General features: G+C 41.8%; 4 protein-coding genes and 2 pseudogenes across 9 annotated transcripts in view; 3 read left to right on the forward strand and 3 right to left on the reverse strand.

Moving 5' to 3' along the window:
* The window catches only part of Mtm1 (myotubularin 1), a 108,124-nt gene extending 105,032 nt beyond the window's left edge, over window positions 1-3,092 (forward strand). For all 4 annotated transcript variants that reach the window (XM_052170658.1, XM_052170657.1, XM_052170659.1 and 1 more), the window contains one exon: window positions 1,865-3,092. In XM_052170658.1, the coding sequence (XP_052026618.1) occupies window positions 1,865-2,032 (168 nt within the window). In that variant the 3' untranslated portion in view covers window positions 2,033-3,092. The remainder of the gene's footprint in view (window positions 1-1,864) is intronic.
* A 41,441-nt stretch (window positions 3,093-44,533) lies between these two features.
* Window positions 44,534-113,420, forward strand: Mtmr1 (myotubularin related protein 1). Of its 2 annotated transcripts, XM_052170137.1 has the most exons (16): window positions 44,534-44,855; window positions 49,482-49,587; window positions 57,061-57,084; window positions 63,436-63,511; window positions 70,412-70,506; window positions 70,839-70,946; window positions 73,862-73,963; window positions 74,501-74,584; window positions 75,208-75,357; window positions 76,136-76,324; window positions 83,072-83,257; window positions 90,861-91,067; window positions 99,350-99,442; window positions 105,590-105,703; window positions 107,086-107,262; window positions 110,968-113,420. In XM_052170137.1, exons 1-16 carry the CDS (start codon window positions 44,698-44,700, stop codon window positions 111,130-111,132), a joined length of 2,034 nt encoding a protein of 677 aa, XP_052026097.1. In that variant the 5' UTR covers window positions 44,534-44,697; the 3' UTR covers window positions 111,133-113,420. The 2 variants fall into 2 exon arrangements, with proteins under 2 accessions (XP_052026097.1, XP_052026098.1); XM_052170138.1 differs by lacking the exon at window positions 57,061-57,084.
* Window positions 113,421-113,918: 498 nt separating this feature from the next.
* Window positions 113,919-202,683, reverse strand: Cd99l2 (CD99 molecule like 2). Its single transcript, XM_052170139.1, has 9 exons — window positions 202,415-202,683; window positions 148,139-148,201; window positions 138,521-138,589; window positions 137,955-138,041; window positions 135,755-135,820; window positions 123,445-123,483; window positions 122,629-122,748; window positions 117,804-117,869; window positions 113,919-116,643 (listed from the first exon to the last, which is right to left on the reverse strand). Exons 1-9 carry the CDS (start codon window positions 202,479-202,481, stop codon window positions 116,579-116,581), a joined length of 642 nt encoding a protein of 213 aa, XP_052026099.1. The 5' UTR covers window positions 202,482-202,683; the 3' UTR covers window positions 113,919-116,578.
* Window positions 202,684-207,724: 5,041 nt separating this feature from the next.
* LOC127674732 (60S ribosomal protein L36-like) lies at window positions 207,725-208,032 on the reverse strand (annotated as a pseudogene).
* Window positions 208,033-261,973: 53,941 nt separating this feature from the next.
* Window positions 261,974-266,698, forward strand: Hmgb3 (high mobility group box 3). Of its 2 annotated transcripts, none has more exons than XM_052171460.1 (5): window positions 261,974-262,055; window positions 264,094-264,248; window positions 264,475-264,614; window positions 265,149-265,323; window positions 265,716-266,698. In XM_052171460.1, the coding sequence occupies exons 2-5, from the start codon at window positions 264,099-264,101 to the stop codon at window positions 265,851-265,853; spliced, it is 603 nt and encodes a 200-aa protein (XP_052027420.1). In that variant the 5' UTR covers window positions 261,974-262,055; window positions 264,094-264,098; the 3' UTR covers window positions 265,854-266,698. The 2 variants fall into 2 exon arrangements, with proteins under 2 accessions (XP_052027420.1, XP_052027421.1); XM_052171461.1 differs by lacking the exon at window positions 261,974-262,055 and adding an exon at window positions 262,062-262,233.
* Window positions 266,699-286,047: 19,349 nt separating this feature from the next.
* Window positions 286,048-287,278, reverse strand: LOC127674733 (eukaryotic initiation factor 4A-II-like; annotated as a pseudogene).
* Window positions 287,279-288,358: the final 1,080 nt, after the last annotated feature.

The raw sequence follows: 288,358 nt of genomic DNA on the forward strand, positions 1-288,358 counted from the left end.
GTTTGTTTGGGTTCACATGTGTGAACACAGTGAGCAGCATTGCAGGACAGGCCTGGTGGCAGGATGTGGGCCACAGTCAGTAAGGAGGATGAGCTCTGAGGCCCAGCTCTCTTTCTCCTTTTCATTCAGTCTGGTTCACACACATACACATACACACACACACACACACACACACACACACACACACAGAGAGAGAGAGAGAGAGAGAGAGAGAGAGAGAGAGAGAGAGAGAGAGAGACTGCTGCCACTCTCACTCAGAGTATGTGTATAAACCCTCTCAAATTTCCCAGAGACATACTGTTGTGTCCTAGGTGATTCCAAATGCAGTCAAGTTGACATGAAGATCATCTATTGCAGTTGGCTCATATTTGCAGTTGTAACTTAGACTGACCCTAAATCCTCTGATAAGCATTCTCCTAGGACAGAGGAGGAGATTTGCAACATGGGTATAGAGGAGGGAAAAGAGCCATACACAAAGCAGATAGAGAGACCAGTGTGGAATTTTCATGGGCCAAGAGGTTAGCTGGAGCCATCAGAAACAGAGCAAGGAAGGATTCTCTCCTAGTGCCTCCAAAGTGTGTGGCCCTGGTGATCCTCGACCAATCAGCTTTTACTTTGCAGAAATAAGGTGAGTTACTTTCAGTTTTAAGCCACCAAAGTTTCTATTCACTTGAGATAGTGGCCACAAGAAATTAAGGCACAGTGTCACTTCTCAAGGCTCAGACTTGCTGATCTTGAATCCTAGTCATATCAAATGCCTGGTGCTGGCAGGGGCCGTTCTGCTCAGCCTTTGCCAGCAGTTCCTGCTGTCACAGCTTTGTTGGCACTTGGGACTTGGCTTGACAGTTTAACATGGACAGTTCTGGGAGCTACTATATGTGCTAAATGAAAGCACTTTTAAAGACATTAGCTTTTATTTCTTCCTGTTTCATAAGTCACTCAAGCTTTCTGTAAAGCCGTCTGTGATGGCTTTGGAACATGAGTCTCCTGCAGAACTCTTGTCTTGTCCATCTTGAGCTGGGTGACGATTGCCTAAGTGTATACTTACATAGAGATTCATTGAGCTGGACATTTTAGGATGTGTGCACTCTGATTTGTGTCTCAGAGTAAAGGTTTACAGAAATGAAGATGCTGGCAAGGATCCCATTGTGCCTTTATCAATGTGACACAGACTCAGGGCACCCTCAGAACACTCCTGGAAGGGCCATGCTGGGGTTTGGGCAATTTGTACAGAGAGCTTTGCCACTGGAAAATAGAGTGTACACACTTGTTCACATATGCATTGCCATCTTTAAGTATTTCAGAGGAGCTCTGATTGTTGCTGAGTGCTTTCAGTATGGGCATGTCTGTGTTAACTGCCTTATTCTATAAGTGGGACTCAGCAATGACAGAATTTACAAAGCACAACAGTGAGCCAGATACGAGACATTGAATACAAAATTATATCAGTTACATAGATTTTTAAAAAGGCATAAATACACACTGTATTTTATTCTGGATACTCACCTCTAGGAAAAGCATCACAAGTCTACAGCGAAGGAAAGCCTCATGCCAGCTTGTAAAGAATTGTCCTTCAGAATAAAGGAGGGCAGTGGGCTGGGGCTAGGGCAACACAGAAATCTGAAGCTGTGTCTAGGCTGATGAATACTTAAAGATAGCAATGCATGTGTGAAGAAGTATGCACACTCTATTTCCCAGTGGCAAGTAATGGCCTCTGGTTTTTAGGACTGTGGCTGTTTTCCCCTTTGTGTCCACAGTGCAGTGTGTAAGGAAAGTATGTGTGTTTATCAGTTCTTAGGGACTTAAATCTAAAGGCAGTAGGCAGATGGCATAAAATATGACTTGTGTTTGTGATTCTTTATAGCAGCCCAACCCAGTGGAACAGCGCTACATGGAGCTATTGGCCTTGCGTGATGACTATATAAAGAGGCTTGAGGAATTGCAGCTGGCCAACTCCGCCAAGCTTTCGGATGCCCCCACTTCGCCTCCTGGTTCTTCACAGATGATGCCTCATGTGCAAACTCACTTCTGAGGACATCTCTGGCACTACACTTCAACTAGACAAGTGAAATAGCTGACTTTCCTTCTGGGCATGTGTACAAAGTAGGTTTAAAGTATCTGCCTCCATTTAGAAGTTGAACTAGCATCTTAGACTTTTGAGTATGTGCCTTCTGTAATACATATTATAAGAAATCTACAGTGTCTGTGGCAGTCATCAGGAAGGAGTCAAGAGGGGGTTCTACAAAATCCTCACACTTTTTTTACAAAGCACTTTTGCAAAGATAAAAGTTAAATTTAATTTACCTCTATAAAAATTCTAAATATACAGTATGTATTTTGTGGGCTTAATTGAAATGTTATTTTAAATCGGGGTGGGGGGTGGAGGGGAGATTTGTTTGTAAAATGGATTTTCCTCCAGCTGCTTACAACAGTTGCTTCGGATTATCTAAAATTAATCCAAATGTGAAAGATGGGTATTACTGCCAAAGCCAAACTGCACTCTACTTCTTCGTCAGATTCCAAGAGCAAAGCATTTAAATAATTGCCAATTTTTATGCCACCATAAGTGGTAAGGTAAAAAGAAAGATGAGCATTTCATCATTTTGAAGTTTTGAAAATAAAAGGTTCTCCCATCACTTTTCAAGAGAAGCATATTTTTATATTAAAGAAGCGATGAGGAATGATTTTTTTCCCTCAAATCTTTTTGAGCCTCTTTTTCTCAGCTTCGCTTTCTGAATTACCCCATGCGCTTGTCTAACACTGAGTCACACTCAGGGTGAAGCGAACCCATAACAGCACTGTGTGAGGAGCTGGCTGTCTTCTGCCGCTTAGAGGAATATGTTTGCAAACAGGCCTCCAGTCGGCTTATCTGCTGAAGTGTAGGGGCTCCGTCTCCGACGGATGAGCTAGGGCAGAGCACCTTTCTTTACAATAATGCCCCGTGTACATCTTTAGTGTATTCTTGAAAGTATTCTGTTTATGTGTCTCTGTTTAATTGGTGTTGGGCTCCCTCCCCCACGTGCGTGCATGAAAACTGGTTCTGCACATTCTTACTTGAAGTACTGGGCAATTTGCTTTTTCAGGTTTTTTTTTTTTTTCATTTTGCTTTATAGTATGAAATGAAATGTTAAATGCACAGTTCTATTTGATATCTAAACTAATTCATTTAGTAAATATATTTGTAAAAGCTAAAATTAAATCAATGTTTTACAGTGATTTGTAAAGGATTATTTATAGCAAATGTTTTTGTTTTCAGTGAATTAAGAGAGATTAAATTTATCTTTGTAAATTATTTTATGTCATAGCTTAATGGCCTACCAAATGAGACATCTCAAATATAGTAGTATAATGTATGGATTTTGTAAGTATAAAAAATTATTAGATATTCTTTTGCTTTTGTAAACAACACTGTAAATATTCCATAAATTAAAATGTATCACTCCATAAGAAGAAAAAAACTAATACTAATAGTTCACAGGAATTTGTGAAATTTCATGAAAATATTTTCATGGCAATAAATATTAAAAGACCTGCTGTAATAAATATATTAACTAAAACCTATTTCCAGGGCTATAACTGTGTGTTTAAGTTGTGCACGGTATCCATCTTATTTGCTTACTTGCTTTTTCTGGATCTACTTCACTTTTTTATCACAGTAACAATATCTGTTTTCTTTTGTTGTTCTTGTAATTGTTGTCTGACCTGAAGGCTGATAGAGCCCAGGTTGGCCTCCAGTGCTCTGTGTCACCAAAGCTGGCCTGGAATGCCTGATCCTTCCTCATCTATCTCTCAGTCATGCACTGCCACAGTCAGCTTATTTCTACTCGGACTAATAAATGCCCAAATGAATGTATTCTCCTTGATGGACAGATCTAGAAACCTTTAGGAAAGTTCACCCCAAACATACACACACCAGGAAAAAGAGAAAAAACGCCTCACCTTGACAAGTTGGTGCAAAACAAATTAAGAAGGAGTCTCAAGTTTCTAGGCTGTCCTCCATGTAGTTGAGGATGACCTATAGATTCATGGTCCTACTGTCTCTACTTCCTAAACATTAGAATATGCTACCATGTTTAGTTCTTATGCAATGCTGGGGATTCAGTGTAGAGACTACTGACTAAGCCACATCCCCTACCAGCAAAGGACTTGCTAATCATGTATGTATGATGCATAATCATTCGTGGTGATTAAAGAATAACTGGATATGAAGGCAAACATCTAGAGGTTGAAATCAGTTTACACTTATACCGTAATAAAGAAAATTAGTAAGCCTATAGAGTAGATAAATACAGAAGTGTAATATATACCATAAGTTGTTAATTATTCAAAATCTGTTCTTAGAGTAGACTTAGAAGTCTTGTCAAAAGCAGGATAATTATGGAATTTTCTTGAATGTAATAACCATCTCATGAATCTGTCAAAAACCTACTGTGTGCCATAAATGTATAGTATAGCATAGAAGAAATTTCTTAAAGACTCTGTTAAAAAACAAAAAAACAAAAGGAACTCAAGCAAGCCTTTCATCGGGAGTACACATTGAAGCTAAAGACAGGCACTCTGCTGTACCTTTTATCACAAGCCTTGTTTTGTTCCAGGAATTGACCCTAGGGCCTGAGAAGTACTTTACCACTGAGCCACAGCCCTAACTTTTTAATATTTTACTTGAAATAAGATCTTACTATGTTGCCCAAGTAAATTTGAGATTTATAATCTATAAGCCTCTGCCTCATAAATGGCTAGATTACAGTCCCCCAGCATACCCCCAGGCCTTGCCATTTTACAAGTATTTAAAAAGTACCAGTCAGAAGCATTGTTGAGTAGAAGCTCTGGTATAATACTTGGAAAACAGTTGGTATTGCCTGGTAAGTCAAATGGTGCCATTTGAAGTATTTCTACTTTTGAGGAATGAGAAAAATTCATGTGATGTTCAGAGAAGCATTGTTTGGTATAGCCAAGAACAAGCTAGAAATAAGGATCTACCTACAGTAGGCCACATAGGCTGTGGCACTCTCTTAACAGAATACTGCACACTAGGATAAAATTGCCATGTGGTAGTGGCTAAATATCACATAGATGCCTTCCATAAGTGTGGTAACTGAAACCAGCCACAGAGACTATAATATCGTTTTAATCATGTAAGTTGAAAAGGAATGTTCAAAAATACATGGGTGGTAAAACCAAAGCAACACATCACAAAACAAAGAGACAGAGAAGAAGCATCTGGTACATGAAATAGGATGCAGTGATTGTAGAATTCAAAGAAAATTGGCATGCCTGGATTTCAGTATGCCCAAGCCTGGCACAAAGAAGTAGGTGGGGTCATGTGTGAAAGGTGGATTTGAGGGCACTGGGCTGAATATGAAAAGGCAGTTTGAGATTACTGTGCATGGGGACTGAAGGTGTATGAAGGCAGGTTACAGATTTTAGAAGAACCAGTAGACTTGTGGCTGGAAAGGTGAGATGGGGAAATCAGTGCAGCTTGAGGTCCCAGCTTTTCTAGGTTTCCAGAGTTGGAATGCTCTGTGTAGACTGGAATTTCAGTTTCCTTTTCTGACATAGGGCATGACAATAGTGAATCAACTTGTGGTAGTTCTAAGATGAGTATGAGACATTCTGTATTTGATAAAGTGTCTGGTACAATACTTAAATTTAAGCCTGGGACTCACAATAAAAGAAAAACACATGAGGAGAAAATACAAAGAGATGGAGAGCATTGCCATTGAATTGGAGAAAAGTGATGTGTAGCCGCCAGCAGCTACATGTAAACCGGGTTACCTGTTGAGAGAATTTTGGGGTCATAGGGAAGAGCGGCGAAAAGAAAGTACGGCTAAGTCAATGTTCACTGATCAAAGCCGTAAACTTTAATGGCGCCGGACCTTTTAACAGTTTGGGCAAACCCTCCCCCCAGACTCCAGGCTGAGTTCCGGTGGAAGTTGTCTAGCTTCTCTTGGAGGTCTTCGTCTTGACTGCTCCGGCAGCTGGGTGGGTCACCTGTTTAATTCAGGAATCCCTATACCTGGAAGAACAATGAACTTAACCTTTACTACGAGCGCTCCACCCTAGGTGGAGCAGGATCCTGGCTAACTGGGAGAAGTTAACCTTGACCAAAGTCAAACTCTGACCAAGTGCAAGACTGCCCCAATATGGCTCTGTACATGTCCTCCCTTTTTTTATTAATTTGAACACGAGGAGGTAGAAAACAAGTGGATAAATATCCTTCATAAGAAGGCGGGCCTTAACCAGGAGGGGAAGCATTGACCGTAATTCCTCTTAAATATTGTATAACGTCTTTTTCAGAGGAGGGGTAATAGGCTCCCTTATTATTTTAAGGACAGCCTCTCGACGTTAACCCCTATGCAATTAGGTGTACTTCCTGGGGACTCAGAAGCAGAAATTCACCTCCCCATGCAGTGCTTTGCCTCGCACGTCTCGCTGGTACCCATGTTTGTTCATAAACAAACACACATAGATCTGAGTTCTATGTGGCTCCCTCTTTGGAGATCCACTTGTGTAAGTTTTGAAGCCAGGGGGGTCTGCAAGTGTCTTTAACAGACATGTAATCTCTCCATCCAGGTGAGCCTGGGTGGAGACAGCCAGTCTGCTTAACAGACAAGGTCAAGAGTTAAAGGTGGAATAGGATTAACTTGTCCCAGAAGTATCCAATTCAGTTGTAAATTAACAACTTTAAGGATCCAAAGCTTGGCCTCTGAGGTGGGAGAGGTAGCCTTGTGAATCAAGAAATAAGCTGTTACTTCTCAGGAAAAGAGGAGACTATATGTTAAATTATAACACAGCTGGCTGAAGATTGTTAGCCATCTTCAAAATTGGAATCTTCAATATTGGAATTATTTCTAGACCAGTCTATGGTTGAGTCAGCTGAGCACAATAAGAGTCATTTTAACTCTTCTAATTAATTTTTCCTAAGCTAGCATAACAGTCTCCATGTTCTGTCCCACAAAGTCTAAAAGCTTGAAGCTAGGCAATTTATCTAACCTGGGACATTTAACAATTGAGGTAAGTCAAGAACATATACCCAATATAGCTCTTATGTTACCATGGTCTGGGCATTCAGCAAGCACAATCAGCATATCTTCTGCAGCATTCTGTGGAAAAAAACAGAGGACATGCCTTCTCCCCCAATATTAAATCAGGATCATGGCATATGTTAGTAAGTGAATTCCTTCATTTCACCTAGACATCAATATGTCTAATTACAAGATGTCATATACATTTAGCAAGGAGTTTCTTGGGATCCAAATTTTAAAATTTTAAAATTTTCTTAAAAACATGTAAGCATAATTTAAATTATATGCACAGGGACACAATTTCCCCTCTCTTCTTTCTTCCAAGAAGATATTGTTTTATTAATTTAAGTTGGAACACAAAGTATAACCCATAACATAGGCAATAACTATGTAATTATATAAAATATAGTTGCTTTTTCTGTTAGAGCAGTTGCAACTAGACAGCCTAAAAATGAATCATTAGTCACATGTACATATTTTTTTAATCTTTTAAATTAGAAATATGAATATCATTTATCTGTAATAACTAAGTCCTCTAGGATTAACACCATTACGTGGTAGAGGTAGAAATTGAGGACATCAAGAACAAATCTTTATAATTTGATGTGCACAAAATATAAAATTATTTCAAATACCTAAAGGACAGTCATTTAGAGAACATATCCTTTGTTCTTAGAAATTTGAATCACATTTATATAAACTGTAGAAATTAAGAATTAGCAGTATTAAAAATGGACCAATTTTAAGCAATTATAAACCATGAGCTATGTATATCTACTATTATTAAAAGCTTGACCTTTAACATCTTAAAAATAGCTGCTATAGCACCCAATTCAGGTATCTGTGTTGAAGCAGGGAGAAACTTAAAGGAATAAACATGTGATCTGATAGTACAAATTATCTTTTGGATAACAGTTATTAATTTTGCCTAAAAATGCTTGCCATGTAATAGATCAACCATTAATAATAAATTTGATTGTTGCTTGAAGCAAGGAACAAACGTTTCCTACCTTGAAAACAGAGGTTTAAGACCTTCTGTGGCAAGCTTAAAATGAGGTAAATAAGATAAAGCCAATTAATATATCCTAACAACCTTTGAAAGCCATTTACCTAAAAATTCTAAAAGTCTATAGGAGCAAGGGCCTGTAACAAACATTCTATGAACATTATACACTGAAAATTTTAAGATCTTAACTTCTGTATTGAAAGAGAGACAAACATTTTTTCTCACAGGACGTAAGGCTGTTAGCCATTCCTTGAGGCAAAAACTTTCTAATGACATTGTTTTGTTGTTTCTTTAAAATTAGAAGCAAATGCTTTTATAATTATCAGAATGTAAAGCAAAAAACCAACCCTTTAAATTTACAATAATTTTATAGGGAGTAGACAGGCCAAATGTTAATGCTTTTATAGCCTCCTTGACCTTTCATAGATTTGAACTGCATTTTAACCCACACCTGGATAAGTCAAAAACTTTTTTTTTTTTTTTTTTAAACCAAACACTCCCTAGGTGGGGCCTGTAAGGCAGAAACAATTTCTCAAAACTTCCTCACTAGCTTCCCCTGAGGCAGCTCTAAGCTTTGCATTAACTCAAATGTAAATTTTTTTATCTGCCCTAGGATCCACCTTGAGTCCTTGGCAAGGACTTTGTATGAGATTCCTCAAATGTAAATATCTTCTAATCTGAGCCTTTTATCTAAGACCAGACCCAAACCTACAAGGACAATTTAAGGATTAAACAAAAGAAACCTGTAATTTCATGGTCAAAGGAACCTACTTGATATCAAATACATTTCTACAGAGATCTCCTTTTTAATCTTGGAGGGTTAAATTTTGCTCCTACCATTGTAGCCTATAAACTTGTGGAAAAGTGGCAATGGGCCTCTAAAACCCATAGCTGTATCACTCTCAAAATTATCTTAATTACAAAATGTTAACAATTACGAGCCTGCAAACTGAAAACTGTAGCCAATGACACACTGATTTTTATTGTAACTCAATGTTTTCTTGCAATATTAGAGCACAATTGTAATTTTGGAAGCAAATCTCAATTTTAAACAATCTATTTTCTTTAAAATTAATGGCAAACACATATTTACAGCACAAGGTTTGTATGCCAGTTCTTATGTTCAAGTGTATAACAGTGTAACTTATTAAAGAGACAATATTTTAAATCTTAATCTTCATTAAGTCTAATCTCCAGGCCAAGATTCACATGAAACACCATGCCAATTTAGGAGCGTCCCAAAGGCCTGTATTTCCTGGATTGCGTCATGCCACGTGGTGTTCAAAATGGCGACTACCCTAAACTACCAGCCTTAATCGTCATGCCACGTGTTTGTTTCAAAATGGCGACTACCCTAAACTACCAGCTTTCACCTAACATTTGTTAATAACATTATACCTTTTAAATCATGTGCAGTGACTTAAGCCAATACTCTATAGTCAAGACATGCAAAATATACCTTTAAATCCAATTATAAACAAGAACAAGGCATGAGTGGCGTTAGGCCACGTGTAGTTAGTTAAGATAGCTCTAACACTGAATCACCAGTTTTAAACTAACCTTTTCTTAATAACACTATACCTTTTACATAATAACCAATTAATTTATAACTCTTTAGTCAAGAAATGTAAAGCCTTATATCATTAAAACCAATTAGAAGCAAGTATAAAGCGACTACATGAATTTCACAAGCCAAACCAAGGTCTTCCCAAATCTTGAGGTTTCTGGGCTTTAAGAGCGGCTTTTTCCCCAGCCACGCTTGCCTCTTGAGTGAGCTGCGCTGTCGCGGCGTGGCTTTGAATCAATCCCCACACAAACTGTGGCTAGCTCAAGAGGTTACCAGCAGATGTAATCTTTACCAATTTTTTCTTTTTAACATGAAACAGTCATTCACACAAAGACACAGAGAGGACATAAACATACACATAGACAGACAGTCGGTGCACCGGGACAAACACGGAAAGATACACAGAAAGTTAAGCGTGCTTGTTAAGCAATTGCATCCATTTTCCTCTTTAAACAGCTCTTAGAAGCTGTGGACATATGCCTATTTTTAAAAACCCCTTTCTTTTCGCCGAAATCAGCTCTTACGAGCTTTGGGCAAATGCCTACCAAATTCCTTCCCCATATTTCCCTATCTTATCAACCCAAGCAGTCCTGCGCTGGGTCCACGCAGTATGCTTGAAAAACTGTATCCATTCCTGCACTCACAACCATAGACACGAATTCACTAGCGCTAGTTTTGCCCTCTATGTTGCTTACCGTGCGGACACCATTAATTTTCACCTTTTTCTGCGAAGCTTCGCTGGATAGGGCTACCTCAAGAAATTCTCTCGTGCCAGGTCTTCCCACGTTCAGGCGCCACTATGTAGCCGCCAGCAGCTACATGTAAACCGGGTTACCTGTTGAGAGAATTTTGGGGTCATAGGGAAGAGCGGCGAAAAGAAAGTACGGCTAAGTCAATGTTCACTGATCAAAGCCGTAAACTTTAATGGCGCCGGACCTTTTAACAGTTTGGGCAAACCCTCCCCCCAGACTCCAGGCTGAGTTCCGGTGGAAGTTGTCTAGCTTCTCTTGGAGGTCTTCGTCTTGACTGCTCCGGCAGCTGGGTGGGTCACCTGTTTAATTCAGGAATCCCTATACCTGGAAGAACAATGAACTTAACCTTTACTACGAGCGCTCCACCCTAGGTGGAGCAGGATCCTGGCTAACTGGGAGAAGTTAACCTTGACCAAAGTCAAACTCTGACCAAGTGCAAGACTGCCCCAATATGGCTCTGTACAGTGATGAGCCTCAAAATTTGAAGAGGTAGATTGAGGAAGAAGAGAGATGGGGAAGAGGCGTGGGAAGGTATCACTGCATGGTGGCAGTTAAGGGAAGAGGTCATTTCAAGGCACAACTCTTCTGATGACGTACACATGGAAAATTGATGCTCACAGGCATACTGGAAGGCAGTTTCATTGGGGCAGAATCCAAATATGAGTCAGTTAAAAGATCAGGCTGTGGCTGTGCATGACTTTAATCCCAGCACCCTGGAGTCAGGGGCAGGTGGAGCTCTGTGTGTTCAAAGCCAACTTGCTCTACAGATGGTTTCCAGGACAGCCAGGGCTATGCAAAGAACCCCTGTCTCAGGGATGGAAGAGAAGCCAGGGGGGACTAAAGCAACTAAGGAGAACAAAATTGAGGGACATTCAAATGGGAAAAGTATTGCTTTCCCATCAGGAACCACTATAGCAACATTAAGACTGGAAGAAACTGAGGTAACTGGCCCATGCTCTAGACTCTAGCAAGTAGGGTACTGAGGACAAACAATTTAAAAAGAAGCACAACTTCCTAAGTGTCATTCAACAAACGTCACCTTCCATAAAACTTTCCTCCCCCTTGTAACTGGCCAGACTGTCACACATATCTCTTGCTTTCTATTTAAACCCCACCCTCATGTCAGGACCCGAAAGATAGACTTTGTAGGTATGGGCTACTGGATGGCTTTGTCCCTCCCACTTGCCAGTCTGACCACTTTAAACATCTCCTTTTTCTGATTTTCACTATGGATTTGGCTCTTTTGTTGGTAATGGATAGCTGAAAGTGCTTGTTGGGACCCAGGATGAGGCCCTCGATCTGGTAACGTCCACTTTCTCATCTTAGATCTTCCGCTCTAAGCTCCACTCCCTCATCCTCTATGCCATTCTCAGTCGAAACTGTGCTGAATGTCTCTCTTCCTCGGCTTTGAAGCTGTAATGGACAGTAGGGTTTCTGACATGTGATTAGCATATAGTGTATATTTATTTGAATCCATGCCTGAGTGAGAAGATGATCAAGAAGTGTTAGACAATTGTTTATAAAGAAAGGAGAAAGAATGGATAATTTATGAGAGATTATACCAGAAAACAGTGGGCATTAGGGAGGAAAAGAAGCCCGTGGAGAACAAAGTCACCTCTAGGAAAAAGTGGTAGTGCCTAAGACAGGGCTCCAGAGTGAGGCAGGCCTGCTGAGAAGAAGCAGAATAGCACAGCAGGCCATCCCCACATAGGCCAATGCACAGGGAGAGGAATGGAATTTGTTTAATTGTTTTTTTCCTTTATTGAAAATAGATTTTTCCACATTATTATCCTGATCGCAGTTTACCCTCCCTTAACTCCCCCAGCATTTTCTTCCCTCCCCTCCTATCCAGATCCACACCCCTTCTCTCATTAAAAAACAAACATGTTTCTAAGGAATAATAATAAAACAAAATATAGTAAGATAAAGCAAAACAAATACATAGAAATAAGACAAAACAAGCAAACAGAAGAAAAAAGTCCAAGAAAAGGCACAAAGATCAGATATAGACACAGAGATCCACTCGATCATACACTCGAGAATCCCATAAAAACAAAAAAGCAGAAGTCATTACATATATACAAAGAACCTGTAGGGTAAAGTGAGAAAAAAAATCAACAACAATAATAACAACAACAAGAAATAAAGATTTAAAACCAAAAGACAAAGCTCTGACATAACAGTATGAGACAAGGAACACCAAAGATACTGCTGGGTTCATTGTCATTGTCATCTCTTGCTGGGCATGTTGTGTACCCCTTAAGGGTAGTTTGTTTGCCCAGTGAGATGGTGGTGGAGAAAACTAATTTTTCATTTATCAGTTGGACATAGTGTCTGGGTGAGGGATGGTGACATGTGTCTACTTCTCCTTGCAGCTCTAGGACCCTGTCTGCTGCAGGCCAGTGCAGGCCCTGTGCCTGCTGCCACAGTCTGTATGGTACATGTGTGTCAAGCCTGCTGTGTTTAGAAGGCCTTGATCTGTTGATATCCTCTATCCCCTCTGTCTCTTGTTTTTTTCTTTTTATTCTTCTCGCATATATTATCCCAGTTGCAATTTCCCTTCTCTCCCCTTCCTGAAGTCTCCTCCCTCAGATCTACCCTTCCTTCTCTCAGAGAACAGCAGGCCTTCCATGGACATCTACCAAACACAGAATAATGACCAGACACATACCATCACATCAAGGCTGGGCAAGACCCAGTAGGAGGAAAGCAAAAGAGACATCCCAACTGTTTGGGATTTCCATAAGGGAGGAGAGGCCCTTGGTCCTGAGAAGGCTAGATGACCCAGTATAGGGGAATGCCAGGGCAGGGAAGTGGGAGTGAGTGGATTGGTAAGCAGGGAGATGGCAGAGGGGTTAGGGAATTTTCGGGTGGGGGGGGGACCAGGAAAGGGGACAACATTTGAAGTGTAAATAAAGAATATATCTAATAATAAAAAAAGAACACCAACCTACTCAGCCATAGCATATATGTAGAGGGCCTAGTCACAGACACCTGCAGGCTCCCTGATCTCTGAGAGACCATGTCAGTTCATCAGTCGATTCTGTGGGTTCTATTCTTGAGGTGGTCTTGACCTCTCTGGTTTTCCTAATCCTTCCTCCCCTCTTCTTCAGGACTTCCTGAGCTCCACCTGATGTTTTGCTATTGGACTCTGCATCAAGATGAAGTGTCCCTGGTCTCTTTGATGATGATTCTGCTAGACACTAGCCCCAACACATTCTGCAGGCAGGACAGACTGTAGGTCAAAGGTTTTGTGGCTGAGTTGGTGTCTCAGTCCCTCCATTTGAGCCCTTGCCTGGTTACAGAAGATGGTAGGTTCAGGCTCTATGTCCCCCATTACTAGGAGTCTTTACAAGGGTTACTCTCATAGATTCCATGGAGTTTCCACTGTACTGGGTTTCTGCCTCACTCCTGAAATGCACCCAATACCAGTTGTTTTTCCCAGTATTTTCTCTCTCCCTCCCCCGTCCTCCCTGATCACATCTGTTCCCACCACCAATTGGCCCATAGTCCACCCATGAAATCTATTTTGCCTTCCTGGAGACATCTTTTTGTTCTCTCATTTGGGTCTGTGGATTATAGCATGGTTATCCTGTACTTTATGACTACTATCCACTTCTAGGTGAGTATATTCTTTGCATGCATGTTCTTTGGGTCTGGGTTACCTGGCCTGGGGTGATTTTTTTTTCTAGTTCCACCCATTTTCCTGAAATTTTTCATTATTTCATTATTTTTAACAGCTGAATAATACTCCATTGTGTAACTTGCCATATTTTCTGTATCCATTCCTCTGGGTATTATGAATAAAGCTGCTGTGAACATAGTGAGGCATGTGTCCTTATGATAGGATGGACCACAGTTTTCTGAGGAACCATTGTACTGACATCCAAAGTGGTTGTTCATGTTTGCACTCCCTCCAGCATGGAAGAGTGTTTCCCTTGCTCCGCATCCTTACCAGCACGAGCTGTCACTTGTGTTTTTGATCTTAGCCATCCTGACAGGTATAAGATGAAATCTAAGTTGTTTTCATTTGGATTTCCTTGATAGCTAAGGATTAAAAGAACAATACTCAAGCTTTGCATGGAAAATAAAACTCCAAGATAGCTAAAACAATCCAGAACAATAAAAGAACTTCTGGAGGTATCACCAGAAGTTCAAGAGTGATAAAAAAAATCTGCATGGTATTGGCATAAAATTAGAAAAGTTGATCAATGGAATCGGATCAGAGACCAAGAAATAAATCCACACACCTATGGGCACTTAATTTTTGATCAAAACCAAGAAGCCAAAACCACACAATTAGAAAAAAACAGCATCTTCAACAAATGGTGCTGGTCTAACAAGATGTCTGCATGTAGAAGAATGCAAATAGATCCATATCTATCACCCTGCACAAAACACAAGGCCAAGTGGATCAAAGACCTCAACATAAAACCAGATACATAAAGGAGAAAGTAGGGAATAGCCGTAAATGCATTGGCACAGGAGACAACGTACTAAACAGTATAATAGCTCAACCACTAAGATTGACAATTAATAAATGGGACCTCATGAAACTGAAAAGGTTTTGCAGTCAATAGGACAAGATAGCAACCTACAGAATAGGAAGAGATCTTCACCAATTTTATATCTAACAGGGCTGGCTAATTTCTAAAATATCTCAAGAACTCAAGAAACTAGACAACAACAAACCACATAACCCAATTTTAAAAATGGGGTACAGATCTAAATAGAGTAATCTCAAATGGTCAAGACGCACTTAAAGAAATATTCAACACCCTCTGGCTCTTAAACTCTCTGCCTCTTCTTCCTCAGGGTTCTCTGATCCCTGAGGGGAGGGGTTTTATGGGAGCATGCTGATTAGGGCTGAGTGTTCCAAGATCTCTCACTATCTGTCTATTGTCGGGATGTGGGTCTCTATATTTGTTCCTATTTGCTACAGGAGTAAGTTTCTCTGATGATGGCTGAGCAAGACACTGATCTATTAGTATAACAGAATGTATATATGAGTATATCTATATCTATAACAGTATAGCAGTCACTTTATTGCTATTTCCTTTCAGTAGAGCATTAGTATTGCCCTAGGTCTCTGGGCTATCTAGTCTCGGGCTCTTGGTTACCCAAGCAGTGTTGGGTAATGGGTTCTCGCTTGTGGAGTGACCTTAAGTCAGATCAGATATTGGTTGGTAACTCCCACAAGCTTTGTGTTACCATTGCCCTATTATATCCTTGAATGCAGGAAACCATTGTAAATGGAAGGGTTTATAGGTGAGTTGGTGTTCATATTTCTCCTTTGGTAGTATACAGACAGAATACCTTTTGGCATGTAGGGGTGAAGGCCCTAGGTAGGCACCAGCTTGACTTCTCTGTGTTTAGGTATTCAGTGGGTTATGTAGGTGTTATCTTCAGCCATGGGGCTTTGATGTCAGTTTGTGGAGAGCAACCTATTGTACGCATATATTTTTTGCAACCTACTTTGAATAAGGGTTCAACTCTCCTTTAGCCCACCACCCAACAGAGGTAGTAGAAGAGAAACGTTATTAGGATGTCAAGGAAGTGGACCTGTTCAGTAATAGTTCGTTGAGGGCAAACTTGATCTTCTTTGGCAGCAGTTCAGTCCTATAGCAAACACCAAATAAGACTCAGTAGCTACAGACCAGTCCTGAGGCAGGCAGACCTCAGGCACAAAACAACAGCTTCAGTTCAGTCCAGGCAAACATTAGGCACGAACCAGCAGTTGTTATTCAATCCTGAAGAAACAGCCAGGCTCACCAACTGGCCTGAGGCAAAGCCTCAAAAGCAACAATCTGCTGTAGGAACCTTCAAGCAGTACTTTGGTAAGTCTTTCTCAATGACAGCATTATCACAAATTGAGTTCAACAATGCTATGTAAGGCAAACTACTAATACATGTATGTCAGTAGCAAAGAATAGCTAGACAGAGCAAACCAAACCAAGGCCCAGTGCTCATCTCCCACTGTCTGTGGGGTCATATTCATACTCCTTCATCAAGCATTTGATGTAACTAACTTTCCAAAGAACTAGAAGTTTCCACTTCAACCTATAGTTTTGGCAATAGCCTTGGTTGTTTGGGGTTTCTCATGGGGCCTCTTTATTAAAAAACTCAATAATATATAACCCATTCCTGGTACTGAAATCTTTATTTCGTGACAAGAGATGTCCAGCTGAGGCTCTGTCTCCCCTGCTATTTAGTGATTTCATTTAGATTGCCTTCATATATGTATATATCTTAGGAAACTTCTACTATATTAGGTTTGCATAAGATGGCCCTTAGTTTTGCCTCTTCCCATATTCCTCCCTCTTTTCTCTCTGTCCTTCTCCTCCAGACTTGATCCTCCTGTTCCATTCCACCTATAACTAATTGCTCTATTTCCCTTTCTTGGGAAGATCCATCTGTCCCTCAAGTAGTCCCTTAATTGCACTAGAGAGCTACTAATCTGAAAAAAGAGCAGATTCAAATCTTTCCAAAGTATCCTTGACTCTTTAGTGTCCAGCCAGCAGATTATATAGGGAGAAGCAAGAGGGTCAAAAGTCCTCAGGCAGGATTCCCCACCATGTAATAAGGATACATGCTCTACTATGTTCATAGCAGCCCTATTTATAATTGCCAGATGCTGGAAAGAACCCAGGTATCCCTCAACAGAAGAGTGGATGCAAAAAATGTGGTATATATACACAATGGAGTACTATTCAGCCATTAGAAACAATGAATTCATGAAATTCTTAGGCAAATGGATGGAGCTAGAGAACATCATACTAAGTGAGGTAACCCAGACTCAAAAGGTGAATCATGGTATGCACTCATTAATAAGTGGATATTAACCTAGAAAACTGGAATACCCAAAACATAATCCACACATCAAATGAGATACAAGAAGAAAGGAGGAGCGGTCCCTGGTTCTGGAAAGACTCAGTAAAACAGTATTCGGCAAAACCAGAACGGGGAACTGGGAAGGGGTGGGAGGGAGGACAGGGGAAGAGAAGTGGGCTTACGGGACTTTCAGGGAGTTGGGGGGGGGCTAGAAAAGGGGAAATCATTTGAAATGTAAATAAATTATATCGAATAAAAAAAATTAAAAAAAAAAAAAGTCCTCAGGCACTGTGGAGCTCAGGTAGTCAGCTACAGATCTGTGATGTTCTGTTGTTGCCATCCCTTGCATGCCTCTTATTCAGTGTGTTTGGTCTCAAACTCTTGTTTAGATGATGCGTTGATTTAATTTCTGCTGTTGTCAGCCTTCTACTCCTGTCCACCTTCTACTCCTCCAGGGGTATCAGAGCTGGAGGAGAGGGTTAATTCAGAACTAACAGTGTGTATACACTGACTCCTTTTCACAATATGGAGTATGAGTATCTTTATAACACAGAATATCAAAATGTTCCATCTGTCCCTTCTGTCCACTATCAGAACCATGGATATTGACCATTTAGAAAAGAGGTTCAGATGAAGAAACATTTGTGGAGAGCTTCTGTGTAGGCAGAAAATGGCTCCCCAAAGATATCTATATAAATCTTAGTTTGGGTTTTACTGCTGTAAAAAGACATTATGAACATGGCAATTATTTCATAAAGGAAAACATTTCATTGGAGCTAGCTTACAGTTTCAGAGGTTTAGTTCAGTATCATAATGGTGGGAAGCATGGCAGCATGCAGGCAGGCATGGTACTGGAGTTTTGTGTCTTGCAGCAAGAAGGAAGAGACTGAAACACCAGCTAGACTTGAGCTTAAGACCTTAAAGCCCCCTCCACACTTCCTGCAAAAAGGCCACACCCACTCCAACAAGGCCACATATCCTAATAGTGCCACTCCGTCCATACAAGCCAAGCATCCAAACACAAGTCTGTGTGGGCCATGCCTATTCAAACCACCACAATGTCCTAGTTTCCAGAACCTGTAACAAAGTGAGGAAATTGGATTTCAGACAGAATTAAAGTTGGTTTTATTTGAATTTAAACTGCCCCTACTCCCACCCCCAACCCACCTTTTTTGTGAAAGTGCTGATCCTCAATGCAGCATTGTTTAGAGGAGAGGAATTGTAAGGTGGTAAGATCATTAGGGTTATGTCCTCACCGGTGGACTTACTCTATTCTCAGATTCATGGATGAATGGGCTACCAGGAGATTGTGGAAACTTTAGAAGATGGGGGACATTGCAGGAAATAGGTCACTGTCTCTCTGCTTTCCATAAAGTAAGGTTATAGGCATGTGCCATCATGTGTGCCTTACAAAGAACCCTTAAGAGTGGAAAAGAAACTAACCTGATTTATGTATTTATTCACTTTTAATCCCTAAATCAACATCCCCCTCCCAGTATCCCTCACACAGAGTCAGGGATAGCCTCCACTTCAGATGTTGAGGACTTGCATGAAAACCAAAAGGCACATCTGCTGCACATCTGCAGGAGCTCTAAGTCTATCCTGTGCTTGCTCTTTGGTTTGTACTTTAGTCTCAGAGAGCCTCCCAGGGTCCAGGTTAACGGCTTCTCTTGGTATTCCTGTGTAGTTCCTCTCCTCTTTGGGATCTTCAATCCTGCCCCCAACTCTTCCACCAGATTCCTCAAGCTCCATCTAATGTTTGGCTGTGGGTATCTGCATCTGTTTCCCTTGGCTACTGGGTGGACCCTCTCAGAGGACAGTTATGCTAGGCTTCTGCCTGCAAGCCTAACAGAGTACCATTAATAGTGTCCAGGGTTGGCTCTTTCACATGGGATGGGTCTCAGGTTGGGCCAGAAATTGGTTGGTCATTCCCTTAGTGTCTGCTCTATTTTTGTCCCTGCACATCTTTTAAGCAGGACACATTTTGGGTCAAAGGTTTTGTTTTCCCTCAGCTGGAAATCCCACCTGGCTACAGGAAGTGGCCACTTCAGGATCTACATCCATTTATTTTATTTCCCTTTCTGAGAAGGATTCAACCATCCTCCCTTGGACCCTCCTTGTTACCTGGTTTCTTTGGTTCTGTGAATTGCGACCTAACTGACCTGATTTTTTAAAGTGGAAAAAAAAACAGGTAAAAGATTTGAATGGACTGTTTACTATCACATGCAGACACAGACACACACACACAGAGACAGACACACAGACACAGACAGACAGACACACACACACACACACACACAGAGTTATCTATGTCTACTATATATAACTTGTATATGTAGTTCATTTCCTAACATTGCAAGTAGAATGCAATACACTACTCCATGTGCCATCAGGGAAATGATAACACAATGCTATACAACAGAGCACCGACTAGAGTGAGCAATAGCAATCCCAGTGAGAAGATGAAGCAATACCAACTCATTGTCATTGTGGCTGAGAAAACAAGATGGTGTAAGCACTTGGAGAGACAGTTCAGTGATGTCTTTTGCAGCTGGTCATAGCCTTGGCATATGGGTCAGCAATCATACACTTGGAAGCTAACCAGATGAATTTCAAAATCTGTGCCCAGGGACAACCCTTCACATAAATGTTTGAAGCAGTGTCACATGTTTATCAGAGAGTTGACACAATTCACTTTAAAACATATAAGTGAGGAAATATAAAAGAAACTGGTAGATCCAGATCTGTTTTGCACTGTTAGACCATCCACTAAAACATGATTAAGTTACTAGGGACCATGCCCCCCATTAATACCACCAACTGTCAACTCTTCAACTAGGGGTGAAAGTTGACTCCCTCTCTCTACCCCCCTGCCCACCCCCACCCCAACAGTCACCAACTGTAAATAACTGCAACTAGGGGTGAAAGTTGACTCCCTCCCCCCTTTTAACAGCCACTAACTGTCAATAACTCTGCAACTAGAGGTGAGGACTCCTTGCCTCTCCTCCATCCATGCTGTAAGTTTGACTGGCTTGATTGTGTGCCAGTCTTGTGCCATTAATCACAGTACAGTGTACTTTCTACTTGGTTTTTTTTTCTGAAACATGAAACTCTTTAAAGATGAATTAATGAGTTCTCTAAAAGGAATGTTATGCATTTAGTCTAGACTGATATTTAGAAATGACTATTTTAGATAATCTTGCTCAAGTTTTGAGTCAAAATGCATCCTTATGTCAAGGTCACTGAATGGCCTCTGGTTAGGAATCTGTATTTTAGTTTGCCCTTTTCTGTTGTTATACAGACCATGACCAAAAGCACCTTGTGGAGGAAAGATTTTGTTTGACTTTCCATTCTATGTAAAAGTCCATAACTTGGGGAAGCTAGGGAAGGAAGCATAAAGACTAGAAGCCATAAAGGAATGCTTCTCACTGCTTTGTTCTTCGTGGCTTGCCCAGCCTGTTTTCGTATACCATCCAGGACCATCTGCCTAGGGGAAGCACCAGTCCCAGGGACCTGGGTCTACCCTCCTAACAGCCATTAATCAAAAACAAAACGAAACAAAACAAAACAAACTACATACTTGCCTACAGGCCAATCTGATAGAGGAGAATCCTCCTCTTTCCAAATGACCCTGGCTTGTGTCAGGTTGATCTGGGTGTAGGGCTAACTATCACAATCAGCTCCTTCTGCAAACCTTTTATTTGTGGAGTTTGGACAGAAGGACTGTTTATTTGCCACTATACTTGTAGAGGTAGTTAGTGCCTAAGAAAAGGTAGTCGGTTATCAAGTGGGTTGGAAAAACAAAACATGAATATGTTCTTGTGACTTCTAAAAGCTCTATGTGTACAAGTGATGCTACACCACATAATTGCATCTCTTCTCCAAATACTCCCTTCTTTAAGTGCTCTCAATGCTAAAGTAATTGCTTTGTGGTTACTCTGCCTGACCAGAGTCACAATGTAAATCCTTGTCAGTAGAGGGCACCGAAGGTACACTGGAGAAGATTTGTGCAGGGTTTTTCTGAGACAGGGTCTCTTTATGTATGCAAACTGGGGTGGCCAGGAACTGGTAATCCTCCAACCTTCCTTCCTCTGCCTTCCAAGTGCTGGCATCACAAGCTTGAATTACTATACTTGGCTTGAAATGAGTTTTATGAGAATCTGACGTCTTCTGCAAAGCCAGCTTTCACCAGTGCTAGGCTCCTGTGTGTAAAATTGCTGCACTTATAAACAGTGTTGCAGGCCTCCCTCTCCCCATTCCCCTTTCTTTCTACTACTGGCCTTCTTTTAAGACAGGGTCTTTCTTTTTAGCCAAGGTTGGCCTCAAACTCAGGATCCTCTGCCTCAGCCTTCAGAACACTGTGATTGCAGTCATTTTTCACTATGCCTGGCCACTATGTTCTTTAATTTCTCTGTTCTGATTCCTTAATACCTGAGGCAAAACTCAGAAGTAAACAGAAGATCCTCAGTGAGTGAGTAGAATTGCAAACTACATTAGTTACATACAATAAAATATTAATAATACAAAGGAGATGATCTACCAAACTCATAGGAAAACATGGAGGAACCAAAGTAAGTGCTAGGTTTTCTGTAAATCTAAAAGTACACTATTAATGAGCTTGATCAAAGTGGATCTAGGCTGGAGAGATGGCTCAGTGGTTAAGAGTACTCATTGCTCTTGCAGAGGACCTAATTCCAATTCCCGGAATCCACATGGCAGCTTACAAGTGCCATCCAGTGATCAGATGACCTTGGATGACTGTGTGCACTAGGCATGGACATGGTGCACATATATACATGCAGGCCACACACACATACAGAATAATAAAATAAATCTAAAAAAGTTAAACTAATCTAAACCCAAAATTCTTAACTGAACAATCACACTCTTGCCTATTAATTCTAGAAAACCAGTAACTGATATCCACAAAAAAGTTCTGTATGAGCCAAACATCCGTCAGTAGTTAGAGAAGACACAAAACCCATGTACACTATCCCCAGTGACATTGCTCAGCAATAAAGAGAAACCAGTTCTTCTTTTATAATTTTATATGCACAGTAAGTCAGATACCTCTCTCTCTCTCTCTCTCTCTCTCTCTCTCTCTCTCTCTCTCTCTCTCTGTGTGTGTGTGTGTGTGTGTGTGTGTGAATAACATTATACCACCTGGTGGTCCCTATAAAAGGAATGATATTTTTAAACGACAGAAGTATGAAAATGTAAAACAGATCAAGGGCGTGGAGGAGGTTGAGCAGGGTTTAAGGAATGTGTTTCTTAAAAGGTAGTGTGAAGGATCCCTGTGGTGATGAAAATTTCTCCACTTTGTGTCAAGGAAAATATCATGACTAATAATACATTATATATGTTTGCAATTCTTTTCAGTTTATCATTGGTGAGAGCCATAGAAAATTTTATAAATGATCTTATGTTGGTTATTAATGTGAATGTGCAAGTGTGTTCCCCTCACTGCCTGCACCAAGGATAAAATGGATTACTCCCACTTCCACGTCCTTGGAAGCCAGTTTCTCCTTTGCAATTTGTCTTACCAAGAAAGTGGCCAAATCAGTGTTCAATATAGAACATCCAAATATTATTTTTTGTGTTATTGGTGATGATGATAATAAAATGATGGTTCGTCTAAGAGGCGAATGATCCTAGTGTTGAATGCAACAAATACAAAAGTCTTAGAAGAAATTGCCCTGTGTATAGCTTTGGAGAAGACTACTGCTGCACATACAACATCCCGCCCCAGTGAGCTTTGTGGCCTATCATGATCACACAGAAATAGCATCCTCTCTTTTCTGTGTGGAACAAAATGTTCCAGGAAACATGTCTTCAGCACCATGTCATTTTATTATTGTTGTTGTTGTTTTTCTTGTTCTTCTTGTTGTTGTTATTAACATCCTGATCGATATCCTACTTCCTAGTCACCCCTTCCACAATCCTTCCCTCATTCACCCTACCCTTCTCTTCTGAGAGGGTGCCCCCCCCCCCCCCGAGTATGCCTCTCTGAAGCACATGTTGAAGTCTCTGAGAGACTAGGCACACTCTCTCCCACTGAGGCCAGACAAAGCAGCCCAGCTAGAGCATGTCCCACTTACAGGGAACAGCTTTTGGGATAGCCTCTGCTCAGGTTGTTTGAGACCTACATGAAGACCAATCTGCTCATTTGCTACATATGTGCGGGGATGGGAGGAATCTAGATCCAGCCTGTGCTCGCTCTTTGGTTGGTAGTTCAGACTCTGATAGCCCAAAGGGTCTAGGTTAGTTGATTCTGATGATCTTCCTGTGGAGTTCCTATCCCCTTCAGGGCCCATAATCCTTCCCCCAACTCTTCCTTAAGAGTCTCCAGGCTCTATCCACTGTTTTGCTGTGGGTATCTGTACCTGAGTCAGCTGCTGGTGGAGCCTCTCAGAGGACAGGTTAGGCTCCTGTCTGCAAGCACAGCAGAGTATCATTAATAGTGTCAACGATTGGTGCTTGCCCATGGGATTAGTTTCAAGGTGGGCCAGTTATTGATTGGCCTTTCCTTCAGTCTCTGCTCCATCCCCTATCCCTGCATTTCTTTTAGACAGGACAAATTTTGGGTCAAAAGTTTTGTGGATAGGTTGGTGTCCTTATCTGTCCACTGGTGTGTTCCTACCTGGCTATAGGAGGTGGCTTCTTCAGGTTCCATATCCCCAATGCTGTGTGTCCCAGCTAAGGTCACCCCCATTGATTTTCAAGCACCTTCCCTATCCCAGGTCTCTGGCATGTCAAGATGTTCTCCCCCTCCCCACCCCTACCAGTTGCAGTTGGAGCAATCATTCTGACCACTCTGCCCCATACATTCATGTCTCCCTCCTTTACCACACACGCTCACTCCCCCATCAGAGAACACAGACACAAACATTAACTTATGGGCTTGATTTTATTTTTATCATATTTGAATATTGTGATATTTGTTTCATAGTTGAGTACTGCCCAATATAGGTGAGATCTTAGAAATGTTCTGGGAACTCTGACCTAGCCCAACTAGATTTTCATCTACCCTCAGAGGAGGAGGTGGAGTCCTCCTCTGTCACTTGGCTGTCTACATATTAGGTTTTTTTGCAGCCATGTTGGCGGGATTTTGCTGGACTTCCCTTCTTGGTTTTCGATGCAGTGGTCTTAGTTCTAGAAGGAGGCTTCGTCTCCAAAGTACCTTGACTCGGGGCACTTTTTGATTTTTCCACCTTTGTCTTTTTTACGGGCTGACTGGAAAACTAGAAAGGCCACAGAGAAAAAACAAAAAGGGTTAGATTTTGAAGAATAAGATAGAGGAGAGACAGAAGCAGGAACTTAATAGGAAATGAAGTGGTCAAGTGCGCGCGCCCACACACACCCCTCTCTCTCTCTCTCTCTCTCTCTCTCTCTCTCTCTCTCTCTCTCTCTGTGTGTGTGTGTGTGTGTGTGTGTGTGTGTGTGTGTACTGGGAAGGTGAGGCTAGAGAGAGTATTTGAGGGCAGATTCAAGGGCAACAACAGAAATATCTTGTGTAACTCAGCTCACCTTGGATTTCTGCTTTGGTTCACTGCAGACCTTTCTCTTTGGAGGTTTGCTCTTTATCCCTTCATCTGTATCTGCATTGTCTTGCTTGTCTTCTACATTAGGTGCAGGCAGCTTAGTAGCTGCACTCCCCATGGTAGTGACTCACAGAAATAAACCTTGGCCTTCCTGAACTGGCATATGTATACCCCTCCCCAGATAATGAGTGACCACACCCTTACATTGTTAGGTCAGCAAGCTCAGGAGGGAGAGGTCTTAAAGGCACAGAATATCATCCTGAATACCCTCTGTGTGTAAGGAAGATGTGCAGTCTTCTTGGAGGACTAGAACACCTGTTTAGCACTCTTAGAGTCTTCCAAACTAACTCACCATGCTTCTCATAGTGGCCCATTGCAAGTGGTACATTCTATTCCCTCGAAGTTTGAGAGAAAGGAGGGGGGGAGAGAAAGAGGGAGAAACAGACAGACAGAGGCACATCATCCATGGTGAAATAGCCATAGTTAAATAAATCTCTGTGGAGATGTGAATTGTTCTACTTCCCCCTTAACATTTTTCTCTCACATACCTTAATAACATCACGTCACTTCTTACTTACCAGTAGGTAACTTTCTCATACCAGTCCTTTGCCCCTCACTCACTGAGGTTCCCTTGGCCTCCTTTCCAGTCTGAATTCATGGTCTTTAAGCTGTCAGACTTCATTGAATTGAGTTGATGGTCTGACGGTCTGGAAAATGTAGTCCAGATTGCAATTTGAAGGGCTTGCTTACCTCAGTAAGCTCATCACCTAGGCTTGAGTAGTATTATCTGAACGGTAAAGAGAAAAGTTAGACATTTGTGTGGCAGAAGTTGCACTATCTGTTTGCATGAAGGAAATTACAACAGATAGACTGTTGGGTTCACACTGTTGGGATGGGGTGTTTGACTAACAGTGTACTTGGTGTTAAATGAAACAAGCAAAGTAAAGGGGAAAAGTCAAACTTTCCATAGTCTGTGCAGATATGTGACTCTAACAAAGAATGTATCTCAAGCTAATAATTGAACTCAACAAGAGTCACAAAAGATTAATACATATAACTAGTTCTACTTTTATACACCAGCAATAAAACAATCTAAAATTGAAAGAAAAAAAGGCCAAAATTTAAAGATGAGATTAAAAGCATGAAATGCCAAGGAATTGTCTTAGTTTTGTTTCTTGTTCCTGTGATTAAACACCTTAATAAAAGCAACCTAAAGGGGAAAGTGTTTCTTTGGATCATAGTTCCAGGTTACAGTCCATCATTTCAGGGAAATCAAGTTGGCAGAAACTTGAAGCAACTATTCCCATTGCACCTACAGTCAAGATCAGAGTGCAATCAATCCACGCAGCCACACTCCTGCTCTACCAGATGTCTCTACTCTTACTCCACCAGATTCTCCTGCTCAGAAAATGACACCATTCATAGCAGACATCTCTGCTGACCTTAATTAAAGTTATCATGACAATCATTGTCACTTCAACAAGCCAACTTGGTCTACAAAACTCCATTTAAATACCTTTTCTCATGATTCTTAGTCTCGAGTCTACAGTGAACAAACACAGAGATAAACCTAACAAAACACTTAGAAGCTTGGAACACCAGAGATTACAAAGCATTGTGAAATGAACTTACGAAGACCTAGATTAAAGGAGACGTGTGCCTCATTCAGTCGTCAGGAAAGTCACACATTCTCCTCATACATGAACCAAATTTAGTCCTAATCAAAATCTCAGCAATATAAAACACACACAAACAGGAAATTGCAGAAGACAATGTTCACATCCATACATAAGTACAAAAGAATTTAACTTTTAAAGGAGGATGAAGTTGAAGAGGTTACAAAACATTATAAAGTCACCATAAGCAGGAGAGTGTAAAAATAACATAAAAGGAATGTATCAGAATACAGTAGAGCCTAGAAATATACCTACATGTAATAGCATACATATGAAGAACTGACTATGAAAAAGATACAAAGGAATATTGCAAGAGAAAGGTTAGACTTTGTATCAGCTGAGTCTATAGCTTCTGGGTATCCATTTGCAAACTATAAGTTTCAATGCATACTTTTGATATATAAAAAAATGCACTAGAGAAATGTTTCAGGTTAAGGGCACATGCTACTCTTGCAGTTCACACAGTGGCTCACAGCTATCTATTACTCTAGTTCCAGATGATTCAACACCGTGTTTGGGTTTCATAGATACATACACTCAGGTGCACCCTTACTCACATGCATGCATACACTTACCATCATCACCATCATCATCATCATCATCATTTGTTAAATAACATGTATATTTAAGGGCTACATTATGACATGGGGGTACATGTAGACAATAAGATAATTTTCGTGAGGAAGCAGATGAACTGGTCCGTTTCACCTGAATCTTTGTTGGGAGGATAGACAGTAACAGCTCTCACATTTCTGTCTCAAACATTCTGACATAAGTCCATGTTCATAGCTTCAGTCCTGCTGTTCATTAGCTCCCCAAATTTGGTCACTTCATGCATACACATGATGTTTTAAAAACTTAAATAAAACTAAGTCTTTGAAACACCACAACTGAAAGTATAAAGCAAATTAAAAAATACATAGTAGAAATCTTTGTTTTATTTGGGTTATGTGGGAAGATTTTGAGGATCAGGGAAGAGACAGATCTGTGGAAGGCAGTAACATATAATAAGCATTACTTAAACAACTTGTATCAGATCAGAAACTCCTCCCAGAAAGACATGTTCCAGAGACAGGGGAAAAAGACCATCACCAAAAGAAGAATAGACTGAGGGATCTTCCAGAAAAGAAAATGTCATGGATAATTTTTATTGCCACCTTGATTGGATTAAGAACCATCAAACACAGTAATAAAGTAAATCTTTGGGTATGTTCATGAAGTTGTTATAAAATGTCCTCCAGGCAGAGCATGACCATTGCCCTCTTGAAATATCAGCAGATATGATTAACCACAGGACCTGCACAAGATGGGGCTAATTTGCTTTCAATCATGGAAGGCTAAGATAGGTCCACAAGCCACACCCCCAAGAGATATATAGGCAATTAGCAGGTGCTGGGAGGAGGGACTCACCAGGCTTCTCTGGACATTGTTGCAATTCTCAGTCTGTTAGTCATGATCCCCAAAAGACATTGGAAAACACAGATATCTACATTATGACTTGTAGCAGCAGCAAAATTATATGAAGTAGCAACAAAAATAATTTTATAGTTGGGGGAGTCACCATATGACGAACTGTATTAAAGGGTCACAGTTGTTGGAGGGAGGGGCTCATGAGCTCCCCTGTTCCTGAAAATATGTAGACAGTTAACAGTCTCTAGGAGAGAGTGAGAGACATATTTTTATTGGGATAGCCACTCATAGTTGCCCATACCCCCCATAAGTAATACCAACTAAATTTACTGATCCAATAAGTTGGGCATTATTGGAACCTTTTCTCTGTCATTGGTGCTCTATCTGAGGTAAACAGATATGACATTTGTTCATATCTCTAGGAAAAGTTAACACAACACTTGGTACCTGAGTTTCTCCCTCCCAATAAATCTCTTGTGTGACATTTGTTGTGCAGTGTGACTTTGTTGTATATCTTGGCTCCTGACTTCCAGGATACCCTTCCAAGCAGAGCTATAGTGCTTTCACTGGGAAACTTTCCCCTGCCTGAGCAGAGCTGTTACACTTGCAGGAGGAAAACTTTTCAGGAAGGTAGAGGACAACTTATGCCTTTCTCTTCAGAACTGCAAGACTTACAGTACGAACTGGCAGTAATCCTTGATGAATGGGGTATTGTCCCTAAAATGGCTAATAAACTAGAGAATATATCACATTCATAGAAACAAGTGTAAAATAGGATTGGAAGCAGGCGATGCCATCAGTTCCATAGCCTTTCATGTATATAGCTAATAAGACACGAAACTGAGGCTAATGTCTGTCCAGAAAGAGATTACCTGAGCAAAGGAGGGATTGCCAGGGAAAGGCATGTGGATAGTGTCCTTCGCACTTGCCTCTGAATTGGCAGAAAAAGTCAGGGAGAAAGACATAATATGAGATGGAGTCTCTTGCTTGCTGTTTCATGCTACTGGGGTCTGGAAAGCATAAATGAAAAAAGGGTACAAATTTGATCTGTGTCAAAAGTCCCTCTTGACATCCTAAAAGTAGGAACCATTGGAGGATTCTGACAATAATGACAAAGAGAGCAAGATAGAATAGAAGCTAGCCCTCAGGTACAGCCTTTAGTAAAGAGGAAAGGAACAACAACAACAAATGAGACATCCTATTACACCTTGGCTCATGAAACTGTGGGACATAGATGCAGATGGGTCCAGTCTGAGTGCTGTACAAACAGATAAACTACAAACTACCCTTCTATCCACATGACAAAGGCTGCATGACCTTAAGCTATAGGAAGAAAACCAGTCCTTGATGCACTGGCTCATAGTAGTCATTAGGGATACGTGCTCATCACCAACCAGAGTCTCCATAAATATGAGGGACTGAAGAACAATAGAAGGTCAGGCATTATTACTGAGAGAACTGGAAATGATAAAAGCAGTGTGTGATTCCTGGTTCACTGCACTGATGAGACTGTGTTCACAGGAGAGCTAAGATTGAGGTAGATTCAGTAAGGACCTATAAGGCTTTAGTGGATTTGCTAAGAATAACACAGGGGCATGTGATCCTTACGAGGCAGGAGAGGCTATGGCAGATATGGAAAAGACTATTTTCCACATCTTATAAGTCAAGTTTGTAAAGTTCTAAGGCAATCAAGAGAATAAGAAAAACATGTAAAAAGGTCTGTGTGGTCACTTGAAAGCAAATGTGTCAAAAATCTGTGGTAAGTCAGAGCTCCAAGGGAAAGCACCTACAGAAAAGCCAATCAGTTTACCTCTTAGATGAGGTTAGTGGACAAGAAACTAAAGCTCAGATCTAGAGACTGTCAGATCCTGGGAGGCCTGTGAGGACACAGGATGTCAGAGCATGGCCATGTCCCCCTTCTCCCTATTTAAAAGTCTTAATCTCTGCACTGTCAGGATCTTGTTCAGAAAAAAATATTTCCAGTACAATGAGTTCAAGTCTATTCCTCACTTTCTCTTCTATTTTATTTAGTGTATCTGGTTTTATGTTGAGAACTTTGATCCACTTGGACTCGAGTTTTATGCAGGGCAATAAATATGGATCTATTTTCATTCTTCTACACGCAGACATCCAGATAGACCAATGCCATTTATTGAAGATGTTTTCCTTTCTGCATTGTGTGGTTTCGGCTTCTTTGTCAGAAAAACAAGTTTCTATAGGTGTATGGGCATATTTCAGGGTCTTCAATTTGATTCCACTGATCAATATATCTGTTTTCATTCCAATACCATAGTTCTGTAAAAACAACTTGAGATCTGAGGTGATGCTACCTTCAGAAGTTATTTTATTATTTAGGATTACTTTTTACTTCTTATTAACCAAACCAACCAACCAACCAACCAACTGTATACAGAAAACCCAAACACTTTTGAATAAATCCTGATTTTGTTAAGAGTCATTTTCCCAAATACTGAAATAGAATTATTTTGGTTAAATGTAGTTATTTATAAACCCAGTTGTTTTGAATGCAACTGTGAGCAGATCAAACTGTTAGAGGGTTTTTAAAAAATTTCTTTTAAACGTTATTTTTGTTTTACTTTTTTTTTTGGTTTAATGTGAGTGCTCTGCTGCACATACATGTTCAGGCCAGAAGAGGGCATCAGATCTCCGTACAGATGGTCATGAGCCACCATGTGCTTCCTGGGCATTGAACTTAGGACCTCTGGAAGAGCAGCCACTTAACCACTGAGCCAACTCATCAGACCCAACGTTAAAAATTTGTATAAATTTTGCTTATCATACATGTATTGTATTTTAAGTTCCATCTTTTATAAACCCAGTGGGACTTAGTTCTTTCCTGCTATTGTATGCTTAAGCCCTTTCTAGTTTTGTTCTCATCTTTCCCTTTTCACCTTTATGACATATTTTGGCATATTAAAATCCTCCCTCTTCTTTTTAATTCCTTATATCCAAACACATTCCCATACTTGCATTCTTCTTCATATCTGTCTACCATTGTTTCTTTTTTACTTTGTTTCCTTTCTTAATATCATGAGATGTAGCAACAGAAACAAGTTCACTTTTGTCACATGGGTGTTTTTAAAGACTCTTAGAGGCTAGAGAGATAGTTTAGTGGTTAAGAGCATTGTTTGCTCTGACAGAAGGCCTGGGCTTGGTTCTCAGTGCCCACCTACTTCTGACCTCCAGGCATGCTTGTGGTACACACACACACACACACACACACATATACATACACACACACACACACACACACACACACACAGGAAAAACTCATAAGGTGTTAATTTAAAATGTGAAAATAAATAACTAAAAAATAAAAGTGCTCTCCTATATCCTTCTCCCCTGCCAGTCTCTTACAGGTCCTAGAGTTAGAGAATGTATATTAGAGCAAGAACTAGCTGGGACATCAATGACTTTGAATACTGAATACTCTTGTAAACAAGGAAAGCAGTGGGGATTAACTAAACCCAGTAATCACAGTTTTAGATACAGAAGGAACAGAAATCTACAAAAGATAGGAATCACTCATTGCTCCCCTCAAAGTGGTCACCCTCTATAGAGGAAATGCTTGAATTTTGAAAGGACAGCCACTGACATTTTTAAATTTCAAATCTTGTCCTGAGATGAGCTGTCAGGCGTGACTAAGAGGACATGAGTAAGGTAAGGTTCTCTCGCTCACAGCAGAGCAGTTGAGAGAGGTGTGTCAGCTGGCTGATAGTGGCACATGCCTTCAATCCCAGTACTAGGGAGCAAATCTCTCAAGTTTAAGGCCAGCCTGGGCTACACAGTGAGTTCCAGGACAGTGAAGGCTACACAGAGAAACCCTGTCTCGAAAAAATAATTAATAAAATAAAAAGATTTTTGGCTAAGACCTTTCCAGATATTTCACTTTATGATAATTTGGGGTGTGGAGGAGAGGCCAAGATGAGACAGAAGGAACTCCACAGGCTTTACCTCAACAATTATGTACTTACAGCTCACATCTGGAGAAGACCGACCAAGATATAGACATTAAAGACCTTCCCTGAGCTTCTTGAGTCTATTTGATTTGATAGTTTGTTTGTTTGTTTACCATCAAATGGACCTAAGCATTTAGAGGGCTTTGGAAATGATACCATTTGAACCTGCAGTAGTCTTCCCAACAGATGTATCCTCATTTGACGTGGCTCCTCTGCTCACAGCTACAACAGGCAAAAGCCATTTTCCTTTTGTCCTCAGGACTTAGACCCAGGTTAACTTACAATGAGTGTAATTTCCCTCTTGATTTCTTTGTCCATATCTTTAATGTTCCCCTGATCTCCCTTATAGAAGATCTTAGTAGACGTTTTAAAGAGGTTATCTAAAATCCATTCAATTCCCGTGAATAACATCATATTCATCTAGGCTAAATCAAAGAACCAAGTAAAAGCCTGAAACCATCAATCTGTGTACTTTTAGATCATTTGAAATATTCCAAGATTAACTTTAGTCAGTCTCAGATCTTGTAAGGAAAGGGGGATGTTCGGCAGGGTGGGTTCCCAGTCTGAGAAGGAGGACATGGCAAGCACGTGGAGGGAATACGGGGTAAGAAAGCTTTTTCTATTAGAAGGCTTGCTGTGCTAATGGAAGGCTGCTACTGATATTAGAGGCTCTTGGGAGAAGGGCAGTAAGGCCTGTTGAGCCCATACAGCCGTCTGGCCTATCTCCCAGAACTGAGAAGATGTGCATATAACTTTTGTCTTTTTCTTATAGACAAATCTATTTATTCTCTTAATGTTTTAATTAGTACTTTCCTCTAGAATTTATTTTTCTCCATATTCCAGTTTATTTTCAGACCAGGCTTGAATGCAGAAAAATAGCTAGTGGTTCTGTTTGATGGTCCGCATGCCAAATGGACTTCACTGATCCATCCTATAGGTCCTTTGTTACCCAGATGACAGAAAGAATTATGTTGGGATGACTCTTATTATCTTTTTGGCCTTTTACCCGAACATCTTTTGGAATTCTCACGTCTCTCTTATCATGGATGACTAAGAATTGAAGTGAAATTTAGGATATCATTTGCTCTCATTAGCATTGCTATAATATTTGTCCTTTCCTCCCATGTTAGTGAGCATGAGGAGACATAGACCTATGGGATTAGTCACCCTCTTTGCCATGATCTCTTATTTTGCTAAAGGAACACAGTCGTAAATGACTCCTAATGACATGTTGCTTAGCTCTCATCAGAGAAGCTTCTTCCTGCAGTAGATGAGAATTAACACAGAGAGCCACAGCTGGACAACATGTATAAAGTGCAGTACGAGGACAGTCTTAAGTGAGATGTTATACTGCTCTCTGTCCTCAAGGTTTGGGGATTGGTTTGGGAGAGGCTGCAGAGAGATTTTAAGAGCTATAGGTGGTTAAAAAAATTAAGGAAGCAGCATTTTCTAGACATAACAGGGCTGATCCAGTGGATCCACAATGAACTCACAGAGACTGTGACAGCATGCGCAAGACCTGAGCAAGTTCAAACTAGACAGAATCCCAAGAGCAGGTAAAGAGGGAACAAAGTCCTGCCTAATGGAGAGGCTATTTGTGATTGATAGCTTCTGGGAGAAGGAAATCATGTTTCTTCAACAGAGTGACTCTGTGTATATCAACCACACTAAAGGTCAGGCCTCGTGGTCAGGAGTAGCTGGCCAACACAAAAGACTCCATTTTTTGTATATATGTTCCTGCTTTTAGTTGGGTTTGGGTTTTCTAAAGGTAGAGAAATAATAAGAAGTTAGGTGAGTGGGGTTATCTGGGAGGAGTTGGCGAAGAGAAAGATTATAATCAAAATATATTGTATAGAAATTTTAAACTATAAAATAAAATATTTTTGGGCCAAATTTAAAGCAAGCTTTATTAAATATTAAACACTAAGAGATAGACTTAGGTCAGGACTGTTCCCTGGAATTTCCTACCAGAGAATGTTGGATGTGTTGCAGGGGTTATGAGGACAAACTTTAAAGTCACAGTTCTCACAAGGCTTTGGTGTTTTGTTTGTTTGTTTTCCGATGTATTTTTTATTTTATTCGATATATCTTTTATTTATATTTCAAATGATTTCCCCTTTTCTGGCCCCCCACTCCCTGAAAGTCACATAAGCCCCCTTCCCTCCCCCTGTTCTCCCACCCACCCCTTCCCACTTCCCTCTTCTGGTTTTGTCTTATACTGCTGCACTGAGTCTTTCCAGAACCAAGGGCCACTCCTCCATTCTTCTTGTACCTCATTTAATTTGTGGATTATGTTTTGGGTATTCCAGTTTTCCAGGCTAATATCCACTTATTAGTGAGTGCATACCATGATTGATCTTTTGAGACTGGGTTACCTCACTTAGTATGATGTTCTCCAGCTCCATACATTTGCCTAAGAATTTCATGAATTCATTGTTTCTAATGGCTGAATAGTACTCCATTGGGGTACAGAGTTAAACAAAGAATTCTCACCTGAAAAACTTCAGATGGCGGAGAAACATCTTTAAAAATGCTCAACTTCACTAGTCATCAGGGAAATGCAAATCAAAACAACCCTGAGATTTCACCTTACACCAGTCAGAATGGCTAAGTTTAAAAACTCAGGAGACAGCAGGTGTTGGCAAGGATGTGGACAAAGAGGAAAACTCCTTGACTACTGGTGGGGTTGCAAATTGGTAAAATAAAATATTTAAAAATACGTTTTATACAAGCAGGGCTCTTTTATGGCAGGATAGGCCCCAAGAGAAGGTTGTTAAAAAGACTATGTCTCTGAGGTTAAAAAAAAAAAAAAAGTAGGGGCCCCAAAAGAGGATTACCACTGACGCATGTGATATCTATTCCTGGTTGACAACTTGACTATATCTGGATTGTACTTCATTCCACATATACTCAAGTTGACAACTGGGAATAGCTATCACAATCCACCCCTTGTCAACTTGACAGAAATCATATCTCATGTACAAATGAAAAGAATAAGCAGGTCAAAAATATGCTTAACATGATATAACTATTAGAGAGCCCTGACTAATACAATGGGCTTTTGCATTACAAAAATACTTTTGCACTAAGGAAGTAATTTTGCCCTTAACATTTCTTGGCTGAGATATCAGCATTGGCCTGGTTGGACTAGCTGGTTCAACCACAGATGTCCAGAATGTGTCCGTGCATCTCCCCATCCTGTGAACAGACTGGTTTCTAATATACATCTTGAAACACCAATGAAGTATCTGATTACACATAACTTCTAGGATTCTGTGCTTATTATGTTTCCATGCAAAAGAACAGGAAAAAAAATCAAACAACAGCAAAAGGCTCTGAACGGGCTCCTCTGACTGAACCATTTCTGGAATTTCTGGTCTCTGTCCAGAGCTAAACTGCCGATAGAACCAAGGACATTGTTGTCTTCTGGCCAAGAAAGAATCATCTGTTTCTGAGGTCCCCGCCTAACGGCTTGTTTCTGTCTCCTGTCATCATTACTAATATGTTTTCTTTAGTATTCCTTTAGCCTCTGACTCCTGAGGTCAACTAGATCTTGATTGGAATGGTGGATGGTAGACCTTCAGGAAACCTATCCGCTTTTTGAAAAAAAAAGTTTCATTTACTCGATTATATAATACTAATTTGAGTGTTATACTTTGAAAAGAATCTGAAACGTGCAAGTGCTTCTAAAGGTACAAGGACTGGATGTTAGTTCACATAGAAGCTATAACAAAATCCCAGTGCGGCCAGGCAGTAATGGTGCATGCCTTTAATCCCAGCACTTGGGAGGCAGAGGCAGGCAGATTTCTGAGTTCGAGGCCAATCTGGTCTACAGAGTTTCAGGACAGCCAGGGCTTCACAGAGAAACCCTGTCTCAGAAAAAAAAAAAAAAAACCCAGAAAGAAAGAAAATCCCAGTGTCAGGAATGGGCTACGTCCCTGTGACTTGTTGGCCAGGAAAGTCCCCAAAACACCTGAATCAATACAGTCTGTTGCTACTGCTATTGGCTACCACCAGAACTAGATTATAAGACCCTGTTGCTGAAGGTCATTACTTTGCTACATGACATTGAAAAACCAGGCTAGTGTTGAGCTGAAAACTTCCTTCCTGCCAATAGGCTTTCTTTCTTTCTTTCTTTCTTTCTTTCTTTCTTTCTTTCTTTCTTTCTTTCTTTCTTTCTTTCTCTCTTTCTTTCTTTTTGTGGCAGGTTGGTGGGGGGGATTTATTCAGCTGATATTTCTACATCAATCATTGAAGAAAGTCAGGTTAGGAACTCAAACAGGGCAGGAACATGGAGGCAGGAGCCAACTAACCAGACCTCCCGAGAGTTTCCAGGGACTAAATCACCAACCAGAGAGTACACATGGAGGGACCCATGGCTCCAGCTGCATATGCAGCAGAGGATGGCCTTGTTGGACATCAATGGGAGGGGAAACCCTTGGTCCTGTGAAGGCTCAATGTCCCGGTGTAAGGAAATGCCAGGACAGGGAAGCAGGGGCGGGGGATGGGGCCAACAGTCTTTTGTGGTGCTAGAAAGAGCTATGACAACTGCTGGTATACTAAAGACAGCGGCAGACACATTGTTTTAGCCTCTTGTGTGATACTCTACTAACATGACAGGCAAGGTGCACCTGCTGGTCTAATAGTACCATAACTATTATTGGCAGACAGACTGCTTTCTGTTGGAATTTGAGACCTGTTCAGGCAGTATGGAAATTACATCTGGTACTATAAGCCTAGTCAAAAGCCCATGGCAGGGGAGAACATGGGTGATACTGGTAAAACTACTGTTTTACTGAATTGACACCATGTACCTGTTAAATTGTATTTCAATTATTTGTCTTCATACTCAAGATTATTTCTGCTATCGTTTGTCATAAAAGCTTCCTGTTACAATAAACAGAGACTCATAATTTGTCAAAGTATTGAGAATAATTGACTTTTTCTTGTGGGATTTTTGTTTTGTTTTGTTTTTTGAGACAGGGTTTCTATGTGTAGCACTGACTGTCCTATAAACTTGCTCTGTAGACCAGGCTAGTCTAAAACTCACAGAGATTTTGAGTGCTCAGCCCTCAGATCACTCCAAAGGCCCAGTGAATACTGTATAATGGGGGACTGAAACAACAGAACTGGAGGACGTGGGATGCTATGGGATGATCTCCTCTAAGCATGACATGGCTAGGATGCCTGTCAAGAAACTTCATAGGATTGAGCCCATTAACTGAAGTTAAGGTGTGAGTTCACAAGGCTCCACCCACCATCAAAATATATAGGCAGTTAATGGTTGCTTGAAGGGAGGGGCTTACTATACCTTCCTCACTCTGAGGTTACATAAGTAGTTAACAGTTGCTAAGGAAGGACGTGAGGCATTTTCCTCAGTGTTGCTGTTGTCCATAACTTGCCCATGCTTGCTTTGAATCAGAGAACTAACTGTAACCAGTTTCCTCACCATCTTAATACTATATCTACCTCCACAGTATAGTTGTCTAAATAAAACATGAACTCAGAGAACATCAACAGACAGGCTGACATGGAAGAGAAAATCTCATGGACCGCTAAACAAAATACTACAGGCAGCTAAGGACTTCTGGAGAAGGAAAAGATTAGTCTTCTCCAGAGAAAGACCCTCAATTAGTTCTCTGATTCAAAGCCATGAAATCATATACATACAAGGAACACTAAGGGGACTCAACAGGTTGTATTTAGATATTTATGTGTATGTGTATAGCAATAACAAAAAAAGAGGTCGTGAATTTTTAAAGAAGTTAGGAGTGGGACCAGGAAGTGTAGGAGGGAGAAATGGAAATGATGTAATTATATTTAATTTAAAAATAAATCTTAAAAAATAGATTCTATGTGGGAAAATAGATTCATCTAGATTACATGAAAGCACCTGGATGTGTGAGGATTGTGATTTGGCAGCATTGGGCTGTGAGCTAATGCCCTAAGATTGTCAAGGGGAGAAGTTGAGGACACATTCTCTTCCTTGGGGTGATATAGGCAGTTAACAGTTACTAGCAGGGAGGGGCTCAAGAAGCCATGTTCCTCCTATATATGAGCAGTTGTCAGTTTACAATACAGAATCTATTTTAGGTCAATGAACACAGGCCACAATAATGTGTTACATATAGTATAGGGTAAAATCTTTTAATCTAAGAGAGGGGGAGAGAGAGACAGAGACAGAAAGAGACAGAGACAGAAAGAGACAGCAACAGAGAGACAGAGAAACAGTGACAAACAGACAGAAAGAATAACTGAATGTTGTGCCTTTGTAAACAAAAGTCCCTTAAAGACACTGCACTTTTAAATGACCCTTCTGCAAGGCTGATGAGGATGTCAGTGATTGTGGTATATTTGGAATGTTGCAAGCCCAGAGGCAAATTATCTCTGGCCACCTTTTGCCCTCTAATTAGCCATTTATTGCCCTCCTCTGTACTGGACCTAACATCTTTGTGAACATTAGGAAAGGATTGGGTTGCACCTACAGAGAACTGGTTTTCCTTTGGAATGTATAAACAGAGCACTAGTTTTCTAGCCAAGCCCCCCAACCCCCCAAAAAGTGAAGGTAGCATCTGAGGGCTTTGACACACCTACCTGATTACCTGATGTTTCTACCTATGTACTTTAATGTTCTTTCTTTGCTCTGCTACTAGAAAATTTTGATGAAACCACTTCCACATTGGAACATGGTATTTGGGGTAACCTAAATCTCTGTTTCTGGGTCATGGTTACCCATATTTAGCTCCGGAATAAACTGCCTTATATTCTTTGTGGCTAGAGTTGTTGATAAAATATTGTGCAAACCTCACTTATTAAAGGCTTAGTTCCACAATAAACAGTGTTCAGAGATAAGACCCATAGGAACTGATTGTAGAATGAATAAAATAACTGCATTAGTGGATTACTGTTCTCGAAGATTCATAGTTAAATAGCCCATTGAGGGATCAGGGGATTTTGTCTGTGCTCATCTCCCCTTGCTCTCCTCCCCTTCTTTCTCTGCTCTTCACCACCTCCACTTGCCCCTGTTGTTTCCTGAGGCAATACAGGACACTGGGATCTGGAAAATATATGAAGGAGCAAAACTTTTTCCTCAGGAAATAACAGAGGCAAACAACTATGGACTCAGTCACCTGAAACCATGAACCAAAATAAACCGATTTTTCTTTAAGTTGATTTTCTTAGATATTTTTGCCACAAAAACATTAACCTAAGATGAATTATTTTGCTAAGTTAATATAAAATGTAAAGCGATCGCTGAAGGGTGTGTGTGTGTGTGTGTGTGTGTGTGTGCGTGTGCTTTGTAGGTCCAAATTGGCTGTAAGATACTTGACACTTTTATTCTTTTTTCCCCTACAGCCTGCTTTATTTCCCTCTTTTGAGTAAAATTCTTGCCTCTGAACTGGTCTCAGCCTAAACCAGTCGAGAGACTGTAGTAGCAGCCAGGGGATTCAGCTGCTCTGACTATCCCTGTCAGAGCTCTGGAATTTAGCTAAGGCAGAATGAGGTAAGGCAGCACTGTGGCTGAGTAGGTCGAGGGAACAGAAGTTAGTCCCAATATTTCTTTCCCATTCAAGTTGCAGGACAGTAGTTTTAGTAGGAGGGCAAGTAAGTGCATTAGTCTGTTCACCCTTATCAGATGAATTCAATTTCTCTGAAATTAAATTAAAACTATTCTGAGATACCATCGCAGCCCAGTAAGAATGGCTATCTTCAAGAAAATAAATGACATCAAATGCTGGCAAAGATATCTGTGTGTATTGGGGGGCACTCTTACACACTCCGTAAACTAGTGCATCAACTATGGAAATCAGTGCACAAGTTCTTCAAAAAACTGAAACTAGAAGTGTCATATGACCCAACTATACTGCCCCTGGGAATACACTTAAAAGACTCAAAGTCACTTTGCAATAGAGACACCTGCCAGTCCATGTTTATCATAGTTCTACTCTCAAAGGCAACTTCTAAAATTAGTTTCATTGTCCACTAGCACATGAATGGATGAAGAAAATGTGCCATATATGCACAAAGAGTTTTATTCAGTCATAAAGAAGAATGAAATCATGTCATTCTCAGGAAAGTCAGCAGAACTGGATATCATCACATTATAAATGAAATAAGCTAAGCTCACAAAGACAAAGATTGTCAAAAGTGGAATTTAGGGTAATATAGGGTCATAAAAGTGAAAGTACAACTCTTGGAATTGTGAATGGGGGAAGGGGAAAGAAGGAGGGAGAAATAGCAAAACAATGGAGGGAATAAATATGATCAAAATATCACACACATGTGGGAATGTTATGAAACTTGTTGTGCATAACTAATATATGCTAACAGGGAGGTGTGGAGGGCCATGTAAGAGGAACAACAAATGGCTTCCAAGAGGAACTCATGGAATGCAGCCCATGGATTACCATAGCTACAAGGGTGAGCCTCGGTGTGGCACAGACTGGAGGACTATGTGACCTGAGGACTTCATGCTGTCATGGAGTTCTGCTCTGTTTGCTGCCCTCACATCCCTCTTAGTTTAAGAGTTATATGAAACTCTACGGGGGATTTCAGTCCCTCCTGGCACTCACAATAATAACACTTGACCTGTCTCAGGCATTGCTACTAGAGCAGATTAATGATTCAATCACCACCCTAGGAAAAAAACTTAGAGACATAGATTGTCAGCAGTGAACAACAACCACCCTCAGAAAGCATTTGGAAAAATAAAATTGTTAGTGAAGCTAGGCTGAGATGTTTTTGCTACTGGCTCTGATGTAGAAAATCTTAGGGAACAATATGAAGTTCAGAAAGGCAGACTTATTAGTTAAGCTATGGGTCCTTTAAGGTCAGGGAACAAGAACAACTGCAGCACTGGCTGACGTGACTCTCACTGAGGCTGGACTGGTATGTTTAAGTTTTCTTATACCTATTTTTCCCCTCAGCTTCCTGATACGATTTATTAAGAATTGCTAATGAGAAGATATGCATTCTGAGGATTTAAGGTAGATATGACTGATTTTATATAAGAGTTTAAATTTGTGATTTTTTTAAGATTCTCATGAGATTACTTTTAAAGATAAATAATAAAATAATTACTCCTTTCTTTGTAAACAAAAACTGCTGCCTGCCAGTAAGAGAAACTGGCTGAGAAAACTACCTTGCTTGCTTACACTTTGTTAATCTATAACAAGTTGCTTAGTTACAAATGTATGTGGGTTTGGGGGGATAATTTGTTTTCTTTACCTATACTATGTAATGCTATTTTTTGTAAATGAATTGGGGGAGAAACTGCTTTTTCCACAATCATTTACTAGAAGAAAACTAAAATGTAATCAAATTGTAATTTTATACTTCTTGAAAGATTTTGCTGGGATGTATAAGTTATGGCAGAAAAACTAAAGTGTGGGGGTTGTAACATTGTTTCTTATATATATATATATGAAATTCTTACATATATATAATGTATATATAAACATATAAATACTATATATACATACACACTATATATATATATATATAAAATTCTTACATATTATGTGAGTGGGGGTTGGAACACTGTTCCTTCCATCCATCAACTATGTAACTATGTGTGTGTGTCTGTGTGTGTGTGTATGTATAGGTATAGGTGTATGTATAAGGGTTATATTATATGGGAACTGGATCATTGTTCCTTCCACCCATTAACTTTATGTATGTGTATGTATGTGTGTGTGTATATATATATATATATATATATATATATATATATATATATATATAATGGCTTGTCTGGGTGTGTATTGGAGCTTGCTCCACCCACCAATTGTGTATATTTGTGTATGTATGTGTATGTGTGAAATTACTGGAACCTGCTTGCTGGAGCTTTGCTCTAACCATTCCATGTGTGAATATGTATATGTCTGTCTATATTCCTGTATGTATGTATGCACACATGTATATATTTGTGCGTATGAAGTTATTGGACTCTGTTTCATCTACTCAGAATATGTGTGTGTGTGTGTGTGTGTGTGTGTTTGTGTATGTGAATTTTCTCTCTTTCCTTTTCTTTTCCCTTGGCCACAGGGAGTGCCAGCCCCAGGAAATTAAGCTTTGTTCCCTCAGAGAAAAATCTGCTGAATGACATCTCTAATCACTGGCTGCCATTGGCAGCAGCCCCTGTAGATATCTGGATACACCCCAATCAGTGGTTCTAAGCACTGACCCCTAATGGCTCTCTGTCTCAGCTTACCAACCAACTGGATGCCAAAGCTGTGCACTGGCAGGGAGGATGAGGGGAAATCTGGATGGAGTCTGAGAGGAGGAAGGAGTGTGATGTGAATATGGCTGAGATACATTGTATGCATGGTTGGAATTTCCAAAGAACAGAAATACATCCTACATATGTTAATAAAACTGCATGTTTTCTTCCCTTGGACTGCCTTTATAAAATACTATAGATGGTGTGTGTGTGTGCATGATGGGTTTGTATATGCTTGACTCAGGAAGTGGCACTATTAGAAGGTGTGGCCTTGTTGGAGTAGGTGTGTCACTGTGGGCTTTAAGATCCTCATCCTAGCTGCCTGGAGTCAGTCTTCCACTAGCAGCCTTCAGATGAAGATGTAGAACTCTCAGCTCCTCCTGCATCATGCCTGCCTGGATGCTGCCATGCTCCCACCTTGGTGATAATGGACTGAACCGCTAAACCTGTAAGCTAGCCCCAGTTAAATGTTGTCCTTATAAGACTTGCCTCGGTCATGGTGTCTGTTCACAGTAAAAACCTAAGACAGTAGTAACCCTAAGACAGGGGTGGAGGGAGGTCATAAACAACAGGCATTGATTTTCTTACAGTTCTGAATAGATCAAGCTGTCTCTTCCTAACCTATAGATAGCTGCCTTCTTTTGTGTCCTCTGTGTACTTACGTGGCTTTTTAAAGGGCCCCATGTATGCTAAGCTTTAGCTCTCCCACCAAGTATACTCACTGTCCCTTGTTTTGATTTCCTATTGCTGTGAAGAAACACTCTAACTGAAAGCAACTTGAAGAAGAAAGAATTTATTTGGCTCACTTCCAGGTCATGCTTCATAATTTTTGGAAATAGAGCTCAGAACCTAAAAGCTGGCTACTTGCTATTTCACACAGAATTACCTCCCAATAGGGAACTCAAATTAATGAAGTCTAGCAGAACCCATGAAGGTATGCCACACGGTAGCTTGCTCATATGATCTTACTTAGCTAACATTTTTATATAGCTCAGGCTCACCTGCCCAGGGAATGGTGCTTCCCATAGTGATTTAGGCCCTCCTACATCAACTTATGATCAACACAATCCCCTACAACAGACACACCCACAGGTCAACCTGATCTGGGAAAATCCCTCAAATGAGATACCCTCCTCAGGCCACTCCATGCTATGTCAAGTTGACAGTTAAAGCTAACTAAGACAGTCCTCTGTGTATTTCTGGTTTTCTTGGTATATGTGTATGGGAGTGTCAATTGTGTGCTGTTCTTCACTATGACACTAATCTATTCTGATCAGGGCCTTTTGCAAACTTCAGGACCAAAACAGCACCCAAAGTCCCCATCATCACATACTAGGAAGTTAGGATTCCAACCTGGACATTTGAAGAAAATGTGACCATTGGCACCTAATAATGAATTAAACATTTGGCTGGGTTGTAGTGGTGTGTGCTTTTAGTTCCAGCACTTGGCAGATGGAGGAAGACTGTAGCATGTTTGAAGTCAACCTGGTCTACACAGTGAGTTCTAGGCCAATGAGGTTTACATAGTGAGATCCTGTCAAAAAAATAAAACAAAAGTTGGTCCCTAGACACTTGCAGATGATTTTCCACTGTGTTTGAAGATGTCACTTTACTCCAGATTACAACCTCATGGATGCAGGATGGTTACTGTAGCTGAGATGGACATGGGGTACTCTACGTCCAGGTCTGCCTTTAATCAGAGAGCCACAAAATAGTGCCCTTATATGTTCTTAGTCAGATCTGGGTCAGAGGGCTCCTGTCCATGTCTAATGCAACCACAGGCAAAAGGCTCTTCTTGACCCTGTAGCCATGTACAACACAATCAAGCAGAGCCAAGAGAAAATAAATTCTGGGTATTGTAACAAAAGCAAAATGAACAGGGTAATAAGTCTATCCTAGGAAGTGAATGTCCCAGATTTATCAGATATTGGCTTAATTTCCATAATGATGACTAGCATAACACAAGTTAAATGTTAAACTTAACATAAACCAAGGGAGGAATTTCTGAGGGCGTGTGAGGAGCATGTGGTTGCCCTACAGATGGCTGGGAGGTGGATTTGTGGAGTTGGAGTGGGGGAGAGTAGGATGAAGAGAAGAAGGGAGTGGGAATTGAAAAAAAAAAAGCAAACCATGGAATTGTTTGTATTTTAAAGAAGTGTATTAGCGTTTATGGACCTCGGGTTATCCCTATCCAGAAACTTCCCTGGAACCTGAAATTAAGAGGGGGAAAATGTTTGTTTTTCAAATAGTGAACTTCCTCAGCCTTGTTTTTAACCCCCTAGGTCCACAGTGTACCGGGTTGTAGAGCAAAGTTGCCAAGCATAACCAAACCTCAGAGACTGTACTGTCCCAATTGCTCAGGCTGGGCCGGTTCAGGGGTGGGCTGTGGGTTGGCCACCCGGAGGTTCCTGGGCTAGGCAGGTGGGCGGGGAGCCGCAGCAGGACCAAGTAGCTCGGGCGCCACGCACCGCCCTCCCCGCACCGCCCCCGCCCCCCCCCCCCCCCCCCCCCGCCCCTCGCGCGTGGCCTTGTGGGTAACGCGGGGCCGCCAGGTGACAGCTAATGGCGGCGGCCGCTTGACGCGAGTGGTCAAGCGACGAAGCAGGGCGGCAGGGGGCGCTTTGGGGAGCCTGGCCGCCGCTGCACTCCGAACTGTGGCTCACGGGAGGCGCCGGGCTTGACGGGTCATGGACAGGCCAGTGGCAGCGGCGGCGGCCGCATCGGCGGCGAGCTCCGAGGGCTCTGGGGGCCCGGGGCCAGGGCCGGGCGCTGGCTGGAGACCCTCTCGGGTTGCGGGGGGCGCCTCGGCCAGCTCCCGGCACCCAAGCATGGAGACCCTTGACAGGTAAGTAGGGCCCTGTGTGCCACAGGCTCTTGGTGCCCAGTTCCAGGCCTGGTGTCCCTTCCCAGCTTCCTGCTCCCGGCTCCCGGCTCCCGGCTCTGGGCTGAGGAGGGGGTGGGCGGCTGGTCCACAGCCACCTCTAGCCTTCCTTGTCCCTACTTAGGGCCGCTGCTCTAGGACCTGCCTGGGGTTGGCCACTTAACTTACTTCCGCCTAGGGAGCCCAACAGTTCTTGGCTCCAGAGCTGTCAAACCCAGGCCAATACCTACTGCTCCTTGAGGACCCCTTTTGTGTGTGTGACTGGAGAGAGCTAAGGATTCTCTCCGGGGGGAAATGTCAGTTGGCTTCTTTTCAGCATCACTTTCTTGTCCAAATCATGTGATTTTAAAATCCAGTTCTGCTGGTGCTGCTTGGGGTGGAGACTGGAAGGTGAGACCCCCCCAGCCCCCCATAGGCAGCAGATTTGTCACAGATGGTGGTAAAGATACAGATTTGAAAAACTGAGATGGACTACTTACTTCATAATGCTCACGAGGCAAGAATATACAACTGTGTACTTTCAGTTCTTTACACTTTGAAGGGCACAGTTTTATTTTTTTCTTCTTCTTGGGTACATGAGTCCCCTGCTTTGGAGGTAGATTTAAATATGTCAGTTCAAGGCATACCTGCCATGTCCAACTGGGAAAGGCCACCACCCAGTGGGGTAATGACAAGAGATGTCTGGAACATCCAGTTTCACCACTTACACACTTGGGCAAAAGACTGTTGTTATGTGGCTCAGTGGGTTTGAGCTGTTTATCCCTACCTGTCTTAGTCATTTCAGTGTGCTGAACTTTTGGGAGTTTCCAAAGACAGACAGGTGAATAACAAGCAGGACTCTGTCACCTTTCTAGCTCAGTGTAATTACAGTGTGTTTTAATATGTTAATCACCTAGCAACAGGCTTCACTGGAAACCAACTATAGTTAAGGCATCCCTTGTAAACATGAGGACTTCACTCACCTAAAAGTGTTCAGTAACACATGAGTCCTTGTTTATTCACAAAATGCCACACTATGTATGACTTTATGGCTCTAAGGCTGATGATTGAAATTGCATGTGTTAAGTGCTAGGCTATTGGATGATATTCATATGGCAGCATAGGCCTGAATCATTGAAGTAGCTGAAAGATGTTATTCCAATATGCTTCATTCAATGTTTATTAGGAACTGCAACTGGCCAGGTGCTACTCCCAAGGATTTGGATTTGGGACTTTTAGGGCAGGTGCAAATTTGTATATTTCAAAAGCTCTTTATATATTATAGCCTCAGTTGTTGGCTGATAATTCAAGGACATAAAGGTGTTAGTGATGTGGGCAGTAAGGAAGGAAGACAGACATTTGAATTGAGGAAAGAATGAATTTAGCTACAACATGGAATGTGGAGAGCACTTTGGTCAAGAGATGAGAACTTTCTGCCTTGTGGGGAACTGATAAGAAATATGGCCTGGTGCCTATGAGAACGAGCAGACTACCTTCCTATGAACTTGAACTTTCATCTCGTCTCAGGATGTGAATGGTTCTCTTAACTTTCATCTGAATCATCTCACACCAGTCAAGTGAAAATTCAGGTTCTTGGGAACCATGCTAAATCTAGTCTGTTATAAACATAAACCAGGAAGTCTTAGACATCCATTTGGGGCTTCAGTTTATGGGGCAGAAGGAGGACACAGAAGGTGGATTCAGTTCAGAAAAAAGGAACTAGAATGACAATAAGACCAGGTGGATTTTCAACGTACTTAGCACTTAACAGAGAAGCAGGTGCCTCTTATGCTGTGAGGGGTGTGTGCATTGTGCCCACAAGAGGTCAACTTGGAAAAATCAAGCTTCTGAAGCAGATTTAAAAGAAAAGCCAGTTGAACATAGAAATCAGCTAAAAAAGTTCAGTTCAGTTCAGACATCTCAACAAGTACCTATGCATACATTTCTTTGAGGACTGACTCCCCCTAAAGGGAAGTTGCTCTCTGTGAGCTTGTCTTAAATGTGTTCCATGAACCTTGAGGCCCTCCTGGTCTTCAGAGTATTTCACTTCTCTCAGAGAAGCAGCTGTGGTCCTTTGAGAGGATGTGGCTTCCTAAAGGTCACAGATTGGTGACAGAAACAGGACTTGAGCCCAGACCTTCTGTTGACTAGCCCATTATACCACTCTGTGTAACTGTTCTGAACCAGGCCATTTCCTGTTGCAAATGAAAAATACATCAACAACAATAACCCAACCCTTACTCAAAATAGCACAATTAACTTTAAGGCACAAAGGAGATATTTTGGTTCAAAAACTGCTCCAGTGAGGAAGATATAGGAGTGGGCACAATTGGAGCCAAGGGCTACCTTTGAAATAGTGTTGCTAGAGCTCTAATCTTTTGTGTTTGTGTTTCTTTAATATCTCATTTGTTTTATCTTGTGTATTCTTTAAAGTGTTAGAAACAGGCTTTTAGAAATCCTGTGGTAGATACATATAGCAAAGATCCAAAAGGCCTCCTGGGCCTCCCTGGGCAACTCATCTACAAGTGAGGGCAGGAAGCAGTAGATTGCAAGTTTGCAAAGCCAAGTGTCCTTATGGGGGAAGGCATGGCAGGATCTAGTCAGCAGTTGATTTCCTCTGCTTGAGTTTATGTATTTGTAGTCAGGAATGGCTGCTTGTGGTAAATGGGCAAAAAAGGAAGCTTGATGTGGTGCTTTCTACCAATAAACACTGCACTCAAAATCAGGTGAAATCAGGAGGATTGGTGCATATACAAGGACAATATAGTGGTAAATATAGTGAGTTCCAGGCCAGCCTGTACTACAGAATAAGACTGTCTGAGAAAAGGTAAGGAGCAGTCAAAAGGGGGACATTAGCATTCAATCTCAGCACAGGAAGATCTCTGTGAGTTTGAAGCCAGCCTGGCCTACAGAGCAAGCTCTGGAACAGCCAGGACTATATAAATACATAGAGAGACCCTGTTTCAACACACATGGAAATGCCTTTCTCCTTTCTTCCTGCCCCTTAGACATTGTGATAGAATTCTAACTTCTACTAAGATCATGGGATCTTGCTGTATCATAGGACTTTAAACCTAGTCAGCAAGTATTTTACATATATTTTTAACCACAAAGACTGGACTACCTTAATCAAAGACTACAAATTAGATAGATGTTCTGTACTTAAAACACAGGAGTGTGAATGTAATTTGTGATGGTTTTGTTTTGTTTCCAGATGAAAGCTAACTTTGTGGTAAAAGGTCCTAAGTGTTTTGTCCTCTTGCTTGATCTTTTTTCCTGTTTTGACAGATCTGGATAGGAGCCTGGCTTCTGGAGGGCAAGTTTTAAATCTCTGGCCACCTAGTTTTCTGTGTAGTCTGTTAGGGCAGGTGAGCAGAGGCCAAGCACTTCAGTCATAAGATCTATGATCGTGGACAAAATTGGAAGCTCAGTTTTCTTTTTTATAAAATGGGTCACTGGGGGGCTAAGTAAGCCTGCCTTTTAGACTAGCAGAGGGTTCCATCTCCTTTGCACTGTTGTGTTTTCATATTGAGGCAGTGTCCCAGCATCTGTAGTATGGCTGTGCTGCTCCCTGGAGTGGTGGCCACATTCCTGGATATAGTGTGGCCTTAGCACCTCCATTTCCTTATCTAGTCAAGTTGGTTGGTGTCTGTTCTGCCATTTTGTCACAAATGGTTATGAAGGTTTGACATAATGACTGGATAAAGCTTTTGTCAGTTGTTAAAGCATTTATAGAAATGTAATGCAGCATCATTACTTCATACAAAATACCTTTTCTCCTCTGTTCTATATTAACTCATCATCAGCTTTACTCTAGTAAAAGAACACTGTTTTCTAGATTTTAAACTGCAAACTTGAATTTGGTTGAATGTTGTTTGAAAATCATGTTTTAAGGTAAATATTTCACTTTGGAATTAATTTCCTATATATGATGTTATTTTTCTATATATACTATATCTTCCATATAATTTTGATAAAATAGAATTCTATAATATGTTAGAGAGTAACATGCTTAACTAAATACCTGTAATCACCTAAAAATATTTATGTTATGTGTATGTGTCTATGTATCTATAAATGCCTAGTGCCCACAGAGGCCAGAAAAGGGCGTTGGATCCTTTGGGACTTGAGTTATAGAAAATTATGGATGGTCACATGGACAATGGGAATATGAACTTAGGTCTTTTAAAGAGGTGCTCTTGCTCTTAACTCCTGAGCCATCTCTCCAGCCCTAACATCTATAATCTTAAAGTTTTAACAAACTTTTAATCAACTTCAGTTGATTGACTCACCTAAAACTAACCCAGGACCTGACCTTCTTTTCTGTTTTGTCTACTTTTATTGATTCTTATGTTAAGTAGAAAGGCAACCAAAGAGTTTAAAACATTGTGGTACATATCTATAATTTCAGCACTTGGGAGGTAGAGGCTGGAGGATCTAGAGTTTAAGGCTGTCCTCCGCTACATAGTGATTTGAGGCTATCCTGGCATGTACATGAAGGACTATTTAAAAAAATGACACCTATATTATATCTATATATTCCAACCCAGGACTCATTTTTCTCATTAGGAGTCTGTGTTTAAAGGGTTTTAACCACACTGTTTCTTTTAGTCCTACAGGGTCACATGTTGAATGGTGTAAACAGCTTATAGCTGCTACAATTTCTAGTCAGATTTCAGGTTCAGTGACATCAGAAAATGTGTCAAGAGATTACAAGGTAAGCGTCATTGAGTGTTTAATTCATTATTGGTCTAGAATAGCCAATTGGTAGCTAAGAAGGGTTGTAGTTTTTTAGTTCATGTGAGCTTTTGACCACTTGATGTGGGTCTCTAGTGTTCAATATGAAATATAGATAAAAAATACTACCTATTTCTCTGTGGTTTTGTAATTGACAGAAAAAAGTCCCAAGGTTCTGACCGATTTTTTTTTTTAAATCAAGCTCTATTTTTATGAGAAATGTATAGTGGGCATAATGTTGCATGCCCGTGAAGCCAACACTTACAAGGGAGTTACAGGCCAGAGAAAGTTCAAGGCCAGAGGAGGTTATGGAGTGAGACTCCCCATCTAACAGCAGGCAAACAAAAAGAAACATGTTTGCTATTTTTGTTACTGTGTTGTATAGAAATCAACTCTGGATGCCAGCACTGTACTTCACAAACATATTTTTGCATTTACGCATTGCATTTGAGTATTCATCATTAGCAAGGGTACTACAATTCTAAACTATTTACAAGGCTCAAAATGGGGCAGCCTCATTGTTTTATGCCTTACTGGAGTGAGAAACTTTTGTTTTAAAAGTTGGCTTCCCTGCATTTTCTAAGGTTAAGAGGGAGGCTTCTTGGTGGGCATAGACTCTTTTCTAGCACTGTCTTAGTTCTTAACAGATACTCAGTAGTTAATGAATCAACTAGCAAAAATCTCTGCTGCTCCATCTTTGTTCAGGTTATAAACTAGTATTTTAATTCCAGTCAGCTGTTAACAGATACATTAAGTGAAACTGCCTTGATATGTTCTTTGTGTTTGCTTGAGGGGTTTTTGTTTGTTTTTGCTTTTGCCTGATAGGAATGGGTGAACACATTGTTTTCAGTGAGAAGCACTCAGAAGATGGCAAATCTCACAAATAGTTCAAGAGCTTCAGCCAATATCCTGCTTGCCTGTGATTCCCAAAGTTAGTACAAATCAGATAACCTGCTACTTGAAAACTGGCAGTATAGCCCTAACAGTGACCCTACTTTTTGATTTTCATGCATGGCAACAATGGGGAGCAGAAGCTCTTGATCTTTAAAACCTAGTTAGGAAGCCACTCTAGGGAGAAGATTTGCTATAGCAGCCACATCCTGCGGATCCCAGGTAGCATATTGCCCCTACTTAACTTGAAACAGCCCACTGAATGACACTTCTCAGAAGAGAATGATACTCGTACTCTGGGGTGATTATTGCCAATTATGAGTTAATGGTACATTTTTCATTATGACTTAATGGTGTCCTGTGGGTTCTGGAAAAGAGTAAATGCAGTCAGATGCACCACACTCCACAATCTCAGCACTTAGGAAGCTGAGGCAGGAGGATGAATTCTAGTTTAAGGACAATTTGAGCTACATACTGAGTTCATTGCTAATGTGGGCTACAGTTTAAGACCATGTCTCAAAACACAAAAACAAGTAATAACAAATACAATTGAATGTTGACTAGCTTTCTAATGTATTGGTTGGCTGGATCTTTAATATGAAATAACTAAATTTTATCATTTTAACCTACTTAAAAATTTTGTATAGCAGAATGAGCTCATGTTAGAATGGTTTCATAGGTGTTTTTCATAAAAAGTAAGGTTCTTACATATTTTGGAAATTGAGGTTTAATTCCCTACATCAGATCATCATCAATACCTTTGATTATTCATGTTTATAACTAAATCTACAAATTTTGCATTAAGCTTATAATTTGTAAGTTTTATTTTTTTCAAAGAAATATATTTTAAATCATAAAAGCATAAAATTATCCTACTACATACAAACTGAGAGTAACCATTTTAGGCTTTGGAGACCCTCTAGCATATGAGCCATAGTGTGGAGCTGGGCCTAAAGGTCCAGATACAATTTCAGGAGTATTGAATTTGCAGCCATTAATAGAAAAGTTTTAAAATTATCTATAAATGTCTTCCTTAAAACACACAGAGATTTGGTGCAGACTTCTCTCTCCTTCCTACTACTGTCCCCTCTTGTTCCTTCTCTTCTTTCAAGTGCTGTCCCTTTCTCTAGTTCTTTCCTCTCAAATTTCCCCACCATCTTCCCTCCCTCCCTCCTTCTTATCTCTTCCCTCCCCCTTTCCCCTTTTCTCTCTCTACTCCCCTCCTATCTTCTTCCCTCTACTCTGTCTTCTTTCAGTTCCCCTCTTCCCTAATCTCTCCCAGTCCTTTTTGTCATCTCTTCCCTCTTCTCTTCTGTCCCCTCGCTTTTGCTTTCTTCCCCTTGTCTCCCCTCCTCTCCTCTCCCCTCCCTTTCCCTCTCCCTTCTCCTTCTTTGCCCCATTCCTCATCCTCCCCCTTCCCTTCCCTCCTCTACTTTCCCTCCCATTTCTCTTCTGTTCCTCTCCATCCTTTCTCTTCTCCTCTTTTCTTTCCTTTCCCATTCTTTTCTCTCCTTCCATTTCCCACTCCACTTACCTTTCTTTCTTGCCTGTTTTCTTTTCTCTCCTTTCTCCTCCCTTCTCTTATCTCATCCCTCCTCTCCTGTTTCTCTTCCTCCCCTCCTGCTTCTCCACTCTTCCTCTCCCCTCTTTAATATGTTCTGCTTTTCATCTCCCCATTCTCCCCCTCCCCTTCTTCTCCCTTCTGCATCTCTTCTTTCTCATCTTTTCTTCTTCCTCCTCCTCAGTCAGCTGTCCTCTCATCTCTCCCTTTCCCCTGCTCTTTTCCCCTTCCCCACCCTTCTCCTTGTCCTCCTCCTCTCCATATCTTGCTTCCCCTCTCCTTTTTGTATTCTCCGCTCTCTTGTTCCTTCCTCTCCCCACTACACAAACTCTCCCTCTTCATGGCTCTTCCCTCCAGATATCCAGGAGTACAGGTGTGCTCTGCCATACAGTTCTTATGCACATGGAATGAAAAATATTAACAAAAATGGTATGCAGTCACAGCAAGCTCAACTTGTACAGGTGGAGTTGTGAAATGACAGGTACTTGCCAGACATTGTCATAGCTGAAGGCATCGACAGGTAGTACTAGTCAATACATGCTTACTTTATTGTTACTTTCTATTAAATTCCAGGCCATCCTAAAGATTAACCTGATAAATTAACATCATTAAAAGAAATATTTTTTAAAAATCGTTTTTTTTTTTTTTTTTTTTTTTTTTTTGCTTACCCTGCCCTTGCCAACTCAATTGCTTTCATTTAGCTAGGCCAAAATATAGAAAAAAAATCATGAATATGATCAAAATACATTGTATGAAGTTCTCAAAGAATTAATAAAGACATTATTTTAAAATTCCTGCCCTTGAATTTATTTTGAAAAATAAGACTATTATCTTACTGTATTTTCATAGATTGGATATAATAATATAATACTAAATATTATACTAAGTATATTATAATAATAAATATTATACTAAAATATTTCTAGTAACTGTAGAAATGATACAACCAATCATAGCTTCCATTATTTGCAAAGTACAACTGGACTCAGAAGAGGAATTTTATAGAGTAGTACAAAGAGTGCTGACTAGCTCTGTGCTCTTGTGTAATCCGTCAGTGTACGACCTTGTATAGCCTTTGGGGTTTCCTTGACTATAAGGCTAAGAGGGGTATGGTCAGATTTTAAATGTTCAAATGCCTTTGTTTCTAGAATGATTTTTAGTTATGTTTGATTCTGGTCTGCCTTCTACCAATTAGTTTACTATGTGAGCATCTTGCTTCTTCTGGCTCTAGGATTATCATCCTCACTTCTCTGTCCCACTCTGGTGTTTTATTCCCCTTCTCATTGTGTATGCACTAATAGCTACATATATTCTTTAAATAGTCTAAACTACAACAGAGGAGAAAAATTAGAATGACTGTATACAGATTTACTTCCTTTTCTTAGTTTGGACTATTTACATCACAAATCTAGTTATTATTGAACCAAAAGAATGCTGTATTAATTTCTGGATCCTCAACAGAAATTTCCAGAAGAGCTTTGAAGGAAAGGGGGTAACAATTTCTAGGGAACACATTGTTATGCTTGAATTAGGTCTTGGTTTATGTTTCCTGAGTTGGGTGTGAGCCTTTGAAAAGGGAAGCTGGAGCATGCCCTTTCAGGATTCACTGTCATAATCTATGGCTGAAAACCTGGCTTTGTGTTACTTATTGTAGACTGCAGACCCAGATGCCTACATGAGACAGGCATCTCCTTAACAAGGAGGGCAGATATAAGAGACAGATGTGGAGAATTGAAGGTATTATATGCCCCCATGAAAGCATTTTTACAAAGTTCCATTGCTGTCTGCCTGAACAATAGCTGTTCAGTTTAAAATCACTTAGTCCTGTCTTAAAGGCACTGCTATCTCCTCTGGCTTACCTCAGAATCCAAGTCAAGAAGGAAATAAACGTCTATGTGTACTAAAGGGATCATTTCAGGAGAGGAGCAAAGGGAGCCTGAGAGAAATATACCCACAAGACTTTGAGGCAAGCCCTGGCAAACCTAACACTCTCCTGTCTGGGATACTGAGGATTTCTTTAGAGTAGCTTAAGAACTGTGTGAGTATAAAAACTGGTTTTTGCACTGTCCCTTTCCAAACTGTCCAGCCATTTGCTTCCAATAGCAAAGACACTGGCAAGAAGTTCTGTCATCTGTTAGACTCAGCCTTATTATTTTGTTCTGAAGTAGGCATTATTTCCATAAGAACATTATTGTGAATGTTTCTTTCTAATGTTCATCTCTTTCTGTCTGTCCGTTCAAGTATCAGGAGAAATGTAAAAATACTACAGCATGCTGGAGTTAATGAGCCTCTACTCATTAGGCAGAAAAGAGGTGGCCAACCATATGCTGTTGGCTTCTTCAACAAACTAAAGAAAGTTAAGACATCCGGAAACTTTAAACCATCAGAAGAGGGAGGTCGTAGTTTGTTTGTCTGTTTGTTTTTTCTATTCTAACATTTATTTTCTCATCTAAAAGGACAGGTCATTAAACACTGTTTACAAGTGCTATATCAAAGAAATAAGGCAAAGTCAGTGATACTGATGGAGGCAATGAATAGAAGAATTAGAAATAGGATTGGTCAAGTGGCGGATGGTCGTCGAATGAAGCTCTGAGTGGAGAGCCTTTCACTTTGGAGGTTTTTATCACCAGAAGCTACATATTCCTTTATTTACTTTCTGCTAACTTTGTTGAGATACAGTTGAGAAAGGATAAACTTTACTTATTTAAAGTAACAACTTAATAAATTTTTGATATTTGCATGCATCCCCTCCAAAAGCCAGATGTAAGCTTTTTAATCCAAAAAGTCTCTGCTTAGGAAGTCGGGAGCCCTAATTTTTTTTGAAGAATAATATCTTTTAATTTAAAACACTATTTGAAGTGCAAAGAATATTTTCTTTCTTGTTAAACTTTTTCTTTGTTTTTGAGAATTTCAGTGTCTCTTTCCTCACTCCAACTCCCCCCCCCCATGTACTACCAACCTTGTGTCTTTGTTAATGATAAATTACAATGTGTGGATAAATCTGATCATAGGTTCATGGATGTGGGGCCATCCACTGAAGTAGAGGATACCTACAGTGCTCATATCCTCAGTGAAGAATTCTCCCTCCTACAGCAACTACCTAGTGCTGTACCTCTGTCAATATGGTATGGAGCCTGGAGATAATCTTCCACATCTCTGTCAGGATTTTAGATGGCTTTACCTTGTATAGGTCTTCTGAAGATAACCACAGATGCTTGAGTTCATGAGTGTGCTGACCATGTCATGTGCAGAAAACAGCACGTCACAGCACTCCTTCTGATCCTCTGCTTTTCATGATCTTCCCACCTATTCCTTACAGTGTCCCCTGGTGGCAGAAAGGGAGACTGTGGAAATAGATGTCACAGTCAGGGCCAAGGACTTAGTATCTTACTTTTAGGACTTTGATCAGTTGTACATCTTTCCATTGATTATTGCCCACTGCAAACAGAAGCTTCTCCAAGGTTGAGAGCAGCAAAGATCTATGAGTACAAATATAAATACATACAAGGCAATTTGACAGCCTGAGCACTGGGGAAAAGAACAAGAGCAGCTTCTACCTTAGGGCCTATCAACTCACCAGCCATTTCTTAAGTCTAATAAGAAAGCATTCAGTTACTCTAGAGCAGCCATGCCACTATCATACTAGTGGACAAATCTCTTCTAGTAAGTTGATCCTTTATGTGCTGGGTCCAGTCCTGGGTAAGAACTTAGATGTCTTTTCTCTACCTGCACTAGGGAGGAAGTTTTCTGGTAAGTTTGAGAATGTTTTTTTTTAATGTGTTATTGTCAGAGTATGTGGTGTTTTCAACAATCAGGGATCGTCATGTAGTTGTGGTGGGTAACCAAAGGCAATAGCAATAGCCTGTGGTGCTTTGGTGACATGGGACCTACCTGACCAATGACTTGTAGGGAAGTAGTCCTTGCCTTGTACTGCTATTTGCATTTAATAACTCATGTCTTCTGGGAACAACATTATCCATACATACAGGATAATTTCATTTGGGTTCCTTTTTAAAGTTGTTAACACTGAGACAGGGAAGGCTTTGTGTTCTTGTTCTTGTTAAGGTATTCTTCTGCCTCTTTAGTAAATCCATAAAGCTAATAACCTAGCAATTTGTCCTTTGTGATGAAGTGTTTCTCATTCAACATCTAGTGGTTGCATGGATTCAACATCCATCATTGTATGTAGTACAGAAAGATTAAAGTCCTCCCCAGAATATAACTACTGTTTGTTTGCCTAGAGGTTCTGACCCCATGTGCTGTTTCTTCTAACTAGATCTTTCCCACACAGAGGCTGCATGTTCAGTTAGGATTCATTGGCCACAGATACAGAAATAATAATGCCAAAATTAGTGTCTCTTGGTTAAATAAAGCATGGTTTTACTTTTTCATTGGCCACTACCTCTTCCTCCTTGGAGCTTCCTCTTTGCTGCCATGTCCGTCAGAGAAGGCACCCAGCTTTCAGTAGGGTAACCACATTAGAGAATTTCATTCTGTAGTCCCAGTAGGAATTGGAAATGAATTTAAGGAGAAACCAGGTTAAGCTTTGTGATTATCTCACTGTTAGAATACTGAATTCATACATAAACTGGGTTCTGGATCCAGTTTGGGATTTCTGGTTTTGTGGGATGGTCTGAGAGCATAACTCCCTTATTATATCATTGCTTCTATTCTGAAAATACCTTCAGTTTTCTAAACAGAAAATAACATTTACTTTTGAAATGCAGCCTGTTCACAGTAGCTTGTGAAAGCACTTGCCAGAAAAGATTTGTGTTTAAAAAATTGGAGATGAGGGAGATACATTTCTTCAAATCAGCTGCTTCCCTGAAAATAGGACAAATGTGTTAGGCATTGATTTGATATTGAATAAAACTTCAAAGGTTAATATATTATAGAGGATTACAATATTTCTTAGGGACTAGGCTGTTGAATCTAATGACATCTTTCACAGGTCAATAAGAACATTTCCATGATGATGATGTTCTGTATTTTAACTAACAGGTTTTCAGGAGGCCTGATACCAGGGTAAGACATTTGGCTTTTGGCAGATGGGCCTCCTGCTTGTATATGTCTGTGTTTTAGGAACACTTGGTTTGTATGAGTCACTCTGATCAGTTTGCTCTGCTGTGCCATAGCTTTAAGTGCTTACTGGAAATGCTTTGTTTGCTACTGTTTTTTTTTTTTTTAATGTGCAGTTTTTTAAAAAATGTGTTAAGGCACGGAAAATTGTTTCTACTGTGCTATACTGACTTTTCTCAGACCACATGAATTCTGACCCAATGGATGTTCATGGCCAATGCTATAACTCTAGGCCTATGTTGGCCTTTTTTTTTTTTAAAAACAAATATGCTTTTAATTAAAACAGAATTATATCACTTTCATCCCTCCTTTTCCTTCTCCCAGCCCTTCCAAAACCCTTCACTCTTTTGGAGTTGATAGACTGACTCTTTCTTTGATTATTATTGTTTCATACATACATACATACATACATACATGTGTATATGTATGTACATATTACTCATGCTTGTTGTGTGATTCATGCTAAAGAACTTAGTAACCAAAATAGTCATCATTTTTGTCCATCCACTGTAAGCATGACTTTAAGTCATGCTTGAGTTTGCATGTTCAATCCAAAAAAAGCTTAAGCAGTAATCTTGAAGTAAGATTTACAAAAATCAGTATTTTTACAAATACAGATATAGTGAATTGTAGCTTTTATTTTCCTCATTATTTTCCTTCCCTCTATTTCAGAATATCCATAAAACAAGACAAAGATTGGTAATTTGCATGCATTTAACTCCTAGTGTTAGACATGAAGAAATTAACCTATTTTCATTAAATGGAAACAATCTGGATTTTCATAGTATGATTGAATTAACTTCAGTTTAAAAATTGTAACCTTATTGAAGCCAGTGAAGTTGTACAGAAATAACCAAGTTGAATAAAATTCTTGCTCTATTGGTTGGTTTACCATCTTACCTCATTTTCTTTTCCTTGTGAGAATCATTTTCTTTCATTGATTCACACAGTTAAATATTAGTGTTTGGCTTACACTTGCATGGACTTTGAAGTACTGTAAGAATTTGTTTTAAGGAATCACTAATTTTTCTGTTTTAACATTTTAAAAATCACACAATGAATGATTATGTTGTTTATGCATGTAAAAAATTAGAAATTTCAACAAAACAGACTGGATTTAAAACTTACACGTCCTTGATATAGGTAGTTATAAATTCACTCTGAGTGTAAAAATGTGTTCTGTAGTACTGAAGTTTATTGACCAAAATGTAAAAGTGTGAAGTAGTAAATTCGTTCAAAGCTTTGCTACTTTTTCTGTTGCCATTAGAACCAATTTCATAATAGTTTTAATATTTTCACTGTTAGAAATTTGATGCCAAGCCGAGCAGTGGTGGCGCACACCTGTAATCCCAGCACTTGGGAGGCAGAGGCAGGTGGATTTCTGAGTTCGAGGCCAGCCTGGTCTACTGAGTGAGTTCCAGGACAGCCAGGACTACACAGAGAAACCCTGTCTCGAAAAACAAACAAACAAAAAAGAAATTCGATGTCACTTTAAAGGGGGGCAGGTTATGATCCTGTCACATTGGTTCTATGAAAAATTAAAAATAGCATGCCTTTAAACAGAATAAAATGAAGACTATATGACATTTTAGATTTTCTTTGAAGCATATTTTTGATATTGTAGTTAGAAATATTTAATGTGATGTTGATTGTAAGTCACAGTATTTAATTGGTAATAATAAACTAGTACACATATGTATTTATATGTGTGTACATTATATATAAAATCTTGAGCATGTGTTATGTGCATGTATGCAATGAAATTTACCCCTGGGTAATAATCTTTTAGGACATGCAAATACTTATGCTGTTTAATATACTCATGTATGAACTGCCTATGTATTTTGGCTTGACTTTGCCTTTTATGTGGTTTCTGTGGTGTGTTTTATGAGCACATGATGTGCCTGTTATGTTCTTTGCTATTTGCTATGGTGTTGCTTAGTTTTACAAAAAAAAAAAAACAAAAACAAAAAAACAAACAAAAAAAAACTGCACTCTTTGAAATCCATGATGTTTGTTTGCTTTTCATTTTTCTACCCCAACACAAACACAGAAAATAGACACTACATTTTAGGCTGAGGATGCTATAGATGGTCCACACATTATTTCCTTAACTTGAAGGGGGCAAGTGTGGTGATTTGCAAAGCCGTAAAAGGTGTGTAAACGTTTACATGCTTAGCGTCTCTTAAAGAAATTCTGTCCTTTCACCTGTCTGTTTGCACGTGTTTCTCTTTCTCTTCTCTGCCCTTTCTTGTCCATGCACCTGGTGCTGTGCAGGAGCTAGAGGAAGAACACAATGGCTACCCTTCTGAAGCTGAAGCTGATCAGGTGGCAAGTTCTACATGTTCATCTGTTTGTAGCTACAGACTGTGTATCTAGAAGTCATCTCATACTAGATTTCTAGGCAATAAGCAAAGCTTTCCAGTTGCTTTACCACTATAATAGTGCTCTTCTGTCTGTATTTGGTAGATTCCATTGTGACATTATTTGCAAAAATTGGTTTATCCAACATTTTTGTCAACTAGAATTTGGTTCATCTATACTTCTTGCTTCCCCCAAGATAGGGTTACATGACCTCCACCACCATAAGACTATGAAGTGTTTTTAACAAGGACCTAGAGGGGTAAACACAAATGCCACAGGTTCTTTGCAAGGGTGTGGACTTTTCTGTACTCAAAGCTTGAGGTTTTCTGTACTCAAAGTGGGGCTTGAGGTTAAAAGCACTGGCTGCTCTTCAAATTCCCAATATCCACATGGCATTTCACAACTCTCTGTAACTCCAGTTCTAGGTGATCCAGTGCCTTCTTCTGATCATGTGGTGGAAAATATATAAACATAAAGGCAAAATACCCATACACATAAAATAAATGTAATATAAAATTTAAAGTTACATTGTGTGTGCCTAACACAGCACCTGGTGTTTTGTATTTGTGGAATGAGCATATGTACTTCATTTTTATTAATCAGAATACAGAACCCAGCTGTTTGCTTCAGATGTTCTCCAGATTCATGAAGCAGTAACGTCTTTCCTGCTATTGATGTAGAAATCAAATAGGAGAATCCTGTAGAAGAGCAGCTCTGGGGATGCCTTGCAAGCCTCCTTGCCTTTGTTCTCCATCATTTGTGCAGAACCACACTCCTTCATTGACCCCAGAAGCTTCTTTTAGGACTCAGAAAATCACTGCTTGGGCATGGAACTGTTATATAACTGTCCACCTGGAGGTTTTGATCATGCTTATGAAAAACTGTGGAAAGGTCAGAGTCATCTGGGTGGGTTTCATCCCTCAGGGACAAAGTCAGAAGGTTGTAGGTCTCAGACACTCAGAATCAAAGCACCAAGGCTGAGATGAGTTCATAGGGAATTGTTCAGCTGGGCAACATTGTGAAAACAGGCACCAAGAGCAGTGAGTGTGTTTATGAGATCAAATTTACTCCATCTTTTAGTTGTGCTACATATAGGTTGGATAAATCAAGGGTCAAATCATGTCCTGTGCAACATACTAGTTGCAGTAAAAGCTTAATACAGCACAAATGTGAGTCCCATCTCCTAACACAGCTTCATAAAGGGAATCTACAGTACTCACAAAAAAAAAAAAGAAAGAAAGAAAGAAAAGAAAAGAAAAGAAAAAGAAAAGAAAAGGAGCCTTCTATTGTCTCTTGGCTTCTTATGTTTACGCTAAATGTATTACTTTCTCTTCTGGAAGAATCTGAAGCATTGGGGCCATTTCTTTGTGTAATTCTGATAGATGCTTTTTCATCTTTTAAAAACATGTCCCATATTTAATAGTCATTAGTGAAAGTTTTGTCTCACAGTGTTCACTAACACATTCATGCCTCATGAAATGCACAGATGTTTCTAGTCATATTTCACTATAAATATGGGACAAGAAGACAACCAGTTGTTCCTTACTCTTTATCTTCAGAGCCTTGTGCATGCTGCCAGGGTTTCATTGGCTAGCCCAGGCTTGAAACCTTGAAAATGTTTGATGTGGCTTGCTCTAAAGCTGAAAAGGTATCTTCTCTTCCCAAATCCCATCCAGATGCTAGTGATAGATTCCAAAATAATTTATCTTCAGTTATTTTTAAGTATAAGTTATGGAATCTCAGTCTATATACTATAATATTTGTTCACTAAAGTAAGCTTTAACAATGTAACATTTGAAGTAATTTACAACTCCAACCTCAATTAAATGAGTTTTTTCACTTGGTAATTATTTCACAAAATTAGTCACTAGTTCCGATAGTATATTAAAGTAGGCCCTTAAATTAAGGCTCCTGTTAAGATTGTTATATTTTAGTGTTTATAAAACAAATTGTTTAAAAGTATATATATATATATATTGTTTTATGCCTTATTAAATAAAAAGCATATTCCCAAATCAGATGTAGTAAATAGGGATCTATAAATGGGACTAAGGGCCAAGCCCAGTGATAGACCACACTTAAGGTCTTGGGTTTGATAGCTAGTGACCAAAACAAATATAATGAAATGATTGTAAAATTGGACATTAAGTGGAAAAAGAACATCAGGTTCATATGAAAATCTTAGAAGTATTGTTAAGATGGGGGTGTGACTTAGTCATAGCATGCCTGCTTGGCACATCCAATATCCTGGGTTTGATCCCTGCCGCTATTAAATCAAAAATTTACATATATTTTTGGTTGAAAATATCTTAACCAATCTGCACTAAAAATCCAAATTGAATACATTACTTGTATATATGATTTTAACTATACACTTTGTGATAAGGAAACGATGGGCCATGTACTCTTCTGCCTTCTGGGTAGAAGAGACATACATACCATAGCCTTGCACACCCTATTTTCTGATGAATGTTAGTACCCTCCCAAGTGTTACAAGTATTTCTTCTGAAAAGGCACTCCCAGATTAAGGAGGTATGAAGCATTTGTTGTACTTTAGCGCCCTCTTGCTGATTTAGCGTGCATTAACGCACTGAAGCCTGGCTCAATTTTTTTTCAAAAGCCTAATTTGTTTTATCACAGCATTTCCCACCCACTCATCCTCCTTTTAAGCCTGTTTACATGTCTTGGGAAATTAATGTTCTATGAAATACAGCTTGATAATTGCTGGGGTTTTATCACCTTATTCTTATTTCATAACACATCGTGTCAGACATGCCCAGGAGAAAATGGCTGGTTTCCTCGGTAGCAACTCACTGGGTAGCAGTACCGTGGAATAGGGCCCCAAGTTTAGGCTCCTAGCTTTGTAGTCCAGGAACTCCATTTTCTGTTCTCCTTTTATCTGGCACCTTACTAGGAAGCTTAGAAGAAGCTGGTTCCTGAGTCCCAGTATCAGCCTGATCATAGAAATATGGGCACAAACTGCCTAGCCATCCTAGACAACTTTCTTTTAGTATCATTGAAGCCAATTGACCTAGTAACTATTTAGTTTTCTTGAAGAGTATAAAATTAGTTATAAAAAATGAATTGGCCTTGAGAATTCATGATGAATACACCGTGCCCCACAGTATATATACACTGTGAGTATTTGTTTCCTTGTATGTTTGGTACACATGCTCCAAATTTTGGAATTTTTCATATTTTGGAGTACTGGAGGAAACCCAAGTCAAAATGTGAATTTTGTGCATCTTCTACATCTTATACATATAAACTAAAGGAAATTTTATACAATACTTCTTAGTGTATATGTGTTCTTGTAATATCTGCCAGTATAATCTCATAGCCTAGATGAATGAACATTGGCATCCCATTATTTATGCTCCCTGTTACTGTTACACACACACACACACACACACACACACACACACTTGCATGAATATGAGACTCAATGCCAAAGTGTTGGGCTTTCCTAAGTTGTGCACTGTTCTGAGACCATTCTCTGGTCATTTTCATTCGGACTTAGGGTTTCCTAAACTGTTTTATAGGCTGGGTGATTTCTACTCTGGCTAAGCACCTCACTTCTAATGTTCTATTTGTTAGTCTCATATTCAGAAGGTAACATTTCTTTTCTGGCCTTATTTCCAAATTTGATGGCACTTTAAAATAGCTGTCTGTGTAGTGGTTGTAGTAGCTATCTGTCCCGTCAAGCCTTTTCTGTATTAATGCTTTCTAACTGGTAATTGTAAATATGTTGTAACAATTTGCTAGAATATGCAGCATGATGTCTTGTGGTGCTGAGCTTTGAAATTATCTTTTAAGGGGAGGGGGCATATAGTTTTTGCACGCTTCTGTAGCCTTATCAAGAGATCCCAGAATACCAACATTCCCAGAATACAGATGGAAAGTGAGATTTATTCCTGTTTACTTTCTTGCCAGGCTCTAAGGGATGGAAATAAACTGGCACAGATGGAAGAAGCTCCACTTTTCCCAGGAGAATCAATTAAAGCCATTGGTAAGTTTAATATGTACCATTTGCTTATAGGAATCTATGAAATGTAGTGATACTTTGTGAGCATAGGTTATATATATGTTGGAGATCAGCTAGACTGATTTAATTAGGGGGAAAAGAGATCAGGGGACTAGGTTTCTTCATTCTTATAGGTATCATCCTGACCTTAAGAGTTGGAAGACTGTAGAGGATCCAGGTGAGTGGCAGTTGAGTGTTTTCCAAAAGAAATGAGTCCTGATTGGATACCCACTGTAATGCTGGTTCACTGCATTGATGGATGTTCACCATAAAGAAATTTATCAGTAGAAGCCCTTAATAGCATTTCTTAGTAACAGTTTTGAAAACTTCACAAATAATTTTTGTTGACTTTTATGATTATGAAAAATATAATATAGTAGAAGAAAAGGGCATGTGCTGCCATTCTCACTTATAAAGGTAATAGCATGAGGTTACCATACCTCTACATGGTAAATTGTCATGTATCTCAAAAGATAGTTGGTGGGTGGGGGGTCAGCTAGGTACCCAAATTTCCTCTCAGCTGGGTTGGACAGTTGACTTTGCTGGGCTATTTCTTTATTCCTTCATGGCTCTCTCCCAACATGGGTATTCAGTGCCAATATAGTCATCTTATATTAAGAGCATTTGAATGGTTGGACTGTCCTACTAGAGCCTCCAACTAATTACTGATGAACACCCTAGTTTGCGACCCTGCTATTAACAGTCTTCATTATCCATTTGTGGTTTTGAAACTCTTTTCTTGATTTGCGGGTCTTGATTCTCTCTTTGTAGTTCCCTGGCTGCTCTGGCTTTTCTTTCTTTGAATGTTTTTCTAGAATTACTCCTTGCTGTCTTCCAAATCTATTTAACATGACATGTCCTACATTTCCAGACAGTAAGTTACAGACTTAAAGTGTTCAATATGAAAAGGGATGGATCACTTAGCTTTTATGAGTAGGCCAGAGTTCACTTAGAAGGGATTAGAGCTAGTCTAGGTGACTGATTTATCACTTTGTACTCCAGACTTCCATCTGTATTAGAAGGAGTGCTATAAAATCTTGGATTGCAAGCTCACAGCTGGATTAGTAAGAAGGCTTCGGGTAATTCTGGGGACTGTATCTCTTTTTTCTCTGGAAATGGAACGTTGGGAGATGGATGTTCTCACACAGCCCCACTTCTCTCCAAGTTATTGGAAATATTTTAGTTATATGCTAGGGACATCTGCACATCTTTAAAGTTTGTAAGTATGCTTTAAATTCCTCCAGTGGCTTCCAAAGGGTAAGTAAATTGACCCGTACTATTAAATAGCATATATTCCCGGAGGCAAAGTATGAAAGCAGGTCATTTTAAAGTATAATACTCCATGTTGTGTAGTATTTTAGAACAGGAAGAGTTTTGACATAGTATGTATAGTGTATATTTGGGAAGCCATTGCCACTCTTATATAATGAATATATCCGAACACCTAACAATGGTTTCTTTTCATCTAGTCTATTCATTCCTCTTCTCCCCCAAAACCGTAGACTAGTTTATATTTCCTATTACTTTCCCAAAGTGAAATTATAATACATGTTTTACTGAACTTCTTTCAAATTGTTTTGGTATTCAACCACATTGTGACATCAGTTAGCAATCATCTCTTTTTGTTGCTGAATACCATTTCACTGTAAGAGTACTTTCATGTGTTAATAGATGTTTGGGTTGTTTCTGCTGCTTTTGTATTATAAATAAAATTGTTATGAACATTTTTACACAAGCCTGCATACACATTTTCAACTTTCTTTTAGATAAATGCTTAAGCACTAGATCAGACTTATTAATTTAAGAAATTGATGATACTACTATACATCCAGGAGTCCAGGAGTGTTCTGGTTCTTCCTTTCTGGTCTGGATGCCTTTGCTTTTTTTTTCTTGTGTAACCCTTCAATATGAAGTTAAGGGGCAGTGAGAGTAGACATACTTATTCCTATCTGGGGAAAGTGTTCAGATGTTCTCTATTAAATATGACGTTGGATGCAGGTAGTTGCTATCCTTTATTATCAGAGAAGGCAAGAGTTGTAGTCAGGAATTTAATGAATTGGAGATTATCCTCTCTCAGCTTTTGTTTTGGAAAGAATTTATTTATTGTTTACAATTTGTAGTTTACCCATGAAACCACATGGACTGTGGCTTAAGTGGGCAACTGTGGTCATTCATTTGAGATCTTTGCTCTCTTCTAGTTTGGCTGTTTAGATTTTCCTCCAATCACCGCTTTCCATCACCTCATGAATTATGATTTTGTACTTTCATTTTCATGACATTCGATGCTTTTAATTTCTCCTTGACCCACTATCTTAGTCAGGGTTTCTATTCCTGCACAAACATCATGACCAAGAAGCAAGTTGGGGAGGAAAGGGTTTATTCAGCTTACACTTCCACACAGCTGTTCATCACTAAAGGAAGTCAGGACTGGAACTCAAGCAGGGCAGGAAGCAGGAGCTGATGCAGAGGCCATGGAGGGAGGTTACTTACTGGCTTGCTTCCCCTGGCTTGCTCAGCCTGCTCTCTTATAGAACCCAAGAATACCAGCCCAGGGATGGCACCACCCACAATGCCGCCCCAACACCACCTGAGAAAATGCCTCACAGCTGGATCTCATGGAGGCACTTCCCCAACTGAAGCTCCTTTCTCTGTGATAACTCCAGCCTGTGTCAAGTTGACCCACAAAAACAGCCAGTACTCATTGCTTAAGACTATGTTGTTCATACCAACATTCAGGAGTGGAGGCAGAAGTATTGGGTCCAAGTTCAACTGCAAATATATATATATATTGAGGTCAGCTCATGCTAGATGAGGCCTTGTCTGAAAAACAAAAACACCACCAACACAGCAAAATTAGTGTGCTGTTTAATTTCTGCTTGTTTATGAATTTCTCAAATGCTCTTCTGTTGTTGGTTTCTAAGTTTATTCCATTTGTATTCAGGAACCATAAATTTCATGATTTGAATTTATCCTGAGACTTGTATTATGGCCTATAATATGGTCTTTTGAGTGTTCTGTATACTGTAGAACTGAACATGTGCTATGCTGTTATTGATTGGAATGTTCTATAAATGTCAATTAGGTTGAATTCGTTGGTATCATTTGAACTTTCTGTGCCTTTCCTCACCCTGCCTTTCTCTCCTTTATTGTGGATATCTGTGTCTCATTGAAGATAAATCTCTTTCTCTTCTGTGTTCTGAGTTCTAGGCATATAAACATTTGTAATTATTATGTCCTGATTAATTGACTCTGTGGCTAATAGAAAATTATCTCCTTTATTCCTGGTTATAGTCTTTGCTCTGAAAGTCTTTGTTTAATATTATTATAGATATTATAGCTTTCTCCTAATTAATATACCTATTTTCTTTCCTTTTTTGTCTTATAAGGACAACATTTAATTGGGGCTTGCTTACAGGTTCAGAGGTTCAGTCCATCATGATCATCTAGGCGGGAGCATGGCATCATCTAGACAGGCATGATACAGGAGGAGCTGAGAGTTCTACATCTTCATCTGAAGGCTACTAGCAGAATACTGACTCCTAGTCAGCTAGGAGCTTCACAAGGCCACACCTCCCAAAAGTGCCACTCCTTGAGCCGAGCATATACACACCATCACATACCACTCCCTGGCCCCCTTATGCTTGTTCAAACATAAGCCTATGGGGGGGCATACCTAAACATAGAATAATGCAAAATGCATTTAGTGCAGCTTCTGAAGCCCCCATAGTTAGTCTATAGCACTCTCAACAGTGATTCATCCAATTGCTTAACTGTAATCCCCAAAGCAAGATAAGAATCCAGCTGGGCAAACTCCAAACTCTGCATCTCCATGGCTGATGTCAAAGCAGTCTTCAGATCTCCAACTCCTTTTTCATCTTTGTTGACTGCAACAGACTTCTTTCTCCTGGGCGGGTCCCACTCCCTGTTAGCAGCTTTCCTCAGCAGATAGCCCACAGCCCTGGCATCTCAAACATCTTGGAGTCTCTGGCAACTTCAATGTTACAGCTTCTTGTTTCAATGTCTGGGATCCACACATGATCCTCTGGGCTCTTCCAAAGGGCTGGCGTCACTTCTCCAGCTCTACCCTCTGTAGTACTCTAAGCTCAGGTTGATCCACTCTAATGCCGCTGCTTTTCTTGGTGACCATCCCATGGCACTGGCATCTCCAATACACTATGGTCTTCTCTGCTGCAACTAGACTTCACCAATAGCCTCTAATAGGCTCTTTTCCTGGTGTCAAGCCTCAATTCCTTTGCATGACCCCTTAGTTCTGGATCATCAACTGCAACTGAGGCTGCACCTTCACCAATGGTCTTGCCTGGCCTCTCACAGTGCCAAGCCTCAGCTGCTCTTCATGACCTTCATGCTTTCAAAACCTGTACCACCTGGGTGACCAAGTATAGAGCTGCAGCGTAAGGTACAACTTTGGCTATCTCTCGAACACAGCTTCTGTGTGCTCTGAGAAAACTCTTCCCACAAGATTTCATCTCAGTGATGATGGTGGTCCTCTTTTTTTTAAGATTTATATATTTTATTTATATGAGTACACTATTGTCTTTAGACACACCAGACCGGGTCCCTATTACAGATGGTTATGAGCTACCATATGGTTGCTGAGAATTGAATTCAGGACCTCTGGAAGAGCAGTGAGTGCTCTTAACCCCTGAGCCATCTCATCAGCCCTGCTGATCTCTTTTTAATCACTGCTAATTTCTTAGCTCCAGCTAACCAGTATTAATTGTCTTTCTCCTCTTGAAGGTTCCGAAGTTCAGTCAGTCATCAAGGTGGAAACATGGCAGCATCTAGGCAGGCATGGTTAAGGGGAGCTGAGAGTTCTACATCTTCATCTGAAGGCTGCTAGCATAATACTGACCTATTTTCAATATTAATGTATTCATGTCTTTTTTAGCTTTGTACATTTGTATACTAAATAATAGGTTGCATTATGGTCTTTTCATACATACTTAACTTATTCTGAGACAGCATCTTATGTAGCCCAGATTATCCTCCAACCATGTAAAAAAAGCAGGTCTTTAACTCCTGATCCTTCTATCTCAACCTCATGAGTGCTGGGATTATAGGTGTATACCACCACATCTGGTTTATACAGCAGCAGAAGTCAAATCTAGGACTTTATCCATGTTAGTCAAGCATCTAAAACCTCACCCTAACTCCAACCTCAACCCCAACTCCAACCCTAACCCATGCTTTGTTCTTATAGACCCTTTACTGTATACTGTTCTACCATTCCACAGTCTCAGTCCTTTTGATCGGTGCCTTCCCTACCCATAGTAGGCCCCATTGTGCTTCCAGGTCACATACATTCTCTTGCTCTCTTTTCCCCTCTCAACCCCCATGACCTCTTTCCTCTACCTTTTATTTTCCCATCTAATTTCATGGTCTAAATCCAGAGACACATGAGCCACACAGATAAATCTAGGATCTTCATATTATAGGAAGTATGTGGTATTTATGTGTTTCTGAATGTAGCTTATTTTACTTAACACTCTCCAGTTGCATTCATTTTCCTATAAATATCATGATTTCAACTTCTTTATGTTAAATTATAAACCCACTGAATATTGGTTTTATTTTTATCTTTTAAGGATAGTATATTGATGGTGGTTTGACATTCTGTAGATGCATTTATTGGCATATTCCCTGCCAGCTTATCTGACTGACTTCATGACCCTCTACCCTCGCTGCATCCTCTGATGTAGCCATAGTAGCAAACTTCTAACAACTAGCCAGCCACTCTCCTTCTTCTGTTTCCTTCCCTCTTTCATATGTTTCTGTGACTTGAGCAAGGATAATTCTTAATTGAGGACCATCCCTGTGTGCCCATATCATTGTAGAAGCATTAACCAGGCTATAGTGTAATGATGGTTTTTCTGTTGAAATTTCACATGTCCCCAATTCTTATTAACTGAACTATGCCTAATTATAATATACCCAGAACCCCAGCAACAAAAGACAGTCAGTATATTAAATTATAGAAAAATAAGGACAGTGCTTTGACAGCTGAATCATCCTACTATCATGACTTATGTCTGTAACTATGTATGTTCTGGTTACTCTAAGATTGCAGGAGGATGGCACTTTAGGAAAGCCATAAAGATACACAGCTTTTATGATAGATATGAATCTTTTAACATTCGTGGGGATTAAATATGCTGTGTACACTTGATTGATAACAAACAGAAAGTTAACTTTGATAAGGAATTTTTGTTTTGAGGCAGAGTCTCACTATGACTGTTTTGGAACTCACTGTGTATACCGGGCTGGTTTGAACTCACAGAGATCCTCCTGCCTCTGCCTCCCAAGTGATGCTTGGTTAAGGTTAAAGGCATGTGTGGTTGATAAGGAATTTTAAACAAACACTCCTTCTGGTGCATAATAACCTAGGGTCTCAGGCACTGAGGTATACTTTCAGCCTGTGGAGCAATACTTTTTTCTATTTCATTGAAAGTGTGCAAGTTTTCTTCCGCTGCAAAGCAGTTTCTCTTTAAAAAGACAGTGTTTAGCTTTTACGAATTTTAGTTTGCAGCATTTTATAGGCTGATAGCCCAGTGTCTTCTGAGTATAATTAATATTTTGAGCATTATCAACTTTTCAACCAGGGAGAATATTAACTACCTGGAAAAAATGACAAATATTACTATAAGGTTTTTTACTTAAAGCATCACTAGGTAGCAATTAAGAGTTTTGAAGTATATCAGAACACTATCCATCTATGTTGTTATATAAAATAATAATTGATATAATTCCTTAAAGTTTTCAATTCCTAGAAGACTAGATCATACATATGTATTTGGAAACTCGAACCGGATGTTACTGAAGTACAACTCTATAAATGTCATTGCTACTTTGGTTTTGTTCTTTCAGTGAAAGACGTCATTTATATCTGCCCATTTATGGGAGCAGTGAGTGGAACCCTGACAGTGACGGACTTTAAAATGTACTTCAAAAATGTAGAAAGGGTAAGTTTTTAAGGTATGCTTTGTTTTTAAGATCTTATGAACAGTAAAAGACAAAAATAAAAGTCCCCTGAACTCCTATCATGAGGACACTACAGAACAGTGAATTTGAAGAGACTTTGGTTCTTAATCAAAATTGTTAAAGTTGCATATATACTTGGGGGAGAATTATCACTGTGGTTAGGGTATAGACCTCCTGAGGTATACTGTCTCTCAGATGCCAGCTTCTTAACTGCAAAGATAACTGTACTTCATAGTAAACAAATATATAACTCTGGAATAACTTAAAACATGAAAACTGTTGACTTTGATAGGTGTTTAATTTTCATCCCTAGGACCCACATTTCATCCTTGATGTTCCTCTTGGAGTCATCAGTAGAGTGGAGAAGATTGGTGCACAGAGCCATGGGGATAATTCTTGTGGTATAGAGATTGTATGCAAGGTAGGCTGCAAACACCAGTAAACACCAACATGAGGCAGACCATTCTGAACTCTTTCTGACTCATGGCCCTTATAATCTTTGGATCATAAGAATATGTACTGTTTGCAGGGTAAAACCTCTTTCGAATCTTATGTCAGTGAATGTAAACCACTGTAAAATTTGGTACCCTCTCTCACAGTCTTCTGATTGTAGTTTTTGGCTATGTTGGAACTTTCTACATTGAAGAACTAGGCTCATGCTTTTTTCTTTTCCCTTCATTCAAGAAGTTAGATAGGAATGTGTGGAATTACATTATTGATGGTCACCAAATGAAATACCTCAAAGGTAAAGGTTTTGTGTCTACTGACTTTAACTCATATAAGACAATTCACTAAAAACTAACCTAATATGTCAGGAGATATATCCTGTCTGCAGAATTGTCAAGATTTCTTCAAAACTTGGAACTTGAACTTTTGTTTATTCTATTGCTTTGCTGGAATCTGAGGATATCTCCACCCATGGTTGGCTTAAGCTCACAGTCTAGACTCACTATTGGCCCTACATGGCAGGTGTTTCCCATTCCTAGACAAATTCTACCTGTGGCAGCATGACAAGCAGCTGTCATGTAGGGCCTAAGGTGAATTGAATAGGTCTGTGGTTTTTAAAGCTGTTACTTGTATCTTCCCCACCCTCATTGAGGGGAGCTTAGAAGCCAGGATCTCATGAATCTTAGGCAAGTGATCCAGCACTGAACTCCATCTCTGGCCCCTTTTCATAATTCTTTAGGACCTTCCCAGTCTCAAGCTATAGCAAGAGATCCCCTCCCCTTATCCTTTTCTGCCATTCCTGCTGCCTTTCCTGAAGATGTTCATATTTGTCACATGCCTATTTCTTTACACACCAAAGGCAATAAATCTCAGCCCCCTCTCACTTCCCCTTTCCAGGGTGGCAGCACATAGGCTACCCCAGCACATTTTAAGCTCAGTGCTTCATTCATTGCACATGCTTTCTTATGGCTTGGAATGCTTTTCCTCCCCTCTGACTATTTCTAAACACTTAACAAGTGAGTTACCACAGTGTGTGCATAGCCAGTGTGGCTTGAAAAGCAGGCATGTCAGGAAACGATGCTACTGTAGCTCTTTTATGTATTTTATGGTATTTTAAGGTATTTTATGGATGGCGTGGGTATTTGCTGACAGCTGATTTAAATACTTGGTAGCCTGGAATTATGAAGACCAGGCTCCCAACTCATGCCTGAGAACCTCACAAGGTATGGGGTTTTATTTTTATAGATTTTTTTGTTTGCTTGTTTGTTTGTTTGTTTTCACATCATCAGTTTTTACTAAGTAGCCTTAGAAGGCCTGGAGTTCACTATGTGGACAAGGCTGGCCTCAAACTCATAGATTGCTCTCTGCCTTGGCTTTTTGACTGCTCGGATTAAAGGCATGTACCTTCACACATGGCTTATTTTATTATTTATATATGTGTAGGTGTTTTGGCTATATTGATGTCTGCCTGGTGCCTGTGGAGGCCAGAAGAGGGCATCAGATCAGATCTCCTGCACATGGAGTTACAGACAGTTGTGAGCTGCAGTGTGGGTGCTGGGAATTGAACCTCTGGAAAAAGAGCCAGTGCTCTTAACTACTGAGTCAACTCTCTAGCCTGCATTTTATTTCTTTACAAGATGATTCATAATTCCAAAGTACAAAAGCTGCATATAATAAAATGTCAAGTATTTCTCTCCCACGCTTCACTTTTAAAGACACAGTTACCAATGCCTTATGAAAATACTGCACAGATACCTTCTGCATGGAAACATTTCTTTGAAAGAAACAATGAGCCATATGGTGGCACATACCTTTACTACCAGCACTTGAGAGACAGAGGCAGGCAGAGCTCTGTGAATTCATGGTTGGCCTGGTCTACACAGCAAGCTCTAGGCCAGCCAAGGTTATATAGTGAGACTTTGTCTCAAAAAGGCAGGGCAGAGGGTGGGAGGAAGGCAATGATAGCGTGTATATGTGGTTCTGCACCTTTTTCCCCCTGTGACTGTGTATCTTGGTATTTCTTTTGGCCAATGCATATATAGCTGCAGTTTCTTTCCAACAGGTCTCTAACGTCCCTGTACATTATTCAGCCACAGCCCCTACTGATGGGCATTTGGCTTGTTTTGCTGTTATAAATATCATAACAAGTTTACTTCCCAAGATTCTGTTTCTTTGTTTGTGCTTCTGTTTATTTTCAAATTTCATTTGATGCTAAAGAAGAGTGTTTTACACACACACACACACACCTTGGTTAGTTGATAGGATCAAAGATTTATTAAGAGACAATGCTTCAAACGCTACCACAGAAAGAAGTCACACTGTTTAGAGCTACGCTTGATGCAGTAGTTCCTCCTAACTTGTGCTTGCTTGGGCATTTGGCCATAAGCTTGCATTGGGATAAGAGAGCATTTTAAAAAATTGATATAAAGAGATAGCATTTTATTGATACAAGGACTTGCTGAGAGCTACAGTGTTCATATGGTACAAACTACCTTCAGTGAATATGTAGAGGAAAGCATCTACAACATTTCCTTTTCATGGATCAAGTGAATTCTTTAGTTGGCTCATTCAGCAGCTTAACCTGAACAGTAAATTCTATGCACACCTTTGGATGGTAAATGCACAGAATGTGGTTGCACATCTTTTGTATACAAACATTATGTTTTTAATTATTCTGTTGACTCTCATCCCTGACATACACAGTCCTTTTATTCTAGTTTTCTTAATTTTTAAAATCCCATTGGAAGTATTTTTGTTAACCTGTCTTCTGTTAATTGAAAAACTGTAGAATACAAAATGAGGGATAATTTTATATAATTATGTCAGGGCATCTGCCTAACAAATGCTCATTCCATGTTGAATAACTGAGTTTTGTTCATCATTTACTAGGATATGAGGAACCTGAGACTTGCATATAAGCAGGAAGAACAGCGAAAACTTGGGATATTTGAAAACCTCAACAAGCATGCTTTTCCTCTTTCCAATGGGCAGGTAAACACAACAAAGTCAACATTTCCTGCGTATATCTGTGAATGTCCAACAATTCCATAGTTCCACATTTCTTTGGAGTTAGTCTTTACCTCTTTTGTGTGATATAACTAAATTCAAATGTTTGAATTTTAACTCTTCTGTATAATGATTAAGAAAAGCTTTTAGCAAGGCAGTGGTGGCACACATCTTTAATCTCAGCACTTGGGAGGCAGAGGCAGGCAGATCTCTGTGCATTCAAGGCCACCCTGATCTATAGAGTGAGTTCCAGGCCAGCCAGGGCTACACAGACAGACCTTGTCTGGAAAAATGAATTAAAGAAAGAAAAGATAGAAAAGAAAGGAAAAGAAAAGAAAAGGGGTGGAAGGAAGAAAGAAAAGAAAGAAAAGAAAGAAAGACTTCTGACTTATTACTTTAAAATGTGCAAATTAAAATAGGAGTTCTAATGTGTTCAACTGATAACAGAATAAACAAAGGTTTGCTATCTGTTATATGATAATAAATACTGACATGCATTTTGTGGATTTTTTTTTAATACAGGTGCTATTTGCATTCAACTATAAAGAAAAGTTTCCAGTTAATGGCTGGAAAGTTTATGATCCAGTATCTGAATATAAGAGACAGGTAGAGTATGCAACTGGTCAAATGGACTATGATAGCTTAAATGTTTGTACTAAAAGGTTAGATATGTAGTAGTGGAGAAGAAGCTGTACAATGAATTTTACATAGGCCTAGCTTTTCTAGCTTTTTGGTTCCAGATTTCCTAGGTGCCCTCTTCTGCTGTGCCATACCTTTGATTCCATCATTGTCTAGTCATCATTTTCCAGAGGGATTAATAGGATGTGTGCACAAAGATTTGAAACTTCGATATCTGAGGAACAAACCTTCCTTCCTCCCTCCTTTCTTTCTGCTATTTTCTTATATGCCTTGTCTACCCTCCTGTCTGTCTTCTTCTTCCCTACCTTCTTTCCTTTACCTTTTCCCCACTCTGACTCCCAGGATTATGCACATACTAGGCAAGCACTCCGTTACTAAGCCATATCCCTATATGCTTCCAGATGTTTATATTATAGGTATTATAAAGAATTGATGAATAAGAATCAAGACTGCAGTTAATTTGATGAGGCACTATTAGATAGATAAATAACAATAAACAAGTTATAAATGAATAAATGTAATTTATACTTTGTTTTTTTTTCAAAGTAGAGATAAGTGTTTCCCATTCTTCCTTCTCTAACATCCTACAGGGCTTGCCAAATGAGAGTTGGAAAATAACGAAAATAAACAGTAATTATGAGTTCTGTGATACCTATCCTGCCATCATTGTTGTGCCAACTAGTGTGAAAGATGATGACCTTTCAAAAGTGGCAGCCTTTCGAGCAAAAGGCAGAGTCCCTGTGAGTAATAAGCTTTGTCATTTAGACAGAAACAGTCACAACATTGGATCTAATCACAAAATGGAAGGTAGAAAAATCATCTTATAAACCTGACTATATCTTTGATTCTTAAGAAATACCTCATTATATAAACACTCACTTGATCTGTCTCACCCTTGTATATATCCTATTTCTGTATGCAAAGGTTCCTCAAGGTTTGCCCTCAGGGTAAAGCCAAGAAGAACAGAGAAATGACAAGAGTGAACTTGCTGGTGCACTACACCTCACTGGTTGCACCATTCACTCTGGAGAAGATGCATTCTTTCTCTCCACTCTGTGGATTTCTGTAGCTACACGAAAGTAAAACAATTATGCCCAGAAGGAAGGGATGGTTTTTGCTTAGAGTTTACATCTGAATTACTTTGTGTCCTTGGACTACTATAGACAAATGGGAGATCTGGTGATAGCCTGCTATTTATGTTATTTTAAAGATATGAAGGTAGCCAGTCAAATAGAAATGGGACTAGATTTTAGTAATATGTCTTAAGTTTTATTTTATTTAGAGTGATAGAATTTCAAAGGCAGAAAGTGATTTCAGAGCGTCTAGTTAAATTCTTTCAGCATGGCCAACACATTAATTCTCTTAGCCACTACAGTACCAGGACTAGCTTATGCACTCATAACTGTGAGAAAACTCTTGAGGAGAGATTGTACTTTTCCCCAATTAATTAGATAATATATTGTATTAGGAATGATATCTATCAGCAGATATTTATTATTTGTTGCTTTAAAACATTAGGTGTTGTCATGGATTCACCCAGAAAGTCAGGCAACAATTACACGTTGCAGCCAGCCACTAGTGGGTCCCAATGATAAACGCTGCAAAGAAGATGAAAAATACCTACAGACAATAATGGATGCTAACGCACAGTCACATAAACTTACTATCTTTGATGCCCGACAAAACAGTGTTGCTGATACCAACAAGGTACATGTTCAGTAGCCTTGTAGAAAATGTGGGGTTATTATTTGTTGGTTTGCTTGTTTGCTTGTTTTTACATGCTTTCTATAAGTCTTCATAGTTTAGAAGAGGCCATTGATTTCCTTGTCATGTGAACATTGAGTCTCTTTGTTGTAGTCTGTGGCTATCTTTCCCTGTTTAATATTTTGTGGACAATGTTTGCCATCCTACATTGGCTGGAATCTTGCCTTTTTCATTACTTTTCCACAGTTTAGTCTGATGGCTCAATTAAGCAAATCCCTAGAAAGAGAACTACATAAATGAATGTGTTTTTAGTAAAACAACCACATGCCCTTGGAAGTACTTCTAATAAATTTACTGATAATTTAACCAATTCATATCTTTTAAACTATATTTTATATATTACTTTTATATATATTTAGAATAGACTCAGTTATATGAAACTGCAGAAATAGAAAGTTTGCTGTCATCATTAATGACTTTAATGGCTTTTTAATGGCTTTCATCATTTCATCATAAACCCCCATGCTGTTCTCACTCTTCAGCCAGGCCCTCTTGCTCTTCCATTGGTTCCTCTTTCTTTGCTGAACTTCAAGTGGTAGTGTTACTTGAACTTGGATTGGGATCCCCTTTATGGTTCTACAACAATCTCCCAAGGCCGTCTACTCTAAGGCAGGACTTTAAAAAATATTTCTGTGCTGAGTTGCACGTGAAGTATCTCTAGCCCTGAATTCTCCTGAAAGTAGACCAAATCCCCACCCTATTTTATGTTTGACATTTCTACTTGGCTGTCTCCAGGGTCACAAAACCTCAGTGAACTCCAGTCCATCGAAGAGAGACCTATGGCTTGGACTTGGATACTCCTGAGTTTTGCTGAACCATTTACTTAACCTACCCCACAAGATGAGAGTTGATTTAACAGGGTCCTCAGGTGGCACTATGACCAGTTTTCTGGGGAACCGCCAGACTGATTTCCAGAGTGGTTGTTCCAGCTTGCACTCCCTCTAGCAGTGGAGGCCTGTTCCTCTTTCTCCACATCCTCACCAGCACCTGCTTTCTCCTGAGTTTTTGATCTTGGCCATTCTGACTGGTGTGGGGGTGAAATGCTTTGTGCCAACACCTGTATGAGGATTAGAACGGAGAATAGTACCTGTGAAGGCTTCTGCATCCCCAGTACTCCATGCATAAAGCTACTGAGTTAGCCCCTTCTCTGTTCAGGGATGCTACCCAGGATTCTGACTTGAATCCTAAGTTAAGGTATTGGTTACTAATATAGGAGAAGAATGGGTCAGGGAGAATAGTGGTTTCCTGAGGCTGCCCTTTAAACTATCACAAGTCTAAAAACCTCAGAAAGTTGTTTTCTTTCTAAAGGTTCCAAGAGAGAGTCTACTTTTTTTTTTACCTCCTCTAGAGTCTTATGGCTAAGCCAGTACTCCTGAGCTTGTAGCCACACCCTGCAATTTACCTCAATTTCACTTGGCCTCCTCTTGCTGTATGTTTCTAAGTTTCTTCCTCCTTTTAAGGATATTGTAATGACCTTTAGTGCCCTCTTGAGGTAATCTAGGATTATCCCTGCAGCTTATGGTCTTTAATCACATTTTCAGTGACCTGGTTTTGTTTTGTTTTTTAAATAAGGTTGCATTCACAGTTGGCAGGGGTTTATCGTAAATATTTTCAGTGAGGACCACTTTTCAGCCTATTTTACAAAGGCATCCTTCATCAGGCTCCACTCCTCCTGATTGCTGGATCATTGCCACTCTACTTCTCTGAATCCTTTCTGTTACCACTGTACTGCTAGTCAGAGAACTTAAAAAACATAAGAAAACTATATGGAGAAGATAGACACACAAAGTCCGAAGAAAGATCTTCCTTTTAATTATTTTATTACTTTAAAATAAATATTTGTCATACTTTTAATTGACTAGAGTTGTATATGGTTGTAGTGTATGTGATGTTTTGAAGTATATATACATGTAGAGTGACTAAATTAAGGTAGTAAACATGCATAACTTCACATAATTTTTTTGAAGTGAAGAAACTTCAAATCTATTCTTTGTATATGATAAATTATTCTCAATAGTCACCATGTTATACAGACTGATCAAAGAAAAAAGCTCTGCGCATAAATGCATGAATCCTTTCCTTTCTCTCTCACATATCATCTCCTATAAGATAATTTCTTCAGTTCCACATGCACATCTCAAAGTCACCACAGAATCTTTGCTGTGTTCACATAGCTAGCTAGCCACCTCCCCATTCTTCAGGCTAGCACTTTCTCAGCTCCTGAAACTTAAGAACCTGAGTTCACCAGCTAGCTGTTTCAAGCCAAGGTATATGTTGATTTCTGTTTCTCAGCAGGCATAGAGCTATGGCCCCATTTCTACTGCTCAGATTGCAGACCCAGGCACTTATTTTTCCCATATCACTAGTTTCTCTCAAGAACTCTGACTGATAATATAGGTCTGTCTAACTACTTTTTGTTTTCCAGAACCATCTAAACCTCATACCCTGCTCCTTCCAAAGTATCAGTGGGTTTTCTTTCTCATTGTCTTTCCTTTTTGTCATGAGACTACCAGATGGCTGATCCCTGTGTTCTGTTATAGAATTGATATGTAGTGTTCTTTTAACTCTATAGTCTTGGTTTAATTAATGAGCCTTTGTCTTCTGTGCATTGTTATAATCAGCTTGTAGGCAGCAAATTGACTTTATGTTCCCCAGGTTTATCCTAATTCTTAGTGCATGTATGCTGCCTCTGTGCTGAAATGCTATATAGCTGAGATTCTAGCTAATCCCCTCATAGAGTTTCCTCCCCATTGGCCACTGGCTCCCAGGAACTGATTTCTATGCCTAGCTTATAGCTGAACACAAAGTGTGCAAAGTCATCACTGCCTTGCAATTCACTTCACCTCTCCTATGTACCTTCCTCAGGGCTGCTGGGTGGTAGTCCTCTACATTTCTCCAACCAGCTCCTGATTCTCCACAAAGGCCATTTCAACCCATTTTGTGGCAATTCAAGTATATAGTCCTGCCCAGACCCTCATTCTCAAAAAACGACTGCTTCTTCATAGAGGACAAGCTATATCTGACAAGAACTGTCTTCCCTTCCTGCATCTTATTAAGGTAGAAGAAGTGGCTTTCTCCCTGGCCCTTATTTTCCTTTCCTGGCCTCTCCTGACTACCCAGGACTTTAATCCTTCATATTCTCCCTGCTTCCCCTTCCCTCTCCTCTTCTGCTCTCTCCACTCTCTCCTTCCCTCTGTTTATGATCCCTACCTTCTTATCTGTTCTCTTCTCTCTCCTTTCTTCTCTCTTTCTCTCCCTCCACTCATTTGTTTTCCTTAAATATTGGTCTTCTTTAGACTTCTGGCCTACTCTTCTGTCCGTACATTGCACATTGTTCTGGAATACCATGCAACATTTTTCTGTATTCCCTTGTCATCCATCCTTATGACAAATATTCCACATTGATATTCACAGTTCACACTTTTTCCAAGTTCCAGACCACCTTGACCTATAAATGTCTCCAGCCAAGTTTTATTCCAAAGTCATTTGGTCCTCACTGAACTTGAAGCCAGTCTTCCCCATAGAATATATTCCTTCACCAATAGACTCTTAATAAATTATGCCAATACCTTGTGTAGCCCTTGTCCTATCCATTATGTGTTGCCTCTTTAATAGCTCAAATTATATGTCCGTCTGTGCCCTAGATCCTTCAGCCACATGATTGCATCTCTGTGCTTAATCTACCTGCAGAATGTGTCACCCTCATGAACCCTTCCGAGTATAACCCTGTTCCTCTACTGTCTGACCCCTCTACTCATACCATCTCGTCTCTGCATGCTCTCTGACTTCTCTCATTTATCATTCTTACCAGTGACTTGGTATAATTTGTGTAGAATTTTTCTTCATTTTAGGAAGCCATGTCCTTTCCCATCTCTGTGCCCTATTTGTCTTGGGTATTCCTGTCTGTACCCTAACTTGTGCCTTCTTTGCTTTTGGCTGTCCAGGTATCTGGCCCCTCCTGTGCTATCCTAGAGCACATGACCCTCAGCCCTGTGCTGCTCTTGATCTTGTTCTCTTCTGCCTACCTCAGCAAACTTGGAGAGCCTAAAGGACCAGCAGAGTCTCAACTTACTCATCATCATTCCAGTATTGAGCTAGAGCAGGACATTTATTTGTATACACTGGATAGTTAGTTTTAGACTAAATTCATAGTGAGTCTTTGTTACAGATGTTTACCTTTTAATCAAGATAAAATTCAGGTAACATAAAACTTCTTAGTTTATACTTCAAGGACTTCCAATATAGTCACAATACTGCAAAGTAGCTCTACTGTCCCAATCCATTGCCCCTAATGGAACTCTATATCCATTTGTTGTCACTCCCCATTTCCCTTGCCCAGCCTCTGGCACCAATTAATATGTCTTTATCTGTATATATTTCCCTCAATTGGACACTTCATAAAAATAGAATCATACATTTAAGAACTCTTTGGTATCTGTCTTTCACTCATTTAAAAAGGTAATCCATTTTGTAGCATCTGTACTTAATTCTTTTTCTGGATGAATAATATTCTGTTGTATTGAAAGAGAAGATTCTATTTGTCTATCTGTTTGTGGACATTTAAATTGCTTCTCCCCATTGGCTATTGTAATATAGCTCTTCTACTCATGGGTATATATGCTGAAGAATTCAGAACAGGTACTTAAATAAAACTTGCTCACAAATGTTCATAGTGGCTGGATGATATGGGACTTCTTTCACCAATTATAACTTTCACCGATTGTAACTTTTGAGGACCCATCAAATTGTCTTCCACAGCAGCTGTAACTTTTTACCTTGCTGCCAGTTTCTCCGAACTTTCATCTAAATGTGTGAATATTAACCTCTGAAAAGTATAAGCTAGCTACAGACCAGGTTTTATTATAAGATCAGTTGTCTCCCTTTTTGTTACATTTCTTTTACTTTTTACATTTATTTTCTCTTATTAAATTGCTAAGATAAATATTGTGGTTTCTGAACTCCAAATTGTTTTATTATGCAGAAATGTTGCGATAGTATGACATTTTCTAGGTAAATAAATGACACTAGCAGAAGAAACCTTGTATAAAAGCCACTTGGTACTGATTTTAAAACTATAGTTGGTGAAAGGGGATTATTATTAAGGATTAAATTGTGTCCTCAATAAAACGACATGTTGAAGTCCTGACTCTTTTTTTTTTTTATGACACTGTTAAATTGGCACCATCCTCTCTTTTTTTTTTAAATTTTTTTTATTCGATATAATTTATTTACATTTCAAATGATTTCCCCTTTTCTAGCCCCCCCCCACTCCCCGAAAGTCCCGTAAGCCCCCTTCTCTTCCCCTGTCCTCCCTCCCACCCCTTCCCACTTCCCCGTTCTGGTTTTGCCGAATACTGCTTCATTGAGTCTTTCCAGAACCAGGGGCCACTCCTCTTCCTTCTTGTACCTCATTTGATGTGTGGATTATGTTTTGGGTATTCCAGTTTTCTAGGTTAATATCCACTTATTAGTGAGTGCATACCATGATTCACCTTTTGAGTCTGGGTTACCTCACTTAGTATGATGTTCTCTAGCTCCATCCATTTGCCTAAGAATTTCATGAATTCATTGTTTCTAATGGCTGAATAGTACTCCATTGTGTAGATATACCACATTTTTTGCATCCACTCTTCTGTTGAGGGATACCTGGGTTCTTTCCAGCATCTGGCAATTATAAATAGGGCTGAGAATCCTTATAAATGTGATCAAGTTAAGCCAAAGTCAGATTAGGATAGACCTTAATTCAGCATGACAGACACACTTTTTATTACATTTATTTGTATGCACATGTGCATGCTTTTGTGAACATGCCAGAGGACAACCTTGCAGGATTTGCTTCTCTCCTATATCAGTTCTTGGTATCAGTCAAACTCAGGTTGTCAGGCTTGGTAGCAAATGCCTTCCCCACTAAGACCTTTTACTAGTCCAGCAGATATTTTTATAAGGAAAATATAGACAGAGGCAGAGACAAAGGGGAGGTCAACTGTAAACATGTAAATAGAGATTAAAGCATTGAGGATTTAAACCTAGACTGTCTATACGTACTAGGAACAAAGAGAGTCAAAGAGCAGTATTCTCTGTGGTTGTTGGTCTTATTCATTAACCGATGGAATTTAGAGTCCTATAGATACAACCCTAGGCATGACTTTGGGAATGTTTCCAGAGAGGTTCAACTTAGGAGGAACGACCCTGAATGTGGATACCCCCACCTCTTAGACTGGGGTCCTAAACTGAATAAAAAGGAGAAAGTGATCTAAGCAGCATTCATCAATGTCACCTCTCACATCTGTCACTACTCTTTCTCTCCTATAATGGACTGTCTCCTCTCAGACTGTAAGCCACTTTAAGTTTCTTTTGTCATGTATCTGTCACAGCAATGAGAAAAGTAAGTGGCACACTCTTCTAGAGACTTCTAAGGAACTCTGACCCTCTGGCACCTATATTTCAACCTCCTAGACATGAGATGTGGTGATAGTGGTGCACTGCAATGAGATGGTGCATTTCTGCTGGTTTGTGTTGGCAGTTTGTGGCACCTCTGTTGTGTTCTGGCAGTTCCAGGGCAACCATACAGTGTATAGAAATTTACTAACAAGGGAGTTTGATGCATCTTTCGTGGTCTATGTCTAGTTACAGTAGAAATAGTACAAAAGTTAATTCAAGAAGTAATATATATCTTTTGCTTTTTTATAGGCAAAGGGTGGTGGATATGAAAGTGAAAGTGCTTACCCTAATGCAGAACTCATATTCTTGGAGATCCACAATATTCATGTGATGAGGGAGTCACTTCGTAAATTAAAGGAGATCGTGTACCCTTCAATTGATGAGTCACATTGGCTATCCAATGTGGATGGGACACATTGGCTGGAATATATACGGGTAAACAAGTTCAGTCTTTTATCTACTTTCTAATTCAGGCATCTAACCATCTCTCATAAATATTTTTATTTATAAATGGGTTTTTATCATTATATATTAATGCATCTTGGCTGTGTAGGAAACCTTTTGACCTTTTTTCTGGAAACAAACTGTAGTCTTTGTGGAGGGCTTTTATGACAAAAATTCACAATGTTTTAATTACAAATTAATAAATAAACAACTTAAAGACAGGATCATGTAACCCATGCTAGCCCACAAATTTTCTGTTTAGCTTCTTTTGATCTTCTGATCCCCCTGACTCTACCTTCCTAGTGCTAGGTTTTCTAAAAAGTTGTGTTTTTTTTTTTAAGCCATGGTTTCATTTTAAATTATATGCATTTGTGGAGATTGGTATATACACACATGAATGGCTGTGCCTGCAGGAGTCAGAAGATTGTATTGGATCCCCTGAATGTGGAAGAGCTACAGGTGGTTGTTAACTTCCCGACTTAAGAGCCCAGAACCAAACACTACACAAACAGTATGCACTCTTAACTGCTCTGCCATCTTTCCAGCTCCACGTTTCTTTGTTTTTAATGACTGGATCTTTCTGTTCATGTAGCTTGAACTGTCTTTGAATTCACCACCTAACCCAGACTGGCCTAAAGTTGCCTTTAACAGAACTTTTTTTTTTTTTTTTTTTCAGTATTTTTTTTTATTCGATATAATTTATTTACATTTCAAATGATTTCCCCTCTTCTAGCCCCCCCACTCCCCGAAAGTCCCGTATGCCCCCTTCTCTTCCCCTGTCCTCCCACCCACCCCTTCCCACTTCCCCGTTCTGGTTTTGCTGAATACTGTTTCACTGAGTCTTTCCAGAACCAGGGGCCACTCCTCCTTTCTTCTTGTACCTCATTTGATGTGTGGATTATGTTTTGGGTATTCCAGTTTTCTAGGTTAATATCCACTTATTAGTGAGTGCATACCATGATTCACCTTTTGAGTCTGGGTTACCTCACTTAGTATGATATTCTCTAGCTCCATCCATTTGCCTAAGAATTTCATGAATTCATTGTTTCTAATGGCTGAATAGTACTCCATTGTGTAGATATACCACATTTTTTGCATCCACTCTTCTGTTGAGGGATACCTGGGTTCTTTCCAGCATCTGGCAATTACAAATAGGGCTGCTATGAACATAGTAGAACATGTATCCTTATTACATGGTGGGGAGTCTTCTGGGTATATGCCCAGGAGTGGTATAGCAGGATCTTCTGGAAGTGAGGTGCCCAGTTTTCGGAGGAACCGCCAGACTGATTTCCAGAGTGGTTGTACCAATTTGCAACCCCACCAGCAGTGGAGGAGTGTTCCTCTTTCTCCACACCCTCTCCAACACCTGCTGTCTCCTGAATTTTTAATCTTAGCCATTCTGACTGGTGTAAGATGAAATCTTAGGGTTGTTTTGATTTGCATTTCCCTAATGACTAATGAAGTTGAGCATTTTTTAAGATGCTTCTCCGCCATCCGAAGTTCTTCAGGGGAGAATTCTTTGTTTAACTCTGTACCCCATTTTTTAATAGGGTTGTTTGGTTTTCTGGAGTCTAACTTCATGAGTTCTTTATATATATTGGATATTAGCCCTCTGTCTGATGTAGGATTGGTGAAGATCTTTTCCCAATTTGTTGGTTGCCGATTTGTCCTCTTGATGGTGTCCTTTGCCTTACAGAAACTTTGTAATTTTATGAGGTCCCATTTGTCAATTCTTGCTCTTAGAGCATACGCTATTGGTGTTCTGTTCAGGAACTTTCTCCCTGTACCGATGTCTTCAAGGGTCTTCCCCAGTTTTTTTTCTATTAGCTTCAGAGTGTCTGGCTTTATGTGGAGGTCCTTGATCCATTTGGATTTGAGCTTAGTACAAGGAGACAAGGATGGATCAATTCGCATTCTTCTGCATGCTGACCTCCAGTTGAACCAGCACCATTTGTTGAAAAGGCTATCTTTTTTCCATTGGATGTTTTCAGCCTCTTTGTCGAGGATCAAGTGGCCATAGGTGTGTGGGTTCATTTCTGGATCTTCAATCCTGTTCCATTGATCCTCCGGCCTGTCACGGTACCAATACCATGCAGTTTTTAGCACTATTGCTCTGTAGTATTGCTTGAGGTCAGGGATACTGATTCCCCCAGATTTCCTTTTGTTGCTGAGAATAGTTTTAGCTATCCTGGGTTTTTTGTTGTTCCAGATGAATTTGATAATTGCTCTTTCTAACTCTGTGAAGAATTGAGTTGGGATTTTGATGGGTATTGCATTGAATCTGTATAGTACTTTAGGCAAAATGGCCATTTTAACTATATTGATTCTACCGATCCATGAACATGGGAGGTTTTCCCATTTTTTGAGGTCTTCTTCCATTTCCTTCTTCAGAGTCTTGAAGTTCTTGTCATACAGATCTTTCACATGTTTGGTAAGAGTCACCCCAAGATACTTTATACTGTTTGTGGCTATTGTGAAGGGGGTCATTTCCCTAATTTCTTTCTCAGCCTGCTTATCCTTTGAGTATAGGAAGGCCACTGATTTGCTTGAGTTGACTTTATAACCTGCCACTTTGCTGAAGTTGTTTATCAGCTGTAGGAGCTCTCTAGTGGAGTTCTTTGGGTCACTTAGGTAGACGATCATGTCGTCTGCAAATAATGATAGTTTGAGTTCTTCCTTTCCAATTTGTATCCCTTTGATCTCCTTATGTTGTCGAATTGCCCGAGCTAGTACCTCAAGTACAATATTGAAAAGATAAGGAGAAAGGGGGCAGCCTTGTCTGGTCCCTGATTTCAGTGGGATTGCTTCAAGTTTCTCTCCATTTAGTTTGATGCTGGCTACCGGTTTGCTGTATATTGCTTTTACTATGTTTAGGTATGGGCCTTGAATTCCTGTTCTCTCCAAGACTTTAAGCATGAAGGGATGCTGAATTTTGTCAAATGCTTTTTCAGCATCCAATGAAATGACCATGTGGTTTTGTTCTTTGAGTTTGTTTATGTAGTGGATTGTATTGATGGATTTCCGTATATTGAACCAACCCTGCATTCCCGGGATAAAGCCTACTTGATCATGGTGGATGATCGTTTTGATGTGTTCTTTGATTCGGTTGGCAAGAATTTTATTGAGTATTTTTGCATCGATGTTCATAAGGGAAATTGGTCTGAAGTTCTCTTTCTTTGTTGGATCTTTGTGTGGCTTTGGTATCAGCGTAATTGTGGCTTCGTAGAAGGAATTGGGTAGTGTTCCTTCTGTTTCTATTTTGTGGAATAGTTTGAAGAGTATTGGTGTTAACTCTTCTTTGAAGGTCTGGTAGAATTCTGCACTGAAGCCATCTGGTCCTGTGCTTTTTTTGGTTGGAAGACTTTCTATGACTCCTTCTATTTCTTTAGGCATTATGGGACTGTTTAGATGGTCTAGTTGGTCCTGATTTAATTTTGGTATTTGGTATCTGTCAAGGAAATTGTCCATTTCCTCCAGATTCTCCAGTTGTGTTGAGTATAGGCTCTTGTAGTAGGATCTGATGATTTTTTGGATTTCCTCAGTTTCCGTTGTTATATCTCCCTTTTCATTTCTAAGTTTGTTAATTTGGATACTTTCTCTGTGCCCTTTGGTCATTCTGGCTAAGGGTTTATCTATCTTGTTGATTTTCTCAAAGAACCAGCTCCTGGTATTGTTGATTTTTTGTATGGTTCTCTTTGTTTCTACTTGATTGATTTCGGCCCTGAGTTTGATGATTTCCTGCCTTCTACTCCTCCTGGGCGAAATAGCTTCTTTTTGTTCCAGGGCTTTCAGGTGTGTCATTAAGCTGGTAATGTATGCTCTCTCCATTTTCTTTTTGGAGGCACTCAGGGCTATGAGTTTTCCTCTTAGCACTGCTTTCATTGTGTCCCATAGATTTGGATATGTTGTGTTTTCATTTTCATTGTGTTCTAAAAAGTCTTTAATTTCTTTCTTTATTTCTTCCTTGACCAAGGTATCATTGAGTAGAGTATTGTTCAGTTTCCACGTGTATGTGGGCTTTCTGTTGTTTCTGTTGCTATTGAAGACCACTTTTACTCCATAGTGATCAGATAGGAGGCATGGGATTAGTTCGATCTTCTTATATTTGTTGAGGTCTGTCTTGTGACCAATTATATGGTCGATTTTGGAGAAGGTACCATGAGGTGCTGAGAAAAAGGTATATTCTTTTGTTTTAGGATAGAATGTTCTATATATATCTGTTAAATCTAATTGGTCCAAAGCTTCAATTAGTTTCATTGTGTCCCTGTTTAGTTTCTGTTTTCCTGATCGGTCCATTGAGGAAAGTGCAGTGTTGAAGTCACCCACAATTATTGTGTTAGGTGCAATGTGTGCTTTTAGTTTTAATAAAGTTTCTTTTACGAAAGAGGGTGCCCTTGCATTTGGGGCATAGATGTTCAGGATTGACAGTTCTTCTTTTTGTATTTTTCCTTTGACCAGCAAGAAGTGTCCCTCAGGGTCTCTTTTGATGACTTTGGGTTGAAAGTCAATTTTATCTGATATTAAAATGGCTACTCCAGCTTGTTTCCTGAGACCATTTGCTTGTAAAATTGTCTTCCAGCCTTTTACTCTAAGGTAGTGTTTGTCTTTGACCCTGAGGTGTGTTTCCTGTAAGCAGCAAAATGTAGGGTCCTGTTTACGTATCCATTCAGTTAGTCTGTGTCTTTTTATTGGGGCATTAAGTCCATTGATGTTAAGAGATATTAAGGAATAGTGATTGTTACTTCCTATCATTTTTGACGTTATTTTTTAAATTTGAATGCTTAACTTCTTTTGGGTTTGATGAAAGGTTACTATCTTGCTTTTTCCAGGGTGAAGTTTCCCTCCTTGTATTGGTGTTGTCCTCCTATTATCCTTTTTAGGGCCGGGTTTGTGGATAGATATTGGGTAAACTTGGTTTTGTCATGAAATATCTTAGTTTCTCCATCTATGGTGATTGAGAGTTTTGCTGGATATAGTAGTTTTGGTTGGCATTTGTGTTCTCTTAGAGTCTGCATGAGATCTGCCCAGGACCTTCTAGCCTTCATAGTCTCAGGTGAAAAGTCTGCTGTGATTCTGATAGGTCTTCCTTTATATGTTACTTGGCCTTTTTCTCTTACTGCCTTTAGTATTCTTTCTTTGTTTAGAACATTTGGTGTTTTGATTATTATGTGACGGGAAGTATTTCTGTTCTGGTCCAGTCTGTTTGGAGTTCTGTAGGATTCTTGTATATTCATGGGCATCTCTCTCTTTAGGTTAGGGAAGTTTTCTTCCATAATTTTATTGAAGATATTTGCTGGCCCTTTAAGTTGTAAATCTTCACTCTCATCTATGCCTATAATCCTTAGGTTTGGTCTTCTCATTGTGTCCTGGATTTCCTGGATATTTTGGGTTACAAGCTTTTTGCATTTTGCATTTTCTTTAACTGTTGAGTCCATGGTTTCTATGGAATCTTCAGCATCTGAGATTCTTTCTTCTATCTCTTGTATTCTGTTGTTGATATTTGTATCTCTGTCCCCTGATTTCTTCCCAAGGCTTTCTATCTCCAAAGTTGTCTCCCTTTGAGTTTTCTTAGTTGTTTCTACTTCTGATTTTAGATCCTGGATGGTTTTGCTTAGCTCCTTCACTTGCATGTTTGTGTTTTCCTGTAATTCTTTAAGAGATTTTTGTGTTTCCTCTTTCATGAGCTCAGCCTGTTGACCAAAGTTCTCCTGTATTTCTTTAAGAGATTTTTGTGTTTCGTCTTTCATGACCTCAGCCTGTTGAGCAAAGTTCTCCTGTATTTCTTTAAGTGTTTTTTGCATTTCCTCCTTGTTGGCTTTTGTATTCTCCTGGATTTCTTTCAATGATTTTTGTGTTTCCCTTGCAAGGGCTTCTAACTTTTGATCCATTTTCTCCTGAATTTCTTTATGTATGACCTTCATGTGTTCCTGTACCAGCATCATGACCAGTGATTTTAAATCCAAATCTTGTTTTACTGGTGTGATGGGGTATCCAGGACATGTTGGTAGAGGAGAATTGGGTTCAGATGTTGCCATATTGCCTTGATTTCTGTTAGTGACGTTCCTGCGTTTGCCTTTTGCCATCTAGATCTCACTGGTGTTAGTTTATCTTGTCAGTGCTGGACTCACCAGTGCAAGCTGCCCCTTCCCAGTTGGCCTCTGGTGCACAGCTTACCTCCTGCACTGCTTGTAGACAGTGTGCTGCTGCCCAGGCTGTTCAGATCCCAAAGCAGGCACCCGAAGGCTCCCGCTGGGGCCCGCTGGATTCACTGGAGCACACTGACTTCTCCCAGCTGGCCGCCCGGAAGCCCAGCTAGCCACTTGCAGGACTTGGAGATGTAATGCTGCCGCCCAGACTGATCTGGATCCGGAAGCCGAGAGAGTAGAGCTAAGGGCTTCTGCCTGAGGCCTTGCCCCAGATTGTGTCTGTGGAGCAGATGGAGCCTGTGTGCACTCCCAGGGAGTGCGGAAGGTGTATGCTACTGTGACCTCCCCTGTGTTCCGCTCACTCCGCTGGGCAGCCGATCTGCCAACTGGGCTGTCGCACACAAGGTTAGCCTGGCCGCCCAGTCCCTGAGTCCAGGCAAAAGCCTGGGAGGCCAAGGTCCGAGCAAAGTTCCCCTAGAGCTATGACTGTTAATTGGGTTTGCCAGGTGACTAGGATGGCGGGCGTGTGCGCCCGCGCTCCCTGAAAGCGCCGGGAGAGTCTGCTTTGCTAACAATCACCTGGGCGGGTTGACTCACAGATTGCCCACCAAGCCGCCCAGTTCTTGGGGTCAGTCCTGTGCCTTTTGGGGCCTGGACCCCCGCTTTGTTAGCCTTAGGCTATGCCTGTTACAGGTCTGCCCGCCTGAGCTCTCTGTCGTCCTGCAGGCAAAATGGCGGCGGCGCGCTAGCAGGCCTGGGCAAAAAACCTCCTGGCTGGGTTGGCACCCCGATGGCCCCCCGACCCGCCCAGGGCCTGGGTGCAGGCCAACGCCCGTTGGGCTCAGACCACCGCGGTGTTGGCCTCGGATTATGTTTGTGTACCTCAGTCTGTCCGATTCCTGGAGTACGGAACCAAGATGGATACTCCTCTCCTGACTGGTGGGAGGCCGAGTTCTGAAGTGGCCTCCGTGCAGGAAAGGCGCCGCACAACTGCAGCTGCTTGCTGCCCGGCTGGTCAGCGAAGGTCAGTGGTCGTGGGCGCAGGGCCCAACTGGTCCCTGTGACGCCTTGGTTCCACTGCTGATGGCCCTTCAGCTGGAGCAGCCACTGCTGCCGCTGCCGCCGCCGCCGCCGCCGCCTTAACAGAACTTTTTGACCCTTCAATAAATGACCCCATTTATTTATGTTATTTTTATATATTTTTTTTAAAAAAACATGATGCTAATACTTCCTAGTGATTCTTAATTAATTTTGTGTTTGTTGTTGTGTTTTGTTTTGTTTAGGATACTGGGAATAGAACTTAGGAACTTACTGAAATAGAGCCTCATTCCTAGATATCATTCTTTTATGGTTTATTGGCCAGGACATCCAAACTTTTGCACAGAATTATCTTATACAGCAATTAAACATTTAATGTAGCCTTGTCTGTTTTACCTTCGTTTCTAAAGGTTCTCCTTGCTGGTGCAGTGAGAATTGCTGATAAAATAGAATCTGGGAAAACTTCTGTGGTCATCCACTGCAGTGATGGGTGGGATCGAACATCCCAGCTCACATCTCTGGCAATGCTGATGTTGGACAGTTATTACCGGACCATTAAAGGATTTGAGGCTCTCATAGAAAAGGAGTGGATAAGCTTTGGACACAGGTTTGCACTGGTATGTTGGTTTGGCTTATGTGTAACTGTTTTATTATTTCACATATGTGTGCCTGGTATTTGGTAACATATAGTTACATGCATGAGAAACCTTTTTTCTGCACCAGACTTGAATTTCCATTATAGAATACTATGGACTTCCACATTGCATGTTCCAAATAAGGCTTATTTTGTATAATTACAAATTTCTGTTAAAATGTATCAAATCCACATGACACAATTAATCACTTCAGTGTTAGTAAATACAGTGTCCTTCATTCACAATATTCATTATACAATGCGCATTACTCTTTTCTAGCCCCCAAACCTATTTGTCACCCCCAAATGGAAGCCCTCTGTACATTAGTCAGTACACTATTTCCACGTCCCTTCAGTCCCCAGACTCATAATCTGCATCTATAAAAATTTATGAGATACCTACAATTGGTTACTTCTGTATGGATATATGGGACTTTCCATAACAAAGTATTACAGACTGAGTAACATAAACCACTGTATTTTTTCACAATTATCGAAACTAAAAGTCTAAAATGAAGTTCCAATAGGGTTGGTCTTTCTCAAAGTCTCTCGCCTTGGTTTGTAAATGGCCATCCCATGCTCTTTTTGCCTCTTCCCACATCCTCTGTGAACATTTCTCTGGTATCTTTTAAGGACAGAAATCTTATTGGGTCAGAACTTAAGTTTAATGACATCTGTAAAGGTCCTGTCCCGAAAAAATCATATCATAAAGTACTAGAACTTTGGCATATAATTTAGCCTGGAAAACATTGCTTTTGATTTGCTGAGTATATACCCAAGGGTGAATTTCTCAGTCATTTGGTGGGTATTTGGGGGCAGCCATTTGTATGTCACTAAAACTGGCCAGTGAATTCTACTCTGCAAAGCCCATTGAGCAGTTGGGAATAATTCATTGCATTGAAGTACTCCTAAAGTCTGGGTGAGGCTCAATGTGCATTGCAGGATGGGTAGTGCAAGGACTTGAGTAGCATAGGTGTGGCAATCTGAGTTTACTTGCTGTGAATACACTTCAAGGAGGAGAGCCCTCCCAGAAGGAGGGGGAAGCCTCCCAGTCTCTGAGTTACATGTCCTGGAAAGCTGTTGTCAGATTTTTGGACACTTCATGTTGCACTGGGGTGTTTCAGGGAGAGTAATTTGAATATATCAAGTGTCTGCTGCTGAGTCTGGCCCCTGCTCACAGCTCTTGTGGCTATTTCAAAACAGTATCTTAAATTGTTTGTTCCCATTTGTCAATTCTTGATCTTAAAGCATAAGCTATTGGTGATCTGTTCAGGAACTTTTCCCTTGTGCCCATGTCCTCAAGGGTCTTCCCCAGTTTCTTTTCTATTAGTTTCAGTGTGTCTGGTTTTACATGGAGGTCCTTGATCCATTTGGAGTGAAGTTTAGTACATGGAGATAAAAATGGATCAATGCGCATTCTTCTGCATGCTGACCTCCAATTGATCCAGCAGCATTTGTTGAAAAGGCTATCTTTTTTCCACTGGATGTTTTTGGCTCCTTTGTCGAAGATCAAGTGACCATAGGTGTGTGGATTCATTTCTGGATCTTCAATTCTATTCCATTGGTCCACTTGTCTGTCACTGTGCCAATACCATGCAGTTTTTAACACTATTGCTCTGTAGTATTGCTTGAAGTCAGGGATACTGATTCCCCCAGAATTTCTTTTGTTTTTGAGCATAGTTTTAGCTATCTTGGGTTTCTTGTTATTCCAGATGAATTTGAGAATTGCTTTTTCTAACTCTGTGAAGAACTGAGTTTGGGATTTTGATGGGGATTGCATTGAATCTGTAGATCGCTTTTGGCAAGATGGCCATTTTAACTATATTAATCCTGCCAATCCACGAGCATAAAAGATTTTTCCATTTTCTGAGGTCTTCTTCGATTTCCTTCTTCAGAGACCTGAAGTTCTTGTCATATAGGTCTTTCACTTGTTTGGTTAGAGTCACACCAAGATACTTTATATTGTTTGTGGCTATTTTGAAGGGTGTCGTTTCCCTAACTTCTTTCTCAGCCTGCTTATCCTTTGAGTATAGGAAGGCAACTGATTTGCTTGAGTTGATTTTATAACCAGCCACTTTGCTGAAGTTGTTTATCAGCTGTAGGAGTTCTCTGGTGGAGGTTTTCGGGTCACTTAAGTAGACTATCATGTCATCTGCAAATAGTGATAATTTGACTTCTTCCTTTCCAATTTGTATCCCCTTGATCTCCTTATGTTGTCTAATTTCTCTAGCTAGAACTTCAAGTACTATATTGAAAAGATATGGAGAGAGAGGACAGCCTTGTCTAGTCCCTGATTTTAGTGGGATTGCTTCAAGTTTCTCTCCATTTAGTTTGATGTTGGCTACCGGTTTGCTGTATATTGCTTTAACGATGTTTAGGTATGGGCCTTGAATTCCTGTTCTTTCCAATACTTTTAGCATGAAAGGATGCTGGATTTTGTCAAATGCTTTTTATGCATCTAATGAGATGATCATATTTTTTTTCTTTGAGTTTGTTTATGTAGTGGATAGCATTGATGGATTTCCTTTTATTGAACCATCCCTGCATCCCTGGGATGAAGCTTACTTGATCTTGGTGGATGATCGTTTTGATGAATTGACAAATGGGACCTCATAAAATTACAAAGTTTCTGTAAGGCAAAGGACACTGTTAAAAGGACAAAACCGCAACCATCAAATTGGGAAAGGATATTCATCAACCCTACATCTGATAGAGGGCTAATATCCAATATATACAAAGAACTCAAGAAGTTAGACCCCAGGGAACCAAATAACCCTATTAAAAATGGGGTACAGATCTTAACAAAGAATTTTCACCTGAAGAAATTCGGATGGCTGAGAGGCACCTTAAGAAGTGCTCAACATCATTAGTCATTAGGGAAATGCAAATCAAAACAACCCTGAGATTTCACCTTACACCAGTCAGAATGGCTAAGGTCAAAAACTCAGGAGACAGCAGGTGTTGGCGAGGATGTGGAGAAAGAGGAACACTCCTCCACTGCTGGTGGGGCTGTAAGATGGTACAACCACTGTGGAAATCAGTCTGGAGGTTCCTCAGAAAACTGGACATGAGACTTCCAGAGGACCCTGCTATACCTCTCCTGGGCATATACCCAAAGGACTCCCCAGCATGCAATAAAGACACATGGTCCATTATGTTCATAGCAGCCTTATTTAAAATAGCCAGATGCTGGAAAGAACCCAGATGCCCCTCAAATGAGGAATGGATATAGAAAATGTGGTATATTTACACAATGGAATACTACTCAGCAATTAGAAACAATGAATTCACAAAATTTTTAGGCAAATGGTTTGATCTGGAAAATATCATCCTAAGTGAGGTAACCCAATCACAAAAGAATACACATGGAATGCAATCTCTGATAAGTGGTTATTAATTAGCCCAGAAGCTCTGAATACCCAAGGCACAAATTGCATAACAAATGACTCCCATGAAGAAGTATGGAGAGGGTCCTGGTCCTGGAAAGGATTGATCTAGCATGGGAAGGGAATATAAGGACAGAGAAAAAGGAGGGAGGTGATTGGAGAAGGGATGGAGAGAAGAAGGTTTATGGGACATATGGAGAGGGGGGATCCGGGAAAGGGGAAATCATTTGGAATGTAAACAAAAAATATAGAAAATAAAAATATTAAAAAAATTGTTTGTTCCCCTTAAGCAAAGGCTGAGCTCCATGGAGAAGAGTATGGAATTTCCAGATGTTTGCAGATGATTTTCTCTAAAGCCTCAGAGGCTAATTTCATTAATCTTTCCTCTCCAGAATGCATGTCTGGAGGGAAAGAAGGTTCTCAAGGTGTTTTACTCAAAGAGGAAATAGTAAGAGCTGTCTGTTGTCATAGCGGCCATGGCAGTACCAGGGTCAACAAACTCAGGCATCAGGATGGACCCACAGTGCTGTGTTCTCTCCCATCCTTGTTAATGCCAAAAATTCAGCACACTACAGCTACAAAGAAAGAAATGTGTCCAAAATATTACCATTGACAAATGATGAACCTTGTATCTCAGATATGAGTTATCTACTTAAGGTCACGCCACTTAGCCAGTTTGTGAGCAGGGGTCAGGTCCATAACCAACATTTGCTGGATCTCTGTTCTCTAAATTATTTGTAGTTTCTGTGAATGAGTTTCTCAGTCCCTCAAACTAATACCTGCCCTTACTTACCTGCTTCCATCATCTATTTCTTGAGCATTATCATGGAACTTTCTAGGTGACTTCTTTTCTATTCTGCCTCCATTCCCATTGTTATATCCTACAACCCTTTCAGTTTCATGGTATTCTTCAGCTATCACTGAAATTATCTGTCTACCTTTATTAGAACACTCATCAGAACTGCATTTCTCCTTGTCAGTCTTAACCCAATTTCAAGTGGTCTCCCTCCTCACAATCATCCATCACACCTAGTCTTATCACAGCCACTTTTTCCTTACATTGCTACTCTTTCTGCCTTAGCTCAGATGTTTTGATCTCTTTCAGGCAGTCTCCTAAGCCTGTCATCCCCCTGAAACCAAATGGGGCATTCCCAGAGACAGGTCTGATTTTGTCACTGCCCAGTATGAACTCCCCAGTGTGGTATTCAGTGCCTGTGATGTTCTGTCCATAGCTCAACTCTCTAGTCTCCTAACTCAACCTCTGCCTCCTCCTCACTCATTCCCTGAGTGTGAACCCTGACTATCCACTTATAGTTCAATAAGTGCCTCTCACTCCTTCTTACTCCTTACAGTATATTTATGATACATCAGGGAGCAAGTGTCTCCCTGCCATTCAAGTTTAAATAAATGAAACCTCTACCATGACTGTAGTTCATATGTCTTTACTCCCTTAAATTCTCCTCAGCCTCATCCTAAGATTGTTTACTCTATCCTTATTGGTCTCACTATACCCAGTGCACATGGGAAAGCCCATGCAACAGTGTATCACCTTTTTATTTACAGGTCTTTCCTACTTGAGTACACCACAAATTAATTAATCCTCATATACAGACACTGTGCCTCAGTCGTCTTAGTAGTGTCTCACCAAGGATTGTGCCTCTTCCATATCCTATGAAATTGCCTGGAATTCTGAGGGACAGGCAGGATACCTGACATCAGAGGGGGTCAATTGGTGTTAAAAAGAAAAGAACATAGACAGGAAGATGACTCAGAGGGTAAAGGTGCTTGCCTGAGGAAAACTCTGACATGTACTACAACATATATAAATGTCAGGAGCCATCTAGGATAGGCTAAAGACATGCAGGTGAATTTCTAGAGATGACCCACCATTTTTGCATGACTGCGATGGATAATCTCTAAATTGCAAGGCCTTCAGAAATTTCATCTCAGGGTTGCTTCATGCTACTGATAAGCCTTTCCTGTCACTATTACTTAGTCTAATGACTCCTGGGCATTAGCCCACCCTATTGAGCGAACTTCGTACAGATCAAAATAAAAAGAAACTTTCATGAATTAATGCTATATAGATGAATTAATGATTTTATGGAATTCCTGATTTGATTCAAATAATTTTAGAAAGTTTTAAGAGATGGGTTTAGTTGTTTTGCCAGAAAGATATAATAATATTTGAATTATATATAGAATATGCCCATTCTTTATAGAATAGTAAGTAAAGGCTGCATAATAAGGAATAAATACTATGAGCCTTCACAATTACACTAAAAAGAGAAACAGGCTTGGAACAAATTTGGGATCAAGGAGAAATTAGGTCAGGTCCAAGGATGAGGCCACAGGTGTGCACTATGATAAACTGAGGCCATGTGAAACTGTTGCTTTGAACTTATAATGAGCTTATAGAGTGAAACACTGTTTATTCTGATTGTCAACATCTTTCTGTGACTCTCCTTTTGTGTCACATTTTATCTATGAGTTAATATTCTAAGAACTTTTGTATATAAAAAGGCCAGAGAAAAGAAATCAAGTGTTGGCTTAGGGGGGCTCAGCCCCATCCATCCATCCATCCATCTATCCAAATGCATATATGTATATGTATATCTATCTCTGTATATATATATATATGTGTGTGTGTGTGTGTGTATGTATATATGTATGTATGTATGTATATATGTATATGTGTAAATATGCATGAACACTAGTGGAATAGATGAGACAGGTGGTAGGGCCCAACCAGAGTGTGTGTGTGTGTGTGTGTGTGTGTCTGTGCTATTGCCTGTGTAAAAGATTTAAATTCTTTTACTTTCTTCTCTCTCTGGTTCACAGAGAGTTAATGAGTCCAAGGCTCTTGCCCAGCCAGTTAGAGGCTCCCCTACAAGAGGGAAAGGAACGCTAACAATCCTTTACTTAATGCCCTGCTGCTCCTAGCAGGGATTAATTACCAAATTTATTTTTGTCTGTCTATAACTATGTACACTTGAGAGTTAAAATAGTTCAGAGTTCCTCACTGGACATTCTTGCCAGTCCCAGATAATTAAGTTTGTTCTGTCAGTAGTATTGACTCTGTAAATCGCTGTCATGGAGACCTGTCTGCTATAAGCATGATCCCAATCACCAATGCTTCTCCCCCATTCACTGCCTTTCCCAGGAAACTCTGTGATGCCAGGTAGCTCACTGACATATAAACCTACAAGACATTGCATTGAATGGTATAAGTAAGACACAAAATGTTAAATACTGGTATGTTTTCCATTTACACAAAGTAGCTAGAATAGTACAAAGGAATATGCTTGTTGCCGTGAATTATGGGGTATAGGGTAGCCATTCACTATCTAATAGGAACAGAGTTTCAATTTAAGAAGATGAACATTCTAGAATAGATGATACTAATAGTTATAAAAGTATGTAACTTCATTGAACTGTACATTTAGAAATCATTTTAACCTTTGGTAACTTTTATGTTGCATATTTTATCATAATTAAAAATGTAAAAGAAGGACTTAATTATCATAATTAAAAATGTAAAAGAAGAACCACTTGCTCAGTGGTTAAGAGTACTTGCGGTTCAGTGTCCAGCACCCACATGGCAGCTCAATCATCTGTAACTACATATATAAGGAATGCAACAGCCTCTGGCCTCACACACATAATGCACATAAATAATAATAGACATTTCTAAAGTAAGCTAAAACAATCACCCAAAACAAGAAAATTAAACACACACCCACCAAATAAAAACAAGGTAATATACTCTAAGAGGCTTTGTATAGAGGTAGGGGTACCCTTTGACACAGGGTTTCACTATGTAGCCCTGGCTGGCCTGGAAATCACTATGTAGACTAGGCTAGGCTCACACTAACAGATCTACCTGCCTCTTCTTCCCAGGTTCTCTCATTAAAGGTATGTACTACTTTGCATGGCTTCTCTGAGGTTCTTTTTAAAAATGATTTTTTTCTTTCAAATGTCTATACATTTACACAATGTGTTTTGATTTATCCATTCCTCTCTACATCCCTCTGACTCCTCCTGGGACCCACTACTCTAGTTGTTAGATACTAACATTACTTGTTCATTTCCTTGTTTTTATATCTTTACAGGTAGCAGTTTCATTGATTGTTTTCTTCCAAGCTCTTTGTGGAGATTGAATAATCTGCTTCATAATCATTTCTTTCTTAATCCTTTGCTCATTTGGAAGCTTCTTTTAGAATGCTCATGACATAGATGTCTTTTAAATCATTAAACTAGTAGTGCTTCTGGAAAATCTCTTTTAAGGTTTAAAGGTGCCACCATACCCACCTTTTCCATGGGTTCGGGGGTAAGCCATTTACTTAGCCTGCTTCCTAACATTTCTGAAATATGTCCTACTTTGTGAACTACTAATTAATCATCTTACATTGATATTATTTGCTTGACATAGTAGTGGCCCTTGGTCCCATCATTTGAACTAAAAAGTTTGCTGGTCAGTTCTTCATCTTTCTTGGTGTCAACTATATTAAAGTTGATTATATATAAAATCAACCATATATAAAGGTGACTATATATAAAATCACCACCATGTAAATATAGAGTAAACTAAAAATTTGCTTTCTAAAAGAAGTCAAGTACACTTAGTTTAGTGAACTCTTATTTTAATTATATAGTCATTTATTTTTAAGTCATACAAAGTAGTACATTTTCTTTGACATTTTAATATTACATATTATTATGCTCTAATATTCTAATTTATCCTTGTTATAAACAATTTTGAGTGCCCACAATGAGCCGGTATTCTCTTAGGCAGAATAAGACATGACTGGGCAATTTAAGTGACTTTCGAGAGGACCATATAGCATGCATATATGTGTGTGTGTTTGCTTCTCTCCAGAGAGTGGGTCATGGTGATGACAACCATGCAGATGCTGACCGATCACCTATATTTCTTCAGTTTATTGATTGTGTTTGGCAGATGACAAGACAGGTAAGAGATTTCAAGTATATTTTCCACCTATTATAGTCTTTGATTCAAATATATCTCATAGATGAAAATTAAATTTCCATTGCTGCTTCATTCCAAATGTGGGTATGTATGTTAAATATGCTCCCTTCTATTACTCAGTACAGTTTGATTCTCAATCAACTCAAAGATGTGAAAAGAAAATTAGAAACAGTTTTCTTCTGCCAGTGGTTTTGGTCAATCCTCTTATCTATAGTTAACTCTGCTTCTACTTTCCACCTGTTGTCAGTTCCCTGCTAACTGCTTACTCCAAGATTTCCTTCCATATTAGAACTGCTAGTAAGTAAGCCACTCCAGGAGAATGTCTGACAATGTCCACACTGAGAGCCAATAACAGAGAGGAAGCTCGAGACTTTTTTGTCCTTAGCTGTTCTTTTAGTTTCCTAACTCCACTGAGGAGGGCTCTAGTAAACAAGGGAATTTACAGGCATCTTCTTTCCCTGAGTTAGTGAGGCTCCACAGTTTCATTTTGAATAAGGCCTACTCAGATTTTCCTCTAATCTCTGACATCCATGTCTGAGTTTGGACAGACATCCCTTAGGATGAGGGACTGTGACAGGAACATGAACTTGGAATCAGAAAGAATGAGGGAAGAAAGTCGGGCGGTGGTGGCGCACGACTGTAATCCCAGCACTTGGGAGGCAGAAGCAGGCAGATTTCTGAGTTCGAGGCCAGCCTGGTCTACAGAGTGAGTTCCAGTACAACCAGGGCTACACAGAGAAACCCTGTCTCAGAAAAAAAAAAAAAAGAATGAGGGAAGAAGCCAGAGAGCAGTTTTCCCTCAGTATTTGCTGTTAGCATAGCTTGAGTGAGAGTAAGTTGGAGACTGAGAACCAAGGCCTGGAAGCTACCCTTCTTCTGCATCTGTGAGAAGCTCATGGCCATCTTCAGGGACTCTTCAAAATGCCTTGATGCTTGTGCTTGCTGATTCTAAAAGCCTTTTCAAACTTCTCAGAGGACATTTATCTCCTCCCTGTGGAAAGCTGTGGATTACCATCCTTGTTTGCTCACTCTGGGTTACTGTTACTGGGGGACATGTGTTGGAATGAGAAAATGACAAGAACAAGTGTGCTGGCTCTGATGTCCTCCCTGTCACAGTGTGGACTACTTCCCAGAAGCATGCCCTGGAAACCTGGTAACCATATCAGCTCTAGACCCACAACAGAACTACTTGTGCTCAAAAGTTAGAGCCCAACACTGCAGCTCCCAAGCCTGTAGGCACTTCTAATGTTTGAGAGCACATTGCTAGTCCAGCCCATCTGAAACTTGAACCAGCATATGAATCCTCAGAAGTTCTTTTTGAAATACAAGAACATGAGTCAGTAGTTTAAAGAACTGCCTTTTTGTTGCTATGGGTTCACAGAATGGCAAGGACAGTGGTTTTCAACCTTCCTAGTATTCCAACTCTAACACAGTTCCTCATGTGGTGACCCCCAACCATAATGTTATCTTCATTGCTACTTCATACCTGTAAATTTGCTACTTTTACAGATCATAATGTAAATATTTTTTGGAGTTACAGGTTTGCCAAAGGGGTCACATTCCAACTCATAGGTGGTAAACCTCTGGTCTAGAGAATAAAGACCTACTTTTAAAAGAAACGAGGGGAAAGGGTTTGGAATAGATCTTGCAGTGCATTTCTTGGAATAGACTCCTTTAGATTTAGCATCAGCAAGTTGACAGGGGCGAATGTTAACTGAGTTCCATGTTATATAGAGTTAACAAAAGGCAATCTGAGGGGAGCACCCCCAAGGGAAAGGCAACAGAAAAGGCAGGCTGAGAAGGCCTAGAGCCTGGCTGGAAGTTCTTTTCTTCATTGTACCCTACTAATGACAGAACTGAGTGATTGTTACATTCAGATCAAGACAAGAAAGCATGAAACACATTTTAGAAAACTTATCTTGGAAATTAAATGCAAAAAAAATTGGAAACAATCTCATTGACATGAACTAGCTCATTTTACTCAAATGCTTCCGAATGTACACATTGGCATAAACATATGTATCTTTCTCTTCAAATTCACTTCCATTCCTCATACTGATTAGTGCTTATTTTTACCTCTAATCTGTTATTTTTGTACTGCTTATTGGTTTTTAGGAAAGAAAATAAGGGGTTTGGATGGAATTGTTTTGGGGCCTCTCACAACTCTGATTCTGTTCATTAAATATGTGTATAATTTTCCTTAAAATAACATTATTGCCTGAGAAGAAGAGATTGGCTGTAAGTTAATAAATTAATTTTATACAGAACAAATTAGTAAAATATATATCCATGTAATACAATTTGATTATTTTTTATTTGCCTACTGCTAAATCAAGATCAATCAATATAAAGTCAGAAAAAAATCTCAGAATACAATGACCTATCATGTATAGACTATGTGCTACTTTATAGAGAGACAAACTATGACAAAAGGAACTAGAGAAAAGTCTTGAAGGAATCATTAGCATCTTAGAAACACCATTTTATAGCATCTGTAGTTTTAAGGAACATTACCTTTGATACTTTTGTTCCTCAAGCAGTACAGAATCTCAGTATACATTATGCTGTATTTTTTGAGACTACATTTTAGGTAAATTATATAGTCTGTGAATAAAGACAAGAAAGCAAACCATAGCTTGTAGAAACTTATCTTCTGTTTCCATTTCCCCGACACTTCTACTATCCCTGATAAACTCCTTCCTAAATTAAATTAATTGTAACAGTGCTCTTTGAGCAATTGTCATCCTGACCCAGCTACCTAGTTGGAGCATTTGGAACTTGAGTTTCTAGTTTCCAAGAGTTCTATAGGGCTTGAACTGAACTTTTGCCTACTTTGACCTCCCACATCTAGTATCCAGTTTGACACACTAAAACTTGTACTTACTGGCATAGGGTACACCCACCCAAACTTCCCAAACTAGAATAGGTATAAATACTCAATGTCTCATTCTTCTCAGGCTGATGTCATACTTATTAGCCTGACAATAGTTAAGCAGATGTCAGTGATCCTAGTTGTCACACAGATGCCAAGATTGGACATGATAGTATATAAGCATCATTCTGACTAGATAAAAGGATTGGTTCAGTGTCTGGAGAGATGGCTCAGAGTTTAAGAGCACTGACTGCTCTTCCAGAGGTCCTGAGTTCAAATCCCAGCAACCACGTGGTGACTCACAGGCTCACAACTATCTGTAATGGGATCTGACCCCCTCTTCTGGGGGTGTCTGAAGACAGCAACTGTGTATTCATATACATAAAATAAATCTTTTTTAAAAAGTATTTGTTTTAACAGTGCTAGGGATTGAATCTGGAACCTTGCATATTTTAGACAAGTGTTTCAAACTGAACTACCGGCTCCCTGCCTAAGAATCAGTTTTAAGTATAAACTGACTTGTACTTCTGTTTATTTGCTTTTGTTCCAGTTTCTTTTGCTTCATTTAGCAGAGTGTATTTCAGTGTTTTAAATTAGAAATTCAGCACATGGTAGTCACTCAGTACAGGCCTGATGCTGAGATCATTATTGTTTCCAGATGTCTCATGGCTGCTAAATGGCTGTTACTGGCTGTAACCTGTTGGCAGTGCTAATAATCTTCACAGAAATTCTGAAAAACCACATTATGCCTTGTCTAAAACAATTGAGCTGACCATGTGGTTTTTATTCTTTAATCTCCTAATATGATTAATTATAGTAGTTGATTTCTTTGTAACATTGATTTTTTTTTTTTTTTACTGTTAAACCAGCCTTGCATTCTTATAGAATGAACTAGACTTGGTCATGTAATATTACACTTTTTATATACTGCTAGACTCAGTGTTTTTACATACTGGTAATAATTTAAAAGTATGAGCTTATGGGATTGTATTTGCGGGATAGTTCTTAAGTATGAGTAATCTCTGATATGTATAGAGCTAGTCACCCATTCTGTTCTTCTTAAATCACTTTTGATAAATGCTGAACATAGAAAGTTTCCTCCCACTCTGTGGCTGCAGTGTGCCTCCAGGCAGAAAGCAGCTTCAATAATAGTACTCTTTTCATTGACTTGTATTTTCTCAAGAGTCATAGCAGTTCCATGTTGCCTACTGCCTATTGCTAGTAGGCCTTTGTGAGAAGGGTAAATCTGGGCTTTGTTATACCATGTGAGAAACCAAAAGCTACCCGTTTTGGTACAGGCATTGAAAAATACAACAAATTTTGTTGGTTATAATTGTTTCTTTTAAAAAATTCCCTTTTTTTCTTTATTCATTTTACATCCCGATTGCAGCACCCCCTCTCCTCCCAGGCCTCTGTACCCTATCACACAGCTCCTCCCCATCCACATGCCCTTCTCTGAGAAGGGGGAACTCCTCCCTCCCCATCACAGCACACCCCAGCACATCAAGTCACTGTAGGACTAGGTATATCCTCTCCCATTGAGGCCACAAAAGATAGCACAGTTAGAGAAACAGGATCCACAGGCAGGCAACAGAGTCAGGGACAGCTCCTGCTCCAGTTGTTGGAAGACCCACATGAAGGCCAAACTGCACATCTGCAGTGTGCAGTGTGTATGTGAGATATAGGTCTAGCTTTGGTATGTTCTTTAGTTGGTGGATCAGTCTATAGACGTCCCCAAGGATCCAGTTTAGTTGACTCTGCTGGTCTTCTTATGGAGTCCCTATCCCCTCTGGGTCCCTCAATCCTTTCCCCAACTCTTCCACGAGATTCCCTGGCTCCATCTAATGTCTGACTGTGGGTATCTGTTTCAGTCAGCTGCTGGATGGAGCCTCTCAGAGGACAGTTATGCTAGGTTCCTGACTGCAAGCATAACAGAGTATTGTTAATAGTGTCAAGGATTGGTTCTCGCCCTTGGGATGTGTCTCAAGTTGAGCTGGTTATTGGTTTCTTCAGTCTCTGTTCCATCTTTGTCTCTGCACGTCCTGTGGGCAGGACATATTTTAGGTGGGATGTTTTGTGGATCGAGTGGTGTCCTTATCCCTTCAGTAGGAGTCCTGTCTGGCTAGAGGACATGGTTACTTCGGGCTCCATATCCCCCACTGCTAGGAGTCTCAGTTAGCATCACCCTCATAGACTCCCTGGGGCTCCCCCCATATCCCAGGTTTCTGACAGTTCCTAGAGATGCACTCCCCGCCAGTGCTGATTTCCATTCTCTCTCCTCCATCTCTTTACATCTGATCCCCCTACCCTGCCCTGTTCCCTCCCAATCAACTTTCCCATCTAGCTCCCACCCTCCCTCCACCTCCAATATCTATTTTATTTCCCCTGGTAAGAAAGATTCAAGCATCCTCCCTTTGGCCCTCCTTGTTATTTGGTTTCCTTGGTTCTATGGAGTGTAGCATAGTTCTATAATTTATGGCAAATAACAACTTACTAGTGAGTACATACTATGTATGTCATTTTGGGTCTGGGTTACCTCACTCAGGATGATATTTTCTAGCTCTATCCACTTGTCTACAAAATGCATGATGTCTTTGTTTTTAATTGCTGAATAGTGTTCCACTGTGTAGACATACCACATTTTCTGTATCCAGACTTTGGTTGAGGGACATCTCAGTTGTTTCCCGTTTCTGACTATTATGAGTGAAGCTGCTATAAACATAGTAGAGCACATGTCCTTTTGGTATGGTAGAGCATCTTTTGAGTGGTATACCTGGGTCTTGGGGGAGAACTATTTCCAATTTTCTGAAAAAAACACCAGATTGATTTCCAGAGTGATTGTACCAGTTTGTAATCCCACCAGCAATGGGAAAATGTTCCTTTTGCGCCATATTCTTACCAGAATGTTCTATCACTTGAGGTTTTTTTTTTTTTTTTTATCTTAGCCATTCTGATTGGTGTAAGGTAGAATCTTAGAGTGGTTTTGATTTTCATTTCCTTGATAACTAAGGACATTGAAGTGTTTCAGGGCCATTAGAGAAATAAATTAAATTCTTAAGAAAACAGTTATTTCTTAACCAGATCTATCAGTTTTGTCTTGAAAGTCTCAATTAGTTAAATATTGCATGGAGTGTTTGCTTTTTAATCTGACCACATTCCATATTGTAGTCCATCTCTTGCCTACACAAATAAGTAATATGACTTTGTTTTAGTAATTAAACTACAAGAGTAAATTTTATTTTTCTTCTTCATTTAAGTTCCCTTCAGCATTTGAGTTTAATGAATTATTCTTGATTACGATTTTGGATCACCTCTATAGTTGTCTTTTCGGGACCTTTTTGTGCAACTGTGAACAACAGCGCATCAAAGAGGTAAGTATATATGCTTCCTGGTGGCTCAGGCGCCTTTCCTAGTAACTCTATCAGAAGAGGCCCAAAGAGAGCGAAGACTGGCTCTTGGCCCTATTGCTGCTTGGAAATGGTGCAGGGTAGTGGGAGAGATGCCCTAGATATTTGCCCAGGCTTTTAGCATCTAAGCATAAGTGTTTAAGATAGAGGCAGAAACCTAACAAGATCACAGCTCTCCAAGGTATACAAAATCCACACTTCTATACCTTAATTTGATGAAACTTTATTAACTTTTTAAAAAGAGTTTTAATTTTTATTTTATGTGAACAAATATGGTGCCTAAGGGAGCTAGCAAAGAACATCATATCTCCTACAGCTGGGATTCTAGAAGGGATGAGCCACCATGTAGATGCAGGGTACCACACCACAGTCCTCTGTAAGAGTGGCAAGTGTTTTTTAACAGCTGAGCCATTTTTCTAGCCCTCTACTAACTTTTTAATTTCAAAAGGGAGGATTAAATAGTAAATATAATGACATGTGAATTGAATTTCAATAAAGATGTTTAAAGCAAAATAAAATAACCCCATATCAACAGAATAAAATCCATGAACTGAATCTTTATCAATTTTTGTAAAATAGGGAGTACAAAATTAATTCTCCACTTAAATAAAAGCTCAATTAACATAGTAAAATTAGCTCATCTGAAGTACACAGTTTAGTGCAATCACTGATACTTAATTTCATGAGTATTTCAGCCACCCCTTTGGGAATCTCCATATTACCAGCTACTCAAATTTTCCTGGTACCTAGAAACCACCAATCTGCCTATTCTGGGTGATTCCTATAAATGGACTTATATAATATGTGGATGTTGGTGAGTGATCTACTTTACCTAGTGTAACAGTTTCAAGGTTCTTTTTTTTTTTATAGTTAAGCAATATTCCTTTATATGAATAGCGAATTCTCGTTTCTCTCTCTCTCTCTCTCTCTCTCTCTCTCTCTCTCTCTCTCTCTCTCTCTCTCTCTCACCACCAACATAAAACTAACAGGAATTAACAGTTATTGGTCATTAATATCTCTCAATATCAATAGACTCAATCCCTTAATAAAATGTGTATTTGTTATTGATGAGCCTGCTTATAAAATAGATATTAGAAAGTTCTTATTCTACCTTCCTGCAGATACAGTTTCCAGATGTTGCCTAACTTTAGTACTATTTCCTGAGACAGCACACTTGTCATCTCTAGCATGAGGCTGTATGTAGCCAGAGGGGTGGGGCTTAGTAAATGTGCCTAGATTTTTCATGTTTGAATTAAGTTCATTATCTAAAATCTATATTTGTATGCAAAAATTAATCCTTGAAGCTGTAGAGAATGTATTTCAATGTAATGTTTTTATTTTTTCAGGATATATATACAAATACTATATCTTTATGGTCTTATATCAATAGCCAACTAGATGAATTCTCAAATCCCTTCTTTGTGAATTATGAGAACCATGTGTTGTATCCTGTTGCTAGTATGAGTCATTTGGAATTGTGGGTAAACTATTATGTACGGTGGAATCCACGGATGAGACCACAGGTAATTTTTGATTTTCTTATTTTCATAAGGGTATGCCTTTCTTTCCAGGTGAAGACAATGTTATAAATGTATTCGTAGTACATGCTGACTTACTGAAGCTATATTGCCCCTAGACAAGGTTGTCAAGGTTCCATGTTTTGTGTTCCTATTTCAGAAAGTTCCTTCCACATACCAACTCCATACCATCTACCGAGTTAGCGTTTAAACTCTTGTATGTCTGCATTCTACTGATGAAATGCTAGGAAGTATTATCTCTTGCTGTGTTTGGTTATCAGTCTTCTAAGTTGTTGGGAGATATTTGGCTTACACAGTACCTCTTTCTGCTAGTATATATTTGGAGGTAGTGAAGGCCTGGGAAAAGTGTACCAAAGTTCACTTATAATGTAATAGAAAGAGGGTATGTGATAAGTTGTAGAGCAAGATACAGCATGAAGGAGGAGTAAAATTTTCCCCACACTGCTGCATTATTTCACAGGAAAGTAAGATTAAAAAAAAAAAGGCACAGTGCACACCAGAGGCCAGTCAAGCAGGCCTCCTGTCTGCTGTGTTCAGTGACTGACCTCATTCTGCACATCAAGTACTGCCAGCTAGGGCTCCCAAAGTGTTGACCCAGCCTTGACCCCCACCCCTAATCTCCTCCACATAGGTCTAGAGAGGCAACAGAGTTTAATATTCTGAAGCTTTAAAGGGTAGCCAACAGGAGCATGTTGGTGGGTCATTCTTTAATAGCACTAATTCCGTCAGCCAAGAACATAAACATATCCTCCTCATCTATCCCTTCTACCTGGTGTCTTCACAACTTCCACTTGTTTCCTAGGCTGCACTGGCTAGAGGAAAGTTCAAACTGTTCCTTCTTTGTATTTGCCAGGATAGAACTCTAGGTGGTACCATATTCTGGGCTCAGCATGTTGCAAACTTGAAGTGTGGTGAAGCTAAGTAAAGAGTTTCCTTATGGTTATATGGATTCCTTCTGCTAGTGCTTAGTGACATCTCTTCATTGTGTACTCCTGGGAATTGGGGGGGTGGGAGTAGGGAAACCAGGTCATTCATAAAACCTATAGACTGCAAGAGAGTTTGTCTCTAGATGCAGACAGTTTCCTCTACAGGTAAGCAAAGCAGGCTTCAGTATTATGAAGGCAATCAGTAGTCACATCATAGCTGTCACACATGAAGAGTAAAAGAGAATGTCAGAACTAAACCATAACTCACCCAGCATCTTACTGCCTCATAGATATTGTCATAGAATGTCCCTGTCCAGGGTCAAATTCCATTTTTATTAGTGATTTACTGGCAGATCAAGGGCAAGTCCTGACCTCACTGAGCCTTCACAGGGGCATGTAAGCATAATCTGTACCAAGTAGGACCCAGCACCATGGTGTTATACTAGGCAAGTGGCAGGTAGGGAAGGCAGCATTCCATGTCTCCCTATACAATGCTACACAAAAGGAGAACTGAGAAGGCTGTCTACGAGCCACAAGTTTTCCCCTAAATACAGTAAACACATATCAAATGCCTTCTAAGTATGCTGAGCATACAGTGTTTTGAGAGGCAGGCAGAACCTTGGTGACAGAAACTTCTAGAAGGGCAAGTAGACATTTGTATGACAGGGCTGCCTGTGTGTTCCTCCACTGACAGCATTCCAATGGCTGAAGGGTACGTGCACTCAAGGCTGTGCCTGGGAAATAGGCAGGCAGATAGTGTAGAGAAAAAATGATAGGACACTGAGCCAGCTGAAGTAGAAGACTGAGGGGAAGAAAGGCAGAACAGCAGGCCACTGAGGGCCTCCATGTCAGCATCCATCAAAGAATGGGTATGGCATTTTCTTAGGGCTTCATACATACGAGTGCCCTAGGAACAGACATGACTGGCTTTTTCCTGCACACTTTCTCTAACATAGCCACACTGCAGTTCAACCTCAGCGTTTTCTAGACCTTCAGGCATGCCTTTGTGGACTTAAAACTGAAATGTGAGAAAACAAACAAAAAGCTCCGTGAAGCTGCATGATTGTGTGGGTGTGGTAAATAAGGATGAATGGAGCATCTTCTGGGCACAAAGCCTTTGCCATGTAATTATGGCACTTCTGTCTCTCTCTTCCTGCAGCCTGCCAAATGGAGACATTTTTTTAACCTTCCTGTTATGTTGGAGGCACCGGGCTGCATTTGCTCCATCTTCCTCCTCCTCCTGTCAGTCTTGTTAGGACTCTCTCAGCAACAACACTCAGGCTTCACTCTAGTTTCCTGTGTTTCAGGGTGTAGCAGCAGGACCTGGTGATAGGTGGGCTAGAGAGGCAGACTGGGGCTTAGAGGATATTCCTATTCGTCCTGAGGAAGTAGCCACTGAGGTGTGTTCTGTGGTGATCCATCCATATTGGCATCCTGGAGGCTTAGGACCAGTCCAATAGCTGCCGTGCATACAAGCCTCCCCAGACCTGCCCATGTTTCCTTTGTCCCTTAGCTGGTGACCTTCTTTGCTGCTTAGCATTATCTCCAGTCTGAGAAATCTATAAGGAGAAATATGGGTCTTGGATCTCTGGGCTCCTTGTAGGTACTGAAGAAATCTGCTATCTCAGAAAGCTGGGTATGATGAACATAAATACTAGGACTTTCCCATCTCTTTGCTGTGCTCCCATACTACCATCGGGGGGTCTGAAAGACAGTCAGGGGGAAGCAATGAAGAAGTGCTAAGTGGAAAGCAAAGGGCTGCTCTCCAGAGCACCTGTGCCCTGCCATTGCCCTCTGAGGGCTTTCTGACAGTTCCTCTTCTAGTTGATGAAAACACAGAGCTCTACGGTGAAGAAAGTGCTGACTTAACACAAGTGTTTGCAGTCACTGGACCTATTTATAAAAATGCACAAGTACACGGATAGTGGAGCAGGGTCTCATATGAACACTACGTAGTCTGACAGCTGGGAAGAAGCTACTTGCATTGCTGACTCCTCCAAACACAGTTTGGCTCTGAGTCTGCACATGGTGGCCTTAGTTGGATTATGGCTACACCTGAACCTGGGAGCTAAGAGAGTGGAGGGTGAGGGCAACCTGTCTTTCCCAATGCTTTTCCATGCCAACCTTTTCCCTAAGAACTTCAGGACAGCCTGGGTAGCCTCAAAAGCTCCTAACTTGTGGAGACAAAATGAATCACTTATGCTGGTTGGTTCATTTTATGTTAGCATGCACAGACTAGTGTTATCTGAAGAGGAACACTCAACTGAGAAAATGCCTCCATAAAAGTGGCTTGTGGTATATTTTCTTGATTGATGACTGATGTGGGAGGGCAGTGTCACCCCTGGACTGATGGTTCTGGGTACTATAAGTAAGTAGGCCTGGCAAGTCATGAGGAGCAAGACAGTAAGCAGCACTCCTCCATGGCCTCTTCTTCAGCTCCTACTTCCAGGTTCCTGCTCGGAGTTCCTGCCCTGATCTCCCTCAGTGATTGTAACCCAAGAGTTGTAAGTTGAAATAAGCTCTTTCCACTTTAAGCTGCTTTTGGTCCTGGTGTAATATCACAATAAAAGAATACCTGACCTTATTAGACAATCTCTGTACACTTGGTGTTATATCGGTCAGTAGTCTATGAGACTAGGCACATAGGTATCTGAGCAGTAAAAGAACCATTGAGCTATGAACCTAAATACTGAAGTGCTGTATCAGAACAAATAGTATTCCAACAACAGTGAACTAACAGCCTTGTCTCTCTGTTCACTGCCAGATGCCAATTCATCAGAATCTCAAGGAGCTGCTGGCTATCAAGGCTGAGCTGCAGAAGCGGGTGGAGGACTTGCAGCGGGAGGTGGCCACTCGGACCATCTCATCTTCCTCTGAGAGGGGCTCCTCACCTACCCACTCAGCTACTCCTGTACACACCTCAGTCTAATGAACAAAGCCAGTGTCCTGGGCCATCCTGCTGCTCTACTGTCTTCCAAGAGCTCAGGGACCTGGCCATTGATGTTATGGTTCTAGCTTGTCATCTTAGCTCTTCAGACTAGGCCCAGGGACCATTCATGGGTGGTGAAAGCTCCTATTATTAATAAGTACTTCTTTTGTGTGAACAGCCTGTGACCCTTTTGAGGGCAGCCTCACCCTGTGAACCACCTTCGTCTTGTACAGGTAGCTTGGGAGAAACTAGATTGAATGCAGTGCGATATTTTAACTTAAGAGAATCTCACACCACACTTCTTTCAGAGTTACATCCTTTGTTATGAACAACTCGTTTACTTATAAAACACATCACCAGCCATGTGGCTCCGCTCAGCCTTTTGGCACAATTTAAAAACTGTTTTAAATGAAATATTGGCGTGGCAAATGAACCATTGCCACCTGTTCTACAGTTACCAGTTATCTTCATACAAGAAGTCCTGTACAATTGGTACAATATGTCCTGCTGTGTACATATAAGGTATTTTTTAAAGAGAAACATGCCTTTATTTTCCTATGTCCTTTTTTATGTTTAGAATAGTTGTCTGAGGAATCATCTGCTAAACTGTGCTGTATGAGAAATTCTTTCCCAATGGAGTCCATGCTGCCTTTTGTGTGGTACATTTGAATTAAGATTTGAGGTGCGTCATCTCAGTGGCAGTGTAGCATTGTCCTCTAACTCTGGTACTTGTCTTTTGAGATGGCACAGCCCATTCATGCATTGGAGGCAGCAGCAGCAGGTTCCCTCAGGATGCAGCAAACCATGAATGCTCAGTTCTGTGGCCTTGTTGCAGGTAAACTGAGGACTCAGGCAGCAACTCTGCACTTGTTGGCCTCCCTCTATGACAGCTCTTTAAAGGAGCAAGTCTTGAAACTTGCTTTGGCATCCTACCCCATTACGGTGCCCAGCACCTATGTCAGATCAAGTCTTCTCTCTCCTCTTAGACCCTGGACAGCTTGTTTTCACTTACCATGATCTCTTCTCAGTTGGTTTACATGACTGCCAGTTCACACTTCAAGGCAGCCAGCACCCTGCAGCGTGGGTTGGAAAGCACAGCATGCTCTTCCTTGGTTTTCCCCTCAGAGGCAGCCCTGGCTAGGCAGGCCTCTTTCCACACTTAGCAGCTTTGAGATCTGCTACTCAGTCAGTCCTTCTAGGAATGAATTTCCCATCATCTTTGATGTGTGCAGTGCCAGCATACCCACCCGCATCGCCATGCCCATTTCTGTGTGTCACCAGGCCCTTCAGAGTTGGAGATGTGTTTGAGTCATCCCGAGGACAGATGGATCACATCTTCCTCTCATCGGTGTCAAATCGCTGGATGCCATGCAGTCCTACACATTGACCTTGATTTTCAAAATGTATTCTTAAAAGAGTTTCTTACAGCCAAATACATAGAAAATAAATGATTTTTCAACTTGTAACCTTCTGATTCTTACAGAAAACTATCCAACTATAAGATAACCAGAGACATTTATTCAAGGAAGTTTAATACGTTATAATCAATTGTCCATTTTTATCATCTGGGAGATTTGTTTCTAAACTACAGTTTAAGTGATATTAGCTTTTGACTTGTGGTCATCACAAATATAAAACCTTATTTGTAAATGGATAAACTGCCATATCTGAGGTCGGAGAAGCTGTGAGTTCAGGGTGGGCTCTGGCTGCATATTGAGTTCTGGGACAGCTGGTCTATATTGAGGAATGCTGTCTCGAAATCAATACCAAAAAGAAAATAACATGAACTATAATATTTTTTCTTCATATACTTTTTAAAACTGGGGACATTTACCAATTTTTCCCCAGAAATACTGTATAATTTCCCAGTGACACTTGAACTATTGAATAGAGTGGACTGGATGATCTTTTGACAGAACTAGAGAAGCCATGGGGACTGCTGCTTGTTGAGGTCAGCTAGCCTGGTACAGATGGCTGGTGAACTAGGAATCTGGCTCCTGGTCAAGCCATGTCTTCCCAGCTGCATGCCTGCAGCACCCCTAAAACTGTCCACTGGATTTTAAAGCACAACAGAATATTTCCCTTTGTATGTTTCTAGCACAGAACTGTTTCTAAAACAACTTGAAGTATATAGTTTTCTTATCTAAATTCTTTCATGTATGTTTTATTTAAGTACTAGAATGTAAAACCTTTAAGGTTCAGGTTTTTAAATGAGTACAATACTGTATTTGCCTCATCTGATGCACTGTATTCCAACCTGTAATTAAAATGATAATTTGTTTGCTCCACGGTCTCTTTGTTGTCTCTGTCTTTTCACCACTTCGGTAGTTTTTCACCCCTGAGGAAAATGAGGTACTAAGAAAGTACCATGTGTTGAATGGTTACCCTGTGCCTGCCACAGTAATATATGTAAAGTGCCTAGTAGTAGCTGATTGACTTACTAAGTTGTCAGTAATTTGTTGCGAGTCTTGAATGTTTGGGCTGGAGCAGGTCGGTGATCTGATTTGCAAATCTGCAAGTCCCCTTCCTTATACAGGTGACTAAGTCCTTACGAGCTCTGGGGGACTGTGGATTTTTTTCAAGGTTCTAAAAATTAGTGTGACATTACACCGCCTCGTGTGTGTAACCTTTCTTTAAGAGCCTGGCATTACTCATCCTCAGCATGTGACTCAGGGCTGTGTTAGCAAGAAAGCCCGATATTAGGCATAAGAGGGTTGGACTTTCTCCCAGCACTATATCACAAAGATAGTAGGAAAAGACAGATCACATTAGGACATAAGGAGCTGTTAGGTTCCACTTTGTTTAATGCAAACACTAGGCCATTTACAATTCACACTTGGACACAAGCACGTAAAACAATGTACAGGGATTCTGGCAGTCTCCAGCATGTCTTCCTCCGAGAACTGGTACTAACCACAACCCAAGTGGCTGAGGCAGTGGGCCCGCCCCACACCAGGGTAGGCAGCCCTCTACATCAAGCCACTTGAGAATGTTGAGCATTTTAAAAGTTCTTCCTGTCAAGTTTCGCTGATTGAGATCTGATCTTGGCAATTGGCTCTTCTGCTTCATTTGTTTTCTCCCTTCTGTCACCTGGGGCTAGCCCAAGTTGGCCAACAAAGCCCTCAGTGGGGACACAGTTACAGGACTGGTCCCAAGCCTTCTGCAGGCCACAATGCCCCACCAAATATAAAATGCCAGTGGGAAGGAGGAGCCCGGCCCCTGGGATGAGACTGTATGAACAGGAGGCCGATGGCCCGCCCAGGCCTGTCCAGCCACTTAGCTAGCGCCTGCGGGCTGAGTGATGGGTTTTATGCAGAAGGGCTTTATGCAGAAGGCACCGAGGTAGCTAAGGGAGAGCAAATTAGAGCTCTTTTTCACTGGAACCAGTGCTATTGAGAAAACAGTTTAACAAGAGGGCATTTATTTTACATCATGGCCATGGGGTTTGAGGGCTTTGCCATCAGACAGGCCTCAGCATAAAGGTAGACAACCCTCCTGAAATTACCCTCACTACATGTCAACAGACCAGAAATAATAAAATCCATCCTTGAAGCCACCCCTAGCTCAGTACTGGCCAAACAGTGGCACCATCATCTCTTGATGTCCTTGGTGTCAGTAAGGTACAGTTCTGACAAAGTTGACAGCAGTCTAATCAGCAAGTTAGGAGGTTCTAGAAACTAACACGACTTACAATTAACTTTGCTAATTAACTTCCTGAAGAATAAGAGGGGCTTCCTGAGGCCATGAGCTTTTGTTTTCCATCTTGGTGTCATTTACCCAGTGTGCCAGCTTCCCTATTGGATCCCCAGACCTGGACTGTCTGGGATCAAAGGCCAAGCAAAGGGGGCATGTCATCCACAGGTATACACTGGGAGTAGGTGTTCAGGCTGCCTGGAGACACGACCCTACCCCCCAGCAGCCCTCCACCATGAATAGTCTTTAAACAACAAACACACTCAAGGCATGCATTAGACAGCACAAGAGTTAAGTAGTTTCTTAAGGTGGGTGTTGCCTCTTCCCAGCTCAGCAGAGGCAAAGAAGCTAATTCACAGCTTGTGGAATATATGGGGCCAGTCATGTTGTCCAGAGGAGCTGTGGAGCTTGTCTTCACAGTGACACACTGCTTTCAGAAGTGCCTCTTGACAGGCAAACTATTAGTTCACATGGGGTGGAAACTAGCTTAGCTTTTACCTGCAGGGTTCACTATTAAGCTTACTGGAGCCAAAGAAGCAATCCAGGAAGCAGGTAGATCCAGCCCAAACTAGGGGTAGCATCAGCTCTGGCTCTGGCCCTTGGTTTCTTGTATTTACCGCTATGAACATGGTCAGAGCCCTTTACAGAGCAGACATGGACGACAGCTACACAACTACAAAGGCAGCAAGAAACCAAGGGCCAGCCCCTTATGCTAAGCCAGCATCCCTTCCCATCCCCTCCCCCTTCCCCATCCACTTCTAATAAAACAACAAGCATGCTTCTGGTTGGAGATGTAGCTCTTGCTACTTAAATAAGATCACGTACAGGGTAGGAGTACACACCCACCCTGACCTGGTAGAAATTTCATTTGTAGGTGTGACTTCTAAGACCTGTTACCAGGCCAGCTGGAGATCCTTACAGAATCTGATGGGAATCAAACTGCAAGTCACAGCTCCCACACGCTCCTTATCTTGGGGTAAGACTATTGTAAGACCATGTTTGCACTAAAATAACTGAAGAGCCTTCACCTGGACAAGCTCTCTGAAAGCTCAACAATATAAAACATGAAGTTGGGAAGAACAATCAATTTTTTTAAAGAACCTAGGTGTTATGTGTCCACGCACGTGTGTTACATATGTGTGCTTATATGTGTGTGTGTGTGTGCTCGTGGCTGCCTGCATGTGTGTGTGTGTGTGTGTGTGTGTGTGTGTGTGTGTGTGTGTTGCAGCTTGGTGCTGTCTGGTTTGTCTCAAAATGGGTTCCATATGCACCACATGCCAGTTGGGCATGCTCCTTACAGCTCTCAGTGGTCAGTACAACAATTCACTATAGCATAAAGGGAAAGGGTTTCATAGTACCTAGAGATTGCTTAACCAGAAATGTCCTGCAATGCTGTCCCAACCATCATCTGGTCCACCCCCACCTTGGGCATCCTCCTTTTCCATGCTAAGGCTGGATCAGGCTCTCTCTACCACTCAGAAACTCTTAATGCTGGTGCTAGTAATCTGCTGAATCTGGATCTCAAGTCTCAGCACTAAGTCTCTTCAGAGGACTCTTGGCAGAACAGTCACCATAGTCTGCAGGACAGGGCACAGAAACCATACTCATGAACACCTAAGGCTTGTCCAGAAAAAGTACAATAAGAAGCCAGTGGCATGGGAAGAAACTTGGGGAAAGGCTTGGCAAATGAAATCTGGAGCTGGGTCACAAGCGATGGCTCCCTTCATATGCACTGAACAGGGCCTCAGATCCCTCAGATCCGGGGTGGCTCAGGTGCCGGGGGTTCTGCAGACTGTGTTTCTTGTTTTGAGTATGTCACTAGGGAGAGAAGACATGTGTTAGGAGGGTTTCACTCTGCTGTATGAGCAGTTTAGCACATCCTGGGCCTCCTCATTGTGCCCTGTAGGCCTGCCATGGGCCCTGCATACAAAGTTCACAGTAGGCCAAAGGAAGCAAAGTCAAAAGCCTGAAGGCTTCACAAAAGAGCTCTGCCTCCATTCTCCATCTACAGAAAAGACATGCTTCTGTCAAGACGGCTAGATTACTAGATCTAAAACAGTCCCAACAGTACTTATTCCTTGGGGATTCACTCGGTGTTGGTTACAGTGTTAAAACTGTGACCGACCATGCTCCTTTAGATTCCAAAACTCTAGATTTGCATTCATGGTCATTTCCATGCATTTGGTCCTGCACTACCAGATAGCTCTCCATTATGGAACAGGGAGAGCCATAGCTGTTGTCCTGTAGCTGTGCTCTCTTGTCATGTCCTTGTCTGAAGGGGAGCAGGCTTACCTCCCTGTCTCCCCATCAGCATTCCTGGGCCACAGACATGTCTCCCTCTCATTTGGCCTTACTATATGCAGCTTCTAATTTCTGCTAGTCCCTGAACCCCAAAAGTGCTCAGTGACCACAGAGGAGGTAACAGAGCATCTGGGTTTTAACTGTCTTCTTGTCTTTGGCCATTTTCTAATCAAAAAGCCTAGAGAAAGATGTGGACCCATGCCTGAAATCCCAGCACTGAGGAGGTAGAAGCGGAGGATAAGGAATTCAAGGGCACTCTCAGCTACAACAGTGAGTCAGGGCCATCCTTGGCTATCTTAGACCCTTGTCTCAAACAGACAATTAAAAACAGACTACAGGTCTAGAAACAAAGCTGTCCACAGTGCTGGATAAACATGCCCCGGATGCATGTGGGTCTGCTGGCAAAGTGGTGAGGTATCCCAAGGGATTCAATAGTTGAGGCTGTGGAGCAAAAGCTCCTGGAAGTCATCACAATGGCACAGTGTCCCCATTCTCAACAAACTGGGAGGCCAGTGAACTGACCAGTCACAGGGCACAGGCAGACCTGGGTCCCTGAAAGTTTTTATGATGGACATTTGGAAGGCAGATTCTTCTGGGTCTCCCTAACTCATTCCACTCAGTGCTAGGGACACTGAATCGAACCCCTTCATCAGGGACAGTGACTGAGCAGTCCTCACCTTGAGGTTCTTCACACACAACAGCTTCCAGGTTCTCCCCCTTCACGTAGTCTGCACTGAGGCCCTCTGTAAGGAGCAAGAGTAAAGCAAAGGGCACACAATGAAATGACTGAGAGCTGCTCGCGGGTCCTCCATGGCTGTAAAGGCTGCCAGGAGCAGCTCTGGCTCACCAGAGCACCGTCCTCTAGATAAAGACTGCCCACTAAGGAATGCATCACCCACGGCTTCTTGTCAGCATCCTTGCAAACAGCATCATGCATCAAAGGGCCAACACCCCATCTGGAAGGAGCCACAGACAGGGTACCGGATGATTGGGCTCTGGACCATCCATAGGACCACCTGAGTGCCAGAGGCCAGGGAGGGGGAGACGGAGGCAAGAGCTGAGGGAGGGACTGGTGGATGCAGCACTGGGAGGGCAGAGGGTGTGCAGGGGTCACTGGAAATGCCAGTAGACGGCCTTCCCAGGAGTATCTGTATGCACAAGGAAGCCATAGGAACGACTGCTATCCACAGCTGTGCTTGGAGGGCCCAGGGTCCACAGAGAGCTGCTCTGCTCTAGTGTGTGATCTGCATTCTCCCCATCCCCACCCTCATGCTATCCTCAGAGGCTATGCAGCAATTCAATAAGGCATCCTCTTCACTCAGCCAACGGCCGTCATCATTCACGGACTCGGAGCAGCCCCACACCAATGGTTGTTTAAAAGTCAGTCTTCTGTGTCTTCTCCCTGAATAACCGAGGACCTCTAGGGAAAATGGGTTCTGATGCTAAGTTATCAATTCCCTGAACACAAATTATATTCCTGGCTTTTACTTGACCCCCATAGCTGTTTCAAGGTGAAACCGAAATGGGCCTGTGAAAATATAGGTGGTATTCTCCAGCAGGGGTAGTTCACTACCATGCAAAGCCAGCCAGGGGACAGCCCCAGAGCTAAGGGGTGGGAGCTGGGAGATGCTCTGGCCTCCAGACTACAGTCCTTATTCCTACTTGGTGGGCAGGAGTAGGCCCTTTCCTTCAGTAGCTTCTGGGAGGTGGTCACCCATGGCTATCTGAGTGTCACCCTCCCCACTCCTATGGACATCCATAACTCCAGCCATCTTGGGCCTGGGAGTAGATGATATGGCAGGTGGTACCCTCACAACATTTCAGAACAAGCTCTAGATGATATGGTCACAGGCCAGTTGGTGGATGCCAGGGAGACAGGAAATATAGCTGGCAGGGAAGGATAATGAGGGGTCCAGGGCCAAAGCACAAGAAACAGGAGTTAACCAAAGCACAGTGTTACCTGGACCTTCTGCTGCATCCGAAAGCAAGACAGGAAGCTTAGAAGCCTGGAGTAAGCATTTAGTTCCAGGCAATAAAGCTACCGAGTATTCTATGAGATTCACTGACACTTGGCACTGACGACAGTCAGGGAAACCAAGTGTTCCAAAATGGAAACCCCTTTGGTAGCAGCAGAGGCTGGAGGCCAAAGAGGTGAGGGCAGGTCCTCCTAGCAGCCACCTGTCACCTCCTTGGGGCTATCCATCTGACTTTCTTGACTGCCAATCACTGAAGGCCATAGTTGCCTCTGATCAGCAAGCCATCCTGACAGTGGAGATTAGAAGCAGACACACCCGTTTCTTATAAAGTTAACCACCCACATGAACACCCTTGGGATCCTTCCTTATCATGGATCAGCACAGTGCAAGTGGCAGTCACATCACTGCACAGAATGAACGTCCAGACAGGCGTAAGCTTGGTGTCTAGTTACAGACAAGGCGAATCCAGGCTGGAGTGAGGTCAGCAGGGGGCGCTGTTGCCTCACAATGTTGTATGGCTGGGAGTAGCCAGAGAGAAGTCTCCTTGGGAGAAGACACCCAGACCTGAACAATAAGGGAGAGGAGCCAGGCAGACAAGAAACAGCAATGGCTGTACCCTGAAAAAGGCAGAGCATATGGGAAAGGAAAATGACTTTGGAGAAGCCAAATGGCTAGGGCTTTGAATGCCACATTCAGTTCAGGGCCTGAGCTGTGACCTCGTAGTCATCAGGGAACCTGGGGAAGTCCAGGTATGAGAAAGCGCAAAGTGTAAGAAGACAGCATCAGGGAGGTGGGGAAGGCCTATCAGTGGACAGGCAATAGGAAGAGGAAGCATGCTTGGGACTCATGGAAAGTGGGTGCGGCAGGGCTCCCAGGCCGCCAGCATGGAGTGGGAGAGACAGTGGGGTCCAAGCTCCAAGGCCGGCATGAATGATCAGCCTGCCCACTCAGCCTGTTCAACGTGGGAGCTGTCCGGACGTCCATGACTAACAAAGCAAGTGGGCTGTGTGGGGCTGCGCCCACTCTCCCAGTCTCCCTCCTTCCTGTGGCTGCTGCCCTCCACCTCAGGAAGCTCTGCTCAGCTTCCCATCCCTATCGACACTCTATCACCTCATTCATTTAACCTTCTTTAGGAGAGGGGTCTTTGCTGACACTATTAAGGATCTCAGAATGACTATTCAGAATTTAAGATGGAGCCGGCATTAATGTAGTTACATGCCAAGGAACACCTGGATTTCCTGAAAGCTGGAAGATGGGGTCTCTTCAGGGGGCATGATCCTACAGGTTCCTGTTTGTAAGACAAAACCTTACATTATAGCCCAGGCTGGCCCAGAACCCACATTATAGCATGATCTGCCATGGAAATCACACAGCAAAGTTCTTGCCTCAGATATACTAATACTGGGAGACAGGTGTGAGCCAGCAATCTAGCTCAGAAAACAAGTTTCAGTTGTTTGAAATCACAGCTGTTCTGTCATGGAAACCACAAGAGCCTTGGACAGCATGAACACGGTAAGACTGCTCACTAGTGAAGCTTTCTGGTATAGCCTGAGGAGGGGAGAGACTCACGACCCTTTCATTGTTAAGGCCCAAGCCTAGACTGGCTCCTCTGACCACATAAGAGGAGTAAAAATGGGAAAACCATGGCACAAATGGTCCTGAGGTAGTGCTTCCAGCCAAGCTAGCATTTCAGCAATGTGAAGGCAGAACCAGGCCTTTAGCTGTTCTGCAGGCCTGCCCATCACTAAGAACATCACTGCACAGGATACTGGCTGAAAATTATCAAAAAGTATATGCTAAATGGCATTAATCATTTTGACAGGTCATACAGAGTAGTATGTTTCTCCTAGTTAATTTCCAACTTAACCTGTACATAGCTCGTGGTTATCTTTATAACTTTTTACAAGGCCATCTTGAGAACATTTATCCAACCTTCTCCTTCCCCGTCTAGCCAGCAGGAAGCAGAACTGTTCTCCTCAAATATCCTTAGACCAGGACCATATTCCTTCCCTGATAAGATTATATAAAGATTGCAGCCCCAAGAGTGGCCACCTGCCTGCTGGGGGAGAGGGCAGGGGAAGAGCTGCCAGGCATCTACAACAGAAACTCCCCAATGCCCCCTTCATCTTCAAAGGCACCAAGAATGAGGCTGGAGAAGGCAGGAACTATAACATCTTCTCATCTCCTTGTTCCAGGCACAGCTTAGGAGAACGACAGATGGAGTTGCCTCCCAACACCATGTACAACCTGGGACCCAAATATTCTACTAGGTCCAGTGTCATCCTTGGCCCAATGTAAACCATCAGTGGGTGGGACAACACATTTTTCATCAATTAGAAAGTGTCTGCTTTGTAGTTGAGGGGAGCAGGCAGAGATAAGAAAATTCTAGACTTCATTAGCAATATTTCCTTGTTCCTAACCACCCTACCACCAAATCCAATGTGGATTATGCACATGTGCATATCCTTGAAGAATGTCCTAGAAGAGCAAAAGAAAAAGGCAATAAGGTCAGATGAAGAGAAAGTCGTTATGCTCACACTCAAAGCACACCAGGATCCGGGTTAATTTCCTGGGAGTCTCAGGTCCAGGTGCCACAAGGAGCAGAGGCTCACAGCCAGGACATGAAGAAACAGGAGATGGCCCTAGGCTTCCCAGAAAATCAAAGAATCTGAGGAAGGATTCTTTAATTAGGAGGGGCCAAGTATGACTGAGTCATGTCCTCTCCCTGGAACTAAAACTTGTCAGCCCTGAACTAAAGCCATTCCACTTAAGCAATGGCATATTGGTGCTGTGGTACTAAAACCAACAGATTCATCCTCACAGGCTTGTTCCCACAGTGTCTCGATAGGCTTCTAAGACTGGAAAACCTCCGCAACTATTTGATTTACTGACAGGTGTCTCACTGGTGGCTACAGACCACAAGAAAAGCCACCTGTTTTCTAAAATTCTAGCACATAGAGGGCAGTAATGAAAAATCACTCTATTACTTCTCTTTTATCACTACTCCTTAAAATAACTCATGAGTTCATATAGTTTAAATGATCTGATTGGAGGAGGAGCAAAGGGCACCCACATATTGACATATCAAGACATCAAGATCAGAAAGGGGCACCGCCAGAATCAAAAGGGACCCGAAGATGCTCACTGCCATGTTGAAGAGACTCTGGTTGGCAGGAAAGGGGGCTGGTGGCACTGGGCCTCTGAAGGCCCAACATCCCCTTGGGTATGGTCTGAGGCCTCAAGGATTTATTGGGGTTCCTCCTATTCTAGGGAAATAAAACAGCACAGTGCTCACCGGGTTTATCCCAACAGAAGTATGGCCTCTTCTAGCTGAGATGCCTATAAAATCAGGATCACATAGTATGACCCCATGTGTTCTTCCAGACCAGGATCATCTTTAGTTTCTCATAAATTTGCCCCTAAGGATGTAAAGGTGTACCTGCTAGGAAACCTACTGGTGTTGAGTAGCCTGGGGAAGGGCTGAGAACTTGCCTGGGCCCCTTCTCCTGTTCAGGTGCGTACTTACGCTGAATGCTGAAGCAAAACTTCTTCTGCTGGTAGGAGATGTAGCTGGATACAGCTCCAATCAGGGCCATAGCAAGGGCACTGGCCACACCTGCAATGGTGCCAGTTTCTGTCGATATGCCTGGACATGAAGAATGGATGGAGTTGAATAGACAAGGCCACAAAGTCCAGGATTCTGCTGCTCTGTTAGGCGCAAGTTATGCTGGTTCAGATGTCCATTAACCTTCAAGTCCACGTGGAAGAGCTATGCCATAGATACCCAAAGCATCATAATGACCTGGGCTAAGATTTCATGGTACTTCCACTCAATGGCTACTCCTCTCTGCGATGTGCCTCATGATATTGATAACTACAGTGGTTTGGATGTGAACAATTCCCTCCCCCCCACACACACACAAAAGCTTGAATACTGCCCCTTATGCAGCAGTAGGACCAGTAGGGCCTTTAAGAAATAATTGGATCATGAGGTCTCCACCCTCAACAAGGAATGGGATTTCAGGGATTGTTCTATAGCCAGTATTTATTTCTAGGAGCCCCTGAGGTGAGCAGCCTTTGCAGCCTTGGTGTTTGCCATGATGACCCACATCTCCACAGGTGCAAAGGCAGTGGGCGAAAGTAACCATGCACTGGAACTTCCAAATTCAAAACCGAAGTTTTATCTTCTTTTAAATTATATATCTTTAGTACTTTATGGTGATGGAAAGATTACTAATAGAAACATTTGGGGAAGGGCAGGGAAGAGCAGCTCTAAGACTGGAGTAGGCCAGCATTATTTTTCTTGTGATTCTAATAGAAATTTTGGGCCATAGATACCCACCAGATCCAGGGTCATCGTCACTGCCATAACCACCACCACCTGGAAAAAGGACAAAAGCACTTAGTGTCTGCTATGACCCCTATGACCCCTGTGACCCCTATGACCCCATGAGCAGCCGCCGAGGGCTCTCATAAAGCCTATTGAAATGGTTACTTCCATACACTGAGCCCTTGTCACAGACAATATTCTCTAGGCTCTGGCTTCAGGTTTAGTTCTTCCCTATCACTAGGGGCAGTTGTGCTTAGCAGCCCTCCCTTACAAGGGGGGAGCCAAGGCGCTCATCTGACAGATTAGCAAAAAGCAGTTAAACCTGATTGCAAATTACACCAAGTATTTCCTGTACATCTACACCAAACAAGAGTTGGAGCATAGACAAATGCAAACATGTAAAAACCATATCTAATATTTTCACATTTAAAAAAATTCTTAAACATAGCAATGCAAAACTGGTTAATGCTAACAGAGGTTGGGGAGGATGGATGTGGGAAGGATGTTAGCCCTGCTTCTAAGGGTCATAGGAGGGAGATCATCATGGCAGAATATTTTATCTAATTATGGTGATATACTATCACCACATGGCAAAACTATAGTGCTAACACACACACACACACACACACACTTCCCCAGAGCAGCCACCCCTTAACCCATTCCCCAATTTCTAGAAAGAAACTTCATGAGAAACAACAAGACCCACCCCAGAATGCTAACTGGCCCTGAGGTTATTGTTTTTATAGCACCCTCTTCCTGGTACCTAACACTCACTGGCAGAATTGGTTTGGGGGGGGGGGGGATTTCTTAGGAGAGACTCCTCTAGAATGTGGGAAGACATGAGCAATGACATGCCCTTGCTCAAGCAAAGAGTTGTGGTTTTTAAGTATAGAAATATGTCACTGTAGTGAGGACAGTGTGGTGATGTAGTGAGGACAGGGTGGAATGTGAGAAATTAGTAGTTTTCATCATTTTTGCTATGAGCTTAAAAATCCCCCCCCCAAAAAAATTCATCTATTTTTGAAGAGTCTGTTATGTTACTATGTGGAGCTGAATCTTCCAGTTAAGCATTTTGTAAAAACCTCTAGTTTCGTATTTACTAAAAGAGTTTAAGAAAACTGGGCACTCTTTCAGAGGACCTAGGTTCAACTTTCAGCACCCACAAGGTGGTTTCCAATCATGTCATTCTAGTACCAGGGGATCCAACATATCTTCTAGGTTCCTGGGCACCAGGCACACAAGTGGCCTAATAACTTACAGGCAAAATACCCAAGCACATAGATAATTAAACAATTAAATAAAAATATAAAGAGAACAGTAGTATTTTTGGTTTGATTTGGTTTAGCTTTGAGGCAGGGGATGTAGTTTGGACCCACCTGAAACTCAAAGTCTTCCTGTGTTAGCCTCTAGAGTGAGAGACTTGCAGGCATGTATTGCCTGGCCACACCCAGCAGAGCACCAGCATTTAGCATTGGCATTTCAGCAGTAAGTTGTGACCTGTAGTAGCCTGTCACCAATCTCCCCTGCCGTTCTAGTCCCTGATAAGGGTAAAGCTAAGCATCTACATAGGCACCCTTTGTGGATGTGTTCAAGTCACTAGATTTCTGAAGTTTAGACTTAGTAATTCCATTTTTCTTCATTTCATCTTAAGATAGAGTATGGAGAGCCAGCTTAACCAAATCAGTGAGCTGAAGGATCAGTGAGAGACCCTGTCTCAAAAAACATCGTAGAAAGTGACTGAGAAAAGCACTTAACATTCACATTTAGCTTCCACATATATGAATAATATATGTGCATGTACACGTGAGTGTGCCCTCTTGAACATACATTCATACACACACACACACACACACACACACACACGGGGGGGGGGGGGGGAGACGCTATTCAGCTTATATCCATTGCAATTACTCAGATTAAAATCACGACCTTCATCCTTGTTTGGCTTCTGAGTGCCAGTCATTTTTCTCTCAGTATAGGCTGAACCAAGCTATTCTACAAAATTCAGTGTGCAAAAGAGAATATCAGGACTAGTGACAGAATCAACTTGTATTTAAAAACTCAATATAGTCCATGAACCTGAGTTTCCAATAAAAATGAAATGGATAAAACCATATGCCCATAAAACATTTCAAGACAGTATTTATAGTATCTTAGGAGCACTATGTGGATTTTAAATACGATTATAGAGCCAGAAATGTACAGTAGAAAAGATTCTATCAAAAGTAAGAACTTCAATAGTAAAAGCATAAGCAAGAACTAGCAAGTGAGTGAGAGAACACGGGAGCCAGAGAAAGAGACAGACACTGAATTTTGTCAAAGAACATTATAAATACAATGAATTGGATGTGGTAGCACACACTTAAATTCCTGCACAGAGTGGGCTAAAACAGAAGGGTTGTAAGTTCCAGACCAGCGCTGCTTGGCTACACAATGAGACAGTCTCAAAAACAAAACAAGCGTGAGATGGGGAGAAAATGGGGAAAGCCAGTACACCCATGATGTCAAAGTTCTTCAGGCCGCAATGTGCACCTAGTAAAGAGCTGGAGGCCAGAGAGGGCGACAGCATAAGGTTCTGTCTCAAAACAAACCAATGATAAACAAAAGTGGAATGATAACTCACAAGATACTAGCAAATATGTATCTGAGACAGGGCTAACTTAATTAGTTAGCAGAAAAATGCAAATGAAGCTCAGAATGCCAACACATTCTCACACTGTAGAACGGGGAGGAAAGGAAAAGAAGGGAAGAGTCTAACAAGAAAGTGGAGAAACAGAACTCTCATCCATTGCTAGTAGGGATGTGAAAAAAACCAGCTTCTGTGGGAAAAGCTTAGTAGCTCCTGAAAACATGAAACATAAAGTTATGGCATGAACTAACAATATTACTTCTAGATCACTATGGTTTGAATGTATTCCTCAGAATTCATGTGTGCAGGAAACTTGATCTTTAGAGTCCTGTGTCAATGATATTTGAAAGTGAGGCCTTTGTGAGATAACTACAATTGAGGTAATGGGGATGGAGCTCTCAGACTGAGTTCTGGGGCTTTATCAGAAGAGGAAGAGAGACACAAGCATGTTTGCTCTGCCTTACAACTGATTCTCCTTAGCACTCCTTGACCCAGCAGAGGCCCTAGCAGATGCAGAGCAGATGCCAATGCCCAGACATACTCAAGACAGTTAAAAACTATGCCTGTGTAAAGTCTTCTATGTACTTGTATACAGATGTTCATTGCAACATACTTCATTCATTATGATCTTTGGGCCAGCAGTCCATCAACTGGAAAATAATAAAGTAAAATGTTTGGTAATATATGGAAAAGGGCTCACCAATATAAAATAAATTGTCATAAAACAAGGAGAAAAAACTGGGTCAAGGACATAAACTTGAGATCACAATATATATTGACTTTCTAAAAACACATCGATTCAAGGAAGTGAAAATATGACCAGGACAAATGCTTGGTTCTGACTGAATTCACCAAGACTACAAAATATAATGCTTGCTGGATTGAGGTTAGTATTGGGGGAAATGGATACCTACTTACTTCCTAGCAGGGGAAATGGAGATTGGTGCCACCTTAATGGGAAATCACTTGGTAATGTCACTTATGCATCTTGTGGCCCAACAATTATAGTGCTAGGAATTGATCTGACAGAAACAACTGTGGCTTTTCATATTTGGCCTGATGGTTTTCAAAACATTATGCACAGTTGACAAGCTAGAGGAACCACTACACAAAATAGGAGACAGGATAAATCAAGTGTCACTGTTATATTTCAAAATAGTCTACATAACAGAGAAAATAATTTAAGTATTATTGAACAGACATTGGTTTTTAAGGGGATAGCATATGTGGGTATGAAAACAAATATATGTAAATCTAGCATATAGTCAAGCCTCCTTCAAGTTCAAGGACAGCCCACATTTTCCTTCTATGGTATACATTAAACTGTAATTTGATTTTAGAATACACACTTATTCACACAGATAGAGACACACACTACCTAGTTCTACAGACCCTGGCTGTAACTATACTGACTGTCATTGCTACACAGAGTGCTACTACAATGATAGTGCTCCTGTAGTTATAAGGACCTTGTAGCTATAGCAACCACCTTTACTTGGATGGCCCCCATAGAATAAGAGGAATTACTTCAGGAAGGAAGTTTTGCTCAGTGGTTTGAATACATCTTATCCCCATGGAAACTTGTAGTGAAAGTCGATTGCCAATGTGGCAGTGTAATGCTTTTGTCCTGGGATTGGGTTAGTTGCCACAAGAACAGGCTGTTACAAAGACAGCCTGCTCTTGTGTTCTTATGAGTCTGTGCCCTTTTGCTTTTCTGCTATGTTAAGATGCAACGTAAGGTCCCCACCAGATGTAACCACCAATCTTGGTCTCCCAGCTCCCAGAACTGTGAGGTAAAAAGAAATCTTCCTTCATTAATTACTCTGCCTTGGACATACTATTATAATGAAAGAGAATGGATTAAGACGTTGTGAATAAGCTCTGTTGTCAACAGAGATGTCAGACTTTCAACATCTCAAATACAAAGACAACAATGCACATATAGACGTCAGCCTTGAGTCCTACAGAGCCACTTACCGAGAGAGACAGGGACACAAGGCACGCGTTTACCCTTCTCTGACGGCAGCCCAGCTCGTGGCTCACAGTGAGTGCCTGATGCATCCAGTTGTCAAGGACACAGAGAATCATGGACCAGCAGAGCGATTATGTCTACAACCGTTGGGGAGGTATTCAAGTGCTTAAGGACATTGTGAGTGTCCCAGACTTCCAGCAAGACACAGCAAGAGCTTTCAAATATTTTTAAAATGTACTTTTATTGTCTCAAAAAGGTAGCAAGAAAAGTATATATATATTTTAAAGTCAGTAAATAAAGCTGTGCATGATGGTGCCACCCTTGAACCTGGAAGGCTAAGGCAGGAAGCTCTTGACATCCAGGCAAGCTGGGGCTATAAAATAAAACCCTGCCAAGAAAAAAATAAACAAAAGGGGGAAAGATATTGCTGCAAATGACTTACAATTACTAAATAAAACCAAACAGAAAAACTATGTCAGAACAAAGTATCTGGGCTAACAAGCAGGGAATATATTCTTGCTGTTGCAAAACCTCTCACAGCCATGTTTGTCCATTTCCTACCACAAAACTGAGAATGTTCCATAGATATCATGCTGTTATATATGTTAAAACACCCAATGGTATCTATTAAGAATAGCTCAGCAAACCCCCTATGTTCATGGCCCACTCCCTGATGTGTCGGAGGGGCTGTGGGTTCTGATGTGTCTCTACACTATAGAACAGTAGGACCATCTGGCTTGTATTTCCCCATGTTAAAGCCAGAAATATTGTGGAAACAACTGTAAAGAAACCTCTTTGAATCTTCTTTTATCCATACTAGGAAAAGAATAAGGCCATTGGAAAAATGGCAACAGTCTGAGTCTAGGAAGGCCAAGGAAAGAGGAAGAATGGAGGATTTACCTGTCACTCACTTCAAGAGATGCTAGGGGACTCAGCTATGAACTCATTTTGAGCCAGACAGTCTGTCAAAAACACTGTCTTGAGGAAAAAATACACAACGGATAATATGTTACTTCAGAAATCCACTCTAGAATAACTGAAACTATGTCATAAAGAATCGAGTTGGAGAAGCACACTAATTGAGTTTATAATTTATGGAAATGTGATGCTTCCCCTTCACTCCCATCATGAGCTTGTTTTGGTGGAAGAGATGGTGTCTGTGAATCTCAGCCATGTTCCTGCTTCACCCTCTGGTCTTCTTTCCTGACACCTATGGTGACGGGGTGGGGGATAGCTAGAGCCAACAATTGATTAGTCTTTACAAGACAAGCTGCAATATGAGTCTAATTAAAGAAGTTCCTAACACTTCTTCCTTGCTAAAACAAGTACGTTTAATGAAGAAAAGCCCCTGGCCTGTCATTCAGGCTTTCATTCCTGTGCATGCTTACAGACGTAACTACTGCCCTCCTCTCCCCATCTGAAAATACCAATTGTCACCCAGGAGTAATTGGCTCATTTGCTGGGTTTGCCCTTTAAATGCTCCATGTTCTCCTGACACCTGGAAGTTTTATTTAGAGGCTTTTAGGGCTTTTTCCTAGAGATGACACCATCTGGAAAGGTGTTTCTGGGGACAAATGTGACGAGGGTACATTTTATGCAACAGAGAACACTGTTCCCATATGAAAGGCACGGTACTTGCAAGAACAAAGCAAATGTTAAACTTCAGCCAGCACTTGGGGATAAGGGTCTTGATACAGTCACCCTGCTACAATTTTTCCATCACAACAAGGAATAATAAACAAAAGGTTTCAAACACTACAACTTATTGTTCCAACATCTTGTCACGAGCAATTATGTCAGAGGTTACACTTGCAGCATGTTACGCCTATGGGTTCCAACGGGAACTTTTTTGCCACACCACAAGACTCAGATGTCTCACCCTATGCTTAAGAGCCAATTTGAAAAATCTATCTATGGGAGAACTACAAACATGGCTTGGGAAAGATATGACTACTCAGAGACAGCATGCAGAAGAGATTTTATGATAATCATTCCCTGATTGTGGTATTGGCTACTGAAATCTACACATGTGATAAAATTTCACTCTCTCTCAAGCACACATACACATGTATTCATAGCAGTGCATATAAGATGAGATTTGACACAATTTCCATAATGTCAATATGTGACTTTATTGTACATATGTCGACTTCCTATTTAGAACCACCTCCTCTAGTTCTGCAATAGACGCTCCTTGGGAGAAGCTGGATGAAGAGTACACAGGAGTTTTCCTGAACCATTTTAAAACTCTTACCTGGACTAAATTATTTTTTAATACAAATGCAAATGTCTTTTGGCTTTTGGGCTGGTTGTTTTGTTTTGTGTTTTGTTTTGCCAGCCAGACTAGATCAAAACTTCTTGAGAGTCTGATGCCGTGGTTTAGTTTTCTTATACATTTAGACACAGTCAAACTTCAGGGATGGCTACATTGAAATTTATTGATCTTTACAGTAAAAATGAATTCTATTAGCTGATAAACAGTGCTCAGGGCTAGGGCCTAGTGAAGAAGGATGTAAGATTTTTTTGTCTTTTTTAATTGAAAATAGATTCTTCTCTCATACAATACATCCCACAGACAGTCTTTACTTCCTCTAGTCTAATAGGAATGAAGCATGGATCTTCGTGGGAAGGGAAATAGAATCCAAAGGTATTTTGTAAAGATCTGATTTGTTATGGGCTTCTTTAAAATGTTTGCTTAAGACACAAGATAGAGTGAATCCCCTCGGCCATCTTTGCTACCTGCCAGGACCGAAAAGCATCACTAGGTACTGTATTATCCAGAGCTTAAGATCTCTGGGGGTGCAAACCGCCAGGGGTCTGCCTGTGCCTAGGACCTGAGCACATAGGTTGGTCCTCTGCCAGCCAGCCAGTCTGGGGCCTGTGTCCTACATAGAGAGCAGCATAGGGAGTGACTCCCCGAGGCCATCTTTGCTGCCTGCCAGGGCAGAAACGCATCACTAGGTACTGTATTAAACCGAGCTTAAGATCTCTGAGGGTGCAAACCTCCAGGGGTCCTCCCTCACCTAGGACCTGAGCACATAGGTGGTTTGTCTGCCAGGTGGCTGGTCATAAGGCCTGTGTTCTATGTGGAGAGTAGCAGAGGGAGTGTCTCCCCGCGGCCATCTTTGCTGCCTGCTGGGGTAGAAAAGCATCACTAGGTACTGTATTAACCCGAGCTTAAGATCTCTGGGGGTGCAAACTGCCAGAGGTCTGCCTGCGCCCAGGACCTGAGCACATAGGCGGTTCATTTGCCAGCCAGCTGGTCGTGGGTCCTGTGTCCTACGTGAGGATCAACAGAGGGAGTGACTCTCCGCCACCATCTTCACGCCATGACAGAGCAGTCTGAGAACACCTGGTTCACTGAGACAACCCAAGTATAACATTTCTTGAGGCAAGACTCAACAGGGCTCCAAAGGTACAAAAGAGGAAGACAGCATATCAGTAATCTGTGCCAGTGTTGCGGAAATAGACCTAAAGGTCCACAATAGGTTGAATCACCAGCCAGAGACAATAAGACCATCTAACAGCAGTGAGAACCAGATGGCTAAAGGCAAACATAGGAACGTGACTAAAAGAAACCAAGGCATTATGGCAGCATCTGAACCCAATTCTCAAACAACAGCTAGTCCTGGATACCCCAACACACCAGAAAAACAAGAGTTGGATTTAAAATCACTGGTCAGGATGCTGTTAGAGGAACACATGAAGGATATAAATAAATCTCTTAAAGAAATTCAGGAGAAAAAATGATCAAAAGCTAGAAGCCCTTACAAGGGAAACACAAAAATCACTTAAAGAAATTCAGGAGAATATGGGTCATAAGTTAGTAGCCAAGATTGAAATAATCCCATGCCTCCTATCAGATCACTATGGAATAAAAGTGGTCTTTAATAACAATAAAAACAACAGAAAGCCCACATACACATGAAAACTGAACAATACTCAATTATACCTTGGTCAAGGAAGAAATAAATCAAAGATTTTTTAGAATTTAACGAAAATAAAGGCACAACATATCCAAATCTATGGGACACAATGAAAGCAGTGCTAAAAGGAAAACTCATAGCTTTGAGTGCCTCCAAAAAGAAATTGGAGAGAGCATACACTAGAAGATTAATGGAACAACTGAAAGCCCTGGAACAAAAAGAAGCTAATTCACCCAGGAAGAGAAGAAGACAGGAAATCATCAAACTCAGGGCTGAAATCAATCAAGTAGAAACTAAGAGAACCATACAAAGAATCAACAAAACCAGGAGCCAGTTCTTTGAAAAAATCAACAAGATAGATAAACCCTTAGCCAGACTAACCAAAGGGCACAGAGACAGTATCCAAATTAACAAAATTAGAAATGAAAAGGGAGATATAACAACAGAAACTGAGGATATTCAAAAAATCTTCAGATCCTACTACAAAATCCTGTACTCAACAAAACTGGAGAATCTGGAGGAAATGGACAATTTCTTAGACAGATACCAAATACCAAAATTAAATCAGGATCAAATAGATCACCTAAACAGACCCATAACCCCTAAAGAAATAGAAGGGGTCATAGAAAGCCTTCTGACCAAAAAAAAAAAAAAAAAAAAAAAAAGGCACAGGACCAGATGGTTTTAGCGTGGAATTCTATCAGATCTTCAAAGAAGACTTAACACCAATACTCTTCAAACTATTCCACAAAATAGAAACAGAAGGTACACTACCCAACTCCTTCTACGAAGCCACAATTACGCTGATACCAAAACCACACAAAGATCCAACTAAGAAAGAGAATTTCAATTTCCCTTATGAATATCGATGCCAAAATACTCAATAAAATTCTTGCCCACCAATTCCAAGAACACATCAAAACAATCATCCACCAGGATCAAGTAGGCTTCATCCCAGGGATGCAGGGATGGTTCAATATAAGGAAATCCATAAATGCTATCCACTACATAAACAAACTCAAAGAAAAAAACCATATGATCATTTCATTAGATGCTGAACAAGCATTTGACAAAATTCAGCATCCTTTCATGCTAAAAGTCTTGGAAAGGACAGGAATTCAAGGCCCATATCTAAACATAGTAAAAGCCATATACAGCAAACTGGTAGCCAACATCAAACTAAATAGAGAGACACTTGAAGCAATCCCACTAAAATCAGGGACTAGACAAAGCTGCCCCCTCTCTCCATATCTTTTCAATATTGTACTTGAGGTACTAGCTCGGGCAATTAGACAACATAAGGAGGTCAAAGGAATACAAAATGGAAAGGAAGAAGTTAAACTATCACTATTTGCAGATGATATGACAGTATACTTAAGTGACCAAAAAACTCTACTAGAGAACTCCTACAGCTGATAAACAACTTCAGCAAAGTGGCTGGTTACAAAATCAACTCAAGCAAATCAATACCTTTCTATACTCAAAGGATAAGCAGACTGAGAAAGAAATTAGGGAAATGACACCCTTCACAATAGCCACAAATAGCATAAAGTATCTTGGGGTGACTCTAACAAAACAAGTGAAAGATCTATATGACAAGAACTTCAGATCTCTGAAGAAGGAAATCAAAGAAGACCTCAGAAAATGGAAAAATCTTCCATGCTCGTGGATTGGCAGGATTAATACAGTTAAAATGGCCATCTTGCCAAAAGCAATCTACAGATTCAGTGCAATCCCCATCAAAATCCCAACTCAGTTCTTCATAGAGCTAGAAAGAGCAATTCTCAAATTCATCTGGAATAACAAAAAACCCAGGATAGCTAAAACTATTCTGGGGGAATCAGTATCCCAGACCTCAAACATTCCTACAGAGCAATAGTGATGAAAATTGCATGGTATTTGTACAATGTCAGGCAAGCGGATCAATGGAATAGGATTGAAGATCCAGAAATGAACCCACACACCTATGGCTCCTTGATCTTCGACAAAGGAGCTGAAAACATCCAGTGGAAAAAAGATAGCCTTTTCAACAAATGGTGCTGGTCCAATTGGAGGTCAGCATGCAGAAGAAAGTAAATCGATCCATTCTTATCTTCTTGTACTAAGCTCAACTCCAAGTGGATCAAGGACCTCCATATAAAACCTGACACACTGAAACTAATAGAAAAGAAACTGGGGAAGACCCTTGAGGACATGGGCACAGGGGAAAGGTTCCTGAACAGAACACCAATAGCTTACGCTCTAAGATCAAGAATTGACAAATGGGACCTCATAAAACTACAAAGTTTCTGTAAGGCAAAGGACACTGTCAAGAGGACAAAACGGCAACCAACAGATTGGGAAAGGATCTTCACCAACCCTAAATCCGACAGAGGGCTAATATCTAATATATACAGAGAACTCAAGAAAGTAGAACTAAGAGAACCAAATAACCCTATTAAAAAGTGGGGTACAGAGCTAAACAAAGAATTTTCACATGAAGAACTTCGCATGGCTGAGAAGCACCTTAAGAAATGTTCAACATCATTAATCATTAGGGAAATGCAAATCAAAACAACCCTAAGATTTCACCTCACACCAGTCAGAATGGCTAAGATCAAAAACTCAGGAGACAGCAGATGTTGGCGAGGATGTGGAGAAAGAGGAACACTCCTCTACTGCTGGTGGAATTGCAAGTTGGTGCAACCACTTTGGAAATCAGTCTGGAGGTTTCTCACAAATCTGGACACAACACTTCCAGAGGACCCTGCTATACCACTCCTGGGCATATAATCAGAGGATTCCCCAGCATGTAATAAGGATACATGCTCCACTATGTTCATAGCAGCCCTATTTATAATAGCCAGAAGCTGGAAAGAACCCAGGTATCCCTCAACAGAAGAGTGGAAGCAAAAAATGTGGTATATCTACACAATGGAGTACTATTCAGCCATTAGAAACAACGAATTCATGAAATTCTTAGACAAATGGATAGAGCTGGAGAACATCATACTAAGTGAGGTAACCCAGTCTCAAAAGACCAATCATGGTATGCACTCACTGATAAGTGGATATTAGCCTAGAAACTTTGAATACCCAAGACATAATCCACATATTAAATGATGTTCAAGAAGAACGGAGGAGTGGCCCCTAGTTCTAGAAAGGCTCAGTGCAGCAGTATAGGGGAATTCCAGAACAGTGAAGTGGGAAGGGGTAGATGGGGGAAAAGGGGGAGGGAAGAGGGCTTATGGGACTTGCGGGGAGTGGGGAGCCAGGAAAGGGGAAATCATTTGAAATGTAAATAAAGAATACATTGAATAAAAAAATAAAAAATAAAAATAAATGTTTGTTTAAGGGCTGGAGAGATGGCTCAGTGGCTAAGAGCACTGGTTGCTCTTCCAAAGGTCCTGAGTTCAAATCCCAGCAACCACATGGTAGCTCACAACCATCCGGAACAAGATCTGACGCCCTCTTCTGGAGTGTCTGAAGACAGCTACAGTGTACTTACATATAATAAAAAATAAGTCTTTAAAAAAAATGTTTACTTAACATGGCAACCCTCACACTGCATAGAAAACTGGCTCTCCAAGCAGGGCAGGCTGTCTCCTTGGTAGCTCATGAAGCACCTAGGTTTAAAACAACAAGGCAAATGGGCAGCTTCTCCACCCACAAGAATGAGAGACCACTCCACCTTACAAATGCAAATGTCTGAGCCTGATTTTCCAGAGGCTAAGAATGGCTTGCTTTACCTGGAGGCCAAATGGTCAACATTTTAAGGAAAATGCAGTCTGTTATCAGACAAAGCAATACTCCTACCTTTATTCTTGTCAGGTTTGTATCCCCCACCTCCCAGGATGTCTTCAAGATCCTTGTCTGATAAACCTATGGAAAAAAATATACATCTCAGTGGCAAAAAAAAAAAAAAATCTTGGCAGCAAATACTTGGATTAGCAAATGTTGTCCATGACACATGGGTATTCTTCAAGGTACTGGGAGTCTGACTCAGTGGTACAGCAGATAGAAAGCCCTCAGAACCATGCCTTGTGCCCAACCAAGGATGGATGCGGGGAGAAAGAGGAGGAGGGGAAGGAGGATGAGAGAGATGAAAAGGGATGATGATGACGGTGATAAGCAAAATTCCAAACAGCCCTCAGATTGCCCACTGCTAGAACCTCCAATCACCTTGAGTGTTTGTGCAACCACAGAGAATGAATATGATCCTAGTGATTAAGTTCATTATATGCCAAAGATGAAGGGATTTTGTCAAAGTAATTGAGAGCCTGAATCACCAAGTGAACTAGTTTCAGGGAAGCTAGTTTTGGGCTTTCCTGAGCTCAAACACTGGAAGCTAAAGTCTCTTCTCTTTCTCTTGCTGCTCTTAAAAGAGCCACTGCCTCTATAGCTGAAGGAACAGACACTCTATCAACAACCACATGACCTTGTTTTGAAGAGAACCTAAGCTGAGCTGAGCCTCCATCCGAGAACCTTGATTGCATCTGAGACTCTATAGAAAGCTCAGCTTCGTAGTAAGTGAACAAAAGACATTTTAACACATTTCTGTAAAAATAAATCTCAATTTTCACATGGTTTGTGACACAATCATAGATAACCAATACAAGAAGCAGAATCATTATTCCTTATAGTTCAACTATTAAGTACACATCTTTCTGAACATCCTATGCAAAATGTGCTTAAAGCCTTTCCACTGTATTCCAAAGTACTGAGGGTGATTTGCAAAAGTCCCTTGTGTCACTGAACCTTTTCTTAGTTGGCTTTATCAGCTTTGTGTCATGAGACCACTTTTGCCAGGCAGAATGAATGCTCTACCAACATTATTATTTGGGAAGCATTTCTTACAACTGAATGAAATGAGTCCATTGGTTTAGGACAACCACTGATGGTATTCATCAACAAGATTTCGAGTGAAGCCTTTATAAGCTACTATGACTCTAATAGTATCCTACTAAATACTTTCGCCAGTAGTGTTGGTGGTATTAGCAGCTAATTAGATTTTGGTTTTAGATTTAGTGTGTGGCATTACTCTGAAATTTGATAAACCTCAAGCAAACAAGGTTTTCCAAACAACTAGCCTGCAATGCTACAAAACAAGAAATGGGCACAAGTCCAGTGAATGGGTGTTGTAGTTCAAATGTGAAATGACCCTACAGGCTCATGCACTGGGACACTGAGCCCTGCTTTTAGAAATATGTCACTGAAAGCTGACATTTGAGCTTCACTAGCCCACTTCCTGTCTGTCTGTGTGCTTCCTGAGTGTGGATACAATGTGAGCAGCTGAGTCATATTGGGCCCCATCACTTCTGAAATGAGAAGCTGAATGAATCCTTCCTCTTCACTTTGCTTGCTGGACATTTGGTCAGGGTAACCAGAAAAGTAATTAAAGGGAACCTGAGTGAGGGAAGGTTACTAAACATTTTTTATTAAAATGCACTTTTCATTTATATGTTTATTTTAAAACCCTTTTAATGTAATCATATTCAAGTGTGTGTGTGTGTGTGTGTGTATGCATATGTCGCAATACACATATGTATGTCAGAGGACAGCTTTTAAGCTGTATGTCTCAATATGAAAGTCCAGTTATCTCCTAGAAAGACTGACATTCTAGAAATTTCTAAGAAATGTAAAATAATGCTATTCACTAAATAGTTTTTATCTTGCCACACAGAAATTTCTCATACAATGTGCTATTTATGTTAATATGTATTGGTTTAATATTAATCATTTTACACTAATAATACTGATTATTTAAAAAATTAAATATACAGATGATAAACATGGATAGATATGATCCACATAGACAAAAGTTATTGAGAGTCCCAGGAATTTGGAGAATCTTGAGATCAAAACATATCAGCATTACTATTGTAGGGCTCTCATACAACTTGAAGTGGCCTGGATCTACAGAACTCTAGATGGCTCAGAATGTTATTACAGGTAACAGGACAGACCCTTCCAGGAACCGTAGCACTGGCCTATGATGTCAAGCCTCTAGACTTACCTCCTGCTTCTCCTGCACTTGGCTTTTTGGGGCCATCTAGATCATTTCGATCGTCCAAGGCATCTTCCAAGTCAAACCCACCTAGTTCTGGGGACCACAGAACAAAAGAAACAATCACGACTGTGCTGGCTTGTTTTTATGTCAACACAAGCTAGCGTCATCTAAAAGGAGGGGACCCCATTTGAGAGAATGCTTCCATAAGCTCAGGCTCTTAGGCATTTTCTCAATTATCCATCAATGGGGAAGGACCCAGCCCACTGTGGGCCATCCCTAGGCTGGTGGTCTTGGGTTCTATAAGAAAGCAAGCTGAGCAAACCAGTAAGCGGTCCCCTTTCATGGCCTCTGCAGAAGTTCTTGTCTTCAGATTCCTACCTTGTTGGAGTTTCTGTCCTTACTTCCCACAGTGATAAGGAGTGATGTGGAAGCATAAGCCAAATAAAACCTTTCTTTCCCAAGTTATGTTTGATCATGGTGTTTAGTTACCGCAGTAGAAATGCTAACAAGAATACCCACTAGCTGATGTAGAAAATCCTTCCTTCCTTCTCTCCTCAGAGAGTCTTTCTTACCCATAGGATTTGATGGTGCTTTAGTTGTTCCTGGCCTTCTAGTTGTAGTGGTGACATGGTCCCATCTCTCTAAAAGTGGGAGGGAAAACAGCAAGAGTCATATGCTTAGTAATAAAATGTATACCTACATCATAGTTTAAGAAAGACAGAGCATGAATAGACTACTCTTAGTACTTAAAATTCCTATATAACCTCATAATTACTTGCAAAAAGATGGCAAAGAAATAGAAAAGGTTTAAGTGAAGGAGATGCTAATCATCCTTCTTTATAGGTTAGGGACTGAGAGACAAATGTAGCCCACATCTCACCACTTTACATGAGCCCAGATCTGCTGCCCACATTGAATAGGGAATTCTGGAGCTTAAGCATGATCCCTAAGACCTTAGAGCTTTAGTTTCCTCCACTATTAATCCAAGACCTGAACAAGCAGATAAAAATGCCCAGAGATGAATAAGCTGGCATTTTCTGTAATGTACAGAGAACTGTCTTATATGCTATATGTGATGTACAGAGAATTGGCTTACAAACTGAAAGAAGTTAAAACACAGACACATACACATGCACACAAACACAGATACATACACAGAGATACATGCACACACAGAGATACACACAGACACACACACAAACACAAACAAACACACACACACACACAAAGAGAAAGAGAGAGACCCAGACATACACACTGACACATATACTTGAGTTCCTTTTTTAAACTTTAGGATTTGCCAAAATTGGTCCTAGTCCTGAAGACATTCAAAGGGAAAGTTAATGACAATGCTAAAGCCAGAACACAAGAGGAAAATACCATGAACCCACATACAAAGAAGCAAATTTGACCATCATGCTATACCATATGTAAGTAGATTAAAGATCTAAAGAACTAGTTTTTTTAACACCCAGCAAAAAACATTTTGGAAAATATTTATGATATTGTATTTGTAGATATTTCCTGGATATGAAAGTACAAGCATCAAAAGAAATAAATGGATATGAGCCAGAGACCTGGCTCAGTGGTTAAGAGCACTGGTTGCTTAGATCCATGTTCAATTCCCAACACTCACATGGCCACTCACAACTGTTTGTAACTCCAGTTCCATGAGATCTGACCTCCTCTTTTGTCCGTCTTAGGCACAAGGCATTCATGAGGTGCACAAAAGAAAAAAAGCAAACAAAAAAGAGGAGGTAGGAGAGAGGAGGGAATATATATATATATATATATATATATATATATATATATATATATATATATATATATATATATATATATGATGTCACAATGAATGAAGGGCCTTGGGGTTTCGATTGCCAAGAAGGAGGGGCAAGGTAAGGGTTATTCAGACCATGGGAAACATGCCACCTTAGCTAGATAAGACCTGAAAATAAACCAATACACAGGCGAAAGAAAAAAATCATATAATTAGGCCACTGACATGAAAAGATCTTGGAGTTGGTAGCAATGCATACCTTTAATCCCAGCACTCCGAGAAGCAGAGGCAAGAGGATCTCTGAATTTGAAGACAGCCTGGTCCACATAGTGAGTTCCAGCAAAGAGAAACCCTGCCTCAAAGAAATAAACCAAAAACCAAAAAGAAAAAGAAAAAAAGTAAAACAAGGTTTTCCAAACAACTAGCCTGCAATGTTACAAAACAAGAAATGGGCACAAGTCCAGTGAATGGGTGTTGTAGTTCAAATGTGAAATGACCCTACAGGCTCATGCATTGGGACACTGAGCCCTGCTTTTAGAAATATGTCACTGAAAGCTGACATTTGAGCTTCACTAGCCCACTTCCTGTCTGTCTGTGTGCTTCCTGAGTGTGGATACAATGTGAGCAGCTGAGTCATGCCCAGAATAAAGGAGAACTACTGCAGTTTCAAGACTGTCCTCCAGAAAGCACTTCTCAGTCTTGTTGGTTAAGGACTGGATTTTCTTTCTGTGTGATCAGGAGCAAAGCATCTCATTTCCACCATTCTAATTTCACAGAGTGCAGGAAGTTCTGCTTTGTGAGTGGTGGATTTTGGATGCTGTATGGTCATCACACGTTGATGCTATGTAACTCACTTCAGTAGTGTCTCGGGAAGCAAAGTATTTAAAACAGGTGAAGTGAACCTAAAGATTGAAAGATATAAAACAAAGAGGATCCAAAATAAAGACACACACACACACACACACTGGAAAATGCACCAGAGTGACAACATCAGCTCCCACACTGTTCTCTATGTTCAAGGCAAGCCTATAGAAGTCCCACTGATTGTTTCTTTCCAGAAATAGTCAAATTTGATGTAAAATTTTGGGGGGGGAAGGCAGAATCTTAGATTAGCTTTTTAAAACCTTAAAAAGAATAAAGTGGGATGAATCACTCTACCTAATATTAAGGCTCATTTTATAGTTAACATTTGTCAAAGATGTGGCAGATAGATAGATACAGGCAACAAAACAGAATGAAGGCTCAAAAGACCTCAGATCTGCTCAAGTGATTTTTTTATACATATGCAAAGGAACTCAAAGAAGGAACAAATCTTTTCAGCAAAAGGTACTGAAATATCTTCTGAAATGAGAAGCAATGGGTTTCATTTTATATAAAATTAACTACAAATGGATAGATTATATATGCTTAAATATTAAACCATAAAATTTTCAGAAGGAAGTGTTTCAAAACGGAATGCTTTGTAAAGAGTTCACACATTTGACAACAGAAACATGGCCCATAAGAGGAAAAGCTGTTAAGAAGCTGGAACTGGTGCTTGACCAGCACTCAGGAAACTGAGGTGGGAGGACCTCGTATTTGAGAGTCAGCTAGGACTACTTGCCAAGATAGTAAGACTCAGTTTCAAAAGAGAGAGGAAGAGGAAGAAGTGGCACAGAAGGTGCAGGGGTAAAAACAAAGAATTCTAGACAAGAAAACCAACAGGAAGCTTTAACACATCTAAGGTTCTGGTTGGCTGGAGGGGTAGTTCAGAGGTAATCATACATTTACACAGAGGTCCTAGGTTGTTCCACAAAACAAAAGGGGAAAAACAAGGCAGAGGAGAGGAAAGGAAGGAAATCTGGAGTTGATTTTTGAAAAAAGTAAACAAGATCGAAAACCTTTATTTCTACTCTAATGACTCAAAATTATAAATGGGACAGGAGACATTGCAATGAATACTAAATAAATACAAAGGATCATAAGAAACTACAATGGCCAATAGGTTCCAACAAATCAGACAAGCTAGAAGAAATGGATAGAGTTCTAGAAGCACACAAACTATTAAGATGATTATGAAAAATCATAATATAAATGGATAAATTATAATTAGAATAATCAAAGACCTCACAACAAAGAAATATCCAGGTAACAGTAGGCTATAAAAATGAATTCTTTGAAGAATTCAAAGAAAAATTAAAGCTAATCCTTCTCAAATTCTTGCAGATTTGAAGAAGAGGAAATAACTCCAAATTCACTTCATGAGAACAGCATGACCCTCATGCGAAGCCAGACAAGAATGCCAAAAACAAGCAAAAGTACATGAATAGAGGCAAAAATCATCAAGGAAACATTAGCAAACAGAATTCAACATCACATTTAAAAGTTTGCACACTATGATCAAAACTGGATTTATGCTTGGGGCACAGGATTTCTCAACATAAATTAAATCATTTAACATTAAAAGTAGTAAGCATAGCAGAGTGGTGGTGGCGCACGCCTGTAATCCCAGCACTTGGGAGGCAGAGGCAGGCGGATTTCTGAGTTCGAGGCCAGCCTGGTCTATAGAGTGAGTTCCAGGACAGCCAGGACTACACAGAGAAACCCTATCTCAAAAAAAAAAAAAATAGTAAGCATAAAATCATGCGATCATCCAAGTAGATATAGAAAGAGAAATTGACAAAATTTAACATTTTTTTGATGAACAGTCTCCACATATTAGCCATAGAAGCTGTCGTGGTTAACCTGAGTTGTTGACTCAGTGAGCTCTAGAACCACCTGAGACAGGCCTCTGGCTATTTGGTAGGAGATTATCTTGACTAAGTTAATTGTGTGGAAAAGAACCACCCACAGTAGATGGCATGGTTCTTTGGGCTGAGATCGTAGCCAGTACACAAGGAACAGTGTGAGCTGAGCATCACTCAAACTGGGCAAAAATAACTCTGCCTTAAGTGCCATTTGTCCTGGTATTTTCTTATAGCAACAAGAAAAGTAACTATGAAGAAAGTAATGTAACTGAACTGAATGATAACCACATAGGATTAGGGAACAGGGAACATCATAGTCAAGGGGGAAACACTGAAAGCTTTTCTTCTTTTTTTCTTTCTGTTTGTTATTAATTTTTTAATTGGATATATTCTTTAGTTACATTTCAAATGTTAGCCTTTCCCAGTTCTCCCTTCCCTGGTAGCCCCTATCCCATGCTCCCTCCCCTTACTTCTATGAGGGTGTTCTGTCACCCATCCCTTCCCACCTCCCCACCCTTGATTCCCCTTCAATGGGGCATCTATTAGGCCTTCATAGGACCAAGGGCCTCTCCTTTCCTTGATTCCTGACTAGGCAATCCTCTGCTATATATGCAGCTAAAGCCATGTGTACCCCTTCATTGATGGCTTAGTCCCTGGGAGTTCTCAGGGTTCGGGTTGGCTGATATCATTGTTCTTCCTATGAGATTGCAAACCCCTTCAGCTCTTTTAGTCCTAACCTGAGGAATAAGGCAATCATGCCCACTCTACCAATTCAGTACAGTACCAGAAGTACTAGCAGAACAAGAAAGGGATGCTGAAAACTGTCTGTAGGTAACAGGACTATATGCATAGAACATCCATAAGAGCCAAGTAAGGTGGTACACACTTATAATCCCAGAATTTGACAAGCAGACTCAGGAGGATCAGGAGTTGGATGGCAGCTTGTACTAAATAATGAGTTTTAAATCAGCCTGGGCTGCAAAAAGGTACACAAAAACAGACGAACTGAAAAAGGACAACACTGGCATGTCCGTGGTTCTGAAGATGAAAGAAGTAAGCCAAAGAATGTGGATGGCAAAGGGGGAGATAACACTCCCCCATAGAACCTCCAAAAGGAATGCAGCCTTGCTAATATGCTTACTGCAGCCTATCCTATTCATTCTGCATTTTTTATCTTAATGATTATAAGATGAATTTCTGTTGTTTAAGCAGCAAAGGTTGTGGTCATTCATCCCTATCAGGGGACAAAACAGAAGCTCACAAAACGTATGCTTTCAATCGACACCTTGGCATCGACTGATATCTGGACTGCTGCTTTGTAGGAGACACTAAGCAAAGAATAAAGCTAAATTGGACCTATGATGGTTAATCCTGATGGTCAACTTCATTGGATAAAGAAGTATATGGTAAATCAGTAAATCATATTGTCAGGTAAGTCTGTGAAGTATCTCTCTGAGGACCATTAATTAAGAGGGAAAGACACTAAATGTTAACAGACCCTCAATACATTAACCACCACATAAGCTTGGAGACCCACGTAAAATCAAATGGGAGAAAGGAGAAAACCCACTATTATTACAAGCATGCCCTCTAACTGTTCCACTGATGGACAGACATTTCTGATTCATCCTTCTTTAAGCTCAACATAGCACAGGACATTTATATAACCTTTTTGAAATGACATTTTACAAATGGAAAACAGATTAGCGGGATTAGGGAAGGAAGGAGTGGAGAAAGGAGGCTAGACCTAAGGCAGACAGCTGTGCTTGTACAATGGGATCATGGAGTGTTTTCGGTGATGGCACTGTGTAGTATCTGACTAGAACAGCACATTCACAAGCCACCAAATGCTATTTGGGTGTACAAATAAAACTGCAAAATGGACAGACTGCATCTACGTGCCAAGAGAGTACAAGAAGTTATCTGTGGGAACCTACGTGAAGAGAACATGGGACTTAAGCTATGATGAACTACAAATTAAAATGTAGTATTGTCAGATAGGATTGCCATGCCTTAACCTCAGTACCAAGGAGGCAGAGGGAGAAGAAAGGCAAATTGGAGGCTAGCTTGCTACATAGCAAGGCTATGAAAAAAGGAAATAAATAAAAGTTTCCCCAAACCAAAGCCAAACCAAAATAAGATTTCAATTTTAAAACACTGGATAAAAATAAATTTGAGACTCATTATAGGGAAATGTAAAAGAAAAGTGAATATTTCTTTAAACTGCTAAATTTATTTAGGGTAGTATGGTTAGCAGCACTGGAAAATTACTAAAACGTAAAAATATTTTTATTTAAGTATGGCCTGGTTGTTGTGCACACCTTTAACACCAGACTTAGAAAGTATAGACAGCCTGATCTCTGTGATTCAAAGGTATCCTGGTCTGCAATGGCATGTCCGACATCAGTTGGGGCTACACAGTGGAACCCTGTCTCAGACTAAGTAAATAAAATAAAAATTCTCATTGACATAGAAGTGTGTTCAAATGGTTTAAAGAGCACCCTAAACACACAGACTGACATACTCTTAGCATGAGGCACTTCTCTCTGCAGATAGTTTTCCTTGAATTACAGAACACAAGACTACCACCTAAAGATTTAGTTTAAATAACAACTGTTATGCCAAGTTAAATATATGTCAGACATTTCCTTGCAAATGAATAGAATTTCATTCTATTCACGAATTACCTATGAATTACCTGAACACAAACCCTGATAGGATCGGAGGTTCCAAATTCTTTATGTATATGAGTGATTTGCCTGCAAGTGAATGTGTGCTACACTTCCATGACTCTGAAGTTAGATGCACTGGAACTGTAGCCAGCTGTGAGCTGCCATGCGGGTGCTCACAGACCAGGTCATCCTCTGAAAGAGAAATTAGTGCTTTTCACTGCTGAATCATCCCTCCAGCCTCCCTGACCATATCTGCTTCCAATAACAAAACTTGGAATTTAAATTAAAATATAGGATTTTCAAAAACCTTTCTGGTGACTGTGATTTGAACAGCTTTTCAACATCTAGCTGATTTTTAAAATTATTGTTTTATTCATCATTTATTTGTTTAGTTGTTTTTGGACAAGTGATCCTGTTATTGCAATCTTGGCTATCCTGGAACTTGCAATATAGAACAGGACTGGCCTCAAACTTTGGGTATTGTCTCTGCCTCTGCCTCCACAGTGCTGGGATTATAGGTGTATGCCACCTCATATGGCTTGCTAAAGGTTTTTTTTTCAATGAGGTAGGTGGCAATAGTAATCGGTGTAATTCTGTAATACAATATAGTGAAATATGGGCACTGTGTACATTAGTCAGGGTACCAGTGTTTCCAAGTGACCAGTGTACAGTGCTAGCAAACCTCAAATAGGCAGAAGATACATTTAAAACTCAGAAGAGTCCAGTGGCCCTCAATGGAGCTGAGTGAGGAGGTCTCACAGATACACTTCATGTTCCACACTGCATTTATTCTGGGAGAAACAACCACTGGTCAGGCTTTGGTGTCCTATCTGAAAAGAATGTCTCAACTGAGCTCAAAAGCAATTAACTGAAACAGATGCAAAGACACACTGTCAAATATTAGATGGAGCTCAGAGAGTCATATGGAAGTATTGGGGGAAGGATTGAGAGACCAGAAGAGGACATGGACTCCAAAGGAAGACCAAAAATGTCAACTAATCTGGACCCTTGGGGTTCCCAGAGTCTGAACCACCAAATAGGAAGCATATACAAGCTGGTTCTAGCCCCCCCCCTGCATATATGTAGCAGGTGTGCAGCTTGGTCATGTGGGTCCCCAAACAACTGGAGGAGGGGCTATTCCTAAAGCTGTTGCCTGCCTATGAATCCTATTTCCCTGGCTAGGCTACCTTGTCTAGCCTTAGTGGAAGAGGATGCATGTAGCCCTGCAGAGGCTTGATGTGGCAGGGGTCGGGGTAGATACCCTGGGGGCCCCACCCTTTCAGAGGAGAAGGGGAGAGGAGATAGAGGGAGAGACTGTGGGAGAAACTGTGTGAGGTGGGGCAGGGAAACTAGCAGCAATTGGATATAGAGTGAATGAATGAATGAATGAAACTAAAAAAAACGTATTAAGTTCCTTTTCATTTTTCTATTATATATCTGCATGAGCCTAGATTTTCTTCACATATTGCATTGGACCTCAGGAACTTATAACAGCTCAGTACAGATACAGATGTAAGAATCCAGGTGGAGCCTGGTGTGGTGATACACATCTTTATTCCCAGCACAGGGAAAAGGGGTGGGGGAGAGAGGCAGGTAGATAAATCTCTGTGAGATTGAGGCCAGTCTGGCCTATTTAGTAAATTGTGGTCTACATAGTGAGTCCCAGGTCATCCTGGGCTCCATAGTAATAGTCTGTCTCACAGCACCACACACACAAAGAATCCAGGTGTATTCTATTCAAGCCAGACATTACAGAAAAATGTCACTCATCACTCTAAATTGTGTTTTCATCTTATAAGCATAGTTATTTCTCATAAAAATCTGCCACATATGTCGATGCATATGGCTTTTTATTTTCTTTAAATTAATAACAGTTTTTCCATTTTAAGTTCTCAGATGAGAAATATTTATAGATGTGACCCATATAAACAAATTCTCTTGAGATCTTCAAAAACATAGAGCATTTAGAGAAAATGTTTGAGCATCTTCATTGAAGAGTTTTCCTATGACCTGAGGTTGTCCCACTCTGCTAGACTAGGAATGGGTGGTGTTTGTACTGTAGTTATGACACAGGGGAGCTATAGGGATGGCCTGGGGCCTCAGTCAGGTCCAGTTCATCCCTTCTGCCTCCTGTACCTGGTGTCTGGCAGCCATCATCATTATCCAAAGCAATAGGGAAGTAAAATGTACTGCCCAGATAAGATTCTGTTAAATTACATCTAACATTCAGATGGATGCCTTTGCTGGCTTTTCATATGTGCAGCTAAAAACTACAAAGCTCCTTCTACTACTGTCCCGGATCAAGTTCCACTGAGTCCCTCTTCACTTTGCTTCTCAGATGAATCTTGCCTTCCTCACTTCCCATTTCATGCAAGCCTTGTTACCTGCTGGATTTGCTGGGGCTCTGGTTGTTACTGGCCTCCTAGTTGTGGTGCTGAAGTGGTCCCATCTCTCTGAAGGGAGAGGGGAGTAGCAGATTGTAAAATATCAGCTACTTTATGGTTTGCAAAAGTCACATCATGAGAATAGCGTTGGTATCAGTCCCTAAGACCATTGTAGATCACACTGAAGAATGATAAAATGACATGGGTTCTGAAACTAGAAATGAAGATTAGTGGCTAAGAGTTAGCACAGGCCCCAAGCCAGCCTGGTGGGTACAGAGAATTTCAGGACAGCCAGGGCTAGCTAAATCAAGAAACTCTGTCTCAAAACAAAAAAAAATGAGAGAAATGAATCAGGTCAAAGTTCTCTTTTTGTACAGCAGGGAAGAGGCTAAGGCAGATGCACATTCTCTCATGGATTTGACACTAAATGAAAAAGGAAGATAACACACATATGACTAGATGACACAAGCCTTGCACATGTAAGCAGAAACAAACAGTAGGATGGAGATACAGCTACTCCTGTGTGTGTGTGTGTGTGTGTGTGTGTGTGTTTCTGAAGGTAAGATGGTGAATGTGGACCATAGTAGACCACTAGTGCTTCCTTTGTAGACTTGTTTGCTTGACTCACGCTTTACTGAGGAAGTTTCTTTCAGTGCATCCTCCAGATTAAGACCATCCAAGTCTCCATATCCTACAAAGAAGAAGACAATGTTGTTTAGGTGGTTTTTAGAATGAACAGTATCATTGTAATATTTTCTTAATCCTTACTATTATAATTCATGGTTCTGAGAACTGCACCTAGGACCTAGAATGTACTGGCAAGTGTTCAACCACTGAAGTAGATGTTAAAATACAATCTTTAAAAATCTTTTTTAAGATTTATTTATTTACTTTATGTATATGAGTGCATTGTACCCATTTTCAGACACATCAGAAGAGGGTATCCTATCAATTACAGATGATTGTAAGCCACAGTGTGGTTGCTGGGAATTGAACTTAAGACCTCTAAAAAGGCAGACAGTGCTCTTAACCTCTGAGCCATCTCTCTAGCCCCTACAATATACTCTTGATATTGTCTTTGTCATTTAAAAAAATAAGGGGATGGGAATGCAAATGTAAACAAAAATCAAAAGTAACTAAACTTACACCAGGAAAAAACAGGCAACAAGCCAAAACACTCCAACATGATAGAAACAGATCATTACATAATGCAAAAGGGCTACTTGATCAACAAGTCAAAATGTGTGTGATATATATATTTCCATCATCAGGCACCCAAATGTATATGGCAATCATTAACAGATATGAACAAAGAATGTAACACAGTAATAGGAAACTTCAATCATCAAATGAATGATCTAAACATAGCAAGAAAACAGTGGACCTAACAAGTATTTACAGACCATTCTTTGCAAATGCGCACACAGGGAATATCACAGATCATGCGTTAACACACAAAGCACATCCCAGCAATGATTACAGAAGAGTAGGATCATATCAAGTCTTTTTTCTGACTACGACAGCAGGAAACTAAAACTAAATGGTGAGAGATAGCTCACAAAAATGTAAAATTAAACAACACTCTTCTCAACAATCAGTAAGTCAACAAACACAGAAGGAAACCAAACAGTATCCAGAGAAAGGGCAAGTGGAAACACGGTATACTTAAACTGAAATCAGTCCTGACAGGAAAGTCTCCATCACAACAGCCCTCATGTTTACTTCAGAAAGCTAGAAAATAGAACAAAGGAAAAGCCAAGCATAGCAAAACATTTTTGAAAAAAAAATTTCAGGTCAGAATGGAAATAAAATAGAAACTAGAAAATCAGACTGGCTGCAAAGACTGCTCTGTGGATGAAGTGCCTATTGTGTGAGTGTAAGAACACAAGTTTGCATCCCCAGCCAACCTAGGAAAAGCAGCACTTGGTGGCATGAGCTTCTAATGCCAGCCCAGGGGTAAGAGAATCCCTGAAGCAGTCTGACCAGATGAATCAGTGGGATCCAGAGGCTCATGTAGTCCAGACTGGCTTCAAATTTCCTGTGTATAGGAGTCTGGCCTTAAATATCTGAGGTTTGTTTGTTTGTTTTATTTACAGTAAAAAATCAAAATGATAGAAAACCCAAACAAACTCAGAAATAAAAGAGGAGACAATACAGCTGGTATCACAGAAATACAAATGACTTTAAAAGTCTGCTATGAACATCTATTCATCAAGAAAGTGGGTAATCTAAATGAAATGATTGAGGGGTGTGTGTGTGTGTGTGTGTGTGTGTGTGTGTGTTTTGGGGTACACGTATGTATGTTTGTGCATGGCATGCATGCAGTGCCTTCAGAGGCCAGAAGAGGATGTCAAATCCTCTAGAAGTGGAGTTATAGATGATTGTGATCTGCCATGTGGGTGTTAGGAATCAAAGCCAGGTTCTGTGGAAAAGCAGTCAGTGTTTTTAACTGCTGGGCCATTTTTGGAGCCCCACAGTAGAAATGGTGGAATTCATAGAAACATGTAACCTTCCAAAACCAACTGACGGACACATTTTCTGATAGACACAAAGGCACAATTCTTCAACCAAATAAGACAACATTTTAAAAACACCTTTCCCCATTGTCAAATAGAAACAGTCCCAAGGATAAAAGAATCATCCTAAATCAATATATGGAATACAGTGTACTAACAAAAACACATGATACTTTGTAAAAGTACATGATTATCACAATAGATGCAGTAATGCATTTGACAAATTCATTCTCTGTTCATAACACAGAGCCCATAGCTAACATCAGTCAACATGTCTGTATAGTGTAAGTGAGTATGCTCAGTTATGGAATCAACCTAGATATCCATCAGTGATTAAATGCACTTTTCAAATGGGGTATATGTGTGAATATTATTCAGCTACAAAGAAGAATTAAGTCATAGACTTTGCAAGAAAATCCATGAAACTTGAGTTAAGTATGAAAGGATTAATTTAGAAAGCTGAATATCACACACTTTGTCTCAAATAGAGATTCTAAATTTGAATTTTTATTTATTCTTAATTTTTAAAAATTAAGTGTATGTGTGTATTTGTGGACATAGGTGCAGGTGCTCTTGGAGGCCAGAGTGGGGGTCAGATCCCTAGGAGGTGGAGCTACAGATTTGTTGCTAGCAGCCCACCATGGATGCTGAGAATCAAACTCTTCATGACTAAGCAGGGTCGCAGGTCTGAGACTAGATTTTAAACAAGCCCCCAGTGAACAGAAAAAAACACATATCACAGATCTTGGAACACAGTTCAGAATAAGTGAAAACCATGTGTGGCCAGTGTGGAAAATGACAAGGCAGACATTGGTCAGTGACAGGCACCATACCCCTGATTTCAAACTACAGGTTGGCAAGTATAATATAAAAGTCAGAAATCCAAAATTATCTAAAATCTGTATAAGGGATAATTAACCTGTTTGCTACAAAGCTGCCAAAAATAAAAGCAAAATAATAGTGGCATAAAATACACAATCCAGAAATAAACCCCCATGTAACTCTTAATAGACAGTTGAAAATTCACAAAGGATTAAGAATAGTGTCTTCAGGGATTGCTGGTGGGAAAACACAAAGTGACACCTTTGTTCCAGTACAGTAACCGAGTCATACTTAATTTGCAATTTATTAAATGCAATACCCAACTCTGAAGAGCTACTAAAAGAAGTAGTGGCCATGGTCTGTCTGGCTGACGGTTCCCTGAAGAGCATTCCAAAAGCTTAAGCAGCAAAGCAAACTGCAGCAGTGAGGTGTAGCTGGAAGTCAACTCCCAGCACCACAAAACAGACACAAACACAAGGAGACTGACATGGTTGCATCCAAGTAAAATGCTTTCACCATATCTAGGGAAACAACCCATGCAATTAAATGACATTTTCCCCAAAGAAATTATGTTTACGGCCAACAAATGAATTAAAAGATAGTGTATAACAACTCTAATCTTTGGGGAAACATAAATTGAAAGTACAATGAAGCTAGCTTTAATACTAGCACACAGATGGCAGAAGCATGAACTATCACCATCTAGAGGCTGCCTATGTGCTACACAGCAAGACTCTGTCAAGAAAAGGGAAAGGAAGGAGAGGGCAGGGAGGGACAAAGAAATGGGAGCAGAGACAAATCACAAAAATTCCTCACAGAGCTTCTCTACCGTATACGTAGTGAATGCTTAGTATCAGAGAGATGACTGATACCAGGTGTTGGAGAGGCTGTAGAGAAAAGGGAATTTGTGCATATTGTTGGAAGGAATATAAATTAATACAATCAATATGGAAAACAAATGGATGCTCCTGAAAAGTAAGCACAGAATTATCATATAAGCAATCCAGTTATTCCAAGCTTGGGAGCTGAGGCTGGTATGTCAGAGGATCTGCACTCATACTCATTGCACAATATTCACAGTAGCCAAGATATGGGAAACAACCTTATCAATGGGTAAATTAATTTAAAAAACATTATTAGACTAGGAATATGGCTTGGTGATATTGTGCTTACTTGGAATAAGCAAAGTCCTGGCCCAATCCCTAGTATTACAAAGAAAAATAACATATGGGGGAAAAAGAAATCACATCATTCACAGCAACACAGATGGATAAATGCTTCCAGATCTTGTGTGTATGGAATCTAGAAATGCAGTTTTGAGGGGTTGCAGCCTTGCCTTGCTTCCCATTCCCTCTGCTTCACATTGGCACGTGTGATCTCTCAGCTTCCTGCCCCGGCCACCTCTGCCATTTCTCTGCTGCTTTGCAATCTACATAAGCCTTTATTTCAGTTTTGTGAATAGAAGACCAAGAACCTGCACATACCTGGCCTAGACCTTGACCATTAGGAAGAGGCCTGGTGGGTATGTCTGTAATCCCAGCATAAAGAAGGATGAAGCAGGATTGTGAGTTCAAGGCTAGGCTAGTTTACACACATTCCTTGTTTCAAAAAGTGTGCTCCATAAATACAGACAACCATCATTTTGTCAATTAGAATGAACTTTACCTGAAGGAATAACTCAGTAGTAGAGTTCAATATTCAACGTCAAATAAATAAGTAAATGGTTTTAGATTATCACTAAAATAGACTTCTAAAATACCTTTGTATGAAAAAATTTTTAGTGACATACTATTGAAAGAGTCCTTACTCTTCAAACAAAGTCAAAAGACAATCAGAGTTGTCAAGATGGCTCTGTAAGTAAAGGAACTTATTGCTGTGAAAAAGTCTGGTGACCTGAGTTCAATCCCCAGCTCTACAAAGTTGCTCTCAGATCTTTACATGCCTGCTGTGGCATTTGTGCCTCCCCTGCCACAAACATCACACATATACATGAAACAATAAATAATGTATTTTTAAAAAGACAATCATCCAAAACCACATTAATATACACAGGATCGATGTACTTCTAAAAACAGTGTATTTTCTCCCAAATCGCAATAGCGATTGGGGACAAAGAAAATCAGAGTTCCCATTTATTAGAAAGTAGAAGACTCAGCTACTTGAAACAAAAGGTACAATCATGCAGGAATTCTTGAGACTATGGCTTTTGCAAGAAAGGGTACTGTATTCTCCAGGCTCACTGACAGTGAGCTAAGCATTCTCACTCTACCCCAGATTTCCACAAAGTATTTTATCAATTCAAGGTACTTCATTCTCCACGCCGGCCCCTGGGACGTACACTAGCCACTCTAACTGTACTCAAATGAAAAGACTCAAGGGCAAAAGGCTGTTCATAAGGGAAACTATCCTCTGAAGTGGACCACACATCCATCCCTGTGTCCTACTGACTTTGATACTGAGTGCTGTGGGTTCTAGGACAACCTAGACTACATGTTGGGACCATATTTATATTTTTTTGAGGCAAGATCTTGCTATGTAGCCCTGGCTGGTCTAATACTAATTATGAAGACTTATACATAACTTTCTGCCTTTGCTTGCCAAGTGCTAGGACTAACAGTGTGTGTCACTGTGCCTGGTATGGTGACACCATTTTTAAAAGCAATCAAACCAGCAGAAACAAATGGTGCTTAACTTCTAATGGTCTTTTCACGCTCCCCAATTCTCAGTAAAAATATGAGGAGAACAACAGACAAATCCCAACTGGGGGATATTCTGAAAACATCTGACTGGGCCCCTTCTCAACTGTTAAAATCATAGACACCAGGGAGAGATTGAAACAGTATCCCTGCCTGGGGACTCTATGGGGACAATGACTTCAGATAAAAGCCAGGAGCTCTGTAGCACAATGTGCAACTACTTGGGCTCCTATTGGTTACAGAGTACCAACATAGGTTCTTAATTTGAGATAAACTAATGTTAGTGATGACAGGAGAACATAGGTATAGTGCATGTAAGAATTCTCTGCTGCTTTGAATTTTTCAAATCTAATTGTTCCAAAAGTAAAATTTATTTAAAAATCATTTTCCTTTAGCAAAAATAGTATTTCTCAAGTAAAAATATATGGATTATACAATCTCAAAACTGTTAAGAAAAAGTTGAAAAAAACATAAAAGCTGAAACTCAACCAAATCCAAAAACAGACACCAGAGGGGAAAGAAAGGACAGGGAACACTGTCCTTTCTTTCATAATTGAGACAATTATGAACTTTAGTGGAGAGATGTGTCCAACAAGTGAAAAGCATTCATAAAATAGACAAAATCCCTCAACCAGTCCTGAACAACCAGTCAGAGACTTAGATGATGGCATAGGGAACATTCCATAGATTGCTGGAAGTATAGTCCAGTGTGCTGAGACTGGGTAACCAATGTACACTGAAGAGATTTGAGTACAGCAACCAAACTCTTCATATTGTATTTGCAAGGTTCTAGAAGTCTGTAGTTATTTCATCATTTAAATATTTTATATATGCATTTTCCAACTTAATCATGCCACTTCTAAATATGTATTAGAGAAAATAGTAACAAGGACATAAATCAGAGTGCACAAAGATCTCTATTGTATCTCTGCTTACAACAGCAAAAACAAATGGCGGCAGAGCAGTGGTCATCAGAGAGGAGCAGCTGTGTGAAAGGTAGCTCTTCCACACAGTGACTTACTACATTCTGTGCTAGAAAAGCTGGGGATACCTGTATACTGACAAGAAATATGTTCTGAAATCCAGCAAGAGACAGAGAAATATTCTCCCATTTGTGTGTGTATATCTAAATCTTCAACCATAAATATGTTCTACAAGTTCACACATGGAAGCTGTTAATACAGATCATGTCTCAGGAATTAACTATTTCCTGTCAGGGTTACAGCCTGCTTGCTTTTTTTTTTTTTTAATTTTAATCATGTCTATGTCCTTTTCTTACAATAATTCAAGGTTCTGTATCAGTGGCTCTTAAACCATAAGTCTACCATTCCATTGAGTCTTCTTTTAACACTCTCCCCCCTACTTTACCACCCAACAACAAAGGTACACACTCTGCAACAGTATATTGAGCTAATAACATGTAGAACTGGCTATTCCCTTACTAGCTCCTGACATATCTGCCCACGAGTCATTAGGTAAGGGGTTAAGAGCAATAAGACACAATTTTGTAATGTTTACTAATTAATTCCTTATTGACTTTGGACTCAACAGGCCCAAACCATCTCTGAATGAAGCACTGACCCTCAAGGTCAATCCTGATCCACTAAGATTACTTCAAATCCTACTACTAGGGTAAGAATGTAATCTAATAGTGTGGCCCTTAAGGAACATGCATGAGGCCTTGCACTTTCAGCAGCACAAGACAACACATACCTACAACCCAGCACAGCTAAAATCCAAATAGGCACAGGTGTCCTCACAATATACCACATATACCAAAGGGTATCACACTGGCGCTGCCCATCCATGCTCTAACTCAACTCTGTCTGGGCTGCCAGCAGGCGTCCCATATGCTCTTTAGAAATCAGCTGATTCATCTTAGGCCTAGTTCACAACTCACAAGCTCTGGAATCTGAGAGAGCAGTGTTCCAGCATTCAGCAGAAAAATTACTTAACTCACTGCAGAAGGCCACTAAGAATTTAATAGGAAAACCACACCACAAGCTGATAAACACTTGTCTGAAGCAGTCTTCTTCAAAGTCAAAGAGAGAATTTTAGAAATTTTCCCTGTGAACTTGTTCCTTGCATGTCCTTGAAAGTCTCTACAGAATAAAGTGCTGGTTCTATCCAACACACCAAGATAGCCAGGGTCTGTCCTCTAGCTCTGTTTCCTTTGGGAAGAGAAAATAAACTTGACCTCCATCTTCCCAGGAGTGGTGTGGGAAGCCAGGGCGGTATCTTAATGAAGATTGTAAAACAAGGCAAAATGTGCCCCTGTTAGCCATAATGCCATGAGCTGGCTGTATGCCAGCACCTGCCAAAGACTTGATGGAAACATGCGATCCTGGAGAGACTGCCTGATGGGCCCTTAAGCAGCCTTGCCTTTAGGCTTGATTAATTAATCACTTCTGCCTCTGTTCCTGCCCACTTCACTTTGTTTATCCTGTTCCAGGTACAAGTGTCTTCTACGGGCAAGCCCTGTCCAACATGGCAGCCACTCGCTACATAAAATAAAATAAGTGAAACATCAACTAAAGTTTAGGCGAGTGCTTTCTCCAATTACCAGTCTGTCCCCATCCCCCAATTACCAGTGCATAGTGCTGACTATGACTTGGTGAAAATCCATGTGGGGTTTAGACTAAAGGTAAACTCACCTCTACAGAGGGGTGTGTTTCCTGCCTGCTGATTGGCTAAGATCTTCAGAAATTGCTGGGCCACCTTCCAGCTGGGGCATAAACAAAGCTCAGTTTCTCTCAAGTAGCCACTGACAGCCAACACACACACACACACACACACACACGCGCACATACACACGTGTACACACATACACACACTTGCTCTTTAAAGATAGATTCTATTCTCTCTCTTTGATTTGTACATGTAAGAAGTTGCCATGTTTTCTGAAGGAAAGCTCAGTATAAATCTGAATTGAATAAGTATCGGAACTGCATCAGTTTTCCTGGGCATATACCCAGAGGATTCCCTGGCATGCAATAAGTTTTCACAGTTTGAAATCATGACTATTTTCGGTAGAAGTGAATAAGAAAGAACGCCAGTGACAACTTAGTCTGGTAAAGCTCAATGTGTCTGCCTTAAAAGAGGTTCCATAAAATCTACCCTGTTCTTAAATGTGTCCATGAAAGCCATGATGCTACTCACTTGCCTTGCGTCTGGACTAGTGTCTGTGTCTAAACAATGCCAAGGGCACAAAGCTACTTATGAAAAAGAGACAGACTTGTTCAATGTTAGCTTAGAGGTTTAGGGCACTGACTGCTCTTCCAAAAGACCCAGGTTCAATTCCCAACACCCACATGGTGACTCAAAGCTGTCTGTGACTACAGTTACTGGGGATCCACCACCCTTACACAGACATGAATGCAGACAAACACCAATGCACATAAAATAAATTCAAATTTTTAAAACAAAGAAACAAATAAATAAAATAATCAGAATCTGACATTGGGGACTAAATTGTGTGCCAGCTGTTTTGCCTGTGGCACAGTTCTTGATTACTTGGACTCAGGGAAGATGGCTCAGTCAACAAAACCTGTTTCTGCCTCCCAGCCCTGGAGTGAAGCCTAATTGGTGAACCCAGGATCACTGCCAGAGACTATCTCAGAAAATAAGTTATGCATCTCTTGAGGAATGATACCTGAAGTTGACCTCTGACCTCCACACATGCACATATTTTCACAGGCACACACATATGAATATACCTAACATGCATCTACACACACTTAAAAACAAACTAAACTTGGCCCCTGAAATGAATCATGTATAATACATGCTCACCATCAAACACTAAAGGCCTCACCTGCACATATGCTAACAAAGCCTTGTGTTCCCAGTTCCCTGGGAAGAAGGCCTCTGGGACCACAACAAACAAAAGGTAAAGCTGTTGGTCATGAAAATAAATTCACACTTCTGTGATTTCCATTGAAACATTCCTGAAAACTGCTTATGGGAAGTCCATAGGACAAAGCTACTGGTATGCATGATCAAATTCCCAAATGTCTCTGGTGAAAATAATTCATCGTTTTTTAGTGCAAGCAAGTAAGCATTGTGTCCAGGCCTTGTGCCACAGAAGGCCAGAACAAACCAGGGATGCTACCTGAAATGTGTGCAGCATTTTAACTCATGGTACTCAATCCAAACCTGAACACATTGTCTTGATAAATGTATGCTTCTCCACCTCAAAGCATGCTGAGCAATTAATATCCTCTGGGTTAGTTAGGCACTGTGCATTGCTAAGGAAGGTGAAAATAGCTTGCCTCTTACTCTGATTACTAAATGCATTTTGCTGTCACCACCTGAGCTCCAACTAGTTTCATGAATAAATTCAAACCACTCTCAGAGAGGACAATAATGACAGGAAGGCAGTGGTTCACTAGAAGCCAGGAGTCAGCACCATCATCAGTTCAACCACAGCAGCCACTGAGGACTGGATCTGCCAGCTGATTTCAAGTATGCACAGAGCACCCCATGCTCCAGTTTCTGCTAGGGAAAGGGAACACTGGTAAACATGGCATTGTTCAAATACAGACGTCAGGGCTGAAAATCTTTTTGTATATTGCCAGGAAACATCACAGTGTCCTATATAGCAGGTTGTTTGATTTCCAATGTCTCGGAAGGATTTGTACAAATTGTAAACGTCACTTCACTGATGAGTGTGTAATTAAAAGGAGTGCCTAATGCTTCATTTCTATACAGAAAACATGTTTACGATGGATGTTCACAGACAAAATCACAAATGTGTACTGAATGCCCACATAGAGAACCTCCTGCATGGAAGTCAGAGCCGAGAGCAAAAGGCAAGTGGAGTGGGTGCCTGGAGCTGGAGGTGAAGGGACAGCTAACCGGCATGAGGCTTCATTTTAGAGCAGCAGAAATGTTCTGGCACCAGATGGATGACTGCATAGCACTGTGAGTCCATTGAAAACACTGAAGTATAGACAGTGAAATGGTGGGTTTTATGTTCTGTAATCAACATCTCAACAAAGACTGGAGGGGTGGCTGTCTCCAGGTACTATCCCAGGGCCTTAGAGATCATATGTTCTTTCTTTAAAATGAGGGCCAATTGGCCACAGTGGCTAATAATTGGGCAGCCTGGGGACTGGAAGGAAGACTCAGCAGCTAAGAGCTGCTCTTGCAGATGACCTAGGTTCAGTTCTTAGCACCCACATGATGGCTCACAGCACTCTGTAATTGCAGTTCCAAAGCCCTTTCTTTTTGCTTCCACAGGCACCAGGCATGAATGCTGTACATGTGCATAAGTCAAACGACTCTTGCACTCAAAATAAATAAATTAAAAAGGAATAATTAGGTAGCAGAAGTGGAAATGGCCACTGAGATATAAAACATGTGGTATCTAGTCATTGCTTAGATGTCCATAAGCAACCACTTGATCCCACCAGGTGACCTGTTCCTATGTCCCAAAAGATAGTGTCATACCAGATTGCCTGTCCCTCTACAGAAGGTAGAATACACATAATGGGAATAAAAGCACAAGAGGCACAAGCTCTGCCTTGAGATGTCAGGATGCTTGAGGTATTAGCACAGTCCTATGGCCTGAGACATGCTGCTCTTGGGGCTGTAGTGCCAACTCCCAAAGGCTTTGCTAAAAGTCAAACCATTGTTCAGGCATGGAGGCAAGGATGTTATGAGACAACACTAGAACTTAGCAGTACTGATGACCTGCTTGGGAGCCAGTTCAGGTGCCGATCCACCTCTCCCACTCACCACTGTAGATATCTGTGTGACCATGAAGATCTGAGTTCAGCATCAATAAAGCCCAAGCATAGCACCTGGAATCCCAGAGGTGGGCATCTGGAGAAATGAAGATTCATGTGGTTTCCTGGCCATCCAGTCTAGCCAATCACAAAATTGCCTTCATTGAGAGACTGTATCAAATAGTAAGGTAGAGACCTATTAAGCAAGACATCAACACCAACCTCTCACTTACACACTCACAGACATGCTCACACATATGTGCACATGTATGTGAACACACACAAAAATTATTAATAAAAATTTAAGGGCTTAAGTCCTCAGTTTTCTTATCTGTAAAATGAATATGACAATACATAGTTCACTTTGGTGGACTGGCATGAGGAGTAACTGGTCATTTTACATAAAGTGTTTATCAAAATATCTGACACACAGGAATTTGTCACAGGAATTAACTATCCTTATTATCATTTCTGGTGTTAAGTAGAGCCAACTAAATTGACTATAACTTATAGGAGCATTCTGAGACGACAAAGCCATGTTCTCATCTAAACTCATCCCCACACGATGAACATTTAGATTCTTCTGTTCTGACAAAAGCCTGGGAAATCAAGGCACAAGAATGCCAGTGTTTCAGACAAGGTCATCTTCACGCACGTCTAACCCGTAGCCCCTAGACTAACAATGTGTGTGGCCTTTCCTTCTCATGCAGCTGGTATAAATAAGCAGCAGTGGCTTTCTGTGTAATTTCAAAAGAGGAGTGGGAAATTGCATCTGGTTGTGCTTCTTATGTGAACATTTCCAAATCAGAGTCTGGCAGAGAAGATAGAAACCTCCGAGATCACTAGGTCCAATCCACTTGTTTTAATCTGAGACAAAGACTGCAGCTTAGAAGAGAGTAACATGATTGCCTTGCAAGCAACAGGAACCAGGGATAGGGACATGTCTGAGGCTCAACATGCAACCAGTCTAAACTACTTGGGTGAATTTCAGGCCAGCTAGAGACCCTGGCTCCTGAGGAATGTAAACCAAGGTTGACCACTGGTATTCACATACATGGGCATCTCACACACCTGTACATTGTCCCCTCCACACACAAACACCCTCCCACATACTAAATAAATGACTAAGTTTGGTTGTTTTTCCTCATTCTGCCTTAAGCTTGTAGCAGTAGACTCTCACTACAAGACAGTTCATTAGGCAGTACAAATGTGCTTACCTGAAGCCTGGGTTGCTCACAGCCCCCATGAGTCAACCTGGATAGAACCTAATGCAATCCACACAGAGAGCCCAATGGAGCCCATAGGACCTCAGAGGCAAGAGAAAGCAAGCTATCGCTTCATGAGGTGCAGTGCTAGCCATAGGCGCCCCTTCTTTGTTTATAAGCAGGCCTGCATGGAGAATCCCAGTCTGCATTTGCCAGACCCCATCAAGATTTCCATCTTTCCACCTGGCCAAGCTCAGAAGAGGGAGGAAGGCAATGACAGTGGCCCAACCTGGCCCTAGCACATCCCTTTGTCTGGAATCTTAATCCTACACATTGTCCTCCTACCGGGGGTAGAGAGATTCTCTGTCTTCATTACTATTGTAGTAAGTTTCAAAACTGGGAACTGGGAGTCCACTAACTTTTCTCTTGTTTGGCAAGTCTGCTTGGTTATTTAGGCTCCTTTGAATTTCCATGTGAATTTTAAAATCATCCTGCCTATTTCCACAAAAGAAGGCTGCTGACATTTTAATAGGATTGAGTGGAATTCGTAGATTGATTTGAGAAATATCATTTTCCATTTTAAAGTAGAAAGCCATCTTTTGACTTCACTTCTCCATTTCAGTCCTGTTGTTTTTTCTCCCTCCTCTCTATGTCTAAACTTATTCCATGCACCCTCCTCTTTGAGCCACTTTCCAATGTCTCATAGCCAAATGCTAGTCCTCGGTCCCACATCAGTTTCATTGATTATTTGCACAGCTGCCCATGTTTTCTATTGTCTAAGTCCGAACCTACAAGCCACCTTCATATCTCTCTCATGGTCTAAAGTCATGCCATCACCAGGAACTATAACTTCATCTCTATGGAATGGCTAAGGAGCACCTGCTTCTCTGCATCTAGCAGAAAGCCACATGCCACTTCCCAGGACTTTCAAGACAATACACTTTGTAGAAAATAGGCTTCAAGAGAGTCTCCAGATCACGAGTGGGTAGACATTTTTCTTTCTCCTCTCTGAATACATCCTCAACAGTGACTGTAAATTCCACAAGTCTAAATATGGTCTATGTGGCCTATGTAGCCCTAATCAGAGACAGAAAATGGAATAAGAGACACTTAGGGCAAATAGGAGAACTGGGGCAAAAATATGGGAGGTGGCTTAATGAGGAAAAGATTTCAATTCTACAACACATTAAAATAGACTGAGAGTCCAGTTGCATAAAAAGGTGGATATAAAAATTGGAGAAGGCTGAAGAGATGGCTCAGTAGTTAACAGCACTTGCTGTTCTTCCAGTGGACATGAGTTCAGTTCCCAGAACTCATGGCAAGTATTCACAACATCTCTAACTCCAGATCCGAGGGATCTGATGTCACTGGACACCCACATACTTAGGACACACAGAGACATTCAAACATTCATATAATAAAACTATAATCTAAAAGTAAATAGAACTTGGAGATGGCTAAGTAGACAAAGTTTTCATCACATGCAAAAAAGACCTCAGTTCCCTTCTTCATAGCTCATGCAAAGCCATACATGACAGTTTGAGTCTGAAATGCCAGTGTTCTTCAGTGAGATGGAAAGCAGAGGCAAAAGAATCTCTGGTAGCTCAAAAGCTAGCCTGGTGTACAGAGCAGCGAACAACAGCAACAGCAACTCCCAACTCAAGCAAGGAAGAAGGCAAAGATGACAACTGAGGTTGTGTTCTGACAACCCTTGTATGCATGCATGCACTTACACAAACAAACATGCATACACATCACACAAAAATAAGAAGTTGGGCAGCTGTATCATCCAAAGGCCCACATAAGACTATTGACCTTCCTGAGCCTTGTGTGTTTACTATATCCCTTAAGTTTTATGAGCTTCCTGGACCATTTAACCTTTGTTAGGCACCAGAGGGGGTATGTTTGTTTCAATTAGGAGAGAGTGGCAAGCACCATTACCCTTAGGACAAGAGCAATGATCAACTCTTGCAGAAACTTTGTGATCAGGGTCAGGTGACATTTTATCTGGATCAAATTGCTGGCCAGAGAGTAGAGTTCATGTGGGCAAAGGAAAGGAAGAGAGACTCATCTGAATCAAACTTTTGCTGCTATCCAAGCATTATGTTGTGGTGGTCAGAGTGTAGGCTGTTTAGGCAAGGATTGGGTACACAATAGAAATTCCATTAACTTAGCTACAGCCCTATTGAGGATTCATTGCTACTGGTGACAAAAAACCCAAGTCAGTTTCCCACATTCTCCAGATACTTTAATGTTTAATTTGTCCAAAGGACAGTGCCCACGTGATCTTGATGAAAGCCATAATGAAACACCATATTTTAGCTTTGGACGGCTTTACAGAGCTCATCAGAGCAGTGCCAACAAAGCAGGAAATTTCAATATGGGTCCATTTAAAAGCACCAACTATACACTTAAAAATGGCCAAAGAGCTGGGTGTGAAGATTCCCACTTCTAATCTTCACACTTACGTAGGATGCTATGGCATGAGGACTGCCATGAATTTGAGGCCAGTCAGTGGTACACAGTAAGTTCCAAAGCAGCCCGAGCTACACACTGAGTTCCTATCTATAAACAAACAAACAAGGAAGGAAGGAAGGAAGGAAGGAAGGAAGGAAGGAAGGAAGGAAGGAAGGAAGGAAGGAAGGAAGGAAAGAAACCAAAGGGGAAAAATGAAATTATGAACGATGGTAAGGTTGGCCAGGTTTGCCTTGTTGCGATCAGGCTATGCCTGCTTCAGTTACTCCACAGTAATTTTCAGGTTGTACCCTACCCTGAGAGTCTCAGTTAGGAGGACAGAGGTTAAGTGTGCACCCAGGTAGGCACGGCATGGGCACCATCTGTCCAGTACCACCCACACATTATAGACTGATAAATGACTTATTACTGGAAGTAGAATAAAATGTCCCCCCATAAATTTATCAGGGTTCATTGCAACTATCAGGATACATGAACATAGCAAAATTATGTCAAGGAAACCAGGCCTGATAATTTATCAGAGAAACTATACCAAGAGTAGAATTCAACTGGCTCAGCCACGCCAGTGAGAAGATAGACATCTAGCCATCTGATAGCCACCATCCCAGTAAGCACCTGCTATAGCTGTCAAGGGACTTACAGAGAAGTCCTAATTGTGCGGGGCCTCAGCTCAGCTCAGTTCATATAGCCTTCTTAAGCTGCTGTCTGCACATCACCCTCCTGTTCCCCAATCTGGATTGGCTATGTATCTGATATCCATTTACTCAGCCCTTTCATGTCTGCATCTGGACTCAACTGTACAGTTGCACTCAAACCTCTGATCCAGAACCCACACCTCTGAACAGCAGCCAGAAGCCCCAGTGTCTCTCCCAAAACTGTCTAGCTAGGTCATTATCTTGCCCCCACAGAGACAACTGTGTATTTCAGTCAGTTTCCCAGCTGTGGTTGTTCAGGCTTCTTTGAAACTCTGCCTCTTTAACCATTTACAGTCACAATATGTCATATAGAGACACAGAAACAGACAGACACACAGATCTTTGCTGTATGATATATAATGTGTGATTTAAAACTTAATATTGGAAATTAAGATTCAAATAAAAGAACCTGCATTTGCCTCAGCCAGGCCTATGGAGGAAAGTACAGGAATCTGGAAAACTCTGCCAAGGAAACTGCCGTATTTTGTGAATGCATTGTTCAGTAGATTCTGATATTGTGGAAAGGCACAAATGCTTCCCTTCCCTCTTTGTTTCTGGGACAGTATACTCACAACATGCTTGCAATCTCAGCACCCAGGAGGCTGAAGCAGGAAGATTGGCACAAGTTTAAGGCCAACTCAGACTACATAGTAAAATCCCAGGCCAGTGTCACCTGCAGAGTGAGACTCTATCACATAGAAAGAGTAGAAAAGGAAGGGAGGGGAAGAGAGGAGAGGACAGTTCGCTGCAGTAAGCTTGGATAGGCATTGTGCTGCACACCTGCTATTTTAACACTCAGGGGCTAAAGCAGGAGAATTTGAGTCTGAATGTAACCTAGACTACATAGATCACCATGCATACACAAACACACACACACACACACACACACACACACACGCGCGCGCGCGCACGCACACGCATATGCACATGTACATGTACATGCATATGCACATGTACATGTACATGCATATGCACATGTACATGTACATGTACATGCATACGCACCACACACACACACAGGAGAGACAGAGACAGACACATTCAGAGAGACAGAAAGGAGACAGAGAGAGAGAGAGACAGAGAGAGAGAGTGCGCGTTTTTACACTGACCCACACATACTTTCAAAGTTAGAAACATTGTGTGTTTTGACACCAGAAGCATCTAAGCATTATTCTGGCTCTGTTAAGGATCACTACCTGCTAGCACTAAGAGACATCTCCCCACCACAACCCCAGTTCTTCTCTGTCCCTTCCTCAATTCAACTTGTACAGCTTTTCTACATTAACTTATTCATAAGTGTCATTCTGCCTGTAAGTGGCTAGCTCAAATCCCCTTGCCACAGACATTCAATGGCAGACTGTGGCTTCTGTTACACCCACTCAAATACAATATTTGTGTACACAGTCAGAGCCTTGGCTGCTGGTGTGCCACTCTATATTACTGAGCAGTCTAAGCAGCAGCATTAAAGACAGAATAAGCCAGTCCTTGGCCATAAAGACATGCTAAACTTCAACCTCCTCCTGAGAGTTGTGTGTCATCCAGCGTGCTGTCAGTCTGGCTGCTCTCACAAACACAAATCCTTTAAAAGTAAGAAGACACCATATTTTGTGCTTTTGCAGAAAATGGGAGATTTCTGTCTTGGATTACATGGCAATTTCAGTGAATATGACCTGGCCTCAATCTGCCTGACTTAGCCAACCATGTCTGAAAATCACCCTGGTTTGTAATGGAAGCAAATCAAACAAACTACTAAATACTATGAAAAATAAAAGTGCAGCTGCTCACCTGGCCTTTCCCCTGTTACCACTCTGCATTTGGTTCTGCACACACAATACAAGCCCTTGGATTGTATGGGGACACTAAGTGTATAGATGTTTTAAGAGTAAAAGGCAAGAAAAAAATCCACTAGAAAGGACAGGTCTGGATTGTGGTACATGTTTAATCAGTTTGAAGAGGGAGGGACAAGAGCCCAAAGAAAGTTTCCTGAGGCTGTAATGTAGCTCAGGAGGTAGAGAGCTTGTCTTCCTTTCACAAAGACCAGGGTTTGAAGCATAACACAGCAGCAACCCAGGGTGTTACTGCACATCTATAATCTTAGCCTTTCAGAGACAGAGACCGCGTTGGGAGTTGGCTAGGCCATTCTTGGCTATAGAGTCAGTTTGACTCTGTACTTAGAGGTACAGAAGACTCCATCTCAAAGAAAAAACAATCTGTTGTCTTAATATGGGATTGTAGAGCCTACCTCATCAACTTCCCATGCTTCTCCTTAGCCCAGCTGCTTCCCTGAGACAGGAATCAAGCCAGACTCGGTAATAGGCGCCTCACTATTAAGGGCAGCTCAGGAGCAGGCATTGCAGCAAGTATGCTTATCTCCAAACACACAGGACTCAGATGCCTAGACCCGGGGCTCACATTTTCTTCTCTTTAACTAGCACATTCACTAACAGAAGGAAGAAATCCACAAGGACACAAAAGTACTGGAGCAAACACTACTCACTGTGATTTCATGGCTCTGGAAACCACAAGTCTAAAGTGAGTGAAAATCTGACCACTAGCAAGTCATACAGACTCTTCCTCGGGGCTCCTCTGAAGAACAAACAGTCTGTTTTCACACATAGTCCATGTTTTAAAGGCTACCTGCATCTCTTAGCTCATGGTTTTTTATCCACTCCACCCTCTGCTCCTGTCCTGACTGATGACCTCTTGTGATGCCACGGGCACTGCCAGATAATTCAAGCAATCTTCTCATTTCAAGACCTATAAATTAAGTTAGTCTGTACGACCCCTTGGGCCATGCAAGGTAACAGACTCCAGGTTGTAGAAAATTTACCCTGGCTGGGGAGGAGAAGCACTTTTGCAAACTGAAATGATCATTCATGACAGGACTTTCATCCTTTGAAACTGTAAGCAAGCCACGAGCTAAACATTTTCTTTCATAAGTTGTCTTGGTCATGACGTTTTGTCATTCATGGTGATAGAAAAATAACTAAGCAAGCAGTAAAACAAAGGCAGGCATCAGCAAGTCTATCTCGGATGTCTGGACCTTCTCACTCTGAGGACCGCCTTCTCTAACCTCAGTGGGAGAGGATGTATCTAATCCCTAGAGACTTAAGGCCCTGGATGGGGGTATACTGGGAGGAGCACCCTCTCAGAGGTTAGGGGGATGGGGAGGTACTCTGCAAGCAGGGACTAGGAAGGGGACAACATTTGGGATATAAATAAAATAATTAATTTAAATAAATAAATAATATGCAATAAGACAACGAAATGGCTTCACGAAGACTAACCAGAAGGGATGAACCTTTTACTTATTGTTGTATATTTTCAAGTTTTAAAGTTTATTTTATTTTCTTGTTTCCAGTGTCTCTCACATGTCAGACAATGCTTTAACACTGACTTACATCCTAAGCCCTGAATGAGCCTATTCCTTTATTTTTGAGATTATAATTGTAACACTCCCTTTCCTCCCTCCAAATCCTCCCATATACTACCTCCAAGTACTGCCTGCCCCACTTAAATGGAATATCCCAGTGCACCATACCCAACCTGTCCAATGCTACCAGGTCATGCAGGCCCTGTCCACAATCTGGCAATTACTGCTAGTGCCGAGCTTGCAAATGCACCTAAAACGTGTATGAGCCAAAAGTTTATAGCTGAGTAATGAGACATGCTTCTTTTCAGCATCCTTTATGTATTCCTTCCAAATCTTGAACACAGGGTTCAGCATTATAAAGTTTAACTCTTATAGTCTTCCTCCCATGGGGATACAGGGGAGATCAAGGTCCTCTTTGGGATTCCTAGTCACATTGATAAAAGAACTTAGAAATAGACTTAAATGGAACCACAAGGACAATTTATTAGAGTTCAAAAGAAAAATCACAGGACTGGCAAGTTGTAAAACCCTAGCAGTTTCTCAGAGGAAGAGAAGGAGAAGGGACAAGCCGTGCTGTTTAAGCTGCCATGGAGATCCGGCATATGGCCAGCAAGCAGCCCCATGTGGGGGATAGAGGTTTTAGGGAAAGAGTAGGGAAGCCCACAATGTTGGGGCTAAAACCCGAAGTACTAAGTAAAGAACATTTAGAAAAAAAAAGATAGAAAAACATGTAAAAATGTATGCTTTTCATAAGGTAAACTTAAGACCTTTTATAGGACTACGGTCTGTAAGCTTCTGAACTATGGTGGCAGGGATTTTCAAAAGAAAAGTACATTTTTAAAAATAATCATTCTCCCTATGTTTTCAGTAAGGTTTTAGTTGGTAAGCCCACCCTCCTATGGGTGGTCCCTTGGCTGAAGTGATTGAACTCGTCCCCACTCAGGCCAGAGATCTTATCCTCTTAACCAACACTAACAGTATCAGAAACCAGTAGAGATGGCTCTCTCACCCTGGGCCCAAAGTAGTGCTCTAGAGACACACTCTTGACTGCTCGCCCAACTTACAAAACAAGCAGCACATTAAGCAGTTTTCCCATGAGATGCCACTCTGGAAATAATGCAAAATTACTTTGCCTGTTTTATCGCTCCACTCCCTTTGGCACATTCTGGATCATCTAATTACTGTTACTCATAGAAAGATGCAATACTTGCTGGGAATTCCCAGTGTGTGAGCTGGATGATGACTTAGGGGCAGCTAATTCGAAAGAGGAACTCTTTCCTCAGCAAAGGGAAAGAGTGATACTCTACACCTAAGTAGGCAAAGGATTGTTTTTTAATATATTTTCCATTATTTAATATATATCATTTAATATGATATATATGTATATGTATGTATGTAATGTGTGTGCAAGAATCCTTGGAGATCAGAAGAGGGCACCAGATACCCTAAAACTGGACTTAGAGGCATCATGTAGATGCTATGAACTGAATCCAGGTTCTCTACAAGAGCCAAAGTACTTTTAACCAGTGCCCTATCTCTGGAGAAACAATGTTAAGAGAAGTAATGAAATTAAAATGAGTTCAGTAGTGTGGTCCTAATCTAATGATACAGTGTCCTTGCAAGAAGATGAGAAGATAGACAAATCCACGGCACACCTCTCTACTCCTAGCGCCTGTGAGTCAGCAGCAGGAATACCACCACAGGTGCAAGGCTGGCCTGGTGTACACAGCGGTTTCAAGTACAGCTTGGTATACATGTCAAGTTCTAGGCCAGCCAGGGCTACACGATGAAACCCCACCTCAAAGAAGAGGAGGAAGATAATCTACTAAAGGAGGCCTTGTGAAGATGGAATGGACTGGAGTGAGGCAGCTACAGCCAAGGCATGACGAGGATTTTAATTCCAGTCTAGCTCACAGAATCTGCCACTTCTCCACCTTGCCTGTGACTCTTTACTGCACGCAGTTTTCTTTAAGGATTTGTGCCACTTTTATGGTTGAAAGCACAGTTCTTCATAAAGCCGGATACTGTTAATCCCTTCCTGGAGTGAGAAGGTAGGCTCATAGGACTCATGAAACTTAACAAAATGCCTCTGGTTAATTTGCAAGATCCTCGGATCTACCTGCAAGTTGTTCCGAGAGCTCTATGGCTATAGGGGAGCTCGGTGGCTACAGTGTTAGTGAGTCATCACCCATGCCGGGGGAGAACTTCAAAACAAACTGTGTAGATGTATGGACAGGTGTGTATGTGTATGTTTCTGGGTTTGGGTGCACATGCATCTTGGTGAGTATCTGAGCCTTGAGTGTTTTCTTTTTTGAGACAGTCTTTCATACATACCTAGAACATAGCAATTAAGTAAAGGCAAGTTGGCTTACTAGTCAGCACCAGGGATCTGCTTGTCTCCAACACTGAGAGTACAGGCATGTGCCACCAGCCTTGGCTTTGCACATGCGTGTTCAGTATTGAGCTCAGATTCCTGTTCTTGTGCTCCAAGTCCCTGCAGGTCTCTCTCTCCTGCCCAGCACCCACTCCTTCCAAGTATCTGGCAAAGCATGACTCTTACTTGAGTAATTAACCACATATATTTATGGCTATGAAACTCCCAATTACATAATGCCAAATTACAATGATAAAGTTTTATCCCAATATTTGTAACCTCTCAGCACACCAGAAACACATCTGTGGCCACCTGGATCTGTTAGTCCCCTCCTCTGCTCCCTTGTGCAGCTCCCAGGCTCCCTCTCTCGTCGCCCCTCCTTCTCTTAGCTCCTCCTCCCCTCTCCCCTCCAATCACTGGCCTCTCACTGCCTCAATGTCAATGGATAGGAAATATCTTGCACAAAAGAGCTACATGCAACTAAGAAATGCCGAGAGAAATAGTGTTCCCCAGGGAAGAGTACATCAATTGTTACCCAATACCAAGTAGTCAGCCGTGAAAACATAAACATAAACCTACAAGTAACATCACACAGATTGAGTAGGCTGTATTTATGTATGTAGGAAATCCATATACATATATATATATACACATGTATTCATTCATTCACGTAACAATAATTAATGAAAGAGGAGATCATGGATTTGAAAGAGAGCAAGCAAGAATAGATAGGAGGCATTTTTAACATTTATTTTGTTTTCATCCTGTGTATGTGTGAGAGAATGCCCAAGGCGGCCAGAGGTGTCAGAGACTGTGGAGTTAAAATTCCAGCAGTTGTGAGCCATCTGACATGGGTGCTTGGCGCCAAACTCAGTTCTTCTGGTAAAGTAACACATACTTCCAAAAACGGAGATGGCCATCTCTCCAGCACACATGGAAGGGTTTGGAGGGAGGACGGGGAATGGATAAATGTTGTAATTATATTATAATTTCAAAAATGAAAGATGGAATTTTTAAAACACACTTAAGTTGAGCATCATGTCTCTTTCCCCTTTAAAAAGCTTGGTTCATAGCAGAAACAAGAGACTATTTGCTTGTTTCTCCTATGTATGTAACAATCCAGACACCATCCAGGGCCTGGAGAATAGTAAGAACATTGTATTCTTTGCCTGAGAGAAGTTTCCAAAGCAGGTGACATCTGTTTAAAATAAACCACGTGCTCACCTTTGTTCTTCAGAGGTCTGCAGTATTCATTTGGAAATCTTTCCAGATTCTATGCTGCTAACTCTTTAATGTCACACTTTCAACAAGCAATTATTCTTTTTTCAAAAAAAAATGGAGTCCTACTTACAATTATGTATATTCTAATTGGGCAATATGACTGGCAAAGGCCTTAATTATGGTCCATAATTCACACCTAGTGTATTATTAGGCCTTTGCTACGCATTGGCATTTGTGAACATTGTACCATGGCCCTGTCATCAGCACAGCTTCTTCCAATTATTGTGATTGCAGAGGACTTGTGAGAGGTGAGGTGACAAATGATGGCATTCCATCCACCTGAGGGACAATATCTTTTGGTCATAGTAACCTAAAATCCAGAAGAGGGGCTTCTGAGAGATCACATCTCTCCACAAGGAACCAGTTAGTGAGATACAAAGTGATTAAGAGCAGCAAGTCATGAAGGGAGAGCAGAGCAGGCTCCTAACATGCTTCTCCCATGTGCTGGATTGCACAGCAACAAGTCATCATCAGGTAGCTGTGCGTGTGTTGCTGAGGGTTTTTGAAGGAGATGGTTTTATATGGTTCTATTTATTGGAGGGAAATTTGTACACATTCCCCCAAGCCCATTTTTAACAGAACCTAAGTAGGTGATCATATTTGGAAAAGGAGTCTTTGAAAATAAACCCATTAAGATGCTGATGCTCTGGATTAAAGAGATACATGCCTACATAACCCTACCAGTCAAGATGATAAGACTGGATAATCAGAGGTTCAAGGTCATCCTGGGCAATATAGGACTCAGTCTCAAAAGAATATGGCTCCTAATCCAATATGTTCGTATGTCAAAAGAAATCTGGACTGATTCAGAGGAGATAACTCCATGTGAGGATGACACTGGTACACACTTAAGGATCCTCAGTGACTGGATAACTTAAAATTTGAAAAGAAACAATTTTCTCACAATTTTAGTAAGTAGAATTCCCTAGAGTTTAAAATATTAGCACAGCCACGCTCCTGAGTTCTCTTAGCTTCTGGATGGAATCCTTCCTTGCATATTCCTAGCTTCTAGAAGCCCAGAATTGTGAAAAAAATGTTTCTTTTCAACTTTTAAGTTATCCAGTTTATTACTATCTTCTACATAAAGAGCACAAAGCCGGACAACCTAAGCTTGATGCCTTGAACCCATGTAAAGGTGAGAGAGCATCAACTCCACAGCTTTTCTCAGACATCTACACATGTGCATGAAAAATAGCAAACACTCTGTCTCTAGCTCTGTCTCTGTCTCTCTCTCTGTCTCTGTCTCTCTCTCCCTCCCTCCCTCTCTTCCTCCCTTCCTCCATATACACATACACACACACACACATACACACACACACACATGCATGAACGCATACACACACACACACACTCACACGCACATGCACACACACACACACTCACATGCACACGCACACTAAATTAACCAAAATGTAAGCTCTCAGCTGCTCCTGATACCATGTCTTCACTCTGCCATCATGGACTCTGACCCTTGGGAACCATAATCCCAATTTTCTTTTTAATTTGCTTTGGTTATGGCGTCTTTCAAAGAAGTAAAGAAGTAACTGATACATACTACACGTTAGAAAAGGCAAGAACGAGTGGCTGCTCCAGCTGAAGGGCCATCAGCAGTGGAACCAAGGCGACACAGGGTCCAGTTAGGCCCTGCGCCCACGACCACTGACCTTCGCTGACCAGCCGGGCGGCAAGCAACTGCGGTTCTGCGGAGCCTTTCGCTGCACGGAAGCCACTTCAGAACTCGGCTGCCCGCCAGTCAGGAGAGACTCACCGCCATCTTGATCCCGGGCTCCAGAGATCGGTCAGACTGAGGTACACAAACATAATCCTAGGCCCAACACCGCAGGGGTCTGAGCCAGACGGGCGTTGGCCTGCACCCAGGCCCTGGGCTGTTCGAGTGGCCAGTGGGGCGCCAACCCAGCCAGGAGTTTTTTTTTTTTTTTTTTTTTTTTTTTGCCCCGGCCGGTGCACGCGCCGCCATTTTGCCTACAGGAGCCAGAGTGCTCGGGAGGGCAGAGACTGCTAACAAGCGTAGCCTGAGGCTAACAAAACGGGGGTCTAGGCCCCAAAAGGCACAGGACTGACCCCAAGAACTGGGCGGCTTGGTGGGCCATCTGTGTGTCAACCCGCCCAGGAGGTTATTAGCACAACAGACTCTCCCGGTGCTTTCGGGGAGCGCGGACGCGCACGCCCGCCATCCGGGTCACCTGGCGGACCCAAATAACAGACATAGCCCTAGGGGAACTTTGCTCGGATCTTGGCCTCCCAGGATTTTGCCTGGACTCAGGGCCCAGGCGACAAGGCTAACCTAGTGTGCGCCAGCCCGGTTGGGGAAATCAGCTGCCCAGCGGAGTGAGCGGAGCACAGGGGAGGTCACAGCAACATTCACCTTCGGAGCTCCCTGGGGGTGCACACGGGTTCCACCTGGTCCACAGACACAATCTGGGGCAAGGCCTCAGGCAGAAGCCCCCAGCTCAACTCTCTCCGCTTCAGATCAGCCTGGGTGGCCGCCACATCTCCAGGTCCCTCAAGAGGCTAGTGGGGGCTTCCGGGCGGCCAGCTGGGAGAAGTCAGTGTGCTCCAATAAATCCTGCGGGCCCCAGCGGGAGCCTTCAGGTGCCTGCTTCGGGATCTGAACAGCCTGGACAACAGCACCCTGTCTATAGGCAGTGCACAGTGTAAGCTGTGCACCAGAGGCCAACGGGGAAGGGGCAGCTTGCACTGGTGAGTCCAGCACTGACAAGACCAAGTAACACCAGTGAGAGCTAGATGGCAAAAGGCAAACGCAGAAAAGTCACTAACAGAAATCAAGGCAATATGGCAACATCTAAACCAAATTCTCCTCTACCAGCAAGTCCTGGATACCCCATCACACCAGTAAAACAAGATTTGGATTTAAAATCACTGGTCATGATGCTGGTACAGGAACACATGAAGGACATTCAGGAGAAAATGGATCAAAAGTTAGAAGCCCTTGCAAGGGAAACACAAAAATCATTGAAAGAAATCCAGGAGAATACAAAAGCCAACAAGGAGGAAATGCAAAAAACACTTAAAGAAATACAGGAGAACTTTGCTCAACAGGCTGAGGTCATGAAAGACGAAACACAAAAATCTCTTAAAGAAATACAGGAGAACTTTGGTCAACAGGCTGAGCTCATGAAAGAGGAAACACAAAAATCTCTTAAAGAATTACAGGAAAACACAAACATGCAAGGGAAGGAGCTAAGCAAAACCATCCAGGATCTAAAATCAGAAGTAGAAACAACTAAGAAAACTCAAAGGGAGACAACTTTGGAGATAGAAAGCCTTGGGAAGAAATCAGGTGACAGAGATGCAAATATCAACAACAGAATACAAGAGATAGAAGAAAGAATCTCAGATGCTGAAGATTCCATAGAAACCATGGACTCAACAGTTAAAGAAAATGCAAAGTGCAAAAAGCTTGTAACCCAAAATATCCAGGAAATCCAGGACACAATGAGAAGACCAAACCTAAGGATTATAGGCATAGATGAGAGTGAAGATTTACAACTTAAAGGGCCAGCAAATATCTTCAATAAAATTATGGAAGAAAACTTCCCTAACCTAAAGAGAGAGATGCCCATGAATATACAAGAAGCCTACAGAACTCCAAACAGACTGGACCAGAACAGAAATACTTCCCGTCACATAATAATCAAAACACCAAATGTTCTAAACAAAGAAAGAATACTAAAGGCAGTAAGAGAAAAAGGCCAAGTAACATATAAAGGAAGACCTATCAGAATCACAGCAGACTTTTCACCTGAGACTATGAAGGCTAGAAGGTCCTGGGCAGATCTCATGCAGACTCTAAGAGAACACAAATGCCAACCAAAACTACTATATCCAGCAAAACTCTCAATCACCATAGATGGAGAAACTAAGATATTTCACGACAAAACCAAGTTCACCCAATATCTATCCACAAACCCAGCCCTAAAAAGGATAATAGGAGGACAACACCAATACAAGGAGGGAAACTCCACCCTGAAAAAAGCAAGATAGTAACCTTTCATCAAACCCAAAAGAAGTTAAGCAATCAAATTTAAAAAATAACGTCAAAAATGATAGGAAGTAACAATCACTATTCCTTAATATCTCTTAACATCAATGGACTCAATGCCCCAATAAAAAGACACAGACTAACTGACTGGATACGTAAACAGGACCCTACATTTTGCTGCTTACAGGAAACACACCTCAGGGTCAAAGACAAACACTACCTTAGAGTAAAAGGCTGGAAGACAATTTTACAAGCAAATGGTCTCAGGAAACAAGCTGGAGTAGCCATTTTAATATCAGATAAAATTGACTTTCAACCCAAAGTCATCAAAAGAGACTCTGAGGGACACTTCTTGCTGGTCAAAGGAAAAATACAACAAGAAGAACTCTCAATCCTGAACATCTATGCTCCAAATGCAAGGGCACCCTCTTTCATAAAAGAAACTTTATTAAAACTCAAAGCACACATTGCACCTAACACAATAATTGTGGGTGACTTCAACACTGCACTTTCCTCAATGGACCGATCAGGAAAACAGAAACTAAACAAGGACACAATGAAACTAATTGAAGCTTTGGACCAATTAGATTTAACTGATATATATAGAACATTCTATCCTAAAACAAAAGAATATACCTTTTTTTCAGCACCTCATGGTACCTTCTCCAAAATCGACCATATAATTGGTCACAAGACAGACCTCAACAAATATAAAAAGATAGAACTAATCCCATGCCTCCTATCTGATCACTATGGAATAAAAGTGGTCTTCAATAGCAACAGAAACAACAGAAAACCCACATACACGTGGAAATTGAACAATACTCTACTCAATGACACCTTGGTCAAGGAAGAAATAAAGAAAGAAATTAAAGACTTTTTAGAACACAATGAAAATGAAAACACAACATACCCAAATCTATGGGACACAATGAAAGCAGTGCTAAGAGGAAAACTCATAGCCCTGAGTGCCTCCAAAAAGAAAATGGAGAGAGCATACATTACCAACTTAATGACACACCTGAAAGCCCTAGAACAAAAAGAAGCTATTTCACCCAGGAGGAGTAGAAGGCAGGAAATCATCAAACTCAGGGCCGAAATCAATCAAGTAGAAACAAAGAGAACCATACAAAAAATCAACAAAACTAGGAGCTGGTTCTTTGAGAAAATCAACAAGATAGATAAACCCTTAGCCAGACTGACCAAAGGGCACAGGGAAAGTATCCAAATTAACAAACTTAGAAATGAAAAGGGAGACATAACAACGGAAACTGAGGAAATCCAAAAAATCATCAGATCCTACTACAAGAGCCTGTACTCAACACAACTGGAGAATCTGGAGGAAATGGACAATTTCCTTGACAGATACCAAATACCAAAATTAAATCAGGACCAACTAGACCATCTAAACAGTCCCATAAAGCCTAAAGAAATAGAAGGAGTCATAGAAAGTCTTCCAACCAAAAAAAGCACAGGACCAGATGGTTTCAGTGCAGAATTCTACCAGACATTCAAAGAAGAGTTAACACCAATACTCTTCAAACTATTCCACAAAATAGAAACAGAAGGAACACTACCCAATTCCTTCTACGAAGCCACAATTACGCTGATACCAAAGCCACACAAAGATCCAACAAAGAAAGAGAACTTCAGACCAATTTCCCTTATGAACATCGATGCAAAAATACTCAACAAAATTCTTGCCAACCGAATCCAAGAACACATCAAAACGATCATCCACCATGATCAAGTAGGCTTTATCCCGGGAATGCAGGGTTGGTTCAATATACGGAAATCCATCAATACAATCCACTACATAAACAAACTCAAAGAACAAAACCACATGGTCATTTCATTGGATGCTGAAAAAGCATTTGACAAAATTCAGCATCCTTTCATGCTTAAAGTCTTGGAGAGAACAGGAATTCAAGGCCCATACCTAAACATAGTAAAAGCAATATACAGCAAACCGGTAGCCAGCATCAAACTAAACGGAGAGAAACTTGAAGCAATCCCACTGAAATCAGGGACCAGACAAGGCTGCCCCCTTTCTCCTTATCTTTTCAATATTGTACTTGAGGTACTAGCTCGGGCAATTCGACAACATAAGGAGGTCAAAGGGATACAAATTGGAAAGGAGGAAGTCAAACTATCATTATTTGCAGACGACATGATCGTCTACCTAAGTGACCCAAAGAACTCCACTAGAGAGCTCCTACAGCTGATAAACAACTTCAGCAAAGTGGCAGGTTACAAAATCAACTCAAGCAAATCAGTGGCCTTCCTATACTCAAAGGATAAGCAGGCTGAGAAAGAAATTAGGGAAATGACCCCCTTCACAATAGCCACAAACAGTATAAAGTATCTTGGGGTGACTCTTACCAAACATGCGAAAGATCTGTATGGCAAGAACTTCAAGACTCTGAAGAAGGAAATGGAAGAAGACCTCAAAAAATGGGAAAACCTCCCATGCTCATGGATCGGTAGAATCAATATAGTTAAAATGGCCATTTTGCCTAAAGCACTATACAGATTCAATGCAATACCCATCAAAATCCCAACTCAATTCTTCACAGAGTTAGAAAGAGCAATTATCAAATTCATCTGGAACAACAAAAAACCCAGGATAGCTAAAACTATTCTCAGCAACAAAAGAAAATCTGGGGGAATCAGTATCCCTGACCTCAAGCAATACTACAGAGCAATAGTGTTAAAAACTGCATGGTATTGGTACAGTGACAGGCAGGAGGATCAATGGAACAGGATTGAAGATCCAGAAATGAACCCACACACCTATGGCCACTTGATCCTCGACAAAGAGGCTGAAAACATCCAATGGAAAAAAGATAGCCTTTTCAACAAATGGTGCTGGTTCAACTGGAGGTCAGCATGCAGAAGAATGCGAATTGATCCATCCTTGTCTCCTTGTACTAAGCTCAAATCCAAATGGATCAAGGACCTCCACATAAAGCCAGACACTCTGAAGCTAATAGAAAAGAAACTGGGGAAGACCCTTGAGGACATCGGTACAGGGAGAAAGTTTCTGAACAGAACACCAATAGCGTATGCTCTAAGAGCAAGAATTGACAAATGGGACCTCATAAGGTTACAGAGTTTCTGTAAGGCAAAGGACACCATCAAGAGGACAGATCGGCAACCAACAAATTGGGAAAAGATCTTCACCAATCCTACATCAGATAGAGGGCTAATATCCAATATATATAAAGAACTCAAGAAGTTAGACTCCAGAAAACCGAACAACCCTATTAAAAAATGGGGTACAGAGTTAAACAAAGAATTCTCACCTGAAGAACTTCGGATGGCGGAGAAGCATCTTAAAAAATGCTCCACTTCATTAGTCATTAGGGAAATGCAAATCAAAACAACCCTAAGATTTCATCTTACACCAGTCAGAATGGCTAAGATTAAAAATTCAGGAGACAGCAGGTGTTGGAGAGGGTGCGGAGAAAGAGGAACACTCCTCCACTGCTGGTGGGGTTGCAAATTGGTACAACCACTCTGGAAAGCAGTCTGGCGGTTCCTCCGAAAACTGGGCACCTCACTTCCAGAAGATCCTGCTATACCACTCCTGGGCATATACCCAGAGGATTCCCCACCATGTAATAAGGATACATGCTCTACTATGTTCATAGCAGCCCTATTTATAATTGCCAGATGCTGGAAAGAACCCAGGTATCCCTCAACAGAAGAGTGGATACAAAAAATGTGGTATATCTACACAATGGAGTACTATTCAGCCATTAGAAACAATGAATTCATGAAATTCTTAGGCAAATGGATGGAGCTAGAGAACATCATACTAAGTGAGGTAACCCAGACTCAAAAGGTGAATCATGGTATGCACTCACTAATAAGTGGTTATTAACCTAGAAAACTGGAATACCCAAAACATAATCCACACATCAAATGAGATACAAGAAGAAAGCAGGAGTGGTCCCTGGTTCTGGAAAGACTCAGTGAAACAGTATTTGGCAAAACCAGAACGGGGAACTGGGAAGGGGTGGGAGGGAGGACAGGGGAAGAGAAGGGGGCTTACGGGACTTTCGGGGAGTGGGGGGGGGGCTAGAAAAGGGGAAATCATTTGAAATGTAAATAAATTATATCAAATAAAAAAAAAGACAAAAAAAAAAAAAAAAAAAAGAAAAGGCAAGAACATAATCTTCTTTTAACAAACCAAAAAGAAGAAAGCCACACAAACATAATTCCACCTCTAATAACAAAAATAACAGGAAGCAACAATCACTTCTCCTTAATATCTCTTAAAATTAATAGGCTCAATTCTCCAACAAAAACCCTCAGTTCCGAATATCTATGCTCCAAATGCAAGGGCAACCACATTCATAAAAGAAACTTTACTAAAGCTCAAAACACACATTGCACCTCACACAATAATAATGGGAGACTTCAACACCCCATTCTTATCAATGAAACGGGGAATACTCTCATCAACAAAAGGAGGTCAAAGGGATACAAACTGGAAAGGAAGAAGTCAAATTATCACTATTTGCAGATGATATGATAGTATACTTAAGTGACCCCAAAAATTTTACCAGAGACTCCCTAAACCTGATAAACAACTTCAGCAAAGTGGCTGGTTATAAAATTAACTCAAACAAATCAGTAGCCTCCCTATACTCTAAGGATAAAGAGGCTAAGAAAGAAATTAGGAAAATAACACCTTTCACAATAGTCACAAATAATATAAAATACCTTGGTGTGACTCTAACCAAGCAAGTGAAAGATCTGTATGACAAGAACTTCAAGTCTTTGAAGAAAGAAATGGAAGAAGATCTCAGAAGATGGAAAGATCTCCTATACTCATGTATTGGCAGGATTAATATAGTAAAAATGGCCGTCTTGCCTAAAGCAATCTACAGATTCAATGCATCCCCATCAAAATTCCAACTCAATTCTTTATAGAGTTAGGAAGAGCAATTTCCAAATTTATCTGGAATAATAAGAACCCAGGATAGCAAAAACTATTCTCAACAATAAAAGAACCTCTGGGAGGAATCAGCACCCCTGGCCTCAAGCTGTATTACAGAGCAATAGTGATAAAAAAAAAAAAAAAAAAAACCCTGCATGGTATTGGTACAGTGACAGGGAGGTAGATCAATGGAATAGAATTGAAGACCCAGAAATGAACCCAAAAACTTATGGTCACTTGATCTTTGACAAAGGAGCTAAAACCATCCAGTGGGAAAAAAGACAGCATTTTCAACAAATGGTTCTGGATCAACTGACTGCTAGCATGCAGAAGAATGCAAATTGATACATTCTTATCTCCCTGTATAAAGTTCAAATCCAAGTGGATCAAGGACCTCCACGTAAAACCAGACACACTGAAACTAATAGAAAAGAAAGTGGGGAAGACCCTAGAGGACATGGGCACAGGGGAAAAGTTCCTGAACAAAACACCAATAGCTTATGCTCTAAGATCAAGAATTGACAAATGAGACCTCATAAAATTACAAAGTTTCTGTAAGGCAAAGGACACTGTCAATAGGACAAAAATGCAACCAATAGATTGGGAAAAGATCTTAACCAATCCTATATCTGGCAGAGGACTAACATCCAATATATACATACAAGAACTCAAGAAGTTAGACTCCAGAGAACCAAATAACCCTATTAAAATGGGGTACAGAGCTAAACAAAGAATTCTCAACTGAGGCATATTGAACGGCTGAGAAGCAGCTAAAGAAATGTTCAACATCCTTAATCATCAGGGAAATGCAAATCAAAACAACCCTGAGATTCTACCTCACACCAGTCAGAATGGCTAAAATCAAAATCTCAGGGGACAGAAGATGCTGGAGAGGATGTGGAAAAAGGAACACTCCTCTATTGCTGGTGGAATTGCAAGCTGGTAAAACCACTCTGGAAATCAGTTTGGCGGTTCCTCAGAAAATTGGACATAGTACTGCCTGAGGACTCAGCTATACCACCCTGGATATGCTGAACCCAGATGATGTTCCAACATGTAATATGGATACATGGTCCACTATGTTCATAGCAGCCATATTTATAATATTCCAGCAGAAGCTGGAAAGAGCCCAGATATCCCTCAATGGAGGAATGGATACAGAAAATGTGGTATATATATATACACAATGGAGTACTACTCTGCTATTAAAAACAATGAATTCATAACATTCTTAGGCAAATGGATGGAGCTAGAAACTATCATCCTGAATGAGGTAACCCAATCATAAAACAACACAGAAGATATGCACTCACTGATAAGTGGATATTAGCTCAAAAGCTCACAATACCCAAGATACAACTCACAGACCACATGAAGCTCAAGAAGAAAGAAGACCAATGTGTGGATACTTTGATCCTTCTTGGAAGGTGGCTCAAAATATCCATGGCTCACAGCCAACCAATAGACTGAGCATAGGGTCCCCAATGGAGCAGCTAGAAAAAGGACCCAAGGAGTTGAAGGGGTTTGCAGTCCCACAGGAGGAACAATAATATGAACCAACCAGTAACCCCAGAGCTCCCAGGGACTAAACCACCAACCAAAGAGTACACATGGAGGGACCCATGGCTCCAGTTACATATGTAGCAGAGGATGTCCTCATCAATGAGGAGAGAGGCCATTGGTCCTATGAAGGCTAATGTCCCAGTGTAGGGGAATGCTAGGTTAGGAAAGGGGGGCTGGTAAGCAGGGGGAGGGGGAATGGATAGGGGATTTTCAGAGGGGTGAGGGGTAATGAGGAAAGGGGATACCATTTGAAATGTTAATAAAGCAAATATCTAAAAATAAAAAAGTTGCCTTGGTCATGATATCTGTTCACAGCAATTAAACCCTAACTAAGATAGAAGTCATGACCCTAGGGTGTACTTCATTGATACAGTGCATGTCTAGTATGCACAAGGTCATGTTTTCCAGTCTTGGCACTCAAAAGAATGGAAAGGAAGAAAGGAAAAAGGAGGAGGGAATCATTGGAACCAGTTGGAAGAAACTATGTCATTTCCAAATGACTGTCTTTCCAGCATCTTTTTCTCCCTCAATGATCTGCTCCTCCCCACACTATACACAGAATACTAATGAACACTTATCAACAGATTGTAAGCATACAAACACATGCGTCAAACTATAATTTGAGGACAAAGCAAGTTATAATGTGGGGTGGCTGAATATATCTGCTTTCTGAAAACAAAGATAGACGACCTTCTACTAGTCCTGACATCCAACCAGGCCTCACCTCTGAGAGTTGCTACCTTTTCCTAGTAATACCATCAGCCCAAGAGGAAGACCTCAGATCAACACTCACTGCTCCAGTGCTCCCTGTGTGCGCTCTCTCTCTTTCTCTCTCTTTCTCTCTTTCTCTCTCTCTCTCCTCTCCCCCCTCCCTCCCTCCCTCCCTCCCTCCCTTCCTCCCTTCCTCCCTCCCTCTTCCTCTGACTTCCTCAGACAATATTCTATACCTTTCACACCCAGGAGAGAGGAAAATGGATTCCCATTTTGGAGTGTTTTCCTTAAAAATGACTATCCGTAAAAGCAAATAGTCTCTTACAAATCCCTCCATGTGTATTTGTATCTTTGGCCTTTTGGAGGAAGGGGAGGGAAGGAAGAGAAAGGACGACTGACTGAGAAGGTTGCTCTCATTCCCACTGCTGGTGAGGCCTTTGATTTCCTAAGTATTAATCAAAATCACTCTTGATTATAGCAAAAACAACCTTTGCTATAATTTTAATGCAATTAACGAGAATATATGGTAATTCTGAGCAATCTTGCTCTTGAGATTAAAGAACAGCCTGCCAGGAAACATACGAATAAAGCTTTAAGATCAAAATTTGCATAATTAGGTTTCTTCCCTCCACTGCCCACCCCCACCCCCATCCCCACCCCCACCCCACTGGCTGTGATAAGCTGTACTGAAAAAGATGTTTAAAGTCAAGTTGGCAAGCTTCTAGCCCGGGCTTCCTCCTGAGCTGGAACATCCTTTTCCAATACAGTTTTTGTGTTTTTACAACTCATGGCTGCCAGACTAACAGATAGCCAATGATGATTGACTGAATTACAGAGTGCAGAGGTTTTGAGCCCTACTCATAAAAATAAGGAGCAAAAAAAAACACGAGCAAGACCTTCTCCTTTAGCAAACTGCTTCCTGCCACTTTGGTAACATACAAATCTGTGCATCCTTATGGAGGTGTGGTGACTAGTCTTGAAACAGTAGCCTAAGCAACATATCAAAGCCCCAAATGACAAGCATTTTTTAAGAATACCAGACAGAAAGGCTCCACTTCCTGTATCCCTCCCTCAATAGGGGCTGTGAGGGCCAGGGCCACTGCCTCACCCCAGTCTACCACATGCCCCCTCTAACAGCACAACAAACCTCAGTCCTTTAGGGAGGTGTGTGTTGTTCCAAGAGTACAGACAAAGCAGTAGCCAGCTATTTCCTGAGAATGTAAGAAGCAGGACAATGCACACATTACAGGTGCTACTCTTTCGAAAACAAAGATCAGCACAAGTAGCACAGATGCCACCTGCACCCACCTGGCTGAGCACTGGAACAGTTCTCACCTCCTGCCTCAAACCCTGCATCTCAAATAGACTTCTTTGTGTACTTGGCCCCACCCTCAAAAAGATCTTTAACATTTCAAATCCTGTGAAATGTCAACAGGCCCATTTCCCCCTTCAATAAGGTGTGCTAGGCTTTGTGGTAAGGCTATGGCTGGAAGGTTAACAATCTTTGATCAAAGGGAACAGAAACCGTCATTTTTGCTATCTGCTTCTATTGATAGAAAAGGCAAAGAAGAGGAAGAAGTCAGGAACAGCCGGCCTCTTTTACAGAGAACTTCAAGCTGGATGCCACAGACATCTGTACAATTAAATCATAATGTCCTCAAGCAACATATCTGTATCCCTGGTCTCTCCAAACCCCTTGGGAAACAATAAAAAAGAGCACACGGTGCCCATGGACACTAAACACAATAGTTGTTCTAAAGTGCTTCTACAATTCTTCTGTGGTGTTGTCAACATTTAGTGCTTCACAGTTCTTCTGAATGTGAATTTTCTGTTTTTCTGATTTAAGTCACTTCTGTTTTCTCGAAGTTCCCTTTAATCTTAGGAAAAAAGAATGTGTCATGCACTGCTACTGAGAGTATAACATGGTAGAGGCACTTCAGAAAACCCCCCAGACGTTTCTTTTTCTTTTTTTCTTTCTTCTTTTATTTCTTGTTTGTTTGTTTTTCGAGACAGGGTTTCTCTGTATAGCCCTGGCTGTCCTGGAACTCACGCTGTAGACCAGGCTGGCCTCGAACTCAGAAATCCCCCTGCCTCTGCCTCCCAAGTGCTGGGATTAAAGGCGTGTGCCAACATTGCTGCCAGGTTCCCCTAGAAATTTCTTAAGACATTAAACGTGTGTGTGTGTGTGTGTGTGTGTGTGTGTGTGTGTGAGCACACGCTCCATAAGTCAGGAAAACAACAAAAAAAGTGATGCTGGCCAATCATATACCACTGTAACTCTGCTGAATAGAGAGCAACCCAAACACCCATCTGCCAGCACACAGAGGCGGAAGTAGGGCTATTACTGGGACACATCTAGTCTGCTGAAAGGAATACAAGAAGAACGAGGAGGAGGGAGGACTAAGAGGAGGGGAAGGAAAGAAGACAGAAGTAAAACTAGAGAGAGGGAGGAAGGGCACGGGAAAGAGAGGTGATAGAGGAGAGGGGACAGGAGAAGAGAGGGGAAATCCAGCAGGAGCTAGTGCCCTGAACAGACTCCGGCACCTAGAAGACTCTCCATTGGGAAATGACACTTAAAGTCACCAGACACTGGAAAATGAAAAGCAACTTGCTTTCATTCTTTTAACAACTATCCATAAACATGACTGTTGTGTTAGCTCTAGAAAACATCCTCAACAAGGTGACTGCAGGTTATCTCCTATTAAGCAATCCAGCTACACAAGGGACTATCAGTAAGGTGCAAAGGAATGGAGTCCTGACCCATGCTGGAATGCACCTTGACAACATGTTACAACTGTAGTCTGGGTTTTATGTGATGCTAGAGATAAAGCAAGTTCTGCACCAAGTGAGCTACAGCCCAGTCCCATCTCTCCATTTTTTAATTTCTAATTTTATAGCTGGGACAAATACTTGACAGAAGCAACTTCGGGAGAAGGTCTTACAGTGACTCAGAGCCTTCGAGAATAAAGTATATCATGGTGAGGAAAGCATAATAGACTGGCTGGATCAGGGACAACGGGAGCTTGCAGGTGGCATGTCTCACATCTTAGTGGATCAGGAGTTCTGCAGCTCCCATCTGGATCTGTATAAAGTGTGCTGAGAAGAAGGATGAGAAATGGCCAAGTATTCAGGGTGTGAGATGGAAGAGAGGCGGGTCATATGTCTTATGAACCATAAATATACATGGCTTCCAACCAAATTTAAGCCTGTTGCCCAAGCAGGAAACAAGGTGTGCTTCCAAATGCTCATAAGCGCAAGAGAGCGGGTGCTATAATTCCAATCTCAGAAATCCTTATTCTACTTAAAACAGTCAAACAGGGTTAGGGAGACAGCTCAGTAAAGTACTTGCTGCACAATCATCAAAAACCTGATTTCAGATGAGCAGCAGCCATGTAAAAGCTGGATGTGGTAGCACTCATCTGTTAATCTAGCACCAGATACATGGTGACAGGTGGTCCCTTGAACTCCTTAGTCACTCCACCTAGTCAATTGTTAAATTTTACTTTTGGTGACAGAGTCTGTCAAAAACTAAAGTGGCCTGGACTAGAGAGATGGCTCTGTGGTTAAGATCACTCACTGCTCTTTCATAAGACCCAAGTTCAGTTCCTAGAACCTCACCTTCAGTGGCTTAAACTACCTGTAATTCCAGTTCAAGGGAATCTGACGCCCTCTTCTGTCCTATGCAGGAACAGCACTCAAGTGATGCACTTAAACACGAGCTGTCAAAACAGACATAAAAGGTAAATAAATGCAAGGAGATAAGAATGGATCAATTCGCATTCTTCTGCATGCTGACCTCCAGTTGAACCAGCACCATTTGTTGAAAAGGCTATCTCTTTTCCATTGGATGTTTTCAGCTCCTCTGTCGAGGATCAAGTGACCAAAGGTGTGTGGGTTCATTTCTGGATCTTCAATTCTATTCCATTGATCTGCCTGCCTGTCACTGTACCAATACCATGCAGTTTTTAACACTATTGCTCTGTAGTACTGCTTGAGGTCAGGGATACTGATTCCCCCAGAATTTCTTTTGTTGTTGAGAATATCAACATCCTGGGTTTTTTGTTGTTCCAGATGAATTTGATAATTGCTCTTGCTGACTCTATGAAGAATTGAGTTGGGATTTTAATGGGTATTGCATTTAATCTGTATATTGCTTTTGACAAAAATGGCCATTTTAACTATATTAATCCTGCTGATCCATGAGCATGGGAGATTTTTTTCCATTTTTTGAGGTCTTCTTTCATTTCCTTCTTCAGAGTCTTGAAGTTCTTGTCATACAGATCTTTCACATGTTTGGTAAGAGTCACCCCAAGATACTTTATACTGTTTGTGGCTATTGTGAAGGGGGTCATTTCCCTAATTTCTTTCTCAGCCTGCTTATCCTTTGAGTATAGGAAGGCTACTGATTTCCTTGAGTTGATTTTATAATCTGCGACTTTGCTGAAGTTGTTTATCAGCTGTAGGAGTTCTCTAGTGGAGTTTTTTTGGGTCACTTAGGTAGACTATCATATCATCTGCAAATAGTGATAATTTGACTTCTTCCTTTCCAATTTTTATCCCTTTGACCTCCTTTTGTTGTCTAATTGCCCAAGCTAGTACCTCAAGTACAATATTGAAAAGATAAGGAGAAAGGGGGCAGCCCTGTCTAGTCCCTTATTTTAGTGGGATTGCTTCAAGTTTCTCTCCATTTAGTTTGATGCTGGCTACCGGTTTGCTGTATATTGCTTTTACTATGTTTAGGTATGGACCTTGAATTCCTGTTCTTTCCAAGACTTTAAGCATGAAAGGATGCTGAATTTTGTCAAATGCTTTTTCAGCATCCAATGAAATGACCATGTGGTATTTTTCTTTGAGTTTGTTTATGTAGTGGATAGCATTGATGGATTTCCGTATATTGAACCAACCCTGCATCCCTGGGATAAATTCTACTTGATCCTGGTGGATGATTGTTTTTATGTGTTCTTGGATTCGGTTGGCAAGAATTTTATTGAGTATTTTTGCATTGATGTTCATAAGGGAAATTGGTCTGAAGTCCTCTTTCTTTGTTGGATCTTTGTGTGGTTTAGGTATCAGCATAATTGTGGCTTCGTAGAAGGAGTTGGGTAGTGTTCCTTCTGTTTCTATTTTGTGGAATAGTTTGAAGAGTATCAAGGACCTCCACATAAAGCCAGACACTCTGAAGCTAATAGAAAAGAAAATGGGGAAGACCCCTGAGGACATAGGTACAGGGAGAAAGTTTCTGAACAGAACACCAATAGTGTATGCTCTAAGATCAAGAATTGAAAAATGGGACCTCATAAAATTACAAAGTTTCTGTAAGGCAAAGGACACAAAAGGACAATCGGCAACCAACAAACTGGGAAAAGATCTTCACCAACCCTACATCAGATAGAGGGCTAATATCCAATATATGCAAAGAACTCAAGAAGTTAAACCCAAGAAAACTAAATAACCCTATTAAAAATGGGGTACAGAGCTAAACAAAGAATTTTCACCTGAAGAACTTCGGATGGCTGAGAAGCATCTTTAAAAAATGCTTCATTAGTCATTAGGGAAATGCGAATCAAAACAACCCTGAGATTTCACCTTACACCAGTCAGAATGGCTAAGATTAAAAATTCAGGAGACAGCAGATGTTGTTGAGGATGTGGAGAAAGAGAAACACTCCTCCACTGCTGGTGGGGCTGCAAATTGGTCCAACCACTATGGAAATCAGTCTGGCGGTTCCTCAGAAAACTAGGTATGTCACTTTCAGAGGATCCTGTTATACCTCTCCTGGGCATATACCCAGAGGATTCCCTGGCATGCAATAAAGACACATGCTCCATTATGTTCATAGCAGCCCTATTTATAATAGGCAAAAGCTGGAAAGAATCCAGATGTCTCTCAACGGAAGAATGGATGCAAAAATTGTGGTATATATACACAATGGAGTACTATTCAGCCATTAGAAACAATGAATTCATGAAATTCCTAGACAAATGGATGGAGCTGGAAAACATCATACTGAGGTAACCCAGACTCAAAAGGTGAATCATGGTATGCACTCACTAATAAGTGGATATTAGCCTAGAAAATTGGAATACCCAAAACATAATCCACACATCAAATGATGTCCGAAAAGAACGGAGGAGCGGCCTCTGGTTCCGGAAAGACTCAATGCAGCAGTATAGGGCAAAACCAGAACAGGGAAGTGCGAAGGGGTGGATGGGAGAACAGGGGGAGGGAAGGGGGTTTATGTGACTTTCAGGGAGTGGGGGGCCAGAAAAGGGGAAATAATTTGAAATGTAAATAAAAAATATATCGAATAAAAAAGTAAATAAATTTATTTTTAAAAATGTAGAGAACAATTTAAAAAAACATGGTGTTGCCCTCTATCCATTACATGTATACAAATGTGCTCAAAATACACAAACATACATACAACATGCACATACACACAATATCTAAGGAGCTTTATTTGGTTAACAGAAAACCTATGGTGAATGCCCTTCATGTGAGTTTTGAACCAGAACATCAGCATGGGATGAATTAGCCACCAAACCCTGAATACCCACCAATTACATGTACTAAAGAAGAGAAAAGATTAGTAAGTGGGGGTTTTGGAGAGACATTGGAACAAAGGAGACCACGTCCTCTGCCTTGTACACAAAGGAACAGAAGAAAGGGGCCTGAGAGCAGGGGAAGCCTCCTGAGTCAGGCCAATCATACAAACAGCCTACAGAAAACCTATGGAGACAGAGTGTTGCCCAGAGAAAGAAAAGAAGGCAGAGAAGGAAGGCCACATTGGGGAGAGGTAGGAGGATTTCGGGGAGGGGTCCAGGGTAAGAGCATGATAAGGATGAACCTTGGCATTTTGGACAAGATGGTGACACCATCCACTGAGCCTGGAATATAGCAGAGGCTGACTTGAGGAAGGTTGTGCATGGAAAGATGGAAGCTTTATCCTCCTAAAGTCTTTAGTGGGTTTGAGGCCACTGAGCTAGATTCTCTCTGTCCTTTGTCTCTGAGATAAAGTCTTGTGACTGTTAGCCTGTGTCACTTCAGTGACCTTCATAGATATGACTACCTTGTCATTGTAGGTGTGCCACAGAATGCTATCTTTCATGGTTATCCAACCTCCAAAGTGCCTTCCTAGCTGTTTCTATGATCTCACTATGTTCCTCCAAATCTATGTGGTAGCATTCACAGAGGCTGCTGAGCTCTGCACCTGGGGCTTCCTGCCAGGCATTTCTCTTGTGAATTGTTTAAATACTGCAGAGCTCATGGCCACCTCTTTCCTCCCATTCCCCTGGGTACCTCATTTCTGGACACATTAGTTTTTGAACTGCCTCTTGCTTTATGTATCTATCAGATGTCTCCAGAATTCCTGGGCAACATGATCTGAAAAAATTAACAAGATAACTACAGATTCACAGAGTTGTAAGAAGCAACATAAAGAGGTTTCCTGTGCTTTGCTCAATATCCTCTAAAAGTCGCATTATGGCAAAACATAGTATATCGTCACAATTAAGATACTGAAATTCATACAATCATACACTGGGTTGGGCTTCTGCTGTTTTACCTGCATTCATTTCATAGTGTTTGCTCATTTCCATACACTTTTATTGACTATGGTGAGTCATGTGATATCACCACAGTCCAGACAAAGAACAGTCCCATCACTATAATGACCCCTTCTCCTCACCTCTGACAACACACATATATGTCTCTACCTCTCCAATGTCTCCATCCCACACCCATCTCAAACCCCAAATAACCACTAATTTGTTCTTTGCCTCCATAGTGATGTAATTCTAAGAAAGTCATGCACATGGAATTATACTGTTGGCAGTGGTTAACACTGCCTGATTCTATTCACCCCATTTTTTAAGCCATCCCTCCCAGTGGAGTGTACCAAAAAGTTGTTACGTTTCATTCCACAGTGTGGGACATATCAGTTCATTCCAGTGTTGGTCAATTTCAAATAAAGCAGTTATGAAAATTCACAAATAAGAAGCCCTGTGAGGCAGAGAGCTACAATATAAAAGGAATCAAGAGAATAAGAAGACAAAATCATTTATTCTGAAACTAACCATTTTCTTACCTCAACTTCCCCACTATGCCTGCTTCAAAACAGAGATTCTATAGCTCTATGTTCATGAATGGAAAATTGGGGAATTATTTATGTGCTCATCCTTCCACTGAACTGAAAAAATGTTAATAAGCACCAACCCTCTTGCATGTCCTAGGGATATAATACTAAATAAAACAGCCAAAAAAAAACCCATTTTTATGTAAATTATATATTCGACTGGATTTAATGATATTAGTCTATAACTATATACATTTCAAAAACTTAGTCAAAACCAAGCATCCTGGTACATGCCCAGCTACATAGCAAAACAAAATATGGGAATTTAGCTCAGCCAGTGAAGTGGTGTCTGTCTCCCTTCCTCTTTCTCTCTGTCTTTCTGTCTTTGTCTCTCTGTCACTCTGTGTCTTTGTTTCTCTATCACTCTGTCTGTCTCTCTCTTTGTCTTCCTGTCTCTCTTTGTTTCTCTGTCTCTCTCCATCTCTCTCTGTTTCTGTCTCTGTCTCTCTGTCTCTGTCTGTCTCTGTCTGTCTCTGTCTCTCTGTCTCTCTGTCTCTCTCTGTCTCTCTGTCTCTCTGTCTCTCTCTCTCTCTCTCTGTGTGTGTATGTGTAGACCAGAGGCTATATAGGTCATTATTGGAAGCTGTCCATGTTATACACACACACACACACACACACACACACACACACAAATAGTTAAGTGTGTTATTGTTAATTTCAGATATATATAAAAAATCATTAGCTTTCTCAGGCAACAATATTTATGAGCTAGAGAAATGGAGGAGAAAAGATCGTATTCATAACAGGAATCTATACTATAAAATGCTTGGCAACAGCACTGTGAGGAAGGAAGATGAAAACAAACATAAAGATAAAAGAACGACATAGATCACGTTTGAATGGGAAACCTCAATAATATAAAAGAAAATCACATCTTTTAAGATTTTTTTAAATTATGTATATAGGGGCTGAGGGGTTGCATATGTATTAGTGTAGTGCTTACCGAGAGGGCCTCAGATCCTCTGGACCTGGAGTTACAGGTGGTTGTAAGTGACCTGACCTGGGTGCTGGGGACCAAACTGGGGTCCTCTGCAAGGGCACTCACTACATGCCTTTAACCATTTCCATCTCTCTAGCCCCTTAAACTACAAATTCTTAAAGTTCTCCTCAAACTAATTATATGGCAAATTAACTCCAATCAAAAATCCCAGTGGAGGGCTGGAGAGTTGCCTCAGCGGTTAAGAGCATGTGTTGTTCTTGCAGAGGACCTGGCTTTGATTCCCAGCATCTAAATGGCTGCTCACAATGTTTTGTAACTCCAGTGCCAGAGGATCCAACACCTTCCTGACCTCTGAGGGCACAAAGCACCACATAATACATACACATCAATGCAGAATAAAAAAATATACGTATAATATAATTAAAAAATAAATCTAAAAAGTATTTTAAAGACCAATGTAGTAAGGAATAGTGGGGCATGCCTCCAGTCACTTGCGAAGGCAGAGGATTAAGATTTCATGGCCAGACTAGGCAACACAGTAAGATTTTTGTCTGGGAAAAAAAAACAGTGGGAGTTGGGAGGAATCCTAATAGCATTTAAAACTTTGAAAATTTTATTCTCAGCTGTACTTGGCAGAAACTTGCAGGTAAACAGATTTCAGAAACAAAGAATAATTTTAGAAAGACCAGGTTTGAGCTGTCCATAGAGGTCAGAAGCATTTGGCTAGTAAGTGATTATGCTTGGTTCAATCCCTTGGACTGGAAAAGAGAAAAAGAGGAAGGAAGGAAGGAAGGAAGGAAGGAAGGAAGGAAGGAAGGAAGGAAGGAAGGAAGGAAGGAAGGAAGGAAGGAAGGAAGGAAGGAAAAAGGAAGGTGGTGGGATCAGGAAGGAGAGGGTAAAATTTCTAAATGTATTTTTAATTGCAGAACACAAACGACCCAGCTATATATAGAGACAATGCTTGATCCCAGGTTCAAGTCACAGGTTATGGGCTTCACTGTTCAGTTGCCATTTGCCTAGACATCTGCCACAAATTCAAGTGATAAGTGCTATGTTTCTGTTGTTTGCTTTGTACTGTTAATTCAACACCTTCCCAGATAACAAAGAATGAGAGCCACGCCTTTTTTTTCCAGTTCTGCTTCCTAGAGAATCCACTGACATCAATAGTCTCAGAACTATTACTTTAAAAATCAACTCAAACCTACAAGACATAAGCTGGGGGTGTAAAACGGTTACTACGTGCATAATATTCACAGACCCCGGGTTCCACAAACCCCAGTATCACATAAACCAGAGTGCCTGCCTTTAATTCTAGCAGTTCAGGGGTGCAGTCAAAAAGTTCAAGGTCATCCTCACCTACACAAAGAGTTGATCCTGTAATACAGGAGACCTGTCTTAAAGAAAATAATAAGAATGGACTGGAGAAATGGCTCAACATTCAAGAAGATGCACTGTTGTTGCTGAATTTTGAATTTTGTTCCCAGCACTCAGATCAGGTGGCTTATGGCTGCTTGTAACTCCAGCTCATGGGGATCTGATACCTTCTTTGAAAAACCCTAAATACAAATACAGAGTAGGATGCTTGCAGCCAGCCATTGCGCCAAGTGTGGGGTCCCCAATGAAGGAATTAGAGAAAGGACTGAAGGAGCTGAAGGGGTTTGCAACCCCATAGGAAGAACAACAATATCAACCCACCAGATCCCCCCTGCCCCCCTCCCAGAGCTCCCAGGGACTAAGCCATCAACCAAGGGGTACACATGGCTCTGATTCCATATGTAGCAGAGGATTGCCTTGTCAGATATCAATGGAAGGAGAGGCCCTTGGTCCTATGAAGGTTTGATGCCCCAGTGTAGGAGAATTGAGGGTGGGCAGGTGGGAGTGGGTGTGTGGGTGGAGGAACACCCTCATAGAAGCAGGGGGGGGATGGGATAGGGTGTTTCCAGGAGAGGGGGAAACAGGGTAAGAGGATAACACTTGAAATGTAAATAAATTAAAATTAAAAAAAAAAACTAAATGTTGGTCCAGCAAAATGGTTCAGAGGGTATAAATGATTGCTAACCCTGACCTCAATCCCTAGAACACACCTGGAAGAGAGGACTGACTCCCGTAAGTTGTCCTCTGACCTCCACATTCGAACACAAACTCACTCACTCACTCACTCACTCACACACAAATACATGTTTTTTTTTTTGTTAGGGACAGGTTAGTCCTTTAATCCCAACAGTCAGGAGGCAGAGGTAGTTGGAGCTTTGTGTCTATTATGGAGTTCTATGGCAGTCAGGGCTACATAGAGAGACCCTGTCTAATAAAACAAGCAAACTCTGGGTGGTGGCGGCACACACATTTAATCCTAGCACTCAGAAGACAGAGGCAGGTAGATATCTGAGAGTTCAAGGCCAGCCTGTGCTTCACAGTGAGTCCCAGGACAGCCAGGGTTACACAGAGAAACCCTGTCTTGAAAAACGAAAAACCAAAACAAACAAAATTAGATGCTCAGGAGACTGTTAGGGAGATGGTTCAGTGGGTCAAGTACTTGTTACAAAAGCATAAGGACCTGACTTTGCCAGGCATGGCAGCGTGCGTCTATGACCCCAGCACTGTGGAATGGAAACAGGAAGATGCTAAGGGTTTGCTAGCTGTACAATCTACAACTGTCCAGGTGCAGTGAGAAATGGTTTCAACAAAGGTAGAGTGCTAAAGAAAGATACCTCTGATTTCTATTCTCTCCTCTCTCTCTCTCTCTCTCTCTCTCTCTCTCTCTCTCTCTCTCTCTCTCTCTCTCTCTCAAACACATACAAGCTCAAAACCTGACAAAACAGACTAGATGTACTGAGGTGCATGCTTATAATACTAATATCTCTTGAGAGTCACTCTCCCTTGGGGGTGTGGCTACTGGTACATTACTCATGCCTCAGTGGGCAGCTACACACCCATGTACATATGTGCGGTACTAATTTGACTTAGGAGAATATTAATAACAAATAAAAAGACATGAAGTTGGAAGGGATGTGGGTACGGCCTGGGGGACCTTGGAGGGAGGGAGTGGTACATGGATCTGCTCAATATGCATTGTATACATGTATAAAACATTCAAAGAACAAACACATTTTTAAAAATGAATAAGAAAGCAAGCAAACAAAATTCATAAAAGCTTATGAGACAACAAGAAACCCAGAGGTGTGGGAGCCTACACACATGCCTCTGAGGCATCAGAAACTTTCCAGACAGGCAAAGCACCAAATTCAAGCTTCTGCACAGTAAGTTAAGAAATGTAATAAAAATTCTCCTCAAATTAAATTGGGAACCCAAAATGTTAGAGCCAAGGAATAAGACTGACTCAGAAGCAAAACTGCATTTCCTAAATTAAGCCCTGGAGACTGAAAGGATCTAAGAGCTAGTGACACCAAGCAAAACCAACGGACAAAAACTCAATAGAAATCATGTATTTTAGACTTCAAAGGCATATATATCTATATATATCCTAAGACGATTAGGGCAAACAATGAGGATGACATCTATATCACATATATATGTGATATATATATGATATATATATATGGATATTTTAGTGCTACTACTACAACCTTTCATTTGATTATATTATAGTTTATTCTCTTGGTTTTATAGTACAAGATTATAAACCGAGAGCGAAGAATATTTTATTTCGATATCTGTTAATATGGAACACATGACTTGATAAACAAAAGATAATGACTTTTTAAAATCAGCCAATAAAGAAGTTATCAGTTCATTCATGTAGGATTTAAGATTAGGGCAAACAATGGGGAAAACTTGGAGAGATGGATGGATGGATGGATGGACAGAAAGAAAGGCAGACCGACAAACAGACAGACAGAGATACATCGCAATGATAATGAAGAAAAAATACGGTCAAGAAAACAGGAAAATAGAGCACTGTGAGCAGAAACCAGGAGAAAATAATAAAAAGGAACTGAACCAAAGGCTTCACCAGGCAATTCATTAAAGAAGAATCAACTTAGACAACCCCACAGTAATCAGAGACATGTAGATTAAATCAGAGTAATATAAATGTGTAAATCTTATAGGTTTGTATCATGATAAAATTGGCAAGGCCAAGTGCTGGCAGGGCTGTTACACAATGGCTACTATAGTACACTGCTGGTGACCAGAACAAAAACAGCCACTTTGGGAGATCATTGGGTACCACTTCATAACAATGAAGTGATAAACACTGTGCACAGCAGAAAGTACGCTCCTGGGTATAATTTTGCAATAGAAAGCATCAAACCTTTTGGTCTTATAACTCTAGATGCTAAAACACTTGAAGACCTTCATGTGCTTTTTAAATATGGTTTCTAACTATTGATATTTATCATATTAGAGGTTAAAAAAATTAAGGCACAAGACAGAGTGCACACTCCATTAGTCATCAAAGCACATTTTTTGCTAAAACTTTTATTATAAAAGATTTTCAAAATAAACAACAAAAAAACCCAAAAATCATCAGGCACTGAGATTGGTGAGACATAACGTCTATCCATCTCATTGAATTCTTACACCATTAGAACAGCCAGAGCTCACCAGAGTCCAGGGCAGATCTGAGAGCAGTGGCGCTGACACCAACCCACAAAGATGGCCCCTGACCTCAATTCTTCCAACACATCTATCCTGAAGCAGTAAGGAAAACAGAAAACTTGACTCATGAAGGTATTGAAATCAGAGAGGAAACAAGCTGTCTGAAACCTTTTATCCTAGTATTTGTGATCAGAAGCAGAAGCATGTGAATTCAAGGCTAGCCTAAGCTACATATAGAGATCCTGTCTCAGAAAAAAAAATCTGTCAAGGTCTGGGGTATGTCTTGGCTCTCATTCCCATACCTAGTACCACATGCATACAGAGACATCTTGAGAGTCATGAGATATACATCTTTGCCAAAATCAGTGGTACTCCACCAGTAGAGATGATATACCTTCCAGAACACACTGGGTACTATCTGCAGTCCTCTTCCAGTTGCAAGATAAGTGAGCAGGGTGCTACCTGTATCTGCTGGGTAAAGTCAAGAGACTGTGTACCAAACATCTTACACTGCACAGGATAGAACCAACTTTTCCCTTGCCAACAAAATATCCATTATCAGTCAACCAACTTTCATTTTCCTCTTATTGCCCCACCACCACTTCCTGAAACCCGGAACCTCATATATGCTAGACAAGTTTCTAACACTATACTATCCCAACCCACATACAACTTCCAGGCTAAAATTCAAAGGCATAGTGATAAGGAACTGCTCTGTAGTTCATATCTAGAGACAGGCAAACCTAAGTAACTCTGACATAGACAAGGGCCCCAGGTTACCTCAGCTTGTGGGCTAATATAGACTTCTGAAGACCAGTCCTCTGACAATTCTACTAAGGGAGCTGTCCCACTGGACATCGTGCTCTCCATATGAAGCCTCAACCATAGAACCATAGACAAAATTCTAGAAAAACCTTTGGATCCAACTAGCTCACCCCTTTCATTGGAGAGAGAATGTGACAATTGACAACTGATCATGGCATCATTCAAAGTGCTAGAAATAAAGAGATGTGCAGAACAACAAATACCTCTAATGCTACTCATAGAACTAAAGGGACCAGTTTCATGCTAGAGTTATACACAATCACTGCCACTAGGAAGACTGGGGAAAATGTTAGGGGATGCAGCATTTCAGTGGGACCTTACAGCTCAATGAGTTTGTGCCACAGTTTTGAAACTGGAACTAAAAGTCATTGGACACTCCTCCACTTGCAAAGTAGAATATGTATTGTTACCTGGAATCTCAACTCTTCTATGTAACTCATAATGTGGAGAATTCAATGAAAGCAACACTTTGTGACTTCGAAGGCCAGTTGACTAAAGGGCATATATACAGACATGGAAGAGTGGTGTCAGGGTAGCCTCTAATTTGCTGTGTAGCTGAGGCTATCCTTGAATTCCTGATTCTCTTGCATCTACATTCTGAGTGTTGGGATTACAGACATTCACTACAAAATCCAATGGTGATCTTATATACCTACTTTAGAACAACAAATCCTCAGTCAATGGACCTCTGAGCAGGCTTCTGGAAGAGCTGAGTCTAGAATAAAGAAAGGTTTAGGAGCCTCTGAAGCAAGCTTCCCAGTCACCCAAGAGCAGTACAGGAATAACATTTAAACTGTACAAAGTGACAGTAAACACAAAGCTGGAAAAGCCAAACCATCAGATAGAAAGACAACACAGGAAAGTCAGTGTGTCTATAAAGTATTCCAGGAACCCAGAGAAGCTCCTGGTCTTTAGGCCCCTCTGAGCAGCCAGAACAGGCCTTTTCATTGTCCTCTCTCTTGAGCAGTGGTTCTCAACCTTTCTAATGCTGTGACCCTTTAACACAGCTCCTCATGCTGTGGAGACCCCCAACCATAACATTATTTTCATTGCTACCCACAAATACCCATTCTAATGGCTTCTGTGCATTTGTTACAGTTACCTGTTGTCTGTCTTGTGCTGAAAAAAATAAAGACATAGTGTATAACATCAAAAGCAGAGCTGAAAACTTATTAAACCTCTCAAAACTGAGTCTCCAGACCCTGTAAAAGACTAACACACAAAATGGTGACCTCAGAACCACTCAGGGAAAGAAAATTCTCTCTGTCCTCATGATGCCCAATTACCAGGACTAACCAAGGCAGAGTCAAGGAGCTTAAAGCCAATCCTGAACACTTTTCTGGGGCACATCTATAAAGCCTGATACCCCAAGTCACTGCATAGGTTCCAGTTAGGATCCCAACCTAGCAACTCAGTGCTTAGCACCTGGGGCCACTGTGCTCTTATACACAATTATGTGCACCTAGTTCTGGTTGGCTGTTTGCTGAGGCAGAAGGCTAGCCCCAAATTCAAGATCCTACTGAGTCTGCTTCTGGAGCACTGAGATTAAAAGGCATGTTACACTACATCCGGCATAATTAGGAGAGCATTTGTTTTCTTTTGGTATGATGTGGCATTTTGGATTCCTTTCCTTTCATTAGGCTAGCCTGGAACTCACCTTGTAGTCTAGACTGTTCTTAAACTCACAGCAATCCTTCTGCATCATCCTCAAATGCAGGGATTATAGACAAAGGCCACCACATCCAGCTTACTTTAAAAAAATACATTTATTTATTCCTTTATTTCTTTTTGTGGTAATGAAGATAGAACCCAGGTCCTTGCACATGTTAAATAAGTGTTCTGCCAATGAGCTACATCTTCAGCTTTTTTGAATTATTTTAAATGAATATATAATTCACATAACACAAGTCATCCTTTCAATGTGTCTAATGCAATGATTTTTATGGTACTTTAAGAATATACATCATTGCTTTCCTCTATTTCTAGAATGTTTTCATTATTTCCCAAAGCCTTTACCCTCTAAGCAGTCACTTACCATCATCTCCTTCCCCTAATCCTCAGAAACCACTAATCTAATTTTTGTTTGTATAGATGTGAAATCTCTGTCCATTTCATGTAAACAACACTGTCAGGATGTGCATTTTTTTAAATGTTGCTTGGAACATCAACGAAGTAGGATTAATATGTACTAATCTGAAAATGGCTTATAGAAGGTAGGTCTTGTGCTGGGGATTATATTTGCAGGTTTTGAGGAACCTCACACTGATTTCCACAGTGGTTTTACCAGTGGTGAGTAAGCCCGCCCCCCATCCTCATCAGCACCATTCTAACCTCAATATACACTTAAATTTATTTAATCCTAATAAATGCCACACCAGGAGGAAAGGGCTTTGTTATCCCCATGGTATAATTGAAGAAACTAACAGTATTGTCTCCAGAACGTTGCTAAACCCTTTTGAGCTACATGTTTCTCATGTGGGGAGTTGGTTACTGTCTACTACTTTTATTTCATTTTTTAAATCAACATAGAAAGTAATGGGCTTCATTATGACATTTTATAATATACTGTTATACTTCACTCGTGTTCACTGTTCCCATTATCCACTACTTAGTCTCCCTTCTGCCTCCGACTTAATTTCATATACTCATATAATCACATCTGAGGAAAATGTTATATTTATCTTTTCCCCATTAACTTCCTCCTTTTCTTGTCACATTACTACTCCCCTATCCCTTCTCAACAGCCCTGCTTTATCTTCATGTCAAATATAAATATACACATGGATATATTTTGCTTAACATGATCACCTCTGGTTCTACCCATTTTCCAGCAAGGAATATAGTTTTTCTTATTCACAGATGAATGAAACTCCATTGTGAGGCTGGTGATGATGATGATGATAATTTTAAATTGTTTCAAAACGTCACGTACCATATTTTCATTAGCCACCTGTCAATTGATGGGAGTCTAGACTGATTCCATAGCCGGGCTATTGGGAATAGTGACACAAACATGGTCTACAGCTATCTTCATGGTCTGTTAACTTAAGGTCCTTTAGGTATATGCACAGGAGTGGTAGAGCTGAATCATATGGGAATTATATTTGCAGGTTTTGAGGAACCTCACACTGATTTCCACAGTGGTTTTACCAGTGGTGAGTAAGCCCGCCCCCCATCCTCATCAGCACCATTCTAACCTCAAGCAATTTTAATTTGCATTTCCCCAAAGACCTAGGATGTTGAACATTTCCTCAAATATTTATTAGCCATTTATATTTTGTCTTTTGAGAGCTGTCTATTTACTGATTGGATGGTCCTGACTGTGGTGAGATGGAATTGCAAAGCAGTTTGAATTGCATGGGTCCTATTTGTCCCTTATTTTTTCAAGACTGAAACAAGAGGTAAAGCAGATCATGGCAACAACCTTTCCAGGTTGGTACATAGGATACATGTGTGTGATGTACTAAGATTCTGGCTCATGGATGGCCTTCTTGAAGTATAGACACTGTTAGGACTCTTTTACACACACACACACACACACACACACCCCTGAGGTCCTTCTCCCTGGTGCTCAGAAGAGCAACTTGCCACACTCAGGGAACCTTCAGATGGCACACCTGTCCTCAGAAGATGTTTCAGAATCAGTAGATCACACAAAGTTAACTCCCCTTTATATTTATAAAGAGGCTTCTTAATCACTCTTTTAACTTTTCAAAGCTAAACTCTGTCTCTACTTCCTAGAGCCTGGAGGGATTTTACACCTTACCCCCTAGATGTTCTTCTGGGACCTTTCGAATGCCTTCCACGGTTGCTCAGGTACAACCGAGTCCTGGACAGGAATAAAGGGACACTGAGGCAGAGCTCTCTGAACCCCACTACAGAAAAATCCTGTCCCTCCCTTTAAAACAAAGATACATCTGGCTCAATATTCTTAGGGCAAACAAAACAAAACAAAAGATGACAGAGTCTCATCCTTATCTGGATTGAAACGTGCTATTCCTTCTGATAATGTGACCTCAGTCCCCTCACGTGGAAGTGAAGGTGCCTGGCCTGAACAGTTGTCATGATGATTCATGTTAGGTGCGGTGGCATGTAAGTGCAAACCTAGGTCTCAGGAGGCAGAGGCAGGAGAACCAGAAATCTAAGCTAAGTCTCAGGAAGCACAGGCAGGAGGATTAAGAGTTCAAGGCCAGCTTTGAACACAGAGCAAGTTTGAGGCTACAAACTTGAGCTATATGATACCCAGGCTTTAATAAAAAGCAAGCAAGCAAACAAGGAAGGAAAATATATGATACACATGCCACCCAGCAAACACTCAAAAAGTGGTAGGTGATCTAAGACGGGCACATTCCTGGACCAAAGACATCTTTGTGATTTTAGTCATTATATGGAATGATTAAACAGGTTTAGAGAACTCATTTTCAGGAAGCCAAGGAAGGTTAGAAGTGAGGCAGCTTCCAGGTCTAAATGAATTATACCCAGTGTTTTAAGATGGTTACTGTGGAGTCATAGAAGCCTGGGAGCAAACCCTAGTAGCCAATTAATTACTGTATGAGCTCACCTCTACCAGCTTCCCCAATCGCTCTCAACTCAAAGCAGGAAACCAGAAGCCATTTATAGTCTAGTTTCAAAACCTCCATGCTATAAGATGCAATTATCTACCATGCACAGGGCTTCATGTTCCAATTCAGCAAAGGAAAAATAAATCCACATTTATAGTCTCAGGCAACTCCTGCAGTGTTTGGAACATAATCCTCAAGGATAAGGTGGGCTACTGATGCTTTCCTCTACAAAAGCCCATTGGACAATAAAAATTTGACCCCCAAAGGGAGACTAAAAACATGGGCCACTCTTTATCATTGTGACTGTTTGCTTTCTTCCCTCCAGAGCGGCCTCTGACATACATCAGATGTCATCACAGAGATGCTAGTCTTGGCTGTCTTCACACTCGCAGCATCAGATCCTAGAACCTAGAACCCAGAACCCAGACTGCCATATCTCTGTAGCTCACTGAAAGGTTCTATATGTGACATAAACCTTACTAAAAGCCAGTGCTAAGACCAAGTTTTGTTTGCGTAAGCCTAGGTTTCTCACTGGTTGGGCTTGCCTTCATTTTCAGAAAGCACAAAGCATAATCCTGCTTTGAATCAACTACAATTGCAGTGTTTTCTTGAAGCTATTTTCCCCTCCTGATGTGGAAATGGGACATAAACAAATGAAAGAAGACCCTGCTGGTACATGCTTAAGAAGCTGTTCGCAATCGCAGATTGTATTTATCATAAGAAGACGATACTCAGAGTTGAATGTGCCTGCAAATTCCTGGAGGATCTGATTATTATGCTAAATAAAACACAGAATGTGACTCAGTAGGTCATGAGCTACTGCATTTCTAACATTAGACCCCAGGTAATGCCACTGCGGCCTGGTCCACAAATTGAGTTGCACATGGTGGAAGAAACTTATTCCCTTGATTCAGCACAATTTCTGTGTCCAACTCCTCCATAAAATATGATCAAAGTCTCTAGAAGTGCAGGGACAGACACCAAAACCATGTAGGAAGCTGTTAAGACTTACAAGTTGCCCCCACCCTATTTTCACTTTGCCTCACTCCAAACCCTCTGATATCCTGAGGAAAAGTGGCCAGAAAGTCTCCTGGGAAGCTCTCCAGATGCTTTTGCTGCAGGTGGCCTCACAGCCAATTTTCAAAATGACTGCTTTTTCCAAGTTTTTTCCCAAGGTACACTCCTAGGGACAGCTGTTGTCACCAATGCTTGGCTAGGATTTTTAACAGCCTAGTGTTTTAATACCAGCCCTAAGAAGTCCCATCCCTTATCTTTAGTTCACAGTGGGTTCAGTTCCAGAAGTCTCTGACCCTCACCCCTAGGCCTAGAGCTTCCAGGTCGTCCGATACCTCCACCCCCCCCCCACACACACACACCTCAGGTCAGCCAGGCGGAGACAGGGCCGCTCATGCGCAGAGCGACCCCCAGGCCACAGGGCGGGGTCCCTGGGTGCCCTAGCCCGCACCCACCTTACCTCTCTGGACCACGGTGGCCAAGGAGAAAACGAGGCAAACAAGGAAAGCGGTGAGCCTGGCCACCATGGCTGGGAGCAGGTGCAGGGGCCCGGAGGAGCAAAGCGCAGGAGGGCCCCGAGGGGGAGGGGCGGAGCCGGGGAGGAGGAGCCTATCACAACCGCAGGACCCCGCCCAGAGTTGGCAATACTCGCTCGGCCTGGGAGGGCAGTGGTGAGGTGCGCCTAGATGCCTGTGCGGGGGAGTTGGGGGGCAGACTCTGCTGGGCCCACCATAGGAGATAGGGAAACTGCTGTCTCTGGGACTTGGCTGCAGTCTGGGGGCGGGACATGGGGAGAGGGCGGGGGCGGGGCTCACAGACACCATTGGGTCGCCTGATCTGGATTGGGTGGCAGTCTGCTTGCTGCCCACAGACCCCCTTCCCGTCCTGCCGTCGCTATGGGAATGGCAGAAGTGGCCTGCGAGCCCCTAGCAGTGTGTCACCAGAAGCCGGGGGTGGGGGGGTGCGGTGGGGGGGGGGAGACAGCAGCGGAGATAATGCTCAGAAATGGTCACTTGTGAGACCACTACACCCTGTCCAGAGGTTGTGACCTTCCTCCTCTAGTTCAGTTCTCCCAGCTGCGAGGACCCCAGTACCTCAGCAGCACTTGCTACTCCAGGCTGAAAGCTGCAAAAAAATCCCTGTCCCAGACTAAAAGAACTGGTCTGTTCGTGTAGCTGCTGGGAACCAGGTGGAAGTTGGTGATGCCGAGGCAAGCAACAGGGAGGGTGGGCTCAGTCCAGGGTCAAAGCTCTGGGGAACAGTTCCCGACTTGAGTTAGAGACAGGGTTAGTACTGCGAAAGTTCACAGCTGCTCAATCTATTGTGACCAGCAAACGCGCTGCAGTCTTTTCCCATAAATCTCTGCAAATGGAGTCCACCTCCCTAGCGGCGAGAATGCAGATAATCTCTGCTGCAACAACAAAAGCCTACTGCAGCCTGTAAGCTCCCAGGGTGAGCCTGGCCGCAGCCAGCTCTCAGGACAAAGAAACACTGCTCAGGGTGGCAGCATGGAACCTGTCCATGCCATCATCATGCTGCATAAGCTGCCCTGGGATCGCGTCAAAGGAAGGCTCCTACACCTATTCCCGGGGTTCCTGGGCAGAAACAACATGCATGCACAGGCAGAAACACACACACACACACACCTCTGTGTGTCTAGGTGTCTGTCTCTGTCTTTCCTCTCCCTCCCTCTGTTCCCCCTCCCTCTTTCTGTTTCTATTCTATCCATTGCACTAAATATGAGACTGGGAAACACGAACACACAAAGTGTTAGGAGTAGATCTTCCCATGGGGTGGGGGGAGCGGGAAACCGGCTGGAACTGAAGAGCAAAATTAGCCGATAGATCTTTATTTCTTATAATGTCCTTATATATCCCCTCAGTAATCAAGGAGAGGAAATGAGTGAATGGGAGTGCCTTGTCTTTGAGGGAGTCACCATGGGACCATGCAGTCAAAGGGGCCAAGAACAGGGGCGTTCAGAATCCTATGGAATAGACCTTGCTGAACAACAATGAAAAGAGGCAATGGGGTGGTGGTGGAAAGTGGTCAGAGGGAATGTCGTGAGGACTCTAAGGAACTGCCTATGCAGCAGCAAGAACCAAGAGAAAAGAATGTTGTCATAATATGTCAGATGACACCAGGTAAACAAAAAACCTAGTTAATCCCTGAACTTCTCATGCCCTGGATATTGCCACCAATTTGAAAAAGCATTTGGTTCTTCAAGCTCTCCTCCTAAAATGCTGACCTTTTTCACAAGACAGAAAAGTGTGTCATGATCCCAGGAGCACAGCAGTTGTCCAGAGTATGCTGAGAACACTGCCAATGACTGTCGTTGTCTTCCTGTTAGTCAGCCTGGTGTTCAGCCACTCTCCGGCTTTCTTCACCTATTGCCATATACCAAACCCAGGGTAAAATATGACCAGTTAAGCCGTGATCTCTTGGGGGTCTTGGGCTTCAGCATCTTGCCAGGACCATGAAGTTCTATTGCTACCCAAAGGAACAGCTGCCAAACCTTCCTCACAACATGGTCACCCTCAAATTCTATGTGCCAGCCACCTTTCCAAGGGGACCTCCTTCAGCCTTGGCCAAAGCAACCAAAGTAGGTGGCAGCTACCAAACAAGATGCTGATGTTGCTGAAGATGCCCATCAGGAGAGCACCACTGTCCCTATTGAAATGGCTCTTCTCTGACAGGTGTGGTGGCTCATCCCTTCAATCCCAACCATCCGGAGGCTGAGGCAGGAGAACTGCCACAATAGCAAAGCCAGCGAAGGCTACACAGGAAAATCCTGCATACTTGCCATTCCCTGATGCTTCACCTCTGCCACCAGTAACAGTTGGGAATTGGCAGGAAGAAGTAAAGATGAAGGCTTCCTAATCCAACTTGGGGCTCCCTTTATGTCCAGGAAACCAAAGGGGCTCAGCCAATGCTCAAGGTGATAGCTGCCTCCCATGAGCTTCTGTCTCATCCCTCAGCCTTGTGCCTTAACACCAAGTCCTTACACACACACACACACACACACACACACACACACACACATGAGTGCTGCAGGAAGAGGGAGCATTAGGAAAGGAAGGTCTCCTGTCCATCAATCTGGCTCCCCACTGAGTCCCATCCTCCATGGCTGACCTCATAGTCAAGGTTCTGGCCAGTTCTGTGCAGAGAAGCAAAAAGAAGCCCCAACCCCGAGTCCTGACCTTTATTCTGCAACCATGAACTTTGTTGCTGTACAAAAGTCCTTTATTTCATAGAACATTGCAGTGTTTTGTTTAAAGTGCTTGCTGCAGAAAATTAAAAAGTCACAAGCCTACTACTTCCCAGATTGAGAAAGAAAAAGAAAACAAAATCTAGCAGGCAGAATTGACACATCTTTGAGCCTTTATCCCACAAGGATTCAGATGCATGGAAACTGGCAGTGCATACCCCATAAGTAGACAGAAACTCTGGAAAAGATGACCCCTTCTTTTTTGACTTGCAAGCACATAATCCCCAGACACCCCACAGCACTCCTCATCTCTGGTTTTGGGGATTAGATGATATGACAAGGTTAGACAAGGCCTTGAATGCCAAGTCAACAGCAAAGGTTTGATCCTGAAGACAAAAGGAAAGCATCGAAGGCTGTTAAGGAACCTGTAGCATGATAAGGCCTGTGTGATTGATAGAAGAATGGCCAGCATAAAGTAAGAGGAAAGGCTAGGTCTGGATTCTGTAGGCCACAATAGAGGATAGGAGGAGTTGTCTGGGCTTGGTTACAGGGCAGGGGAAATGAGGAAATCCAAGGACACAGGAATTGAGCCAGGAGAGGAAAGCAGTTAGAGTCGAAGCCCTGTGTAGATGCTGGGGGATTCTGCCTACAGAGAATTGCCCTGTAGAATTGATGTAAAGGGGAAATAACAGTTCACCCAGCCAAGAAGAAAGGAAAAAAAGAAAAGCTGAGGAGAATGCAGGAGGAATGGAGAAGAGACACACGAAATAGGAGTTGCCAGAACTACCTCATGGAAGACTTGGAGACCAGGTGAAGTTTACACTCTCCTAAGGCAGCTGAAGGGGTTTAAGCAGGAGCAGAGTAACACTGCAGAATACAAGATCAGATTACTGGGAAGTTGTAGATCAGTTTCTCCAAGGAACCTCAGAACCCTCCTGTGTAAAAGCCAACATTTTCTTTAGAAAACCTTCCCTGTTCTACTGGTGTGGGGGAGATCCTATGTTATATCCCTAGCAAAGAAAGAGGGGAGGGGAAGAGGAGAGAGATGGAAAGAAAAAATGGAAAAGGAGGGGAGGGGGGAGAAGGAAGGTGAGGACAGATGAGGAGAGGGAGGAGGTAATAGGAGATTAGGGGACAGGGATGGGAGGGAGAGAAAGAGGGAAAGAGGGAGGAGGGAGGGAACAGGAAGGACTGAGCGCAGAGCCTCACAAGTACAAGGCATATACTCACCCACAGAGCTGCATGGCCTTCCCTTGCGGTTCGAGGGGCTTTCTCAACACCCCAAGGACCACACCATGGTGAAGACAAGGTCAGTACTAGTCATGCTGCCATGGTCCAGAAGGAAAACAATGTGCAAAAGGCCACCTGATCCTTCCTTCTTGTTGAGGCTCATGATGAGAAGGAGCCCTCCTCTCTGTCTGTCCATATGCAGAGTACCCCGTGGCTTTGGGAATCCTGCATGCTAAGTCAGGCAGGACAAAACCTTCCACCTGCTTGTTTTCCTAATGTGAGAGGCCCTCTGCAGTCTTCATTTCAAGGCTCAGTCGAGTTAATATGGAATTTGCATAAGCACTTGGCAAGAAATAACTAATATCTCCATAATATTTCCAAGGCAGTATTTTCTACTCTGAATCCTGACCTCAGTAGGAACAAGAATTAATATTTGTTGGACTTTATTGAACTTAGCTGGTGAAATCTCTCCCTGCAAGCACTTGAGAGCCTCAAATCACAGAATTGGGATCTAGGCTCTTTCTGTTGTCTTTTCCTGCCAGTGAAGCTGCCTAAGAAACCTCATGGGAAAGTTGTGAGAGATCAATGTTAACAGAGTTCTAATTAGGAGCATTGCAGCGTCTAAACCACAGGTGCCACTGATGGCATCAGAATCTCTGTTCCTTCTCCATCCAGTATTCTTAGCAAATCCTAAAAGCAGCCATGAGCTTCTCCTTGTCAGTTCTATCCATCCCTTTGTCCACGGCAGACTCCACCAGAGCTTTCTGCACATGGTACATAGAGGAAGCCTCCAATGGCAGCTCTGCACCCTCATGTTAAAGACTCTGCATCTCACCAAGAAGTCTAAACTCCTGTCCCTGACCAACAAATCCCTCCCAGACCTACCCATCCGTCTGAGATTTGGTTCAGTTCCTGCCTTCCTTATCAAAAACTTATCAGTTAATGGGACATTTACTAGCATCCACCTTTTCTACCAACCCCAACACAGCCATCACCCCTGTGTGAAATGATTTGTTTGCCTTTATCCATCACTGCTTCCACTTTAACCCTGCAATCATGCTAGAACCGACTGATGCCTCCTAGACCAACAAAATTATTTTCTTTTCTTTTCTTTTCTCTTTCTTTCCCTTTTTCTCTTCTCTTCTCTTCTCTTCTCTTCTCTTCCCTTCCTTCTTCCCTTCCCTTCCCTTCCTTCTTCCCTTCCCTTCCTTCTTCCCTTCCCTTCCCTTCCTTCTTCTCTTCCCTTCCTTCTTCCCTTCCCTTCCCTTCCCTCTTCCCTTCCCTTCCCTCCTTTCTTTCTTTCTTTGTAGGAACAATCTTTTATTGGGGGAGGGTTCATCCATCTTTCTTGGCCGCAGCCTTCCTCATGTCTGCCAGCACATTGCTCAGCTCCTCCCGCTTCTCTTAGCACAGATGTGCACACCCACCCACCCTCTTCTTGAACTTGGACACTTTGAGCAGCTCCATGGTGCACCACTTGTAGGGCGCTAACCCTATGATACACACCTCCTGGATCATGTCCCACAGGAACTTGGTGTGCTTGGTGAGGCGCTCACATCACCGGCTGCGTCTCAGCTTGCTGACCTTCTTTGTCACCTTGTGGCCCTTGTTGAGGCCCACGCCATGGGGTAGCGCAGGGCCATGGCTACTGCTCTCCGATGGCCACCCAGACCGGAAAAAAAAATGTATCCTTTTCACTGGGAATGTATCCTTTCCACTCTCACGGGCCCTGTGCTTGATTCTAACATGAAGCTTTTAAGACAACTGTTTTGTTGTTGTTGTTTTCAGGAAAGAGAGAAGGTAAAGAGATGATTCAGTCAATAAAGTGTCTGTCATGGAATCATGAGGACCTGAGTCCAGATCCTGTGAATCCACATAAAAAACTAGGTGTGGTGGGAGGCAGACAGACTTGAATCCCTGAAGCTACTTGGCCAGCCAACAGCCAAATTATAAGCATCTGATTCAGGGAGAGACGCTATTTAACAACACTGAAGGAAGAGAGTGATCAAAGAAAGACACTTGGTATATACCCTAAACCCACCCCAACCCTGCCACCCTTGAAAATGGCTTGGAAACAAATTGTTGTGAGATTTGCTGCCCCACTCCTGGCTCCCTGTTCTTCAGCCCAAGCTAGATGATAGCATGAGGGCTTAGGTATCATTCAGAGAGCACAGATTGCCCTTGTGCTGGTTAATTCTGGTATTTGATTTTATTTGATTGTGAAGTGCTTAAGATGGCTGGAGGCATTGCTGGATAGAGCACTTGCCTAGCACAGTGAAGCCCCGGATTTCACCCCCCCCACACACACACATGTGTCGAGAGACCACTTACCCACCTCCCCATTGCACCTCCACCACTCTCCTAAACAATAACAAACAAGAATCAAAAGAAATCAAGCAGAGAGAGCCAAGGCATCAGTGAAGCACACCTTTAGATAGGTCTGTGGGGTGTTTCTGAAGAGAATCAACTAAAGGTGGGGCCTCAAGTACTCTACAGAAAAGGATAGACAGATCATTGTAATTCCTAGGTCAGCCTCCTCTATAAAGCATATTCTAAGCCAGCCAGGGCTATATAGCAAGAGCCTGTCTTTAAAAATAATGACTCTGCATGAATGAATGTAGATAGCACAATCCCACAGCTAGCAGCTCAAAAGGAATAAACATAGGGAAGGAAAAAGACTTTAGACATAGGCATATTCTCTCCCTCCCTACCTGCACCCCTCCCACCTCTTCCAGGATAGACTGAAACTATGAGCAAAAATAACCTTTTCCAAACTGTAGCTGTGGTGGTGCCTGCACCTGTATCTTCAGTGCTGTAGAACGTGGACTGCTGGGGCTAAGTGATGGCCAGCCTAGCTCCAAGTTCGGAGAGAGACCATAACGAAAAGAACTAAGACAGAAAGTATCAGATCAGGACACTCGATGCTCTCCTCTGCTTTCTGCATGCACAAACATGTGTACCCACACACAGACAAGCACATATAAGAGAAACATGCAAAAAGACATACATAGGATTAGATAAATAATAAATGTTTACTTTCATCTGTTGTGTAGCATAAGTATCTTGTCAAGAAAATCTAATACAAACCTTTTATTGGGGTTCAATTAAGTGCAAAACAATCACTTCTACCTAGTTCCAGAACATTTCCATCACTCCTAGATAAATCAAAGCCTGCACTCACTTAGTCGTTCTCCATTTCTCCTCTCCCTAACCCTTGGAAACTACTAATCTCATTTCTGTCTCCAAAATTTGCTTTTTGTTGGTTAGTTGGTTTGGGGGTTTTCTTGTTTTGTTCTGTTTTGGGGTTTATGCTTGTCTTTGGACAGTTTCTCTGTGTTGTCCTGGCTATCCTGGAACTAACTCTGTAGGCCAGGCTGACCTCGAACTTGGAAATCTGCCTGCCTCTGTCTCCTGAGTGCTGAAATTAAGGGCATGTGCCACCAGCACCCAGGTTTAAAATTTTCGTACCCTACATTTTTCATATAAAGAGAGTCATACACTATGTAATCTCTATTGTCTACCTTCTTCATAGATTGTTTCTGAGGCTCATCCACATTGCATCATGTATTAGTCCATGTCTATTACTATAATAAAGTACTAAAGGCTGGGAAATGTATAAAGAAAAGAGGTTTATTTGGCTCACAGTTTTGGAGATTGAAATCTTCATGATCTGTAGAAACATGAGGAAGGGATTACACACTAAGACAGGATTTTTAAGACTGAGGTCAGTCTCGCTTTTGAATTTTTTTCACTTTCTTTGAGACATGGTCTCAAACTCACTATGTAATCAAAGCTGGTTGTGAACTCCTGGTCCTCCAGACTCTACCTACCAAGTTCCAGGATTGCAGGTATATGTTACTATAATTATTTTTCCCGTTGATCTAACAAAAATATCTGAGCAATTTAAGAAAGGAAGGATTGATTTTGGTCCACAGTTCGAATGTAGAGTTCATTGTGCTGGGGAAGGTGTCTGTACTGTCGTGTGGCTCGTCACACTCCATATGTGGTTACAAAGCAGGCAGAGAGGAATGCTGATGCTTGGCTCACTTTCCCCTTTTTATAAAGCCCAGGGCCCAAGCCATGGCACGCTGCTGAGCACACTCAGAGCTACTTTGCCCTCCTAAGCCAAATCTCTCTGAAAACTCCCTCATATACACTACCAGAAGTATGTCTCCTAGGTGTTTCAAAGTCCAACCAATTTAACAATGAAGATAAGCCATAACATCTGACAAATCTTGCTCTTTTATATCAACACACTCCTGGGGAAAGAAACTGCAATCCCACAGGAACTATATTCTAGTCTTCTGAGATCAGTGGCCCAATAACCTGTGCTAAATGCTACACTTGGACACACTTAAATCATACCTGTGAAATATATATATGCTGCTACATGCATGCTTATACAGTCCTTGAGTGGGCATGTATTTTAATTTCTCTTGGCTACATATGTGGAATTCTGAGGGTCAGGGAAGCTATAAAAATTACCATGTTGATGCTGAACTCAAGTTTCTAAAGTACTCAGCCTGGGGAGATTAGGCATGTGTATAAATCTAATGGATGAGACCATGACTTAGACAACTCCACTCACTACCTGTTTTCACTTGGCACTCAAGCAGGAGATACTTAAGACAAATTATAAAGACTATTTTGTAAGATGCAAACATGCCATGCCGTGGAAGTTCAGTATTGATAAACTTTTTTTTTGGCATGTAATCATAACTATCCACTTGTGTCTCATCTACTATGGATTGGTTATGGCTCCCAAAGCTGACTTCTGCCTTTACCCACTCAAAGTCAGCTGCTCACTTGCGATTTCTACAGCAGTGGGCACAGCTGAGCACTGACATTCTTTACTTGTGTCCCAGAAAGCCTCTCTCTCTCTCTCTCTCTCTCTCTCTCTCTCTCTCTCTCTCTCTCTCTCTCTCTCTCTCCCAGCTGCTCTGAAGCTTGAAGAATCCACATTGTAGGTGGATCTGTGGAGATCAGTCAGCATTCATGAGCTGACTTCTGTCCTCATACGGGCTTTACTTGGGAGGGAGAGGAGTTGCAAGATCACTTTGTAGCATTAGAAAGGTAATTCTCCTTTCTTTGATCCTTGTTTTTCTCTTCTATAAAATGAGTTGGTTGGGCAATATTATCTCTGAGGCCACTAACCATTCCAGGTTCTCTGATGAGCATGGCACTGTCATCAACAGAAGCCACAGAGCAACACAATATTTATCATCTGAAGTAACTTTAAGTGCAAAATTCACTGGCAATTCATGTAAATATTCGTCTGTGGATAAAGGAGGAGGTCACTGAATCTCCTGATGTAATAATCTTAAAGATGACACAATCTCAGCTAGTAAATCTACAGCAACAGAAGTGCACATTCACATAGATTCACCCCCTCTCCCTAGTAGAACAGAGCCAGGTGCCTGCTGTGTAATCTGACAAGGCCACCAGAGAAATTTGTGAGACTTGGGAGGGGATACTGCACACTAATAAGGCGGGGCTGAGTCTGGCTTGTGCTCTGGATGTGGGTATCTGAGATGGAAAGTAAGCATCTCTTCCTGGTAAGCTCTCCAAAAGCAAGTTTGCTTTCCATTGCTATGATAAATGCCCGAACTCAAAAACGACTTGAGGAAGAAAGGATTTATACATGGCTTACCCTTCCACATCGCTGCCACCTGGCTTGCTCAATTTACTCTCTTATAGAACCCAGGACCATCTGCCCAGAGATGGTACCACTTACAGTGGACGAGCCCTCTCATATCAATCATTAATCAAGAAAAGTCCTCACAGACTTGTCTACTGGACAATCTAATGGAGGCAATGCCTCAGCTGAGGTACCCTCTTCCTGGATAACTCTGAATCTGTACAAAATTGTGTCAACTAGACAAAATACTAACCAGTGCAACTGATCTCTTGCCAACTTCACAGGCAAATACAACACCGTTAAACTTTTCCTTTATTTGCTTCCAGGACTTCACATTAATGTCATAATATAATATATAGTATAACTTTAAAATGCTCAGTCTTTAAAATTTTGACCTTTGGTGACTTTGGATAGGCCATTCTCCTTTCTTGGGGCCTTGTTTTTTCTCTTCTGTAAAATGCTTCAAGTAATCTGATTTTTAAGCTCCCTCACGGGAGGGCCCAGCAGCTTGTTGTTTAGTTGTTTTAGTTGGTTCCATATTCAGCAAAGTTGACAAGCAAACCCAGCTAGCACAGAGTGTTAAGCAATGGGCTCAATTCTTGACAAGCACTTAGCCCCCAGGAACTTAACAATTTTGGTTCTCCCATTGGGGCCCACATTAGTTGCCTGTGGCTGCCATAACAAACTACTGAAAACTTGGTGCCTTAGAACACTGGTCATTTTCTTTCTTGCGCTTCTGGAGGTCAAAAGTCTGCAGTCAATAGAGGGGCCTGAAGACTTTAGGGGAAACTCTTCACATGTTCCTTGCAGCTTTGAGTGAGCATTAGGCCTTCAGTGGCATTTTCTTCCTGTATGTGCATCCTTTCAACCTTTGCCTCTCTCTTTGCAAGACCTACCTGGCAGCACAGCATGGTTTAGATTTAAGTTAAAGCCTGTGTGAACCCAATGCAATATCACATTAAGACACTATATTAGATCCATGAAGACCCTATTTACAAACACACATTTTGTAGTTCCAGCAGATGTGGATTTCAGGGGACAGCATTCAATTTATCACAGGTAACAGTTGCTAGCAATTTGAATTGTCCATATATGTATGTATGTATGTATGTATGTATGTATGTATGTATGCATGTATGTATATGCATATATATAAATATGAAATAAAAGCCAGTGGACCATACATGCTAGCACATATCTCCTATCTCAGCTATCCAGGAGACTGAGGAAGGGGTCTCATAAGTTCAAAATCGTCCTGGATTACATAGCAAGATTCTGATTCCGTATAATGAGGATGAAGAGGGAATAAGGACATTGCCTCAAAAGCTGGGAACAAGGGGTACATCCATGCCTAGAATACCAATACTGCAGAGATGGAGGCAAGAGGATCTTGAACTTAATCTACATATTAAGTTCAAGGCCATCCTGGGAGTCCCAGAAAAAGAGAGGGAGGGAGAAAGGGAAGAAAGAAAAGAGGAATAGGGAAATGAAGGGAGGGAAGAAAAGGAACTGGGCAAAGAAGGAAGGAAAAGAAAGCAAGGATTGGAACACATCTTTTATGACCATGTTCATAGCAACATTATTAATAACGGCTAAAAGAAGGAAACTTCCCACAGGTCCACATGGACACAATAGCAAACTAATCAGACATAAAAATATATACAACGACATAGATGGCCCTGAAAACATTATGCTTACATCACACTGGAAGATAAATGCTATGTGATTCTATGTCTATAACATATGGACAACCATTTAAAGACTGCAAGTGCATGAAAGGTCACTGTGAGTGAAGTGAGAAGGGGATGTGATGGTTTGAATATCAATCTCTCCTCAAAAGGCCCATGTGTTGAGGCATGTCGCCAATTGGTAACACTATCTTGAGATGATCTAATCATGATCACAGATCAGTCCTAGTAATTTTGCAGGTGAATGGGCTATTAAGAAGTGGGGCTTAAGCCTGGCGGTGGTGGTGCACGCCTGTAATCCCAGCACTCTGGGAGGCAGAGGCAGGCGGATTTCTGAGTTCGAGGCCAGCCTGGTCTACAGAGTGAGTTCCAGGACAGCCAGGGCTACACAGAGAAACCCTGTCTCTAAAAAAAAAAAAAAAAAAAAAAAAAAAAAACAAAACAAAAAGTGGGGGCTTAGAGGCTGGAGAGTTGGCTCAGTGGTTAAGAGCACTGTCTGCTCTTCCAAAGGACCTGGGTTTAAGTCCAAACAACAATTGTCTCCAGTTCCAAGGAATACGACACTGTTACATAAACATGCGCATGCAGGTCAAACAGTGAACATGAAATAAGAATAAATACATTATAAAAATAAAAGAAGGGAGCTTAGTTGCAGGAAGCAGGCCACTGATGCCTTACTTTCTAACAGTATGTTTTCACAGGGACACTCTCCTCTCCTTTGCTGTCTCCTCCAGCCACCATGAATTGAACATTCTGTTCTGCTCTACTCTCTCCTTCACGGTGCTGAGCCTCACCACTGGCCCAGAAGCAATGCAATAAGCCTGCTGTGAACTAAAATTTGTTAAACTGTGAGATAAAACAAACCATTCCACCTTTAGAGAGCTCATGTTAGGTTCAATTCCAAAGCTGTAGATAAAACACCCAACTGTAATGATCACACAACACTGGGAGTATAATTAGTGCCAGTAAATGTGCTCTTACAGAAACTTAAAATGGTAAGTATATTATGCATGCTTTAGCGCAATAAAAGATGCTGTTAAAATGTGATTTGGGGTGGTGAGATGGCTCACTAGATAGAGGTGCTTGTCTCCTGTCTTAAGGTTGCTATTGCTGTGATAAAACACCATGACCAAAAAGCAAGTTAGGGAGGTAAGGGTTTATTTGGCTTCCACTTCCATATCACAGTTCATCATGAAAGGAAGTCAGGACATGAACTCAAGCAGGGCAGGAAGCTGGAGGCAGGAGCTGATGCAAAGGCCATGGAGGGTGCTGCTTACTGACTTGCTCTGCCTGCTTTCTTATATACCCTAGGACCACTGGCCCAGGGGTGGTCTCATTCTCAATGGGCTGGGCCTTCCCCCATCAATCACCAATTAAGAAAATACCTTTAAGTAACAAGGAGGGCTTAAGAGGGTATGGATGCAAGGATCTCCCTGGTAATGGGAAATAAAATAGATTTGGCCAGTGGACTTGTCGAGAGAGGGGGACAGGAGGGCTCAGATGAGGAGGTGGGAGAAAATACTGGAAGAAATGACTGGCATTGGATGCATTTTAGGAGTGAGGCAGTAACCTAGTACTGTGGAAACTCCATGGAATCTATGAGAGTAACCCTAGTAAAGACTCCTAGTAATGGGAGACACAGAACCTACCATCTTCTGCAACCAGGTTAATATTTTGCAGATGGGTGGGTGGCCCCATCCCTCAATTGGCATGGGAGGGGGGCATGCCTAACCTCTGGATATGGTCTCGATAGGTTCTCCTTTCCCTTTGTTGGCTATTTCAGCTAATGTCATCCCGTTGGGGTCCTGGAAGGCTCTTGCTTTCCTGGCATCTGGAACTTTCTGGTTGCTACCCCCAGTTCTCCACCCCCATTGCTACATACCTCTGATCAATTTCCTGACACTCTGTACATCTCCTCCATCTCCTTCCATACCTGATTCTGCCCCTCATTTTCCCTCCCCCTCTTCTCTTCCTCTCAAGTCCTTCCCACCCTCTACTTCCTTTGACTATATTGTTCCTCCTTCTAAGTAGGACTGAAGCATCCACTCTTAGGTCTTCCTTCCTCTTGGAGATTCATGTGGTCTGTGAGTTGTATCTTGGGTATTCCATGCTCTTTGCCTAATATCCTCTTATCACTGAGTACATACCACGTGTGGTCTTTTGTGACTGAGTTAACTCACTCAGGATATTTTCTAGATCCATCCATTTGCCTAAGAATTTCGTGAATTCATTGTTTTTAATAGCTGAGTAGTACTCCATTGTGTAAATATACCATATTTTCTGTATCCATTCCTCCATTGAGGGACATCTGGGTTATTTCCAGCTTCTGGCTATTACAAATAAGGCTGCTATGAACATAGTGGAGCACATTTATTATGCCCAGTTTTCTGAGGAGCCACCACACTGATTTCCAGAGTGGTTGTACCAGCTTGCAATCCCACCAGCAATGGAGGAATGTTTCTCTTTCTCCACATCCTCGCCAGTATCTCTGTCACCTGATTTTTTATCTTAGCCATTCTGACTCGTGTGAGGTGAAATCTCAGGGTTGTTTTGATTTACATTTCCCTGATGACTAAGGATGTTGAATATTTCTTTAGGTGCTTCTCAGCCATTAAGAGATATTAAGGAATAGTGATTGTTGTTTCCTGTTATTTTTGCGATTAGAGGTGGAATTATGTTTGTGAGACTATCTTCTTTTGGGTTTGTTGAAAGAAGATTACTTGCTTGCTTTTTCTAGGGTGTAGTTTCCCTCCTTATATTGGTGTTTTCCATTCATTATCCTTTGAAGGCTGGATTTGTGGAAAGATATTGTATAAATTTGGTTTTTGTCATGGAATACCTTACTTTCTCCATCTAAGGTAATTGAAAGTTTCGCTGGGTATAGTATCCTGGGCTGGCATTTGTGTTCTCTTAGGGTCTGTATGACCTCTGCCCAGGATCTTCTAGCTTTCATAATCTCTGGTGAGAAGTCTTGTGTAATTCTGATAGGTCTTCCTTTATATGTTACTTGACCTTTTTCCCTTACTGCTTTTAATATTCTTTCTTTGTTTAGTCCATTTGGTGTTTTGATTATTATGTGACAGCGAATTTCTCTTCTGGTCCAATCTATTTGGAGTTACGAAGGCTTCTTGCATGTTTATGGGCATCTCTTTCTTTAGGTTAGGGAATCTTTACTTTCTTCTTTACCTATTGTCCTTAGGTTTGGCCTTCTCATTGTATCCTGGGTTTCCTGGATGTTCTAGGTTAGGAGCTTTTTGCATTTTGCATTTTCTTTGACTGTTTTGTCAATGTTTTCTATGGTATCTTCTGCACCTAAAATTCTCTCTTCTCTCTTTTATATCAGTTGGTAATGCTTGTATCTAAGACTCCTAATCTCTTTAATAGATTTCCTATCACCAGGGTTGTCTCCCTTTGTGATTTCTTTATTGTTCCTATTTCCATTTTTACATCCTGGATGGTTTTATTCAATTCCTTCGCCTGTTTGGTTGTAATTCCTGTAATTCTTTAGGGGATTTTTGTGTTTCCTCTTTAAGGGCTTCTACCTGTTTACCTGTGTTCTCCTGTATTTCTTTAAGGGAGTCATTTATGTCCTTCTTAAAGTCCTCTATCAGCATCATGAGATGTGATTTTTAAATCAGAGTCTTGTTTTTCTGGTGTGTTGGGGTATCCAGGGCTCACGGTGGCGAGAGTACTGGATTCTGATGATGCCAGGTAGCCTTTGTTTCTGTTTCTTGCATTCATTGTGCTTGCCTTTTGCCATCTGGTTATCTCTAGTGTTAGCTGGTCTTTCTGTCTCTGACTGTGACTTGTGTCCTGTAAGCCTGTGTGTCAGCACTCCTGAGGTGCAGAGGAGGGGTGTGGATCTGGGGAAGTGGACCTGGGAGAATCTGGAGGTAGGCGAGGGAAGGGAAACTGAAGTCAGGATGTAATATATGAGAGAAGAATAAAAAATGCCTAACAGGCTTGCTAACAGCCTGATGTTACAGAGGTGATTTTTTTCAGTTAAAGTTCACTTATCTTTGATGATTCTCACTTGTCTTAAATTGACATAAAACTAACCGGCAAAGCATCCTAACTGGCAAAATGAGTTGGATCCTCAGGACTCACAAAGTGGAAGCAGAAAACCCATTTCTCTAATTTGTTCTCTGACATCCACACTCAAGCACATGTCGAGCATGCCCTCCCCCAAAATTCAAGTGAGAAAATAAGTGTAAAACAATTTAGAACAGCTGGGTAGTGGGGGTGCATACCTTTAATCCCAGCCTTTGAGAGGCAGGGACAAGCAGACCTCTGAGTTCAAGTCTACCCTGGTCTAAAGAGGGAATTCCAGGACAGCCAGAGTTACACAGAGAAACCCTGCTTTGAAAAAAGAAAACAAAAAGCAGAAAGAAAGAAAGAAAGAAAGAAAGAAAGAAAGAAAGAAAGAAAGAAGGAAGGAAGGAAGGAAGGAAGGAAGGAAGGAAGGAAGGAAGGAAGGAAGGAAGGAAGGAAGAAGGAAGGAAGGAAGGAAGGAAAGAAAGAAGTAATAAGGGAACAATATGACCTGAGGAGCTGAGACCCAGCACAGTGGCTCGTGTCTAAAGACCCAGTCAGTTCTGGGAAGGCAAATACAGGAGGCCCTGAGAAATGCAGATCAGTGATTAGGGAACCAGTTTAGTGGCCAAACTGCTTCTCCTTTAAGTTGTGTTTGTCAGGGTATCTTAGCACAGCAATGAGACAAGTAGTTAAGTCATCTATTCCCGTTGATTGCTGGCTAGCTGGCTGGGCTCTGAGGCCTCACACCTACTGAGTGCATTCCACATCTCCCTCTGCCTCACCTTTCATGCTTCTAGTGAAGGCCTCCAGAATCTCCTGGAATCACTTCAGGGACCAGCTCACTGGCAGTAGGATACCTGGAGCTTCTTTCACAGTGTTATTTGCCATTTGCAGGTGTATATTCTCAATGGCAGGTCTCTGACAGAGCCCAGGAATGACTTACTGATTTCTGTGACAATCCTCAGAAGTCAGGTTGATTTCCATGGTACTTCAGCTCAGAGAATGTCCATAACAGTTACTTTCTGCTTTAGACAGAATGTCTCCCTAGCTTCCCATTACCTACAGGATTAAGCCACATGCCTTGGCCTGGCATTCCATGCCTAGCCTCCTCTGCTTCAGTCCGTCCATCCTGGTCACTGTACACTGACCAGGTCTCCATGCCTTTGCTGATGTAGCTTCTCCTGCCTACTGAGCCTTCACTTAGCCTTTCCATCTTAGTATCCAACTGTTATGTCTTGAGGTCCAAGTTAACATGAATTAAGTTCCAGAGTATTGAGTAGCAAATGGTTATTTGTACAAATTGTCACATATAAAGATGATATATGGAGAACTTTTCAAGAGATTGAGTTTCAACTTTTAGATACAAGTGACCCACTGGAAATCAAGAAGGGGAAAGAGAATTGTATTAAGTTAAAAAGGAGATAACTTCAGTTAATTTTGGTAGCCCTTTTCTAGTCTGTCTCTGTCTTCTTCCATCTGAAAGAGTTGTTTTAGTAAACTCCATCACTGTTGAAAACTACACCTATACAAAGGCTCACACATGAACTATCATAGCAGCGTTCAAAAAGCTGTATTGGAAAGAACCAAAATGCCTATCAAGGGTTGGAAGCCTTCATAAATAAAATGTGGTTTCTCTGTACAGTAGAATATTATTAAGCCAAAAGAATGAAATCCCAAAGCGTACCACAGCATGAATATTACTCTAGACATTACTCTAAGTGAGAGAAACTATAGACAGTAGGTCACATATTGCATGGTTCTGCTGCATAAGATGTACAGAATCAGGGACTGGAGAAGTACTTTAGCATTTATCGCTCTTGCAGGGGACCCAGATTCAATTCCCATCATCCATATGGCGGTACACAACTATCCACAACTCCAGTTCCAGGGGATGTAATGCTACCTCCTGTCCTCCATGGGCAGCAAACACACAAAACACACATAAAAATAAAGCAAGTCTTTAAAAAAATTAAATCTAAAGCTTGCCTTACATGTTCATTATCTCATACTGAAATTCTCTCCACTGAACACAACACTCTGATGTCCTTTAAGCCCAGGATAATTTCTGTTCTACTGGATGTCTTTGTAGGCTGGACTTCTCTAAGTGCCACTTAGAAGCTGCTTTACAAGTTGTGTCTTTTTATGCCTAGCTTATTTTACTGAGCACCATATCCTCAAGGGTCATCTATGTTATAGTGTGTCTTAGAATTAAAGACTCCACATCTTTCTTGAGTGAGGTTTACCACAATTGTAAAAAAAAAAAAAAAAAAAAAAAAAAGCTTCCTGAGCTGGGTGATAGTGGAGCACACCTTTAATTGCAGCATTCTGGCGGCAGAAGCAGTCAGATATCTGAGTTTGAGGCCAGTCTCTGCTCTACATAGCTAGTTCCAGAATAGCCAGGGGACCCTGCTTCAAAAAAAAAATGTTGTTCCAGATGAATTTGATAATTGCTCTTTCTAACTCTGTGAAGAATTGAGTTGGGATTTTGATGGGTATTACATTGAATCTGTATATTGCTTTTGGCAAAATGGCCATTTTAACTATATTGATTCTACCGATCCATGAGCATGGGAGGTTTTCCATTTTTTGAGGTCTTCTTCCATTTCCTTCTTCAGAGTTTTGAAGTTCTTGTCATACAGATCTTTCACATGTTTGGTAAGAGTCACCCCAAGGTACTTTATACTGTTTGTGGCTATTGTGAAGGTGGAAATTTCCCTAATTTCTTTCTCAGCCTGCTTATCCTTTGAGTATAGGAAGGCTACTGATTTGCTTGAGTTGATTTTATAATCTGCCACTTTGCTGAAGTTGTTTATCAGCTGTAGGAGCTCTCTAGTGGAGTTTTTTTGGGTCACTTAGGTAGACTATCATGTCGTCTGCAAATAATGATAGTTTGACTTCTTCCTTTCCAATTTGTATCCCTTTGACCTCCTTATGTTGTCGAATTGCCCGAGCTAGTACCTCAAGTACAATATTGAAAAGATATGGAGAGAGAGGACAGCCTTGTCTAGTCCCTGATTTCAGTGGGATTGCTTCAAGTTTCTCTCCATTTAGTTTGATGCTGGCTACCGGTTTGCTGTATATTGCTTTTACTATGTTTAGGTATGGGCCTTGAATTCCTGTTCTCCCCAAGACTTTAAGCATGAAAGGATGCTGAATCTTGTCAAATGCTTTTTCAGCATCCAATGAAATGACCATGTGGTTTTGTTCTTTGAGTTTGTTTATGTAGTGGCTTGCATTGATGGATTTCCGTATATTGAACCAACCCTGCATTCCCGGGATAAAGCCTACTTGATCATGGTGGATGATCGTTTTGATTGTTCTTGGATTCGGTTGGCAAGAATTTTATTGAGTATTTTTGCATTGATGTTCATAAGGGAAATTGGTCTGAAGTTCTCTTTCTTTGTTGGATCTTTGTGTGGTTTTGGTATCAGCGTAATTGTGGCTTCGTAGAAGGAATTGGGTAGTGTTCCTTCTGTTTCTATTTTGTGGAATAGTTTGAAGAGTATTGGTGTTAACTCTTCTTTGAAGGTCTGATAGAATTCTGCACTGAAACCATGGGAATGGAAACAAATGTGCCAGCTGGAAGTGACTATCCAAATACACATGCTCCATACGTGCATCTGACTCCCCTCTGTGGGTGCTGGGACACAGAGCTGTACACAGTCCAGTCCTCCTAATGAAGTGGATTCTAATGGCATGGATCACACAGGCCTTCAACGTAACTGGTAGGTACTTAGATACACAGAAAGAGAGAAAAATTTAGAGGGGAAGTTATTCTAGATGAGCTGGCCCATTGCAAGCCCCATAAAAGCATACATGTGTTCTAAAGCATCGGGGAAAAAAATTCACAGCCTACTTTGGTAATGGTTTATATGATTTACCAAAAGTTGCTAAAACCTCGAAGGCTTAAAATATACACATTTATTTTGTTACTTAGCTGCTTTTCAAGAGGACCCCGGTTTGATTCTCAGAAACAGCATGGTGGCTCACAAAGAGGATAGCATGTGTGTCACTGGGCTAAAAATAGTGTCTATAGAGTCTAGGAGAGAACCTTTTGCCTTGCCTTCTCCATCCTCTGGAGTTCATGAATGCTTTGCCCCAGAGATTTCTCTTTTCATTTCAATTCCTCTTCCATCCTCATCTCCTTCTCTTCTTTTGTGTCTAATCTGCCTTTATATCCTTTCATGAGGACATTAGGGTTTGCCCTAGATAACCGAAAGTGACCTTCCATCTCAGTACCTTTACCATAATCATATCTAACTATCATCTTCCCTATATTGGGCAATGTTCACAGGTTTATAGATCTAGGGCATTTATATTTGGAGGTGGGTAAACATTACATAGATAAACATATGTGTTACCTATATACCTGTTAATGATGTGATCCTGAGCAATTCACTTCCAATCTTGCTGCTTTGGTTTTACTATTTGGAGACATGGAAGTAGTCTCTCCTACCTTGTGCAATGTCATAGTGACTAGTAGTTCCTGCAGTGATATAATAAAGGCCAGACTTCAAAAGGCATGGATTCCTCCTCATTGCTTTCAAGTAAGTTGAGCATTGAAGGCTGACTTTGTTCAAAGAATATAAGAACAGTTTTTAGTTATTCTAGGTTGAGCAAATGGCATCAACAAAGACACAAAAGTAGCAGTTGAAGGGTTGGTTCTAGAGACAAAACCTGGCCCAGGTAAATGAAAGTGACAGCTTTAAGTAACAAAAGTGTTAGTGGAGGTGATGACAATTCCTGAGCATAATAAAATGTCCTTGAAACTAAGGAACTTGATCCTCTTCTAGATGACAGGGAGATATGAAAAGATTTATAAGTATATGAGGTCATAGAATATGAACATTAAGAAGATCCTGGGCGACAGGCAGTGGTGATATATGCCTTTAATCCCAGCACTTGGGAGGTAGAGGCAGGAGATTATCTGTGAGTTAGAGGCTAGTCTGGTCTGCAGAGCTAATTCTAGGACAGACAAACTAAACAAAGAAACCCTGCCTCAAGAAGAAAGAGGAGGAGAAGAAAAAGAAGGAGGAGAAGGAGTTTGTTCATAGAGATAAAAATAGAGAGGTAGTTTAGTGCTTAAGAGCATTGGCTGCTCTTCCAGAGGACCCAGGTTGTGGTGCCTCAAAACTATCTAGTTCCAAGATGCCCTCTTCTGACCTCTAGGCATGTTACTTATATGCGTACATGCATGCAGGGAACATGCATATTTTAAAAGAAGTTTATTATGGTGCTTGAAAGATGGCTCAGTCATTAAAGTACCTGCTACACAAGAATGAGGATATAAGTTTAGATCCCTAGACCTGTGTAAATAGCCAAGCATGATATAGTGTACTCACCCACAGCACTTGGGGAAGAGAAACAGGTTGATCACAGAATATCACGGGACAGCCAGCCTAGCCAAATAGACGACCTCTAGATTCAGTAAAAGACTGTCTCAAAAAATAAAGATTGAAGGATGAATGTTGTGGTACACTCCTTTAATCCTACCCAGCACTTGAAGGCAGAGGAAGAAGGATCTTTATGAGTTCCAGAACAGCCAGAGCTATGTAGAGAGACTGTCTCAAACAAGATTGAGAGCAACTGAGAAAAAGACACTTGATGTTAACCTCTGGCCTCCAAATAAATACATACCATGGTTTAGGCTCAGTGACACAAATGTAAGATTTCTGATTTCCACCAATGAAAAGGAATAAATAATCTGTGTCTGTCTCTCTGTCTCTCTGTCTCTCTGTCTCTCTGTCTCTCTGTCTGTCTCTGTCTCTATGTGTGTGTGTGTGTGTGTGTGTGTGTGTGTGTGTGCATGTGTGTATGACTGCTTGTATGTGTGTTTGTGCTAGAGATCAGCCTTGGGTATTGTCTCTTGTGAGTTGCCAACCATACTTTTTGAGACAAGGTCTTTCACTGGCCTTGAACTCCTCAGACTGGCTGGCCAAGAATTAGGGATCTTCCTGTCTCCCTTGCTCTAGTGCTGGCATTCAAATGAGTTCCAACATGCCCAGCACTTGTGAGATCTAGACATACAACCCATGTTCCTATGCTCCCCAGATAAGTGTTTTAGCAAACTGAGTTATTTCCCCAGCCTGATCCTGATGTTTTAAGACAGCTTTGGGGAAATGTGTGTAGTTCAATACAGCAACCCTAAGATCCAATGAAACTTCTCAGTGTGAACTGAAATGCTTGGAAATATTACTACACTCTGAGCCGGTAACTTGAGCATTGGTATCCATTGGCTCCTTGACAAAGAGTATATATTTATATGAGTCCTGTGGAAGACAATTTACTAAATATATTTTAGTTGCTACAATATTCCATGGACTAACTGGAGACATAAGAGGGTCACAAACTTCAGATCTGTTATGCCAACTTTCCTAGTGCAGAGAATTCTACCCATTTAGCCTGGATTTATAGACAGAACTTGTCTTATTCATCTATAATCAGATGTCTGACAATCTATCTACTTTTTATGGCATGGCAGAGTGTGGTCAAAAGGGGGGTTCATTTATTGTCCATTTGTTTCTTTGCTTGTTTGTGTTGAGATAGAGTCTCACTATGTAGCTGACATGTGAGCCTCCTGAGTTCTAGCATTAAATATGTGTGATGCCATACAAGGTTAAAAGGAATATTCTTTCATTGTCTAAATATCACTCCTCTGAATTGAGCATAGTGATGCAAGCCTATAAACCCTCACCTTGAAAGATTGAGATAGGAGAGTCAAACTTTCAAGTCTAGCCTTAGATACATAGTGAAATTCTGTGCCAAGACATGCTTATTCTCTTTCCCTCGCCCCCCCCCACCTCTCAATCATACTCTTCCCCTTTCTTCAGCTCCCCAAAATAACTAACACTCATGGTCCCGTGATTTGATTCTTGTGTTTTTCCTTTCTTTTGTTTCTTCCACATAAGGTAATTTTTACTATTTAAGAAATCCTCAGAACCTTGAGTGAAACTTAAAGTGAAATGTCAGAGAAAGCAGAATTATGTAAAATGGAAGAACCCCCTTAGTCCTGGCCTCCTTCTGATCTGGACCATCATGAAGGTCTCAGAGGGTCACTGGTAGATTGAAAAGGAAGAATGAGATGAACAAGGACCTGTGGACCTTAGAAATCTTGCCTCGCGTATATGTTCCCACTGTGTTTTGTGGTCTGACCTTGGCAGGGACCATGATGTCTCTTCACCAGGTACCTCTTAGCTTCTTTATCATGTCTGTATGGGCTTCCCTTCATTGCTCTACCACAACTGTGCTTGGCTTAAAATATGAGCTAGATTTGTTTATTCATTCACCTACATTCATCATGGACAGGGCAACCTAAGGACTTCCCACGAAGTCTGTAGGGAAAGTTCTGTCCCAAGGTTTTCTGTGACTATGGTGGCTGCCAGCAATTCATGGGGTCCCTTGGCTCACAGATGAGTCACTCTATTACCCACCTCCACACATATATATGTGTACATACATTTCCTTATTCTTGAGAGTCCCATGTCCCTATACCAGTCTTAAAAGGATAGCAATTGCTGGATTTTTGGCCTGACCCCACTCTGATATCACCTTATCTTAACCTGATTCTACATTCAAAGATCCTATTTTCAAATAAAGGCACATACCCAGGCACCATACTGAGGCTTGGATCTCAGTGTGTCTTTCTTGGAGCCATGATTCAGTCTCACAACACAATACAAAGTGAAATGTCTTAGCAACATCTTGGTGCTTTGACATAAAGCAGACAGTTCCTTCCATCCAGTGTCTACTATATTTTGTCAGCTACTATCTTGGATGTTGAAATGTGAAGCACCCGTCTCTAGGCCTAAATTATTGGAGACAGTAAGATCAATAGAAGCAGCCATAGCTGGAAGGGACTGTCATAAATGGTGAGCACTGCTCTGCTCTAAGCTAGAATCAAGTGAACCTCACTATATATAGTAAGTTTATATATAATGATACACACACCCACACATTGTCTTAGGGTTTTAGTTCTGTGAACAGACACCATGACTAAGGCAACTCTTATAAGGACAACATTTAATTGGGGCTGGCTTATAGGTTCAGAGGTTCAGTCCATTGCCATCAAGGTGGGAGCATGACAAGTGTCCAGACAGGCATGGTGCAGGCAGAGCTGGGAATTCTACATCTTCATCTGAAGGCTGCTAGTGGAAGACTGACTTCCAGGTAGCTAGGATGAGGCTCTTAAAGCCCACACCCACAGTGACACACCTACTTCAAGAAGGCCACACCTCCTAATGGTGCTACATACTAGGCCAAGCATGTACAAACCATCACAGTTCATTCCCTGGCCCCTGTAGGCTTGTGCAAACATATGAATCTGTGGGGGCCATACCTAAACATAGCATAATGCAAAATATATTTAATCCAACTTCAAAAGTCCCCGTAGTCTATAACAGTCTCAACAATGTTAAAAGTCCAAACAAAATCTCTTCTGAGATTCAGGCATTCTCTTAACTTTAATCCCATATAAAGTCAAAAATACTGGACCAAAGCAAGGCAGAAAACCAGCTGGGCAAACTCTAAACTCCACGTCTCCATGTCTGATGTCAAAGCAGTCTTCAGATCTCCAGCTTCATCCTTACTGACTGCTGTTGTCAGATCTGGCATTCAGCAGCAACAAACTTCTTTCTCAGGTTCTGCTCCTGTGTGTGTGTAAAACATATCACAAAATTATATTTTATTACTCATTGCTATGATAAAATACCACACATAAGCAACTTATGGGAATAGAGATATACTTTGATTCATGGCTTCAATGCAGAGTCTACCATAGTGAGGACACATGCTAGCAGATATCTAGAGAGGATATCTGCCTATAACTCTCAAAGTCCATCCCTACTCACATCCACCAGTTAGGCCCCATGTCCAAAAGTGTGTACAATCTCCAAAAACAGCAGTGCCAGCAGGAGGCCAAATGTTTACATGGGTTAACTGTACTTGGTGGGTCCCTTTTCCTTCCACCCTTCACCCTTCTCCACCCCTTTTCTTACCTTTCAACCCCCTAACACTAGTATAAGAGAATAAAGGAGAGAGAGGGAGGGAGGGAGGGAGAGAGAGAGAGAGAGAGAGAGAGAGAGAGAGAGAGAGAGAGACCCCGAAATAAAGTCAGGGGTAGGAAAGGGGCAATGTTACCCTTAGACTACTTCCTGCTGATTAGGGACATTGAGTTCTTTGGGGTAGGTTTGATCTTCACTGTCAGGATATCTATTCATCTATTCTATTCTTTTCTTCTCCCTCCTTGTTTCTTCTTTGTACATGACTACTCACCAAACAGCAACCAACAGTATCTAACCACCAACCAGCCAACCAGCCACCCACCAGGGCTCTAGCATTTATATATCCTCTGAAAAGTCCCCAGAATTCCAAATATCACACAATCTCAGAAACTATCTGCAGGTGGTAAAACCACACCCCCACCAGAGCACAAGGCAAATCGTAGTCAGCTGCTGTGGACAATCTGAACCCTCCTCTTATCCCACACCTTGAATTAGAACAAAAACATATTCCCATAATATTTCTGTGTTTTTAAAGAAGCCAAAATTCTCACTACAATGAGACTTTCACATTCAAACCATAATAGACATAATTACAAACTCTCTTAAAATTGAAAGCTATAAAACAGATAAACAATCCTAGTAATCTTCAAATAAATTAGTTTTGTTTATTCTCTACTATGTTGATTTTATTCTCTATAGTATAAAGGTAGAAACAACTCCAATGTTCATATTTTGTAAGTAGATGTGAAGTAAACTGTTTATTAGAGTACAATATAGAATAACATATTGCTCCCTATAAAACATGGACAATCCAGTTTTAAGTTTCTACTCCAGATGAGAAAGACTGTCGATTATCAGAGTCCATTATCTGAAAGTCCAGAGCAGGGAGCTCTACAGAGACTGACAGTAGATTAGTACTTCCTTAGGACCCAATGGGAAGGCAGACTACAGGCTATGGGTGGAGATGAGAGCCAAAGGGTATGGTTTCAAATCCAATGGATAAAAAGTGTTCTAACTGCCATGGAATTAGGGGCTTATCTCAGCGGCGGCCCAGTCTACATCACTGAAAAAAAGTCACAAAAAGATCAAGAGAAGCCACAGGAATAATAACTGGTTGTCAGGATGGTTGCGTGGCCTGGAATATACTAGGCCCCATTGAACTATAAACCTTAAATGAGTAAATTGTGCTAAAATGAACTCTATATCTAGAAAGCTTTTTTTTCTAGGCCTGGGACTAAATCTCCATTGATAAACCCTTGACTAGTCCTAGATTCCGTCTCAGCACCATAGAAACCAAGTATGGTAGACTGCACATGCCTGTAATTCAGCACTCAAATGGTGCAGGCAGAAGGACCAAAACTTCAAGACCATTTTCAGTTACATAGCAAATTTGAGGCCACTCTGGGATATAAGAACCTTTCTTTCTCAAAAGGAAAGAAAGAGGGAGAGAGGGGAAGTGAGGAGAGAGAAGGAGGGGAAGGGAGGGAGAGAGGGAAGGAAGGAAGGAAGGAAGGAAGGAAGGAAGGAAGGAAGGAAGGAAGGAAGGAAGGAAGGAAGGAAGGAAGGAAAAGAAAGGCTTATGAAATGGTTCACCTGGTAAAGGTCCTTGTCATCAAGATTGATATCCTATAGGTCCCATACCTCAGAATGGAAGGAGGGAACTGATACCTGAAAGTAGTTTTCTGACCTCCATATGTATAGCATGGTATAAGCGTGGCTTCTCTCTCTCTCTCTCTCTCTCTCTCTCTCTCTCTCTCTCTCTCTCTCTCTCTCTCTCTGTGTGTGTGTGTGTGTGTGTGTGTGTCTCATACACACACACACACACACACACACACACAAACATACTAATAATGTTAATAATAATAAAGTTAATTAATTTTCATCTTTTTTTGACTGTAACCCTCCTACCTCTTTCTTTCCAAGACCCATGTGATGATACAGGCCCTACCTGAAATATAGAAAATACTCTCCCAACTCAGGATTCTCTGTTTAATCACATCTGCAAAAGCCCTTTGACCATCCACAGCAGATCAGGCAGATTCAGAGATTAAAAGGGGGACATCTTGGAATTCTATTATCCAGTCCAGTATAAAGTTCCTTTTTACGTAGTATATAAGACACTGAAGTAAGATTTCAAAAGGGAGGGGGAACTTTCCCAGCCTTGTTCTTTATGTCTTCTGTAGATGACCCTCCCACTTAGATGAGGCACGTGATAAAAAATATCTCCCGATTTCCTGTGTGCCTCTCCACCCCTGGCAACCAGAGGGAGGGATTCTTTCACCCTCAGAGACAGTGTTTTTCACAACCCACTGTATACTTGTAACCACCGGTAGCCTAAGACTGGCATGCCCCGGCCTGGAGAAAAGACGAAAGTCATTGCAAAGGGAACCCTATGCTTGGACACTTTCAAGGTCATCACTAAGGAATCTTCTTAATTAACATCTTCACCCCTCCCCCAAACTCTTCTTTGGAGATAATTTAAATCTCTCCTACCATGACTGAAGTCTATTTCATTTGTTCTTGTTTGGTTCTCAGGGCAAGTGTACAAATCGCTTCTGAACAGGAGATCAGATGCTTGGAAAAGCACCATTAATTTACTTTTGGGCCTTTTGGGCAGGTGAAATCATCTTAGTTCCTTTTCAATTTCCTCCCCTGCTCCCCCCATCTCAGGGAGTTACCCAGACAGGGACAAGCGAGTTCTGTTTTTCTAAAAGACATAAATTTCCCATCGCCAGCCCCTTATAGAAACCACAAGCTCTGAGTGACCTGCTGTGAAATTACTTCACTCGTGCAAACCAGCCACTAGCTGATGTTTGTTTGTTTGTTTGTTTGTTTGTTTTGAGACAGCATCTCAGGTTGGCAGCAAACTCATTAGGTAGCAATGTGTCAGCTTCCCAAATGCAGAGATTATAGGCTCTGAAAGACTTGCCTACTTCTGAATTCTTTTTAAGAATTGATTAAGTCGGGTAGTGGGGGGGGGGCACACCTTTAATCTCAGCACTTGGGAGGCAGAGGCACTCAGATTTCTGACTTCAAGGCTAGCCTGGTCTACAGAGTGAGTTTCAGGACAGCCAGGGCTACACAGAGAAACCCTGTCTCCAGAAATAAACAAACAAACAAAAAAAAAGATTGATTATTGATTGATTGTATATATGCATACCTGCCAGAGTTTGTGTGCACTGTGCATGCAAGTGCCTATGGAGGACCACTGGAACTGGAGTTAAGAAAAGGTTGTGAATTGGCTGATGTGGGAGCTGGGCACCAAACCTCAGTCCTCTGCAAGAGCACTCACTAAGCATCCTTAATCACTAAGAGATCTCTCCAGACCCTTCTACTGAATTCTTAATTCATCTATAGGTCTATCATTACACTATTATCATACATTTTATTTATTTTTCTTTATTTAAGAGATGGGCTCTAAATGTGTAGTTCTAGCTAATAAGGATCTCAGTCCAAAGACCAGGGTGCCCCTCAACTTGAGATAAGCCTCCTGTCTAGAGCTTCAGAGTCCTGCAGAAAGCTGGTATTAAAATGAAAAAGCACTGGCTGCAGGTTCAGCTGGGTACCTGCTAGTAATGTGGGCTTTGGCCAGACCACTGTGCCCTGGCAAAATCTGGCTGACTTCGTTTGAAAGGGCTGGGGCTGGGGCCAGTGTAGGAGGTACTTAAAACCTGTGTGCAGTCCCTCTCAACCAAACATGTGGAGACTTTGCCTTCTCCAGCTCAGCTGGTGGAATCCTGCTTTTCTCAAAGCTCTTCAACAACTTGTACAGCAAAATGAAGGCTAACTGAACTTGACCTTCAGAGACTCAAAATGAAACAATAGCCTTAGGGAATGAGACTGTAAGCACAACAGAAAATAACTCAAAGCAGCTATCCCTGCCATTAACTAAAAATCGATCAAAGACTTAAAAGTAGAGCTACAACTATAAAATTGTAAAAAGTCTTACAAGAAACCATAGGAGTAAATCTTCATGATTGTAGCATAGTTTTCTTAGTCTGATTAAAATAAAATATGAGTAATGAAAGAGAAAAAAATCTGGACTTAAAAAGAAAGCATTTCTCTGTATGTTGGCACACACCTGTCATCTCAGGTACTCAAGAGGCCAGGGTAGGGGGTCATTTGAACCAATGAGTCTGAGGCAATGGTTTCATTTTGTGAGAACCCCAAACTTAAAAGGAAAAAGTCTTCTTCAAAGAATTTGTCCTTGAAGGGATAGTATCTTTTCACTTGCCCTGAATTAAAAATTACAAAGGCAGCTGGTTGAAGAGATTCACATCTGTAATCTCAGTATTCAGGGAGTAGCGGCATAAGCATCCCTGGAAGTTTGATACCAGCCTGCTCTACATAATAATCCAGGTCATCTGGAGATTTAATGTTTTTATTGTTTTAAATCCAGGTCATCTAGAGGTACATAATGAAACCCTGTCTCTATGTACAAATGATCAGAGTTCTCAAAAGAAGAAACACAGATGCCTTACATGACTTTTTTTTAAATGTTCAGTAACCTTATTCATTAGGGAAAGGCAAATTAAACTACTCTGAGATTCCATCTCACCCTAGTCAGAATAGATATGATCAAGAAAACACATGACAACAAATGCTGGAGAGGTTGTGTGGAATGCAGAACAGTCATTCACCACTGCTGGGGGTGTAAACTGGTACAGCTACTATGGAAATCCCTGTGGAGATTTCTTAGAAAGCTAAAAATAGATACCACATGACTCAGCAATACCACCCCTTGGCATATATCTAAAGGGCTTTTACCCTCAGAGACACTTGCATATCCACATTTGTTGCTGCTCTCTATTCACAATATCTAGGAAATAGAATCAACTTAGATATTCATTAACTGATAAATGGATAATGGAAATGTAGTGTATATATACAACAGAATTTTATTCAGCTATAAAGAAAAATGAAAATTTCAGGAAACTGGATATTTTGGAAGCATCATATTAAGTGACTATATATATGGACACTAACCTAATGTTTATAGACATACATACTTCTGAATTACTTATTTTTCATTGTTGTGATAAGACACAATAACCAAAGGTAACTTAAGGGAGAGTTCATTCTGGCTTACAGTTCCAGAGGTGGAGTCCATAATGGTAGGGGAGTGTGGCAGCCAGAGAAAGAAGCTGAGAAATCCTGTCTTCAACCACACACAGGAGATCACATCTTCATAAAGCAGAATGAATGAAGTAGAAATGGGGTAAGACTATAAACTCTGAAAGCCTGTAACATACTACCTCTAGCATAGTGCCACATCTAAAGCTTTGGTTCTCAACCTATCACATATCAGATATCCTGAATATCACATATTTACAGTACAATTCATAACAGTAGTGGAATTACAGTTATGAAGCAGTAATGAGGTAACTTCATGGTTGGGGTGGTCACCGCTACTTGAGGAACTGTACTAAAGGGTCACAGCATTGCAACGGTCGAGAACCACCACTGTTATAAAGGTTCCATATTAGTGATATTGTATGCCCAGTACCACTCACACAGTACAGACTGTTCAATGGCTTATTCCTAGGAGGAGAATGTGTTCCACTCTATAAATATATTGATTCGAGTTGAGAATGTAGAGTAATATGCAGATATTAAAATTGTCAAGGAAACCTACTTCAAGAATGTTTTAGAGGAAATGGTGTAACTCCCTTACCTGTTCCCAGTTTATAAATAAGCCAGGGGGTTCCTAATATTGACAGCCCCCAACACATCTATCTGCCATTTAGCTACCACTCATAAAGGAACCAAAAACCAGAAAACTCCTGGTTGTCCCAGTTGGGTCTGGTGTTTATGAAACCTGCTCAATGGCTGGCTTCTGATCCTCCTGTTCTCCCTTCTGAACCTGCCATCTATCTACCTGTATAACCTTTTGTCTGGACTTAGTCCTGCCCTTTTGCATGTATAACTGGACTCATCTTTGGAGTTCCACTTTCAAACCAATGCCAGAAGCGCCTCCCCAGCTTCTGTACAGTTTGGTTGCCTCATTCTTTATCTTATCTGTATAGGTTATATTTGCATTTCTCTCAGCCCACTTCTAGCACCTCTTGAACTCTGCCATAGCCTCTTAACCCTGTCATCCCTTTGTAACGTATATAGATATGTGTAGATATGTTTACTGTGTGGTGTGTAATCTGAGAGTTAATATTAGTAATTACGATTGGGAAAAAAACTTATGTTGACCTTTCTAGGGTTATCAGGACAAGCAGGGATATCTTACAACCTGTTGCCGCTGAAACAGCTACACCTACTGAAACAGCTACACCTTATGAAATTACTGTTAAATCCTGACATTGTGGAAAGCTATTTCTCTATGTTTCTGACACAGCACATTAATGACAGCCTGCTTTGAAATAGTAACAGCAAAGACAAAAATGAAATAGTCAGGTGTGATGACACATACTATAATCCTAGCATGTGAGAAATTGGGCCTCTCAAATTGATTCACACATTGAGAGGTTTAGCTCAATGCTGGCCTGAGTTACATAGTAAATTTGAGGCCAACCTGAGCTATAAGAGTGATATTCTCTCTCATACAGTCCATGCCCTACCTAGATTTTATCAGCTTGGCACAACCTAAAGTCACTTTAGAGAGAAGTCTCTATTGAGGAACTGCCTAGGTCGGATTGGCCTGTAGATATGTCTTTGATTATCAACTGATAAAGGAGGCCCATGCCACTGGGGCTAATACTATCTTGAAGCATGTGGTCTTGAGTTACATAAGAAAACTAGCTAAGTCTGAGTCTATGAGTGAGATAGAGAATAAGCCAGCAAGCGACACTCCTCCATGGCTTCTGCTTCGGGCTCCTGCTAGAGTTCCTGCCCTTACTTTGCTCAGTAATAGACTGTGACCTGAAGGTGTGATCCAAATTAACTCTTCCCTTTCCTATGTTGCTTTATAAGAGCAGCAGAAAGGAAAAGAGAGCACACGCCCTCCCAAAAAATATCAGGAGTAAAGCTTCACATTTGTGGTTGGTTGTGTACAAGTGAGCCACCATAATTCATACATAAATCAAATGCACAGTAGATGAGAAGCAGAAACATTGTAAGAACTGAAAGATAAAGGAATCTTCCTTTCCCCTGCATCTGAGCTAAGACATATGTCTCTACTGCAGATATGAGACATCCATGCTCCAGGAACACAGAGCTCAAGAAACTTCTGTGCCTCCAGAGGCACAGAAATGAATTCCTGTTTGATAGGTACAGATAGATTATAGATAGATTGCAGATGGATAGTTTATAGATAGATAGACAGACAGACAGACAGACAGATAGATACAAAAAGATGATAAGAGAGATACGGTAAGCATGTTTTAAAGTAGACAGTGATAATATAATTCCAGCTGGGATTTGGTTGTTTTTCTTAGCTAAACAGGGCTCATGGTAGAGTAGCATTTGTTGTCAAATCTCTTCAGGGATGTGAAGGAGAAACATTTTCCCTGAGATCTGAGCAGTCAAATTAGGAGGACCTAATTGTTTTGGGAAGGCAGTTTCTTCTCTATGAAAGAACAATTTTCCCTATTACCCTCTCTCACTACTGAGTAATCAGGCCTTGACCCAGCTATGCAAGTGCTCTGCCAATGAGCTGCAGGCCCAACAGCAGTGGCGGCAAAGGGGTGGTTGGAGAGGAACAGAGAGGGACAGGGCATTGCAGGACAATCAAAGTTTGAAAGAGTCCTTAGTGGAGCTGCTGTGGGCTGGTCTGCTGACCATTCACATTTAGTCCTGATAACTTCTAAATCTTCAACCTTGAGAAGCTTTGTTTATCTGACTTTCACAGAGTCCAGTTATGCCTCTGTGGGGAGGCAGCTAACGTTGTCCATGAGCCTCTCAGAGATGGGAAGAAATCCAATTCACTTCAAGAAGACAACGGAGGAGGCTGACAGGAGGCAGCAGGCACCATTCAGAAATGGACTCTATGTGCTACAAGAATGGCTTTTCAAAAAGCAAGCCACCTACTGTCCAAGGGAACTTCTCCTGTTCCCACAAGCAGACAACATTCCCTGTAGCCTCCCCCATGAGAAGGGAACAGGAAACACTCCTTCTCTACTTTTTCAGGGACAATAGTCCTGAGAGAAGCAGCAAGGCAAAGCAGGGCAGATCTCCTAGGGCACAAGGCTCCCAGCCCTCAGATTAAGAAGAGGCCAGGACTTGTGGGACTGGTCCCTTTGAAAAGTCCCTTGATCACTTCTTCCTTTTCTTGCAGTTTGGAGGGACCTGCCACTCCTGAAAATGGGCTCCAGCCCTTTGGCAGTTTTCCTTTTGAGATGCTGACCAATAAAGTCTGTCTATCATATGATCCCATTCAAATAACTTCTACACTAGAGGACTCTGTAGACTAATAAATAGAGCAGCAGTTGCTAGAGGTGGGGGAGGGGTCAGCGGGAGAGAACAATAGCTTAAATATACCAGGTTTCTTTTATGGGTGACAAAATGTCCCAAAATTGACTAGGGATGATTGCACATACCTGTGATTTTTTTAAAAAAAAAATAGTGAATTTTACACCTTAAATGGGTGATCTACATAGTATTTGGAATACATTTCAATAAGGCTGCTTTTCAAAAAAGGAAAACTAGTCATTATGAGTCCTTTTGTAACAGATCTGCCTCTATCAATTGCCAAATAAAACCTAGAAGAAGGTCTGTGGGCCATGAGGCAGTCTGGTCTGCCCCAACACAATCTGAGAGGCTGGTGCTGCTGGTGCCGGCTGCCCTTCCTTTGAGCTAGGCACCTCATTGTGATTACAGATGGCTGGCCAAACACGCGGTGTGTATGCAGCAGTGAGAACTATCTGGAAGGCATTTAATATAGTGACTCACAGGGTCATGCTTGGAAAATTAATTCAAATTGGCTTGGCATCAAGCCAAGGAAAACTGTCTGAAGAGGCTGTAAACAGAAGGTAATGGATTGAGTTGAAGGAAGGCTAGAGGGAGATGGCAGGGGGAGGCTCAGCCACAAGGCCGCCAAGGCAGCTGAGAATGGGGGCTCCCATGGTGGTTGGCACTGCGTGTTATGCTGGGCGTACTTCCTCTCTGCACAATGAAGTCCCTGGTACCTGTTCTGTTTCCCCTGTTAGTCCCCGGTATTCCTGCCTTTCTAGATGTTTACACTGCTACCATGTCTCCCTACTGTGAACACCTTTAGAGCAGAGGGACATATATATAGACAAACAAACACACTTAGCTACATGCTTATAGAACAGTCTCAGCTCCCAGAAAGTCCTTGGTGGGCTATCCTACTGGCTCTGTCTTTGAAAATCCTGCATCTCCTTGGACAAAATAATATTTTGTGCAGTGCTAGGTATGGAGCCCTGGGCCTTGTGCATGCTAAGTAACTGCTCTACTGCTGAGTTACCCCCAGTCCTAGACAAAAACACTAATACAAGCTTTATTTCTAGTAGTTTTTGATGGATAAATACAAGTTTCCAAAGAGATTTTATAAGGCTTTTTTGTGCAGATTTACTGAAGGATAATGCATAAATTATAGTCATACATAACACTGGGTGGTGGTGAGGAAATTTCTGGAGTTGATCAAATACCACCATAATCACAATAGCATTCAGAACACTTCTGTTGCTACATAAGCTCTTTCAATGATGTATTACCCCACTTTCTGATATTCACAAGGATATGTCTTCTTTCTTCCTTCTTGTATCGGGAAGCAACTGGAAGCTTACCTGGATTGAAATCTTAGGCAACTCATTTTCTCTTTGGGACTATAGGTCTAGAGTCAACATCTGGGCCCCACGGATGCTAACATTGCTAGGAGCTAGAAAAGGAGAGCAGGTTGTAGATGCTTCTTGGCTGAGCATATTCATTTTCTATGCCTGACTCTGACACACAGAAAAGCTGTTTGCATGGGCCCCTGTCTGTTACAGCCATCTGTCCTCAATGCCCCCATCTCTGAATGAACAAATTCAAACAATGGTCTATACCTCTTACATAATCTCAAGTTAGAGAGAAACCTCTGGAAGATTTTCATGCTCCTAAAGAGTATCTTTTCCTCCCACAAAGAAATGTTACTATGCCTGCTCTTCTGAGATCACATGCATTCTAGGTAAAGATGACAATGGTCATGTCCAATCTTGAGAAAACAACTACTACACCAGGGCTTCATGCCTGCTAGGCAAATGCTCTACCACTAGCCAGTTGATGACCCTGTTTGGGGAGATTTAAGGGGTTACAGATTCACTGGAGAAACATCATCACTGGATGTGGGCTCTGAGGGTCTTATCCTAGTCTTATCCAAGTCTTATCCTAGGTTCAGTGCTTATGCTCTTCTCTATGTCTCTGTCTCTCTGTCACTGTCTCTCTCTATCTGTCTCTCTGTCCATCTCTGTCTCTGTCTCTCTGTGTGTGTGTGTGTGTGTGTGCCCCCCCCCGCGCGCGCGCATGTCCTCTGTACAGATGAAATTTAATCAGTTTTCTGCTCCTGCCACATGGTACCATGTACTCCCTGATATTACAGGCTTCTCCTCTACAACTTTAAGTCAGATTAAATTCTTTCTTCTGATAAGTAGCTTTTGACCACTATTCATCACAGCAACAAAAAGTTAACTAATACACTGTGGTAGTTCGAATAAGAATGGTCCTATAAGCTCATATATTTGAATGCTTAGCTACAAGGGGGTGGCACTACTTGAGAGGATTAGAAGGCATGCCCTTGTTGGAGGAAGTGAGTCACTGAGGAGGTGGGCTCTGAGGTTACAAAAGCTCAAGCCAGGCCCAGAGTCTTTCCCTGCTGCCTGTGGATCAGGATGTAGAACTCTCAGCTATTTTTCCAGTTCCATGTCTGCCTGTGTGCCACAATGCTCCTCCCCACTATGAGAAAACCCTGAAACTATAAGTAAGTCCCAATTAAATGCCTTATAAGAGTTGTCTTGGTCATAGTTTCTCTTCACAGTAACAGAACACTAAGACTTATACCTGTCAACAACTTTTTTCCCCATTTCATTTTCTTCTCATTCCAAATATTAGCGCACATTCTGCATGCAGTTGTTATTCTGCCTGAATAGATTCTCAATTTTTCTTCATTTTTTCATGACCTCTATAGTTTTCTTGCTGTTTGATTTTGAGACATGGTGGCACTATGTATCTCAGGCTGAATTCTCAGCTTGCTGAGTGTTTGGATCACGGGTGGCACCACTGTCACTAGGTTGGACCTTGACAATTTGGAAAAGTATAGTCTAGTTATTTTGAAAAACCTTTGATTCTCCTGTGTTTGAAGTCTCCTCAGGAACATCTTAGGAGAGAGTTACAAAAGAAAGGCTCACTGTCTGATGCACATTGAAGCTGATACTATAGCACTAGGTTTGTTTGTTTGTTCCCAAGAAGAGAGTGCTTTATTATGTTTTCTAAAAGGAGAGAGAAGGTATTCTCAGATCTTTCTCCCCCTCAGGTTTGGTTGGGAGAGAACTTAAGTACCCAGGTTATTGGGAAACAGAAGGCACAGCACAGTGGTGGGGTTAGTTCTGGAAAGTGCCAGTGCCCCTTCCACGTGGACACAGAAAAGAAACAGCCAGCTCTCTCAGGCCAGAGCCTCACACCAGTTCCTTCTAGTTGGCTTGAGAGTTCTGTGCATCATCACATGTCTCCATATTTGCATGCATTTTCCCTGTCCCACCGTGAGAAAGCTTGTTCACCTAATCCTCCTTGTGCTCAATTTTTCACTCGCTTCCCAAGGATGATTCTAATCGCCTGACCACAAAGGCTGACTCAACTATGGCCCTGATGAACCTGCCAACTAGACCTGCTGAAGCACCCTTCCCTGGCACTGTTGAATGCTGGCTTGCCTGAACCTGACACAAACCCAACACCAACCTGGGAGATCTTGGTCAGCTATTTGTCTACCCTGGTTGGGGAAAGGCTGGTGCCTCGGCAGTGCCCAGTACAGAGCTCTATGTGTGTGGCTAGAGCTTACGCTGAAGGTGGTAGCAGTGGTATACCTGTTTCCTCTCCTGGCACAGGCTGAGGAGTCAGTGTTTACTGCTTTGTGACAAGAGTAGCCCAGATTGGTCTAGAAATCTCTTAAATGGCCAAACTCCTGATCTTCTTGCATCCATCTCCTAAGTGCTAGTGTTATAGGGTTCATGTTTTTTGAAGTGAGGTCTACAGATGCTAGGGGACGCGGCCGACAGCAGGGAGACGAGCAAATCTTTGAGGAGTAGAATAAGCATGAGGTTGCTCCCTGTAGTAACTAGAGCATTGAAGGACTTGAAGGATGGGGACTGAAGGGAGCAAGTGGCATTGCATTTTCTTTTTCATTGGCACAAGTTCCTGCATAACCCAGGCTGGGGCCCAACTGCAGACAAGGATGACTTTTAACTTCTTATCTTGACAAGTTCTGGAATTATTGATATTGACCATTACACCTGGTTAATACTACTACTGGACATGGAAACCAGAGCTTTGTGCATGCATGCTAGGCAAACACACTAGCAACTCACCATTGGATTGTGGTGGTTTGAATAAGATGTCCTCCAAGGCTGCACACATTTAAGTACTTGGTTCCTAGGGGCTGGAGCTATTTGGGTGGATTTAGGAACTATGCCTTGTAGGAAGTACATTACTGGGGTGGCCTTCAAAACCTTGGCCCCATCTCCAGTTTGCTTTCTCTGCTTTCTGCTTCAGGTTTGTGATGTGGGCTCTCACCAATGCCTGTTGCCATAAGTCTCTGCCATTACAGACTCTTATCCCTCTGAAACTGTAAGACAAACCAATGTCTCCTTCTCTTAGTTGCCTTGGTCATGATGTTGTATCAGAGTAATGGAAAAAAATAATGAAGACATTGATGTTTACATTTTATTTTACTTTCATTTTATTTTATGCACATGGGAATCTTGCCTGCCTTTGTGTCTTGTATACACTTGCATGCTTGGTACCCACAGAAGTTAGAGGAACTCAGATCCCTTAACCTCTAAGCCATTTCTCCAATCCCCATTTGCATTTTCATTAGAGGCTCTGGCAGCTGAGTGACAGTTCAAGTGTGATGCAGGAAGGATGGTGGTAGAGGCTGAATCTAATTAGAAAGCTATTGCCAGAGGCCAGAATGGGGTCCTAGCAGAGGTGGAGGAGTGGACAGCTTCAGGGATGGCCAAAGTCACAAAATACCTGCAATGAGAACAGTAGCTAGAAATGCCTGGTATTTTTCATAATGGTAGACCCTCAGACCAACAACAGGAGGGGGCAAAGAGGGGAAACAGGGCTTTGTTTGCTTTAGTAAGAACTCAGAGAGATGCCTCTACCAGGCAGATGGGGGATACAGAATATAGGAGAGACAAACAGTCTATAGGGGCAATCCATCAAGGCCACAGGAAGGAGACAGAGAATATAGCCCCCAAGACTAAGACCTGAGAACTGGGCAGCTGGGATAGTGGACAGATAGGGCTGAAACAGAGTATATAGGGCAATGGGGAAGGACCAGAGAAGGTGACAAAAACCTAAACTTCCTGGACAAGAATGGTTCCTTACTCTAGCTAAGTGGGGTCCTTGGCAGAGATCCAGCCTGAGACTCTCTAAGCAGGAGCCCAACCATGTACTTTTGAATCTCTAGAGTAGTGAGCTTTGTGCTTAAACTCCAAAGAATATTTGAGCTACCTTGAAGGTCAACCTGTCCCATGTGGTTGTTTGTCCATTCACATGAGTCATACTAGAGCCACTGGATTCTACAAGCAGTCATTAAATACCCTTTCCTTCAGGCAGATGATCTGGATGGGAAGGAGGCTTTGAGGAGTCTGGTGTTCCTTATTGGTCGCACGTCAATCCAACCTCAAACCTTACTTTTACATCACTTGGCCCATGGAAAATGCCCCTGTTTTCCAGAAGGGGGCACCCTATAGTATCTGGAATTAAAAATTGCTGATGGGTCTTGTATTAGTCAGTACTTGTATTAGTCAGAACTCTAAATTAGTAGTTCTCACCCTTCCTAGTGCTGTGACCCTTTACTTTAATACAGTTACTCATGTTGTGGTGACCCCTAACCACAAAATTATTTTTGTTGCTACTTCATAAATGTAATTTTGCTACTGTTATGAATCTTAAGTATCTGCATTTTCTTATGGTCTTAGGCAACCCTTGTGAAAGAGTCATTTGATCCCCCAAGGGATTGTGACCCACAAGTTGAGACTCTCTGCTCTGAAGGAACAGAACTGATGGAATGAGTATATGTTGCAAAAGGAATGTATTAGATTGGATTACTTGCTACAGACTGGCTAGTACAACAATGTGTGTCTTCACACAGGAGAGACTGAGAAGCTGGGAGCTGCTCAGTCCACAAGGCTGGAAGCCTCAGCAGTCCCAATCTAGAGTTTGGAGGAGTCTTAGAGAGCCACCACTCTTCAATCTAGGTTGAAAGGCTTAAGGAACTGGGTTCCTATGTTTGCAAAGGATGGGCGTGGTAGCTACAGCCACAGCTACAGAATAGATGCACTCACCATGAAGAAGGAAAAGACAGACAAGCAAAAGCAAGCCTGCTTTTCCCTCAGGCCTCTTTATATCTGGGCCACCTCTTGAAGGTGCTGCCCACTCTGAGAGAGAATCTTCCTACCTCATTCAGTCCTTTCTGTAAATATCCTCATAAACCCACCTTGAAGCATATCTCTTAGTTGAGCCCAATTCAGTCAAGTTGATAAACATGCTCAGTCATGACAGGGTTCCTTGGAAGACTGCTGATCAGAAGCATTCAGAGCTCTGTATCCCCTGCAACCTAGGCTGTCTGGAGTAAAGAGACACCCTGCCAAGACACAGCCTACAAGGCAGCTTCTTCAGCAACAAGCTACCTTGGATGAATCCAGCTTTTCAGTGAGTCGAGGCTTTATAGACTGGTTGCAACCAGCAATTATTTGCTGCTACCTCCAAAAGCCATCTTAGCTGTCTTGGGACAGTGAAACAGGTCTGTGCTGCAGACAAGAAAGTTCAGGGATGGGGCTGGCTGGCATCTGATTCAGAGGAGACTGCTCATAACTGTGGTCAAAGTGTGCCCCTGCAAAACTAGGGGCCATGAGCTTAGTGGTTTTGTGTGGGAATGACACAGACTATCACATGCAAACACATACGTCCCTTCTGATGCACAGGCCCAACACCTCCCACTCACTCCAGCTGTTACTCTCTCCTCAGTCCTCTGCGACAAGCCAACCAGGTGATATGCATGTGGTTCTCATTGACAGAACCCAGGTCTGGGTGGAGAACAGTTTTCTTAAAGCCATGGGGGAGAACGAGAAGGTCCCTAGGTTGAAAGAACAAGAGGAAATTATTTTCCTTAACACTCAAAGAGTATTTTTAAAACACACATACCTTTGACCAAACCTCTAGTTCCCACTGCCTGGTGGCAGGAAATGAGATTTTCTCTCAGAAGGAAACACATTCATCCAGTTAGTCATTTACACGTCTGCTGCGGAATTGATCAATTTAATGTACTGGACACTCCTCAAAGGCAGAGTCTGGGCCTTGTTCTTGCAGCTGCTGTTACAAATTATGACAAACTTAGTGTCTTAAATGGTATAAATTTATTCTCTCTCAGTTCTGAGACCAGAAGTTCCAAATGAAGGTATTAAAGGACAGTTCCTTTGAGGGCTCAAGAGGAGGCCACACATGACTTCCTTATACCAGCCTTTGTCTTCTGTGTATGTGTTGAAATCTCCCTTTTATGAAGATGCATGTGATTGCATTTATAGCCCACCTGGATACTAAGACAACTTCACAACTGTGAACTTAACCCCATCTGCAAAATCTCTTTTCATATGTAAAGTAACATTCATAACAGGTTGCAGGGATTTAAACCTGTAGATCTTAGGGAGCTATTATCAACCTCCCACATTCCTCAAGTACTCACCCTGGGGCCAGGCTCACAAGACTATTCAAAAATATGTTGTGGGCTGGCTGAAAGAACTGGAGTTTCTAAGCTCTAAACCCAGTAGCTTCCCTGTGGATTTTAGAATCCCAAGTAGAGATTTGCTTTAGAGCTGTTTACTTGTCCAAAAAGAAAGAAGATATTGCTTATGGACTGTAAGGATAGATAGATGAATCCAGTGTCAAAGTGCCCTGGAATAGTTGGGCTTTCAGAGCCCCCCCACCTCGATTTCTGCAGTGATTAAATCAGATTTGTGATGCTTGCCCTGCTTGTCTCCAAGCACTGGTACAATTATTATGTGAAGGAGAATATCTAATGATCTACAGACTGCAAGCACTGTTGGAGATGCTGTTACAACCTTAAGGAGAGAGAAAAGAAGGTAGCACCCGGTTCAAAGGACTGTCTCTAATGGTGGAATTTAGATCTGTTCCAAGCCTGCAGAATCTGTACTACCCAATGGGCTCCTCTGGCGGCCATTCAAGTGGCCATGACATTTCAGCCACATCCTTTCAAAGCACTCCTGCTGCCTGGGCATCACATATGGACTCAGAGGCCACTCTGAGCATATGCGGCAGCTCTGATCTGCTACTGTCCTGCCTTCTGCCCCCACCAACCATGTACTGTAAACCACTGAAAGCCAGGCCACTTCCTCCTGGTGCAGAGGTGAGGAAGGCTTCTCTGAGGAGTCTAGCTCCCCTGGGGCCGACACATAAATCTGCTTTTTCATTTTTCCTCTGGCTCTCCCATTCTACAAAGGACCAGAATGCTCTGAGAACCTCTGGCCTCTGGTCTTGTCCAGGCCTGCTTGCCTTCAGGCCCCTGCTACCACCACCACCCCACTTCTGCCCCCTACTCCCCACTCCCGCTCCAAACTAGAGAGCTAACTGCCCACGCGTGTGTCTAGGTGAGTTGTGAGAACTTTGCAAAGCACGGGCACTGGTTGCAGTGAGGGGTGAAACAGTCATCAAACTCTGCTCTTCTGTCAGCTTTTAGGTCAGCTGAAAGGCCCAGGTAGTAAGGAGTCACCCATTTTAAGGGTTTACTTCCCCTTCCACTTTTTCCCCAGTAGTGTTCCCAGAGCGCCCATTGTCTGGAGCCAGAGTCCTTCCTCAGTTGCCTTTGGTCCTGAAACTTCCTTTCCTCATAATTATTAGGAATAAGTCTCCAGTGAGCATATCACAGACCCCAAGATTTTGTGCCTGCCAAGATACCCACTAGTGCAGCCCTGACAAGAGCTGAGAGGCCATGAGGTAAGCCTGGCTGTTGCTCTTCACTTTCTCCATCTCACTCAGCAGCAGTGGGAGAGGCAAACAAACATCTGTTTACTTCAGATGGGGCCGCAAAGACAGACCAAAGTATTATTCCCCTCAAGTCTAGCGTGAGTTAGTGGAGTTACTTATAGTAACATGGATTATGGATTACTTAGAAGTGTATGAGTGACTCACAGGCAGTTATATGGCTGAAAATCCCAACCTAGCATGGGTGACAGCTTATGAACTCTGTATCCCAGGAGCTCCTGGGGGGTTGGTTTTCAAGCAGCTCCAAGGACTAGTCTACACCTCCCCCACAATTTTAACTGCCCATATTGCTAGCCTCAGGGGCCCTATTTCCAAAAAGTAACTTTCTTGGACTTCCTGTGCCTTCTAAGGCCCCTTGGCTTCCTGAGTCTTTTGTGCCTCCAGCCTTCAGACCAGAAGGAATTCTGCAATTGGGAGAAAACAGGAAATGGCTTCCCAACAGACTCCACTCAGTCATTGGCCTACAGTCCTGCAGGCCTGTGCCATGTGGAGCAGGCAAAGGATCAGGACCAAAGAGGACTCGGACATTTGGATCTTGCTTAGTAGTAAAATATACAGGACATAAACATTAGCGTTTTAGCCATTTAAAAATGTGTAATTCAGTAATATTTATTCCATCCAAAGTGAGTGCCACGATCACTTATGCCCAGTTCCAGAATTGTCCATCAACCCCAATGAAAACCCTGCCCCTCATTAAGCAGTCATCACTTCCTGCTGTAGCTTTCCAGAGCCCTGGCAACTTTCTGTGGGTTCTCCATCTCTATGAATGTGCCTTGTCTAGAGAGTTCATAGGGTGAGAATCGTGCAAACGGTCTTTTTGTGCCTCACTTCCACTCACCATCATGTTTCCAAAGCTCCTCCCACAGCGGAGCACAATATTATTAATGTGGCTGAATGATGATCCACTGTGAACAGGTCACAGGTTGATTGTCAATTCAACTGTTAATGAGAAGTTATTTTTATGGATTTGGTTTTTTTTCTTCTATATTGTTTTGAGACATGATCTTTTAGAACCTATGCTGGCCTCAACTGTGCTCCATTGCTTGTCCTTAATCTTCTAATTATCTTTTCTTTACCTCCCTTGTTCTGGGATTACATTCATATACTCCGGCACCTGGTTGTTGTACAGGTTATTATGTCTATTTTTATTATGTTGTATTTATTCATTTTTCTTACTATGCGTGTGTGTGTGTGTGTGTGTGTGTGTGTGTGCATATGGGCTGTGCCACAGCTTTTTCTTTCTACCATCCATGTGGCTCATGTAGATCACACCCAGATGCATCAGGTGTGGTGGCAGAAGTCTCTACCACCTGAGGCATCTTACCAACCCCATTGTTTGTTTCATGGACAGGGTCTCATTCTAGTCTTGGCTATGCTGAAACTCACTACATAGACCAAGCTGGCCTCAAACACACAACAATCTTCCTGTCTCAGCTTTACCTAGTTCTGGGTTTTCAGATGTACAGCATGGTATCTGTTGTTTCTACTGAGTTCTACAACGTTGTTTCTAAAATCATGAGCAACCTTTGTTTTGGTATGTGATCCCAGAGTCTCAGTACATTGCTTCTGGGTGTATACTTAACCGAGTGGGTACAAAGGCAAGTCTATGGTGAAGTTTCAAAGGAACTGGAAGTTTGTCACATAGAAGATTCAAATTCCCCCTCTCCCCCATGTTCTCTAATACCTGCAAGTAGCAGGCCGTAGAGAATGTGATGGAAGGAAACCATAAGGAGAATCCAGAAAAGGAAGAGAAAAATCTGAACTCCACGAGAAAAGACTGACTAACAGCATCATTGACAGTATACTCAGCTGATTGTGGATGCTTCACAGAAGCTGTCAAAACAAGGGTAGCCCCAGCACTTAAGGCATGGCGGCAGAGGGATAAGGAATTAGAGAGCCAGCGTGATATAGGAAATGCTTGTGGTCGAGGGACCCTGAGAAATATAAAGAATTATTCCCCAGGAATTAGTCCCCAGGCTGGCAGAGGAGGAGTCTTCCTCATTGCTAGAGGTTTGGAGCCCATGCTGAAGGCCCAAGGTACTGCTGGCTTGATGTAGGATCAGCCCTGCACAAGAGGGAACAAGTGAACTAGGGAAGAGAGAAAACAGGGATTGGGGAAATTTGGGGAAGTGGAAGCCCAGAGATGAGTGACTTCCCATCTGCCTCTAAGCAGACTGCCAGGTCTCTGTAGGGAAGCCTTTATGCAGCTCTATGCCAAGGCAAGTGGGAGAAAGAACAGATGAATGAGTGAGTGAATGGATGAACAAATGAATAAAAACCTGTATTAAGGCTTCCAAATACTCCATTTGAATGAGACCCTGTAAGCTCAGTGGACGGTGATGGCGGCAGCTAGTAGGTGCTAAACAGTCAGGATAGCCTAGAAAATTAGAAAGGTGGGTGGCCAAATGGCTTAAGGGTCACTCTAGGCCATGTCCTCCTAGCCCTTTCTGGCCTGCCTCCCACTATGCAATTCAAGGCCTTCAGAAGGATCCAGAGCAAGGGAAAAGTCCCAAAGCATCCCTTGGGCAGTGGCCAAGTGCCAAGCCCTCGGCTCCAATGGAGAAGCCTATGCCTGGCTCCATTCTGCAGCCCCCACCAGTAGGATTTGCTCTGTGTTGTTTGTAGTAGGAGAAGGTTTGAATGTCCTGTCAATGTTGTCACTCTGGTTGCTGTTTCACCAAATACTGGGAAGATGAGCATTCCAGTGTCAAAAGTAAGCCTTGGAATATGCAGGGGAAGGGCTTAGAGTTTCATTAGAGCAGGCAGGCAGGCAGGAAGGGAGGTTTGACTCAACAAGCACGACTACCCCACTGTGCTGCTTCCCAGCAGCAAGCTTGCTACACTTTCCTACCCACCCCTCCTCTCAGGTATGAGGAGGTGATTCAAAGGCAGGCTATAGAATCAGAGGTATATCCTGCTCCAATTGTTAGGGCAGCCACATGAAGACCAAGCTGAACATCTGCTACACATGTGTGGAGGACCTAGGTCCAGCACACACACACCTTCGGGTTGGTGGTTCAGTCTCTGTGAGCCTCCATGGTTCCAGGTTAGTTGTCTCTGTGGATCTTGTGGTGTCCTTGACCCGTCCTGTTCCCTCTATCCTTCTTCCACACTTCCACAAGACTCCCTGAGCTCCACCTAATGTTTTGCTGTGGATATCTGCATTTCTTTCAGTCAACTGCTGGGTGGAGCCTCTCAGAGGACAGTTGTGCTAGGCTCCTGTCTGCAAGCATAGCAGAGTATCATTAATAGTGACAGGGATTGGCTCTCTCCCATGGGATGGGTCTCAATTTTGGGTAGTCATTGGCTGGCTATCCCCTCAGTCTCTGCTTCATATTTGTTCCTGCATATCTTGTAGGCAGGACAAATTTTGGGCTGAAGGTTTTGTGGATGAGTTGATGTCCCCTTCCTTCCTCTGTAAGGAGGGTGTTCTTGCCATCATCCCTTGTCTCCCCCCTCTGTCTGCTCTACCCTGTGTCCTCATTTTTCCTTCTCTTGCACATCCCCTCTCAGCATTGCTCTCAGCTCTGCTCGTCCTCCAACTTCCCTATAACCATGTTATAATTCTATAGACCTCCTTCTGGAAAGGAAGCCCCAACTGGTTCCAAGGCGTGTGTTAGCCTCATTCCCAGTAGGATTTCTTGGTGTTTCATTCTTTAGTAATCTTTCAAGGTCTGTGTTTTTCTATTACTAGATGAGACAGAAGAGTCTGATTACGGTCAGCTAACAGGAAAGGGAGCCTCCTGTCTTGGCCACAGGACACCTTGTATCAGCTGGAATCAAGTAAAGAGCTTATTATACCTTGCCCTTCCTGCACACCTCCAGTATACTCTTGCTGCTCTGCAGGAACCATCCTGTGGCAGCTGCACTGTTGCATGTGCATGCTTTGTAGGTAGCACTTGGCTTCCAGCTGGACAAGCCACAATATGGATCCTGATTCAGCAAACAAGACTGTGGAGGAAGCCCTGTAGCCATTCCAAAGCACATATCTCACAGGGTAATGAGAGTAAAGGCTATGAAGATAAAAGAATATTAATCTGACGTACCCCCAAGCTCGGGCCTCATTTTTCTCCTCTATCAAATCTCTTGTCTGTCCTAGGACCTTGGGTTCTTCTTAGTAATTATACACCTTTCTATCCTCTCTACATTCCTCAGGGAGTCTCCTTTTAACTGATGTGCTGGTTTTCACTGGACATCTGAGCATGGCTCTCTGAGTATCCTCAGTCTAGGGACAACAGCCATAGCACCACCCAGAGCTTGTCAGAAAGTGGTTCAGGCTTGTTGGTGCTAAAATTTGAGGTGTTGCACTGTTGTGTCACATTTTATCCTGCAGGAAGCTCCTTAAACAGGAAGGTAAACAACCCAAAATAGCTTCAGGAAATTCCTGAAACTGACCAAATACACGAGGAGTAAACACTGAGAGTCCTCCTCAGATGGAAGATAGTCAAGCTGCAAAGAAGACTCGGACAGAGCAGATGCCTGGAAGAAGCAGAAAGCAGCAGAGCCATCTGGAAGAGGTTTAGACTAAGTTTCTGGGAAAGGGTCTCTCCAACCTGTTGAGCTGCCTGCAGGTGGTGCAGTGTGCTCCAGGTTCCCCTGCTTTGTGAGCTGTCACCCATCCTGGGGAGGGCCTTGCTGATGCAGCTGTCTTTGAGTCCTTTCTGATCCTATAAGTAATCCCTTACAGTCCATACTCCTGTAAGTAATCCTAATGAAATTCATTAGTTCACCAAATTGGAGTTTGGTGTTGCTCACACTTTGGTCTATGTGGGCTCCCTAACCAGGGTTAGTAGATGTATGTGTTATATGTCCCCAAGAAAAGTTTTATCATACAGCAGCCACCCCAAAATCTGTTTTTCTCTTTTGTTTTATTTTGTTGGTTTGTCGAGATTGAGTATCTGAGTATTGTGTATCCAAGGCTGGTCTCAAAATCACTATGTAGCCAAGGATGAGCTTAAACTCCTGATTTTCCTTCCTTTACTTCCAGAATGCTAAGACTATAAGGATCCACCATCACATCTGGTTTATGCAGTGCTGAGAGTTGACAGTAGGGCCTGTGCATGCTAGACAAGCACTGCATCAACCAAGGTACCTTTGCGGCCCTAGGAATCTTGATGATTTTAGTGCACACTGAAATCTGAACTGCTCACATTAGCAGGGAGAGCAGAGGAACAGTGTAGATGAGGGACCCAAGGGGATGATGACACTCAGTCAGAGGTGCATGCTCCTGCACAGCCTGATGGTGTACCGTTTGCACACATTGTCTTCACAAGCTCAGCAGCACTCACTCTGCTTGCCTAGAATTCCTGTCCAGCCTTGCCCCTCTACTAGAATATTTGAATTAAGTAGATTGGGTAACGACACAATTAAGTATTTCCTTCCATTAAGGACAGTACAGATAGAGTTAAGAGATAGTTGACAGATGGAGAGAAGATATTTGCTATTTAAAACCAACAAGGGATTAATGGGGGAAAATACACAAGGAAATTCTGCAAACCAAGAAAGAGACCCAAGAGGAAAATGAGCAAAGCATGTGAATAGGCAATTCCAGAAGGAGACACCCAAAAGGCGATCGAGGGAGTGCGCAAGAAAGGCTCATAGTCCAGATTCTCAGGAATCGAAGAGATGCAAATGAAAACAAAGAGACAGGATTTGCACATCAGATTGGCAATAATCAGCTGCCTGATGCCAAGCCTTGACTGGCATAAAATGAAAGAGAAACCACTGTGTGTGACTGATGGCAGCTGCTCTGAAGAGTCACCTGGTGTTATTTAACTAGCCCTGGGGTTTGTCGACCTCACTCTTCTGGCTGCTCTGGTCCTGGCTATACCCCAATGGATTCTCCCATTGGCTCAAAAAAGGGCTACTGGAACACTGTTTGAAACAGTAACAGCATAAATTAGCTGGATGTGGTGTTGGACACCTGTAGTCTTAGCATTCAGAAGCCTAAGCAAGAGGATTATGGCTTGGGGCCAATCTGGCCTATAACAGCATTAATAATGATGACAACAATCTTAAAAAAATATAAACAAAACTGTATTATCTCAAAGTTTTGGACTGGGAGCTGAAAGTACAAAATGAGGATGCCTAAGCTGAAACCAAAGTGGCATCAGGACCTGGCTCCTCCAGGAGGTTCCAGGAGACAATAAATTCCTTGTCTCTGCCAGCTTCTAGTGGCTGCCAACAGTTTGTGGCTATATCATCCTTATCGTCAAGGCCAGGACCTACAACTACTTTTCTGATCTTTCCCCCAAAATATACATTCACAGAGACAGAACCCAAGAAAAGGAACAGTCTTTCCCATTATCAATAGTTAGTAGAGTTAAGATGTGCTCTTAACCCAAGGACTGACAGTCTTAGGAATAGACAAGTGCTCAGAGACAGAGGAAGGCATGTGAAAATGGAGTTAGTTGGAAAATGGTGACAGAGCTCAGTGGCAGAGTGATGGCCTAGCATGTGTGAAGGACTAGGTTACATCCCCAGAACAACAAACACAAAGGTTTGTTAACATAGGAAGACTTCGGACTTACTCTGCTACAGATGAAGGCACACCTAGGCCCATTCCAATATGGAAGTAGTCAGGGAGTATTTGCCCCCAGACTCTCTGAAGGAAGTATGGTCCTGCTTATACCTCAGTGTCCCACTTCCAGTCTCTAGAGCTGTGAGGTTAGGCTGTTGTTTGTGTTGTCCTATCTGAGGCCCTAAGTAAACATGGGACTGCATTTGTTACCCATCCTGACAATCAAGGATAGTTTCCCCAAGCTTACAATCCTTTCTTTGATCATGCTTGCAAAGACCCTTTTCCACACAAGGCAACTCTTTTTGGGTTCCAGGGATATGATAGCTTTGAGCACCGGCATCAAGCTTATTACAGGCTCCAGGTCAGGATCCTGATCACACTGTACTTGTAAAACAGAGGCAATTCAAGTGCTGATCACTGGGGAAAAGTAATTGAGTGGTTATAGGTGTCTACTTCAGGAACACACAAAGGCACAGGCAGTTAACACACATGGGGTAAGAAAAGTGTCCAGGAAGAAACTGGATACCTTTTCTATCACAATCCTATAGATGATCATAGAAAATGAACATGTGGCCTGGGATGTCATGTAGCTAGTCCTTGCCTAGCATGCACATGACCCTGGATTGCATGCCTCACATGCCATAATGCAAGCATGGTGATCACTGTAAGGTCAAGGTTTCCCTGAGTTACATAAGAAGGTCTAGGCCAGTGAGGTCTGCATGCTAAAACTGCAGACACACACACACACACACAGATGGGAGGGTGGCTAGGGAGAGGGAGATACAGGGGAAGGGGAAGGAGGGACAAAGACAGAGACCCAGAGAGGGTGAGGGAGAGAAAGGAAGGATGGGTAATCCAAAACTAAGACTAGTGGGCAAGTCAGAAACATCAGCTGCCTACTAAAGGCTTTGGGTAAGGAACAGGAAATGGGGAAGAATTGTCAGGTCACAGCAAAGGGCATTAGTGTGTGACTTCCTTAGCATTTCTAACTATGGTGTGTTCTTCTCACTCTAAAGCCCAGACATGCTTCTTTTCTCAAGAGAAGAGGCTTCTTGGCTGCAAAGGCTGCAGCTAATAGAACAGTGTTTCAGAATGCTTGGAAAGTACCTTTGGGCACTTCACTCCTCTGTTTGTTTTAGTGGGAAGCAATGCACAGCTCTGCTACCGATCTGTGAGATCCTTTCTAGCTGGATCTAGTTCGTAGACACTCTTCTCTACTCTCATTTTGCTCCCATCAGTGGTAGTCACTTGAATTTGTGCTCAAGCAAAATGTGTATGTGTATGTATGTGTTCATATCGTATTCTTTCCTTGGTTTTGTTATTGTTTGTTTTTATTAGTTTCATGTAGCCTAGGGTGATCTCAAACTCACTATGTAGTTGAGGATGACCCTGAAGTGCTGGTTCTCCTACTTCTATCCCCCAAGTGCTGGAATTACAAGTCTGAAGCACCATACCTAGTCATTTTGTTCATTCTCAAAACATATCCTCATCTCCTTTCCCAGATATACCCTCCTTACCCTTCTCTCCTTTCCTCCCTCCATCTCCCTCCCACCTGTTCTCTCTGTAACCTCATGCTTGTCATGATCTCAGATCTAAGCTGGGATGGTTTCAAACTTTAGAAATCCTCTCACCTCACCCTTCTGAGTGCTGGGATTATTACTCCCATCTCATCATACATCTTTCATTGTTAGTTGCCAAAGTAGCAGAGGCACACATTATAAAGAAGCCAATTGTCCTGGAAATAGTCACACAAGTTGCCCTGAATTCAGACTCAGTTTGGAAAATGGTCCACCACTCTGACCCTGGGGAAAGAGCTTTGATCTTATTTGTTTAATTTCCCATGGGTTCTTCAGGGTTCCTTGTAAAGTTCCCTTTGAAAATGCCATCCTATGTAGACTATGCTTGGGGAGCAAAGAGAACCTGACTTTTAATGTTTTGTCTGTTGGTATCAAGGCCAGAGGGAAAGGGGGAGTAATATTTCATTGTAACCTTTTCTTTATCCACCACAAAGGCCTCTTGGTAGAACTGACCTTCAAAACTTTTAAATTTAACAACAGCAAGAAAAAAAATCTGATTGTGGAATTTTCTTATATTCTTGCCTGGGCTCTCTATCCACTTGAGGATACATGATTTTGGTTCCACCAATAGCTTCTGGATTTACAGGTGAGGAATGAAGCAGTCAAGTTTCATCTCGAAAGATGCTTTAGCAGCCTGCTCAAGATATGTACTCTCATGAGCAAATATTGCATCTGAGCCTTGACACATCCAACATATTTCAAAGTTTGTGTTCAAAACAGAAAGGTATGCAAAAAACAAAATCCATCTTAGTTGTTTGTTTGGGATCCAGGGATAGGGCTGAGTCAAGCTTGCACTCAGGTAGGAGGTGACTTCAGCTAATCGCTCCACTCTACCCCATCCCCAGCTCCAACTCTCATCTCTACAGTGAGGTGATTGCAGCTAGATTCGTGTTTTTACATTGTATTGGCATAAGGTTCTGGGGGCTGCTTCAGGAGCCACCACAGACAGAGTTCCTAATAGGTAGAGATCCTGGCCTTCTTTTCAACCATCTTCCTTTACTTTTACCTGTTGTCCCTAGAAGGGAAAAAGTGATTGATTTTGATGCTTAAAATGTGCAGAAACCATTGTGCTAAATAGGCTGAGAGAATCTTGTGTTAATTTCCTGGGAATTGCCAGAACAAAAAATTATAAACTGGAAGGAGCAGATACCAGAGGTTTAATCTCTCACTGTCTCTCTAGAGGCCAGAAGTCCAAAATAAATGTCTTTGTGAAACCAAGGTGTTCACAAGGCCCCACTGAGTAGCTAAGAACGAACGCATTACTTGTATTCCTTGTTTCTTCCAGCCTTTGGTGGCTTCCCTTGGCACCCCAACTTTTAAGACCAACATATTCAAATCTCTCTGTTCTGCCTTTGTACTTCATTCTCCTCTGTGTATCTCTCTCTCTCTTTCTCTCTCTCTCTCTCTCTCTCTCTCTCTCACACACACACACACACACACACACACACACACAGAGGGGGGGGAGGGAGGGAGAGAGGGAGGGAGAGAGAGAGAGAGAGAGAGAGAGAGAGAGAGAGAGAGAGAGAGAGAGAGAGACTGAGACTGAGACTAGGACCTATGACCCACCCAGATAATCCAGAATAACTTTCCTGTTTGCCTGTTTTGTGTTGTTATAACTAAATACCAGTTTCTCAATACCTTATAAAGAAAATTGTTTTATTTAGCGCATGATTTGGTAACTAGAAAGTTCTAACAGGTTTTCAGTAGCTGGCTTTGTCCTAACATGACAAACATGTAGAAACAGAAAATTCCATAAGCAGTGAAGGCTGTGTATGTGCTTTTTGTTTGTAGCAGCCTCCCATCCCCTACATCCCCAAGTAACTCAGTCCTATAAGAACTATATTAATCCCTTCCAAGAGTGACTGTGATTTCATTACCTCTCATGATACCTTGCCTCTTAAAACCCTACTGCCTTTAAATATGTCCATACTGAAGATAAGGGCTCTATATAATAAAACTTTTGAGGACAAACCATCACCAAGCTATGGAGGTTCCCATATCAAGATCTTTTTTATTTTTTATTTTTGTTTTTGTTTTTACAAGGCAGGGTTGCTCTGTGTAAGAGCTGGGTGTCCTGGAACTCTCTTTGAAGACCAGTCTAACTCAGAGATGCTCCTTCCTCACCCTCCCAAGGAGTGCTGGGATTAAAAGCATGCACCACCATGCCTGGCTCCCATGTCAAGATCTTACACTACTGTCTTTATTTCTGTATTAATTGAATGGAAGTTGGGAGTCTGTTTTGCTTTGATTGGCCTTGTCACCAGATGATAACATGTGACACACATGTCACAAGAATGCAAATATGAGAGCAACCGAACCACAATATGGGGTTTTCTATCCTGTGGGCTGCTAGTCACATCTGTCCCTTTTCTGAGGATGGGAGATTCTATGTAGCTTTGCAATAATGCTCTGTAAGAGCAGTGTGGGACCATGCTGTACATAGAATAGTTTGCCCTTTGTAATTCTCACAATCAAACCTCGAGAAGTTGAGCATTTTGAATAAGACTATTTTACCAATGAGGAAACAGAGAGATTGTGTGACCAGCCCAAGAGTACTTGGCTAGAAAGGGACAGAGACTTGAACCCCTATCCCACTGACTTGAAAGCCCATGCTTTTGACTTCTGCACTGACCATATGTACGCTGAACATTTTGTGTTTACACCTTTCAAGACAGCATGACAGCTAGGCTGCACGCCCAGCATGACACAGTACCAGCAGGATCCATGTATACTGCTGTTGCCTTGCCCAGTCTCTTTGCAAGGCAGTTGTATCATGGGGGTAGAATGCAGCTGGTGGCAAGCCTACAGGGCTTTTAATTCATCTACAGCCTGGTGCATCTTTGTTCCCCACCTTCATCCATTTGAGAGGACAAGAGTGGTTTCAAGACAGCTAGGTGTTATCCTTGCTACAATGGGCAGCAGCATCCCTATGTACTAGCTTTACTGTAATGTGGGGGCTGGACGATGACAGGCACTCTGTTCAGCCTGTACCTGACCATCTCACCATCTCTGTTTCCTTTGTTGTCTTTCTCAGAGAATGATGTGCCTCCTTTTTCTCTGAAAAACTCAACATGGCCCCCATCTGTTTCAAAAGCATTGGCAGCTTGCTAGTCCTCACTATCTTGGGAGAGGCTTTTGGTGTCGTGTAATGCCAACACCCTAAGAAATGAGCTAGCATCTCTGACACAAATGCCTATATGACCTTGAGCCATCATTTGGCTCTCTCAGGGACTAAATTTTCCATCTAGACAGCTAGGCAAAAAAAAAACAAAAAAAAAAAAAAAAAACACTAGATACTAATGGCCCTTCCACCTGGGAAGTTGCACGATTTATAGGGTGTCAACATTCTGGCATGCTAAGAAGTAATCTGAAAATCCACCATAAATATTTAAATTAGCCAGCAACATATGCTGGCTCATCACATAATCAGGAGCCATGTTAGGGAGCAAGATCAGAAGACAGAGGGTAATGTCTGATTGGGTGTGATCTTCCTTCTGTATCCGCACTCCTCCCAATCAAGTGTTCCAGAAGCAGGCCTTCACTGCATGCCCTCATCATCATTATCGTTAGCCAGCTGGGGAATGGGGCAGTGACAATGGCAGCAGCAGCAGCAGCAGCCCACTGCCACAACAGGGATACTACAAATGTTCTCCTTTCCCTCCTTATCCTCTCCTGCACTCCCAGCAGAGATTTGGGATACTGCACTTGCTATCAAGCTCCATGGCTCCTCACCCCTAAACAGTAGCAAGGTAATTCCATTCCAATCCAATTTGACTTATCTCTAGTTAGGACCAAATGGTTGATTTTGAATTGGGAATGGCCAAAAAAAAAAAAAAAGTCCCACACAGGAGAAGCCTAGTTTAGTACATTAGCTCAATGGGATGTCTCTTAGAGTGTATCAGGAATCTCTCTGCCTCTGACCCATTTTCTACAACAGCTGGACTGCCTCAAACACAGCTTTAAATAGAGCTTTGAATGGGAATGAGGTATCTGGATGGCAACTGTTGCCAAGAGCAAGTTTGGCCTGCCACACATCTGGTCTACCTGTGTATCCACAGAGCAGGTCTTCTTGTAAGCCTGACCCCATAACCTGCATAGCCTTGGCTGTCTGGAACTCACTCTATAGATCCCCAACCTCTGCCTCCTGAGTGCTGAAATTAAAGGTATAAGCCACCATGCTCACCTTACTTTCACACCTATATTTAAAGAGTTCTGCTTTTCCCAAAGCCTGTGATAGTTTGTATATTCATTACCTATAGAAGGCTCACAAATACTCTTTGTGTATCTTTAATTAGACTCTGTACAGTCTTTCCTTTAGAAAGAAAGCCTTCTTTCCCTATAATCCCAGTACATGGGAGGTGGAGGCAAGAGGATTTGGAGTTCCAGGCAGGCCTGTGCTACATATCCAATTTGAAGACAGCCTGGATTATATGAAACAGATCCTGTAAACATGAAACAAGCAAATAAAAAAAAAACCCAGAAGTTAAGACAGAAAAGACGTGGGGGTGGTGTTTAATTTGTGGTACTACCTCTGAAAAAACCGAGGGACTTGAGTGTGCTAGGCAAACTCTCAAGACCTCTACCACTGAGCCTTACCTCCTTCTCCAGGGACAGTATTTTTAGTTTGTATGCATTTGAGTGGGGTGCATTTGTGGGTACTGGAGTGCTGTTGATCCTGGTTTACTACCTTCTGTCTTTTTTTAGAGACAAGATCTCTTGCTAGCCTGGACCTTTGCTGGTTGGCAAACTTTCAGTGGCGTGCCTGTCTCTGCCTTCCATCTCATCATCACTGGGATCATAGGTACATACAAGAGTACCCAGATTTTTATTTGGTTCTGGGATTTTAAATCAAGTCCTGAATCTTGCCAAATACTGACTGAGCCAGACAAAAGAGCAGTTTTTTTTTAAGGTAATTATTGAGCAGGATATGGTAGTATATACCTTTTGTCCTAGCACTTGGGAGGTAAAAGGTTAATATCCTTAGTTATCAGGAAAATGCAAATCAAAATGACTCTGAGATAACATCCTAACAACCTTCAGAATTGCTAAGATCAAACACTCAGGGGACAGCATGTGCTGGCAAGGTTGTGCAGCAAGGGGATCCATTGGGAACTCCTCCATTGCTGGTGGGAGTGCAAACTTGTACAATCACTTTTGAAATTAATCTGGTGGTTCTTCGGAAAATTGGAAATAGTTCTACCTGAAGACCCAGCTATACCACACCTGGGTATATACCCAAAAGATGCCCCACCATGCCACAGGGGCACATGTTCCATTATGTTCACAGCAGCTTTACTTGTAATAGTCAGAAACTGGAAACAACCCAGATGCCCTTCAACTGAAGAACAGATAAAGAAAATGTAGTACATCTACACAATGAAATACTATCCAGCTATTAAAAACAACAACATCACGAAAATTTCAGGCAAATGGATGGAACTAGAAAATCTCATCCAGAGTGAGGTAACCCACACCCTGAAAGACAATCATGCCATGTACTCACTGATAAATGAATATCAGTCATATTCAACTACAGGATAACAAAGCTACAGTCCACAGACCCAAAGAAGCTTAAGTAACAAGGAAGTCTCGAGGGAGGATGCCTGAATCTCACTCAGAAGGGGAAATAAAATAGACATCGGAAGTGGGTGGAAAGAGGGAACCATGTGGGAGAGAGGATGGGGAGGGAAACAGGTGGGGGTCAGGTGTGGGGAGAGTGGGGTGGGTGAGAGGGCTAGGAGAGAGAAGAGAAATTGGTGGGAGTGGGTATCTCCGGAACAAGCTTGAGACCTGGGACAAGGAAGGCTCTAGGGAGTCTATGGGAATGACTGTAGCTAAGACTCCTAGCAGTATGGATCCTGAAGTGGCTGCCTTCTGTAACCAGGCAGGACTTGCAATGCACGGAAAAGTACACCAACAAAATCTTCAGCTAAGATTTGTCCTGCTCACAAGAGGTGCAGGGATAAAGATGGAGCAGAGACTGATAGAACAGCCAACTATTGACTGCCCCAATTTGAGACCCATCCCATGTGAGAGAGTTGACCTGTCACTATTAATGACACTCTGCTATGCTTGCAGACAGGAGCCTAGAATAGCTGTCTCCTGAGAGGCTTCATCCAGCAGCAGGTAGAGGCAGAGGTAGAGACCACAACCAAACATCAGGCAGAGCTCTGGGAGTCTTGTGGAAGAGTGGGGCATAGATGTGAGAGAGCTGGCGGGGCCAAGGACACCACATGAAGATCTACAAAGTCAACTAACCTACACCCATGGGGGCTCACAGAGACCGATCCACCAACCAAAGAGCATGCAGGAGCTGGACATAACATGTGAAGCAGATGTGAAGTATGTGGTCTTCATGTAGGTCTCCTAACAATTGGGAAAGGGTCTGTCTCTGAATATGTTGCCTACCATTGGATCCTCTTCCCCTACCTGGGCTGCCTTGTCTGGCCTCAGTGGGAGAGGATGCACTTAGTCCTATTGTGACTTGAGGTGCTTGGGAAGGTTGGTCTAGGGAAGGCAGGGGGTGGGGGGAAGGAGGGCTCCCCTTCTCTGAGGAGAAGAGGAGGGGGAACTGGCGAAATAGTGTGGGAGTGTGGGAGGAGAGGAGGGAGGAGTCTTCAATCAGGATGTGATGTGAATAGATGATGAAAAGAAACAAAAACAAAAACCAACAAACCAAAAACATTAATAAAAAATACAAAATAAAATTACAAATACCCTTAGGGAGAGCTGGCTCACCAGCTGCCAATACAGACAGGGGATTTAGGTCTGGGTGAGACAGTCTTAAGTCACCTAGCAGTATAGTGAAAAAAAGAAGAGCAGAGGAAGCACAAGCACACACACACACACACACACACACACACACACTCATGTACATGCTCACAACCTGTACTGTGCCTCTGAGCCATGATCCCAATCTTCCATTGAGCCGCAGGTTTTCACTATTTAGACCAGGCTGGCCTAGAGATTGGCCTGCCTCTGTCTCCAGAAGAGAAATTAAAGGTGAGTGCTACCATGCCTAGCACTTGTGATTTTGGTTTTTTATAGGGTCTTGTGAAGCCAGATAGCCCTGAATTCCTGCTCCTCAGGTCTTAGCTTCCCTAGTACTTGGATTCTGAGAATGTGCAACTATTTAGGGTTTCTATTGATTCTTAAAAGGGACCTGACCTGGCTAGACCTCCGGAGAACCCCATTTAAGGCCTGGGTACTCGAGTGAAGACTTGGGGGTTTGAATGTGGAGGTGGGGTGGGGAATGTGCCATGGACCTAGGCACTCATTTTTATTGAATGATGAAGATTCTGTTTAATCTTTTGGGGGCTTTCAACTGACAGGGATTGGAAACCTCTTTAAATAGCATTTGCCACACTTTATCCCATTTCGTATTTACTTTTGATGTTTTCATAACTTCTCTAGGCAGCGAAGCAGCTTAAGGGATTCTGGCTAGTGGTTGTCTTTTGTTGATAGGCCTTGCAGGGTTCTGAGCCTCAGAGCTGACTGACAGCTGGAAATGCTTTCCCTAGAGGGCCCTGGCTGAGGCCTGGAGTGCCCTTCTGCTTCTTGGCCAGTTGCTCACATGCTTAGTTGTTCTGGGCACTCTTTCCATTTTTGCTGCCAAGCTAGTAGGTACCAGCTGCCATTTGCTGCACACTGGAAGGACACAACCTCGGAGTCCCTGAGATCAGACTGGACTGTGCTGCTGGGAAAAGCAATATGACATGTCAACGTGCATATTAGGACACTGATGACAGAGCCCCAAACCATTGATTGTCCTGTCCATTCCTCTAGACCTACTCCCTCACTTCATTTACCTTCTGTCATTTATTAGTAGGTATACTTTTTTGACATTGGGGTCTCACTATGTAGTCAGTACAGATCTGGCCTCAAGCTTGACATCTTCAATCCTCAGCCTTCTAAATACTGATTATAAGCATGGTATACTATGTCTGGATATTAGTAGGTATTTAACATATACACATGGCTTTAAAATATGAGTTTTGTGAGATAGGAACCCACTAGGACACAGTCTACTTTCTGGTATGCTGTTAGAGAAGGATATGAGACTATGAGGAGCCTCGCCATAGGAGCCCATGAGGGAGGAATGAAGGAATCAGGAAAACTTCCATCAGACAATACATATGAACTTGGCATGGTGTGTGTGCATGCATGCACTCTATATAGCCCTGACTGGTCTAGAACTTACCATGTAGACCAGGTTGACCTCAGACTTACAGAGATCTGCCTGCCTGTGCTTCTTGAATGCTGGGATTAAAGGCTTGTGCCACCACACCCAGCAGTATGACTCTCTTAAGAAGAGATGATGAAAAGTCCTTTGAATGAAAATAATAAATCTTTCATTTTTTTAAAGAACGTATATAGAAAGGGGGTCACCATTGATTTGGGGAAGGAGCAGGTCAGGAGGGAATGGGTGTGGTAGGGAAGGATTGTGGAGTGCTATGAAGAAGCAAGGGTCTAGCTGTGTGATTGCAGACACTCTTACTTTGTTCTGACCTTCTAGGAGTGTTAAGTTGAACTTTCCTGTGTGGCCAGAATGCTGTACAAGAGAGGGATCTTGTCTATTTTGAGTCCATTCTGACTGTCTGGCCTACAAATGCCTGGTATGTGAGAGGCTTTGATGCTTTGGTTAAGAGGTCAGATTCCACAAAACCACTCTACTCTCTAGAGAATTGTGCAGATAGTATGGATTGGAGGGAAGGCAGCCCTACCTGACCAGGCTGGGGGTCTTTAGAATCGGGTTGGAACTGAAACTGTCTATCTGGAGAAAAGTTCTGTCTGATCATAAGATCTGTAAAAAATGAGGGTTTGAACTCTGATTTTCTTGTCTCCAGCTTTTGTTGACTTTTAAAGCATTCTTTGCACTTCAACCCCTTTCAGAAACTTGTGGTAATTTCAGGTTGCAAGGGTCTGGAGATATTTAATAGTTTTTAGTGGGGGCATTGAACCCACCACACACACACACACACACACACACACACACACACAAGTGCTATACTGCTGTTCTACAACTTCAGCTTTCTTGGACGGTTTTCAAGCAGGGATGATTCTTTGTCTGATCCTCCAGAGCCATCTATGTCTCCAGCCAGTGGCAAAAATCTACACACCAGTACCATTTAGTTTGTCACTGAAATACTTTTTTAGTCACCAGATGATTATCAGGGGAAAAGAGAAATGTTTGTCTGCATGGGGTAGTCATGGGGGAGCCTGTGTTATTATGTAATACTCCTTGCTCAGAAAACTACCGTTTCTCAGAAAATTCTCTGCTTTTGTCAGGTCCATTTTCCTGTCCTAGTTATCCTAGGCTGACTTTTCCACAACTGCAGGTACTTATACAGACAGAGGCTCTTGGCAATTACTGGAAAGAGCATCATTGAATGCTATCCACAAAGGCACAGTCAGTGTCTTTCAGGTAGGTATTGAAAGCTGCTGGCTTCAGCGAGGTTGCTGCGACTGTTGTTGGCACTTGGCTAGGCATCGAGTATGCGCCTGCAGTCAAGCCCCTGCTGCATCACAGCTGGGCACAGGTGGACCTTTGGCCATCGCCAAAGAACCCGGGGGGGGGGGGGCGGGTTTCCCGGGGCAGGGACGAGAGCTAGGGGCAGCCAAAGTGTCATGCCACCAGAGCAGAGGGCAGAGCAGCTGAGCTCGACCTCACTTTTCTCACGCCAGAGGCCAAGGCCTGAGGGAACCTCAGGGCCACCTCTCCAAAATCCTTGGAGATGCACTTCGGCTCCTCGAGGGCGGTGCTGGAGGTGGGTTTGAGAGAAAGACATTTTTAGGTGTTTAGCCTTCGCAGCAGGCGACCGCGGTTGTTCTGTTTGAATGAATGAGCCCAAAGGCCGCGCCCAATGGGCACGGGCGGCTGCTTAATATGCATGAGGCCTGCAGCCAATGGCCAGGCTAGGAGGTTGTTTTAAACGGCAGAGCCCGCTGGCCAATCAGGCGGCTCTCGTGGAGGCAGCTAGCGCGAGGCTGGGGAGCGCTGAGCCGCGCGTCGTGCCCTGCGCTGCCCAGACTAGCGAACAATACAGGTACGTCTCGCACCGCCCTCGCCCGCCGCCGCCGCTCCTGCAGCTGCAGCAGCGCCCGCACAACTTTCCGCCCGCGCCTCCTGAGCGCGCTGCTACCGCTCTGGCTGTCTCCACTCCTGCGTCCTTGCTGCCCCTTCTTCTCTGCTGCTAGGTGGCTAGGAAGGAAGACGCAATTCAGGTGCCTCAACTTTTCCAGTGCTGGCGCTCCAGCCTGCTGCTTCTCAGGTCTCGGCCCTCTACACGGAGCTGCGCTCGGCGGGCGCCCCCAGGGGCCGCAGCCTGGTGGCTCGGCAGCCCTTGGCCAGATGTTCCGCAGCTGCGGCAGCGTGGCGAGCAAGAGGCTGCTGCGGGCTCTGGCGGCGCGCGTCCCGGCGGCGGCGGGAAGGGTGCTGGGCGCGCCCCAGCCCGGGAGCGACTCCGCAGGGAGCGGTTGTGAGGCTGCGGGCAGAGGCGCGGGCAAAGTTCGCGGGAAGGCCGGGCCGGACACGGTGCGGGTCCGTGGGCTGAGCCGGTGGCTCTGCGTGAACATGGCCGTCGCGGAGAGCCCGGTGGCGGGGGTGGGGGGGTGGGGGGCCTGGGGGCAGGTGCCGCCTGTGCGGCGGCGGGAGGAGTATGGCTGGTGCGGACTCTGGCGAGGCGGTCAGGGGAGCTGGCGGCAGGCTCTGCCGCGGTGCCGGACTGCATGCGGGGCCGGGGGCGCTGCCGCGGGCCCCGCTGCGTGGAGCGTCATGGCTGCACGGGTGCCTTTGTTATCCCTAAGAGTGCGGCCCGCGTCGGGGGCGGGGAGGCCGGGCTGGCGGCTGGGCGCCTTCGGGCAGCCCGCGTGGGGCGGGGCGGGGCGGGGTGGGGGCCAGCGAGCGGGCGACGGTGGCGGGGCCCGGGCCGCTTTGTTCACCGCCGTCGCCGCCTGCGCCAGCCGCGCGCGGATCAGCCATTTTAGCGAGCGGGGCTCGGAGGCGCGGCGACCGCGACTGTCGCCCGCCGGGCCCCACGTCCCCCCCCCTTTCCCCGCGCCGCCGCCGCCCCCGGCACCGCGCTCGGCCCGGGGGTGGCAGCAGCGGATTTTACTGGCAGTTTCTTTCATCCCGAGGCTTTGGACAAAATGGAAGGTGAATTATTGGTGTCCGGAGCAATGGGGATGTGACCCAATATGGGCTGTCTGCTGTGGGCCTGGATGCCCGGGTGCGGGGGCCCGCCCCACCCGGGATGCCGCGGCTAGGCTTTAATGCAGCCCCGTGGGCCTTTGATGCCTAGGGGAATGCTTTAGTTTTACATGATGACCTTGGGTGTGGGAAAAGGAAAAGATGGCGGGAAGCAGGCGGGGGTGGGGGGGACAGGGAGGATGACAAGCCACAGCTGCATTTTATTTGGAAACTTTGGAGAAAGTGTTCCTGGTTAGACCCGCATTTCTGCATTACACTGGGGAAAGATTGGTCCTTTTGATGTCCCCTCCCCCTTTTCCTGGTGAAGAAGTGACAGGTTTCAAGTATTACTATGAAGGATACCTGCTTGCTTTACAGATCACCAGCATTCTAAAAAGCCGTTTTTATAAAGCAGATATATCAGCAACTATGGCATTTCACATCTGTTCCAATTTATGTTTACTTTGATTTCCCATTTAAACGTAAGAATTAAAGGAACAACCACCTAGTTGAAATGAATTCTATTTCCTGTTACCTACCCTGTCTACAAATGTATCTTCCCATTATTTCTTCAGACTTTTGGTTGTAGAAACTACAGAATAGTAGCAGTTTGGAAATGTGCAGTGCTCATCACCCCATCTTATGTTATCCCCATTTGGAGAACTTGGTGATCACTCTAGAGAAGTAACTTGTAAACCAACGCGCTTCATGCTGGTCAAAAGTTAAATGACAAGCGACGACAGTGAAGCTGATTTCTTCCTCACTCAGCCTTCTGCTGAGTGGAGGAGAGTTCCTACTAAGAACTCAATTGGGCTTCGCTCTTGGTTTCTCTTTTGCTTCTCATCTGTTCTTCATTGTTTTTTTTTCCTTCTCTTTGTCTTCTATGCATATACCAGTCAGGATGGCTAAAGGTGACCCCAAGAAACCAAAGGGCAAGATGTCTGCTTATGCCTTCTTCGTGCAGACATGCAGGGAAGAACATAAGAAGAAAAATCCAGAGGTTCCAGTCAATTTTGCAGAGTTTTCCAAGAAGTGCTCTGAGAGGTGGAAGGTATATAATATTTGATTCATAGGCTAGTGCTTACATTTTACATTTGGAATTTGCTCACTTGCACATTTACCCCAAATGGCTGTTTTCTTCTCTACATTAAAAATTAAGTGCAGAGCCTTTTTTCCCTTCTTGCAAGGGGGTTCTATAGCTTCCACTTGAATTGCAAAACCATTGGGTTCCATTGCATCTAAGAATTTAATACGTTCTGTTTTTTTTTTTTTTTCAGACAATGTCTAGCAAAGAGAAATCAAAGTTTGATGAAATGGCAAAGGCAGATAAAGTACGCTATGATCGGGAGATGAAAGATTATGGACCAGCTAAAGGAGGCAAGAAGAAGAAGGACCCAAATGCCCCCAAAAGACCTCCGTAAGTGGCTATAGGATATATAATAACAGTTGAAAGCATTCCCTTTGCTTGAAAGCACCTTAAAAAATGGTGAGACAGAGGCTTCTAAATACTATGCTTTCAATTCCGACCTTGTCTATAGTTAAGACTTCCTCTTTGGGATTGCAGAGGCCTCCATCTGGTCCTTCCTACTTACACCAGAGCCCTTAGTCATATTACTTTTCCTTTACCAAGCACATGGAAGAGAAAGACACACTGTACTTTGTATTTAGTGATTGCAGAATCACTAAATGTTGTAAACTCTTCTGATGTAGCATTGAATGCAGTGATTCTATGCCTGAGAGGAGAAATCATGGCAAGAAGTAGTTATATTTCCTAGTGTTTGTTTATGCATACCTTCCTTATATGTAAGCCCAGCAAGTGGGCTGGAGAATGCAGGATGGAAAGTTTGAATCCAGCTTGTGTTACATAGCTATAAGAAGGAAGGGGGTGTGTAGACTCTAGGAATTTTTTTTGGTACATACTTAACTGATTTATATAAATTTCTGTCCAAAGGTCCGGATTTTTCTTATTCTGCTCCGAATTCCGCCCCAAGATTAAATCCACAAACCCTGGCATCTCCATTGGAGATGTGGCAAAAAAGCTGGGTGAGATGTGGAATAACTTAAGTGACAGTGAAAAGCAGCCTTACATTACCAAGGCAGCAAAGCTGAAGGAGAAGTATGAGAAGGTAAGGAAGGCAGGGGCTGAAGCTCTCCTGTTTGCTCTGGTGTGTGGCTGCTTTGCTGGAGGAGATTGGGGCAAAGGTCCTGCTCTCAGTCAGATAGCAAGGTGTGCTGATGATAATCTTGCTTCTGTCAGTTCTTCCACCCTTCCTCATTAAACCTCTCCTCTCTATTTAAAACTAGTACCTTAAAGGACACCCCACCCTTTGAAGAGAAAGGATTTGAGTTATTAACATGACTAAAAACACTTGCAGGCCCATTGACTTGAAAATTTGAATGATCAAGAAATATTTACATATGGAAATCATTGCCCTGTTGGCTTTCTTAAGCAAACCTCAGCCCCTAGAGCTGTTAAGAGTTTAGCCTCTCATTCCCAATTTGTCCCTGTTCCTTGCAGGATGTTGCTGACTATAAGTCTAAAGGGAAGTTTGATGGCGCCAAGGGTCCTGCTAAAGTTGCTCGGAAAAAGGTGGAAGAGGAAGAGGAGGAAGAGGAGGAGGAAGAGGAGGAAGAGGAGGAAGAGGAAGATGAATAAAAACTCTGTCTCCTTGTGAATACCTTAGAGTAGGAGAGCGCTGTGATTGACACATCTCTTATTTGAGTCGTGTCTATTGCCCTTGTTAGGTTTAATTACAAAATTTGATCACGATCATATTGTAGTTTCTCAAAGTGTCAGTGGTTTACATGAAGTGGCCGTGGGTGTCCGGAGCGCCCTGAAACTGTATCAAAGTTGTACATAGCTCCAGACATTTTTAAAATGAAAAGGCACTCTGACGTCCTCCTCACTCAGTGCACTTTGCTGTTGATGTGACAAGGCATTTGAAAATGTTTCCGGCGTTTTGTTCTCAACTGGTAAGGTAGTGTTAACTATATGGTTATTGGTTAGACATCCTGAGTTGTCAACTGTACATATCTATAGTTTGTAAAGAGAACAAAACAATCCAGACAGATTCTTGATGTTCCTTGTTTGGCGTGGAGGCTGTGAGGGGAAGATGCCTTTTGGAGGGGGCCGTAGCTCAGGGCATGCACTGTGAGGCTGGACCTGTTGATACTGCGGTGGGCATCCATTTAGCTTCAGGTTGTCTTGTTTTTGTATATAGTGGCATAGCATTCTGCTGACATTCTTAGTTGTGGAAGGGGGGGATCAGCTGGCATGAGAAGTGTTTGGAGTTTTTCTTTAGTTAAGTGCAGTAGATTTTAAACTTTTTAAAGAAACCGTAGAACTCATCGTTGTCAGCAAAGCGAAGAACTACTGCATCAATGGAAGTTCAAGAACCCTCTGTACCTAAACGCAATTTGCAACATTCTGTTATTTTTTGTATGTTTAGAATGCTGAAATGTTTTTGAAGTTAAATAAACAGTATTACATTTTTAAAACTGTTCTGTATTACAAAGCCTAAATTTCTGACTCACCAGTCTTAGTGAAGTCACTTGCTTTCTTGTGCTTCTAAAAGTGCTAAGGTTTCTTTCAACTAAGGACAGACGGGGGAGGGGTGGGTATTATCTGAAGTCCCTTTCTTGATTTGTGTCTGCCATTAGGGAGAAGCACTGCTCATGCCGTAGATGATTGTTTTACATTCTACAGAGATACAGGAAAGCAAGCCCTTAGGTAAAGCCTCTGCTTGCTCTTATGACTTCTTTGTGAGGCATGAGGTATTGCAACCCGACCCCTTCTGATCCTTTGCCCCAGCAAGTGTAGTAGGCAGTTACTAGGCTCACAATCACAAGTCTTAAGCAGTGTCTCTTCTTTCCTGAACCCCATGAGGTGATGTGGGTTGGAGTGGCAGAGCTGAGGACTTATCTCTTAGATATGTATCTTACTCCTTCAAAAAGCCAACATAAGGAAGATTGCAGGTTCCACCTTAGGTCTGCTGATCTGTCCATATTTACTATAGAATAGAGGACTGGCTTAGTGGCTGAGTGCACGTATTCTTCTGCATTGATACTTGGATATGTAAGTTCTAAGGTAGGCAGAATTTGATAACGTTTTAGTGGCATTTTTTTAAACAGCAACTTTTAGCCTGGAATATTTAGAACACTGTATGTCTAGAGATATTCTCTTCATGCTCTCTAATCCAAGCTTGATTGGTAAGTCGTTGTCCTGGTCACAGCCCAATCTTATATTCCCTCTCATCAGAACAACTTGTCTTCTCCCTCCAATTCTTCTATTCATTAAAACCTTTGGCTATGAGGTTTGTCCAGAGTCACTTGCTTCAACCATGACCATGTTACTCCATGTTCTAGCCTGCAGCTGTGGCTGCTGTCCAATACACAGTGTACAGGCCAAGAATCATGAACTATGGCCAGCCTCATCAAGGAAGAGAAGCTCAACCCACCCACAGGCTGTTTCTTGCTAAGTGGTACTCACTCCCCACTCAGTCTGCTTGAACCATGTAGTACCCGTGGAAGGGCAACTAGTTTTCTCCTAAGCTCTTCCGGTAGCCACATAGAAATGGTAAGGCATTTAGTTAAAAGATTTCTGAGATCCAGACAGTTATACAGAGACTCGAATTGACACTTATGAGTCAGCTGCTTGAAACAAGATTTTGGTGAAGGCTTCAATGCCATGGCAAGATGCTCGGATGCGTGACCCTCTGAAGTACCTGAGACGTCATAATACATTTTAAGTTTAGCCTGCTTTTTGGACAACAGTGCATCCTTGAAATCCCAAATTGTTATATATCTTAATCAAAACCTGCTTCCTTGAAGGATCTCCCTTGTAACACCTTAACCCTGGAAAGTAAAATGACATTTTATCCTTCAGAAAGAACCTGGCTATGGAGTCACCATTGTCTGGTGAATGTGTGGTCTTGTCAGAAACGTGACCTTTCAACCTTGGTCTTCCTAGGGCTTGGTTTTTATGTATGAGGAAATGAAGATATAAATAAATCTATATTCATTACATGTACCATGCCCAGCTAAAGCATCAGTTCTTTAAAAGGCTCAATATTTTTTGGTATTTGAATGAATACTATATAATGATCCTTGATAGCTATACTTTTGCTTTTGAATAACTTTACTGCATGTATAATGAGCAAAAGTAAAATAGAATATAGCAGATAGCAAAACATCAAATCTGTTGCTCATGACATCTAAGCAGACCCAACTGGGAAAACTTTGTTGAGAGAGCCATATTGACACCAATGTTTCCACTAAAGGAGGTTTGTATTGTTTTTGTCTTTACCATGTGATAGACAATACCTCTGTTGGTGATGGTTTTACCTTCTAGCTGTTCTGTAGGGTGCAATATTGTTAACAGACTTCTTGTCACAAAGGATGAAGTGTAATTCCCCAGGACAGAATTTTGGACAACAGTTAAATGGGCTTGAATCTGAGGAAGAGGGCCTATCTCTTATTCTCAGTCTGTTCTCAATAAGCATAAACAGTACATATCAATTTATCTCTAATTTATATTCTAAATATCAGCAGGGAAGTTAAAAAACACAGGGAAGTTAAAAATCTATGGTATGAGAAAACATTTGCAAAATATGATATAATATGGTTCACAGTATAAAAAGAATTATTACAAGTCAACCAAAACTAGATATAGTAATTCATGGCTATAATTCTGGCCCTTGGGAGGCTGAGACAGGAGAGTCTCAAATCAAGGCTAGCCTGAGCCATATACTATAACCCCGTCAAAAAGTAATTAAGCATTACAATATTTGAAATTCAGAAAACAATATTAAGTTAAAATTTTGTTTTAAGTGATAGCACAGGGCCTGAGGAAACAGTTCAGTATGCAGAATGTTTGATAAGAAACTGAAGATCTGAGTTCAACATGCAGCACCCACATAAGAAGCCAGAGGATCTGGGGAAATGGCTCAGTGGGTAAGAGCACTGTTTGCTCTACTAAAGGACACAGGTTTGACTCTCAGCCCCCATATGGTGGCTCAAAACTCATCTGTAACTCTAGATGCCGTCTTTTGACCTCCATGGATATTGCATGTATGTGGTATGCAGACATTCAGGCAGGCAAAACATTCATGTACATATAAATAAATAGCCAGACATCTCATACTTGTGAGGTGATACTAGGGAGGTAGAAATACGCAGTTCCCTGGGGCTCACTGGTCAGCGTGAAGCACTAGGGCTCACTGACCCTAGTGAGACACCCTGTCTTAGAAAATAAGAGGGACAGGGCCCGAGGAGGAATGACGCCTAAGGTTGCTACCTTTTCCTGAATCTTAGTTTGCTTTCTGTCGCTGTGATATTAAAAAAGTGGCTGAAATCAACTCAGTGGAAAAAAAGGTATATTTCAGTTTACAGGTTAAAGTGCACACTGTCCAGGAAAGTCAAGGCAGGAACTGGAGGAGAGGCCCTGGCATGACTAACTCACAAACACCTGCAGTCCGTGCTCAGAGCAGCATTCTTCACAAGATCCAACTTATAAAATTCTGTAACTAAGTGGTCATGACTGGTGGCCTAGTGATACCAGTCCCCAAAGAGAGACTGCTGAGTCACATCCTGGTTCTATTTGTAACAGTGACACATTGTTTTGGATAATGTCATCTTGATGACAGTAGTTTTAGGTGCTCTTCACACACACACACACACACATACACACACACACACAGAGAGACGCACAGACACACACACAGTATGCTACCAGTCTAAGATCCACCTTTGTCTCTGGGGACTAAACCACTTTTTCATTTTTTTTTAAAAGGCTTTCGTTTCCCCACCATTTTCCCTCTAGGGAAATCTCAAGCCCTGACACCCTAGTAGAATCTGCTAGTATAAAATCTTACACAGTATCAGCCCTAGACATTTCCCTGGAGCAAAACAAAATCCCTTGAGCTAGAAAAGGGATTTCGCCTTTCCTCCCCCCTCCCCCCACCTGCTTCTAAATATGTTGCCACCTGCAGAGCATTTTAGGAAATTTCAAAGACCCTCCCTGGTGATGGCCCTTGGGTTCCCATTGAATGTTACAAGCCACACAGTAAAAGGAGAGGCATTTTTCCAGGTTGTATATTTTGTTCCAGGCCTGTGGTAGCTTTTTTGTTTTAAAAAGGAATCTTTTGGAAGCATGTCAGTAGTAATACTGCGGCAATGTTGATTACAAAGTTTGACAGTTCCCATTGCAAGATGTTTGGAACATATGATGTGCTTGTCCTCTGTCCAAATCCTCACTAGTTTACATGAAAAGGGGCTGATATTTCTGCTATGAAACATTAGCAGAAGGCAGAAATATGTCACCTAAAATATTGGGCTAGTCATAATGTTTTAACCACTCTTGTGCTAGAGCTGTTTTTCCTTCCATATGAACTATCTTTTGCATATATATATATATAGTGTGTGTGTGTGTGTGGGGAGAGAGAGAGAGAGAGAGAGAGACAGAGAGAGAGAGACTTCCTAGCAAAATATAAGACTGCAAAATACCAAGCCAGGTTGACGGTACAACCCTGTAATTCAAGCTAGCTCTTGGGAGGTTTGTGTAAGATACTTGTGAATTTAGTGGGCTACATAATGAGACCCTGTCTCAAAAGCAACTATGGGATATATAGTTCAGTGATAGAGTTCTTAAAAGGTCCTGGGTTCCATTTCCAAGACACCAAAAATAATAAAATAATACTATTGACATAAGAAAATTCAGAAAACTTGAGAACAGAAATAATTGTTAGAGAGGAGGGGCTGGAGAGATGGCTCAGTGGTTAAGAGCACTGACTGCTCTTCTGAAGGTCCTGAGTTCAAATCCCAGCAACTACATGGTGGCTCACAACCATCCTTAATGAGATCTGACGCCCTCTTCTGGTGTGTCTGAAGACAGCGACAGTGTACTTATTTATAATAATAAATCACTTAAAAATACATCAGAGAGAAAATTCAGGCTATAAACAAAGAAAAGATATGGGGGAAGTGGACTTGTTTAGGAAGGTTCATCAGAGCAACTGCCTTGTATTGTTTGGAAATCAGCAGTTCATTTCACAGGATAACAATGACAGCTTGATCCATTTGCAAACACCTCACAGCAGATACACCAGCAATCCAGGTAGAGTCCAGTTAGCAACAGAGTGGCACTATCTGACAGATACAGCCAGGCCTTAGCAGGAGGGACCAGCAGGAGCACTGGGAGTTCTCAACTGTGCCTCTCTCAGGGAAGTGAAGATCATCAAAGACAGGAGACCAACAAGCTTTCACAGCTAGCTGTACCAGCATACCAAGCTCAGTCTCCATCACTCCATTGAGTCCTATGTATGCCCTCCAAACATCGCATGTCCTCTTTGTGTCTTGCCTTAGCGTGGCTTTTGCCTCAGCACGTGCATCTAATCAGCCCAAGTCCATGGAAACAGTAACAAAGTGTGTTTCTCTCTACCAATACATGTGTGTTGTTAGCAAAGAATCCTTTATCATGTGTCCTCTGATGTGTTTGCTCTAGCAGAACATCCTCTCTCCTGTGTCTGCTTCATTGAAACGTTCCTTCACTAGTCTGCCTTAGCTTTTCACCTGTGTCCACTTTAACAGACCGTTCCTTCAAGTGTTTGCCCCAGTAAAACACCATCCAACTGACTTTCCAAAGAATCCTTAAGTTTCCACTTCAACCAGTGAACTTAATTGGGGTTACCTACAGGAGTATGGGTGAGGTGTAATGTACAGGAGTATGGCTGACTGACTGGAAGGTACACCACACAAAAATGCTCTGTCCCCTAGCAACCATTACCTGGAGAACATCTTACATTTTCAAAGGACAGTGTACTTGTGAAAGCACAAATTGAAAACAAGTTATGTAAATCTGCTTGGAAGAATTTACTGAATCTAAGCATGTGAACACCCCGTAGTGCAGTACTTCCGTTGTAGATCTGAATGCCCACATGATATGAGCAAACACGGTGATCATAATGTCACCACTTGCAACAGCTGCAAACTACAAATTCTTGTCCAATTGTGCACACAGCAGGTTTTTTTAAAAAAGAGTCAAGGCCTGTGAAATATATGTATGTATAGAATGGGGGAATCTCACAGTTACAATGTTTTTCCCATAAACCTATACAATACACTTTTATCCTATATTATGTGTATTTTTGTCAAATAATAATGATCATAGGCCTGATCAGAGCAAGGCCAATGGTGATCTAATTTCCTTGAGTTACTTACTGATCCAGACATGATGGCTAATGTGGGAATCCACCAAAACAGCAACCACTTCACAGTTCATCTCATGAAATCTAGCATGGTCACTAAACAAATAATTCCTATAGAACACACGGGCACAAAAGTTTAAAAAAAAAAGGCTTGGCCATATAACAGGGTGCATTGCACATTGAAAGGCAGCAGGAGAATAGTATGAAGAACTGCCAACTGAAAGTGAGTTTTGCTTGAGCAGAGCCACAGCACAGTGCATTTCTGAAGCATGTTCTTCTGAAAGCATCAGGCCTGAGAGTGTCAGAGTTGGAAATTCACTGAGAAATAACACTGAGCATCAGCTACTACATTCATTGCAGCAGACATACTGTTAAATGACAAAAGTCAGACACAGAGACCATCCTGTGTGATTCAGACAATAAAAGTGGGTTACAATTCAGCTTAGTAGAGTATACATAGCATATTTATTGTAGTACTATATTCTCTTAATTAAAAATGTGAGGTATTTTTGTGTGTATGTATGTGAGTGTGATGTGTGAGTATGCAGTATGTGTGTTGGGGGTGGTGGTGGATGTACCCAAGCACATTTACAGAGGCCACAGAAGGACACCAGATGTCCTGTCTTTGTTTTATTCTCTTGAGACTGGGTCCCCACTCAACCAGGAGCTAGGCCCCAGCCCTCTTCCTCCCTCAGAACACAGTGATAGGGTTTCAAGAGAATATATGGTCATGACTTTTTTTATGGACACTGGGATCTGAACTCACATCCTCATGCTTATACAAGCACTCTTACCCACTGAGTCATCGCCCCAGATGAAAAGGTGAGTGTGTGTGTATGTGTGTGTGTGTGTGTGTGTGTGTGTGTGTGTGTGTGATGCTTAAAAGAAAAGGATGTGCATGTCCTGGACTTGCAGAGATATGACGATTTGGATCAAATTTCCCAATGAAACATCAGACATTAAAATCATATTTAGAACATTAATGAGAGCCAAGCATGGTGGTGCTTGCCTTTCATCTCAGCACTCAGGAGGTAGAGACAGAGATCTCTGTGAGCCTGAGGACAAAGGATAGCCTGGACTACACAGTGGATTCCAGATCAGTCACAACCAAAACAGTAATGAACTCATTAGGTACTGACCAAAATGAAAACAAAGTCCAAGAGACATGAGCTACACTATGAATTCCAGGTCAGCCTGGGCTACATGTAGTGACCCTGTGCCAAAACCATCAAAGTACTGTTCAGGGCCAGGATTACCCAACACGGTTGACATGTGTGGTTCAGTCTGGTCTAGAATTCACTATGTAGCTCAGCATAGCATTGGCCTTGATTATCTTCCTGTGAACTTCTCTGTCCTACTGCAATGGCAGGCCTAAGTCACCATTGGGAAGCACTTCTGCCCAGGGCTGTGGAGTTTTGATGCCTTGAAGGAAGTTGCTAAAGGGCTGAATTTCAGTTTTAGATGCCTCCAGAGCTTAGGATAAAAACTCAGCCCTGTCACTGAAAGTTGACAGGTGACCATCATGTTATTGTGCAAGGACAAATGTCTAACAGAGCTGGGAAAATTAGCCTATGGAAAGACAAAAATCAAAGCCTGTCTGGAAATACACACAGAAACGGATTGTGTGGGGATTATATACCTAGAAAAGTTAAAAGCAGGATGGCCTGCACATGTGGGGCAAGGGAAAATTTTGTCCAGACGCCAACAACCAGCACCAAACATGGAGGACTGACACACTGTGGCATATTCAATCTGGAGCTTCTGTTCAGTCCAAGGCATCATTAGAGTACAAGTAGGCAAGGTAGAGACAGAGAAAATGTTTGCAACACATGTAGCTGCAAAGGCCTTGTATCCAAAATACCCAGAGCACTTGTACAAATTAATAAGAAAAAGACAGAAACTCCAGAGACAAGGTGAGCCCAGGATGTGAGCAATTACTTCACAAAAAGGGCATCGGGTGGCTAGTGTGCATAGGGAAAAGGGCTGTGGCTCATTAGCAATAGTGAGAATGCCAATCACAACTGGTGAAAAAGAACTAGACAATCCTGAGCCACCACCAAGACCCATGGCCACGGGAAGCTCTTAGGCTGCTCCAAGAACTGCATTGTCCTGGCCACTTTGAAACACAGCCTACTCTAGTCAGTAAGTTACATTTGAAGATGAAGGCCAAGGGACATCTTCACAAAGTGCCAAGCTGAAGGAGATAGCAAAGCTGATGCCCCTCATCCCTGTGGGAATGAATATGGAGCTTACAGTGCTCTAGTTGAGTGGAAATGAGTATCAGGTAACCATGGCAGCATGAACATGAATGTACACTCCTGAGTGTAGAAGCTGAGTGACTTGAATTATGTAAAGTTCATATGCAGATGAAATTAAACTCTTCATACATGCACAGAGATGGTTCAGCTCTAAAAAGGAAAAGCACATAGCAGTTACTTTAAAAGTCAAAATACCACTTAATCCTGGTGAGGGGTGAAAGGGGCTGGTACTGTAAAGAGTCTTCTGAGCTGAGTCATGTTCCCTCTAAATTTAGGCCGAAATCCTCCTCCCCCAGGACCTTATAGAACCTGACTGCATTTTCAACTAAGGCCATTACAGTAGTGTCTAATTCAATCTGACCAGTCACTAGGAAAGACAAGAATTAGGACACAGGAACATACCAGCAAGATCATAGAGAACGCAGGCAGCAGAATGTGGATAGTGTAAAGCAGGGAAGAAGCCTCAGAAGAAATTAATTTGCCTATGCTTTAAACTTGGGCTTTGAGTCTCCAGAAATAAAAGAGCATACATTTTTATTGTTCAAATCACCAAGTCTATTATGATACTTTATTGTAGCCAAAGAAGACTAATAAAGGGGGCTGCAGGGAGGTGCTTCTAATTTTGCATTTCTGAATGACACACAGAGACACACAGACACACACACCCCACCCCACCCCCACACCCCTACACCATGGTTTCAGAAAAGCTCTCACTCTGTAGCCTAGGGCTAACCTGAAACTCAAAATCCTCCTGATCAGGCTCTTGAATGCTGAGATGACAGGTGTCGAGCACAAAGTATATGCGTTGGGGAAAAGGCAAAACAGTGTAGCTACAGCCATAAAGTCTCACCATCATGATTGTCTAACCACTAACAGAACAATGACAACAGCAACAAGCATACCAAAGTGGGCATGGAAAAGCCACAAAGCCTCAGCCCTACACAAAAAAACTATAGGAAAAACTGTAGGCTACTAAAGAATGCTGGAAGTGGGAGACACAGTCTTCCCCAGGAAGAGCACACCAATTGGTTAGCCATATGGTCAGCCCTGAAATCACATATACAGGAAGCATTATACATACACACTGGGCAGGTTATGATTAGGAATATATATGTACACACACATACACATACACCAATTAAAATGTCAATTAATGAAAAGGGGGCTATGAATTTGAAAAAGAACGAAGAAAGAAATATGGGAGGATTTGGAGGGACAAAGGGGATGGCAGAAATGGTGTAATTATATTATAAAATAAATGAAAGAAAAGAGAACGTGGCTTGGTTCAACGAGGCAAAAACAAGTTTGCATTCAAAGGCCAAGAAAAACTTTTCTTTTGACTGCTGGCATTTAGGCATGAGACATCATACTTAGTTGATTTTCATTCTTTGGTGAGCAGGTTTGCTGAGGTAATGTTTCATGTATCAGGCAATTCATACATTTAAATGCACAGTTCACAATATATGTCTACAACAGAAAAACATTATTTGGGAGAGGGCAGGAACTAGCCAGGGGAAGGACACAAAGGATAGCAGAGGTGGACAAATATGAGCAAATACGATACATAGGCATGAAAATGCCACAGTGAACCAGAAATGCTAGCATACGCCTCTAACCCCAGCACTAAGGAGGCAGAGGCAGGGCACCAGGGAGCCAGGCTGCTCCACAGCCCTTCTGTGCACAGCCCACCAGGAAAGAGTGATCTCCCAGCAGTGCCTCCACTTCTGAGCGTGGAGGTGAGATCTCTACTTTCTCTCCAATATCTCTCTGGAGGGGAACAGCTAGGAGCACACAGGTCATATGATCAGTGGAGCAGCTGGGACAGGAGCCTTCCCACCGCCATTTACACCAGGGAGCCAGGCAGCTCCACAGCCTTCAGTGCACACAGCCCATTAGGAGAGAGTGATCTCCAGCAGAACTTTCACTTCTGAGTGCAGAGGTGAGAATCTCCACTTTCTCTCTGGAGGGGACCAGCTAGGAGCACACAGGGCCTAAGATCAGTGGAGCAGCTGGGACAGAAGTCTTCCAGCTGCCATTTGCACCAGGGAGCCAGATAGCTCCACATCCTTCTGTGCACAGACCCTGCCAGAAGAGAGTTGGTCTCCCAGGAGTATGGGTACAGGCTTGCAGTCCCACAGAAGGGACAAGCTCCAGTCAGAGACAGCAAGACCAACACCAGAGATAACCAGATGGAAAAAGGCATGCACAAGAACCCTACCAACAGAAACCAAGGCTACTTGGCAACATTGGAACCTAGTTCTCCCACCACAGCAAGTCCCAGATACCCCCAACACACAGGAAAAGCAAGAGTTGGAATTAAAATCACATCTCATGATACTGATAGAGGACTTCAAGAAGGATATAAATAACTCCCTTAAATAAATACAGAAGAACATGGGTCAACAGGTAGAAGCCATTAAAGAGAAAACACAAAAATCCCTTAGAGAATTACAGGAAAACACAAACAAACAGGTGAAAGAATTAAACAAAACCATCCAGGATCTAAAAATGGGAGTAGAAACAATAAAGAAATCACAAAGGGAAACAACTCTGGAGATAGGAGGCAGATGTAGCAGATTTCTTTGAGCTCAAGGCCAGCCTGGTTTACAGAGTGAGATCCAGGATAGCTAGGGATGCAGGATAAGACAATGTCCGTAAACAACAAAAGGTCATAACGAAACCCATCACTTTCTATGCTAGTTAAAATTAATAAAAAGATGTAAAAGTATACAATTCACAATGAATTTATAGTGAATGTAGATTTTATACAGACCAGTTAATCATAGTCATCTTTAGGCCTTTTTCTCTACCCACCTCAAAAAGAGATCCACTAACTTTTAACTCTAAGCTCTTGGCCTCTTAATCACTTGACTCTCTGTCTCTAGGCCTGTTACAGACATTTTATATAAACTGTAGGGCTTGCTTTCACTTAGTGTACTATTTTCAAGATTCATTCATATTGTAGGATATCTCAGAACTGCCTACTCCCCACCTTTTACAGAAAGTCTAACCCCATAACCATGATTGCCCTCAAACTTGCAGCAATCTTCCCTCAGCCTCCAAAGAGCTATGATCAGGGACACGCACCACCATGTCTGGTTTCGTTTGCTGTGGTTGACAGAGTGTATTGTGTTTACCTATTCATCAGTTGCTGGGCAGTCAATGTTGCTCTGAGCACTCAAGTCCAAGTGTGCTCTTAAGCTCTCGATTGTCCTAGACAGCAGGCTTAGCAGCAGAGGCATGACTGATATGGTAATTGTGTTTGGCTTCCAAGGGAGCCACCAAACCTTTCCCCCTGAACCTACACTGTTTACATGCCCATGAGCAGTGTGGAATGGATTCAGTGGCTTCAAATTCTTGTCAACTTTGTTATTTTTTACTTAAAAAATATTCTAACAATCTTAATAAACATATGTTGGTATTTCATTGTTTTGATTTGCCATTCCTAGTGGCATAAAGAATCTTATTGACAATGACGAGTACCTCTGTTTCTCCAGACTTCTTTTTCCCTTTAACAGACCTGCTGCCTATGTTAAAGGTAGGCTCTTCTCAGCAGATGCTCTGAAGCTGGAGAACAATGCTAGAGCTTCCTCTAGGCATAAAAGTGTTCCTTGGGTCTTGGGGGTCAACTACCTGACCCATGGGCATTTGCCACTGCCCATGGTAGGCCTTCTGACTTGTCTAGTTACATTTCTTTTTCTGTTGCTGTCCCTGACACCTTGGTATCTAATCGATTTTGTGGCATGACATGCTGTCTGTCTATTGTGGCCAAGGCCTTCTCAATGCTTGTAACTATCCTACTGTGAGGGGTTCTGATTCCTTGGGGAAATGACTTGGGTTCTGAGGTTTCATGGTATGCTTGAGATGGAGCTGGGGTAGGGATTGATACTGCCCCTGTGTGTACGTATGTCTCACTTGTCTCTTCCCATGCAAGGAAGCATGTACGAAAGGCCATGCTGACAGGAATGGCAGAGGCTCATGGTCTGACTTCAGGAAAGCAGGAGCTCAGAGCATTATGGTCCACAGGCAGATGGGGTGTTGGTGGATTGAATCCGCTGAAAGCTGGATTTCACCCTCCCAGTGTAGGTATCTGACCTAGCAGAGCAAGATCTTCTGTCCTAGTGACAGATTGCCAAATCACTCAAGAAAGGTCAAGATAAAAGAAATTCCTCTTCCCAAAACATTGACTTCTGAGAGGAGTCAAATGAGGGGGCAAAGCCCCATTTCATTGCAGGGAGCTCTGGGGGAGGAAAAGCTTGACCTATGAGGAGTTTACTGGTGTCCACACACCTAAGACCTTCTCTGGGCCAGTGGAGTGCAAAATTAGAATCTGGAGGTCCTTGTGCTTTCGAACATGCACTCAGATGGCTGGAGATAAACAGTAAGCTTCAGCTCTTAGTCTCATGGAACTCATCCCACCTGGTGGAATATCTGTGTTGCAAAACTTTCTGCAAAGCTGTGTCCTTCAGAAATGCCTTGGGACTGAGGCAGCTCCCTGGGATGGGAAAGAGAGTCTTGGTTGTGTCTTCAGTGAAGCATTAACTCACTGCCCACGCTTCCTCATTGATAAACTAGAAACAAGAATAAGGCTGCCTCACAATATAGCCCAGGCTGGCTTCAAATTTGTAGTAGTCCTGTCTCAGCCTTCTGAGAGCAGGTTTGACACACATGAGCCACCATGCCTGGTTTACATGGTGATTTCTATTAAAAACAGACCTCCATGTTGTTTAGAAAATATAGCCAATTTCCAAATATATTTATATTAAGGTAGATATTTTTCTTGCTTATTTTTCTTCTGACTATTTATGCAAGTGAAACATTTCAGGAAATTGGCATGTTTTCCACTTTATATCATTTTTCCTAGACAATTTAAGAATATACATGCTACAAATTAAATATATTTATGTGGAAGAAATAGACACCCACCATTAGGGAGAAAATATTTTCACTGTGTCTTACAGATGCATGATCATTGCAAAGTAAAACTCTCCACAGTTTTACTATGCATCTATTGGTTTGGGTTTTGGTTTTGAGACAGGGCCTCATTATACAATCCTGGCTGTCCTGGAACTCTTAAGTAAACTAGACTGGCCTCAAGCTCAAAGAGATCTGCCTTCTGACTACTTGGATTAAATACAAAGCACCACTATGCTTTGCATTTTTATGTTTTGTTTGTTTGTTTGTTTGTTTGACTGAGATAGGATCTTTTCTATGTAACCCTGGCTGTCCTGGAGCTTGCCATGTAGACCAAGCTAGACTTGAACTCACAGAGATCTGCCTGCCTCTGTTTCCTGACTGCTGGGATTAAAGGTATGCCACCATACCCTGCTTTTGTATGTTCTTGAAACCAAGTCTTACAATGTAGCCTATAGGCTGGCCTGGAGCTCTGTATGTAGCTCACATTAACCTAAGAGTAGAAGGGGTCACTTGTGTTCATCCTAGTTTGCAGTGTGACATTGTTGCTTCTTCCAAGAAGGAACAGAAAGAATGTACCCTTCTGTTTGACTCTGGGTGGACTTTGTGACTCACTTTGGTTGCTAGAGTGCTTAAGAAGCAATCATGTGTAACTTCTGAGATTAGATGAAGCAGCTTTGCAGTTTCTGTTTCTGGCTTCTTCAGCTTCAAAAGCACTATGCTGTGAGGACAGGCAGACCTAGATGGCGAGGAGTGCTCACAGGAGTTTGTTGCATAGGCTGAGCTGCACTGAACTTTTTTTTTTTTTTTTACTCCAAGGACAAGGTTGCCTTGGACTAGATCCTAGGAGATACCTTTAGAATAGATTGCCTGATATGAGTGTCTGCCTACAGCTCTGCACTGCTGTATCAGTGGGTTGGCAGGGGGGCCGAGAGCACTTGTCCTGGGGATGCTGCTGGCCTACAAGATTCAAACACACACACACACACACACACACACACACACACACACACACACACACGCACACTCCTGGATTCCAAGGCTCAGCTGAACTTCTCCAGTTAGCCAAGCATATATGTTGCTACAAATTATTGCTGGGAGAAGAAATGTATCCTCATGAAACTCCACTGTGAACTCTACATGGGAGCTTGTGACTAGCTTCTCTTGAATTTTATCCCATGGGCCTTTTCCCCGTCCTGATGGTAATCTTTCACTACATACCTTTCACTATATACCTTTCACTATGCACTGTCTTAGTTAGGGTTTTACTGCTGTGAACAGACACCGTGACCAAGGCAACTCTTATAAAGACAACATTTAATTGGGGCTGGCTTACAGCTTCAGAGGTACAGTCCACTATCATCACGGCAGAAACATGGCAGCATCCAGGCAGGCATGGTACAGGAGGAGCTGAGAGTTCTGCATCTTCGTCTGAAGGCTTCTGGCAGAATACTAACTTCCAGGCAGCTAGGTTAAGGGCCTTATAGCCCATACCCACAATGCCATGCCTACTCCAAGGCCACACCCTCTAATAGTGCCACTCCAAGTCAAGCATATACAAACCAACACAATACCTGACCACAAAGATAACTTGGTCAGTGAAGCATCATGCCCAACGAAGGTTTGGAGACATCTGACACTAAGGCACATGGAGAGGAACTGAAGAGCACTGGGCAGCAGCCAGAGTTGACTGGCTTATACCTCACGGAAAACATCTGGGGGCCTTGAGTCCTAGTTGGGTTTTAGAATGTCTGAAGCTGTAATGATAAGCCCAGGAAAGACAAGCAGGATACCTAGTCAACCTGTGAAACTGTGAGACATTAGATTGTTTTAAACGTTTTTTTTGTAAATCTTGAGATCAGTTCTCACCATGTAGACCAGGCTGGCCCTAAACTTCTGATCCTCTTGCCTCAATCTCCCCATTGCTGGGAGTATAGACCTACAATACCAATCACAATGATTATATCTGTGTTATTTTAAGGCACTAAGATCTGTGGTATATTATTCAGTTTTGTAGGAAGTTCTAACATCCAGTGTTCAATAGACAAATGCTTAATGAAATGACAACATATCCATATACCAGAGTGGCATATCTACAATTCTGGTACAGATTCTATACATGTTAACTCTGTTCATTAGATATTTCAAGGAACAAAATGCTATTAATAAATAATGTACAAATGACCTTAGTTTTCAAAATGTTTACCATGTACATATTTATATTGTCTCACATCTAGATACATAGCCAGGAGGAATGATAGTCATCCATTTCTGTCATTTATGTGATTCAGCCAGTGAGTATTTATTGATATAGGTCCTGGCTGGAAGGCTCCAGAACCTCTTTCTGTTTAAATGATTCTGGTTTTTGTTTTTGTTTTGTTTTGTTTACACAGATTTTCTGTTTGCTTCGATGGAAATGGAACTCGGAGGCTTTGTGCATGCTAGGTAATTGCTGTACCCCCAGACTCTCTGCCACTGTGTGTATTTTATAAATCCTATGTATTAAGTATGTATTCTTTATTATGTTATGAGAGAAAAAGAAAAGTGATTGTTACTCATAACAAGTACTAAATAAGCTTGGGAAACAATGGTGCCTGAGGGTAAAGAATGTAGTAGGGGTGAGAGGCTGGTGCAGGCATTCAACTCTGAGTCCCGCTCACTTGAGATTCAGCTCTACTGTGGGAACACATTCCCACACCGAAACAAGGCTTCTAGACTCTGAGGCCTGTGGTTTGGGAGGCTGCTGCTTTGGGACTACTTGTTCAGACTCTTGTTAATCATTATCTCTTATCAGTCACCAGTTTCCCTTCAGGGGCCTCAAGCATCTTTAACGTAGGAAGCACTTAAGAGCTGGCCTTCCCTGCCTTGCCTTGACTTGCCAGAGGCTGGAAAAGTGTAGGAGGGACATCCAGACCCTGGGGCTTAGCTGTTTCATAGAAGCTACTGCTCAGATCTTGGATCTGGAGAAGAATAAGAATTTATCTAGGAGCAGGTGAGGTACCCCTGCCCTCACTGAGCTCTGAAGGGAGCCTTAGCAAGCAGCTACTGTCATGTTGGTAGGAGTCAGCACTTCAGTAGCAGGAACTTCTCTGCTTAACCTATCAAGGGTTGCCAGGCTCATCCTGTCTTCATCCAGCCTTACAATAATAGGAGCTCCCTGCTTGCACTGGTACCTATCCCAGGTACCAATGAGCAATTTGGTATGGTGGTTAATTTTATATGTCAACATGACTGAGCCACAAGAAGCTCACATCAATCTGTCTGTCTGTCTGTCTGACTGTCTGACTGATACCCTCTTTCTCTCTGCCTTCCTCTTTCTTTCAACATTTGTTTTATCATATTGCCTAGGCTGGTCTTAAACTCCTGAACTTAAGTAATCATTCGACCTGATTCTCATGAATATCAGGTACTATAGATGTGTACCACTGTAAGTAGCTGTAATTTATTTTTCAAAATGGTCACAAGGTTTCTTTTGCCATTTACCAAACATAAACATTTATATTGTTTTTATTTGTCCATTTTAATAAACACTGCAGTGGTAGTTTTCTATGTTTTTTTCTTGCACAGTAAGAAGATGCTTTCCCTCTCTTAATTTTATAAAAGAATAATGACTTTATTATTTTTATGAAGTAGATAGTGCATATTATGGAACTGGGAACAAATTAAGAATAACAATTAAAAAATGTACTCCTCCCCCCAAAAAGAATTATAATCAATCAAGAAATAAACCGCTAGCAATTTCATTACCCAGAAAAAACAAATACAGTTAACATATCATAAATAACAGTCCAATTGCCATGGTTCGAATACTTTTTTTGTTAAAAGTTCATATTGAGACTAAATCCTTAATGATGCAGTACTGTCTGATGTGGCCTTTGCAAGGTGGTAGCTAGGGTCAGCAGAACTCCTTATTCCTTAGAAGCTTAGTCCTTAGGTTGGAGTTCACTCCTTTTTTTTTGCTCTACTGACTTCTGGCATGTGAAGAGAAGGCCTTTCCCAGATACCAAATATTTGTTTTTCCCAACTTCTATAGAAATGAGAGGTAAATTTCTGTTTCTTATAAATTACCCAGCTTCAGGTATTCTGTTATGGCAGCATAAAACATACTAACCAAGACATCAAGACATTGCCTTAGTTAGGTTTTCGATAGTTGTAATACAACACTATCACCACAAACAACTGGGGAAGGACAGGGTTTATTTGGCTTACACTTCTTTTTTGTTTTTTTTTCTTTTCTCTTCTTTTCTTTTCTTTTTTTTTCTTTTTTCTTTATTTTTTTTTTGAGACAGAGTTTCTCTGTGTAGCCCCCCTGACTGTCCTGGAACGCACTCTGTAGACCAGGCTGGCCTCAACTCAGAAATCCGCCTGCCTCTGCCTCCCAAGTGCTGGGATTACAGGCGTGTGCCACCACTGCTCGGCTTGGCTTATACTTCTGCATCATAGTCCATCATCGAAGGCACTGAAATAGGGCAGGAACCTGAAGCCAGGAACTGTTTTGGAAGCCATGGAGGGGTTCTGCTTACTAGCTGACACCTCATGGCTTGCTCAGCCTGCTTTCTTATAGAACCCAGGACCACCAGCCCAGGGGCAGTGCCACCTGTAATGGGCTGGACCCTCCCACATCAATTACTAATTAAGAAAATGCCATACAGCCAGATGTTATGGAGGCATTTTCGAAGTGGAGAGTCCTTCTTCTCTAACTTATGTCAAATAACAGAAAAACTAGCCAGGACGGACATCACCCATGTATCACACAAATGCTTTTTCTACTTTCGATTTCTTTTCCTTTGTAATATATATTAAGAAACTACTAAACTAATGGACTTCTTGTTAGATTTTCTTGTTCCTCACCATCCAGTTTGGATTGCTTTGATTTGCTTCAGTTTGTCAGTAGTCATGATGCATTCATTCTCCCAGTATGCCATGTCATGAAAGTACTCTGCTTCATCTTCCTACAACTGCTTGTAATTCCAGTTCCAGGGGATTGGACAGCCTATTCTGACCTCCTCAGGCACCTTCACACACACACACACACACACACACACACTTTTTAAAAAAAATAAAGCACAAATGAGTACTTACTTATAGCATCCCTGTTTGTGAATAACATGTACACTTGAAATAATGAACAGTTTGGGTTGGAGGGAGAGATAAGAAAGGGTAATGAGATCAACTATGTGCTCAGTAAAATACCCTGCATGCAGGGAAATAGCATAAAGAAACCCACTTTCACACATCTGCATGACTGTGCTTAAGAAGTACTCTAACATGTTAGATATCACAATTAGGCTTAGATTGAGCAATAGGAAGATGTGTTTATGATAACTGTAAGATGCATAATACACAAACTTCTCTTGTGGAGTGAAAGAATGAGCTGTGTCTGCACCCATGTCTCAGAACATTTCAGGAAATAGTTCAGGAACAAGCTTCTGGACCTGTAGTGTACAAAGGCTTGTAATGAGTAACAGAATTCTTATAAACAAACTCTCAGATCTATATGAAAGATGCACAAAAATATTTGAGGATATAATATGCTGCAAACTAAAGAGGGTTGTCAGAGGAGGCCACACTGAGAGGTAACATTTGACAAGGACTCTGACTAAGTCCTGGCCCCTAACTCCAAGTATCCATATTCAACTGGATTTTTTCTTATCTTTTTGTTGTTGTTGTTTGTTTTTTGTTTTTGTTTTTGTTTTTGTTTTTTTGAGACAGGGTTTCTCTGTAGCCCTGGCTGTCCTGGAACTCATGATATATTTTTTTTTTATCTTGAGCTGAATGTTTAAAATAATTCTCACACTCTGTATCAGTCTGTCTTACTGAATTTCACCTCTTTACCTCATATCTACTTCTCTTTTTTTAAGTGAATATACAATTTTATTTCATTTAACATTCAAACTTCATTAAGACATGTGCAATATGGCAGTTTTACTTGGAGGTTAACCCTACCTAGGATGATTGCTTGCTGAGGCTTAGCAACAGGGTCCAGTTCACACTTAGCACTAATTAAATACTTTATTGAATAAATACAATACCAACAAAATGCATTCAAATTTTCTCTTTAAAAAAATCACTTTTAAAAACCTTTCTAGTCAGGCTAATGATACAATAAAGGCAGATATGTTAGTTTAACATAATTGGCTGGTTTTATACAGCACAAGTATAGTCCACAAGTATATTATTAAATGATAGAGAACATCTACTACAACCATTTCTACATAATTAGTAAATGAATTTCTAAGAAAAAAAGATTGTACAGACCCCAACAGTCTAACTCTAAAAAGGATAAAGCCAATACCTTTCCTCACAAGAGCTCAGGACTAAAGTTACTTTGCCATCAGAATCTGTATTGTGATCCGTTATGAGCACTGAGACAAGATTCAAATATTCTCAAAGAAGCACAACCATGTTGTGATCACCTATTCAGCAACAGTGAGCACTGCATTCAAAACTAGCTCATCCCAGGAATTAAATTAGGTCAGCTACCATTCATGGGCATTTCCTCCACTGTTCTATTGTAGAAAGTCTCAATGCCACGAAGAATTCTCTTGTCTTCTTCAGTAACAAAGTTTATAGTCACACCTTTCCTCCCAAATCGACCCCCTCTGCCAGTTCGACTTACTTTTTATTCAAACGGTGTGCTGTTTTGCTTATGATCCCAGGTCCTAAATTAGGTCAGTGTCATTTGTGAGTACCATCTTGTCATCAACTGCAGCTATTGACTTCTGGGAGGCAGATCAGAGTTTATAACCAAGGACACTTATTACATGTCAATTCCATGAGTCAACAAGTCAGTAGTGATCAGAATATGGCTTGACCCTGATCAGAATTCCCTCATGGTGACATCACTTTCCTTCTGGTCCATGTCACCATGCAGAACAGAAACTGTGAAGTCCCTGGCATGCATTTTCTCCATGAGCCAGTCTACCCCGCACCTTGTATTGAGAAAAATAACTGCTTGTGTGATAGTCAAAGTCTCATACAAGTCACAAAGAGTGTCCAGCTTCCACTACTCTAGCTCAACATTAACATAATATTGTTTAATTCCTTCAAGGGGCAACTCTTCCTTCTTCACCAGAATCTAAATTGGATCTCTCATGAATTTCTTGGTCACTTCTAGCACATCAGTTGGCATTGGGGCACAAAGCAACACAACCTGAATGCTTGTATTTAATTTTTGGAAAATCTCATAGATCAGAGATCCTTAGACCGTATACTCAACATTTCATCTGCTTCATCCAAAACAAAAGTTTTGATCCGTTTTGGAGAAAAGTATCTTCTGTTCAGCATATCAAACACTCTCCCTGGAGTAGCAACAACAATATGAGGGGCTTCAGCCTGCAACTTCTTCATTTCATTTTGAACATTTGTTCCTCCAATGCAAGCATGACAAGTTGCTCCCATCTAATCTCCAAGAGCCAAAATTTCCTTTTGGATCTGTTGAGCCAGTTCTCTGGTGGGGGCCAATACTAGTGCTTGGGTCTCCTTGAACTCAACCTCCAACTGTTACAGGATGGAAATAGCAAATATGGCTGTCTTGCCAGTACCTGACTGAGCTTGAGCAATCACATCAAAACCATAAGCATAAATGCCTTCATATCATCAAAGTTATCAACAATTTCATCCCAGTTTCTCTTGATAACACTATCCGGGTTCATTCCCTCTGGGCCACCATGTTCTCTGTTGTAATCCTCAGAGCCACCAGACATGGACTGAAAACCCATTCAGCACTTGACTGAAAAGATGTCTATTTCTCTAGCTTTGACCTAAGAAACTGTCCTTCCTCAGCTAGACTACAGGTATCTTGTTTTACTTGAGATTTTCTTCTCAAGCTTCCTGAGAATTTAGAGGTTGTAAACCAAAAAATCTTGATAGTAAAATAAGGCTTCATTTACAGAATTCTCTGATAAGCTAGTCTGGAATGTGAAAATGTCTGTCTTCTTTTATAACCATGAACTATTGCTTTAACACATAGTTTTAAAGACTAGAAAAAAGTCTGTACATGTTCATGTGTCTGTGCAAGTGTTTATACCATGTGTCTTGGTCCCCACAGAGATTGTAGAAGGATGTCTGATCTTCAAAATATGCAGTTACAGGTAGGCGAGTCATCCAACATAGGTACAGGAAACTGAATTTGAGTCCTCTGAGAGAGCAGTGCCCACTCATAACAGGATATATTTTCACCTAGAAGACAAACCTCTGGACCCGTTTGAAGTCATTTCTTGAAAAATTTAATCGAGGAGAGAAGACTCATTCTAAATGTGTATGACACCATACAACTAGGCTGGGCTCCCAGGAGATAGGAGAAAATTAACACACTGAATTTTTCCTCAGTTTCCCTTAATAAACATATGTTTGCTGTGTTTAAGCAAGAAAGGACATGGGCTGCCTCATGCTCCTGCTGCCTTGTCTGTCACATAGAGCAGACTGGATAGTGTCAAACTTGGAGGCAGACAGAGCCCTTCCTTGCACTGGCTTCTGTCAGGTATTTTTTTGTCACAGTGACAAGAAAGGTAACTAATACACACACTGAATATTTGTCAGCCTTGGTGACTGTAAAGCAAATTCACTTATATATCTCAAACTCACCTTGAACTCAAAATTGTCATGCCTTGTTTTCCCAAGTGCTGGAACTTCAGGTGGGAACCATTTGTCTGCTTTCAACTTCATATTTTGTGAATGCATTCACTATGGAACCTTAGCTGTACCGGGACTCACTATATACACCTATATGGTTTCTAGTTTTTCTTTCTTTCTTTCTGTCTTTCTTTCTTTCTGTCTTTCTGTCT

Source organism: Apodemus sylvaticus, chromosome X (genome assembly GCF_947179515.1).
Source record: "Apodemus sylvaticus chromosome X, mApoSyl1.1, whole genome shotgun sequence".
NCBI classification, from domain to species: Eukaryota; Metazoa; Chordata; class Mammalia; order Rodentia; family Muridae; genus Apodemus; species Apodemus sylvaticus.

Excerpts from the sequence above, each read along its gene's own strand:
- Mtmr1 (XM_052170137.1), top strand. The coding sequence starts at position 44,698 with ATGGACAGGCCAGTGGCAGCGGCGGCGGCCGCATCGGCGGCGAGCTCC. Across the intron at positions 44,856-49,481 it reads AGCATGGAGACCCTTGACAG|TCCTACAGGGTCACATGTTG; the intron begins GTAAGTAGGGCC and ends TGTTTCTTTTAG. Across the intron at positions 99,443-105,589 it reads TTTGGCAGATGACAAGACAG|TTCCCTTCAGCATTTGAGTT; the intron begins GTAAGAGATTTC and ends TCTTCATTTAAG.
- Cd99l2 (XM_052170139.1), bottom strand. The coding sequence starts at position 202,481 with ATGGTGGCCAGGCTCACCGCTTTCCTTGTTTGCCTCGTTTTCTCCTTG. Across the intron at positions 148,202-202,414 it reads GGCCACCGTGGTCCAGAGAG|GATATGGAGACTTGGATGGT; the intron begins GTAAGGTGGGTG and ends TCTTCTTTGTAG. Across the intron at positions 138,590-148,138 it reads AGAAACTTCCTCAGTAAAGC|AGAGATGGGACCATGTCACC; the intron begins GTGAGTCAAGCA and ends TCCCACTTTTAG.
- Hmgb3 (XM_052171460.1), top strand. The coding sequence starts at position 264,099 with ATGGCTAAAGGTGACCCCAAGAAACCAAAGGGCAAGATGTCTGCTTAT. Across the intron at positions 264,615-265,148 it reads AATGCCCCCAAAAGACCTCC|GTCCGGATTTTTCTTATTCT; the intron begins GTAAGTGGCTAT and ends TTCTGTCCAAAG. Across the intron at positions 265,324-265,715 it reads TGAAGGAGAAGTATGAGAAG|GATGTTGCTGACTATAAGTC; the intron begins GTAAGGAAGGCA and ends TGTTCCTTGCAG.